Genomic DNA, 288358 nt, shown 5'->3' on the forward strand with positions numbered 1-288358 from the left:
GATCTCCTTTGCAGACTCGCCTGGCCCGCAATGGCTTCCTGTGAAGTCTGGGGGTTGCATGGTGGGAGGTCGCCCTCTGCACAGAGGGCCCCTTAGGTTGATCCAAGCTGTTCTCCAGAGGTCATGGATGGATGAAACCTCCAGCAAAAAGTTCCTGTGCTCTCAGAGTGGACGGCCGCCTTGGCTCCTGGCCGCCTCCACCACAGACTCCTGTGCTCTGCCGGCAGGACACCACCAGAGCCGCTGGCATCAGTATTTTTTCTTTTTTTTAATATCATGTGCCACTTATTTCCCACTGAACACAACATAGTTCATATCAAGGTCTTCAGAAAGTGAAAAATAACATTGTTCATTCGGGTTTTTCTTAAGAAACGGAAATCTATATTAAATAAAGCTGAAGTTATCTCTCTGAAAAGTTGGTACTTGAGCTCCAAATGAGCAAGAGGTGGAGAAGGGAGCCAGGGAAAGAGTGTTTCACACCCACAATCTAAAAACAGTTTCATCTCACGGAGTAACTCTTGCTCAACGGCTGCAGGCACCCTAACCCTGGGACTTCATCTGTACACCACGGGGTAGAGGGTTGCGCAAACATTGCCATAATTGGCACCATCACTGCTGCGCACACAGCGTGGATGCCATTTTAACTCTTTGAAATAGAGTGCATTAAATATACTACTAATGGCTTGCCTACAACAAGTCACGTGTTAAAGTTTCCTCCTGGGTTTTAGCTATCCACTTTTCCTTATAGCTCTGATCATGGACGTGGTGGTTCTTGCTTCTGGAAACTACACTCTTTCCTTGTCATCTTGGACAACGACTTAACTGTACAGAAACAAAATAATAGAGGGCATATTAGGGAAGCAAGGTGTTGAAGTTAACTCCATATCTGGTGCCCCTTGCTGACCTCGAAAACTGGAAGCAAGTCAGATTGTGCATTAATTAAGTGAATGGCAGACAAGCACACCTGCATATTAGTATAACAAACTAGCGGTGCCACCCGGCATTGCCCGGGTCTGTAGCTGAATGCACTCAGGGGTCTGCTATAGCCTTGTGTATGTTTTATTGTTTCATAACTTCCTATTTTTGAAAAATTGCAAAATCACCAATCTCTGGAAATTGCCTAGCACAGGGCTGAATCCCGCTCCACTCCTGTGCAGGGCGAATGGGAGGGGTTGGTCAAATTTAACTATTGCCAGTACATCGCAGACTGGTATGCCGACCTTGTGTCCTAACTTCCTATTTTTGTAAAAGTCGCAAAAACGTCAATCTCCCGAAACCATCCTATATTGATAGCACAGGGCTTGACCCTGCCCTGTGCAGGGGGAATGGGTGGGGTTGGTCAATTTCACTACCGCCAGTATATCCCACACTGGTATGACAACCTTGGGCCAAAATGTCAGCCCACAAACTGTTATGGGGCTGAAGCCAACCCGGACATACGAATACAATTTCACAAATATATATAACACATACTTTGATCTTTATGTTCACATAGCAATACAAAAACATTCCATACAAGATCTAGGCCCCACTAGAAAAGATTATACTAGTAACGGAGTGTAAGCCCCATCAGTACCGACAATTAACTCTTGTCATGGTGTGTAAAATCAATACAACCTGCACTGCTCCCTTTTACACTAGTTTAAAAATGTTTCATGCATAATACTTTTTTTACATTTTTAACTTCAACCTAGAGCTATCCTCCTCAGCTGATCACGCTGGGTCGTGAAAGGCCATTTTCACACATGCAGAAAATGTCCACGTGTTTCTGGCAGGAGAGTGACGATCACCCTGCTAATTCGGAGTACAGCAATTCAAAATGGTTGAATGGTGAGCCTGCAAGCTTATGAGACTAGAAATACAAAAAGTCCCTTCTTAATACTCCTTGGGCCATTCAGACAATTAGGTGGCTGGCAAATTGCAGAGCAGCAGATGGATAGCATGGGCATGGCACATTTCTGTCACAAATCATTAAATCTATCCCATTCTAACGCGGAGAGCACAGAGTGTTTCCTGTGTTCCCTGTGTGAGCCACGGCCTCAGTGGAGGCAGTGTAACAGGTGCCGTCAGTAGATATTGTGTACTATCTCCCTGCCTCCCTGAAACTTGAGGAGAACCATCTCCGGTTCCGGAAGCACCTCAAAACCTTTCTCTTTGCTGCTGCTTGTTCCCCTCCTCTGCCCTGCTGACCTCCTGGCTGAAACTGAAACTGCACTGGTTACCTATCCACCCTCTGACCTCGGGCCCAGGTCCCTCCCCCCAAGTCACACACACCTGCACTGCCTGCTTGCAACCCCCGCACTTGGGGACTGTTTCTGTATCCCTACGGTCCCATTACCTGCACTTGACATCTGATTTGCTGCACTTACCTTTGCACTTGCCACCGTCTGGCCGTTACTTTACTTATTGGCATTATTCTATTCCGATGTACTGCACTGTCCCTTCCCCATCCCATGCACTTGCACAATCTGAATGACACTTTACCTAGTAGGATCGTTGTCTGTCCTCCCTTTGTTCCCCCTCCCTTGCCTCGTCGCGCCTTGAAACACCTGTGTATAGGCGCGTTATAAATGCCATATCATATCATATCTAATTGATATGCTGTTGCATGAGCCCAGCCATGGAAGGAGAGTCAGATATTTGTAAGTGGAATTGTTCTACTTTTGCCCTCTCTCTCGCTGTCAATGTACAGCGTTTGACTTTTCCCCTGATTCGTGGTGACTGCGGGGCGGCTTAGAATTATTTCTTCGCCTAGACACTTTGAGCCCCTTTTCTTCGGGCATTGGCTGCGTTGGTTGTGTTTGGAAAGAAATTATTTAAAGTTCCTCCTCTTTATTGCTTTGGACTTTGATTCTGCTGCAAGACTTTGGAATAAGCGCTGGGTTCGGCATTTATTGATCCTGCACCCATCGATATAGTGAGATTGGTTACTCCTGTGTTTTGGTGACTTACACTAGGCAGATTGAATGTTTGGTCCCCTAGCAGTAAAGTGACTTGTTTCATCGAGAAGTGGGATCACTAGCCTGAGTGATCATTGGCCTGGCAGTCTGCACGAAACCCCATTCAATCAAATGGTTACTACCTGCCTAGTAAGAGGCGGGCCTTGCTCTTTAATCGCGCATTGGATTGCAGCTTTTACGAACTTAACACAATTGATTGGCCAGCACCCTGTGCAGTTTAAGAAGGCGATTTGGGCAAATAGGGCAAGAATTATTACCATTTAATCGGCTCGTCCTCTGCCGACTGGGATTTATGAGGACTTCTGCTTAATTAGGTCTGTTTGTATTACGTAGTGTGAGCGCAGGTTTCAGGTGCATTGAAATTGAAAGCAAATACATAACATTTTACCTATTTATTTATATCTTGTACTTTTGGCCCTGGATAAGAAGTTTCTAAGTGAAGGTTTTGTTTTATAATGTGATTATAAATTATAATATCTGCTTTTTTTTATTAAAATGATTTAGTTTGTTACAAAATGTTCATTTCATTTTTTTAAACTCAGTGATACACACAATTATAAAATAGAACAGTTCAATTGAGAGCTAGAGAGAGTAGATAAAATAAAAAAAATAAAAAATAATAAAAAAAGGAATGTAGAGACAATAACACTTTCGGCATCAATTAGGCCAGTCGTCAGTATCTTCACTTGGCTTTCTGTTGAACTCCAGACTGCAATCCCGAGATATGTTGTAAGTATTGAGCTATCGTGAAAATTAGTTTGTTTTCGCATCCGTTCAATAATAAAGCCCAACGCATATCCGCGTCCATCTGTTGACTCGATATTTTGAAAAAGTTACCAGAGTTCAGTCTCTTGGTCGTTAATTCTGGGCAGATCATTACTAGATGATAAATTGTTTCTGGTACTTCTCTATCTTTACAGAAACGACAATAGTTGACACTTTTCGGGATTTGTCATATCATTGCCAGTTTGTCTCTTGTAGGTAAGTTATTTAAACGAATTGCCATATACACTGTACGGATATTGTTATCAGGAAACTGTTCCATGTACTTTGGAATTTCGTTTAGTGCTCGAATGTCCAATTGACTTTGAAGATTTCTTAAATATATGGTTTTGGCATGACATGTTCGGATCCAGTCATTATTTGCTAATTTGCGTTTTGCATGTTGTGGTCTGTTCATGAGGGTTTCGAGTGATATTTCTTCATCCTTTAATTGTTGGTGCAAATGATCTTTCCATTTCCTTAAAAATGTATTATGAAGAGTAGTTGGATTACTTTTCAAAATTGCTGTTGCTGGTGTTTCATCGTTTGTCAGAAGTTTTCTTAGTAGGTCGAGCTGTTTCCATGTCACTATCGAAGATAGGGATTGGGTTGCCACCTCATAGCGAATTCTAGCCATCGGATAAGAATCTGGGAGCCTTAAGATCTTTCTCCAGAATATAGCTTCTAGTTTAGCCCAATTGTTGGATTGTGAGTGGATCATTGCGTCGCTGCCATATGTAATTACCGGGATTACTTTCTGCCTGTAGAATGTTATGACAGGTTTAAAGGAAAATTTGCCATATTTCCTGTGTAGGACGCAGCCTTGTCTGGCTAGTGTCTGGGTTTTCATTTCTAGGTTATTGGACCACTGTTTTTCTATTTTAGATTGATTTAGTATAATGCCGAGATATTTGAAGGTCGATACTTCTTCTAGACAAATGTTATCAATAGAGAATTTTAGCGCTGGATGTTTCTTGAATGGAAGTTTTACTAATGGCATGATTTTATTCTTTGCCGTATTGATCCTTAGGTTGTTGGAGTTCATGTAGGTCCCCATAAGATGAAAGCTCCATTGTAGACCCGAGATGGTTTTGTCTAAAAGGATTATGTCGTCGGCGTAGAATAATGCTGGAATTGGGACAGAGTTCAGTTTTGGAGGGTTCAGAGCCAGGTCATTAAGATGTTCTTCGCAATCTGCTGTGTATAAATTATATAAGGTGGCTGCGAGAGGACAACCCTGCTTTAGTCCTTTCGTTGTTTTTATCATGGGTGTAGTCGTGCCATTCTTTGAAAGTCTCACAGCTATTGTTGTATCTGAACGTAATAGTTTTATTGGCTCGAGGATCTCTACTGGACAATTCCACGCCGACAGTTCTTCCCATAGTCGTGTTCTTGGTATGGAATCAAATGCCATATGTAGGTCCAAGAAAGCAGCATAGATCTGTGATTTTTTTCTATTGCTTCATATTTGACCAAAGGAGATTTATATGAGTACCAACGCCAACAGTGAATCCCGTCTGTCTCGCTGCCAATCGCTTTGTTTTCTTAGCCCATTCCTTACGTTTTTTGAGGAGCAATGCGGCAAAGATCTTGCCCAATGGGTCTAGTAGTGCGATCGGTCTAAAATTCTGCGGATTGTCCCGCGCCCTAGTTTGTATATATCTGCTTTTTTATTTTGCTTTGCTATTACTGGTTTAGGGAGAGAATATATGGATTTTGTTGACTCTATCCCTTACTTGTATTTTTCTGTATTTAATTGTAAGTTAACATTTTAGATGTGGTTAATCTCTTCAAGGAGTGTTTATTTAACTGTTATTATAATCCGGAAGGAGAGGGTGACTCCCTAAGAACAGAAATTACGGCTGCCCCTTTGATTTTTACCAATAGAAGAAATAGCATGAGTTGAGCACTGACCCTTCCGTTACCTCCTTCCCCCGTTGCAGAAGAAAAGGCCAGTGTGTCTATAGGAGGGGTAATTGTAGAGCATAGTGTAAAAAGGATATTCCTCTCCTTCTCTCTGCTGATGATTTGGGTACTCTTCCCCAAGGGATTCATAACCAAATGTTTGGTACTGCCATTTCAGAGTGTATATTGGAAAATCTTGAGACTATGAATTGCTCCTTCATGAATACCCTGCCTATCTTTTTGACTGGTGAGGTATATTTATTAGCACCATCAGAGCATTTAAGGAGGTTTTGGCAGAAGAGGAGAGCTTAACATTAACACAGAAGTATGTAAGCCCCAAATCGGTGGTTGGGGAGGATTTCCAATCCATCTTTCTAGCCATACAGAACTTAGGTGAATGTATCTGTTTTAGAGATGAAAGTGCAGACAAGTTACTTAAGCGACATTTCTAGTCACATGTATTCATTGGAACAAACAGTCAAGAATTGCGCCCTGAGGAACCACTTCAGGATCAAGGTCACCAAGTGATAGAAAGTCTGCCTTCTAATGTGGAGACTAAAGAAGTGGCAGATGTAATTATTCTGAGTAGGACACATTCCTTGGAGCCACGGGGTAACAGTGATGCAACCATTGAGTGGGTTAATGGCTATAGGGTTAAACAGAACTGTACAAAGAAGAAAAAAATAATTGCAAAATAAAAATAGGATATAAATAAATCTTCTAGGAAGTCTTTACATAAAGTTGTGCAGTTAGACAAATCTTTGAACCACCATTAGGAGAGGTGATGGGCGCTCAAATAAACCTGAAAGATGCACATTCTGAAGTTATAGCTGACCCTCTGAGGAATAGTTCTGTTTTAATGGTGGCTGGTTCTGTAGAGAGGCAAGAGGTCTGAAGTGATAGGGGATTAGGAATGTGCAATGGATTACATAGTTTCAGAGCTAGGTTTTTGATGCTAGGAAACAAAAAGGACTGAATAAAGGGTTGAATTTAGGCAATGTTAATACCGCCCAATCAGATTTCTTGGTCTTTGACATATTTAAGTGCCCACCCGTTCCGCGTCCTAGGAATACACAGAAATATAAATTGACCAGTAAAGTGCAATTAGTGGAACATATTGATCAGCAATTGAAAGCTACAGCAGGGGGGTAAACTCTACCCTACGAATACTGACAATCAAAATAAGTCTCGAATGGAGGCATTGGAACCTGCCAAGGAGCGTGAAAGTCAGGGAGAGACGAATCCCCCATTGAGCCGGGGGGCGATTAGAGATATTCTTGAATCAAGAAAGTTGGTTATCCTGCTACAACATGGGTGGGGGTGAATCCTAGCGAGGGTGAGCAATCTAAAGCCTCCCATCAGCAGGGTAATACAACAGTGGGTGTTATCTAAAGCTATATGCCAACAGGTTAAACCCTCTGAGTGTAATAAAGACCAGAAACCCTCGCAAGTGAACTGAGAGTACTTGTGCGATCTATTTAGGGATATGCCAGAGGACAAAGAAAAGGTTGGGCAATTCAACTCATTCTATGGGTATGAAGGTAACGAATGCAGTTATACATTTATCTGATAATTCTGTGTATAACCGGAACTTCTCACAGGAGAACAACATTGTTCCGGACATTCCCTTATTGGTTTCAGAGTAAAAGAACCTGCCTACCCACAAGAACTTAGCCAGGTGTTAAATTATATGCTTGATAGAGGCAGTCGGGACTCATGGAATAGGACCCGTGTTTTGGCCCCATTTTAATAAGGTACCCGCTCTCCAGATAATAACATCCAAGGATATTAAATTGTTTGACTTTATCCATCACTCTAGATATGATCATGTTAGACTAATAATTCCCTCTCAAATGGCCTATGAGGTTTTATTAAATGAAACATGGAACCTGCTGAAATTGGGGTATAATCTGCCTCCTTTCGAGAGGGGGAGGCAGGAAGGAGCAACTTCGCAGTGGCCTCAGGGGGAAGTGCCTCACAAAAATAACGAGGAAATTAATAGGCTCCGGGAGGCCCAAATAGGGGGAAGTAGAATTGGGACTGATGAGTCGAATGAGTGGCTATATTACAAAATATCTTGGAGGGCAACTTTAGCATAGGCACCTCCATTTCATGTATCTCATGGAATGTGGGAGGCTTCTCTGCCCAGTATTCTGATATAATACTTTGCTCTTACCTCCAAACTTTCACTATTATTTTCCTTCAAGAAACCTGGTTGGTTTGTCCCCAGTGTTTGATGGTTATATGATAGTAACAGAACCTGCAGTCCAGAGTTTAAGGGGTAGACCCACGGGGGGCTTGTTAATTGCAATCCGGAATGGTATTGGTCTTACAGTCATGAGGCATTCTAGTTTGACTAAGGGGGTCTTAGCTGTGCTTATTAAAATAGATTAGGGCAAATATGTTCAGCAAATCCTTAAACATCAACTGGAATCCCCTTGGCGATTTGAGTCAGGCTGTAGAGAGACTAAATGCATTTTTGGAAGAATTGTTGGTTTATAACCTGTCTGGGAGACAGGTGATAGTAGAGGGTGATTTTAATGCAGATTGTGATGATTCTCGAGCCCCTGACCTTGATGATTTTTTGACTGATTTTGTTGCTGATGGTACGTATTCGCAGCTGTATGATTTGGGGCAGGAGCTGGTGCACACTAACTCCGCTGCATGGAGAGAAACGGTTCAAGGACTAGTATGGCGTACAAATCTAGAGGGGTGGGGGCTTCACATGCTAAATGAGACACTTGAAGGTAATGGAAATAACTCCTCATCGACTATTGATTACATATTTGTCTCTAGAGTGCTGTTAGACATATGTACTAAGTTTGAAATTCCCCCTCCCCCAACTGTAATAGTGATCATAGTATGTTGTGAATGGTCTTTGTGTGGAGCCAGGAGGAACATCAAGTAATTATATATACCCCAGCTCAAATGACTAATACGAGCTGTAATTGACTTAGATGACGTGATGACAATGTTACAAAACTTAACATGCTGATGGTGAAAGATTTTGAGAGTTCGCCATACGAAACTAAGCTGGCTACCTATGTTTTAAAATCGTTTTACCATTATCTCGTCAGTGATGGCAATTATAAGTAAAGGTTCAATGAGGAAATCCTCTGTGCAATATCATCATCATAAATTTGATTTACAAGTATAAAGTATGAAAGCCAGATACGGAAGAAGATTCGACGAGTAAAAGATACGGCAGAAGATTTGACGAGTAAAAAGAGTCTCACCTGGTGGGGAAGAGAGAGTGAAGCAGATCAAATTGAAGCAAAAATTAAAAGAAATTTCTCAAGTCACATCGGCATAAGCTTCATCAACATGATGGTGAGGCTATGTTGGCAGCTTTGAAGGGGGGGAGACATCTCGAAATGTTTTGTCTTTCATTAACGGTCTAGAAATTAACCAAATGATCTTTCAGAGTAAGCCCATTAGTGAACACAGGTGGTTTAGCCATTTATCTGAGCTTTACCGACCAGGGAGGGAGTTTGGTGGAACTAATTAAGTTTGTAATTCTCGTTGTTCTAGGGCTCCGGAGGTTACTGTGGAGGATATAAAAAAACAAATTATTGGGGCTACCTCATCCAGAGCTGGCAGCCCCCACCTATTAGCAAATAAGATTTTTTTAAAAGACATAAAACTTTGGTCAAGAATAATATATGTTTTTTAATTTCTGATATTGTCTATATAATAATAAGTCTACTTCCTATGTAATTCCCATCTATATAAAAGGGGGGCAAGATGTCCTCCTTAAATGTCCATCCGATCATCTTTTTGTATGCTGATTCAAAAATGTTTGTCTCCATGTTATTAGGGAAAATTGAGGAATGGTGTGGGTCTAAAAAGGTTCTTCATATGTTCCAAACCGGGTTTAGGAAATGGTTGGGCACGGATTGTGGGGCCCATTATTGACCTGTTTGCAGCATCTCACCTGGAAAGATAATGCTCTTCCTATATAAGTTGCGTCCATGGACTTATCCATGGCATATGATTTGGTAGACCAGGACATTCCGTGAATGAAACTTGACAAACTAGGACTTCCCGGAGGACTGTTGAGTATACTTATTTATCTACATGAAGGTTTTCCTATTCAAGTTCGATTAAATATTAATGGCTTAATGTCTAAGCCGATACCGACTTTTAACGGTCTTAGAGAGGGCTGCATATTGGCTCTTTGCCCGTTTAACATCTATATGTCAGATGTGGGAGAGTTTCTTTCAAAAGTCTCTTTTGTTCCCCAGAAGATCAGAGATCTAAAAATCCAATGGCCAGCCTACGCTGATGACTATTTCATTTGATCACACTATGATTGGACTGCAAAGATTAATTAAAGGCTTTTAATTAGTACATTTTAGGAAATGAGTGCCCTAATCCACAGAAAACTGATTTTAAAAAAGTGTGCAAATTACAAGAGAAAAACACGTTTTCGTGGTTTCTTAACTGAACAATGCTTCAGGTCAAAGATAGGAGGACTTATTTGGGCTATCCCATCACTTCTTATCCCTTTAAATCCTTTCACAGAATTTTTTTTAAAGGAGAAAGCAACTATGTTGCCTGCCCAAATCTGCTGTATTAACATTTTATTTAGGGAAAGCAATTCCAAGGTTGAGTTATGATATGAAAATTCTTCAGGAGTGTTTTTTTTCTGAATAAAATATTATGAAGCGGAATATGGCGTAAAGTATTGTATTTTCTACCTCTGAGTGTTTCCCTCTCAGCAATACGGTATGATTTTAGACTCCAATCACTCCAAAGTAGAGTACAATGGAAGCAGCTTTCACTTTTTAGGAAATTGTATGTTTTTCCAGATCATAATCTATATTTGGTTTTAGGAAAAGAGGGCAAAGAGGGAGTACAAAAAGACAGATTTATAAACTCATTTAATTTATACAATTTACAGATTTTAGATCATTTGGGGACCTCATTGGAAACCTTTACTAGTAACCCTAATAATGTGAAGAATTTAATACAAAGGAATGATTGGGCTAATACTGTTGATGTGTTATTAAGATCCTCTCTTTATGTCCATTTAATTTCACATCATTAAAAGTTGGGTACTCCTGAATTTAATCTGCAACCGTTTCCCGGTAGGAGGTTGAGGAATGAGTATGCATTTTAGAATGAACTATTTATCTACAAATGAAATAATTAGCATGAGGAGTAGTCTCCCTTTAGACTCAGCCTCCTGTCGGTTATGTAAATGTCCTCAGGAAATAGAATCATTGCCTCACTTACTACTTTATTGTCCTGCATTAAGGGCGCAGCAGATTGCCTATTTTATTACATCTGAATCTTGTACCTGATGGGCTATGCTTGAATTTTTTTTGGCAGAATTTAATGCATGGGAAATCGTTCTCTTTCAAATTAACTGTTTTGAGGTTTTAAATTTTTTTTGTAAATTATGATGAAGCTTGGAATTGTATAAATGTGGAAACAAAATGCTTTCGAATAATATCTATGTAATGAATTGAAATTTAAGATTTGAAGTGTGTGGATTTTAAATATTTGTAAATGTAAATGACTTGTTTGGTTCAATTAATAAAAGGAAGGGGGGGCGGGTGGGGAGGAGAGGGGGGAGGGGTGGGGAAAAGTATGAAGACAATACTAGACTCTACAAGAAAGTTCAAGGGAGTTGAATAAAAGGTTCAGGTTGATAATGTTCTTAACATAAGTTGTGACAGAAGCTCAACTATTGTCTTAAGTTAAAAAATGAAAATAAAGTTGGTTAAATAAAATGTAAATGACTTGTCCATTTTAATGAAATTGTATATGTATGAAATTCTTATGAAATGTTGTAAAGGTTTATTTAAAACCAATACAAATAAATTCATGTAAAAAAATGTAAAACCGGAAACTTGGATGGAGAAAAAATTACGACCAGACAAAAAGAGTAAACTATCAAAAACAAATCTGAGCATAAAAAAGGAAATGCTCAAAGCCAAAAAGAAATACTATGACAACAGAATAACAAAAACCACCAACACCTAGAAAGAACTATTCAACATCATAAATGCCATGAGAAATCCACCTGAATGAAACAACACACTCGTACCTTCACAAAAACTAAGCAATGATCTTGCAGACCACTTTAAAAATAAAATCATCAACATACATCGGATCATACAAAGCAGACCAATCAACCAGACCGTGCCCTATGCACCCACCCACCCTGGAACCACAGAACAAGCTGCAAAGCTTAACCCAAATATCAGGAGAGGAATTCCTCGAGCTGGTCAAACAAAGCAACAATGCAAGCTCCCCAATGGACCTCTGCCCATCAGACATCTATAAATCAATCCTTACACAGGGTACACCATTGGAATGCCACAGAAACCTCAACCAATCGCTCTCAACAGGGAGAGTACTGCAGGTTTTCAAATCTGCGTACGTCAAACCACTCCTCAAGGATACAACAGGCAATGTGGAGGACGTCTCCAACTAGAGACCGATATCAAACATTCCCTATCCGGCAAAACTTCAAGAGACCCATGTCTACGAACAAACATTGGAACACATAGAAAACCACCAACTATTGGACCATGTACATGTCAGCTTCACATCCCATGAGAGGACAGAAACAGCACTTCTCTCTATCTGGGATGACTTAAAGACCAATGCAGATTCCAACACAAACTCTGCACTGATACTACTCAACCTTTTCGCAGAGTTCGACAGTCAGCCACAACATACTCATCAAGAGAAAGAATTAGGGATCACCAACACGGCACTGCTATGGATTAAATATTTCCTATCTGAAAGAACAGAATCAGTATGGTTAAAACCATTGTAATTGTAAATTTGTAAAGCGCTTCTACACAAGTGAAGAGCTTCAAAGTGCTTCAAGGCGGGAAGGGAACAAGGGAATACAGTAGTGATTCTTAGGCCTTGAAGTTTCCAAATGATCTAGCATACTAGGCCTGAGGAATTTCAACTAGTACAAGTGCATGACAGTAGGGCGGGAGAGAAGGGGAGGGGAAGGAAAGAGCATACACTCAATAGGCTGCTGTACTAGGCCTAATGACTTGTCTGATAGTACAATTGCATGAGAAAGAGTGTGGAGAGAAGGAGGGGTAAAAGGACATACAGAACAATAAGCTACCGTACTAGGCCTGGTGCCATTCAGATTGATTGATGATAGGTTATCATCAATGGTACGACGTTCTTTCAAATGGTCCACGGTTCTTTCATCGGCAGGCATTTCATTTGAAATGCCTGACGATGAAAGGACATGGAACCTCATTAATAATGCGCCTATGCACGAGTGTTGCATGCACAACCAAGCTAGGGAGGGGAGACAAAGGGAGGACGGGACAAATGATCTTGCTAGGCCTAGTACATTCAAGGTCGTGTAGGTGCGCAGACAGGAAGTGAGAGGGAGGGGGACAAGTGCGCCCAGTCCGTCAGGGGCCTGGGATAAGTGCAGAGAGGTTGCTCCTCACATGGAACACAATCTGTGTGCAGTAGTGCAAGGCAGAGTGCAGAGGCCCGGTGGCAAGTGTGGGACTGGCAGGGGAGCCTGTGAGGTTTTGGAGGTGCACCAGGCGACCAGTCAGCGAAACTGAGCAGAGGTGTGGAGGAAAACGGATGAGTGAAGCAGGAGGTGGAAGAAGCAGGGGAGAGGGAGAGAGAAAGAGGAAGGTCTTGAGGAGAGTCCGGAACTTGAAGTGGTCTGGCTCAAGATGGAGAGAGGAAGTGAGGTTTTTCCAGAGGGAGGCACCTGCAGAGGATAAAGTTCTACCCCCAAATTTCTGTTTAGAGTAACGGCTCACCCGCAGAGAGTTGGAGGAGGCCCAGCGGAGGGCTCTAGACAGAGAGGATTTAGGAAGAGAGCGTTGTATGTAGTGCAGGCCCTGCCCCAGAAAGCCTTGTGGACTATGCAGAGGAACTTCAACTTGATCCTTGCAGCCACTGGGAGAAAGTGGAGGGATTTCAGTGCCGGAGAGATGCAGTCCCTGTGCTTGAGGCCAAGGATAAGTCATTCAAATCTGTGTCGCGTGACACCACCTGTGGAGTACCACAAGGATCATGCCTATCCCCTCTCCTCTTCAACATCTACATGACTCCCCTAATCAACCTTATCAAAAAGGCACAACCTCACCTGCTGCAACTTTGCAGATGACACCCATATCATCTATAAAATCAAAGATGTACAAGAGGAGAAAAGCACTAACAGACTGTCTCTAAGAACTCTGCGAATGGGTGAACATAACCAGCCTCAAAGTCAACTCGGGCAAGATGGAAATCAGGATTATATCCAAAAACCATGGAATCAACCCATACATCCCATGGACCACATAACTAGAAACAGCACCAACACCATCCAAAATGGTCAAAAACCTTGGAATCCTAATGGACAACGACCTAACCTTAGACCCACAAGTAAACACAATAATCAAGAAATGCTTCTTCCACCAGCACACAAACAGATTCTGCCATTCCTCTACTTCATGCACAAAACACTGGCCATCATCTCCCTCACCATGTCCAGGATAGACTACACCAACAGCCTATACCTCGGAATGCTGGATTATCTACTGAAGAAAACTGCAACATATACAGAACGCAGCGGCCAGACTTCTCCTCAAACACTAATGAAGGGACCAAATGACTCTAGCTCTAAAGATGCTACATTGGCTGCCAGTCAAAAGACGAATTACATTCAAAACAATGTGCATAACACACAGAGCAATCCACATCCAAGGGGCATAATTCTTACAAAAGATAATCACCATTTACTAGCAAACTAGAACACTCAGATCCAGCAACGACATCAGCCGGGAACCTAAACCATACACAAGGAAAACATTCTGTGGACCAGCATTCTCTTGCCTAGTCGCAAAAATGTGGAACTCCCTCCTAAGAGAAATACGAAACATGAAGGACCATCTAAAATTCAGAAAACTCCTAAAAACCTGTCTCTTCAATTCAGAACCGGACGAAAACGAATGAGCGATACCCACACCCCACGGAATGAACACACAAATGCCAAGACGGGGACTAGGGCAGGCCACAAAGAAGTGCAGGGAAGTAGAGAGACCTCCAAATGGGAGGGAGACCCGGGTGCACCAGTCCCTTAGAGGGCCCTACCGGAAATGAAGGCGTGTTAAGCTGGACCACAGACAGAGGGCATTAGAACTGAAGGGGAATGAGTGGTGACTGAACAGATAAACCACGGGGCAGAGGGAGCTCAAGGGCACAGGGAAGAGCCCTTCACCCCAGGGGCCCAGGGAGGCGAGGGTGGCTGCACACCGGGATATGCCAGGGGGGTCAAAGCGGAGGAGACATCTGCCAGTCTGAATACGGGCTAGGGGGCGTGGAGAAGGCATCACCACCAAATAACCCTGCTAACAACCCACAACTCTGCACAGAATATAGGGAGGAGACTCCTAGACCCCTAGCACACCACAATACATGAGACTGGAAGGGTTATGTACCACGAGTGGCCAAAACAGAATGTGGTGCAACAAAGTATCACCACTAAGCAGCCCCACTAAAAACGTATCCCTCGGCTCACACCTCTCAAACTCTAAACAAAATACAACCATACCTCTACAGCACAACAAACCACACGCACTTCACTACACTGCAACAATTAAACAAACCACACATAGCCTCGCACAACAGCAGATGACTACTACCAACCTAAAGTTCACATCCACGCTCAGCGCATGCTGTAAACCGAACTGAAGCTGCCAACAGCACATCACAGCTCTGTGCTGCCCCCTTCCCCCGCTCACTCCTACTAATTTACCATACCCTTGGTTTTCAGATCCACCAAGGGACCACTCCGGTGCTTTACATAACGTAAGATTTTTTCTTTGAAGCTAGCTATGCATATCCTGTTTTATATGACTGGTTCATCCCAGATATTTTCTGTTTGGGGGCTTGGGGTCACATATGTAATTTAGTGGGTAAGGCCTACCAAGATTTGTAGTAGGCCTTCATCACTGGTAATATAATCATACAATATTTTCTCGATCAGAATGGTTAGTGGCTTCTGGTGGGGTCCTGCCGGATGTACTCCCAATGAATCTAAACCTGGAGTAGAATGATTGACCGTTGTACTGGTGCCCGTTTATCGATCTGCCAGTCTGTTCTGCGAAAGTGGGTGAAATCTAGTTGTACTGGCGAGTTAAATAATTTAATAACGCATTTGAAGCTATGCACGGGTATCAATCGCTCTCACAAAGCACTTTAAACTACTCGCCCGAGTGCTTTACCGGCTCCTAAAAACGGGCACTGGTTAGACATTCTTGAGAACCCTGCCCCCTGTTCATAAATCACTGCAGAGAGGGAGGGCTGATGTTTACTCCCCTCGCCCTCTCAGGGTCCCATTAGTTGGAAGCAGAGAAGAAGAGAGGGTGAACGCTCTGTAAAGCGACATCTCGTCAGAGCCGCGGTAGTCAGCAAAGCCAGACGGTCTGCCAAGGAGTGTGTGCACCGGACTGCTTTCCAGAGGTGAGTACGACGGATATGTCGTCGAGCACCCTGTCAACATGAGGAAACCCCAGACGCCACTCGATAGGAACTAGGTGTGTGGGAGGCCCTAGCCGTGCGCGCTACTTGCCACGGGCGTGTCATCCAGGTGTTATATATTCAGGTATGTGGTATTCCTGGCAGGTAACGGCTCCCGTCAAGCGTTTGATGTCTTGGCTATCAACATGCCGGCTCTCTGCAGACGGAAGCAAGGTAGAAGAAAGGGCGTATTTGCGGAATCTACAGGTGGTCAGTGTTTTCCGAGTTAGGGGTGGGGAGCGTATTTGGGGCAAGGGGTGGGAATTTCAATTAAACTACTTAAGGGATTATTTTATAAGTAATTCATTTTTACCAGTGTGTCTAGAGGCCACAACCGCAAAGTGTATTTTGTTTAGTAGGGCAACATGGTGGCATGTTAATTGTGTTTGTGCTTTAGACCAAGAGCCCAACAACAACGCCTGCCATAGTAATTAGTTCAAGATGATGTGAGAACCGGGCGCCTTTCCGGCTTCCAGGCAATGTTTTATGCATCCCTTAACAGGCATATTAAAGTACACCCCAGTAGCTCAAGGTCAGAGGTAACATATGCAAACGCTTACACACACGTCCCGATCCGGGAAGAAATCTACGATCTGCTTGTAGTGTTCGCTTTCAAGAACTGGGAGGATGGGGGGACTTCTGTTTGCAACGCTTGCAGCAAATCTTTGAGGTAATGTGTGCACTTTAGGCTAATGACATTTGAAATCAAACCTCGAAAAATATTTAAAACATTGATGTTGTGTTTCTTTACTAGGCGGCTACACGTGTAAAGGCAATTAAGTGCATGTTCTATTATATAATCTGTACATTCCTGTTTGCCTGAGTAAATGAGCTATGCTATTTGTTGTGGCGCAATTTGATGCTATCGCAACGCGGAACGCACAAACCGCATTTGTTTTCCACTCCCAGGCACGCAGTGTCCTGTTAACATTTAAGATGTATATATGTGTGTGTGTGTGTCACTGAACAAACGTTGTTAAAGGGACGTTATGGTTCAAATGCACTAATAAAAAAATAAAGGGAGCTATGGTTAAGTTGCACTAGTAAAAACCTACGAAATGAAATAAAAAAAATGGTTAAAATGGCGTTGTGGTTGCAAGAAAAACCTCAGAAATTCACAGTTATATTTGCCAGTTATGGTAAGCTAAGCAACCATAACTCGAGTCACCCCCGTGCACTGCTAACACTAACACCCAGGACATCAAAGATGACCTCACAAATGTCATTGATGGCATCACATATCTGGGCCACTTGTTTTTGTTTACTGACATGATTAGGCTAGTTTTGAGTTTTTACTGACAATAAGAATTTCCAAAGTTTAAAATGTGCTACATATCTAAACATTAACCTTTTAATATCTTAAAGTACATTCCTTAGGGTTTGGTCTCAGCTCATGGTGCACATACACAGGGCAATAGGCAGGCCTCAAACACACCATTTATTTGTATACATGAAGATGCACTTTAATGTTATTCACATATTTTGGTGATGTTGTTTCTTTCTTCCTTGCTTTCGTTTCCCTGTATGTGCCTCTGATTTGTAGGCATTGTGGGTCTTCAAATCTATTGTTTGTACTAGCACAGGTGTGTTGTAAGTCTTGAATTGTTAGCTAGTTAGTATATGCTTAACATTACTCAAAAATCTGATAAGGTAGCATTCATTAATTTACTATCCAAAATTACAAGATTATAAATATTGTACTTCTGTGGTGCATGCTGCAGCGATTACCTATGTTAATGTTTGATTATGTCAACATTCCGTGTGTTCCCCTCTGTCCCTTCCTCCTCCCGCCCCCGAATCCTCCCACCTCCCCTGATAGGCCAGCTGCCCCATCTGCTTGCCTCGGTGTTGCTGCCCCAGCCCCTGAGCGCCACTTTCGCTTCCGGCGCCTCAGGTGAGCTTGGTGTGCTAGAGACTCTCTTGGGCCTCGGTTTGGTCATCTTTGCCTCCCCTTAAGGCCCCCAGGCCGTGCCTGCAGCCCCGCGTGCTCCCCTCCGTCCCTTCCTTCCTCCAGCCCCTGAGCCCTCCCACCTCCCCTAATAGGCCAGCCGCTCCATCTGCTTGCCTCGGTGTTGCTGCACCAGCCCCTGAGCGCCACTTTTACTTCCACCGCCTCAGGTGAGCTTGGTGTGCTAGAGACCCTCCTGGGCCTCAGTTTTGGTCATCTTTGCCTCCCCTTAAGGCCCCCAGGCTGTGCCTGCAGCTCCGTGTGCTCCCCTCCATCCCAGCCCCTGAGCGCCACTTTCGCTTCCGGCGCCGCAGGTGAGCTTGGTGTGCCAGAGACCCTCCTGGGCCTGGTTTGGTCATCTTTGCCTCCCCTTAAGGCCCCCAGGCCATGCCTGCAGCCCCGTGTGCTTCCCTCCGTCCCTTCCTCCTCCCGCCCCCGAACCCTCCCACCTCCCCTTATAGGCCAGCCGCTCCATCTGCTTGCCTCGGTGTTGCTGCACAAGCCCCTGAGCGCCAGTTTCGCTTCTGGCGCCTCAGGTGAGCTTGGTGTTCTAGAGACCCTCCTGGGCCTCGGCTGTGCCTGCAGCCCTGTGTTCTCCCCTCTGTCCCTTCCTCCTCCTGCCCCCGAGCCCTCCCACCTCCCCTGATAGGCCAGCCGCTCCATCTGCTTGCCTCAGTGTTGCTGCACCAGCCCCTGAGCGCCACTTTCGCTTCCGGCGCCTCAGGTGAGCTTGGTGTGCTAGAGACCCTCCTGGGCCTCAGTTTTGGTCATCTTTGCCTCCCCTTAAGGCCCCCAGGCTGTGCCTGCAGCTCCGTGTGCTCCCCTCCATCCCAGCCCCTGAGCGCCACTTTCGCTTCCGGCGCCTCAGGTGAGCTTGGTGTTCTAGAGACCCTCCTGGGCCTGGTTTGGTCATCTTTGCCTCCCCTTAAGGCCCCCAGGCCGTGCCTGCAGCCCCGTGTGCTCCCCTCCATCCCTTCCTCCTCCCGCCCCCAAGCCCTCCCACCTCCCCTGACAGGCCAGCCGCTCCATCTGCTTGCCTCGGTGTTGCTGCACCAGCCCCTGAGCGCCACTTTCGCTTCCGGCGCCTCAGGTGAGCTTGGTGTGCTAGAGACTCTCCTGGGCCTCGGTTTGGTCATCTTTGCCTCCCCTTAAAGCCCCCAGGCGGTGCCTGCAGCCCCGTGTGCTCCCATCCGACCCGCCCTCCCACCTCCCCTGATAGGCCAGCCGCTCCATCTGCTTGCCTCAGTGTTGCTGCACCAGCCCTTGAGCGTCACTTTCGCTTCTGGCGCCTCAGGTGAGCTTGGTGTGCTAGAGACCCTCCTGGGCTTGGTTTGGATTGGAGGAGCCGCATCTTGCTTCCTGGTCTAGCGACCAGAGGGGACCTCGCCTGCTCCACTTCCATCTGGAGCCAGGTGAGTGTGCCCCCGAAAGCCTAGAGCTCTCTCCGCCATCTTTAGGCCTTGGGGTCTTGAACACCCATGGCCCCAGGCCACCTGAGGCCATAGCCTGCCTGCCTCCCCCTACCCCTTCCCGGCGAGAGCCCCTCCGCCTCCCGAACTGCCCCCCCGCCCTGATTGGTCTACCAGAAGCCATAACTGACCCTCCCAGGGCAGCCCTCTGCCCGGCAGCCCCTGCGGCTAAGGGCCCAAGGACAAGGGCGGCTCCCACATTGGGGGTTCCAAGATGTGTCTGCAGGTGTCAGCAGAGGAAACCAATGAAGCCACCAGACACCGACAAAACTTTAACTGCTGGCATGGATGGGGGGTAGAGCAATTACTCTAATCCAGAAAGCTCCTGCCACTCTAACTTACCTTTCAATGGCCTAGACTGCTACAGACCTACACCATGCATTATTAGAGAGATATGTGACCACCAGCCTAAACCTATTCATGGCTGGACAGCAAACACTGCCTGCAGTATAATGTTAACTCTTTCCATACCCCGAGAGAACCACAAAGATTAGCCTGCGCCAAATCTAGACAGAAATGTGATTGTTAGCATATGCCACACTTAGATGGAATTCTCAAGTTTAGTATGCGTCGCATCTAGACAGAAATGTGATTGTTAGCATATGCCACACCTAGATAAATTCTCAAGTTTAGTCTGTGCCAAATCTAGACAGAAATGTGATTGTTAGCATATGCCACACTTAGATGGATTTTCTCAAGTTTAGTCCGCGCCAGATCTAGACAGAAATATGACTGTTAGCATATGCCACACCTAGATGGAATGCTCAAGCTTAGCCCGCGTTGCATCTAGATAGAAATATGATTGTTCGCATATGCCACACTTAGATGGAATTTCAGAAATGTGATTGTTAGCATATGTGATTCTTAGCATGCACCACACTTAGAATTCTGAACCTAGCTTGCGTCGCATCTAGATAGAAATGTGACTGTTAGCATGTGCCACACTAATATGGAATTCTAAACAACTTTAGCTTGCGTCGCATCTAGACAGAAATGTGATTGTTAGCATATGCCACACCTAGATGAATTCTCAAGTTTAGTCTGTGCCAAATCTAGACAGAAATGTGATTGTTAGCATATGCCACACTTAGATGGATTTTCTCAAGTTTAGTCCGCGCCAGATCTAGACAGAAATATGACTGTTAGCATATGCCACACCTAGATGGAATGCTCAAGCTTAGCCCGCGTTGCATCTAGATAGAAATATGATTGTTCGCATATGCCACACTTAGATGGAATTTCAGAAATGTGATTGTTAGCATATGTGATTCTTAGCATGCACCACACTTAGAATTCTGAACCTAGCTTGCGTCGCATCTAGACAGAAATGTGACCATAGCATGTGCCACACTAGTATGGAATTCTGAACTTTAGCTATGCACGGCATCTAGATAGAAATGTGACTGTTAGCATGTACCGCACCTAGATGGAATCCCACAATTGCATGGACAGCAATGCCAACTAACCAACCAACTAACAATTCCATCCCTCTGCATACACCTCTCAAACTATAACCAAACACAACCACGAGCCTAAAACGCAGCAATCCGCACAAACTTCACAACAATGCAACAACAAAACAAACCACACATAGACTTGCACAACAGCACACAACGACTATGGACCATAAAACACCCCAAGCCCAGACACCGGACCCACCGGGCTGAGGCTGTCAACAGCACATCACTGCTCTCTTGCACTTTCCCAGCTTATTCCCACTAACCCACCCCCTCTCCTCCCATTTATCAGAGCCGCCAGAGCGCCAGGGGACCACTTCGGTGGTGATGGTGTGCAGTACAAATGTCCTTAAACATTAACATTAGGTTGCTGTATTAACAACAACACTCCAATATAATGTTTTGTTGACATGAGTACATTCTTTAATAGATAAAGTAATTCATGATAGGTCTCCCGATCACCCCTGACAACTTGTTACCAACGTTATAAACTCAACCCCATGTAGGGACTTTTCATCAAAATTAATTTCATATGTGATGTCATCAATGACATCTGTGATGTCATCTTTGTCCTGGGTGTTAGTGTTAGTAGTGCACGGTGGTGGCGCGAGATATGGTTGCTTAGTTTACCATAATTGGCCAATTTCGGAGGTTTTTTTTCGGTTCTACTTGTAACCATAACGTCCCTTTAACCACATTTTTTCATTGAATTTCATAGGTTATTATTAGTGCAACTTAACCATATTGTCCCTTTAACAAAGTCTTTTCAGTCAATTTCATGGGCTATTACCGGTACAGGCTAATTTTCTACAACTTACTAATATCATACTTATCCCAATATAGCAATATTCTTGTCCAATTTACAAAGTTTCACCTTAAACCTCTGTCATTTCCCACCTTCTAGCATCATTTTTAACACTTGTATACACTTTTTGCAACTTTTTAAACTGTTTTTGCGTCCGTAGACATTCGCGAACGTCTGACGGCATCACGGACTTTCCGGACACCGTCAAGTGATCACGTGCTCACGTGCGGCATGATGACGTGTTCGTGAACGCGTCCGTGCTTCGCAGACAGTTCGGAACTGCACTTTATACTAATCTAGGAAATTTCAAGCTCAAAATGTACCCTTGCACAGCCCCTACACCTATTCTTACACATTATCCATTAACAATCTAGTACACAGCATATACTTGGAGGAATATTAGCAAAACTGCTATTTATCTTAAAAATGGAATAGGCTATTGCCATTCCTCCTCCCCAAGAGGCACCACCACCAGCTGGAGGACCTACACAACAAAAAGCACAGTACTTCCAAAGGCAATGAAGAGGACAAAGAAGATGAGGTAGCGGGTGTGCCTACCTCTAGCACCAAGAGAGAATCAAGGGTGTGGCAGTTCTTTACCACTGTTGGGAATGTACCAAAGGTTAAAGCTACCAAAATGAAATGAGTGTACTCCGTTGCGGACAACCTGGACAGTTCTCCTACGGGACCAGCTCCATGCACCACCACACCCAATCCATTCACTGCAATGCTCTCAGAAAGGCTGTTCTTTTCTTAGCAAGTAGTAGGCTGTCTTCCTCCACCTCATCTTCCTCAACCAGTATTATAACCAGACAGCCTACTTCTGTGGGAGACAAAATCCCATCAGCTACAGTGCAAGCGATAAAAGAGGCTTTTCATCCATATCTTTCGAAGACAACAGTACTCTGTATATACTGCAACACACCACTCTGCAGAGGGGAGCAATTTCAAAGTGCTTTTGAAGCTGAAATCAAAGAGCATGAGAAACACTGCCCCTACCTTCGATGTTAAACATGCGTAACATCTTCCCCTGTCCACCTGCCGCACCACATTTGTGGTTGGTGCCTCTTCTCTCATTGCCCCCCCACCTTACTGTCTAACCTCACCTGCAAACATTTTTAAAAAAGGTTCCTTTAGGAACCACATTCACCTTCCACAGTTAGAAAATAGCCCTAAAACAATTATCTTATGGACTCCATCTACTGTATATTTCTCAATAAAGTAAGATTCTTTCATCCTAACTTCAAAAGCCCTTGCTGCACTGATTACATTAGGCCGCCCATAACGCTAAAATCACTATACGTTCAAAATAAGCTCCACCTATTTCAATGACGTTAGTGGGCTGAGTAGCCAAACGTACCCTGTCATCACCAATATCATAAGGTTATCTAACGCAAATTGAGGAACTTAAACACACACATCTACAACAAATGCAAAAGTTTTCTGTCTTTTTACAAAAATGCTAGAACATTTTATTTTGAAGAAAACAACAATACTCAGGACGGTAACAAGCATTTTTCATTTTGACACAACGAAAAAACAAGTCCACGAAGACTTGGTCAACTTTGTCAAATACAGTTCCTAGCTACCAAACTTTGTATTGTTCTCATTTCCAGTAAAACTGTCAATGGTTATCAACTAATGCCAAATCCGAACATGTATTCATTTAATGCAAGTCTTTGCGTTCTTCACCAAAAATTATCTTCCATGACCAACGGATAATGTACGCACATGGTGCTCCATTACAGAGGAGAAATTAGTGCTTTAAAATTGAAATAAAAGAAACACTTTGACATCCGCATGTTTCTAGAAGCTATATGCTCACATTGCCCTTCTTGTTACTGCGACCACAAAAGGACAGATTGTTGCCTGGCGATCATCCCAGATTATTGTTATTAAATACCTGTTGTTAATAATTGTTGTCCAAATACTGTTGAAAAAGCCGTCGGCCAGTAGGCTGTACCCATGACATGCGCACATCGGGATTATACAACTATATAAAATGAAGACGGCAAAAACATATTTCAGTAACCACTTTACAGTTAAATATACACAGTACATTCTTATTTTGCCTATACATTTCAGTGACAATTTGCACGTACAATGTCTATTCTTTGCCTCAAATTGAACATTCATCCGTCAGGACATTCATCATATGGCACACAGTACACTTTCAATCCACACTTCAATAAATATTATTTCAAATCTTGCTTACATGTATTTTGTGAATCCATTCTTCTGATGTAGCGGAGTACCAACCGCTTGAAAACACAGTTTTACAAAATAGAAAGTTTACTTTCCAACATCAGCTTTCAATGTAGTGAATCTTATAATTTCTTTGTGGATTTTTGAAACATTTACTCCTTCAAATTCTTAGTGTAGTGTATTCAAGGACACATAACAATGAGATCCTTCATGTACCGTTCACAGCGTGCCCGAGTCAGTTTTCGTTTTTAGAAACACATGCCACAAAATTGAACAATATTACTGGCAGTCAGTGTACTGAAAAACAACAGCATTTTTCAAGTAAACCACATAGCACAATATTTACTTTCATGTCAACACTATTGACACACCTCTTCCGAATACATTTACGTTTTCTTTAAAAAAACAACCTCGGGCGCAGTCCACACAGGCACACATTTCCCTAGACATCAATAATAATCTGCCTCTTGCTTTCTGCTATGGGAAGCATTTCCCCAGCAGAGACTTGCAACGACAACATCTAAGGTATCGTGAATAAAACTAGTTTCTCAAAAAGATCTGCAGATAGTGTGTTCCCACACCGCAGACAGCCTAATGCATAATGTAAGGATCTTGACTTTCATCCTTAAACCAACCACAAAACCATATCACTTTGTCCACCATAATTGCAGGAACCTGCACAAATAATGGTAACGTAAATACAAGTAAACTGATCACGTAAAAGTGTACACACACGAACAGTGGAGTACAGGTTTACTAGCTTCTGTGTATATCTATTCCTGCAATCATATCAGTTTCTGCATTCATGCACGTGCCCCACGTTGCCCTCCACTGTAAAATGTAAATGTGCAAAGGCCACATGCACATGTTCATAATGCACAATGGCAATACAAATTCCTTTGCCCGTTATTTCAATGTTGACTAACACTGTGGCACATAAATGTTTGGAGTATTGCAATCTGCAGCCACTTATCATTGTACCTACTTTCCTGCATGTCAAATGACATCCAGTTCAATTACATCATTCCTCCATATTACAAACACTTTGTGTTCCCACTATATTACCGACAATTAATATATTTGTACTGTGATGGTTGTACCCAGTGAACATATTCATGTCCACCAGAATCTGGCCACAGACCACAACACAATTAACTATATACCAAGTACTTTCCAATACACCATCAACTAATAAAACTCAACCTGAACCCCCTGCAATCGGATTGATGTCAGCGGACACCGAAATAGACTGTACACTCGGCTGCATTTCCAAACCTTTTTTTATCTATAACGGTCACACTCCATGCCCCTGGCCCCCTCAGATATAACAGCCCCCTGGCAGCCCTTCACACCGGCCCGAAGGGCCTTAAAACTCAATCAGAAACATACATGGAGTCAGTCCTGGCACCTTTGGCGCCAGGCTCATTATCAGGAATAAAGCAATACCAGTTTTGGACCTTAATCCTATTACACAGCTCAGTTCTTTAGAACCAAGCCATGCAGTCTAGTGTTTTGGGTGTGGCTGGGCCTGGAACTACTTAGCCTGGAATTACTTTACCTAGGCTATTTAAACCACACCCAAACAGCAGAACACGCTTCGCGTTATTCTGCACTCCTGCAGCGTAACGCTCACCGTGTCCAGCTCCTGCTCATCTGCTTCTCCGGTGGCCCAATCTTGAAGCCCTAGATCCGGATTCCATTAATAACCCAGAAGAACATGAACAGCATTAACGAGCAAGAACACTTACCTGTGAAGTAACCGGCCTTGAATCCATCCTGCTCTTCGCTTACCTCGCCCATCTCCGGAGTTCGCCGCAACCTGCAAAGGTAAAGAAACAAGGACAGCATTAATAACAATTCTTACCTGTGCAAGCAGCGAGTCCTGGCAGCACCCTGCGCTTCTCTTACCCCGCCCATCTCCGGGTTTCACTGCAACCTGCAAGGGAGAAGGAACAAGGTCTGCATTAACAAAGCACTTACCTGGGCAAGCAGCGCTTCAATCGCTCATCACTCCGGAACATCACTGCAACCTGTACAAAGAAGAGAAGAGAAGAGAACACAGGTTAGCAATTAACACCAATAAACAGCGCAGCGCTCCGCGCACCAATAACTCACCGTTGTCTTCGCCATCGGCGCGGCTATTCCGAGATCGCAACCATGCCTGTGAAAACATAAAGAGACATTGTTAGGGAACAGCATAGTGGAGCAAGACGCCAAGAAGTCAGAGAAAACGTAGGGAAAGAAAGAGACAGAATAAAGACGGAAAAGACATTATAACTCACCTGGAAGACAGCAAGCAGAGTCAGCGTCACAGCCGGTCTGGATCCGACATAAGAGCACACGGACCAGTGAAGCAACTAGGTCCACGGAACGCTTGCACCAACCATGCGTCCCTGCACAGAGACGCAGGACGGAGAGTTCAACACACAAAAACCTAAGGTGAGCAATAACCCCAAGGGAGGGGATTTGGACCAGAGGGAGGTGGGAGTCCACCCACCACAGAACCAGTATCTTAATCCTCCATTCTCCTGTTATAGGCGCTACCCAACGTCTGCCACATAACCAAGCAGAGAGGGGTCTGGGATAGCGCTCAGACCTCCATCCAGTATCATGTGGCGCCCCGTGGATATCTGTCATGGTGCAAACTCCCAAACCTCTGGAGCTGATGGGCCTACCCCAGTCACTGGCACCCTTAAGGGCTTATCAAGCCCCAAAACGTGGTCTTAGGACTGCCTGGACTCAGTCCTGGCGCCGTTGGTGCCAGGCTCATAATATGTGCTAAATTGTATGGGACTACATACACAGCCTAGTGGGGCTGAGCCTTTCTGTCTACCCTGGGTGTGGCTGAGGGACTACTTTATCTAAGATTGCAGGGTGTGGCTGAGGGACTACTTTACCTGGAACTACTTGCAAGGCTATTTAAACTACACCCTACAGACAGAACATGCTTTGCGTTATTCTGCACTCCTGCAGCGTAACGCTCACTCTGTCTTCTTAGTACTTGAACTTCAACAGCCACGCCCGTCCCGAGATCACGATCCATCGGCACCTGAGAAGAAGGAAAAGAAGAGAACAGGAATTAGTACAGCAATTGAGGCCTTACCTGAAGCATTCCATCCAAAAGGCTGCGCCTTTAGCTGCTCTCTGGATCGCCGCACCTGCATAGAAGAAGGCATCTGCATGAACATCCAATACTCACCCGGGGTCTGCATTCTTCTGGGATTTCGTTGAAGCGGTTCATTCCATCGCCGCTCCGGACCTGCGCCGCACCTGCATTGCAGAAAAGGAAAAGAACAGCAGGTTAGTCGCGCATTGAAAAGAACCATCTATAAAGACATTCAGCTCCATGCACTCGCGCTAATACTCACCCGTAGGAAATCTGCTCAGCGTTTCAGGAAGAGGCAAATCTTCATCTGAAAACCGCCCAAGGCCGCGCCTGGAAAAAAAAGAGAAACATAGGTTAAAACTTGGGCAATAAAGACATTAAGCACTTATACAAGCATCTATTGGCATAGAGACTTACCTGCCGAGTCCAGCTATTCAAGACTCTGCTACAGCCCCGCAGGATCAGTGAAGTAACTTGATCCAGGGAAAGACTGAGCATACCGCACCCCTGCTAGAGATAGCAGGACGGAGAGCCCACCATTAAAAACCCCAAGGTGAGGCAGAAGAGGAGAAGGGCATCAGAAGGTTAAGGGAGGTGGGAACCAGACCTGCTCCTCATGGTTGGCTAATATCTTGTTTTGACATTTTAGACAAACCCTTCCTGGGAGGTGATAGTAAGGGAGAAGACGCGTGCAAGCATCATCACTTAAGCGGTGCAACGCCAGTACAGACATCATTTATGCTGCTTCGTGCTACGCCCCCATGGAGACCAGGTGAGCGTAACAGAACGCAAAGCCTCAATTAAAACCTCCACCAGGGCGTCATGGAAACATCAGAGACTGACCAACTAGCCTAGTTACTGGGAAAATTACGGGCCGAGGCGGACTCAGCCCGGCAAGAAACCAACACCTTTAGGAGGGAGTTGATTGTCACCAAGGACCGCACCGATGAGTTAGCCAGACAATTGCTCCAAACACAGGCTGGGCAGGCTCCGTTGCCAGGAGGTATTCGGCGGTTCCAGCCACATCCGTCAATCCAGTGCAGGTGGTCCTCCCTGGGGCAGTTCCTTTGGCCCCACTGGAACGTTTTACGGGGGACCCAAGAAAATATGCAGTATTCATGAACCAGTGCCGCCTCCATTTTCTTTGTAGACCCGGAGCCTTTCCTAACCATCAGTCGCGGGTTGCCTTCATTCTGTCCTATCTGAGTGGCAGTGCCGCTGATTTGTCCATACCGTTAATAAGCCAGGATGATCCACTCCTGCAGGATTTCAGGGGGTTTCAACAAGAGATGGAGAAGCTGTTCGCCCGACATACCTAGGGCCAAGCTCTGGATAACAAACTTTTGTCCCTCCACCAAGGCAGCCAAGATTTGTTAACATATATCGCCACTTTTAACAGACTTGTCGTTGAAAATGGGTGGCCTGATGCGAAACGAACAACGTTATTCCATTGAGGATTACGGGGGGAATCGAAAGACGTCCTAGCTCAGGTGGTAAACCCGCCAAAAGACTGTGCAGAGTTCATCCACCTATTGGTGCAGCTAGACCACAGGCTGCAAGATCGAAGGACAGATAGAGCCAGAACGGAGAATCGGACTGTGTATGTACGCTCCAAGGAGAACAGTCCGCGTTCATCAGAAAACATTTCGGAACCCATGCAAATTGGGGGGGGTACAGAGCCCATTAACCAAGGCCGAAAGAGACAAAAGGAGACGACAGCAATTATGCATGTATTGCGGGAAATCAGGTCACTTCCTCAGAGAATGTCCCGTAAAACCCCCTAGGAGAACAGTTGGAGCTACAGAGAAAGAAGGAGGAGAACAAGAGTCGGAAAACTTCCAGGCCCGGCAAGCGTAGAGGACCATTTATCGAGCGAAGGAAAAGAGCCACAGACCTCACACCTTGCCCTGCCTGTGATTTTGATCAGTGACCAACAACCATCTCGGATGCATGCTGTGGAGGCATACATAGACAGCAGAGCCATTGGTAACTACATAGACCAAGGCCTGGCAACAAGGATGGGGCTTCCCCTATGTCAGAAAACGACAAATGAGAAGGTCACCACTGTCGACGGCACAGAGATAGCTTCTGGTCCTGTAACTCAACGCACAGCAGAATTGACTCTTCTGTGCCAAGACGGACTTCGGGAAGCCATTGCCTTCAACCTTATCAAGGCCCCTGAGTTCTGGGTGATTCTAGGGATGGCGCGGTTGGTGGCTCACAATCCTAACATCAACTGGCGAGCCAAGAAATTAGCCTTCTCCAATGAGTGTGCTCATGCGTGTTACCAAGTGGAAATGCCATCGTCTGATCCAGAGACACATGCACAAGATAAAGAGGCCTTGGTGCTAGGTGTAACAAGTACACTACCAAGCGAATACCACGATTTCCAAAAAGAACAGGCTAATACCTTACCCCCTCATCAATTCTACCCGGTGCACAAATCCTGTGTAGTCGAATTTATGCACTCACCGAACCAGAAAATCTCCACTTGAAATCATATCTGGACCAATACAATACCTGGCAAACGGTTTTATCCGCCCATCCAAATCCCCGGCAGTCTCGCTCCTATTCTTCGTATCCAAGAAGGAGGGGGACTTGAGAACGTGCATCGACTACCACGCATTAAACCAGGTAACAGTTAAAAACCGTTATACTCTAACCTTTATCCCAGAACTGCTGGACCAAGTCAAAGATGCCCAAATTTACACCAAATTGGACCTCAGGGGGGCATACCATCTCGTGCGTGTAAAGAAAGGAGACGAATGCAAGACCACCTTTTGTACTAAGTATGAGCTGTACGAATATCAGGTGATGCCCTTTGGGCTTTGCAACGCTCCCGCCGCATTCCAGTACTTCATGAATGGGAATTGATCGACATATGTGCCCTAGTTTACATCAACGACATCTTGGTGTGCTCCTCTTATAAACAGGACCATGTCAGGCACGTTCACTCCATCCTTGCAAAACTCTGACAGCACCAGCTATACGCCAAACTTGAAAAATGCTCCTTCCATGTCACCGAAGTCGAGTTCCTTGGTTTTGTCCTCACTCCTAGAGGCGTCCGGATGGATATGCACAAAGTAGATGCCATCCTTAGCTGGCCATCACCGTCTTCAGTCAAAGGTGTCCAAAGTATGCTCGGCTTTGTGAACTTTTATCGCTGATTCATCCCGGGTTTCTCCCAGATTGTGCACCCGATCACTTCTTTATTACGAAAAAACAACAAACTGGTCCAATGGACAGAAGAGGCGGAGAAGTCCTTCCAGGAACTCAAGAAAAGATTTACCTCAGCCCCGGTGCTATTACACCCCCGCCCAGATCTCACATATGTAGTGGAAACACATGCCTCCAGCATGGCAATGGGGGCTGTTCTTTCCCAAAGGGATCCCGAAACAGGCCAGTTACATCCTGTGGCCTTTTGGTTGCGAAAATTTACTACACCTAAACTTAACTATGCAATAACAGACAAGGAACTCCTAGCGATCAAGGCAACATTTAAGGCTTGGCGGCATTACCTCCTAGGCGCCAGACATACCATCGCAGTAATCACTGACCATAACAACCTAAAATACCTCAAGACGGCAAAGGCTCAATCATCCCGTCAACTCCGATGGGCTTTATTCTTTGCAGAATATGATTACATAATCATGTACCGACCTGGAGTCCAGAACGCATAAGCCAACGTCTTATCCTGCATGGGTATTGATGAGAACGCATATTCAACCCCAGACCCGGTGGCCATTATTCCAGGTGACAAAATACTAGGACTTAGAACAACGTTATCTCTGGACGAACTCCAAAAGGAAATTCGGCTCCTAATGAACATTGAGGCTCTACAAGACTGGACCACTCAAGGTGAACATTGCACAACAAGGAACCAACTCCCGTATTTCAGAGGGCATTTATATCTACCGAATAAGGCACTACAAGAACAAGTCATTTCTGGTTATCACCACCCCTTGATAGAAGGACATCCAGGAATTGCCAAGACCCTAGCCAAGGTGAAAAGAAATTATTGGTGGCCGACCTGACGAAAGGACATTACACAGTTTATTCTGTCATGTGGCATTTGTGCACAGAATAAACCCCAGAAACAAAGACCTGCGGGCCTTCTTCAACCCCTGAAAATTCCACCTGCACCTTGGCACACACTCTCCCTCGATTTCATCACATATCTGCCTCCCTGTCAAGGGTTCAACACTATCCTAGTGGTTATTGACCTATTCTCTAAAATGGCCCATTTCATTCCGCTTAAGGGTCTACCAAACGCATCCAGTCTGGCAAAGGTGTTTTAGAGCAAATCGTACGATTACATGGTTTCCCTTCCGTGCTGATTTCTGACCGAGGGAGTCAGTTTGTGTCTAACTTCAGGAGGAAGAGTTGTGCAATTGCCCAAATCGATATTCGTCTGTCCACTAGTCACCATCCCCAAACTGATGGCCAAACGGAGTGGACAAATCCGACACTAGAGCAATTCCTACGGTGCCTGTTACATCAAGTGGAAGAAAGCTGGAAGGATGTGCTGTGGATAGCCAAATATGCCTACAACAACTCGCTACACACAGTACCGGACAGAGTCCATTCTATACCGTATATGGACGGCACCCACGTACTTCCGAATTAGATACCCCCATGGCCTTGGAAATGCCCACGGTGAAGACTTTACATACGACCATCACTCAAGCCTTCAAAAAGGCAGCAGAACACTTGATCCAAGCCAAAGAAAGACAGAAAAGATTCTCTAATCAACACTGAAGAAAAGTCACAGACTACCAAGTCGGAGATGAACTCTGGTTGGCATCTCGGCACGTGCCCATAAGAGGAACTCTAACATTTCGTCCCAGATATCTAGGGCCCTATACCATCAAGGCTATTATAAATCCTGTGGAAGTAAAATTAGCTTTACCACCAAATATGCAGATCCATCCCGTATTCCATGTGTCACTCTTAAAACCTGTTCAGCCTGGAACTCGGGTCAAGACACCACCAAATCGGGTACTGGTTAATGCGGAACCCGAATATGAAGTCAAGGACATCCTAGATTCTAAACTCACCAGGTCCAAGTTATATTACTTTATGGACTGGAGGGGATACGGCCTTCAGGACAGGACACGGGAGCCTAGCGAGCACGTCCATGCGCCACGCCTGGTAAGACGATTTCATCGGAACCATCCGACCAAACCAGGGCCAGACGGAGGAAATACCTTGATAGGGGCCTTAGGGGGGAGGGCTGTCACGATCCATGCCCCTGATCCCCTCAGGTATAACAGCCCCCTGGCAGCAGTGGGGCTAAAGCCCTTCACACCAGCCCCAAAGGCCTTAAAACTGCATCAGAAACATACATGGAGTCAGTCCTGGCGCCTTTGGCGCCAGGCTCATTCTCAAGAATAAAGCAATACCAGTTTTGGACCTTAATCCAATATGGAGGCCTATTACACAGCTCAGTTCTTTAGAACCAAGCCATTCGGTCTAGTGTTTTGGGTGTGGCTGGGCCTTGAACTACTTTACCTAGGCTATTTAAACCACACCCAAACAGCAGAACACGCTTTGCGTTATTCTGCACTCCTGCAGCGTAACGCTCGCTGTGTCCAGCTCCTGCTCATCTGCTTCTCCGGTGGCCCGATCCTGAAGCCCTAGATCCAGATTCCATTAATAGCCTGGAAGAACAAGAACAGCATTAGCGAGCAAGAACACTTACCTGTGAAGTAACCGTCCTTGAATCCATCCTGCGCTTCGCTTACCTCGCCCATCTCCAGAGTTCGCCGCAACCTGCAAAGGTAAAGAAACAAGGACACCATTAATAACAATTGTTACCAGGGCAAGCAGCGAGTCCTGGCAGCACCCTGCGCTTCTCTTACCCCGCCCATCTCCGGGTTTCACCGCAACCTGCAAGGGAGAAGGAACAAAGTCAGCATTAACAAAGCACTTAACTGGGCAAGCAGCGCTTCAATCGCTCATCACTCCAGAACATAACTGGGATCCTGTACAAAGAAGAGAAGAGAACACAAGTTAGCAATTAACACCAATAAACAGTGCAGCGCCCTGCGCATCAATAACTAATCCCTGTGAAAACAAAAAGAGACATTGTTAGGGAACAGCGTAGTGGAGCAAGACGCCGAGAAGACAGAGAAAATGGAGGGAAAGCAAGAGACAGAATAAAGATGGAAAAGGCTTTATAACTCACCTGGAAGACAGCAAGCAGAGTCAGAATCACAGCCAGTCTGGACCCGACATAAGGGCACATGGACCAGTGAAGCAACTAGGTCCACGGAACGCCCGCACCAACCACGCGCCCCTGCACAGAGACGCAGGACGGAGAGTTCAACGCACAAAAACCTAAGGTGAGCAATAACCCCGAGGGAAGTGGGAGTCCACCCATCACAGAACCAGTATCTTAACCCTCCATTCTCCTGTTATAGGCGCTACCCAACGTCTGCCACATAACCAAGCAGAGAGGGGTCGGGATAGCGCTTACACCTCCATCCAGTATTGTGTGGCGTCCCTGTGGATACCAGGTGAGCGTAACAATAACAACAGCTCCACATTGCCTTCATTCCACTTCCCAACCATTTGCATGCCCACCTCCAGCCGTCAGATGACTCCAAATGTCTTTTCCAAGCCGGCCATCCACGGCCCTGTCCGAACAGCTACGGCACCTGCCCGACCTTTTTCAACCTGCAAAAACAGCCTCATATCATCTTTTTTCCACTCGACTCTCCCTTCCCAGCCCCTCTTTCCTCCACCAAATGACCCAAAATGTGTTTTCCACACTTTTTCCCCACTGTGCTGTCCACGGCCATCTGTGCCTGTCCGGGCTGTTCCAAAAATATGAAGCACCTCATGCTTTTCACCATCCAATCAGTGGGTGCGTCCATGTCAGCGAACCTCACGTCAGCCCCTGGGACAATCGGAGGCCTGTCCGCGGACCGAACAACAAAGTGAGTCCGCGGACCGAACCCAGATATCACACATTTCTTTTGCCCTACTTTTTGGTCATTTAAAATAAAACTACTGGACGGTTTTACACCAAAACTACAAAAGCACTCTTTCGGGACTAAGCCACTGCTCCTGCCAAAAATTTGGTGAATATCCATCCATCGGTTTGGGCTGTAGGCATGAGCAACATATTTTTTTCCATTTCATCTCTGGGACTCCCCCTTTAACTTTGACCCCGTTGACGAAACCTGACCAAATTTCGCAGGATCGATTTGATGGGGCCATATACTTATTTTGCATCTGGTGAGGATTCGTCTGGGGGGGGTGAAGTTATAAGCCGCCAGAAAGTGCTCTTCCTATGGGTTGAGCAACTTAACCATACCTACAGGGCCGCTACCACTGGCCCTGCAATATATAGAATAATATATTTCCAGTTACATTATAAAAGTCGCCTATGTGCCATATAAAGCACAAATCTGTAAACCGAGTACTTCCTATGTTCACATAAATCGCAGACCTTTTATTATGCTTATCAATATTTTTGTATTTACTTTTTAGTAATTGAGGGAACAAGGGGTTTCAAACGCAAAAGCTTAAAGCAGAGAAAATAGAATGCCGGGCAATTCTGTAGCAGGCACCTTACATAAGGGGGAATAACAATGAGGGAATGACTAATTGATGATGGTGGAATGAAATCAAGAAGCCTAAACCACGGCTAGGACAAGGCACACGACAGACAGGCGGTCGCCCATGGGGACTGGCTATTTATAAGGTCGTAAATGAAGTGGAACTAGGAACAAAATAATCATGGAAGGGGATTAATCTGTGGATTTAAAACTGATCCTTCTAAATTGAGGATGTGGGGTTTCAGTGCAGAGTTGAAGGAGTGGATGGAAATGGTGTTTTTGATTTGAGAGGGGGGTACTACATTCCAGTGGTAAGGAGGGAGAAGGAGCAACTCTAGAGGTTGGATAGGGTGGGCTGGGGCATAGAGTGGCATATTTAGACTTTCTGCTGCCCTAATCCCAAATAAGAGCATGCACTTTACTCCACCTCTGCCAGACACTGCCCCTTCACCAGATTCCGCTCCTTCAACAAACTCTGTGCGTGCTGTCCAAACTACGCTCCTTCATCCAGAAGTGTACACAGGGTAGGGCCTGAGCGGTCAAGGCCCACCCAGAATCTTTTAATGCCCACTCAGCAGCGCTGCATGGGTATATAAAGAGATCAATGTCTCTGCAGTGGCCCCAACTACATTAGCTTCAAGCCCCACTTCTTAGACGATCTTGGCTACGCCTCTGCCTCTGCCTCCCTCCCCATTTTGACTCCATAACGTTATAAGGACGTTTTTAAGGTTGCAGGGATTAGAAAGTTATTGCTTCATCTATATAAATTCAAGCCTTTCATATTCCATGTTATGTTAGTTGAAAGAGTGTTTTCAGATCACTGCTGGCCAAGATTTGGAGAAGGCAGTGCGTTCTGCAGTTGAGTGCACTAGAAGTAATTGTTACTGTCGGTTAAATTGGTTAAGTCCAAAAACTTTTAGGGGAAGTGGTAAGAAGATAAGCAGTCTGCCAACTGGACACAAGTGAGAGAAGGTTGCAATGAGGATTTTTTGTTTCAATTCTAACATCTGGTTTTCTCACAAATTGCCTGCTGCCACTTTATGATAAGCACCTAGACTGGTCTGTAATGCAACATAACTATATTTCTACCTCTGGCCTTGTGAAATGCTAAAAAGTTTACGCATGAAAATATGCAAGTGTTACAGGCAAATCTTATACAAATGTTGAATAAAAAGAACTGAAGCCCCTTTTCATAGTTACAGCTCTGGTGTTCACAGGGGGCAACATGGAAATAAGGCAGGCTACCTGTTGCAGCCAATGTACCTTCAACCTTTGGGCTGGAACCCATTAAAATATGGAGGAAAGTAGCAATCCTAACAGGCCATGCGACATTCAGATCGTGTAAGCGTGGTAACGAGAAGTGCAAGGGGGAAGGGAGGTGAGGAAGTGCCAGAGCTGGGTCGAAGGGCCCATGAGAAGGAGAATACCAGGGAGGCCAGGTCGACAGGGCCGGGGGGAAGAAGAGGAGGAAGTGGGGGTTCCACAACTAAGTGCAAATTAAAGAAGCTGGAGGGCTACACGGGTACAAGCCAAACAGCTAAGTGCATGCCGGGTGGGCTGTTAGGGCAAGTGCAGGGTAAGGGTTGAGAGGGGCGGGGACAGGGGAATAAGTGGAGAGGTAGACTGAGCAGGGGAGGGCCTGGCAGGGGATATTAGTTGGGAAGATGCAGGGGGAGGAGGAAGAGAAAAGGAAGGTCTTGAGGAGCTTCCGGAACTTAAGGAGATCCAGCACAAGTCTGAGAGGGGCAGGGAGGCCATTCCAGAGGGAGGCACCGGCTGAAGAGAGAGATCTGCCCCCACTCTCTGCTTGGAAAAACGTGTGATTTGCAGATAGTTAGAGCTAGACGAGCGAAGGGCTCTACTGGGGAGGTAGTTAGGGAGAGAAAGTTGGATATAGTGTGGTCCTAGGCCCCAGAAAGCCTTGTGGGTTTTGCAGAGGGTCTTGAATTTGATCCTTGCGGCGAACCGGGAGCCAGTGGAGAAATGTAAGGGCTGGAGAGATGCAGTGCCTGGGCTTGAGGCCAGGGATAAGTCTAGAAGTCCTATTATGGATTAGTTGAAGGGGGTGAGGGAAGAGTTGGGAAGATTGGGGAAGAAGCTGTTGCAGTAGTCTAGCCTGGAGAGAACCAGAGCTCTGGAGACATTGGGCCTCATTACAAGTACATCGGTCCGGACTTAACGCCGCCGGTATAACCATACCGGCACCGTGTCCGCGTCCCCCCAATCATGACCTGCGGACCCGGAAATAGCACCACCTCCAACTGCCACCGCGGAGTTTAGGCTCCCGTAAACTCCGCCTGCATGGAAACCCCTCCGTTACCGGCTATACTAAACACTGCGAGCACTCACAACTAGCGCGGACATGGAAACGCCGCCTGAAAAAATGGCGTTAAAACCATGATCACGGTGGCGGTGCCACCGTGAACATGACATTAAACAGTGCCTGCTGACCTGAATCAGGGCACAGGTGCACCAAATCAGCCCAGCTGGACCCAGCAGGCCACTTGGAGCCTACAAAAGGGCCACAACCAGCCCAACACAAAACGGAACCATGCAGGCAGCAGCTCTAGTAGAATTGGGACTGGGCCTACTCAACCAACAGGCAGCACTGCACATGATGGCAGTAATGGTGCAGAGGAGGAGGAGGAGGAGGCGGAGGCGGAGGATGCACAGGCCCCAACCAGCTAACCCTGTACCTATGGCAAACCCCATTGTCCAGCCGGCACCACCCCGCAGGCAGCCTGCAATACCACGCATCAGGGCCTCACCCTGGAACCTTACCCCAGGACAGATCCACACACTATACCGGCTGGACCGTCCAACAATCCTGTACATCACCGCCATGATAGAGGACGACATCAGCAGCCACATAGACACCCGCACTGCCACCCCCCCCTTCCTGAAGGTTGTGTCTGTTCTGCATTTCCTTGGCACCGGCACCTATCAACACACAGTTGGTGAGCTGCACGGCCTATCACAACCCTGTTTCTCCAAAATCCTGGTACAGGTACTGGATGCCCTGTTGCGCCATGTGTCGGAACAGATAGCCCTACCCCGTACCCTCCCCAAGGTCATTGCCACCAAGTTGGCCTTCCATGCCATAGCAGGCATGCCAAATTGCATAGGTGCAGTCGACTGCACCCACAATGAGCTGACAGTACCACGTGCAGTTGAGATGGTGTTCCGCAATAGGAAACAGTACCACTCACTGATTGTACAGATGGTATGTGATGCCACGCAACTCATAACACATTGATGCGCACGTTTCCCAGGCTCAACCCATGACTCAGTGATACTGCGGAATTCCACATTGCCACGGTACATGGAACGCTATGCCGGACAAAGCACATGGCTATTGGGTGAGTACAGCTGCCAATGCACCGACCCTGTGGAAGTGGTGTGTGTGTGTGTGTGTGTGTGTCCAGGGCAATGAGCAATGTGAGTGTGCTGCTGTGACTGCACATGCATCACCCCCACGACCATCAACTGAATAGACAACGGAACCTAAACATCACAAAGCAACACATGACAGGTTACCAGTGTACCCGTACACTCCCTGCCACATGACACACACAGCCGATACTATCACTGTCCCGTACACCTGGAGCCACTGCAAACACCCACCCACAATATGCAACACTGCCCTCCCAATGCGCATAATGCCTGTACATGAGACGTCCTGCATCGACTACTTCATCACGGTGGAGTTACTCTGTCATTTGTGCACATCACTGCACAGTGCCATACACACATGCCAATGTCACCCGCAGGGCAGAGTACACATGCACACCAATGCGTTGGTCAATGTCCAGTTGCCAACGTCCTCTACAATGGCCAAAGAACATAACCACCCACCGATCCAACCACTGCATGCCACATATGCATGAATGAACAATGACACAAGATTGCACTGCATCTGCTGAAGACATGATACCACTAACACTGACATATCCCCCCATCTACATCCCATGTAGGTGATGCTGGATATGCACTCACGCCATGGATGATGACGCCTGGACGGAGGCCACAGAACAGGCATGAATAGGGGTCCAACAGGGCACATGTCCGCACACATGGCATGATTGAGAGGACATTCGGACTGCTGAAGGCCCGGTTCCGCTGTTTAAGCAGATCTGGCGGATCACTGCTGTGCAGCCCAGTGAAGATGGGTAAAATCACGCTCGTTTGTGCCATGCTGCACAATCTGTGCCTGCACAGGTACATTCCAATGCCCCCAGACGCAGATGATGAAGATGGGGATGGAGATGGGGATGGGGATGGTATGGCACAACCTCCTCCTGGGGGTCCACTAGATGGACAACGAGCACGGGATGAACTGATTCGCATTTACTTTTGAGAGACAGAACATTCACAGCATTGCGTGGATACGGTGATGCCAATAAATGATTTGTTGTACTCAGGGGTGTTGCTTGTTCTGGAAAGGATTGGGGGCTAGGCTAATGTTGGGATTGTCGGGACTCGGGGCTAGCTAGTCTTTTGGTTGTATCCCCTGAGCTTCTATCCGGGGCTACAACCAAAAGACCCGTGGCTATAGCCCCCTTAGCCAACCCCTAGCAACGCCTCTGGTTGTACTGCAAATGAAATGATGGATGTCCACTCGTGTATGTTTTTTTGAAATGATGATATATTGATGAATTAACAACAGGGAAGGTGGTGCAATGGTTAGGGAAGCTGTACACCCGTGCCCACCCACCACCCAAACGCACCCACCCCCAACCAGGCCCCAAGATTCAAGCCCCCTAATTGACCTCCCCCACCACCCAAACGTACCCACCCTCACACCCTTCAAGTTCACATGTGTCCTGCAGTGCCAGACGCACATGCCATCACTTCCGTGTGCACTTCTGTGCTTGTGCATCCTTGCCCGAGAGCCCTGTTAGCCGACTCGAGCGCCTCCGTGGACTGGCAGTGGTGGAGCTGGATGGGGTGGTGGTATTGGATGGCAGAGAATCAGGAATAGGTGGCATATGTGCAAGATGTGCCTGTTGGCCAATCAACATAGACTCAATGAGCCTGGAGGTGTTGTCATTGCCCTCCCGCACATGGCGTGCCAGGGTGACTATAGTGCTGGCAAAGCGTCCAATGGACCTTGAGAGGCGACGTACTGATGTGCAGTAGCACTCCCTCTGCAGCCTAGATTCCTCAAGCTGTCTCTCCACCAGCTGGGTGAGGGTAGCCTGCTGCTCCTCCACCCGCTGCATGCGGGAATTTAGCTCTGCCATTGAGGGGGTAGGTGACCTCATGGGACATCGGAGTGATGTGAGGCTGAACTCCAGCTGATGGAAGGATTCCAAGTCATCCAATGTGGGCATCTCCCCCTGTGGCCCTGTATCAGACTGCACTGCCGGGGCACTGTTGCCACTACATGCTGCCTCCACTGCAGTGCAACTGCTTTCTGTGGTGGGTTGGGTGGGCATGATGGGTAACCATGGCACCTGTGTTGCATCAGGCAGCGTGGAGACGGTGGGGATGTTGGTGATGGTGGCCGGCCCATGTGTTGCAGTTGCTACTGGGGCAGAGATGCCGAACTGCTGGCAGCATCCTCGTGTGCAGGGGCGCTGGCTTGGACCCGTGCCGGAGCTGATTGCCTGGGCTGTTGTGCAGTACCACTGGGCCTCATTACAACTTTTCTGGTCCGGACCGCAGTGATTCCGCGGAGGCGGTAACAAAGTTGTAACCGCCGTCATGGAAACACCCACGGAAATGGACATAGCGGCGCCACAAGTTGCGCAAAACCCGTGTCTGCCACCGTCGCCACGGACACAGTGTTGCTAGTTTTTCTAGTTTTTTCCTGTAGGAGCTAGTTATTGCTAGTTTTTCCTGCAGCAGATAGTGTGAACAAATGGTCTTTGTTTCCAAATCTGGAGCAAGCCACATAAAGCTGACCATGAGAAAAGCATGAATCCCGTAAATCCGTTCCAGCTTCTTTGAGTTGGATTTTAAGGGTGTGCAGCAATACTATTGGTGTCTGATCTACAGCTGAGGCCACCGCGACCTCAACATAATTGCCGTACATGTACGGCTGAAGCATGTAACCTTTGTACTGTTGAGATGGCATACATTCATCAACTTCTGTGGGAAATTAAGTTTCTGTAATTATCATGAGAGATTTACTACGATGTGACGGACAGCGTAATTGCCGACACTATTGAAGAGACATGCACCGTTTCCTGTCACCTGCATCACTACAAAAGTACCCTATTGTGTCACCTGCATGATTTCAAAAGTCAGTGTCGCAGATGTCAGCTAGAATGCTGATAGTGTGGAAAGTTTAGGAACAATGATCTGCTGAACTTTAGGAACACTTAACATAGAACTACGGCACAATGATCTATATGGCGGAGGTAAGCATTGCAGACTCCTTAAAAAAAAATCTGAAAAAGATATATTTTATACTTGCTACATTGTCTACATACACCATGGAACCTACCCACATGACACATTTCAGGCTTTTAGCATGTTGGGAAGTATGCTGAACATTTCAAACAGACACACATTCCAAGCATTGCAGACCGGTTAAAAAAAAGAAAACATTAGAAAAACCTTTTTACATTGTATACACACTATGGAACCCTACCCACATGCTAAATTTCAGGTTTGTAGCATTTTGGGAAGTATGCTGAACATATCAAACATACACACACACACATCCAAGCATTGCAGACTGCAAGAATTAGCAAAAAGCATATTTTATACTTTGTACATTGTCTACACCATGGAACCTACCCACATGCCACATTTCAGGTTTATAGCATGTTGGGAAGTATGCTCAACATTTTGAAAAGCCACACACACACACACACACACACACACACACACACACACACACACACACACACACATATCCACAAACGTGGCTGTGTAGTTATGGTTAAGTTGCTAATCCCATAGGAAGAGCACTTTTTGGGCGGCTTATAACTTCAGTCCCCCTGGACGAATCCTCACCAAACTTTGCAAAAAAGGTATATGGCCTACTCTGAATTTTTTGTGAGGTTTGATCCAGCGGGGGAGGGGGGGTAAGGGGGGGGGGTGGTTTCTTGAAGTTATGGGGGGGTCCCAAGATTTCTTTTTTTCCCCATAGACTGAATGGGGAAAAATCTTTGCTTACTCCTAGAGCCCAAACCGCTGGACGGATTTTCACCAAATTTGCGGCAGGAGCAGCGGCTTGGTCCCGAAAGCGTGCTTTTGTAAATTTGGTGAAAATCCATCCAGTAGTTTCTTTTAAAACAATCAAAAAGTAGGTCACAAAAAATTAGTGATTATCTATGTCTGCTCCGCGAACGCACTTCCCTGTTCCCTCCGCGGTTGGGATACCGATTGGCTAATCAGCTCGCCTCATGTCCGCAGACATGTGATGTGTCTGCTGATTGGATGGTGAAGAGCGTGAAGTACGGCAGATTGTTCCGATGCGCCCGCCATCTTGCATCCGTATTTGGTGTCCGCGGATATCGCAGTAAGAACATATTCAAAAACACAACATTGCACTTGTCAAACTTAGCAAATAATCTCTGGGGAGGTGAGGGGTGATGTAGATGGGGTGGGATATGGCTGCAAGATGCAAAAAACTGGTGTTTTTTGTCACGAAAGTCACAGGGTACATTTGGAGGTGTTCCACAATATGTGCGTAAAGTACAGGCGAAAGACATTGCATTTTGGCATTCAAGGGATGGAGATGTATAATCATGGAATTGTGGACTTGTAAATATAGTTTGTTGCTTCTGCAGTCTGCAATCCCAACCTTACCTTGTGGTATTACAGAGTAATACTACATTCCGAATGCCCGTTCCTTTATGTTGTTGATATTGGTTGCCCAATATTTATTAATATTAAATGGAAGCAATTTCGAGTTATTTTACACTCTTAAGTAAAATGCTTGATGTTTATAAATTGATGTGATGGTGGTACTCACAGAGCGTGGCAAATAAAGGGCTAATGTGTCTGTGTTAAAATGTAATTAAAATAATAATGGAGTCAGACTGGCGCCCCCTAGAGCCTGGCACCTGCAGTGCCTGATGGACGCGGATGAGAATAACATTTCTCATGGATGCGGTGAGGTAAGTTGTTGCGAAATAGGAATGTATTTTGATTCTGAGTGAAGGTCACCAGCTTTGAATTTTTGGTTGCGAGCTAAGGAAACCCATGCATCTGACACATAGTACAAGGTTCAATTGTTTTCGACCTTGAGAGAAAGGGACTATTCCCCCAGGAATTCAATGAAAAGAGGTTTGTAATTATGAAGATATGAGAAGGTTATGCATTCTAAAAGTGTGTAAGGAATATGTAAATTCAGTTTATGAAGAATTGTTGGTGCGCACGCAGTCAGCGTTGTGGTCCGAGTTACGCCAAGAGAATGGAAATGGTGAATATAATGTAAGTTTGATTTTTGACGATTGTATACCGGAACGAGCATTAACTTATATCTGAAGATTATTTTTGGGTTACATTCTATTCGTCTGTTCTGTGTGGTTTATTGCAATGAAACGCAAGTACAATGTTTGCATGCAGTTGTCTTTTTAACGTGGTTATGGGGAGTTCAGCATCGATGTGCATGTAGACCACCACTCGGTTCCCCCAGCAGCAACGCTAATATTTCATAATGTCATGTATGACCATGTCGAATTGTGTATCACTTTCCACGTTGTTATCATTTTGTTGAGATTGATGTCTGTGATAATCGTTAGTTTAAACTCTATGCTGAATTAATAAGTCAATAGATAAATTGTAATGAAGTTTGGGTAGTGAGACAAATGTGTTTTCGAAACAGGTACATCTTGCCATTCTGTGATTGTCATCGATTCCAGATGCCAACTGACGGCTTTTTTAATCGGCAGCTGCAGATTGTTGTAAATAACTGGATCACGGTGACTATATTTTGGGACGATCGCCATGGGCCCATATATCCTTACGCTGTACTAGCGATTAGGAGCAACATAACATCCTTTATGGTGGTCTAGGCCCAAGTTGATGCAGAAGCACTGGAATTCACTGTGCGACCCAAGCGCTTCTTTTACCGAAAACGAACACCTTGTGTACGCAAAAAGAACAACGCGTGCCTCACGATAAACATTTTGGATCGCGAGCGAAGAAACAAATTTGTAATTTGATTGAATATGGCAATAGTAGGATGTTCTCGGAGCGTTTATTGGGAAATAAAAGTACTTTACAAATTGTACAGTATTGCTGTTTTCTTTTAAAGTACAGTTTAATATTCCGAATTGTGACGTGCTGTGTAGTGAGTCGATGTGTGTTGATTTTCGGGTTCTCCGTCACGTCACGTAGGTGATTATGGGCACATTTGGCTACGATGACGAGGAACGTCACAGAGAAAGGTGGAGAGTATTACTAGGTTTGGTGATGTGAGGCTCAGGGGCGGGGCATATGATTTAGTGACATCAGAGCAGTTTACCTTAGGCTGATGTAGCAATGGATAAGAAGAGCACAAGATGGACGCACCCTGCTGCCAGAATTTGCATGTTTATAAAAGAGGAAAAGTCAGGTAAGGTTCATTGGAAATGTTTGCGATAGATCAACGTATGTATAAAAATACATGGCCGAACCCTCAGGACAATAATATTTTCTGAGCATTGCACTGGTCAAATTTATGAAATAATCTCTGGGGAGGTGAGGGGTGATGAGGATGGGATATTTCTGACCTGTTTTCAAATGAGTTTACAAAGTTTGGTGGGGTTTTGTGCAGAGCTTATATGACGATTGTATGTGCATTCATTTGACAGTTTTGAAAAAATAAAACGTGGGTGGATTTCCAGGAAACCTGCGTAAGGCGCATTGGCAAGGATCTACAAGCATGGTTTTGCAAATGTGGCAGTGTTTTCTTATTTGACAAGTATCATAATATAGTTAAAAAAACAGCGGTATAGCTTTAGTGACTGAGGGGTAGCCTGTGGCCATGGGCAGTCGCCAGAATGTCCGGGTCATGATCCGGACAATCTGGCTACTGGCCATGACCAGAAGGGACAAAACATAGGATTAAAGTGGCCATGTCCACCTGGGACTGGCTTTGTGGTAAAGTTATTCGAAATTAGGATAGATTTGAAAGGGAAGGAAAATGTGCTCGTGGTAATATGGTCATAGGGTGTTCTTTTTGCCTTCTGCAGGCTGCCATGGAAAGCGAAGAGGGGCCCTGTATGGAACCCCCGCCTTCCCTTTCCATGGTGGCCATCTTGGAAAAGGATTTTCCTTCCTAAACCGGGACGCCACAGGCATCACGGTGTAGGACGAAAAATCCTCTTATTTAGTACCACAGGTTCCCGCTTTGGGAACCTAGGCTGCTAACGGCCTTCATCCCCCATTTCAGGGGCTGGAATGGGGGATAATGGTCCAGAGATCTCGTTATCCACCCTCGCTTCGCTTGGGCTGATAACTTGGGTTGCTGGGCCGGTATCCACTGTTCCATTCCTTGGAATGGAGGATGAACGCCCCAATATTGCAATTAGTATAACACAAAATGCAAATGGAAATGTTGGAAAATGTTAGAGTCTGTGTAGTTTACTGAGAAATATAAAGTAGATGGAGTCTATACTTTTTTTTTTTTTAGTTCTATCTTTCAACTGTGAAAGGTGGTTCCTAAAGGAACATTTCTTTTGTTTGTTTTTGGATGTATTTTTTTTTTTTTGGCAGGAGAGCTAAGAACGAAAAGGTGGGGAGGGAAATGAGGGAAGAGGCACCAGACACTAATATGGAGGGGCAGGTGGACAGGGGAAAATGTTGCCGTGTGTTATTTCTAAGGTAGGGGCCAGTGTTTCTCATGCTCCTTGATTACAGCAGTGGTGGTGTCTTTTGGGGAGGAGGGATAGCCTTAGCTGATGCCATTTTAAGATAAATAGCAGTTTTGCTAAAAGTTAATGGATGAGTAGGGATAGGTGTTGGAGCTGTGCAAGGGAAATTTTGAAGTTGAAAGCACAGATCTTATCGTCAAGTGCGTATGGGTTCTCGGACACGTGATCATGCCGCGCGCCAGCATGTGGTCATGTGGCACTGTCCGGAAGGTCTGCAATGAAGTCAGATGTTCGTAGACTTTATGGTTAAATTGCACTACTAAAAACCTATGAAATTCAGTAAAAAAACGTTGTTAAAGAGACGTTATGGTTCCAAGTGAGACCGAAAAACCCCTGAAATTCGTCAGTTATGGTAAGCTAATCAACCATAACTCGCACCACCACCGTGCACTTCTAAGACTAACATCCAGGACATCAAAGATGACATCACAAATGGTAACCATAACCATAACGTCCCTTTAGCAAAGTTTTTTTTTACTGAATATATATATATATATATATATATATATATATATATATATATATATATATACACACAAATTACTTATAAGCATCACAGTTATGCATTGTGTGACATGCTTTGCAGTTCGTTCTCATGGTAGTACTGAGCGTGCAGCAGAATATCATCAAAGACACATGATGAATCCAGCAGGGATGTAATTTGCCCGCTTAGCACTGAACAGCTTCTGAAAAGATGACTGAATGTGCGGGACACATTTACAGCTGTGTTTGTTTTCACCCTTATATGGCTTTGGGTATCATTTCACAGGGTTTGTTTTGATGCACTAGTGTATTCGGATTTACTCTTTGCCATTTTAACTTCTCTATTTCATGCTTGCACATTTTGGGCGGCCACAGACCTCTAAAATGTGGGGTCGGGGAGGGAAATGAGTGCTTGCTTCTGAACATCATTTTAGTGCCACCTGTGAGAACTCTGTGCTTGACTTAAGCATAGGCATACTTGTAATAATGTAAAATGATGCATTATTTTTAACCTTTACTTTTCTGATGGGAAACCCTAATTTCTGCAGCTGTTTAAAACATGCATGTTGTGTATTTGAATATAAAAGTGATTGCTTAACACAGTGTATATATGTATTAATTAGAAAGAACTCCAAAGATGATGTGAAGTGGCACCATTAAAACCAATGAGGTTTTGGCTGTTTTGCATATTAAAGAGCATTTTGGGAAGATAAGAATGACCAAAGAGCTTTATATCTGTCATCTGTTATATATGTCTGTTAGAGTTGTGACTGAATCACTAAATACCTAAGCACCCTTGGTTTGGTGCTTGTTTCCTTATTTTAAATTTTCTTTTGATAAACAAAAGTAACTTTAACAATAAAGCCTTTGCAAATAGCAATCATATATACAAGTTTGGCCAGCAAAGATTTTAGCTGTCAGAGTGGAAAGACTGCAAATTACTTGCAGTGTTGTGGATTGGCCAGCCTTGGAGAAACAAAATTGGCTTTATATTTAAAAAATCATACTAGTAAATTGAAAATAAACTGCATAAAATGCTGCTCCCCCTGGCAATCTGCCGCCCTAGGCCTAGTCCTACTCTGCCTTGTTGTAAATACATTTACGAGGGCATAGAGAGATGAAGAAGGGTGTTAGAGTGGTGGATAGTAGCAAGAGATAGCGTCAGCCAGGTAAGGGAGGGCAAGCCCATGGATCTGTTTGAAGAAAAGTAGTAGGACTTTATAAAGGGACCCGTTTTTCTAGAGAGCCAACCACATGGAGGTGGTGTTGGGAAGTGGGAGAAGAGCAGTGGGACATCATAGCAGATATGTGTGTCAAAGATTAGTATTTTTCAAAGCATAGTTTAGCGGGATTACAAGCGGAGGTAAAAGGGATGTTTAACACATAAGTCAAACCAACTGAGTATCAGTATGTGGGATTCAGCAGAGTGTTAAGGGATCGCAGGGCAGGGGTTCCTGATATTAAGCAGGCTAATTGTTGCAGCATTAGAAGTAATACTAATACCATTTTTGAGGTGCTGATTTCTGTCAAAAAAAGACCCAAAGGTTGCAAGGCTTACATTATAAGATAGAGAGCGCAGGCCAGGGGGAAACCATATAGTTGAGTTCATGAGAGAAGACATTAGTGGCCTGGAAGGAAATTACTTCAGTCTTCGTGGTGTCAAGCATGAGACTTCATAGTGCCATTCAGTGGCAGTTTGCTGAGGGGCAATCAAAACTATGAGTGTATTGATAAGGAGAGAGGAGAGAGAAGGAGATGAAGATGTCATTTTCATCCACAAAGAAGTGATAGTTGGACCCCAAAGAGGTAATGAGGAGACGAAAGTGGAAAGTGTGAAGGGTAAAGGGCGGGAACTGAGCCTTGGGGGACAACAACAGAGATGGAAGTGGTATCAGAGGTGACACTCTTCTATGAGATGAAGAAGGCACGATGGAAAGTGTACTATGAGATGAAAAAGGCATAAGGGAGAGATAAAAGGCAACCCAGTGGAGAGCAGTATCCTGGAGTCCAGGGTCAGCATCTTCCATTACCCCCACCCTCCCCAACTCCACATACCTGATTGTTGCTGCATCTTCCCAGCATCTCCGACTTCCATGGAAAGGCAAGAGGGGCTCTGCATGAAGCCCCGCCTTACCTTTTCATGGTGGCCATTTTAGCACAGTATTTTCAGTCATTGAACGGGACACGCAAGGCGACCCTTTCAATGACATAAAATACTTCTTATTTTCTTTAGCACTCTGGGTTAACGCTTTGGTAACCCGGGGTGCTATTGGCGTTAACTTCGCTCGGGACGTTAACTTGGCCTGCCGAGCTGTTACCCCCATTGCAGCCCTTGGAACAGGGGCTTTGCGCCACATTAGTTTTTACTTGTTCTGAAGGAATGTGGCATGTTGGTGTTTGGCCATATTCTAAAGAAGGTTAGTTGAAAATGTTATGTTATGAGATGAGAGGGTGTTGGAAGAGCCAGTGAAGGGGCTGCAGCTGTAATTGTACAGAATGAAATAAAGAAGAGTAATACCAACCTGTGTGTCGAATATTGACTGAACTCAGTGGCATATGGAGAGGGTCCGTGGGGCAGGGGAGGCAGGTTGCTCCCTCAGTGGCTCTTTTAAGAGCCATACCGGGACAATGAGGGTGCCAAGCAGGCAGCACAGTGTTCCTGCTCAGCACCCTCATTGTCCTGGCAGCAGGACACATTTTATGTTAGAACTCCGGATAGCAGAGCGGCTCTCCCAGGGAACTGATACATTGCTCTTTGTCAACAGAGCATTACAATGGGAGCCATTATGCACTGATGGGAGGAACTGTTAGCAGGGACTTTGTCCCTAAAGAAATGTGAATTGGGTGATCAGAAGTGAGAAGGGTGCATAATGCTGCATTAATGACTACGGCTTTAAAACCCAAGGGGGGTTTGTTAGGCTCATATTAATCTGCATGATGCTATTGTGACTTTGCATGCAGGATGGGAGAATAAAACTAAAGCCTTACTCTTATTGCTCAACACATTTCTATGACAATGGGCCTCATTACGAGTCTGGCGGTAGCTGTGCCGGAAAAACCAGCAGGCTGCCGCCGGACCCGGAATTAATTTCCACCTCCAGACTTGCCAGATTTACCGGGGCATTACAGCCCCGGTGCCCTGGTAATTCCAGAGGCAGAATATATTACTCCCCTTTCCCATCGAGTCCCACAGGGACCATTGAAAAACACTGGCACCTAATTAACGTTGCCGGTGTTTCCATTTCTGTCTCCAGGCGGGTGGCGTTACTCCCGCCAGGTCAGACCTGGCGGGAGTAAGGCCACCTGCCTGCATAACTTGTAATGTGCCGGTCCGGAAACAACGGTGGCGGCGTGTTTACCGCCACCATTGTTTCCGGACCGGCAGGATCATAATGAGGCCCAATGTATCTAATGTAAAATAGGTTTATTATTAAAGGCTAGTTTATTATGTTTATGTGGTCTGATTCCAAAGAATTGCAATAAATAAAGTATTATTTAAGCACATAAAGTACAAAGCAAAACCTTAATAAATATCTATATCAACTTAAATTGTCCACCTCACAGTTTCATCATTTAACCAAAGTGCGTGATCCTGGGCAAATCATTTAATCGCACAGTGTCTTATCTGCTGCCCTGTAAGTGATTCACTTCATAGCTTATGTTAATATATCATGCCATTATAAAACAAAGAAAAGCTGAATGACTATAGAGTTGCTCCACATATAATAATAGTGCAATTTAGGTATTTTGTACCACAAAGTTATTTGCCACTTTTTTACTTACGGCAACTTATTCTAAAGTTACTTTCATGGTGCCTCCAAGTATCAAAGACTGCTGTTACCCCTTGCAATATCCTTTTCTGTGAAGTCACTTTTGTTGGTTCAGTCCATATGCAAAGTAGGAGGTTTGCATGTATTACTTGGCTAGAATGGTATTTGGATACAGCCAGTTTAGACCTTTCTTACTATGGCATGCCTTTTTTTCCCTGTGCATCCTGCCTGGGACAGCAGGGTTGCCGTATGCTCCAACTTAGCCCGACAGCCTGTAGAACAGCAGTCTGTAGCAGGACACTGTGAAGAATCTAGTGACATCCCTGAGACCCTGGAATGGGCCCCCTCTCATATGGCCAGGAGAAGGTAGCCGCTACCTGATACTGATCCTGACCTTGGGGAAGTATTATGTGGGAGGATCACATGGTGGGGAGACTCATGCCAGGGGAAATTGGTGAACTCTTCTATTCATGATTCCCCTATGCTCCCTGAAGCATTGATGGCCTATTGTAAAATTGATTAAACTGTATGCAATCCATTATGGACTTCAAGGTTCATAATGCATGTGCCACTGGGATGAGGAAGAGGGATTCAGAGTTAATGAGGATCAGAAATGTCATTGAACCAAATGTGCGGTCTAGTCGTTATCAAGCAAGGACATTTGAATCCCACATTGAGTTACACCTAAAGGAAGGTGTGGAATTAGTAGCAGAGGCAGAAGTAATCCGAATTCCTGAGATTGCGAGAGAAGCGGAATGAAGAACACCAGCTAAAGCTGACATAGGCAGACAGCATTGCAGAAGACGTGCAGCAGGGAGCAGTGTTGTGGACGGCGGTGGAAGAAGAAGCCCAGCCAGTTGGGAGAAGTGATCCTAACCCGATGTGAACTGCTTTAGGGTTCAGGAAGACGCGGAGGCCCTGCCCATTTGGCGGGACTCCAGAGTAGAACTGAAGTGCAGCCCGCTGACATTGCGCAGAAGCTGTCACCAAAGGAGGCAGAATGCACAAGACCCACCGAAGCAACAGAAAGGGAATCAGAGATGCCAGAGAAGACCAGTGGGTCGGCCTGCAGTCAGAGGTGACCATGGGGTGCTCCGAGCAGGACATTTAACAATAGAAAATCATTCCTGCCATGGCTGGGGGACGGGGGGGTCATTGGTGGATGCATTGAGTCACTCCTGCCCTGGCAGTGGGGGGGGTTAATTGGTGGATGCATTGGGTCACCAACAGGTGGGCATACTCCATTTTATGCATCGCCGACGCCCTGTATCCCCTCGAGGTGCAGGATACTGCAGCACTGCTCCTCCCACGACTGGAGTTTTAATGGCGATGCTGGGTCTCCACCGGTGCCAGTGCTGTGCTGGCGGTGTGCAGCAATGAGATTCCGCACTCGCAGCCGTAGATCATCCCATCTTTTGTGGCAGTCCTTAACGGTGCATGTGGTCACCTCTACGGCAGTGCATCTGCGTGCTGCTTCTGCCCAGACCTCCTTATGGCGTTGCTCTGTGCTGCGCCGCTGGTCTGCGCTGAATAGCATGTCAGCATTGTCTACAATGTGCTCCACATGCACTGTGAGCTCCGCCTCACTGAACCTCTGCTTGCGCTGTCTTGTAGCAGGGATACGGGATGCCATTGTGGTGGTTGGTTTTTCCTAATGAAGGAGGTGATGTGGCCTGTGGTCTGTGAGGATGGCAGTGGATTGTGGTTTGAGTAATGGCTGCCTCTCTCTTTCTGGTTTTCGCGATCACGGTTTTACCGCATCCAGTGAATCGTGTCCGTGTCGGCGGGGACGGTCGCAGATTTTCCACTGTAGTTTTTGGCGGTATGTCCGTGGGTGTTTCCATGTCCGTGGTGAAACAGCTTCCACGTAGTTCTGGTGCGCGCAACCGACAAGCCGTAATCGGCCGTTGATTCTGCAAGCTTGCGGTCGCGGAAACCGTGTCACCGGCGTCACGGAAACAACGGATTCTGGACCGGCAAACTTGTAATGAGGCCCAATATATCAGCTCTGCCTAAGAAGGGGTTAGGAGGATTTGGGGTTAACAGCAATGGAGCTGGTGGATAGTGCATTCTCTGGTGATGGTCGTCCCCAATCCAATAGAGGAATTCCTTCCCCCATATGATTCTCCCTCGGTGCACCACCCCAGGGGGACTATTGTACTCTGGACACACTGCCGTGGCCCCATGAGAAAGGCCTCCCCCTTAGGAATAAGGGACGACATCCTCAGATTCGTCACAATGAATAAACCATTCCACCCTCATGTTATATGACATGCATCATAGCATTGCAATATCTTACGAGTCCTGTTAATCCCCTGGGCCTTACCCAATAGAGAGCCGGTCTGATTCTGGCATCATCTCTTATCAGGCTTAAATTGATCTGCATCCGGAGCGTGGCATTGGGTGAACTGTATGGTAGCTTAAACAGTTCTTTCATAAATGTGCTCTGTCATTTTAAGTGGCTGCAGACCGGTAGAGCTCCAGATGTCTGACCCTGTAGGGAGTGGCTACCTTTCCTTGTTTCCTACACCCTTGCCATGTTTCCCAAAATAACTTCTACCCCGGCGAGGATTTCCCTCCAGAAAATAACTAAAGGAAACACTAACAAAACATGTTGACATCTAACTGCAATACCCTTATGATTTAACTGTGGGATTTATATACAAACAAAGCATTTTATGTTGTTTGCACCCATTTTTTCCATGAGTACATTTGTACCTTGTTTTGTCATAGTGAAACAAGTTTTTTAATTAATTCTGTTTTGTTTAACTGTGTAATGTTGTCTGTAGGGCATCTGTCGCTCCCTGTTTTATCCATATAAATATTAAAATTGAATATATATTTTTTTCTAAATTGGTGCCTGCATTGGGTTCATGATGTCCCTTAATAGGAAAATGGGACCTGTCTAGTCTGTAATTGAGCGTCACTGTGACACATTAGAGCAATGGAAAGAGGGGTAATTAGACTCACTTTCTGTTTTTCTCTTTGAATGAATTCCCTTTGAGTTCTGATCCCCTGAGAAAAAAAGTTTGGGAATTTACCTGGTTTAGGTAACACTGTCCGCAATTCAGTCATGGTGTACAGCAAAGGACCTCTGCCTCAACGGCAGTAAGAATGAGATTGTGCGCATTGGGACTCATGCTCCCGTTTTTCCACTTTCACTCTGGCTGGCCTCCATTGGCCCTCTGCCCGCACCCACTTGTGAGACAAAAAACCTTGGGGTCATCTTCGACTCCACTCTCTCCTGCTCCACTCACATTTCGGAAATCTCTAAAAAGTCCAACTACCAGCTGCACCTCCTCAGATGTACTTTTCCTTTTCTCACCTTCCCCCAGCCAGAGGTCAAAGTGGGCGGGAGCGGTCGGGAGCACTGCTCCCATACTTTTTATTTTTAAGTTTTATCGTTCCTATACTTTTATTTTAAAAGGAGACCATTCTAGAATGGTTTCGTTTTAAAATAAAAGTGTAGGAGGGAGTTGAAGTTTGGACTTCAGTGCACTGCACTGCAAATTCCCATAAATAGCAGGTGTGTATGTTTGGGGGTTTGGATTGTGTGTGGGAGGGGAGCATGGATGGGGTTTGTGGGGGGCGGAGCCGACCAGCAGGGAACATAGTTCCACTACTTCTTTTCATACACTTCGACCACTGCCCCCAGAGGCTCACTGTTTCCAGAGCCGTGGTTCTCTCTAGGCTGGACTACTGCAACAGCCTCTTTCCCAACCTCCCTGCCTCTACTTTGTGCCCTCTGTAACTTATCCAGAACAGAACCGCAAGACTTATCCTTGGCCTTAAGCCCAGGGACTGCATCTCTCCAGCACTGGAATTCCTCCACTGTCTCCCTGTGGCTTCAAGGATCAAGTTCAAGACCCTCTGCATTGTCCACAAGGCTTTCTGGGACCTGGGACCTACCTATATTCTGTCCCTCCCGAGCCCTCCGCTCATCTACTGCCAACCATCAGCGAGTGAGCCAATTCTCCAAGCAGAGATTTGGAGGGAGATCTTTATCCTCGGCTGGGGCCTCACTCTGGAACAGCCTCCATGCCACCCTCCATCTTGAGCCTGATCTCCTTAAATTCCAGAAACTCCTTAAGACATTCCTCTTCTCCTCTTCCTTCCCTCTACCTCCACCCTGCTAACCTTTCTCTCAGCTCTATCCCTCTCTCCCTCTCTCCCTCCTTTTCCACACAGCTTGTCCGACTGGCTGCCAGGTGTACCTCAGAGTCTCACAGGTTGCTGGCACCCTCGCCAGTCCTCTCGCACTTGCCTCCGGGCCTGCACTTGCCGCATGGCTACTGCATCTTTCGCCCCTCATCCCCTCTTCTGTACCATCTGTGCACTTGCACGATCTGAACGTACCATGCCTTTAAGATCATCTATCTATATTCCCTGTCTCCCCTCGTTGCATGGTGGCACCTCAATGCACTTGGAGAAACTGCAGAATTGTCGTCATACCTATTTGCTGTTATCTACACTGTTAATTGTATTATATGCACTTACTCTGCCTGCGCAGACTTGTATCGTTCAGAAAATCAAGGGCTCTGAATGACTTGTTTTTTCCCTTTGTTCCCTCCCTCCTTCAGCGCTTTGAAACACTTGCCTTGTGTATAGGCACTTTACAAATAAACATTACCATCCCATACCTTTTTGGATGGTCCCGGCATGTTCTGTTGGGTGCTCTGCCTACCACGGTCGGCACGTGGTCTCGCCACCATCTACTGCAGGACTCTTTTTTTTTTTCCTGCCTTACAAGGGTTCTCCCATTTAGGCTACTTTGGCCCTCCGCCACTCTTCGAAATTTGCAGTCTCTGCGATTACTCTCCAGTCCGCATCTTCCAGGCGTGCTCACGTCAGGGGGCTTCCCCAGCATAGTGTACTCTCTGCCACTCATCCCAGTTAAGTATATGTTTTCTCTCAAAGAGAGATAGTCTCAGTTTCCTCTTCAGGTTGGTTTATTCCAGTATTACCTTCAGCCAAACAGGTATATGGTACCTTAGTGCTGGTAGCAATTAGTCCCATGCATGCTACTAGGTGGGGTGGTTTAGGGAGTTCCTCACAGGAACGGGAATCCTTGTCCCCCTAAGAATGAAAATGGTAAAGTCCTGGATACCTTGCGCTTTTTTATTGAAAGGATAGATATCTACACAGTAGTTTGATTATAAACCCAAGTGGTTTTTATTATAGTAGTGAAGATATGTAGGCCCTCATTATAACCCTGGCGCTCCCGTAATGAAGGGTGCCGGTACGGGACCGGCACCCTTCATTATGGGAACGCCGATTACGAGGCTCCCTTTGCGGGACCCGCTAAGGATGCCTGGTAAAACCAGGCGTCCTTAGCGGGTCCCGTGAGGGGAAGAGGGAGCTAATAACGGGCTGTTATTGACAGCGCCGTTATTAGCTCCCTCCCCATTCCCATTGAGCCCTATGGGGGCTCAAATGGGAATGGGGATGGGTTCCTGCAAGGAGGAATTACTGGGTCCTCCAATGTCAGAATCACCCCGTAATTCCTCATTGCATTAACCCGGTATTGGAGCCCGGTATGGAGGCAGCCATGGCCCTAATAGCACCATGGCTACCTCCATACTCGTATTGAGGCCCATAGTCTTAGTGAGTCAGTCGACACGTGTGTTGACCTCTATGGTCCTTTTCAAGGCTAAAAGTTACTTAGTCATACCCAATATGAATCCTGGGCTGGTGGTACTACTGTATAGGCTAGATCAATGTTATATCTGCCCTCTGTGATTCTGGGTGGGTGGCCATCCTGGATAGGCTTTGTGATCGCTGCTGCGTTGCTGTGTGTTCCTGCTCCTGATAAGGCACTCATCAGGAGCAGGAACACACAGCGACGGGGATATTGGGATGGGCTAAGTGAGGAGATGCTCCTTTGGGGAGAGTTGAGTCTCAGGCCAAGGAGGGTGCTGGGGCAGTCATCAATGGTATAAGGATCAGTTAAGTCACTCTGCTATTGAGGGGGTGTTCATCTGACATGTTAATCCAACAGTTTCATAGGTGCTATACATCAATAAGCTTCATTTTACAGAGCGTGTTCTGGGTTGGTTAAATCATGGATTACTTGGGTACCTTGGATTACTTCAAGTTGATGGGCTTCATGCCACCCACAGTTCTACCTTGGTATAAATTGAGTAGAGCAGTTACATATGGATTCTACTAAATATAGTTACTGGCTTATACCAATAGACGTCAACTGGATTGAGTATAAACTGCTGGTGAAACAACATTTTCACACAAGCATTAAGTTTCAACAAGATTAGTTATTCACTCCCTCAAGCCCCGGTTGGTGAAGAGAAAGGTTTTATGAAAATGTAGTTACAGCAGTTCTCCACACACAAAGCACACTGTGCACACAGAAACACACACAACTGAGAGATTGGCAATGGATTGTGTGACCAGGGCCATCGGAGGATCTAGAATTATGTGATGCACAAGGGAAGTGTGTGGATGTTTTTACTAACAGAATGCAGCCAAATCCATATTGCCACAGATCCGAGTGCTGAAGGCTTCAGCCCCTCATAAGCCTGCATATTTGTACATTTATCTGAAAAGGCACACATTGATGGAAGTTTTAAAAATACAGTTAAACTCCAACTCCGTTGAGTTTGGTTACAACTTCAACAATATTTCACATTTCCCTGTTGGAATGTTTTGAATATAAGACAGCAAAAATACCGCCCTGGGGAAATGCTCAAGGACCCCAAGGCGGATTACACATTTTATTTTTTATTCACACCCCATCCTTAATCTCATCCTCACTTTAATTTGGCCCGCCACATTAGTTAAGGTCCCTTGACTCATGCATGTGGTCGGAACCCATGTTGTTTGCACACATGTCTCTGATGACCCACAGATTCCGTCTCTCAGGCCCGCTGTGACCCTCGCGTATGTTTCCCCCATGTTCCTCCAATGTGTTAGGCTAACTGGGGGAACTCCGGCAGGGAATTCTTCTTCTTCTGACTCCCTTTCCCTCGGTATTAGTTTCAACAAAGTTCCAATTGAGGTTAGGGGGAAAGGCACCCTCTCCCTGACTTCTTAGGTAACTTTCACAAGAGTCCCAGGCTTATTTTAGACGATCAGTGGTCTTTTCTTTACCACTGTTTGGAGGGTTCCGGCCTCCAAAATTAACCTTGTATTTATCAGTTTGTTCCCTCTTTCCTGTCAGTCCCACTTGGTTCATGCACCTACCAAGTACTGACACAAGGGGGATGACTTGTATGCTGACATACATGAATCTGGTTTGGGTCCCAGACCCTGCTTTCTGTTCTTCTTTTATTAAGCCCACTTGGTTCACTCCCCTGCCAAGTACTGACACGAGGACGATGACTCGTATTAATCTAGATTTCACTGTGGTTTGGATCCCAGACCCGTGGTTCTCTTCCCTTCTCACCAGGCCCACTTGGTGAGAAGGGAAGGGGTACTGCCAAGTACTGGCATGAGGAAGATGCTTTGCATTGTTATAGATTTCATCTTGGTTTGGTCCCAGAACCTTGGTTCTCTTCCCTTCTCACTAGGCCCACTTGGTTGACTCCTTTCCCAAATACCAACATGAGGAAGATAATCTGTATCGTTATTCCCATGCTATCTCTCTCTCCTGCACCTCCAAGCCCCTACCGGCCCCTGTGATGCACCTATTACCTTTGTTGGCTCAGAGACTTCTCCCTGGGTGCTTGCGTCTTCTCGTCGGGCAGCGTGGCATCTCAGGCTTCTGCAGCTTTTGCTCCATGTACCCTCTTCCTGGTCTCTTCACCGATGGTGTAGGCGCTGTTACTGGATTGATTGGTACACCTCCCAGAGGTTGCGCCACCATCTTCCAAGCTCTAGTCACGTCTTTGACCAGCTCCACGACACTGGGCAAAGGACTCTCGTCGTCGGCCTGTTGCCTTTGGGAGCGGACTGTTCTTGACTTTCCCATCACGTCCTCTGTGTCTCCTTCGAACTTCCCAGGCTGGACTGTCATTCTTGCTAGTATACAACTCTCCTTCTCAAAGTCCTTTGTCCGTTTTATATATTTCTCAGGATGCTTCCCCCGTGGAAGTCTATACCGTTCTGTATCTTCTCCTTTCCATTCTTCAAGGCTCCTGGTGGCCACCTCGTCTCAGTACTGGCCTTTCTGGTAATCTTCATGCTTTGGATAAACTTTTTTGTGCCAGTACTGGAGTTAGTCATACTATCTCTATTGTTAGCAGTCTTCTTTGCCTCAGTAGAAGTAACTGGTATAATGTCAGAATAACAAATAGAAGTGCTATCCAGGGGGGTTGGTGGACAGGTTGTGACAGGCTTGAGAGGGTTAAGTTTGGGGTGTTGACCCAGGCGGTCATCCTTAAGACAGAGAGGAGTCCCTCCCCATGATGTCCTTTTGCATTAAACCTCTCCAGGGGAAATATTGGGTAGCGGCCTCACCGCCCTAGACTCATGGGAAAGGTCCCCCACACCGCCAGTGAGAAGTGACAACGCCTAGTGAATCATCACAGGACACACTGTTTCAATTGTCGTATAGCCCCCACAGGCATTAGGGATGGATTTATACTTTGCTTTTTACAAGGGAACCTTGGTGTGCGCTGACCATCGATCACATCTCTGTACTTGGTGTTCTTAAAGTGGTTGACTCTTGGGGATGCCATCCATTTAGCGGCACTGCAAAGGCTTCAAGCGCCTGTAAGTTGTGTTCAAAACATACTTTCCTGGTAGGTTCATCCCCCCAACTGTACCTTGCGTCTAAGGCACATGCCTTGTTGCAGTGTTGCCTTGCATGTAAAACATCCATGCTCACAACAAAGGTGAGGGTGCATCGTCTTTGTTCGGTGCTGGTGTGGATTCCTGGGTGAGGGGTGAATGTTGCTTTCAAAAAGACAGAGCTGGAAATGAGCAGATGCTTGTGGAATTTGACAACTTTCAAAGGCAGCATCTTATTGAGATTGGTAAGCATCCATTGGAGTTTTCAATCACACACACACATTTCACCCAAGTGTGGCCGTGTCAATGTGTGTCAGTGGTCTCAAAGGTAGCAACTGTAGACACCAAGCACTGCAATGTGGATTAGGAAATTCTCCATGCTCATCTGTAACGATACATCCCCAAGATTGATATCTCTTGATTAAGCCAGAATCAGAAGTATAAATGTATATTAAACTACACTGTAAAGCGTCCAGTTTATGCTTTAGCGAAAAGGACCAAAGTAATGTAATTTTTTACAGTATGCTGTTTTGTAGGAATGTGTTAGCAAATTACTTCTCAGCCTATCGCTCACCTGACAACACTGACATTAGCCCCACCCAACCACATCACTCAGGCTCCTCCCCTGTCTTCACATGAGCTCTAATCATAGAGTGAGCTTTTTTCCATCATACTTTTTTGTAGCTCCAAATCCACCCTCTACTGTGCCTTGCCCACAGTTTAGTGGATGTATGCTATTGACAGGGCAGCAGGTGTGGTCAAATTAACATGATTTCACGAAAAACTGAGATAATCCGAATTGAAGTTCTGATTGTGGTACAAGTAGCGTTAGTAGTAATCAAGGTGTGACTGGTGAGACACTGACATGTTTTTTTAATAACACTTTGTTTCCAAACAATCGGATACTCTTGGAATGGTAGTGTGCTCATTCGCATAAAAATGTCAAGAGTAACACTGGCAATTACAGGCTGATAATTACATCATGAGGTGTGACGGGATCATGACGTAAAACACAGACAACAGATTCAAAATTGGATCTCAAAACTTTATTTAACTTAAAAGTCAGGATGGAGTAATGCCTAATTTACCATATGCTAAGGTGGGATTGCCCAACCTAAATAAAACTAAGGATAGTCTGTGCCAGGAAGTCCAACTCAAAAGTCTGTCAGTGTCCAAAAAACTATACTCCCCTCACAACTAACTGAATACAATGTCTGCTTCAAAATTAATATTGTTCAATACAAAATTCAGAGCTCTTTCCAGCTCCTGGCTTGTAATCAGCTTTCCCTTTCCCAAGATCAAAATAGTTCACGGTATTGGGGTTCCCTTCCCCAAGAGTTCAAAACAACACAATTCCTTGGGACACTTCCCAACTCTTTGTCATACCTCTTTCTTGACTTCAAAGTCACATAAGCAACTGTTGTAAACACAAGCTTCTTTATGGATACTTTCATTGGCTTTTTTCATAAAGGGGTTGGTCTAGGCGCAATTGTCAGACCACATATTCCACCCATTACAGTTCACGCAACCGATTCCCCTATGCACTTTGTCACACTCTCTTTATTCTTCTGGCTCTTGCCAACACAGGTTTTCTCTTAACCCAGAGCTCCTTGAAACTCTTTTAGCTTTGTTCAATACTTGGTTTCTCATCTCATACCCTTCTTGGTATTTCCTTGGCTTTGCCAACACTTTTATCTCAACAATTCATTCTGTGATATCTGCTGCTTGCACCACCTTGTTTCATTCCATTCACAAGTACCGTTACCTTGCTTTTGCTCTGTGCAGCATTCAAAAGTGTTTGTAATGTCTTTCAATTCGTTCGGTATTCAAAAACACCTGGTAAGGCATATTTCCACTCACCGGCTTCACACAGCAGCTCCCATTGGCTTCTTTCCATTCCTCGTTCTGCTTTCAGCCTCCAATACCTCTGCTCTTCCCTCGTTGAGGTCACAGAGGGCACTGCTCGCTCTTCTGGAGACCCGTGACAACCGGAGTGCTTCGGCGCCCCAAAGCTCCTGCTGCTTGCGCCTGATACCTAGGGCCTGCAGGACACCCAGGCCCTCTCTCGGCCGACGTCGGCCCTGGCATCACTTTCCCCTGCCTGACAGAGCTTCCAGAACCATGTTGCCCGCTCCTTTCACTCCATTCCGCCTCTCTCCAGCCTGCTTAACTCCAGGCAGTTCCAAGCTCCAACCTGCTGTCCCTCCCCTCTCGTGCTGTGCAGTCCATCTTATTATATCCATTGGGATTTTTCAATAACTGCAGGTGTGAGTCATTCAGTCCAATTGCCTGACCATAGTAAAACTAATTTACGGATATGCCTGGCGGCTCTGATATCCTCCTCTTCTTGGTCCCAGTAGCAGAATGGTGTTTGGGGAGAGATGAATTAAAGAAAATGTGCATAACTCTGTGTTGTCTCCTCCTCGTCTTGATACTTGACTGATATGGGTCTGCATTAACATTATAAGGCTGATATGTGTTTATCCCACCCAAATGAGGCTGTGTCCTCCTAGTTGGTCTCTTCCTTGTCCCAGTATTGAGGTGGTGTTTCTGGGGGACATTTTGGTGGGAAGAAAAGGGAAAGGGCTGACAGTAGCCTAAAAGGCTTGAGGGATAGATGGTTCATTCTGATGATCAGGGAATGTGGGATAGCATGTCTTACCTAAGGACTGTTCTCTCCCCACTCTGCAAGTTCCCTCCACCCATGTGATCCTCCCTCGCATATCCACCCCTGGGGTTGGGATCCAAAAGCAATGGCCTTTCCCTGGCCACCTGAAAGGAGGATTCATGGGGAGAAGAAGGGAGGACACCATCAGGTTCCTCACAGAGGCCACTACTATCTATTACATTCCTGATTACCAAAGGGGGTTCCTTAAAGGGTCCTCAATGGTTCAGTGCACATCGATTCTTCAGACTTTAATAGCTGTATATCTGAAAATGAAATAAATGCAAAAAGCATTAAAGTAATATTGATAATTGGTAGATTTAATCACAGCATTCAACAGAAATAAACAAAATTTAGTGGAGCAAGTTACAGAGCTCAGGGATTGCAGCCCAGATATAATGGGCTCTTAGGACCTGTGTTAATAATGAATTGTTTCAAACAGTGAATGCACAAGACCCGTGGTGACTAACAGAGACTTATAGCAGAGATTCATTCTCGCACCCCTGTTATTAAACCTTGATTGCCGATCTTATTCTATCTCCGGTGGCCAACTTCCCACTGAGATTTGGTCCATGGCCCTTCTTATTAATTACCATTGCAGAGGAAATTCTAATAATTGATCATATGTGTGTAGGTCTGCCTACCTCCACAAGGCCTGTAAATTAGAAAGCTACACACATCCAGACCAATGGTCTCGAAATAATCAGGGGAAATACAATAATCCTATTCATGGCCTTGAGACAGTCTTATAATGATTGTTGGTGGAGCAGTGAAGTCAAACTGAGACAAATAAGAGCATTGTGTTATGTGTGTTGTTTGTTGCCAAGCAATGTAGAGTCATTGATCTAAGAATTTCAGTTAAGGGCAATTCATGAATGTATATGTAATGCTGCAGCCATTTCCACTTTTCCCCCATATTGAGGGCTTGTTTTGGAAAAGGTTGTTGCAGATGAGACTTTCAGACTTAATGGCTGCAATGTGCATGTGACATTGCCTTCTGTAAGTGCCCAGGTTATTGCCAACCCACTTAGGATCTGTTATTCTTTCACCAGAGGTGGCTAATTCTCGGGTCTGGTGGGTCGTTCATTATTTAGCTGTTTTGCCTTCGGCTCATCCATATAAATATTTTCTGTCCCAAGCCCTAATTGTTGTCAATCATTTTAGTGTAAATGGATAAATGTATACTTCCTAATTGAAGTTAATGGAAATAAAAATGTAAAATTAAATGAGAGCTATCTTAGAGTCAGCAAATTGATTTTGAGCATGTGTGCTCCATGAATCTATTCTCGCTTTGAATAGTTCTAGTAGGATAAATAACAAACTGCAAAGATATTCGGAGGATACTCCATATTCAATAGACTGGCAGGCTTTCATGGAATTCTGGTTTGGGCTCAAGAATCTGTATATGTTGTGAGAAGCTTAGGGAAATGTCCATTAAGAGAAAAGATGCTGTTGATTGTGTTCCATGAACACAGAACCGATGAGATCGGAAGAAATTGATATGACCATTATGTACAGAGTGAAATATTTTTTTTCATGGAAGATAACAGATTTGGATAAACGAACACAGACTTTTCTTCATCAATTTGAATTAGAAATGCTCTAAAGAATCATTTTAGGAAATCACCTGAGCTTTTAAGATTTTTAAGGCAGTTTTCAATATAAAAAGATTCTATTGGGGTATTGTTTTGATTATGCAACTGGAAAACTAAATGTTTGGGTTTAATAACTGGTTACAAATTAAGAAGTAAAACAATAAAAATAAAACATTGAGCCACACATAGAAACCAGACCACATGCACATAAACAATGAAAACATCTGAGTTTTCATAATGAATTTAATAACATTACCCAAACTAATATTTAAATTGGATGCCTTTTTGCATTTAACGGTCACTCCATAACTATGAATTGCATGCTAAAACTACCTTATCTTCTAACCAAATAGATACACAAGCAATGAATTTAAGGAGATGGGCTTGGAGCTTAATGAGGCCCTTCCAATATTCTTGTCCTAAAAAAATCAAGAAAGAATGAGTCTAAGACATTTTAGTGGTGGATAAATGACCAAAAACTAGACCAAGTTCAATCTTTTATATACCTGGGAGTTTCTATTTGTAGCACCAAGAAACTACGCAATCACAGCTAAAACAACTGGACAGGAAATGTGGGCGGTTCTCCCTCCTCCCACTGTTAACATTTTATATGCAAAAGATCATTCCTCGGGTCATCCACTGTGCCCAAGCAGGTTTAAATGAGGAACAGTGGCCTCTTTGCAAGGGTAAGATTTGGCGCAAGCTACTTTCCTTGCCCCATGGTACCCCAGTACCAGCTTTAAGGCACATATTCGGTCTCACCGCGATGCAGACAATGGTAGACTGGAGAACACCTCAATTGTAAAGATGTTTTCTGTTGCCTCCGGCCAGATCTCAGTTTGTGGCGCTACAGTGTGTTTTATCTTCAGTAGTTGCAAACCCTTGCAATTATTGGCAGAAAATTGTACTGAAATTATGGTGCATGATTGTATAACCGAGGAAATGCTTTTGTGTAGACCAAACACAGCTGAGAACGGTCTTTTTGAAGAAGATTGGTCAGATAATAGGCTTCGGCTAACTATTTATAGAGCCTTTGACCATTACATCTATGATATAAGATCTGTGGGCTCAATTAATGTAATATTGCAAACATATCCTTCTATGAAATTAAGACAAGCCTGGCTGTACCTAAAGCTGAATCTGTTTGTAACACTAGAAGTGAAAGGGGCACGTAAAAACATGCCCCGAGTGAGCGATTGTGCCGTCTCTGCGCCACTGAAGTTGAATCCCCAAACCACCTTGTATTAGTTTGCCCTCAACTTTCTAGTTTACAGGCTAAAACATTTGCCAAATATCCACCATGTGAATTGCTTATATTGCCCAAAAGAATTTGGCACACCTTACTTAGAGACCTGCCAATATCCATGATGATTGCTGGTATGAGATTTCTAAATGGTATATTCCCTGTTCAATTGTGTTTTTATAGTAAAAATAGGTTAAAATAAAATGATGATTTTTACACATCCTCTTCAATGTCCAGGAAACATATGTTTGACTTTTAATAGAAATTATATGCAGGCTGATTTTTAAATAGGGCTTATGAAATTTGTGAGGAAATATTATTGGTGGCTTTAATGATGCATAATTTTGCTAATATATGCAACATTTCTGATTTTTTTATCCCTCCTGTGCAATGTGTTTTGTGTGTATTGCTTGATTTCGTGTTTTTGTGTGAAAAGTTTGAATTTTAAACTATGACACACAATAAATAAATAAACTCATAATACTTGCACATACACTCGCTTACCCAAAAAGGTGGCTGGCACCAATGGAGGTGCAGTCAGTGGGGTCTCCTTCTCAATAAATGAGGGCCAAGGGCTTCATAAGAAGACCCATTCAAATATATGGATATCTGGAAGGCCAAAATGTAGAAGAAGTGGTTGTCAGAAAACACTGGGGCAATGCGCTGCTTAGGCCTGCAGATAGAATGGAAAAAGCAGTGGAGAAAACAAATGCACACTTACTTGACAAATTAATCTGATGGGTAACGTGTCCATCGTGAAGCAAGACGCTAATCTGAGAGACCGAAAAGTGCTTTGCCTAGACGCGCTGGAGCAAAGTGAGCCCTTACAGCGGCTCTGGTTGCGAAGTAACCTATCCGAAGAGAGATGCGCCTGCGTCCTAAGCTGAGAAATGGAAGTAGGACTCGGGAAGTGCCTAAGCGCAAAAAGCTATTGCCAGGCAATGCTAATCAACGTTGCCTCAAAACTCAGCGAGGCGGCGGTGGGAGTGGTATACGGTGTGAGGTTTGACAATTCCGTAGTCTGTGTGTCAAAGCAGTCAGTGCCCTCCACAAGTGTGGTGATGCCAAAGGGGCCCCCCAGCCCATAAGAAGACACACCCCGGCCTGACCTGAGCAATCAGGGAAGGACTGGCGCAGTCACTCTGCATTAGGTGTCCTTTCCAGGCTTGCAGTTGTTTTCTCTAAAATCCACACTGGGGAGTGGACTATCCCTCATCCTCAGCTATCTACCTTAGGCACACAGAATGGGGATTTCCTGCATGCACTGAGAGTGCTTCTTTATCCAAAACCTACTGTAAGTGTACCCATAACCGTGCTTTGTAATGAACTCATTTTTATTAGTTATTTGACTGCACCCATTGACTACAGGCTATTGGAGTCTGCTCTTTGGGTCAGTGAATATCTATTATGAATTCTTTATGAAACTATTTCAGGTTTCTATTGTTTATGTTTTTGTGATGTATTGTACAAACTTGTCTTCCAGACAAGTGCAGGATTTAGGGGGTTGATATACTTAGGACAAAAGACTAACAGTTTGTGATTGTTGATACATGTATGAGATTTGTTGTTTGGAGAATTGCTAAATTTTGGGATAAAGTGAAATGTTTGTTTAATTATATTCTGTTGTGTATTCTTCTCCAACCTTAGAACACTTTTGATGCTTTTAATGATTATCAGCCCCAGTGTTTAAGGTTGTTAATCGAGCATACCTACCTTGAGTTTTTACATTACAGCCTATGTATGTTGAGACATATTTTTCCCTTTCTTCCACCCGCCACGCAATCCGCGGTTATGGGTGCTCTGGAGAGTCAGGAGAAGGATGCAGATACTCTGAGAAAAAGTTCCAAAGGTTTTATTAAAGAAACAAAAATAAGGCCTAACGTTCCCTATCAGTATGGGATGTTCAATACCTATGCATCTAACCAGGGTGCTCATCAGTCGTACATGAATGTCCAAAGGATTATGTTTGCTGCCCAAAACTAATCTAACTGGCCCTGCCACTATTCTAAATAAGTCAGGAAAATGGCTCCTTTCTCCTGAGGATACTTCTTGTGTCAGCCTCTGGGTTTCTTGTTAGTAGGTCATCTTTAGATAGTCTCTAGTTACTTGCTGTATCAGTTCATGCAGCTCTCTCATGAGATTAGCTTTCTCTCTTCCTGAATAATGTCTTTCCTTAGCATTTTGTGTTTTCTTTGATACTTTTTAAAGGACTAACTCAGAGATATATAATTTCTTCTCTACTTCTGCCCTTGTAGACAATTGTGATTCACCCTATTCTGCCATTCTTTGTCTTGTATATCGTTTACTTTGGTTGTTTCTCTGTACTTCCATTCATAACGTTATCTTTCTCTTATGTTCCCTTCTTTCTGTGTTGAAGACTTGAGTACTGTCACCTTTTCCAAGGGTAGTGATATCCAAGGCTGTTTTACTCCCCTCTAAGGGACTTCAATGATTCTCTTTCTTACAAAAGGTTCTCTTTCCCTTATGTTTACTTTGTTCTGTGTTGAAGGTTTGGGTAAGTTCCCCTTTCCCCAGTGTAGTGATATGCAAGATTGCTCTCTACCTTTCAGTGACTTCAATGCTTCTGTTTCTTATATAAAGGCAATTTAAGTTCATCAGTTTCGTATTCAACTTTTCTTTACTTGTACAGGGTTGAGTTGCTTGACCTGTATAACAATTCTCTTTTGGCCTCCCATTCTCCCTGTTACCTTCAACAATGTAGGGCAAAGTGTCTGGGCTCTGTGCCTGTCTGCCAGCTTCTCGCTCGTTCCTCGTTTCTGTCTGCTCCTTCTCAGCTGTGTCCTCTTCTTGGGCGTCTCTCTCATTCCTGTGGCATCCCAGTGGTTCTTCAAGTCACTGGGTCAATTGCTGCTTCGTTCTTAGGATGGCATTGTGGTTGGTTTGACGGCCGCATGCGAACAAGGATTGGTTTGTGGTCACCACCTTGTTTTGGGCTCCTCTGCTCTCTGCTTCTTGTATCTGGGATATGCAGTGTTTCTGGCGTCTCCCCTTTCTGTCGAGCGCACGATTGAATGTCACAGGCTTCGCGACTCGCTTTTGCTACGCCTTCCTCAGGTGTTACGCAGGAAGGTGGCCTTCCTTGTCTGTGTATGCATGCCTCAGCTTATTCAACACACTTGTCTCAGTTGATTGGAGATTTGTATTTAAATAGATACATTCTCTTTCTTCTTGATAATGGTAAAGATTGGCTTTTTCTTCACCCAAGTCTTGGTACCTGTAAGTCCTTGTCATGTTAGAGAGTACCATTTATGCCATTATGTGTAATGGATTTGGGAGCTCCTCACAGGAATAGGAGCTGTTGTCCCCTAAGGGGTAGTCTCACCCAGTGAGGTCCCACTGACCCCGACCCCTAGGGAGGGTGTTGCGGAGCAGGTTCACCTCACTCGCCTCTCAGGGGGCTCCCCAATGGAGAAGGGGACACATTCCGTTGATTCGTTACAGTGCCCTGGTGAACTCCCAATTCGACAACGCCAATACTCTTTACATTGGATTGGCAGGCAACTTGCTGAATTGTTTTCAAATTATTCAAAACGCTGCAGTCAGGCTCATTTGTAAACTCTGTAAGTTTGCCCCTTTCTCTCCCGCCAGATGTTCTTTACACTGGTTGCCCATCTGTCAGCGGATAACTGTAAAAATCTTACGCTTGGTTTATTAAGGCATTCATGGACTAGCACCCAAGTTTCTGTGCTCCAAATTCAAGCTATGCTCCACACCCTACTGATCAACAACTGCTTCATATTCCTCAAGCTCAGTGTTCCACTAAAGCCGATGGACGCCCCTACATCCTAGACCCTCACGTATGGAACAAACTAGTGCTTAGCTCAGTAACTTCTTTTATCTAAATTTCCCCAAAAAAACGAAAGGTCACCTTTTTCTTTAAAATGAGTCTTGTTTCTTGTGGCCCAGCTTGGCCTAGTGATTGCATGTCTACCTGTTCTCTTTTTTTTCTCTTCTCTTTTTACTCCCCCTTCCCCAAATGCATCCAGATGTAGATTCCTCTGTCTGGTACTCTCTTCGTTGTGTGCTATACAAGTAATAAACTAAATGAGAATTTCCACCACTTTTCAACATTACTGCAGCTTGCCGGGATGCGGGGGTGCGGGGTGACATTGGCCCCTTACCACTGGGGCTTTGTGGTGTCAGGAAGGCATGGCATCAAAGTAAGATAGACACAAGTGATCACAGTTCAAGGGTGTTTATTCAACTGCACAATGGGTGAGATAAATGCCTAATCTAAACCTAAATCTAAGATGGGAGCAAGCTACGACCATCAAATAATAATAATGCAGTCCTTGTGGAGTCTAGTCAAATAAAAGGTCCTATACTAAAAAGAAAATGATTGCCAATCCTTACCGCTATGCTACAAAATAGTGTGGGATAATGTTCACAAAAAGAAAGAAGTGTTCACAAAATGATTGTAAAAAAGGCAGCCACCCTTCCCCATATTTGTGGCACGGGACATGGTGGGTCACTCAAGCACAGCACACTCCTGTGCCTCTTTGGCACAAGGTCACAGTCATTTTCACCAACATCAGCGCCTTCTCTTCCTAAGTCTCTTTTGTGCAAAGTCTCTTGCTTCAGAGGACCTGATGAACCAAAAACAATAAAGAAAAGTTCCTTTTTCAACATTCACGTTGGATGATTTGCTCTTCACCTTGGATCCCCCTCAGCCGGGAATCAATTCTTAATTCACCGTTAGCCTCCCTCAGTTGGGTTCAGACCAGCTTCACTTTGTAGGCATCCCTCAGTTGGGTTCACATTTGCCCCAACAATCTTCTTAAGTGTGTTACTGTTCACCCTAATTCCCAGGCATCCCTCAATCGGGTTCACACTTGCCACAACAATCTTCTCGCGTGAGTTACTCTTCACCCAGGATCCCGCTCTTCTGGGCTCAGACCCTTTCTTTACAATTAGTCCTCCTCTTCCAGGCTCAGACAAACTTCATGTTTGACAGATAATTGAAGACTTTGGAATGTGCACAGAATTCAACGTAACCCGCTGCAGGACCACTTTGATTTTTCCTTAATTGCAATCAGGTTCATCACGAGTTGGGCGGTAACCCTTAAATGTGGCAGTAACGCTATTACTGCTGCATTTAAGGGTCCGTCAAATCACAGGTTTGGCAGTATTTACCCCAGCTCTGAGCTGGGGGGAATCTGGCAAGAATTTGCCAATTTTCGGCGGTATTACCATGTGGTAATACTGCTGACGGTAATCTCACTGAAAATTCCCCATTGGGTGCAATGGGGAATTCCCGAATGGGCCAAATGGGGAAGTACCATTCTGCCAAACCCATGATCCGACGTTAATAGCGCTGGACCAGTTGCCGGTAGCGATATTAGCGCGGGCAGTATCCCGGCAGGAATACCGCTAGCATACCGCCCAACTCAGCTTGAGGCCCAATGTCTCTCGTTTTCATTCGCTGTTTCACGAAACCAACATAGCCCTGGAACTCTCTCAGCAACTTTCATTAGTTACAATGTTTTTAGTTTCGCTCGTGGTTTCACGGTACACGCTGAGCCTTTCAAACTCTACAGTATCTCCCTTCTCATTATGCAAACCAGGCTTTTGTGTTGGTTTCACTCACCGGTCACGTAGGATACTTCTTGCAGTGGTTGCCTTTGTAGTCAAGGTTGAAGGTACAGCTGTGCCTGGCTCTTCCCAACTCCTTCGTTGACCCGAAAGAGGCGTCTATCAACTGTGTACACGGTAGAGGGGTTTCCCTTCTCTTTGAAGCTTCGACCTTCACGGGTTAGCTGATATGGCCATGATTTCCCTTGCGCCATCAGGCCTGCCTCGTTCTGCTTCCTCAGTCGATTCTGTTCCCAAGGAACTGCTCTCATACCGCCATGCTCGCCATTCTCTTAGGGTCTTCCTCCTCCGGGTTCGGACCCCTCTGCTCATGATTTATACTTCACATAGAATACTTCCCTATGGCGGGCTAGAGCCTCCTCTCAAATACAGTATTTTTTAAAATATGTTTTTGGACTCCCAGTCCTAGAATGCACTGTAATAATTTTGCTCCCACTTCACAGCTCCCCAAACCAGCATTCCATGATTTTGGGAGCTGTGGGAGCAAAAAGGTGATGCTCAAAAAGGTCAGAGTCCCATCTCCTGCCTCTGGGTTTGCCGAGGGGATGAGTTCTGCTGTGGGTACCGACAGGCAACCCCAGCTGCCTCTAGTCTTGCCTTCTGGAGGTAGATTTCCCTCTCCACACTGCAGTCTCCTTTCAGGTAACAGGGCCAGCGTTTGGGTGGTTTTCTCCCTCTCTACATCTCCCAGGTTCTCTGCAGCTTGCTTGGTATTTCTCCTGCTTCCCGGCACCTTCCAGCATCCCCGACTCGCCCAAAAAGTGCCTTTGGTTTCCACTTTTTAAACTTCCTGGGAGAGGCAATTAAGTTCAGGTGTGCATATTTGTAAAAGAAGGCCGACTTTGCCTGGCCTCATTACTGGGACAGTCTTTTGTCAATAAGGAGTATTTCTTCTGTTTCTGAGCATGTTTTTCATCAGTAATCAGTCATTGAGGAAAGGGGATACCGTGTCTCGCCATTGGGTGCCCCTATTCTATTTCCCGACAATCCCTCACCCAGGTGAAACTTCCTCACTGGTCCACTCCAGGAATTGGGTCCAACAGCGATGGCCGTGTCTTGGCCACCTGGGAGACAAATCTCCAGGAATCAGCACGTGAGACACCTGGTTTCTCACAGTGGACTGATGCCACACCCATCTACCTGAGACTAATTTCTTGAGAGGTTTGCACTCCCCTTGACAACACTACTGTTGCCCGGAGGGCTAGTCCCTTTCCAGTTTCTTCCTGTTTGCCAGTTGTCTACTGGCTACTATGTTTATTCTTCAGGTAAAATTAGTTATAATGATATACTATAAACATTTCAGATTCAATTCTCTTGTTCCATTCCCTAGTACTATTTAGGGCAATCCCAGTATGCCATCCTAAGCCCTCTTATTGTCTTACTAGCTCTACTGGTTGTAGTGTATCGAATTTGCTTTACCCCTCAAACTCATGTATTTTAACATTCTACTTTAATTTTGGCTTCTGGAATGCCAAATTAAGTACTTCTAAACCTGTACTTGTCTTGCACTTATTGCTATTCTTTAACTTGACATTTCTCTCTATGACTGAAACATGGCTCTGCCAGCAAGATTCTCCTACTATTACTGAACTTTCTTCTTCAAAGTGTGCTTTTTCACATTCTCCCAGACTATCGTGATGCTGGCAAAGGTATTTTATGTGCCCTTACTTGGACTGTCACGAATCTTTGGATTGCACACCCTATTTTGACTTCTTTGGAAAAGTATCTTGCTTCTGTGAGCCTAAAGGTGTCTTCCGGACTAGTCCCCAGGGATCTGTCATCCAGGTGCCCAGGAAACGGCTATCGCTATTGGATCCAGTTCTTCAGGGTGGACCAGTGAGGGAGGATCACCTGGATGGGGGATCCTTGGGGAGTGGAAGCGGGACACCGATGGGTGAGACGTGGTATCCCACTTATTATAATACCTTTTCCCCAGCCTACAGCGTAGGATACTCAAACACACTACCCCCCTTTTCCGACACAAACACTTTTTTACACCACGAAAGACAACAGACTAACATTAGAGCCGTTCATCTGACATATCCCAACACAAGGGTCAGGCAGAGTCAGGCAATTGACCAGAACCACACACACCCCTGATGGCCCCTTCCCTTCCCCTCAGGGATGAAAGGTGGAGCACAAGAGCACAGTACGAGCATGGTAGACCGCACAACGAGACAGCTATCAAAGGACGGCAGTTCAAGAGGAGGAGAAAGGCAGTGAGAATCGAGAGGGTGACAAGGAGAGAAGCAACCTTGCCCTTTCCAACCCAGACCCACGAAGCATCCCTAAAAGGAAACGCAAGACCAGGAACAATAGCCAACATGTGTTTCAGCAGATGTCAACGGTACACGGAGCATGCCTACGCTGATAAGCAGGACCGAAAGAGACACCTGCTACCGTGGTACCGTCCTTGAATCCAGAGACAAGAAAGGCCAAGCGGTTCATCACAGCCGGTGAGTCGAGGAGAACACCGATAAGAAACCGAACTGTGTTGAACGAAAGTCACAAAGTGGCATATTGAGGGAAGTTCAAACAACTGTAAACTGTTAAGGGAGAACCAGCTGCGCAGGGGTCTGGCACAACGTGGGTGCTCACTCGAGAGACTCTGGTTGATCCTGCATTGAATGAAACTACTGATACCAGAAGGCCCTAGGAGAGCTGAAAGGAAGTGGTCAAAGTGGTCATACAGGGGTCTAGCACAAACCCCTGTACACTCGAAGGTATTTGACCTGCACGTAATCGGGAAACTGAGGGAACTGAATCCTGCATAGTGAGTCCAAGAGAAAGACTGTGTAATTGGTAAGAGTGAAACCGACGGAGGGATGCCAATGGTAAGGAGCGAAGTATAAAATCCGCTGAACAGTGTGTTGACAGGGGTGAACCCGACAGAGGGATATTCACAGTGAACTGTTTAAAAAGACATTAAGGCTTGTGAATGGCACAGGTGAAACTGTCTTGAGAAAAGGCCATAGTAAACCTGACATAGGGAGGCTGATATTCGAGCGGGGTCTGAGCCCAGAAGAGGGCGACCTAGAGGTGAAAAGTCATCACTCAATGTACATTTGGAAAGGAACTTTTTGTTTGTTATTTCAACCACATCAGGTCCGCGGAGGCAAGCGACTTTTTGTAGAAAAGAGACTTAACGACTGAAAGAAACTTAACCACTGAAGGTCCTGATAGCTGAAAACAGAACTGTCATCTCGTTCTGGGAAAGCTCGAGTGTATGCTGTGCCCAGGAGTCCCAACTTGTCCTGTGATCAAAACGTGGGGAAGGGAGACCCCCGACTACCACATCCTGGCTTTCATTTGTGAACAGTTCTTTTTTTATTGTGAATCCTATCCCACACTTCCTAGTTGTAAGGATTGGCAATAGTTTTTTTTAGTATAGGCCCTTTTATTTTGACAAGATGCCACTAGGACTGCCTTATTATTATTTGATGGTCGTAGCTTGCTCCCATCTTAGATTTAGGTTTAGATTCAGCTTTTTTCCAACTCGCACCTACAGTTTAATAAACACCCTTGAACTGTGATTACTCGTGTCTGTCTTTACTGTTGCCACCATGAGTTCCTTACACTTCCTTTTCTCATTCTTGCCCTTTATCTATCTTGACTACACAAGCGCCTTGAAACACTAGTGTACAGGTGCGTTACAAATGCCATATCATATCATATCATATCATATTTGTCGTCCTCTAGGACTCCTGTCTTCTTTTTGTGAAGACTTTAATCTTTTACTATCTTTTTCGTCTTTCCATATTCCTTTTGTAGAAGTTGTGGATTTCAATAGTCATCATACTTCTTTTTCTACTGAACTTCACTTTTTACTGCTTTGTCATATAATCTCTCTCCCTTTCCTTCTTGGACTCAATTCAAGGGTGGTACCCTTGACTTGATTTCTATTTCAGCTGATTTAACAGGCTTGTCTGCTATAACTACCTTTGTTTGTTCTGTGGATCATTTTCTAGGTCTTTTTAATTTGTTTATTCAAGAGAACTCTGGGGCATTCTCCCCTCAATCTAATATTGTCTTTTATCATATTGAACTTCGCTGACTTTCTCCCTCTGTGCTCATAGGGGGACATTACGACCCTGGCGCTAAGGGGTTAACGGCACCATAAAAGGCTGCGGCGCCGTTAACCCCTTAGCACCTTACTACGAGGTCCCTTTGCGGGTCCCGACCTGAACGGCTGTTCTGGACCAGTCATTAAAGTAGGGACCCGCAAAGGGACCTTGATGGCAATTACGGTACCGCAATTTGCGGTACCGTAATTGCCGCCTTCCCCATTCCCATTGAGCCCTATGGGGCAAAAATGGGAATGGGGAAGGGCCATGGAGAAAGGGGGAATTACTGCCCCGCCAACCTTGGAATGGGGTGGTAATTCCCCCTTTCTCCATGGCGGACTCCTGCATGGACCATGGTGCTAATAGCACCATGGTTTAGCGCCAGAGTCCTAATGAGGGCCATAGTCTCTATGTCTTGTGACAAATCTGAGGATATCATCCCTTCTTCCCTATGCGCAGACCTTTCCCAGAGTACAACAATCCCCCCTGTGGGTGGTGCAATGAAGGAGGATCCCATGGGGACGGAAGCCCCCTCTGTAATTGGGGCCAATTGTTCTCAGAGAAAGCAGTATTCTTCTGCCTTAATACACTCAGTCCCATCTCAGATATCAAATCCTTCCCCCTCCTGTGTAGGCAGAACCAATATACCCTGTTGCAAGGTTACTGACTCTAATATACATGAAAACCTGCACCTATTAGAGAATCCTGAGTGTTCTGCCTCAGAGGGGAAAACCAGCACTGGGATGAGAAAGATCACTCAGAGGAAGTCAAGTGAGCTGTCTAGTCTTTTTCCCAATGTCAAGTGCCTGAATGAACACAGATGGCTGGTGCAGGAGTCCAAAAAAGGAGCTCAGCTGTGAAGCTCACGGAGAACGATCTTGCGAGGAGGAACAGCAGGGCGCCTGCCCCGGGCTGGCAAAGAGAAGCCGAACGGGAAGGCACAAAGCAAGGGGAATGAAAACCTGATGAAGGACGGAGCAGGAAGGACCAACAGGGTCGTTGCTGATAGTTACCTCCAGGCGACCCCGGCACCCGCAAGATGCTTGCAAGGCAGGACAAGCAACCGGAGAAAGAGGCGCATGCAGGACCGCTGCAGACCCCACCATTCACAAGGGACCTGCCAGAGCCTCGTCGAGCAACACATGAGCTGGGGAAAAGCGGGTACCGGTCAAATGAGAAAGAACTGGTACACTGGTTTACCAGAATGTGCTGGAGGTCTGGGGAAGCATGAGGGTGAACATAAGAGTTGGAAGAGAGGTTCTGGGAGCCAATAGACACTGAAATAGAGTTGCATATTTGGCAGGAGACTGAACCAAGAGGCAACAAACCTGGGTGAGTCTGGGACCTGCCCCCAAATAAGCAAACGAGAAGCAGAGGGTCTGGGACACTGAAGTTGCATACTTGGCAGGAGAAGGGGCAATGAACCTGCACCCATGTTATAAACTAAGGTCTGGAGCCAGGAGCGTCTAGGACCCAGTGTAAGGGACATTTTATGACACTCACCTTTGCAAGTCTGGACTTGCTCCTACATAGAAGATTGGAAACCATGGGAACAAAGTCTCTGAAATGGATAAAGTGAAACCTACACTTGGTAGAGGAGTATGCCAAGTTAGGGGATTGAAGGACTGGGAATACAAGAGACAATTCTTTGAGTGTTATCTTGTGTCTTCAAAGTATAAAAGTCGAGAGCACAGAATGGTCCCACCAGGAAACCATTTATATACCGAAAGGAATTCATTTTAAATCATTGGTGCTTATAGTTGCAGTGTACAGGGTAAATGTAACGAATTCCTGCCAGTCTAAATGACAGGCAGGAAAGATGGCACATTGAAATATTTAATTAGGCAGCTCATTATTTTGTACCTTGCATTTTGCACATTTTTTATTTAGCAAAAATTCAATTTAAGGTTATCTTTAAACAAGCAAAGAAACCATAAGAGCTAAAATATGAAGTGCTTAGAATGTAAAAAAAAAAACACACAAGTGACTTATTCACCAAACAAATATGTATTGATTAGGCAGTGAAAGAAAAAGAGAACAAACAAATTGTCTGATGGATTTAGTCTGTGTTACTTCACAATCTGCCTAACTGTCTAACTAAATATTAAACACATGTCTTGACAATGGAAAGAAGCCACAACAACCTAATCGCAGGCTCATGGGTCTACGTAAGGCACCGTTTCAATAATTATGGACTGTGCAGCCTTGCAACTATGTCAACTGCTGCTTCACAAGGCGCTATACGTTTTGGCAGAAATGTAGTAAAGCTCCGCTTTCCTCACGACCAATAGGAACCCGTGAGAACCAAAACACAATCAAATGTGAGATCACTAAGCTAAAATCACTGGATAAAAGCACAGTGATGATTACCTATCTACAAAACCTGAATGCAACACCAAGGGAGACACCATGTAATACCTCCACCAGTCAGTGTAAAGGAAACCATAGCCAAAATAAAAGCAAAGTATAGAGAACGATTTTTTGATCGAGAGGGTAAGATGCCACCCTGGCCCAGCAGACTCGCCCTTTATGTGTATCAGGTGTGAGAAACCAAAGGGTGTCACACCTGCTGGTCCTCTGGGACTCGTCATCCAGTTGGCCAGGACACGCCCATCGCTTTTGGATCCAGTTCCTGGGGGTGGACCACTGCGGGAGGATCGCCTGTGTGAGTGGTCTTTGGGGAGTGAGGGTAAGGCAGCCGATGGTGAGACGTGGTATTTCCCCCTTTTTTGTTCATCTACCCCATCCTATTTTTAACGATGCTCTGAGATGCCAACTCCCCCACCCCCTTTTTGTACAAACACTCAAGGAAGAGGGTGACTGAGAGTAACAAGACTAACTCTCCTACATCGTACTCGACATGTCCCGTTAATCGGGTCAGGTGAAGTCAGGCACTTGGCCTCAAGTGCATACACCGGATACCAACTAGCTCTCCTCACACGGATAAAAGGCAACACCTAAAGACACACTGTGAGCAAGGCGGAACACAAGTATGAGCAGAACTTCCTGGACAAAGGCAAACCTACTGGAGCGATGGACCTAGGGACGAGAGCTGCGGGTAGAAAACCCCAAAGGTTCCCTACTGGAGGTTGTTGCCTCTGATAGCCCGTGAAAGACATGTGGGAAGGCCAGATCCCACAAGTCAAGACTGCATTGCGTTTCAAGGACACTAGCGACCCTCCGGGGTGAACGTCAGAATTGGGGAGGCGAGGCCAAGCCTGTGGTGCTAACCTTGACTCGTGAATTAGAAATCGCAAAACCCAGAAAAGACGTGCACAACCAATGAGTTGGCAAGCGACCTAAGAGACCAGTGTGTGATAAAGTTTGAAATAGAAAAATCATATCGCAAGTGAAGGCTGCACGCCTGTGGATGAGACGCGAAGCAAAGCAGACCCATGTGTGAACTTTGATGTAAAGGACAGCTGTGAAATCAGCGATACTAAGTAACGGGTTAGTCTGGTGAAAGCAAGTAGCCCACTTGAAAGTCTCAGTGAAAGGTACTTTGTTTAAAGCGAGAAAGCGAATGAACAGCAAAAGCGAAATAAAGAAGATTAATTCCTGGAGAAGGGAACAGTGAAAGTAAAACAGTGAACTTTGAGTCGAAGTGGTCCTGCAGTGGTCTGTAAATAAAGCCACGCACATTCAAAAGACTTCGACATCCGAAAGTGGTCCAAGCCCGACTGAGGGAGACCAAGTTAATGGGTACTTGTACTGCAAGGAAACATTGTGCCTGGTAATACGGGCTGCCATGTTGGAAGATAGTACTTCCAGAGGTACGCAATTGCGGCTCTGTGGATGGAGGGACTGGTTTTTCACAGGACAAAACTAAGTACAACTTTTTTGAATGGTAACCATTGGGAGCATCAGGAACAAATTCTTGAATACACTTCTAGGTGAATGGGACAGGCCTAAAATGATAAATTGGGCAGGTTATTGGTCTCCCTATTAAGATGTCTAGACTGCAAAAGGCTGCTGGCAATAGAGCAGACAGGTGGTTATGCCTATGAGTTGCAGAGGTCAAGATCTACCACCAACTTGGCATCTCCTCATTGAGGCCTGTGTCTAAGGTGCTGAGCCGGTGTATCCACTGGGCTTCCTTGTTCAGGAGAATTCTTTGTGGGTCTGTTCCATATTTGACAGTGTCTAACACCCGCTAAAGCAGATCATCTGCAGAGTGTTGATACTCATTGAAATGCAAGACTATGGGTCAGAAATTGTCTAGCATCGAATTCTCAAGCGATGCTCATTGATCCGAGTGTGGACTGCTTTTGTGGTCTGGCCCACGTTCTGGAGTCTGCACAGACACTTTTTGCCTCATTCCAGTCTGGCTGTAATCCTGCCGGTGATACTGGCAGGTTGCCACCACACTTGGAATGGATTACAGGCACCTCACTTCCTGGTGCCACTGTGCTATTCCAAGTCCGGCGGCTGGGAAGTCGGGTGCCGGGAATTTCTTTAATCCCCATTCCCATAGAGTCCTATGGGTCTCTATGGAAATGGGCACACGGGAACACCGGCACCGTTGCGCTCCCTTGACAAGTCTGCCTACCGTAGCTGCTGCACCCGGCAGGGTCAGACCTGTCGGGCACATCGGCTACGGCAACCATACTTGAAGTTTGCCGCTCTGGAAACAACAATGACGGTAGGCTTACCGGCACCATTGTTTGTTGACTGGCAAACTTATAATGAGGCCCAATATGCAGTATACCACATTTGTGATTTTACAATTAAGAGGAATTTTAATTCCCACATTCTGTCCTCAATTTTAAATGTTTGTGTCTTTTTGGTGAACATCTTACAGGTTCCACAGGCGATATGCACCCTCATGGGGCATAGGTCCAAACTGGAGCTGTTAGTCCTATCCTGTCTAGCCCATGAGTGGACCAATTTGTCCTTCAGATCATGTGATCTATTGAAAGCATAGAGGTGTATGGCATGTTAAACAGACACGAGTCCAGTAATGGCCAGTACTTCCTAATCATTTTTTTTCATCTGAAAGGAATTTGTGTTATATGTTGTGACACAGGTCCGTCTGTTATCCTGCGTCCCTACAGTCCCTGGGTTCGAGCAGAGTTTCCCTGGGTATGAAACGTGCTCTTTTCATAGAATAGGAGATACGTTTTTTGGGATATCTCCTTAGTTTTAGACAGGTACAGAGGCTGTTAGCATGTTGATAGAAAACCTGTAATAAGGAACAGTTTCATCTTAGGTGTAGGCACTGGCCAAGAGCAAGGTTCTTCTTGTTTTATCTCAGGTGCGGGATCACGTCTTATGGTCTGGTAACTTTCATCGTCCTCCAATAATTCTAGGACAATGTCATTATACTAGGCATTGTTAAATATAACTACTCTTCCATGGGTTTCGTCCTAGCTTTGGAACTTGTCATTTTTTAACATTATTTTGCATCACTTTATTACCAATGAACCTGGAGACTTTTTGGTTTACTGAGCACACCAAGAACACTGTTTATTTGATGTAAAGACATGCTTTGCACAGTTGCAGCAGTTTATTAGTGTTAGGGGCAGAAGTCGGCTGTCTTTGGATATGACAGGGACTGACTATTTTTAGTTTTGGACTTCCTGACATTTTCACTAGTTTCTTTAGAGGCAGGGAATCCCCTCTTAGTTTTTCGGGACAGAGAAATATTTTTCCAACCCTTTTCTCTTTAATAAAAGTCATGCCACCCTTGTGTCCGAGTCTGGCTTCTGCACCCTACATTCTTCTTCCCTTGCATCTTCAGAGTCCATTAATTCTTGTAACACAAATCATATTGCTGATTGGTTTATTTCTAACTTGATAGTCTTTGTATTTTTTATATATTTTACTCCTAAACTTAAACCACCCCAACCATGGCTTTCGAGATCTATTTCACATTTGAGAATCCAACTTCAGCGTGCTGAGCTGAAATGGTGGAAAAAACAGATCTTGTATTCATTTTCGTTTTTTTTTTATCATCTACATTCTGTTTATTCCTCTGCTCTTAACAATGCTAAATAAGAGTTTTACCATGCTCTTTTCTCAAACTAAATTTCTTTACTGCGCACCTATTTTCTACCCGTAGCAAGTGATCCTTCGGCTGATTCTTCTATTTCAGTGAATAGTTCAGTCTCATTCCTGCTCAGAATTATGACTATTCAATTCTCCGTGGATTATATTTCTTTTTTTTTTTTTTTTTTTTTTTTTTATTTGTTTTGGCTTAAGCCTTTACAAAAGAGGAAGGTAATATAAAACATTTGCGTTAGGTAAAAAAAGAGATAAAAGTTTGTGTTAAGGTTTCTTACTATCCACCAACCCTGCCAAGTTTTTTCTAGTCCTATAAATTACCTACTTAGGTACCTCTATCCTTTGGATCGTTGTGTTAGATTGTCAACCCACTTTTTATTAGCACCTGGATTGCTGCAAACGTAAGTGCAGCATTTTTCCCTGAGATTATTCTGTCCCAGAGGAAGTCTGTGACTATGTCTTCCTCCCTCCGTACCAGATCTCTGAAGAATCTTAATCGCTGAAGCCAGGTGCCTTCGCAATCCATTAGGATATGTTTTAGCGTTTGTTTGGCAGGGTTTACGCAAATTGAGCATAATTTTATTGCCTTGTGCCCTTGGTTACGTCTTGCCAGAACCGCCCCACAGTGGACGAGATTCAGTCTCATTCTGAGGAAGTCTGAGCGCAGTTTTCTGTTTGGAGATTTCAGTAGGTAACATGAGAGTGATCCAAGTTTCTTTTCTCCCTTCAAAAATATATTTTGGGTTGGGTCCTCTCGTATTTTCTCCACTGTTTCGATCCAGTCCCGTTCTTCTAGTCTACATTTAACCTTCTGAGGGTTTAGAGCCAAGGTCTCTTCGTTCAGATCCAGTTTTTTTAGTATTTCCAAAGTTTTCCGTTCCAACGAGATGAGGATAGCTGATTTTTTCAATGATGCTTCATGCTTGAGGTCGCCATACAACGTCGAATCCTTGCTAAGTGTTATTTCCCTAAACAATGAAATGAGCTTCCAATCAGCCATACAATTTAAAGATTTTAGGCCTAGTTCAAATCTTAGGCTTTTTAGGGTGGCGCAATTTGGAAGACCCAAAACTCTTTTCCAGAGGCGGCCTTCATGGTTGTCCCAGTTTATGGACCAGAGATCCGGTTTTGCTTCTAGACCGTATAGCACGACTGGAACCACATTGGCGAAGTAAAACTTTACCAGAGGCAAAATAGAGAACTTGCAGAATTTATAATTTAGCTTGATCATCTGTGATGTAAATTGTGTTATTTTGACTGCCACTTCATTTTCTACTTTGTACGTCGCTGGATGTGCATAGATGTTATAACCAAGATATTTTATGGTTTCTACTGTTTTGATCCGTTCTCCTCCCATGGACCAATTTATGCTTTTTACTTTTGACAATGGATGTTTAAAGATCAAGATGTTTGATTTAGATGGGTTTACTGTTAACTTGTTTAATCCTACATATTCGTTCAGTTTGTCCAAAAGGTGTTGTAGCCCAATTGGTGTTCTGTCGAGGAGAACTATGTCATCCGCATATGCCAACCAGCAGATTTTCCTCCCGTTTAGTATTGGGCTTATCAGAGCAGCTGTTTCTAGAAAATGGCCCATGTCTGCCAGGAACAAGTTGAAAAACAGAGGTGCCCCCAGACACCCTTGTCGTACACCTCTGTTAACTTCCACTAGTCTGGACAGGTGCCCCATTGCATCGAGCCGTATTCTTAGGTTGGTGTTTTTATGAAGTTCCACCAAAATTGACAGAAGAGATTCTGGAATTCCCCAGTTCCGAAGTTTATCCCACAGTAGGGTTCGTTCCACCTGATCAAAAGCTTTGGACAGATCTATCCAGGCTCCGTACAGCATTTGTTTTTTCCCCCCTCTCTCTTGCTCATTCAAGATGTTGAGAATCAGGCCGTTAATAGATGTTGAATGGCCTTTGCGAAAACCTGTTTGGAAACGTGATAGAATGTTGAAATCTTCGACCCATTTCGAGACATGAGTTAGTAGTAGTCTCATGAAGACTTTGCTTTCGATGTCCAATAATGCTATCGGTCTATAGTTCGTTGGTTTGCGACGATCCCCGGATTTGAAAAAAGGAATTATGAGGGCCGTTTTCCAAGATGCAGGAAAGGTTCGTTGCTTTAATATTTCTTTGAAGAGAGCGGATAATAGCTTTGACCACAATAATGGTTCGCTTTTCAGTGCCTGATAGGTCAGGCCGTTTAAACCCGAGGCTTTTGATGATGAGGAATTGGCTATAATTTCCTGTATATCTTCTTCGCAGAAGTTAAGATGCCAAGTGATATCTGATTTGGATCTAAATTCGCGGGTTTCGTCGCTCTTAAATGTCTCTGTCAGGTAGCTCACCCAGCCATCTTCTGACACTAGGTTACATAATGAATGTGCATGATCCCCTTCAAACTGGTTCATTACTTCCCAGAAGTTCTTGCTGTTTTTTGCTCTAAGTGTTTGGAGTATATGCTCACCATCATTTTGCATGCGAATTGCGTTATGCGAAATCAACCATGATTTGTAATTGGCTTTTTGAGTTCTTCTCTCAGTTATCGTCTCCTCCACTGAAAGTCCTGCCTTTTTTATATCTCGTAACGCTTTCCTGTGCTCTCTTTTTCTTCTCTGTGTAGATTCATCAAAGGAGTGCAGATGTTTCTGTTTGACTTCTCCCGCTAGGTATTTAGGTGCTAAAGTTGCCCATAGGAAGTTGGTAAAACGGTGTGGATCGCATTGTGATTTCCATATGTGATCGGGAATCGTTTTAAGTTTTCCATTTAGGTTAGTCCCCCCATCTTTGTATTTTACAACTCTAAGTTTACCTTTCTTCCCCTCTAGTATCTGTAGTTCTCGTTCAGCTTCCGTGGTCATAAAGTTTTCGAGTGACAGCTCCAGTCTGCTGTGATCACTTCCAGACTCCTGTATCGTTTTGAATGTATAGGGCAAAGCGAGCAGAGTTTTTGAAACAAAGATATAGTCTAAGGCTGAGGAAGATTTACCTCTTCTCCAGGTTATGTATGGCTCCTTTACACCCTCCTGTGAGCCCACTATCATGTGAAGGTCCCATTGCTCCATAAAATCCTGCCATTGTTTTCCCAGATTGCTTTTCCTCTGGGTTGCTCGATCGCCATTTCCTTTTGGGGGATAAAGGCAGTTCGTGTTGAAATCTCCAGCTACCACAATGTTACTAGTGACAAGAGTTGTTTTTAGTAGTTCGAATAGAAATGCTAAATTCTCTAAAAAGCAGTCTAGTTTCGATGTTGCTGGATTCCAGTAAATATTTACAAAAACCCAAGTTGTAGTGGCTCCTTGTGTAGATACTTCAGCTCTGCATGCCTGAATACCCTGGGGATTTTTCCATATCTCCTTTGCATTTTTAAAGACTTGGTTTTTTGATGCTATTAATAAGCCTCCTGAGGGCCGGCCCAGTGGTTTTTTTGTAGCTGACAGACAATGGACCATGTACCCTTCGATGTATAACGGATTGACCAACCAAGTTTCTTGTAAGAGAATTGCGTCCCCTTGATTGAATAGGTATGACTTTGCTTCTTTGCCTCTAATGACACTAGAGCCTCTTGTGTTCCAGCTGAAGATATTAACATGGTTCTTTCTAAAGTTGTTGTGAGCCCAGACCCAGCTTCTTCAGAACTTCTGACAGTATGTCTGGTAAGAGCAAAAGGGTGTTTTCTTTTGTTTTGAGGTCTTTTTCTAAGCTTCCTTGCTCTGTGCGGGTTGTCTCATTTTGATATATTGTTTCTTTGTATGGGCGTGGGGGAATGCAGTGTTTGGCCATGATGTTATTTCTCTTCTTACAGTATGAAACTTCCAGTCCATAGGATTCTAACTCTATTGAGTTTCGCAAGATGTCATTTTTTGCGGTCTCTGAGGTCATGATGAGTTCAACCAAAAATGGATCGCATGACAATGGGAATTTCACGCTTTCAATGTCATTAGATGTTATAGAGTGGAGATCTCCTATTTTTTGTAATAATTTCAAAATCACTCCCCGGTTCAAGGATTTGTAGTGGCCATAGTTTGAACGCAGTCGCAGCCAAATCCTTCCATCTCCATTTCCCATTGCTGTGTGTTCGGATGGTTTGTTGCATGTATCGGAGGGTGGGTGGGTGCCTTCAGCGTTCCTCTCGTAGTGCCTCTCAGTATCAAGTTTGACGAATTTCCCTTCACCATTTTTGGCTTGGTTAGCATTTATTTCAGGTATATTTCCCCCTAGCCTGTTTGCTGAAGCGGTTGCATCTGAAGGGTTTATACTTAAGTCCTTGAAAGCCAACGGCTTCTTTGTTAGAAAGATGGGGGCAATTTTCCTGTTTTCCTGTTGATTTATGGCAGAGCCACTCCCACACGAACTTTTTGCTACCTGCTGCCCTATTTTTTGTGTGAAAATTGGAGCCCATTTGACTGCTTGAGCTATATTTCTTTTTTGTGGTTGAGCAGCAAGTTTTTTTTTACTTGGTGTCTCCTCCGGAGTTACCTCTTTTTCCCGGTCCTTTTCAATCTCTATGCTTTTCTTTTTCGGATGGTTTTTTTTTTGTCCTGTCAGCTCCTCTGTTTGTAAGCCAATACTTGCTTTTGTTATTGGAACTGTATCGTCCAATTGTTTGTCTTTGATAAGTTTGGTTTTTTTAGGGATGTCGATTTTGGCTTTCTGGTTTCCCTTTCCTGTATTGAATTTGTTTTTTTTTGTGCCAATAGGAGGAGTTTTAGAGTCGCCCACAGTGGTGTCTTGCTCCTCACTAGACATATCGGAATATATTTTTCCCTGGATCTTATCTTTTTCTTTTGCAGTTTTGCTTTGTTTCAGCCCTTTGTAACGTTTACTTTTATTTTTTGACTGTGAGGATTTGGAGCCCTTTCTCTTTGGTGGGCGGTTTCTCCTTTTTCTTCTACCTCTCGAAGTTTGTTCCCCTTGTTCTTGCCATTCCTGAGTTTTTTCTGCCCGTCTGGTTTTTTGATTACCAGGATTGATTTCTTCTGTGTTTTTTCCAATATCTGCCTCTTCTTCTAAAACTGTGGCTAGCCTTAAGAACTCTTCCAATATTGAGTCTGATAGTGGGGTATCCTCCAATGAGTAGTCCTGAATTTCTTCCACAATTTCTTCTCTTTGAGCTGGGGGCAGTTGTCTTTTCAATATTGAGGAAATTTCTTTCAAAAGTGTGTTATTTTGGATTTCAGTTTGGTTTTTTTCTTTCAGCGATTGCTGGATGGAGGAGATGTCGAGTCCTTGTTTTGCAATCTCAGTGTTCAATGCCTGAATTGGGGTGCTCAATTTTGTATTCATGGCATTTGCTAGGCCCACTAGGGTAGAGTCGCATAGAGAAATTTCTTTAGTCATCTCTAGAAGTGTTCCATTTTGCGATTGGACCTCTCCTTTAAGCATCTCAAAGACTGATACCAATGAGTTAAGAACAAAGTTTAGTGCTTTTAATGTTTCTGAATTTGGATTTGTTGTTGCTTCTTCTTCATCTTTTCTTTCTAGGTCCCTTTGTTCCCGCATTTGCTGTGCAACAGTCGATGAGGATTGTATGGTTTGTAATATTGGGGTGAATGCGCTATCTTCCATAGGTGAGGTGCAGCATTCTTCTTCCGGATGCACTGCCACAGTATGTATTTCTGTGCTAGAAGCTGGGGCTTGAGAGTGTCTTGGTTCTTCCCAAAGAATAAGGGATTCTCCTTCAATGTCACTGTGGCTTTTATGTCGCTTATTGCCGAAATGATTTTCTATTTTACTTTGTATTTTCCTTGTTGAGATAGTGTATTCCAACCCTTTTTTCCAGTTGTTTATTATGGCAATATTTGGATTTTTCTCTATCCGACTTGGTGTTGGGGTACTATGTAGTCCGTCAGCATGTACCAAAACTTGGATTACTTGTTCCTTCGACTGATTGACATTCTCCTGGACCAGTTGGACAGTTGGTATGACCGCTTCGCAGCTTTGGTTTAAATATGAACCGTTCCCTGCCCCTTCCATATCTTTGGTGCTGCGAAGTTTCATCAAGTTTTGGTATAGTTGACACTCTATGAGGTGTTTACTGGTTATTGATAACAAGTGGTAGACGGTATGTCTTACAGCATTTAATATGTCAGGGGTAGATGGTCAGCTTGCGTCACAAATGCTTACTACCAAGGATGGAGAAATAAAAAATAAAATAAAAAAAAAAAAAAAAAAGCGAAGATTACAAGACGACTTTTGTCGTATCTTAGTTGGACAGAACAGCGCGATCAAAGGATGTAGATTCCCGCAGTCTCACGCTGTCTGAGCAGTTGATGTTTACGATGTAGGCCTTACCTCAGGTTCGCCTCGACTATCATTGGCGGCTGTTGTTCTTGTACTGAACCCGTAGAGTTGTTTGCGCCTACTGCGCTCAACAGCCGCACAACAGTCTCTGGGCTTTACTCCAGCCGGGCTTAACGCCACAAGGGTGGTTGCCTTGGTCCTTTGTAGGCGGCCGCGCTCACGTGATCCAGTCACGTGTTGCTCCTGCCTCCTGCCCCGCCTCCTCCAGGAAGCACGCTGGTGCGAGGGACGAGCGGCAACAAAGCGGCAACAAACAGTGCTGGTTTAAATTCACCACAAAATGCAGCTCTCTTCACGGGTGGGTTTCGCTGTATAGTCACAAGGTAATCAGTGAGCGGGCGGCTGCCTTGGTCCTTTGTAGGCGGCCGCGCTCACGTGATCCAGTCACGTGTTGCTCCTGCCTCCTGCCCCGCCTCCTCCAGGAAGCACGCTGGTGCGAGGGACGAGCGGCAACAAAGCGGCAACAAACAGTGCTGGTTTAAATTCACCACAAAATGCAGCTCTCTTCACGGGTGGGTTTCGCTGTATAGTCACAAGGTGGATTATATTTCTAATGCTAGTTCCCCTGACCATGTGCAGTCTGCTACACCACCTCAGCTTCCTTCTCATTTTCTTCTTCTGTTTCTGATTATAACATCAGTCATATTATCTCTTGCTCTCATCCGGCTGATGCTCCTTTGGATACACTTCCTCCCCGTCTGAGAATATCTATTTTTCCTTCCTTGTGGCTGTTCTCTCTAACACATCACTATCTTCTGGTACTTTTACTAAATAGCTTAAAAAAGGCTACCGTCATACCCCTTCTTAAGAAACCCTCTCTTGACTTTTTGAGTCTTTCAAACACCCATTTGATTCTTCTTCTTCCTTGTTTTTTTAAGGTACACTAAAGCATTGTTTATCAACACATCTCTTCGTAACTAAATACCCTTTCTCTTCTGTCTCCTTTTCAATTCTACTTCCATCCAGGTTTTGCGTAAGAGACTTTCCTTCGGTCTCAAACCTCCTTCACCATGCCCATTGTCATAAGCTGTCATCTATTTTGGATCTACTCGCCCTCTGTGTCGCTTTCGACACTGTTGATCATCTAATATTGATTCAAACAGTGTCTTCTTTTGGGATTTCTGGTTCAGCCCTATATTAGTCACTCGTCTCTGGCCTATCACTCCCGCTCTAGATGCTGGCCCAATGGTCATTGCTCCTTCTATGAACCACTGCTCCATCTGTGGCCTCTTGCCCATCATTCCCTTTCTGGCCCCTGACCTACCGCTCCCACTCTGGTCCACTGCTCCCACCACTTCCATTCTGGTCCAAACCTCTCACCACTCCCAATCTGGCCTACCACCTCCTATCTGGCCTCTTGCCCACCATCGTCTCTCTGGCCTCTTGACTGCTGCCTACGCACTGGTCTCTCTGGCCTCTTGCCCTCTGCTCCCTCTCTGGCCCACTGCTCCCTCCCTTCCCTTGTTCTCCCCTCATAGCCTGTTTTTTTTTTTAAAACTGCAGTTTTTGTGTTTTTAAAAAAATGTCAGTTTTTGCAAAACGTGTTTTTTACAAATTGACGATTTCATGTTTTTTTGTGCATTTTATGATTGGGGGTTCTGAAATATTTCTTCTTATCTAGAACAACTTTGTTGGCTTTCCATTGTTGCTCGATTTCAGTTTAATTTCCTATGTCTTGTTTTCAAATGCCTTCATGCTCTAGCTTCTAGTCAACCATGGCATTTCTTCGTTCAGATTATATAATTCTTCTCACTACTCCTCGTCCCCGTTTTGTTCCTTTACATATTCGTTCTTTTTGACTGTTGACCTCTAAACTTTGGAGTACAATTCTCTTGGATATACATCTTTTCTCCACATTGAGTATTGTTAAAGAAATGCTTAAAACAGCATGTGTTATATGTTGCTTTTCATCACATTTCACTGAATTTTCTAATGTTCTTGTCATTACTATATTGTATTTTTCTTTGACTTTGTACCGCCTTTGTCTCGATTGCAAAGTGCTTTGTGTCAAAGCAGTATATAAAAATTAAATAAATAGATAAAAAATAAAACCCCTGCAGATAGTATCTCTCTCCTCCTGTCTTCAACAACTCCCTCAAGGGTTCAGTGTTTTTAATCAAAATAAATTACTTTGTGCTAATGGACTTTGTCTTCTTTATCCTCGTGGCTTTTCCCACCTTCTTTAAATGGGGGCCTGCTCTCATGCCCAGCTCATATTTCACCCATTCCCAATGCTTCATACCCATACTTTCCAACATTCTGTGGCCAAAAAGATGTAGGGTTTTTCAAGTTTCAAAAATAATACTTTGCATAACAATTACATCACAGAAAAATACAAAACGTACATTGCGGCACCACTGGAGCATTCTAAAATACACAACCCATCAAACAGCACAACATGGAAAGATGTTCAAATGTTTAAAATGTATCATTCTGAATGGTAAGTTAACACCAAATTCAATTACCTAACTTCACAGAAGGTAATCACACAGAGCTGGTAGGCAACGTTTGCCACTGCTCTGTTGCAGCAGCATACCCTCCTCAGTCCGATATGCAGATGATGTGTGATGGTCTGCCACTTGCCATCACTGCTGGTTCACCTAAGGCCTGTCCCGGCCAGAGTGCAGGGCAGAGTCATGTAGCTGTCAGGTCACTGGATTGGTCTGAGCCCATCCCTCAGAGTACTCGCCCACTGCACAGACTAACTAATGTGTTGCATGCTTTGTCCTGGGCCGGTCTCAAGCAGCCTGCCTTAGAGTCACATACATTACCTGCCCCTGTAAAAAGCAGTAGGATCTGTCACCCAAATCTGTAGGTGGTAGGACTGCCTAAAAAGCAGTAGCTCACTGCCTAAATCAGTTGGGTTGGCAAGTATGATACCCCTCAACATATGCATTGAGTGCTTAGAGTCGTTTGCGCTGAGAAGGCCATGCCCTGAGTTTATATCTGGGCTGGCCATGATTTTGGACCTCAGATTTGCTTAAGTCTGTATTTGGTCCCATCTCTTCTGTTGTGGAAAACAGCAGTGCTCTGTCTGTTTAAACCAGGTTCCTGCCGTATGAGCTGCTTGTCTTTGAAGAATTGAGAACCCTGCAGTAAGTCTGCAGTGGTTTATACTGTAGGCGTCGAGTTTTGCCCTCTTGGGTGGTGTAATTTTGTTTTGTTGCATTCTGCAACGTGATTTGACGAGCTCAGCTAGTGACCCATGCAGTATCCAAAACCCAGGGCTACACTAACTTGAATTATTTAAACAAAAAGGTTTTAAGGGTTTTACGAAATTGAAGAAAAGATTTTGATGCGCTTATCTCAAAAGGAAGACTATGATATGATATGGCATTTGTAACGCGCCTATACACAAGTGTTTTGAGGCCCGACGAGGCAAGGGAGGGGGAAACAGAGGGTGGACAGACAACGATCCTACTAGGCCAGGTGTCATTTAGATCGCACAAGTGCATGGGAAGGGGGAAAGGGATAGGTGCGGGGGAAAGGGTGAGGGGAAAGTGCAGTACATGGGAAAGTAGAATAAATAAGATAATAGAACGGCCAGATGGTGGCAAGTGCAGGTAAGAGCAGACATAAGTGCTGGTAGGGGGACTGGTGGGATACAGAACAACAGTCCCCAGGTGCGGGGGTTGCCAGGAGGCAGTGCAGGTGTGCAATTGGCGGGGCAAGGGCCCGAAGATCAGTAGGGTGGCCAAGTAGCCAGTGCAATAACAGACAGGAATTCAGCAGGGGAGAGGGGGAGAGAAAGCAGAAGCAAAGAGGAAGACTTTGAGGTGCTCCCGGAACCGGAGATGGTTTGCCTCAAGTTTCAGGGAGGCAGGAAGGCTGTTCCAGGGAGGCCCCTTCCGAAGAGAGTGATCTACCACCAACTCGTTTCTTGGAGAAACGACTAACCGTGAGGGAGTTGGAGGTTGATGAGCGAAGAGCTTGAATAGGAAGATATTTGGGAAGAGAGTGTTCAAGGTATTGCGGCCCCAGACAGCCTTGTGGACAATGAAGAGCGTTTTGAACTTAATCCTCACAGCCACTGGGAGCCAGTGCAGAGATTTCAGTCCTGGAGAGATACGATCCCTGGGCTCGAGGTCAAGGACAAGTCTCGCAGTCCTGTTCTGTATAAGTTGCAGAGGGCGGAGAGTGGAGGCAGGCAGATTTAGATAGAGGCTGTTACAATAGTCCACTCTAGAGAGAATCAGAGCTCTGGAGACAGTGAGCTTCTGGGGGAAGGAGAGGAAGGGGAGAATACCTCTGAGGAGGTGTAGCTCGTAGTGTGACTTCTTAGAGACGTCGGAGATGTGAGGAGAGAAGGAGAGTGTGGAGTCGAAGGTGACACCGAGGTTTTTTGCCTTGCAGGTGGGAGCAGGAAGAGGGCCAAGTGAGGCCGGCCAGAGAGCTGCAGGGAAGGAGGGAGTGGGTGTGCCAATGAGTAAAATCTCAGTCTTACTGGCATTAAGGCAGAGGTAATTGGTGGCACACCACTCCTGGATAGCAGACAGACAGACAGACAGACAGTCAGAGATGAGGGAAGGAGAGGAGGAGGCAAAGGGTAGCCTGAAAATGAGCTGGGTGTCATACGCATAGCACTGAAAATTGGGTCAGAGAGCGGCGATGCGGTGGGCTAGGAGTGCCAGGTATTGGTTGAACAGCCAGGGAGAGAGGTTAGATCCCTGGGGGACACCACAGGTAGAGAAAAAAATATCAGATGATCTGGGACCAATGTAATTGTTTATTTGTAAAGCATTTATACAAAATTGAAGTCCTTCAAAGCACTTCAAGGCAGGATGGGAACAAGGGGATATCGTCATTCTTAGGCCTTGAAGATTCAGAATAATCTAACATCAATATCTAGCATACTAGGCCAGGGCATTTCTACTAGTTTAAGTGTGTGACAAAGAGTGGGGGGAAAAAAAGGGGCAAGAGAGGAACATACAAGACAAAAAAGGTTGGTCTTCAGTGTGCCTAAGCATGCCGGCAGAACCAGCTACGGAGGGGAGATAGAGGAGGACGGGACAGACAAACATGCTAAGCCTAGTACATTCATGGTCGTGCAAGTGTGCAGACAGAAGTGTGAGGGAGGGGGAGTGCACCCAGTCCAGCAGGATCCAGGGTTAACTACAGAGTGGGTGCCACTCTCATGGAACGTATTCCGATTGCAGTAATGCAAGGCAGAGTGCGGTGGCATGGAAGCTAGTGCAGGACTGGCGGGGGAGACTGGGACCTGTGAGGCTCTGGAGGTGTACCAGGTGACCAGTGAGCTGACTGAATAGATTGGGGAAGAGAAAGAGGGATGGAAGCAGGAGAGAAGAGAAGGTTAGCAAGGGAGAGGGAGGGAAAAAGAAGAATTGAAGAGGAATGTCTTGAGGAGTTTCCGGAACTTAAGTAGGTCTGGCTCAAGACGGAGAGAGGTAGGCAGGCTGTTCCAGAGGGAGGCACCTGAGGAGGATAAGGATCTACCTCCAAATCTCTGTTTGAATAAACGGTGCACTCGCAGAGAGTTGGAGAAGGCTGAGCGAAGGTCTCTGGGGAGAGAGTATTTAGGAAGAGAGCGTTGTAGATAGCAGGGGCCCGGGCCCCAGAAAGTCTTGTGGACTATGCAAAAACTACAAATCTGCAATCTTCCGTAAAGACGCAGGAGGAGGATGGCACTGTCCGTAGCAATTCATCACCTGATCAGAGCATCCTTGTCAGTTGACATCTGTTGACTTTGTCCACCAGATAATATGGAGAAAGGTTGTTTAAACATGTATATATTCAGTAGAGGACCTTGAAATCAATTCTATCCCCCACGGCCAGCCAGTGAAGTGGACGGTGCAGTACTGAGATGGGAGAGGACTTGCCCACTGTGAATACCAGCCCAACAGCAGCATTGTGAGCTTTCTGTAACTGCTGATGTTGTTTATTCAGTATACCTGCCAGAAGACTCTTGCAGTAATCTAGTTGCTAGTTCACTAGAGCTCCAACTATCTCTGCGTGGTCGTCAGGTGGGACAAATGAAAGTACCTGCCATAGCAGGCATAATTAATAGAAAGTTACCTGCACCATGCCCCCTACCTGGCATTCACTGCCCAGGTTCTCTTAACAAATACAGCCAAGGATTTTGATCTTGTACGTAAAGGTCAGTTTCGAGCCCAGAAAACAAGATGACTGAGGGCTCCTATTGAAATCAAGAAGATGTTTGGATCCAAATAGTGCCACTTCAGGCTTACTTGGATTGAGTCGAGCCAATTACAGGACATCAAATTATTGGCATCATTCAGGCACAGTCTGACCCTATCAATGGGCGAAGGTATAGGTTGAATAACAGCGGAGATGGGGAAGACCCTTGTGGGACTATGTAAATCAGAAAATGGGGGTCCGAAATAAAACCCCTGCATCTCAATTGTTGCTGGCAATTTGTTAAAAAGGATTCAAACCATTTCATAGTTTGTTATGATACATTGTCAGTCATTTTGAGGTGAGTAGGATACAGTGGTCCACCGTATCAAAAGCTGCAGATAGATCCAACATAACCAGCAATGATAGTTTTCCCTGATCTGTAACCTGCAAGAGGTCATACCAGACAGCCAATAAATCATCTCAGTAGCAAATTTCAGCCGGAAACCTCATTGGAAAGGGTCCAATAAGGACTCTTTCTCCATATATTCTTGAGGTTGAGTTACGACTACCTTCTCTAGTATCTTACCAGTCCATGGGAGGCCGGCCACTGGGCGACAGTTCAGCAGGTTGTCTGGGTCTAAATAAGACCTTTTCAAAAGGGGTGCAACAATGGCCTTGTTCAACTCCAAGGGTACTAGACCAGAAGATAAGGATTTATTTACAAACTATGTCATGAACATTTAAATCTCAGATGCTAAGTGTTTTGCGACGCATGCTGGCAATGGAAAGAGTAGGTTGTTAGTGGGCTTAAGTCTTTTTTAGCAAGAGCTGAATAGTGACTTCTGATACTGGTTTAAGTTCAAAATGAGGCACACGAAAGGGGTTTTCCAAACCCACCGTTGTGTGGTGTTCCATGGTGGAGTTCTCAATGTCTGCTATCAACATACGTGTGAGCATCAGTCTTTTTTGTGCCTGTGTCAGTGTGAGGAATGTGCATAGTTGATGGTTGGGGAACAATGTGTGGGTTGCTATTGCATTACTTCCGCAGTTAAGGGGGGGGATTCTTTGTCTGGTTTAGTGAAGCAGCCTGAAAATCACTTCTCTCGGCTAGCTTACTACTCTGTAACACTGGCTGTTCTGACTGTGTCTTAAATGGGCACTCCTCCTTGTATATGGGGAAGCTGTCACAATTTGCAGTGTAAACTGTGGGACTAAGTGGAGTTACTTTGGCACAGAGGGGACTTATAAAGAGACCTTCTGTTAGTCTGGCCTCCTTGCCTCCTACAAGGAGGTTGACTGGGTATACATGGGTTTGGCCCCAGGAACCCCAGTGTATCTTCTCCAAGCCCAGCATCCTCCAGGGGTGGCCCCCTCCCTCTTGGATCATTCCCATGTCCAAAAGGGCCTCATATGAAATGTCAGGAGCCATGTTTTTTCTTGCTGTCATTTGTAGAAGAAGAGAAAGTGACTTGCATACATATTGACATTTGCATTGTTCTTAGGATACTGCCTTGCACTTGTCAGTAAGTAGGTGAAGTTGATATACCCTGAGCTTCGAAATTATCCCCAGTCATCTCTAATGGTATTCGTTCTGAATAGACTTCCCTCCCCCGCCTGTCAATGAAGAAGATGACACAATGATATTTATGTTTGCTACCAAACACCACCTTTCAGTTCTTCCCTTCCCCTAAACAGTTGCCTAAGTGTTTCTTTAGTCAACTTTGAGATTGGCCCAGACTAACCTTAGATGTCTTCCTTGTTTATCTAATTCAAATTCTTCTTTATAAATCCTAACCAACGGAAGATTTTCATTGCACCATTAAGGATTGCTTCCACCTTTTATCTGATGTGGTGGGGATTGAGTGGGTGAAACTGATGTATCATGGGTTCTTCCAGTGATGAGTGCCAATAGAGTCTAGAATATGGTAAATGCTTTAATTCCAGTCTACAATATAACGCCAAGTATAGGACAATATATCACTGGCATCCAGCACCCCCAGCCAACTCCTTCCAACTGCCAGTAAGCGGAACACTCAGAGCCAGGCACACAGAACATTCTACTCATGCAATGCATTCCACTATTTGCATCATGCAATCTAACAGCATGCACTCTGACCAGCACACTACTACACCTCTCCCTCCATATATCTCCATAAAATGCCAAATGCATTTTACCAACGTACACATAACTGACAAAAACCACCCATGGCCACTGAATGGAACAGGAGACCGCAACCCTAATACAAAACACATCCTTGTAACAGGCAAGGTTCCATAGGCAAAAGCACACACACACATTCAGACCACCATGAACAGAAACTGCAAGCTACTCCCTCCTGCACAATTTAGCCAACACACAGCAAGAATGGCAGCATGGCGCCTGCCAAATTGACCAAAGGACAATGATCCGACCAGATAAAAAAGCAACCACAGGACCTCAGAGCTGCCACCCCAGAGCACAACCTTATCTCCTCCCTTAGCAAAAACAACATCACACACCTGACCACCAAGGAACATAACAGCCTTCCGGTTGAGATTGCCACACTCGAAGCCCCAGACTACAAAAAAGTGTCCCCAAATTTAGCCGGAAACCACTGATAGCATAAAACACTCCAGAAGACCCTACTCCGCAAACCAAACTTCCACACAACCATAAACAACACATTAACCAGGAAGGTGAAACCAACAAGGACCAACCAAACTGGCAATGAACATTCTCCATGCAGGCAGAACCGCCAACTGGGAAAAATGATGGACAATATGTGATTGTCCACCCACAGATGTTGTACTACCACAAAAATTAAAATCTTCCACAAAAGATAGAACCTACCTAAACTGCTGAAAGCACCGCACCCTGACCAGGGGTAAAAAAAAAACATATTTGCGTGCTAAAACAGCCATGGAAATAAACTGCAGCTCAACGACCTGAAGACAAACTCCACCACATACCAGATAAATACTCCATCAAAGAGGTTGCTGAATAACACCACACACTGAAACTGTGCAACAAAAAAAAAGACACCCTAAAGAACACATACAAATGGATACAATCACACTGCACACATCTCTAAAAGTTCCATGCGTGATTGCATAAAATGTATTGTACTAAGGATCAGCCTGGGCTGATCCTTAGTACAATACATTTTATGCAATCACACATGGACCTTTTAGAGATATGTGCAGTTTGATTGTATCCATTTGTATTAGGTATTTAAACTGTGGAGTAATTGCCAGTATACCCACACTATACATTCACCTGCTGCAGTTTCCTAACAACTTGTGAACAAGCGCTTGGGTTTCTAGTCTTCTCTGCTATAGGTTTCAATCCCACAGAACACAACTGCACCTTAACTCCTGATACCATATAATGAAAAACACCACACCATGGCTCCCTGCAGAACCAAACTGCACCCCAAATCCTGCAGCACCTCACTGCACAACATACCATCCCACAGCACCTCACTGCACAACATACCATCCTGCAGCTCATCACTGCACAACATAACAGGGGTGAGAGCAGAGCACCTCACTGCACCGTAACCTTGGAGAATCTCACAGCATCTGATGCATAAGCAACGGATCTCTCGTGGAACATACAACAGGTGGCATACATCACACGCTCTACCTCATAGGAGCATGATGTGAGCACATCTTCACAATGTCCTTCGACAGCTTCCAGGAAGTTAAATGCAGGCTGCACAATCGTGCCAGTGCTTCTCATTGAAATAAGTGCGCTCCGTTTTTCTGTATGTGTTATTTTGATTGCTGCATCTCTGTGTTAGGAACCTTGGCGTTAGTTTTCTGATTATTCTCATTATCCTACTTGTTGTTATCTGCTTGTGGATTGATTTGCTGGCTTCCGATCCTTTTGTTTACTCATTCACTGACTTACCTTTGGGTTATCCTTTTGCTTAGAGTTTGGATAATTCATCAGTGACTCTGCTGTTCTCTGGATTTTGGAACTGTATTCATTGTGAGCACACTTTCAGTTTGTGCCCTGTGACATTCATGGTCAGGTCCCACTAACTTTATTAACCCTTCCCTTCTGGATTTTTACGCACCTTGATCTTTACCCGGATTCTGGATGTTGGTGGCTTCTCTTTATTCTTTCCATTTAAATCGCTGGTGGTCTCTAGCTCTGCTAGTGTCACTCCCCAGTCTCAACATTTAGCCTGACGGTACCTTGGCCACTCCTAACTGCCCTTCTGTATGAACCAGGTGCTCCTGTGTAAGGGTTCCAGGAACACTTATTTCAAGAAGGTCACCCTCTAGTAGAAGCTACTCCAATTGGAGTTACATTCTTGGTATCAAGAAGCAGACCAGTTGACAGTTACATTTCAGACAGTAGACCGCTTGACAGTTAAAATGAAATAATAACAAAATAATAAATGAAAATGCCTAACTTTCCTTAGCCTAAGGGCTTCCCTACCTAACACAACTAATCTAGGGCGCTCGTCATGATTAGTGGAGTCTGTAACTAAAAGTCTGTCCCAAAACGAACCTAGTCTGACCCTGCCACTTACATTAACTAACAGGAAAGACCAGGAGAATGACTCCTTTCTCTTGGCTAACTTTTTCAGCATGGCTCTCGCGGTTCTCCTAGTTAATAGGAAAGCTGCAGGTAGTCCCTTGCCACTTCTTGTATCATGTCTTCTAGTTAATGAAAGGGGCTCCTCCATGCCCTTATATTTGTGTTCCTTTTCTTCCTCTGAGTTTTCTCTGAATAATTATCTCTCCTTTCTATGTTCTTCTTCTCACTAAACCATACAGGTTGAGTCCTTGTTAAACCTTCCCTCCTCTTATCAGTCTTTGTAGGATTCTCACTCTTCTCACAAGTTTGCCCTTCACTGGGACAAGTATGATTAGTCCCGCTGTAGTTCTCACTCTTCTTGCAAGTTTGCCACTCATTGGCATGAGTATGATTAGTCTTGCTGCGATTCGCACTCTTCTTAAAAAATTCCCACTCACTTGGACCAGTATGATTACCCCAGCCCTTATGTTCGGTTCCATAACATTTGTAGGTATAACTCGTGCCCGTTTTCCCTTGTCTTCCGCTCTCCTCTTTACCTAGAATGCAATGGGGATCTGTCACTGTTTCAGCGGTTTACGCTTTCTTACGATTTCTCTGGAGACTGTAAGGAAGGCATAGTATCAACAATAAGACAGACACAAGTGACCACAGTTCATGGGTGTTTATTGAACATCACAAAGGGTTGGAAAAACGCCTATTTAATCCTAAAAGGATGGGAGCAAGCTACAACCATCAAATTATAATAACTTGTCCTAGTGGTATCTTGTCAAAATAAAAGGGCCTATCCTTACCTCTAAATACAAATCGTGTGGGAAACAATGTTATGTAAAGGAAAAAAGTTTGCCACTCATTGGCATGAGTATGATTAGTCTTGCTGCGATTCGCACTCTTCTTAAAAAATTCCCACTCACTGGGACCAGTATGATTACCCCACACCTTATGTTCGGTCCCATAACATTTTTAGGTATAACTCGTGCCCGTTTTCCCGGGTCTTCCGCTCTCCTCTTTACCTAGAATGCAATGGGGATCCGTCACTGTTTCAGCGGTTTCCGCTATCTTACGATTTCTCTGGAGACTGTAAGGAAGGCATAGTATCAACAATAAGACAGACACAAGTGACCACAGTTCATGGGTGTTTATTGAACATCACAAAGGGTTGGAAAAACGCCTATTTAATCCTAAAAGGATGGGAGCAAGCTACAACCATCAAATTATAATAACTTGTCCTAGTGGTATCTTGTCAAAATAAAAGGGCCTATCCTTACCTCTAAATACAAATCGTGTGGGAAACAATGTTATGTAAAGGAAAAAAGTGTCCAAGAAATTATATGTCAGGATAGTCAGGCCGTTGGACTCCCTTCCCCACGTTTTCAGCACGGGACAAGGCGACACTCAAGCTTGGCATAGTCCCTGGCTCCTTTAGCGCAAGTGTGCAGTTCAAAGATAAGCGCCAGGGCCTTCTGTGCCAAGTCTCATTGTCTTTCAAAGTCTCTTCTTTCAGAGGGCCTGATGTGACAAACTAACAATAAGTTCCTTTCCTCTCAGCATTTCTCACGTACTCCATTTCTCAGGTGATTCCCTATTCGCCTCAAATCCCTCCCAGCCGGGCTCAGATCCTCTTCAACACAATGCTTGTAGGATTTTCATGTATCCGATTTGCCACGTGATTCACGGTTCACCCCGGACCCCCCTCAGCCAGGCTGAGATCCATTGCAACACAATATTCAATCAGTCTCCCTCTGCTGACCAATTAAATTCACTTTAACACAAATTTGCTTTAACCCAAAGCTTTCGATTGATCTCCCTCGTTCGGGCTCGGACCAACTGTATTTACTTTATTTTAAAATTTCGTGTCAACATTGAAGACTTTCGATTGTGCATGGGATTTTGCTTGACCCGCTGCAGGACCACTTCGTTTCACAATCCTTTGCCACTCTTTCACTTTTTCCACCTCTCAGTTGGATACCTTACAGAGACCTTCGAATGAGCATGCACGCAGTGCCGGACCACTCTGTCAAAGGTATTGTATCTTGGTTTCAAAGTTCAATCACTCATCTGTTGTTTAGTTTTACTCGCGTAGGTTATGACATGCGTTTCATACACTATTCACTTCATCGCTCACCATACAATGTTTCTGCTTGCAACCTTGGCTTCAACACAAACTGGTCTGGTATCGGCCTCCCCAATTCATTGGCTGTGTTGATTTCACTGGTGCTGCTTTGTTGTGGGAGCCAAGGACAGTACCACGGCAGCAAGTAATTCTCCCCACATTGATTATCGACGCAGGAGAGCCTCAGGTACCTCCAACTCACAATGCAGGATTAATAACCTAGGTGAGAAAAATAAATGTACATGCTGTTAAGCAGCCCATGCCTAGCGGCTATGTTTTGTGTGCTATAAAAAAAATCTTCAGCCTGGTTTCCTGGTTTTAGACTTTCTATTCTCAGGGTTTTGTGAAAGTAACAGTTCCTTGTCGAAAAGGTCAAGGGCACTTCCATCCTCACGATGCCCTTCTGTATTGCTGTTCTTTCTTCTTGTATTAAACTGCCATCTTGGAACTGCTGTTTCCTTGTGTGCTTTGCCTCACTCAGAGTGTGCTCTCATGCCCCGTCTTTTATCCGAGTGGGGAAGCGTAATGGAAGTCAGGTGTGCGTGATGGTCAGTAATTTCCTGAACCTGCCCGACCATTCTATTAGGACATGTTAGGTATACGGCTCGGGTGATAGTCTGTTTTCTCTCATAGCGAGCTTTCCGTGGGAAAGTGTTTGTGTTGTGAAAGGGAGGGGTTGAGTTTCTAAGTATCCTACCTGGTAGGATGGGGTCAAGGTGTTACAGGAAAGGTGATAACATGTCTCACCATCCGGTGCCCCACTCCCACTCCCCGAAGACCCCTCACCTAGGTGATCTGCCCGCACTGGTCCACACCCAGGAACGGGATCCAAAAGCGATGGCTGTGTCCTGGACACCTGGATGACAGATCCCCAGGGACTAGTGGGTGAGGCACCTTCAGGCTTTTCACAAGACACACTTTGGTATCTGAACATGGTATCATCTTCGTCAGGGTTCTTCTCTCTCTCCCTGTTGGCCACAACCTCACATACTTGTTTCCCTCTTGGGATAGCCTTCAGTCTGGCTGACATGTCATGGTCTGCAGTTGGCATGCTTTTTCCCACGGCATGTCAAAGTTGGGGCTCTGTGTCAACCCTGGCTGAAAGGTCATCATGGGACTAGCATCCCCTGGACACACCTTCTGTTGGTTGCTCGCTCCATGGTGCTTTTTTGTCACTGCTTGTCTCATTCGGTTTGCCGCCGTGAAAACCAGCGTTCTCCCTGAGTCACGGGCTTCCCTCAGCTAGCTGGTTTGAATCTCCTGGGTTTCTCTTCCTGGTTTTCTGGTTCCTACACTTTTATCACGCAACGCTGGAGCTTCGCCAACCTTTAACCATAGTCCTTCCTTTGTGTTGGACTTGTGGTGGTCTTTATAACTGTGTGTGGTTTCTTCATCTTTGTGGTTGACAGTCATTCTTCATTACTCCAGAACTCTTACTCTTCACAGTACAATATTGATGAGTCTTGGAGTGTGTCACTTGATATAACTGTATTGGGTGTTTGAGTATGAAAAAAAGAGTTTCTTTTTGGAAAGGGAGTCCTTATTCCCCAAGAGGGGAGTCTCTCTCTATGAGGTCCCGCTTTCTGCCACCCCTAGGGTTGATGTTGCGTAGCGGGCCCACCTCCTAGCCTCACAGAAAGGGGCTTCCCTCTTGAGGGAAAGTGACTGAATCCCTCGATTCATCACAGACACTATGGCAATATTTGTGTCATGAAGACCCTGGACCCAGGAGTTCATTTGGTGTTGAACCACATGCACTGTTAAGTGATAACAAAGAAATGGCCCCACTAATCCTGAGCAGACTCTTATGGAGAGTGCAGCTGTACAATAGACACCAGGAGACCCTGCACAGCAGAGAGAATCGGGAAATGGGCACCCAATGTGGTGAGCAGAAAGCTGAGGGGAATGAGCTGCAGAGTATTGAGCTAATGGCCCTTGGAAATGTGCACCTGTTACTAGATGGGATTACACCAGAATAATTCTGAGTCCAAATAACCGGACAAACTCAAGAAGATGGCAAGTTGCTGTTTTATTAGCAATTATCTAAAACATGGAGTTTCTCCCCTTGGGGTACAGAAGACCCAACATCCCACATAATTCTTATGATCTCTTGGATACAGGAATTTAATTCCTTCAGGTGCTACAATACCTGTTTTTTTGTGGTCTCTAATGGTACTCTAAGTCTGTGCGTTGTCTTCTGTTTCATACTTCACATCGTTCATGATCTTCATTTCCACTGTTTGCTTGCTGTTTTCTGGCATTGTCCAATTATTATCCTTACAGCACAGAATGTGAACATTATCATCACCAAAATTTCTCCAAGGAACTTGAACACATTTGCCATCCATCCGTGAATCCATGCAAACAGAAAGGAGAACCACTCGTCATCTTCAATAGCCTCTATCTCCTCTCCATTTTTGTGGGCAGTTCTGTCAACATAGTTATGGCATCTGTGAGAGTCCCGTTCTCACCGTCATGGGATGGTGTGAAAATACAGCAAGAAGGCCCGACCTTGGTGTAAACACCTCCTTCCATTGCTGTAATCATTTCCAGGACAAACCTGTTGTGGAGGGTCATTACCCTTATGGCCCTCAACTCTTCCTTTATGGCCTTAAATCCTTTTTATAGTGGTATTGATTGTCTGTAACAGCTCCCATCTGGTGATCTGCAACCATTTGTTTTGTATTGTTTATTTATATAGCGCATATACACAGGAAAGTGTTTCAAAGCGCTCAGGGAGGGAGGGAACAGGGGGAAAAACAAAAACAACAGTCGCTCAGAGCTCTTGAAATTCTGAGACGATACTAATCTGCACAGGCAGAGTAAGTGCGTAAAATGCATTTAACAGTTGAGACACAGCAGATAGGCCTGACGGCAATTCTACAGTTTTACCAGTGCAATTAAGGGGGCGATGATAGGGGAGAACAGACAGATGATCTTCAGGCATGTTGCATTTGGATCGTGCAAGTGCATAGACAGTAACAGGGAGGGGGAGGTCCAAGTGCACCCAGTCGGTGGAGACTGGGGTAAGTACAAACATAGCCACTCTCTTGGGTTATGTATAAGTGCCGTGAAGGAGGGTCAGTGTAGGGCCCTGAAGCAAGTGCGAGAGAGGACTGGCGGGGTGCCCGGGACCGGTGAGACTCAGAGGTACACCAGACGGCCAGTCAGCAAGCTGTAAGGAGGAGGAGGGAGAGATGGAGAGAGCTAGGTAGGCAGGGTAGAGGGAGAGCAAAGGAGGAGGAGAAGAGGAAGGTCTTGAGGAGTTTCTGGAAATTAAGAAGGTCAGGCTCAAGGCGGAGGGCAGCAGGGAGGCTACTCCAGAGAGAGGCAGCTGCAGAGGATAAGGATCCCCCTCCAAATCTCTGCTTGGAGAACCGACTCTATTGCAGAAGGTTGGAGGTAGATGAGCGGAGGGCTTGTGAGGGAAAGTATTTAGGAAGGCAGCGTTGCAGGTATGTAGGTCCCAGGCCCCAGAAAGCCCTGTGGACAATGCAGGGGGTCTTGCACTTGATCCTTGCAGCCACGGGAAGACAGTGAAGGGATTTCAGTGCTGGAGAGATGCAGTCCCTGGGCTTGAGTCCAAGAGTAAGTCTTGCGGTTCTGTTCTGGATGAGTTGCAGAGGCCACAGGGCTGAGGAAGGGAGGTTGAGGAAGAAGTTGTAGCAATAATCCAGCCTAGAGAGAGCCAGGACTCTGGAGACAGTGAACCACTGGGGGAAAGTGAGAAAAGGTAGAGTACCTCTGAGCAGGTGTAGCTGATACTTAGACTTTTTAGAAATGTCAGATATGTGATAAGAGAAGGCGAGTGGAGTTAAAGATGACCCAGAGGTGGTTTTTCACCTCGAAGGTGGGTGCAGGCAGAAGGCCAAGCAAGGCCTGCCAGAGTGAAAGTGGAAAAGCAGGATCAGGGGTCCCAATGTGAACGATCTCAGTCTTACTGCTGTTGAGGCAGAGGTCGTTTGCGGCACACCAAGACTGAATAGCGAACAGGCAATCAGATATGCGTGAGGAGGCGGCTGAGGGCAGCCTGAAAGATAGTTGCGTGTCATCTGGTAACACTGGAAGTTAGCGGTGAAAGTGGCAATCACATATGCCCAGGTAGCCATTTAGATGTTGAAGAACCAGGGGGAGAGGTTAGATCTAGGAGAGCACCATAGGTTGAGAGAGCAATAGTTGAGAGAAAGGCTCTGAGTTCCACATGGGATGGCTGGTCCGAGAGAAAGGAGATTAACCACGCCAGAGCCTGACCTGGGATTCCCAGGGTGTCCCAGAGACGTGCAATCAGGATGTTGTGGTCAACCGTGTCAAAGGCAGAGGAGTGGTCAAGGAGAATGAGGACAGAGGGAGTGTCAGTGTCAGGATTTGAGAGCAGATCTTCATAGGTGTTCAGAAGAGCAGTTTCCGTGCCTCTGGGGGCTCTAAAGCCAGATTGATGCTCATGGAAGTAGGCAATAGAGTCAGTGTGGAGGGTCAGCTGAGTGATAGCCAACTTCTCCAGAAGTTTGCCCAAGAAAGGAGTGATGGAGATAGGGCTGTACTTTGCCGGAATGGAGGGGTCGACTAAGGGTTTCTTGAGCAGAGGGTGGACAAAGGAGTGCTTAAGGGCAGTTGGGAAAACTCCAGTGGAAAAGGAGAGATTGCAGAGATCAGCCAAGGCTGGGGGAAGGGAGTCCATATTGTCCTTAATGGTTTTTATGGGGCAAGGGTCCACCTGTTTGGATGAAGTCTTCATATAATGGACTTGTCTGGTGACCTCATCAAGTGTGACGGGTGAGAGAAAAGAGAGGGTAAGAGGAGCAGGGGGCCAAGGGAGGCTCTGGTGTTGGTGTATGCTGTGGAGAGGAAGAGAGGGAGAAAAGGATGTCTTGTGTTTTTGTGAAGAAGTGTGCAGCCAGGGCCGAGCAAAGGTTCTGGGTGGGTGTGACAGATGAAAAGGCTGCTGCAGGATTGGCCAGTTCCTTGCAGACTTTGAAAAGTTTGACCGTGTTGTTAGATGCCACGGAGATGCAGGCTTGAATGAAGACTCTTTTCTTTGAGTGGATGCAGAGCCGATATTGCCTTTGGAGGAGGCTGCAGGCCAGTTTGTCAGATGGCCCGCCAATGAGTTCCATTTCCGCTCAGCTGCCCTACATTTGCGTTTCAGGGCAACCAGATCGGAGTCATACCAAGAGGGGCACTTTTTTGGAAGGCTTCAAGCAGAACTTCATGGCAGGGGTAAGAGTGTCAAGAGTGTTGGAGATAGAGAGGTTGAGGTTAGCGAGGGCTGTGTCAGAGTGGGAGTCAGCCACAAGAATGGGAGGAGGAGAGTAGGTGGAGGCAAAGGCAGCCATGGTCACTTTTTGTATGGGTCTGGTGACTTTGAAGCCGAGTTGCAGTGCCAGGTGTGTTGCTGCAAGTGGAGAGCGTTAGGTGTGTTGCGAGAAGAGAGTGGTAGGTCCAGGTGTCATGATGCCTACCCCCGGGGACCCAGACCAAGTCCAGCAACCCGGGAAGCGGGCATCAAGTTATACTAAGCAAACCCAACAACCCCTGCTAGGGGCTATTTGGGTGCGGTCCTGGCACCTATGGCGCCAGGCTCATATGGAGAGTCAGTCCTGGCGGCATAGGCGCCAGGCACATAGATTAAAACTTACCTGATGAAGACCATGCTGCAAACTCACCTGATGCAGACCATGCTGCAAGAGCTCCAAGCCAAAGGAGGCTTGGAAGGGACTACTTTACCTAAGGGACTATTTTTTTACTCGGGTGGGGCTGGGGAGGAATACTTACCTGGGACTACTTTGGGGCCTATTAAGACCACAACCGAAGAGCAGCACACGCTTCGCGTTATTCTGCATCCAGCAGCGTGACGCTCACCGTGCCTGCAAGTCTGCATCCAGTCTTCTGCCACAAGAGCAATACCTTTGATCCTTACCTGAATTCCCAATCCATCGCCCCTTCGAGCTGGAAGAAAGAAGTTATTTTATGCGCGTCGCCTCGCCTGCAGCAGCGCTGCGCTGAACTCACCGGCCTTCGCAGCATCTTCACATTTCACCTCATCCTTCTGCATGCTCCCGCCGCACTCCGGCACCTAAGGGGAAGACAAGAACAGCAAGGTGAGCCAAGGGAATACACAGAGGCAATATTAATGACCCCCCATAGACTTACATGATTTTACCACCGGGGGTACTATTCCTCTTCACGGGTTGGCGCAGCTTCCACTGCATCCTCGCCGAACCCTGGCCCCTAAGTGGAAACAAAAGGACAGCAAGGTGAAACAAAGGGACGAACAAGGGGAAACCTCCTCACCACAATAGACTTACCTGATTTTACCGCCAGAGGCAATATTCCCTGAGACTTCATATTTTCTCTCAGCACCTGAATAAGGTAGAAAGCAACAGGTTACATATTGACATTATTTTGTCGAACTGTGTTGGATAATACAAATCCTTACCTGAATATTACCGGTTGCCACGAGGAACTCTTCGCTAGGATCAAGCTGCAACCTGCAAGGAATCGGACAAGAGTGAAAGTCAGACATTTGAACTCTTACGAACTACATACTTACGGCGTCTTGCCGGGAATCTCAGAGTCAATATTGTTCTGGAACTCACCAATTCCTTCGAGCCAGTGAAGCAACTGGTTATCAACGCGCCCCTGCGGTCAATGCAGGATGTAGAGCTCATCTTTCCAAACCATCAGGTGAGACTATAAGAGGGGACATCAAAGGTGATCAGTGGGGAGAACAGCGGGAGTGGGGGAGGGTTAACGCTCAACTCCACGGGTGGTTAATTCCCTTTCTCCATTTGCAGAAGAATATTCCTACGGGCCAAGCAAACGAAGCTAGGTGGGCCAGTCCAGTCCGTCATCTCGGCACTACGCGTCACATTGGTGGAGGCCGCAGCTGTCCAGTTCAGATCGACGCCCCTGTGGGAGCCAGGTGAGCGTAACAGAACGCGAAGCCTACCCACAAATTTCCACCCGGGCGTTATGGATACCTCAGAAACTGACCAATTGGCCCAATTACTAGGGGAACTGAGGGCTGAAGTGCATTCCGCCCATCAAGAAACCAATGCTCTTAGAAGAGAACTGATTTTGTCAAAGGAGCGAACTGATGACCTTGCTAGACAACTACTGCAAAGCCAGGCTGGACAAGCACCCCTACCAGGTCCCGGGGGAATCCAGTTCCTGTGTCATCGAGTAACCCTGTGCAAATAAACCTACCAGGAAGTATTCCATTAGCTCTGCCCGAACGCTTTGCCGGAGATCCCAAAAGGTTCGCTGTGTTTATGAACCAATGCCGCTTGCACTTTTTATGCAGACCCGGAGCCTTCCCAAATGATCAAGCCAAGGTAGCCTTCGTATTGTCATATCTCAGCGGCAGTGCAGCTGATTGGTCAGTTCCACTAGTTACTCAGGATGACCCAATTCTTCGGGATTTTCATGGCTTTCAAATGAGCATGGAAAGATTATTTGCCTGGCACTCCCAAGGACAGGCCCTGGATAAAGAACTTTTGTCCCTACGACAAGGTAACCAGGGCCTTCTGTCCTACATTGCAACCTTTAATAGGTTGATAGTGGAAACTGGATGGCCTGAGGTAAAATGAATCACGTTATTTCATCGAGGGCTTTGAGGAGAACTCGAGGATGTCTTGGCTCAAGTCGTGAACCCACCTCAAGACTGCGCTGAATATATAGACTTAGTGCTCCAGTTAGATCACAGACTTCAGAACAGAAAGGCTGATCGAGCCAAGTTTGAGAATCGGGTGTTGGTCAAGACCCACGCTAACCCCAAAGGAGCAGATGCTTCAGAACCCATGCAAATCGGAGGGGTTAAAGGACCCTTAACCCAGAAGGAAAGAGAAAGGAGACGGCAAATGCAATTGTGTCTATATTGTGGAACTTCTGGGCATTTTCTACAGGATTGCCCTGTAAAACCACCCAAGAAGGTGGTAGGAGCTGCTGATAAAAGCCATATGGAGTCAGACTCGGGAAACGACCACGCCCGACAAGCGTAGAGGTCTGCTTGCCGAGCTTGAAGAAGGATACTCAGACCTCGCATTTCATCATACCAATGGTCCTCGTAGATCCAAGGCAGCCATTGCTTATGCACGCAGTAAGGGCATACATTGATAGCGGGGCCATAAGAAAGAAACTATGTGGACTACGAATTGGCTTCCAGGATGAATCTACCTCTCTGCCAAAAAACCACCTCAGATGTCATCACCACAGTCGATGGAATTGAAATTGCCTCTGGACCTGTAACTCATTCCACCGCAGAGATGACACTGTTAGGTCAGGATGGGCATCGAGAGACTATTGTGTTTGATCTAATCAAAGCCCCACAGTTACAAATAATACTGGGGATACCTTGGTTGGAAACACATAATCCTTGTATTGATTGGCGAGAGAAGAGAATAACATTCCCGGATTGTGCACAGACCTGTTACCCAAAGAAAAATCTGAACGCAGGCCTGGCCCCAGTAACCACAGCAGTCATGCAACTACCTCCAGAATACCAAGAATTCCAGGATGTCTTCCAAAAAGAACAGGCAAACACCTTACCACCTCACAGATCGTACGATTGTCAAATCGATCTCATACCCGGTGCACAACCCCCTTGTAGCAGGATCTACACCCTTACGGAACCTGAGAACCTTCACCTACGACAATACTTAGACCAGTACCTTGCTAATGGCTTCATTCGCCCATCCAAGTCCCCTGCATCTTCAGCTTTGTTCTTCGTGCCCAAAAAGGAAGGTGACCTCAGAACGTGCATAGACTACCGCGCATTGAACCAGATAACTGTTAAGAACCGATACCCATTGCCTCTGATCCCTGAACTACTAGACCAAGTGAAGGACACTTGCATATACACTAAGCTAGATCTCCGGGGGGCATACCATGTGGTACGTGTAAAAGAGGGCGATGAATGGTCCTGAGCCGGTCCGGTAGCACAGCGGGTAGAGTGCTCGCTTTGACATCTGAGCAGAGCCTGCTGCGGCAGGTTCGAATTGAATCCCGGCAAGGCCAAACTCAGCCTTTCATCCTGCCGAGGTCGATAAATGAGCACCACACACCGTGGGTAATAAGAAGCAGCGCTCAGATACCCGAGGGTTCATAGCGCTATATAAATGCTAAATTATTATTATTATTATTATTATTATTAATGGAAGACTGCTTTTCGCACTAAGTATGGGTTATTCGAATACCAGGTGATGCCTTTCGGGTTGTGCAATGCACCAGCAGCCTTCCAATACTTCATGAATGATGTCCTTCGTGAACTCATTGACGTTTGTGTTGTCGTTATATATCGATGATATTCTAGTATACTCCTCTTCAGAATCTGACCATGTGAAGCATGTCCGAGCAGTCCTTGAGAAATTGTGCCAGCACAAACTATATGCAAAACTGGAAAAATGCGTTTTTCATGCCACAGAAGTTGAATTCCTTGGGTTTATCCTGACCCCAAGAGGAGTCCGAATGGACTCACGAAAGATGGGCGCAATTCTTAAGTGGCCATCACCAAGTTCAGTTAAAGGAGTACAAAGCATGCTTGGCTTTGCCAATTTCTAGCGCAGATTTATCCTGGATTTTGCACATGTTGTACATCCCATCACAGCACTCTTGCGAAAAAATAAATGCTTTATGTGGACTGAAGAAGCTGAAAATGCCTTCCAAGAGCTGAAAGTGAAATTCACGTCTGCACCTGTATTAAAGTACCCGCGCCCTGAACTTCCATACATAGTGAAAACTGATGTATTCAGTCTAGCCATGGGAGCTGTCCTGTCTCAAAAGGACCCTGAAACTGGCCAGCTTCACCCAGTAGAATTTTGGTCCAGGAAGTTCTCTGCCCCCGAGTTAAACTATGCAGTTACCGACAAGGAGTTATTAGCCATTAAATCCGCCTTCAAGGCTTGGCGGCACTATCTTCTCGGTGCCAGGCATACCATTACTGTGATCACCGATCACCGGAACTTACAGTATTTAAAGACAGCCAAGGCCCAATCGTCACGCCAACTCCGATGGGCATTGTTCTTTGCCGGGTTCGATTTCGTGATAACCTATCGACCAGGTTGTAAGAATGGTAAAGCAGACGCCTTATCCCGAATAGGGATGGGAGAGGCAGAAGCGAAGCCAGAACCAATACCTATAATTTCTGAACAAAGGATTATTGGCATGACAACTCTACAGACACTAGAGGACATTCAGGTAAAGATCCAACAACTCTTTGATCCTACAGCCCTGCAGGACTGGGTAAAGAAAGGCCCGGAATACTCTGTCACCAATGACCTGCCTTATTACCAAGGGAGGCCATTTCTGCCACATAAGGACCTACAAAAGCTAGTCATTTCCCGTTATCATGATACCCTAATGGAGGGGCACCCAGGTATTGCAAAAACTGAAGCTAAGATTAAGAGACAATTCTGGTGGCCCACCTGGCGAAAGGATATTAAATCATTTGTGATGTCTTGTGGCATTTGCGCCCAAAACAAAAGTCAAAAGAAAAAAACAGCTGGACTCTTACAACCTTTAGACATTCCGCCTACACCATGGCACACCTTATCGTTAGACTTTATTACTGATCTACCTCCTTGTAATGGATTTAACACCATTCTAGTTATTGTGGATCTTTTTTCCAAGATGGCCCACTTTATTCCTTTAAAGAGATTACCTTCAGCTTCAATCCTGGCCAAAGAATTCCTTGAAAACATTGTTCGCATACACGGATTTTCGTCTGTATTGGTCTCTGACCGGGGCAGTCAATTCATTTCACATTTTTGGAAAAGATGTTGTCAATTGGCGCAAATCGATGTGAGGTTATCGACCAGTCACCACCCCCAAACCGATGGTCAAACGGAGAGGACCAACCAGACTCTCGAACAATACCTGCGTTGTATGTTACATCAGACTGAGAGTAATTGGAAAGACATTCTTTGGATCGCCGAATATGCATACAATAATTCAGTACATTCTGGAACTGGACAAAGCCCCTTTTATACCTTTTATATGGACACCATCCTCGACCTCAGACCTTGACTCACCCCAACACTTAGAAATGCCCGCAGTACCATCTGCATGCTACGATTACACAAGCCTTTAAGGAAGCAACTGAACATTTTAAAAAGGCGAAAGACAAATACAAGAAAGATGCTGATCGGCATAGAAGTGATATCCACAATACCAGATAGGGGACCAAGTATGGTTAGCCACAAAACATATACCTCTAAAGGGAACACGGACCTTTAACCGCAGATATTTGGGACCTTACTCTATTAAGGCCATTATCAACCCAGTGGCTGTCAAGTTGGACTTACCTGCTAATATGCAAATTTACCCCGTCTTTCATGTGTCACTTTTGAAGCCAGTGCAACCAGGCACAAGACTAACCAAGCCACCAGACCCCATCCTTGTAGACGGGGAACCCGAATTTGAAGTTAAGAACATCCTGGACTCCAAGCTGAAAAAGTCAAAACTTTTTTATTTAATCGACTGGAAAGGTTACGGACCACAGGAAAGGTCATGGGAACCTAGTGACCACCTTCATGCACCCCGATTGGTGAAAAGATTCCACAGAAATTTCCCAGACAAACCGAAACCACAGGGAAGAACGACTATAGGAGGGGACTTTGGGAGGAGGGGGGTGCTGTCATGATGCCTACCCCCGGGGACCCAGACCAAGTCCAGCAACCCCGGAAGCAGGCATCAAGTTATACTAAGCAAACCCCACAACCCCTGCTAGGGGCTATTCGGGTGCAGTCCTGGCGCCTATGGCACCAGGCTCATATGGAGAGTCAGTTCTGGTGCCATAGGCGCCAGGCTCATAGATTAAAACTTACCTGATGCAGACCATGCTGCAAACTCACCTGATGCAGACCATGCTGCATGTCATGATGCCTACCCCCGGGCATCCGGATCAAGCCCATCAGCCCCGGGAGCAGGCATCCAGACATTTACAAAAACCCCAGCAGCCCCAGCTAGGGGCTGTCTGGGTTCGGTCCTGGCGCCGTAGGCACCAAGCGCATAATAAAAATCAGTCCTGGCGCCATAGGCGCCAGGCTCGTAGACATTACTTACCTCATGCAGACCATGCTGCAAATAAATCCAAGTCAACGTGAGGCCTGGATGGGACTATTTTACTACAGGGACTATTTTTTACTCTGGTGTGGTCCTGTGGACTTCTTTCCTGGGACTACTTTGGAGGCTATTTAAACCACGCCCGAACAGCAGCACATGCTTTGTGTTATTCTGCATCGAGCAGCGTGACTCTCACTGTGCCTGCAGCCAGCATCCAGTCTTCTGCCACGCCCGCGTGCCTACAGCCAGCATCCAGTCTTCTGCCACGCCTGCCTCGAATCCGGAGCTCCTAGAATAAAGAGGAAGAAAAGGACAAGGTTAGAAAACAAACTTATTTCAAATTCCTCACCTGATTCCGGATCCATTTCATCTCCCAACCTGGAAAGTACATCAGTCCTGCACGCGTCGCTTCGCCAGCTCCAGCACGGCGCCATACTCGCCAGTTCTCACAGCATCTTTCGATCCGGCACTGTCTCCATCAGTTCTTCGCCGTACTCCGGCACCTAGGGGCACAAGAATAACAAGGTGAGCCAAGGGAATCGACAAATACCTCTTACCACCATAGACTTACCTGATTTACCACCAGCTGTATTATTCTCCATATCTTCATATGCCACATCTGTAAAGAGGAAGAAAAACAACACGTTAACGCATGCAATAGTTACCGGACAGCGTTGGGTAACACAGACTCTTACCTGAACGCCAGCAGCAGCTACGAGACCTTCTTCTCACAAACTCAGTTGCAACTTAAGGAAGGAAGGGGACAAGAGTGAACATTGGGCACATTGAACTCTTTGAACTTGATACTTACCAATCCCGCCTGGGACTTCAGAGTCAATGCTTACCGGAACTCTCCCAACGCCTTCAAACCAGTGAAGTAACTGGTATCTACGTGCCCCTGCAAGACACGCAGGATGGAGAGCTCATCTTTTACAAACATAAGGTGAGGTTACTAAGGGGATATCGGAGGTGATTAGTGGGGGAGAGCGAGAACAGTTGGGAGGCCATCACTAAAACCCACAGGTGGCTAATCCCTGTCTCCACTTGCAGGAAAATAATACTTCGGGTCCAGCAGACAAGACTAGACGGGCCAGTCCAGACAGTCATCTCTGCACTATGCATCACGTTGACGGAGACTGCAGCTGTCCGGGTCCGATCGACACCCCTGTGGGGTCCAGGTGAGCGTACAACTGCAAGAGCTCCAAGCCAAAGGAGGCTTGAAAGGGACTACTTTACCTAAGGGACTATTTTTTTACTCGGGTGGGGCTGGGGAGGAATACTTACCTGGGACTACTTTGGAGGCTATTTAAACCACGTCCGAAGAGCAGCACACGCTTCGCGATATTCTGCATCCAGCAGCGTAACGCTCACCGTGCCTGCAAGTCTGCATCCAGTCTTCTGCCACGCCTGCCTCGAGTCCGGAGCTCCTAGAAAAAGGGGAGAGAAGGTGAAAAGGTTAGAACAAGAGCAATACCTTTGATCCTTACCTGAATTCCTGATCCATCGCGCCTTCGAGCTGGAAGAAAGAAGTTATTTTATGCACGTTGCCTCGCCTGCAGCAGCGCCGCGCTGAACTCACTGGCCTTCGCAGCATCTTCACATTCCACCTCATCCTTCTGCATGCTCCCGCCGCACTCCGGCACCTAAGGGGAAGACAAGAACAGCAAGGTGAGCCAATGGAATACACAGAGGCAGTATTAGTTACCCCCCATAGACTTACCTGATTTTACCACCGGGGGTACTATTACTCTTCACGGGTCGGCGCAGCTTCCACTGCATCCTCGCCGAACCCCGGCCCCTAAGGGGAAACAAAAGGATAGCAAGGTGAAATAAAGGGACAAACAAGGGGAAACCTCCTCACCACAATAGACTTACCTGATTTTACCGCCTGAGGCATTATTCCCCGAGACTTCATATTTTCTCTCAGCGCCTGAATAAGGGAGAAAGCAACAGGTTACATATTGACATTATTTTTTCGAAGGACATTAATGAGGAGGCTAGGTCAGCCCATTCAGAGAGGAAGAGAGTGGATTGTCCTAGTGGCCAATAGAAGGTGTCCATAATGAGAGAAGATTTTAGGGAGAGTGAGAGTCTGCAAACTAGGCACTCAAAGGAGGAGTTGGCCTGAGTAGGGATGATGGACACAAGTATCCTTTCTGGGAATATAAGCGCCACTCCCCCAAACTTTCTTCTTAGGCCTAGGCACAGAGAGGATTGTGTAGCCTTCAGGGAGGAGTGTGTCAAAACTTGTGACGGAGCTCTCCTTGAAGCAAGTCTCCATGATGGCGAGCACATTAAGATCCATGAGTTCAAGGAGGTTGCAGATGTCAGACGAGTGTTTGATGTCAGAGCGAGTGTTGACAGTGGCAATGTCGAGCAGCTTGCCATCTTTGAGGGTCTTCCTCAGGGAGGCACAGGGGACAGTGGTCCCACCCGAGGGTGGTGAGAGGGCCAGATGGAAAGAGGAGGATGGCAAAGGAGCTAAGGCTGACAAGGCGGCCGGGACCGTGAGACAGGGTGAGGGTGCCTGTACAGAGGGGGAGGATGACACAGTGAGCAAGGTTGCCTGTAGAGAGGGGGAGGAAGGCACAGAGGGCAAGGGGGGGGCCTGGCCAGAGGGAGAGGTAAGATTATTGAGGTGAGGGAGGTCATGTCAAAGAGAAGGAGGCTGGGTTGAGGACCCTGAACCATGATGGCTCCATTGAAATAGACATTAATGATGACTCTGGAAATGGCGAAGAGGTCAAGGAGAACCTCCCAGGGAGTGCCACCATTAATGGTAGAAGAGGCGATTGAGAGAGAAAGCTGACCATATAACGAGTCCATAGTTCAGGTGCATTAACGGAGAAGAGGATGTCCGTGAGAGTCTCACTGACGGAAGCCGTGACATAGGTGTCTACAATAGGAAAGCCTGGGTTGGAGCCCAGAATGTCCTTCTTAGGTTTCTTCCGGCCAGATTTAGTAATAGAAAAAGGATAGGAGATAGTGAAGCACTTAGAGAGGATAGGAGGGATAGACAGTGGCATAGTTGGCTGTGATGGAAAGGGGGAACACTTACCAGTCTGAGGCACTGATACACACAAAGAAGGGGGAGTGGTTGGGGACACAGGAGGAGGGGGTGGAGACAGAGGGTAGCACACACAGGTAAAGAAGACACAACACAGCCACTAGGCACAGCTATGAACTATTTTGTCAGAACAAGCTGGAAAACGCATGCAGCAGCAGTGGTGGAAAACACATGCAGCAGCAGGACACTGCCAAGTTTGATTTTGGCAGAACAAGGGGGAAAACACATGCAGCAGCGGACACTGCAGAATTCGATTTTGGCAGAACTAGGTGGAAAACATATGCAGAGGCAGAACACTTCTAAATGTTCGATTTCTTGGCAGAACAAGGTGGAAAACATATGCAGCAGCAGGACACTGCCAAATTCGATTTTGGCAGAGCAAGGTGGAAAACGCATGCAGCAGCAGGACTCTGCTAAATTCGATTTTGGCAGTACAAGATTAAAAACTCATGCAGCAGCAGGGGGAATAGAGGTGGGACAGTCACTGGTGTGGAGGGCAATGGTCATTGAAGTTAGAATGAGGGAACTGACCTTCGAGAAATGTTAGAAGAATCCCATATAAAACTTATAGAGTATACCAGGTCTGCAACAGGGTAGGCTGCTGCTGGATTAAAGGCTGCCAGCCGCAAAAGTTCTTGCTTTTTATGCAACTGTATTCAGCACGTTGGGTGCAGGCAGTGGTACACCCCCGCTGAGACATCCACAAAAACATCTGAGCTGAGACACCGGAGCAACCCTTTCCCAACTTCTGAAGACAGTGTGTCAAGATGCCAGACTTGTGCGAGACAGGAGCTTAAGTATCGGGGGCAGTGCACAACGAGCCAGGCATACACACACATGGGTCTCGTGATGTAGAGTCGCAGCGCTGTTTACAGGCCCCCAAGGCTATGAATTGTGCCTGTGATGATGTCAACATTAGTCCAGGGGGCTGCTCCGCTACCATGCCCACACACCTTCACGGCACAGTGGCCCGGCTCCTTCAGCAGGTGGGGCGTACACAACGCACGAGGCACTGCAGCAATTCAGCACCTATGGTGATGTTGCAGCCACATAGAGAATGGTGCAGGGGTCATTTTTCTATGCGGCTTAATGGCCCGCTCACTCCCGAACTCCCCAGTACATCAGCGCCTGCCACCGCAGCCACTGATCCACCTCCCCTGCAGGATGACACACGCATGGGCAACACTTTGCAGAGCCTTCACAGGCTTATCGGACCATCAATGTAGGCCAGAGCCACGTTACAAGCTCATCCCGCACCTGTAAAGCTGGGCCCAGACCGGGCCGCCATTTTACTATGTCGAGGGCCGAGCACCATCAGGCCTGATCTTTGGGCTGCCGGCACCCTCGAGGCTCGGGAAAGCACACAGCTGCAACCGCTGCCCTCAGGATAATCACAGCCCCATTATGGTGCAGATTTGGGGTGTCAGTTCGCCTTCACGTCGTCAGAGGCACTTAAACAGCCATCTTGACACCCATCTTGGTGTGACATAAAGTAGACATATAGATGTCTTTATTATAGAAGTTTTGCTGAACAACTTGTGCTCATCCGGAATCTCACTGTAAATTTCTATTGACTTAGCTGAGAAATAATTCTCTCTCTTCATCCGCTGGAGTGCAAGTGACCTTCTTTTTCTCAGGTGCTCATGCACTTTTGGAAATCCCTCGATATTCAGGTCGCTCTTGGAAATCACCAAGGCTGGAACATGAATGAGTACAATGGAACACACTCGTCCCCAGTTCCTGGGCAACTTCATATATGCTCGGGATCCACAGGCCCAATATCGATCCATTAGGACAACAGTCCGTCTTCTCGTTCCTGGGATATCAATTATGTATTTGCACCCTTCATTCTCTACAACTCAGAATGTACTTTTGCTTCAAAAGCACATGGTTGCATTAGTCAATGGGACTATAGCCACTGGTCCTGATTCATCATCTATCCATGTCAGCAGTTTAGAGTTCTTGGCCCATGACTTAAGGCACTTGTTCTCTTTCTGCACCTCGTGCACAGGTCCCTTACTCAGTAGATGAGATGCACAGACCATCATCCCGTCTTCCCATCCTTTGAACGTAATCACTCGTCCATAGATTAACAATGGTGAGCACTCCCAGCATCCAGGCATTCCAGCCTTTTCAGTTTTGTCAGAGCAATTCATCCTCTTAATTTCTTCAATTATTACTTTGTCTTGTCCCATAGAAGAATACACATGCATCTTATCTGTCCATCCAGGCTCTTTTTCCATTTGCTTTGTCTTTATATAAAGATCCTGGTCCTGGAATGTCTGTCTTGACCACCATCGCAGGGTTGCCCAACTCCCTTGGAACTGTCCTCTGGTAGTACATGCTGCTAGATGGCTGAGGCACGTTGCATCATGTGCCGGCATCTCTTTTCAAATTAATGTTCTTACTGTACTCACCACATATGGGAAGAGAGAACAGACATAACAGCTCTCATCAGATGCTCTCTTCTTCAACTTTTTCATATGTTGGTACCACATATCATTCCCCAAGTGAGCCTAATTATCAAGATATGTATTTATCCCCTGATTATCTTGTTCTGTATCCCTCTCATGTCGTTTTACATGTCTAAACAGGTCAAAGAAATCATCAACATTTGTACTTATCCTGGAAAAAAAATCACACGTGTCGTGCTTTCAATTGAACCATCAGAATGAAAAAGACTTCGGAATGTAAAATATAAACCGAACGAAAGTATGCACATGCATATGTATATCACACATAAGAGTCTAGAAAAACATTTTGTGTGCCACGCCATTTCTTGTTGAATTGCTTGCCTTCTTGCAACTGCATTGTTTATTCCTTGAATCATTTTTAATACATGATATGATATGGCATTTATAACGCGCCTATACACAAGTGTTTCAAGGTGCGACGAGGCAAGGGAGGGGGAACAGAGGGCGTACAGACAACATCCTACTAGGCCAGGTGTCATTCAGATTGCGCAAGTGCGTGGGAAGGGGAAGGAGGAGAAGTGCGAGGGAGAAAGGGGAGAGGACAGTGCAATACATGGGGTAAAGAAAACAAAATTAAACATTAAGTACAAGTACGGCCAGCAGGTTGCAAGTGCAAGGATAAGTGCCGGCACCAGGTGTCAAGTGCTGGTAGTGGGACTGTAGGATACAGAAACAGTCCCCAAGTGCGGGGGTTGCCAGGAGGGCAGTGCAGGAGTGCGACTGGCAGGGGAGGGGACCTGGACCCGAGATCAGGTGGTGACCAGGTAACCAGTGCAAATTCAGTGCCAGCCAGGAAGTTAGCAAGGGAGAGGAGAAAAAACAGAAGCAAAGAGAAAGGTTTTGAGGTGCTTCTGGAACCGAAGATGATTCTCCTCAAGTTTCAGGGAGGCAGGGAGGCTGTTCCAGAAGGAGGCCCCTACCAAAGAAAGAGATCTACCACCAACTCGTTGCTTAGAGAAGGGACTGACCCTGAGGGAGTTTGAGGTAGATGAGCGAAGAGCTTGAGAAGGAAGGTATTTGGGGAGAGAGAATGGAAGGTATTGAGGCCCCCGACCCCAGAAGGCCTTGTGGACGATGCAGAGGGTTTTTAACTTAATGCTCACAGCCACTGGGAGCCTGTGCAGAGATTTCAGTCTTGGAGATATATGATCCGTGGGCTTGAAGCCAAGGACAAGTCTTGCGGTCCTGTTCTGGATAAATTGCAGGGGGGGACAGTAGAAGCAGGCAGATTTAGAAAGAGGCTATTGCAATAGTCCAGCCTAGAGAGCTCTGGAGACCGTGAACTTCTGGGGAAGGAGAGGAAAGGAAGAATACCTCTGTGGAGTACTCAAATCACATTCGTAGTTGCACAATCTGCTTGATTATTGCAATTAAAAGCTTTGTTATAACTGGGCTGTTCTTTGGATCTTGAAGAAATGTGAGAATATTAACATTTCTTCTAACGAGGGTAGTGTATGACATAAGTATAAGCACAAAAACTGCAACCACAAACCTATGTATGTCACTATCGGCTGGTGGCATATGTTACTGTTGCAATATATTTTTTTTAAATGTATGTGGGTATTGATCTCTCTTCCAGTTTGTAATAAGGAATTGGTGGCCGTGGCCTGGAGCTCATGGTGGAAAGGGGCTGAGGTGCCGAGCTCCGGCCGAGACGCCGCATCTTGATCCTTTTTTGGCTGTATGTTGACGCTCCTCTGGCGAGGAAAACAACCAAGACGGTGGGGAAAACGAACCCCAGCACGGGACAGTAGTTTCGCAGAAGAATCTGAGCTAGGAACGTGCAGAAAATTGTCCGTACCGACCCTCCCCCCCGTCTCCGCCTGCACCCAAATTGGTGGACATCGCATGACACCAGCATTAGCCGAGGGGCCGGAGCCAGCCGCCCCCACCGCAGTGTGTGCGCGCGAGGAAGAAGATAGGCTGGAGCCACGGCTATAGGGGATCGCACCCTCAGTAGCGGCTACAACGAGCACTGGGTCCCCGCAGCCCCAACAGCCTACACGGCAACACGAGCTGCCGCCGGGAGCTGCCTCCGGGAGGTTGGGGAACCCTGCCCCCATCCCGCTCGGCTCCAGCAAAGACACAGCTCGGAAAGGCTGGGTGTGGCCGGCCTCATAGCCGATCAAGCCTAACGGAGTAGAGCGAGAGCGCACATTGAAACGGCGAACAGCGAGTACCTGCGACCGAGGTCGATGAAACTGTAAGGAGAAGCTGAGCCGGGAAATGAGGGCGCCCTGCCCCCCATCCGACCACTGAACTGGCAAGCCCCGGAGGGAGAAGAAAACCGGCAAACCAGAGGTGAGGAGGCCTGGGGGGAGAGCAAATCAAAATTGGGGCACAGGTAGCCACCTCTCGGCTCCGTGCCCAGAAGTACTCAACTACATACCCAGGGTGCTCTCCCCAGATCCGACCACGAAAAGGTGGATATTGGTCCCGCATGGTTGTGGGAAACACCAGTCCCCCCACTGCGGGAACCCCTACACCACGTTGCGGTGCCAGAGAGACATTTGGGACATTTGCCACACTCAGATTAAGTGCTGCAGACGTCGCAAGCCACGAGCGGCTCACATTTTGCCAAAAGCCAGCAATAATCTGAGCCTTATACACTCACCAGACCCTAATACCCTCCAACCAGGCTAACGCCAGGAGCCGAATTACACTCCTCCCAAAACAAGCTGAGCACTGTTGTACCACGATTCCACCATGGCCGCCAGAAGTAAAACAAAATCTGCCACAATGGACACTTATGTCTCTGCTAAACCTAAGAACTCAACTAATTCACACCCTCCCAATCCCGAATCCACACAGACAAGAGGAATGGACCCCACTGAGAGCCAGTCCCAAGTGCTAGAAGCCATAGCATCACTGCGCACGTTTATAGACTCCAAGATAGATGAATTCAGATCTGATATCCAACTTGTGCGCCAGGATGCCAGGAATCTGACGGAAAGAGTTTTGAACTCTGAAGCAACCATAAGGGAGACTACGGATAACACTGTTGAAATGAAGGCCAAGGTAGTGGACCTTGAGAGGAAAGTTGCCATACTTGAGGCGAGAGCCGAGGAAGCCGAAGGGCGGGCCAGACGGGGCAACATAAGAATACTAGGAGTGCCAGAAGGCGACGAAGGCCAAAACCCAACCGCATACATTGAGTCCCTACTGCAACAGGAAATAGGCGCCGAAAAACTCACACAAGGATTCGCAGTAGAAAGGGCACACAGGTCCCTCCAAAAGAAACCCCTCTGGGCTCACAGCCTCGCCCCATGATTGCCAAAATACTCAATTTCCAGGACAGAGAAACCATCCTGAGGTACTCCAGGGAGGGGGGCCCCATAGAACGCGGCAACTCTAAAATAACCATTTATCCAGAGAGAGAGGTACAGAGAGAGAGGAACTCATTTGTGCCGATTAAGGCCAGGCTCTGGCACTTAAACATGAAATACATGCTGCTTTACCCATCAAGATTAAAGGTCATCTTCAAGGGCCGTGCGATCTTCCTAGAGTCTCCAGCAGCTGCCAATATGTGGATGGAAGATACTAACCTCGCAGAAGGCGGAGACCCCCACCCCAGAGACAAATGAGAAAAGCCATGGAACGAGACACATGAAACGCGAACACTCGCTGAACTGCAACCCCACCATAAGCATGTACAACCTGCAACCACAGAAGTAACTCACACTACAGTTAGCCGGATAGATGCGGCCCTCGCTTGGCCTCACACCAGACACAGGACTTAACCCCCACGAACAGATCAGGACAGGCCAGTTGCCTGACCGACCCCTCTCGAGCCCGATACCCAGATGGGTCCTGACAGCGCAAGTGCGCCTGAGCACAGCAAGAAGAATGCAGTCGCTGGACGCACCAGATCCAGTTATGTTAACTGTTCTGTTGGTTACACAGTCTTCATACCACCACATTCTAAAAGGCAGAGGTTAGGACCACCACAGCCCCTGAACACAGGCAGAACTGAGAGTTGGAAGTTAAGTCCCACTGACGGGAAACGGAGACCATTGAGCAACGCCAGTATGGGTAGAACTGGAAGACGCACCTCTACACCCCAATGGCATTACAACTGAAAGTGATGACGTGGAACGTGCGGGGGATGAACTCATACCTGAGAAGGAATCGGATTCAATCCTATCTCCGCAGAAAGAAGATCTCAATTGCAATGCTTCAAGAGACCCACCTATCGGCGGAGTCCTCATCCAAGCTAGCAGAACGATGGGGAGGCATCGGAAGGGGAGCACCCTACTCTAGCTACGCTCGAGGAGTGGGTGAACCCGAACGTACCATTCCAGCTACTAGGTATGGAGGCTGACAGGGAAGACAGGTACCTAATACTGTGGGGGACCATCGAGCACATCGCAATCTGCCTAGTGAACTCCTACTTTCCTCATCACGGAATACCTTCACACCTTAAAACAATAACCGCTAAAATAGCTCACCACAGAGAAGGCGCCTTCATATGGGGAGGTGATTTCAACTGCGTTAGGAATGGAGCTATGGATAGATCAACGCCTCCCCCACATCCACATAACGCTGCCACCCTAGCACTCAGCAACACTTTGGAACACCTCGACTTGGTGGACATTTGGAGAGTACAACATCCCGACGAGAGAAGTTATTCATTCTATTCGGCCCCACACAAAATCCACACGAGGATTCATTATCTGTTCATCGACAGGGAACACATCTCATTGGCAGACACCACCGCATACTTAGGCAGATCGATCTCCGATCACTCACCATTAATCATGCAATGGAAACTAAGAGGACCCAGACCACCGATTCCGACATGGAGGCTGCCCACCGCAGCACTCACGGGTCATGAATTTAGAGAAGATCTTGGTGCCAAACTAGAGGACCATATAGACAACAACAAAGGCTCTGTAACAAGCTGGAGTATGCTATGGGAGGCGATGAAAGTAGTGACACGAGGCGAAGCGATATCTGGAGCGGGAGGTATCAGGCGACACCTAATGGCCGCACTGGAGGAACGAGAAGTGGAAATAACGCACCTTGAGTCCTGCTCGGACACCACACCGGAGACAGAGGTGACTCTGCAAGAGCTTCGTGAGGAATGCCGAACAGCCTGGGACAGATTAGCCAAATTTGAAACGCAACGTGCACCGCCAGGGCCGACAAGGAAGCTGATAAACCGGGCAGAGTACTAGCCTGGTTGTGCAAGCGCGAACAGCCAAGACACTTCCCAACAGAGATCAAGGATGAAAGCGGGACAACATATAAGTCTCAACAGGATATAAATACTGCATTCGTGGAATTCTACTCCAAACTCTACTCCCACGACAATCATATACCCAGAGACGAAAGCAAGGACACCCTGGAAGAGATCGGGCTCCCTAGACTGACCGAGGAACAAAAAGAGGCATTAGAGACTGAGATCACTACAGAAGATATTACGGAAGCAATTAGATCCCTAGCCACTTGCAAGACTCACGGCAGTGATGGCCTCCCACCTCAATTTTACAGAGTGTACGAAGCGACTATCACCCCAATACTACATGAGGTCTTTATGGAGGCGTACGAGAACGGAATTCTCCCCAACACCATGAAGGAAACGATCATAATCCCCATGCTTAAACCAAACAAGCCACCCAATGACTGTGATTCCTATCACCCACTAGCGATGCTAAATTATGATAGCAAGATCCTGACCACTATACAAGCCAAGAGACTTGCGAAGGTGGTGGGGACCCTAATACATGACGACCAGAACGGATTTGTCCCGGGACGCAACACCACGGCTAACCTGAGGAGGCTCCAGCATGTCATGGCGGAAACCCATGCAAGAAATGAAGACCCAGCGGTGTTATCACTCGACGCCATCAAGGCCTTCGACTCCGTATTCTGGGAATGGCTAATTGAAGTGTTGAGGGAATTCGGATTCGGAGAGGGCTTCGTGAGATGGGTCAAAGTACTGTACAACTCGCCTATGGCTAGAGGGAAAACTGGAGGGACCATTTCGAAACCCTGGGCGATACAGCGAGGCACCAGACAGGGATGCCCTTGTCGCCGATGTTATACATCTTAGGCCTGGAACCGATTGCCATCTATTTCAGGAAGCAGTTTTTCGATACGGGCATAAAACTGGGCAACCAACACTTCATAATATCCCTATTTGCGGATGACGTACTCTTATACTTGAAGGACCCACACGTAAATGCACAAGTCATGCTCGATGTCCTCGACAACTACGCACTCTACTCAGGGATCAAGTTCAGCAGATCGAAATCCTGTGCATTCCCGCTGGCTAGACTCAGGGGTCTGGAAGAGACCGACTTACCGGAGGTGGGAATAAAATGGCAACCTGAAGTATTCCGATACCTGGGAATCAACATAAAACACACTCAGGAGCTTACACATGACCATAACACTGAAATAGCAATGAAAGGACTCCGCAATTCCATGAAATTCTGGTCGAAACTACCACTTGCCATGATGGGCAGAGCAGCCATTGTGAAAATGATAATCCTCCCACGATTTTTGTACTACTTCATAAACATCTGCTACTACATCCGCCCGCCCTTCTTCAAGAAGCTGGAAACACTAATTAGAGACTACCTATGGGCCCATCCAGGCACAAACGGCCCCTGTCAATTCTCACGTTGCGTCACAAAGAAGGTGGGGTGCAACTCCCCGATTTACAAATGTACTACCTTGCAGCGCAGCTCAGCCATGTGACGAGGTGGCTCCATGATGAGTCGAACACCGAGTCGGAATTACTAAGACAGACATCCTCCAACCTGTTCCTGAAAGAACCGCTCTGGAACCCACTGAAACAGACACGTGATGTCCCCATGATTGCAAAATTAGGCAGACAGATTTGGACCAGAACCTGCTCCATCCTACAATTGAGTCATCCATACTCTCCCAATACCCCCATTCTGGTAGATACATGCAAAACCACAACACACCTCAAGGTGGCCAGAAGCTGGGAGAGAGCTGGGATCTACGCATGGGGGGACATGTTAGAGGATGGCAAATTCAGGGACTTTGAATCAATGCTGGCGACCGAGGGTCCCACGAGCGGCCAATTCTTGTGGCACCATCGTCTGAGGCAGGTTGCAAAAAAGAAATGGCACGATTGGCCAGAGGAACCCAACCCAGATCCTTTACTCCAAGAGATGCAAGAACTGGCAGGTGGCTGGAAACCGGTGACCCGGCTCTATGATATGATATGATATGATATGATATGGCATTTGTAACGCGCCTATACACAAGTGTTTCAAGGCGCGACGAGGCAGGGAGGGGGGAACAGGGGGAGGACAGACAACGATCCTACTAGGCCAGGTGTCATTCAGACTGCGCAAGTGCAGGGGTAGGGTGAAGGGAAAAGTGCAGTACAAGGTAAGTAGAATAGAAATAAATAGATGAATAAATAAATAGGGCCAGCTGGTGGCAAGTGCAAGGTAAGTGCAGACAAGTGCTGGGAAAGGGGGGCTGTAGGGATACAGAGACAGTCCCGCAGTGCAGGGGTTGCCAGGGAGGCAGTGCAAGTGGAGAGTGGCTGGGCCCAGGACCGAGGTCGGTGAGAGTGGCCAAGTTTCAGATTCAGTGCAGAATTTAGTGAAGAATTTAGCAGGGGAGAGGGAGAGAGAAAGCAGAAGCAAAGAGGAAGGTTTTGAGGTGCTTCCGGAACCGGAGATGGTTCTCCTCAAGTTTCAGGGAGGCAGGAAGGCTGTTCCAGAGGGAGGCTCCTGCCGCGGAGAGAGATCTACCCCCAGCTCGTTGCTTCGAGAAGCGGCTGACCCTGAGGGAGTTGGGGACGGATGAGCGAAGGGCTCGGGAAGGAAGATATTTAGGAAGAGAGAGTTGCAGGTATTTAGGCCCCAGGCCTCGGAAGGCCTTGTGGACAATGCAGAGGGTTTTGAACTTAATCCTCGCAGCCACTGGGAGCCAGTGTAGAGATGTCGGTCCTGGAGAGATACGGTCCCTGGGCTTGAGGCCAAGGACAAGTCTCGCAGTTCTGTTCTGGATGAGTTGCAGAGGGCGGAGAGTGGAAGCAGGCAGATTAAGATAGAGACTGTTACAGTAGAGAACCAGGGCTCGGGAGACAGTGAGCTTCTGGGGGAAGGAGAGGAAGGGAAGAATACCTCTAAGGAGGTGCAGCTGGTAGTGTGACTTCTTAGAGACGTCAGATATATGAGGAGAGAAGGAGAGTGTGGAGTCAAAGATGACCCCGAGGTTTTTTGCCTTGCAGGTAGGAGCAGGAAGAGGCCCAAGAGAGGCTGGCCAGAGAGCTGCAGGGAAGGAGGGAGTGGGTGTGCTGATGAGTAGAATCTCAGTCTTACTAGCATTAAGGCGGAGGTCGTTGGCAGCACACCATTCCTGGATAGCAGACAGACAGTCAGAGATGAGGGCAGGAGAAGAGGAGGCCGAGGGTAGCCTGAAAATGAGCTGGGTATCGTCCGCATAGCACTGAAAGTTGGGGCAGAGGGCGGCGATGCGGTGGGCAAGAAGTGCCAGATACTGGTTGAAAAGCCAGGGAGAGAGATTAGATCCCTGGGGAACACCACAGGTAGAGAAAAAGATGTCAGAGAGGAAGGACCCAAGTTGGACCTGGGAGGGTCGATTGGAAAGGAAAGAGGTCAGCCACGCCAGAGCCTGACCAGTGATACCCAGGTTATCGCGGAGACGGTTGAGCAGGATGGCATGGTTGACCGTGTCAAAGGCAGAAGAGAGATCGAGCAGAATGAGAACACACGGAGTGTTGGAGTCTATGGCCGATTGATGGACAGACCCAACCCCAAAAGTGCAGCACTGAAGGAGGGGTGGGAAGCTGATCTAGGGGCCACACTGACGGACAAAGAATGGGAAAGAATACTGCTTTACCCCAAGGAGGTGTCTAGAAACACCAGATTCAGACAAATACAACTGAATGTCCTTTATAGGACATACATGACCCCGCAGCGGTTGGCCGGCTTCAACAAAAAGGCATTGCCAAATTGCCCCTGGTGTGGCAGCGGTGCAGCTGACCTGCTCCATATGTTCTGGACTTGCAGCAAGGCGAGGAAACTCTGGTCCAAAGTAAAGCAGACTTGCACTAGCGCGGGCGTTACTAGATACAATTGGGACCCGAAAGAATGCTTACTGGGAGCCCACCCCAGAATGAGCAAGTACAAACATGTAGTCAAGCTGATGGACATAGCTTGCATCCTCGCAAAAAGAACCATAGCAATGGCTTGGAAGTCGCCTGGGGGCCTGAGGTATGAATGCTGGATCAAGGAGTTGGAGAGGTGGACCGAAGCAGAGACTAGAGCTTGGCAAGACGGGGCCATTACTAGAAGGGATGACACAAACAACACCCTCGAATCATGGAAGGCCCTTCTCCGAGACATACCCTTCACCGCAGACCACAAACCCCCCTGAAGGGATTGGCCGAAACTGCATAAGCATGGAAAAGACTTACCCAACATTCTGAAGTCGCCTGACTTAGACCTCTCTCAGCACCTGAAACTTGGCTCCCTTATTTCCCTGCCCCGGAACAGTAGCTGAAGACATCACTGCAACAAATGAAGACTGTGTTGTTTATTGTTTACTATGTTGTTATTTGTTAAATGTTTCTATATACGGCAATTAACCAAATGCCAATAAAATACATTTGGAAAAAAAATAAGGAATTGGTGCTTGGGCATAGTGCCGATATGACTTTACATTTTCAAAGAATCTCTAAAAAAAAGTTGTTTAAGCTCTGGAATTCTCTGCAAGTCCATGCACCTCCTCCTAGTATTTTAAGCAGTGTCCAAATAATTCCAGTCTACAATAAAGGTTTTTTAATCACAGACTGTTTTATCGTCCTTCTTCTTGGACATCGATTGAGTCTGCAAAAGCAGCAATTCTTCTTCTTGTCTTGCTTCCCAGTCAGAGGGTACTATAGGGAGGGTCTCACCTTTGTAGATCTTCGTCACCCAAATGTAACCAAGCTCTTCTTCCAAATACCCTAAATGCAGTAGGGGACGCTTCCTCTATTTGATATGGCCGATTGAATCTTGCCTCATGCCATCTATGTGTAAAGTTTCTGATGAGCACTGGTTTCCAACATACAACTTTGGTGGTGGCAATAATTGACTTGGATCGGTTACTGGGCCGTCCTCTTTCATGTTCCTCGACCCCTGCCTCCGATGCTTGACTTGCTCTGAAATTAAAGAAACGCTGGTAGTCATACATGTCAAATATTCGTGCATCTTGTCACCTAGAGTCTGTGCTATACTCTCGGCATCACTTCTAACTCTAGATGGGGGCATGAGGGGCATCCTTATGCAGCGCCCTGTTACCAGTTCATGGGACGTAAGATGATGGTCTGACCCTGGCTGATTTCAAAGGGTATACAAGGCTAGGGCTAGACAATACAGCCATTCCTTTTACAAAGCTTATCTGATCTTTGCTATTCTTTTGTTGAAGAGGCTGTTGAGCCTCTCACATCTTCCATTTTCTTGTGGGTGATAAGCAGAAGAAAACGTATGCTTTATGTTCAATAAAAGCCATATGTGTTCAAATAGCTCATTGACAAAGTGTGGCCCATTATCGGACCTCAATACTTCACACACACCCCATCTCGGAAATACTTTGCACACTAAGAACTTCGCTGCACAGGTGCCATCAGTATGTGTACAAGGACCTGCTTTGATCCATCGAGAAAAGTGACACACCACCACCAACAGATACCTATATCCATTATATGTCTGCGGGCAAATTGACATAGGCAATATGCAAATGCTGATACCGGCCCTTTGGATGGGGTATTACTCCTCTGAATGTATTTAGTGCATGTAATCAAAAAAGGAAGGAAACCAATCAGCACTCCTCAATTCGCAACTATTCCTTATGAAAATTGTACAATAGTTGAACAAATATTTGAGGTGCAGAGGAGAAAAGAGACAACCCTGGCATATGAGTTGTGAAAATGTGCAACAAAAAATAAGTTCCCAAATGTAGGCACTCCCGTCCTCTGCACTTTATGTATATATTGTGTGGCTTCAATGCAAAGGCATCCACTTGACTTGTTCTTATGAGTCATAGATTTTGAACACTTATAAAACAGAACTGACAGGCGGGTCACCCGTGCACTCTATTGTAAATAGTTACCATATGTTTCGATGGAATTGTTTATATCTTATGACACTAGTACTTGTAGATACTATTACCAAGAACATGTGTACACATAACCCATTCTTCTAGGCATTGATCGTATGGTGACATCGTTTAACCACTGATACCTCCTTTTTTCTTCTATAATTCTCTTTTCCCTTTCCAGAACTCGGACCCATTTATTTTTCTGTGGTTTCATGTCTTACTTTCCTCATATAAACATTCATTTTTAGTCAGCTGTTGTTCCCCCTATTCTGGGTCCAGTATTCAATCTACTTCAGATCATAATTTTTTAAAAATATTGTGCCAGATGCACCTACTATTGTATTGCGCATCATTGACAGACAATATCCAATCTCTTTTACCGTCAACACGCCTAACTACTCTTTTGCGCATGTGCGTGTGACGTCACAGTGTTTACACTGTGAAGTCACTCGTAGACGACGTGCGTCCTGAGACGCTATGCCGTCAAGTAACTCAGCATTTAAGGGAGCCATCACATTCTGTTGATCACTACTCAGGAAGCAATTCCTGGATGAGATGGCGTCCTTCAACACAGATCTTCTATCCGCTTTAATGGATTAAGTAAGTTGTCACTATGAGTTTCTTTTATTCTTTCCCTTAATCCCGCTCGGTGTCTTCATACTAAAGGGCTTACTTTCCTCTTAGGATCCCTTATGAATCTTTCAACATCTTGTCATTATTTTACCATGATCATCCCAGTGGGAGCACTTGTCATCTCTTAAACATTCAAATTGCATGATTAGTTTGTTTGGAAACGCTGTTAGTAAGTAATACAACCTCTTTAACACTTCTTTTATGTTAAAAGATTTGTCCTTTTATAAATACTAATAGGATGTTCGTTCCATTTTTTATCTTGGGACACTCTTCAATTACTACATAGTTCTAACCCAGTGAAGAGGATATCTCTGCATCTCCTACCCTCTTTGAACAATAACACAATGGATTTGTTATCAGTAAAAGCGAGTTCAATAGGTAATTATTTTCAACTCACTCATCAGTGGTCCTTTCACCTATGACACTTTGATTTATATCCCGTACCTGCTAAGGTATATACCAGGGTTAAAATCGTTGCAATTAATGTTTGATCGTCAGGATAACTGTAATGTTGGATACCCACTTAATTATTGCATTGCTCTTTGAGAAATGCATCTCCAAACAATACATTGTTGCTATTTTTGATGATATTTTCTAAGCATCAAACTTAATTGTACTAATTTGTATTATTTAAATATTTTTCCTAGATGCTATTGTGAAATACTGTTCTATTGCCCCTGAAGAAGTGATTTCATCACGAAACGCGTTGGGCCATAAATAAATCAACCCTGCTTGATTAAGAAAATTTTACTGTGTCAGAGTATCTGATGTATGTTAATAAGTGTTTACCTACAAATGATTCAAGTTTGACTGTTTTATACATTCAAAATATATGAATTCAATATAGAGCCAACTATAGAGTGCAGAGGATGGGAGTTCCTACATGTGTGAACTTATTTTGTGTTGTATTTAGTGTATGGCCAACTGTAAACTTCTGACACACGATGCAATTCACAATGAACTGTACAATGTGTTCCAATAAATTGGGAACAAACCAGTCCTCTGCAATAGTGGCAGGAAGGCTTTCTCGGGTTAAATGTTTGGGGTAATGCAGCTGCTGAAGTGCAACTTTCAGTAATGCCGCTGGGATCACTGGCTTTCCAGGGCTTTCCTGTCTCCATAGTGAATCTGTGGGGGGAAAAAGAACATCCCCAACGTCTCCGTAGCTCCTGCTCTTCTTGTGGGACTCTACCCTGTATCTCTATTAATTGTGTTATTGACAGCATATTGAACCCCTCACGTACTAACATGCTTCTATTGACTACTTCTTAACATTTTCAGTTTTGAAACTCGACATTTCGGAAGAATACGCAACCCTTTTGGCTTCTAAATCTGCAGCTTTGTTTCCGTGAGAAATAAAGTATGTTTGTTTAGTGTGTGCTGCACATTTTAGGACCACTATGCCCACTAGGAGTTGTAGTGCCTTAATGAGCCTGTCCAATAAAGACTCGTGTTGCACTGGAGTGCCATCTACTATCTTTGTGTTTCTCGAGCACACCAATAAGCGCTTCCAATTCTGATGCCTGTGCTGAAAAATGGGATGGTAGTCTTGCAGTCGCTGCTACCTCAAATTCACCATTCAATCTGTATCTTACAACTGCAGATCCTGAATGCCTCTCCCCACTAGTTTGATCAATTTTCGATGAACCATCAATAAAGAGAATCTACCCTCCTGCTAAAGCATTTTTTTTCACATGGGGTACATCATCATAAAATTCAACATAGTGCAATCGTATACGTGATTAGTTTCAGGTACAAATGTGGCTGGGTTCATTATTTTACATCTCACAATTTGAATCACTAGATTAGAAATCATTACTTCATATGCAGAAGCTCTTTGTGTCATCAATGTACTTTTGGGTTTCACTAAAATGGCAAATAGGGCATGCTCCACAAATAGCGTCATTGCACAACACATAGTAATACTTGTGGATTTCTCAATCACAAATGCAGCAGCAGCCAAAGATTGTTTGCATGGAAAATGTCCTCTCATAACTGGATCTAAAATCCCACTGTAATATGACAAAGGTTTATACCCTAGTGTTGTTCTTTGTGTGAGTACTGCTGTCATTACTGATCCATTAGTTGTGAAAACAAATACAATTCTTCACTATAAATGGGAATTCACAAAACTGGAGCTGTACAAATTGCTCATTTAATTCCTCAAATCCATCCTCCATTTCTTCAGTCCATTCAATCTTTTCCTTACCGACTTGTGCTTTCTTAAGTGCTTTCAAAAGTGGTTTTGTATATGTGCTGTAGTCAAACATCCAGGCTTTACCATAAATTGCACAAGCCCAGAAAGTGCTGCATTTGCCTCACTGTATTTGGGTTTGGAGTTTTCATGATCTACTCAGCTCTCTCAGGTGTCACTTTCTTTCCTTCATGTGAATTTAACTGGCCTATGTACAACACCTCTTCCTGGCAATACTGTAATTTCTCCTTATCTTCTTTGTATCACTTGTTTGCCAATACAGTCATTAACTGAACAGAGTCCTGCCTACATTCATCCTCTGTTTCACTACAGATTAATATGTCATCTACGTACTGAATTACTGCACTTTTGATTTCAATATTACCTAAATCCATCTGTTGGACCCTATTAAAAATCAATGGGGACCCACAGTACCCGTTAGGTAAACGAGTATGTTTTAGTCTTTTTTGTCTGAACATAAAGGAAGTAAGGTCTTGTGAGTCTTTGTGCAACGGGATCGAGAAAAACGCATTTTTCAAATCGATCACCATGAAATATGCAACTCTAACTGGGATGCTACACAATATTGTCGCAGGATTCATAAAAAAATGGAAATTCTGCTTCTGCAATCTGATTAAGAGGGCACAAGTCCTGGATAAATCTCCACGATCCCCCTTTTGATTTTTTTATCAGATACACTGCAGTACTGCGTGAGAGGTCCGATGGCACTAGGATTCCCTGTGTAGAGGAGCAGCTGCATGCCACTCCAGGAAACCCCCACTCCCTACCTCCCATATTTTTGAGGCCTGAGATTGTGCCGTGTTTGACACCAACAGTTGTGCCAATACCACAACCTGTGTTTGAGAGAAGATACCCATTGAGACAACCCTACTGAATGTAGTCCCAAATGGATGAAAATTTGAGGGAGGAACTCCCTGGAGGAATATGAGAAGGAGCAGAGAAAAGAAGCCAGTGACGTCACAAAAGAGTATGAACAAGGTTCCAAGATAATGGCTGAAGAAGATGTATATATCATGAAGAGACTATGGGCCTCATTACACGGTAGGCGGTAAGGGTTTACCGGTACCAGTATTTTACCGGTACCGGTAAATCCTTACCGCCTTACTACGAGGTCCCTTTGCGGGTTGGGGAATTTAACGCCTGCTTTTTGCAGGCGTTAAAAATCCAACCCGCAAAGGGACCAGGGAGCTAATTACGGTACCACAATTTGTGGTACCGTAATTAGCGCCTTCCCCATTCCCATTATGCCCTATGGGGCAAAAATGGGAATGGGGAAGGGCAATGGAGGAAGGAGGAATTACCCACTCTTATCAAACGGCCTAAACCGTGTAAAAGGGGATCATACGCTTCTTACCACACGGTTAAGCTATATTTACATCACAAAAGAAGGTATACTGATGGGTCTAAAACCCTACGGGTTCCTATGGCAAAGGATATGTCAATTATCCCAAAATTCTCTTGTAAACCTTAAAAACCTCTTTTTATTAAACACATAGATACTGATACTCATAAAATGATCACATTACATAAAACTCCATGAAAAAAACATATAAAAACAGATTTTATACAAAAACAAGACACAAGAATCTACACATGCTGTGGGTTAAGTCTTTTGAGTACTCGATCAACCCCATGTGAACCTACACATTGGAGTTGTGATTGTTTTCTATCACATTGATAATATGATTATTGCCTAGACCCAACTTGCACAAGTTTCTGTCCCTAAACACACATATAGATGTAGGACATTCATCAGGGGTATTTTGTTGCTTGTTTTCTATGCTGGTGATAGATTCTATTTTCCTATCACTTTTTTTCTTTGCCAGGTATGTTCGATGACTTTCGGACCCTGTGGGTTAAAGACAACCTATTAGGGTTTTCTTTGTATTCATTAGCACATATTTACTATCATTCAAGTCATATAAATAGACTCAGATATTGGCACCCCCGATCCACCTAGGGGGATAAGTATGCTTATTTTTTACATACCTTCCAAAACTGTGGTGACAAAGTTCCACAGGCGGCAGGATTACCACTAAATGGTAATTGAAGGAGGACAAGATTTCCCTTTTCTTTGGGAATATCGCTCCCAATGTCTTCTATTCCACCTTCCCAACCTTGGAATAGGGAGGTAATTCCCCTTTCCTCCAAGGCAGTACCGGTAAATTACTGGCATGAACCATGGCTCTAATAGCACCATGGTTTACCGCCTACCGTGTAATGAGGCCCTATGACAAAGTAAAGAATCAAGTGAACTTTTAAATATGAAAAAGGAGATTACATGTGCACAAAGTGCTGCAGAAAATCAACCGTTCAATAATTGTACAGATGCTGAAACGCAAGTAGATTAAATCATCATAGAAGCTGGCTATAGGTAGTGAATAGAATGCAGGCGAAGTCGTCAATTTTTAGAAGCTGGACATCGGTATCATGAATAAGCCATGACCCATGAAGAGGCAAGGGAAAACTATGTTGCAGCAAGAATAGAACACCAAGAGTGCGAAGTTTAATTAATTAAGAGCATTTAAAACCATCAAAATGGACCAAATCGTGGTCTCCTGTCAGTGTGCCAAGGATGAAACTAGAGCTCAGACTTGAAGTCCCAGAACATGATAGTGAGAGCCTGCACTCCCATGTATTTTAAAGACAAGGATACTTTTGCAAGGCCAAGTTCAAAGACCATCGTCATGGCAGAAGGCATGGTTGATGAGAGATGCTGGGCTAATTGTGTCGGGAGGTAGTGTCATGTCCCATCTCCTTGCACCTGTGCCTGGGCTTATGTGAATGTTCCAGACCTGGCACAAGAGTGCCAACCAATTGTGGTCCATATAATGAAGGACGTTGTAGTTTGAGAACCAATGAGAAACCATGTACCTAATGTTTCTGAAGATTACATGTTTTAGAGGTAGGCATATGTTGTCCGCCTGACAGCCAATCACAATCCTAGTTCCCATAGTATATATACTTAGATGTTCCCCATAAGCCAATCCCGATCCTTAGTAGGTTTTTCATTATTGCCACGTAGTATGACATCACCTCTGATGTATATTTAGTATAAAGTTCATTTTTTGTGAAAAGATCGCTCAGAGAAATTGTGCATCCTCTGTTGATGTTCATTGTAACTCTCTGTTTTTCATAATTGTTAATATAACAGTACTTTGCCATCTTCCTGAGTTGGTTCGGTTATTTGGACTTGGACTGTATCTGTGTGATCTCATCCATTACATATTCATGTTCCTAAAGGGCCCTAAACTCACCTGTTTCATCAACACTTTCTCAAATATGCCTTCCTCAGCTTCTCAAGACATGGGGTACTGTTTTGCTCAGGGTAGAATTGCTCCTGGCTTGAGTTTTATTTTAACCTCACCTATTCCCTTCAATAGGCCAGCGTCATATGGGCCCATAGTCCAAAGGACAATTGGCACCTTTTCTATGTCTTCCTGAAAGAACGCTGGTTTTTGCCACATCAGTGCCATTCGCTGTGGGACTTCCCTTTTCTCAATCTTTATCCAATATGTAACATGTGTAGAAAACAAAACCTCATCATTTATACATAATCTCTGAACATATCTTCATCTGTTATGTCAGTCAATCTGTATCCATCCTCAAAAGCTATCACTGTTCTCCATGCTCTGCCTTCGCCATCTATTCCTTCAAGCATTGCTACCTCGCACTATAGCTGCTTCTAATTCTACAGGAATAATCTGCCCTTCTTCCTCATCCATAGGTACTTGTGGTCTAAATAAAAATTAATTGTTAAGTGAAGTGACTATTGTGTCCTGCGAAATGTACTGTATTCCTATTATCGATAGCCTGAAAAGGCAAATATCTGTGCAGTTACTTACTTATATGTAAGTGTGAAGTATGACAGAAACAAATAAGGTCCTAGGAGCAGAATGATATTTTAAATAATGGTTTTAGTGTTGTGAAGAACTGAGTGGATGTTTATTAATCTGCATAAAATGTTGAACTGAACCAATGTTTATTAATTAATTGTATAAAAAAATGTTTGGTAAAAAGTCCATTATGTGAACTAAATACAATATATTATTATTATTATTATTATTTATTATTAATAAAATAAATTCATCAGGTATACTCACAATATACCCTACTAATCTAGGTAGCCATGTTAATAAAATGCTCACCCCATACATGAAGACTTCCAGATCTACTGGAACTCCTCGTAGAGCAACTTGTCCTGTAAATGTAGAACATTAAGTACCCTACTTGGCAGGAGATTAGGCAAATGGGAGGGGTACTGAGAAAGGGTTGGGACCCTCAACACAGCTTGGGAGAGAGAACCGGGCTATCTTTCATTGTTGCAATATCTGGGAGCCGGGCCTACCCAGAAAAGGTTGGGGACCCTGAGCACAGCTTGGGAGATAGAACCAGGTTATTCTTCCTCTTCACAATGCCTGAGAGGAACACTGGGAGTAGGGTCTGGGACATGTAGCAATTGAGAGGAAAATAGGAGCACAGCTTGGGAGAGAGAACCAGGCTATTCTTTCTCATTGTAATACCTCAGAGACGGGTTTGCCCACCAAGGGGCTGGGATTCTCAAGACGACTTGGAAAAGGTATCCAGACCTTTCTTCCTTGTTACAGGATCAGAAAGCCAGACCTGATTAGTAAAGAAAGACTTCACCTGACCATTGAAGATACAGAGACAATCTTGGATAAAGTGGAAAGACTCGGGAAAGGGAATCAACCCCTTGAGTCTTGTGGAACTTTTCTTTTGCTTTAGTACACATTTTCGGACTGTTTGGGTGTGAGCTACCAAGTCAGGCTGCAGGTTGGTAGTCATAAAGACATTTCTCAGATTTCACATTGTTCGTAGTTGAGACCATTTTAACTAGTTCTGTTTTTGTTTCTTTGCATTCTATCACATAGGGTTATGATTTTGCTTAGTAAATACCAGACTACAAGTTCCAGGATGCAAAGCTATTCACAGGTGGCAGTAGTAGCGTGAGATTGCTGTCTACATTGACTATCTGAATACCTGGGATGATATCCCTTGAGTGCAGCGGAGGAGGGGCTGTCTGGTGTATAGATTCTCACTTCACTGGCCATTAATTTGGTTATAATGCACATAAAAGTGTACATTCTCTCCTTGTTATTTTGCCATCTTGTGGAGGTTGCATTGTGTTAGCCATAGCTTGAATGTAATTGCTCTAAATTATGCATATTTATCTATTGGCAATGTCTTTGGCAGGCAAAGGTAGTTTGTTAGACAGATATTAGATTTATTTCATTATAACTCCATCTCAGTTTTAAATACTGTGTTAAACCTTCACACAGTTTGGTAGGATTTCTGGAATAAGTATCAAAATTGTGTTTGCACACTGTTGACGTTAGTGCTAAAAGCTAGTGAATTATTTATGTTTTGGGAGTTTGGTAATTTTTGGAAATGTTTCATGCAATTCTAAAATTGCATAAAATCATAACTCCGTCCAGGAACATCCCAGAGCTTTGAACCATGTCTGATTGCCATTGAGCTTGTTTTTCAAATGCAATATATGTATCACCCGTTTCTACTGGTCCTTATATTGGTATTTTGGATACACCCATGCCATAATTTACCTCCCCACCAGACATGATAGGACATAGTTTGAGGTTTCATATTCAACACTAAATTCCTTTAACAATATATTTTTTGATCCCATTTGGAGAATATTGATATTTTTTATAACACTGATCTCTCATTAATTATTCAAATTAATAAATAACATTCAGCCTTACTCCTCTGAGTGCCTGGTCTGCAAGCTGGTCATCTCTCCCACTTCCTCCCTGACCATTGCCACTATCTACAGGCCACCTGGCTCTATCATCTTGTTCCTCTCTGAATGGGCTGACTTTGCCTCCTCTCACTTCACATCTACCTCTAAACTCCTTCTCCTGGGTGACTTCAACATCCACCTTGACTGCTCAAACACGGCATCCACTCTCTTGCGTGACCTCTGCACCTCACTCTCCCTCTCTATTCTCCCCTCTGGTCCTATCCACTCGGCTGAACACAATCTAGATGCCTTGATCCACACTGATCTTTTGCTCTCCGCCCCACTCACCATCCCACTCACCTGGTCAGACCACTCCCTCCTCTCCTCTCACCTGGGTCCTCTGTGTCATCTTACCGCAATTCCCAGCTCTGCCAACCTCGTTCATGGACATCCGTCTGATGAAACGAGTGTCAGCTGCTGCCTTTTCTTCTACCTTCATCCACCCTCTCCCTAGACTGCAGACTCTACCTCTGACTCCGCTCTCAGCAACCTCCAACTTGCCATCACTAACACTCTTGACATTCTTGCCCCAGTCATGAGGATCCGTCTGAAATATGCCTCCAAGCATAAGATCTTGTACGATTCTGAACTTGTAGCCCTGAAAAGTAAGTGCAGAGCTGCGGAATAGAAGTGACAGTCCTCAGGCTCACCCTGTGACAAACTGGCCTGTTGCCTTCTCCAAAGACAATATCGACTCTCCATCCGCTCCAAGAAAAGGGCCCACATCCAGGCTCGCCTCTCTGGGGTATCCAAAAACATGGCTGAACTCTTTAAAATCTGCAGGGAACTAGCCAATCCTTCTGCAGTCTCCTTCTCACCTCTCCCCTCTCATGCCCTCTGCAATGCACTTGCCACACACTTCACTGCAAAAACTCATCCTGAGCACTCTATCATCCCTATCCTGTCCGCTCCCCCATCCCACTGTCACCTATGGCCCCCCATCCTCCCTCTGCCTTTCTCTCCTCCTTATCACCGTTCACATTGAAGGAGGTCACTAGAGTTGTCTGATCTGTGAAGGTCTCCTGCAACCAGGTCTCCCCCTGTTCTTCCAGAACTATCAAGGACAATATCGGCCCTCTTGCCCCTGCACTTGCTAATTTCTGAAATCATTCATTTGCTACTGGGTCTTTCCCCTCTTCCCTCAAGCACTCTCTTGTGCGCCCTCTAATGAAAAAACCCTCTGCCGACCTCCTGTGTCTGGTCAACTACCACCCGATCTCAATCACTCCCTTCCTTGGGAAACTCTTGGAGAAGTTGGTCTTCCCCCAACTGACCCAGCACACTGAGTGGGTCGGCTGCCTACACGACCATCGGTATGGATTCCGAGCATCCAGCGGCATGGAGACTGTTCTCCTGAACAGCTGTGAAAAATTGCTTGCATCTCTTGACTCCAACTCTCCAGCTGTTCTCATTCTACTTGATCTCTCCTCTGCATTTTATACAGTCAACCACTCCATCCCCATAAAACGGCTCCATGGTTTTCAGTGCTCGGTAAACAGCACCGTTGTGGATCTCGGATACCGGTTGGGCTTCCTTCACTCCTTGGGTCCTGCACTCTGGTGAGGGGACTCGAGCTTGGGTCATCCTGCTTCTGGAGGGTCCTTGGGAGACTCCTGAAGCTTCTGGCCAGATTTCAGACATTGCACTGTACTACCGATTTCTCGACCCCTGGCACTCGATTCTAGCAGCGAAGAAGTACAACCAATCAGGGAAGAGGGTCTAGTGGAATTCGTCTCAGGGTTAGTTGGTCCTACTAACCCAAGGGAGAAGTCGTCCCTTGCGGAGCTTCTCTGTCGAATTGAAAAAAGGAGTTTCAGCACAGCAACAGGGCTTCACTGGGCAATTCAATGATCCAGGAAGATGCAGCAAGCTGTGTTCATGTTTTCTTCATCGGGTGTTTCTCCCAGTCGTCGACTCTGCCTCTAGTCCCAAAACCCTTGCCTTTTAAGCAGGTTTCTCCCATTCATGCACAGCCTAGGCTGTCAATCACACAGCAGGGTGGCTGTGAAGGACATCCAGCCAATCAGGACTGGTTGCATTCATGCACTCCTAGAGACAAAGGACAGTGGGGTTTCGGGAACCTCCCTCACATCCTGCCTTTCCAGACACAATGGAGCCAGAGGTGAGCTTCAGGACTGAAGCCTGCCAAAGGCAAAATGAACAAAGGGCTCAAACCTTGCTCAACGCACATAGTTAAACCCTAAAAAGACCTCACAAACAGAAAATGGAGAAAAAAGAAGACCGGGTAATTTTGAATGAAATGGTCACCCGTGGATGCGCTACTGCAGCTGAGGATTCAGCCTGCGGTAGAAAAGTACAATGGTAGGAAAATTAAACCACTGCCAACAGCCATTTAAAGTAGTGAGGGTAACATAAAAAATGTTACATGAGAATGTAGGATAATGGGCTACTAGGTAACCCCCCAGCACTCCACATAAGATGGTGTGTTCTGGACCTACAAAGAGAAAAGGTAAGTAAAGTCAATTTCACTTTACTATTCTTGGGAAGAGTAGTTCACACAAGAAAAATGTATTTAAACCTTCTAAGAAATCTAAAAGACTTCTCTGTGACACTGCAGTGAGGGTGCTGTGTGTCACCATACAAAAAGTAGATACCTATGGAGTTTGTCAGACTCCAAAAACAGAGGAAACCCATAATCCAAATCAGGACAAAACGCGTGAGAGAGTGAGAAAAAGGTCTCACTCACTCCAAGGTTAAAATTCAAAAGTCCTAAAGTCCAGCAAAGAGCTGGGGGTCTATAAGGTTGAAGGGAATTCGCACAGAAATGGGAATTCCCCCTAATATTTTGCACTCTCTGCTACCTTGTCCACATGACCACATTCTTCATGTACATCGGCCACCTCCCTGTTGACTTTTCCATGCCGGCCCCTTCGTCCACTCACTCAACTCACACCCACTGTTCCTCTGGACCCAAAGCGGCACTGCAACTTTGCCTGAGGGCTACTGGGGAACTTGTCCAGTCTTTCTCATTCACCTTCCACGGTTCCCACACTGTACAACCCGTCTTTCTGGGCACTGACCCAGCGCCTCCCAAAAGCCGTCTGCTTCGCTCATGATATTCCTCTTCCAGCAACAGACAAGGACGACCATTTACTTGTGGTAAGCAGAGAGCTGGACACACATTTAAATGTGGATGAGTCAAAATGGCCTACCATTCAACCACCCGCGAATAGAAATACTAGCTGTAAGGCCCACACATCTCCTAGACAAGATCAACACCCTGTATCCACTCCACACCTTTTCCGTCTGCTAGAAACTACTCATCGAATGGAATGTGAGAAACCTGGTAGTCTTTTGGCCTAACTCTCAATGCCCAGGTCAGCACCGTTGTCCAAGTGACAATTCTACAGATCAAACTACTGCAAATAACCCTACCATTCACTCCTAAAGAAACGTATTCAACAGTGCTTGAAGCCCTGCTCAATTACAGCCTGATTATGCCAACAGCAGACTACCAAATTCAGACTTCATATGTGAGATTACATACATGTAACGTTTCATACTTTTGGACTAAAAAAAGCCAACTTGCGCCCCAATGCTGGAACGTGGAGCCTGAACCTGGATCTGTTGCAACAAAAATGCACTCATGCACTCCTAGAGACAAAGGACAGTGGGGTTTCGGGAACCTCCCTCACATCCTGCCTTTCCAGACACAATGGAGCCAGAGGTGAGCTTCAGGACTGAAGCCTGCCAAAGGCAAAATGAACAAAGGGCTCAAACCTTGCTCAACGCACATAGTTAAACCCTAAAAAGACCTCACAAACAGAAAATGGAGAAAAAAGAAGACCGGGTAATTTTGAATGAAATGGTCACCCGTGGATGCGCTACTGCAGCTGAGGATTCAGCCTGCGGTAGAAAAGTACAATGGTAGGAAAATTAAACCACTGCCAACAGCCATTTAAAGTAGTGAGGGTAACATAAAAAATGTTACATGAGAATGTAGGATAATGGGCTACTAGGTAACCCCCCAGCACTCCACATAAGATGGTGTGTTCTGGACCTACAAAGAGAAAAGGTAAGTAAAGTCAATTTCACTTTACTATTCTTGGGAAGAGTAGTTCACACAAGAAAAATGTATTTAAACCTTCTAAGAAATCTAAAAGACCTCTCTGTGACACTGCAGTGAGGGTGCTGTGTGTCACCATACAAAGAGTAGATACCTATGGAGTTTGTCAGACTCCAAAAACAGAGGAAATCCATAATCCAAATCAGGACAAAACTAGTGAGAGAGTGAGAAAAAGGTCTCACTCACTCCAAGGTTAAAATTCAAAGGTCCTAAAGTCCAGCAAAGAGCTGGGGGTCTATAAGGTTGAAGGGAATTCGCACAGAAATGGGAATTCCCCCTAATATTTTGCACTCTCTGCTACCTTGTCCACATGACCACATTCTTCATGTACATCGGCCACCTCCCTGTTGACTTTTCCATGCCAGCCCCTTCGTCCACTCACTCAACTCACACCCACTGTTCCTCTGGACCCAAAGCGGCACTGCAACTTTGCCTGAGGGCTACTGGGGAACTTGTCCAGTCTTTCTCGTTCACCTTCCACTGTTCCCACACTGTACAACCCGTCTTTCTGGGCACTGACCCAGCGCCTCCCAAAAGCCGTCTGCTTCGCTCATGATATTCCTCTTCCAGCAACAGACAAGGACGACCATTTACTTGTGGTAAGCAGAGAGCTGGACACACATTTAAATGTGGATGAGTCAAAATGGCCTACCATTCAACCACCCGCGAACAGAAATACTAGCTGTAAGGCCCACACATCTCCTAGACAAGATCAACACCCTGTATCCACTCCACACCTTTTCCGTCTGCTAGAAACTACTTATCGAATGGAATGTGAGAAACCTGGTAGTCTTTTGGCCTAACTCTCAATGCCCAGGTCAGCACCGTTGTCCAAGTGACAATTCTACAGATCAAACTACTGCAAATAACCCTACCATTCACTCCTAAAGAAACGTATTCAACAGTGCTTGAAGCCCTGCTCAATTACAGCCTGATTATGCCAACAGCAGACTACCAAATTCAGACTTCATATGTGAGATTACATACATGTAACGTTTCATACTTTTGGACTAAAAAAAGCCAACTTGCGCCCCAATGCTGGAACGTGGAGCCTGAACCTGGATCTGTTGCAACAAAAAAGAACTATTTAAATAATTTGCTTGTCCACAAAGGCTTCAGCAATACGCTAGTTGGAGCAGTAATCACTAACCCCACGTTCTGCTTTGTAACACTTTGTTGTGTAAATCACTATGACCACAGACCAGCCAAAAGTAAGAATGCCTTCACTTCATGCTATCTTGGTGGTGTTCTGTGCCTGCTGTTCATCTATGTTTTCAACACACTTCTGCCTGGTTTTTATAATCAAGATAGTTTAAAAATGCAATGGCACTTGATCAGCGTTTCGCGCCTAGAAACACTTGTGTACAGGTGCGTTATAAATGACTTCTATCATATCAGGGTCACATATGTGATGCCATACAGTAAAAGGGTGTGTGATGTCTCTGCTGCTACCTCATACATTTGGTAGAATGATGTACTAGGCTCGCCACTTTAGTGCCAAGGCTATATAGAATGTCTTGCCAGTGCTGATAAGAACCTCAATGATCCTCACTCAGTTCAGAGAAACATTGAAAGCTCGCCTGTTCTAAACTACTTCTGAAACAACATGCAAAAGACTGCAGGGATGTAAAACCATACAGCTGTGCGAGACAAGCCCATCCCCCTACACTAGTTCCCCCATGGCATCAGTCATTCTGCATTTAGTGGCACAAGGGTATTTTGTTTGTGGTGCCTGCTATCCAAATAAAGATACACACATGCAAACCTCAAAATCCTCCAAAGTAATCCCCCAGCTCCAAAGGCATTCATTGCGGCGTCACATCTGGCCTCCAAGCTGAGCTGCTGCATTGTCAACCTTTTATCTGGATACCTCTGCCAAGCCATGCCCACACTCCTGTTCTGTGTGGTGTGACTTGACCATCCCCATTTGCTTGTTACCATTACATGATGTGGCGCTGCCCTGTGCCCTGGCATGACTACTTCATGTACCAGTCCCCCCACCCCTTTTTCTGGTCACTACACTTTTGGGCCTGCTGCCTCCAGTTGCGTTTTCCTTTCTTCTTGATGCCACATCTGTCTTTCCTGCTGCCAAGCCCCGCCCCCACTTCCTTATCTGTTGCTCGGCCATGGGCCCAGGGGCACCCCTCGCCCTGAGTAGGCACTCAACGGCCACATCTTCTGCTGACATCCAAGCAAAGTTGCCCTCCTGTAGAGCCTCCACCATCTGTTCTTGCCTTGTGTCTGGCTCCTCTGCTTGTGCCAGCTCCATGCAGGGGTTTGCAACATCTGGGCCACCACGACTCCCTTCTCTTGCCCTTCCCTTAGTTTCCATTGCCGCATCCCCTTGAACATGCACCTTCCTCCTCGCCGGTCACCACCACACATCCATCTTCGTTGCTCGATCATTTCTGGCCACGGACAACAGGTTTCATCTGCCTGGTACCATCGCTATGGCCAATGTCACTTCTAAGGCTCGTTTTGAAGTTGGCCATGAAAGTGCTACTAAACGCGACTCCTTCGCTGCGGCACCCAGATGGAAGGAGTGATGGGCAGGCCCGGCTCCAGGAAATTTTATCTGGGTGGGCCAGGGTTTTGATCAAGGGGGCCCATATTCCATTGGGTGTGGGTCTAGGAGTACCCTCAACAAAGTGCTGCTGTTGATCCTGATTTCACAGATCCGTGATCCAGCAAAAATTGTCTTCAAAAGAGAAGCAAGGAAAATAGTGTTGCAACATCAATCTACCCATCTTCCCTTCCCATCTGCTCTCCCCTTTCTGTTATATCTGATCCTCCTTCACCTTTCACCGTCCAGTCACCTTCCCTCAGCTGCGCTAACCACTGTTTTCCTTTACCTCCCCTCCCACCTATTCACACCAGCACCCAGCATGCCTTTCCTGGATTGGCTTGGGAGAATTGAGGGTGATGCCTCCTCCTCTTCTGAGAGGACTGAGCAGTGAGGTCCCCAGTCTTTCTACCATTTCAGATGGTGTCCGCCCAACAATACCTTCCTGAGCACTGTAGCTACTCCCAGCAGGCACCGGAGGAGATGCTTGTGGTCCCTCCATCTTGTTGTGAAAGATAGACCCCCACCCAGAATACTGAAGCGAGGACTAGGAGATTTTGATTCCTACAACATTTTTTAAAAATTCAACATTCTTTACATTTCAAGAACAGAATATACCATGTCCATTCAATAAAGGTAGTCTTGTTGATCTTAACAATATTTTGAGCACAATAACATATCCTCCACTAACATACACATGTATACAAACCTCTTTTCATGCACCCATCCCACAAACTCCTTCCCCCCCTTCTTTCCAACTGAACCCATACAGTAGTCCCATTCTGAATGTCTCCCAGCAATGGTTCATGTCAAAAATTACATTTGAAACAAAAAATGTTATTTTTTTGTTGCATTTGTGCAGCACATTTTAATTGCGTTGAGAGTGCAAGGGAGTACTAGGGCTGTAAGGGCTGCATCAGGAGACAGACAGTGCTGGTTGAGGGGTTTGTGGCCTCCTGGTATTGCTCCTGGTGGGGCGTGCCCATGTACATCATTGTCTGGTACATACTGTTTACATACTGGTTACAATATGGAATGCTCCATGATGATTCTTTGTTTGAAGTGTTTACTTTGATTTGCTATTGACTGACACAATTGAGTTCAACAAATGTGGCCCGGATATTTTCAAAGTTAGATGTGTGTGTCCTAATGCCTGTGCTGCCCATCTATTAAACCACGAGGTAGGCTTTTTGGAATAGCTTATAATGCGAACTGAATCAGTTCTAGGGGCACCTAATTTTAACAGGTAAGGCATAGTGAAATTAAAAAATATGCCCAGGATCACACATTTTGGTGAAGTGGCAAAGCCATAATTTGAGCCTAGCCTGAAATTTAGATACGTGACCACACGTTTTCCAAGCTCACGTTGGTACAAATATGTGTTGAAGTTTGGCTTTGAATAACTAAAATAATACTAAATTGTATACAGATTACTTTAAAAAAAAATGCACAAGTCACATGATAAACCAACCTGACAATCTATTCATCATTGTAGAAACATGTTGATGAAAAGATTAAGGGGGGCATTTTGTTTTGAATCCTAAATTGCACAGATCAGAATTCTCCTGCTTGCCCATTTTTGCAAAAGGGGCCATTCATTAATTTTCATCGTTTCCAGCAAGTACTGGAAAAGTAAAGAGTAAAACACAGGCGAAAATCGCGTTTGCTATTTACTTTACCACTACTGGAAAAGTGTAAATTACTTGCACAATTAACGATTGGGGGAGCCATTCAAAATGGATTCCTTTGGACTCTCATGCTTTTTTCAGGTGTAAAGGTCGGGCAAGTCCCATAAGAACCTATTGGTTTTCCGCCAACGTAAAAATACATGCTGGTGGACTACCAATTGGATTTGGCAGGGGGAACTTGTTAAATCCAATCTGCTCTCCAACTTCACCTGTCAAATCATACAAAATCCTGCAGCTCATAAAAATTGAAGCTACATGCATTTAGCACTTCTTCCACTCCGCTTGACCTGGAACATGATCCTCTATGACTGTAGCTTTATTTTCCCCATCCTGAATGGATGCCTACAAGCTCCAGCATAGAAATTAATCAGAACTTAAAAAAATCTTAAACAGACACAAAGTGAAATGAAATGCATGACAAGGTTATTGTTTCAAAGAGCTTGTTCTGTATCCCCTTACTTACTAATCACCCAACAATCACACTTAAACAGCTTCTTAAAATCCTATACATTTTTTTTTAAAGTGGCACAGGAATGGTCACTGCCTTTTTACCTTTTCTTATCTCTAATCACTACATTTTGTAAATAATCTTCCTCAGAGACACGTTAAAAAGATAGGATCTCACAGGTAGAGCCTGATCAGCCCGGGCTGTTTCTATTTGATGGCAGGGGGTACAGCAGGGGGTGGGGGGGGGGCATTGGCATTTGTCCCTTGTCCAAATGTTAAATCCACCTCTGATTGCAAACTTTAGAAAATATTTAAATACTGCTTTTTAGTTATAAAAGATGTACACATTTTATACTTTGACCGCACCATTATAGAAAACGCTCTCCTTTTTTGTTATTTTACGGGTGTTCATGTTTCATTTCCGGCACTGCCTAAACACCCAGCACCCAGGATTTACATCATATTTTCCAAACAAATCCCACAACACACATGACATATTCTGTTTGCATGCAAACTCTGAAAAGTTATTCAAACAGAATGAGGTTATCAAGTCAGTACTTATCAGTTTGAATCATGAAACGTTCTGTCAGAGTAGACTAGCCTTCCAAACAAAGATACATTCAATTTAGGTCGTAGCCCAACTGGTAAGTATACATGAGAAGATCTGAAACTGGTCAATATTTGCCTACCTAGCCTCATGATATTCAGGTAGGGCCTTGTTGGATCAGCTCAGTGAGGTGCAGCTTGACTCCCTAGTCGTAGCAAGCAAGACACCCACATCTGGGCATATACACATTCACTGAGGGAGATAAATGCATTGGCAAAGCCAACGTCTTTTGCTTTTGATTAGGGATGGATAGGCATTTGCCAGGCACTGCCATAAGGGTACCACCTGGCCATAAGATGGGAACAGCTGGAAAATGGTGCCAGTAACTGGGCATATGATGACATTGCCTGGCAAATGTCTGCTAACACCTATACGCAAGCCAAAACTGCTGACTTCATGATTGCTTGTTTAAGACAGGATTTCAGTGCAAGTCACAGAGCCATTGCCAAATATATTGCTTATAAAATAAACTGGCTGAAGACACACATTAAGAGAATGTTATTACACCAGGAGCTCATTTATATAGGTAATTAAACACTCAAAAGAATGCTTAGATATAACAGTGGCAGGCCCTATACAGCAAGACGTTTGGTGTTACTTTGTGATGGAGCTTGCTCAAAGAGTTCTAGAAAGGTTAGGTTTTTGGTGGTGAGGCATTGACATAGCCACGGCTAGTCGTTAGGTGGGTAAATGACCAGACACACCAATAGGATGTGTGTTTCTCCTCACATTTTATTGCCATCCTATCTGTGTTCCACAACATGCATTCATGCATTCTGGTTGTACCTAATAGGTAAAAAGTCTCTGAATCAATTAGAAACACCGTCCTTGCTCTGGCCAGCCTTCCATACCATTTGCATATCAGCCATGGCTCTGTGACTCTGTCACTAATGCCCTTCCCAAACTGCTAGACCACAGGGCCTGAACATTCATATGGTTGCTTGTGTTCCAGTCCAGATGGAACACGGCCTAGCAATTGAGATTGAACTGCTCCTTTTGGTGGCAGCACCAAAAGTAATTTGCTAATGGCTTGTCCCCTTCTCTAATTGCACTGACATACTACAGAATTATGGCATGGAATGTTGCGCAGAGCAATGGTAGTGATAATGTTTAATTCAAAGCCTTGCAAGTACCACTTTTTGATTTTACTACATTCTCCCCTCCAGAATTGCATTTTTGTTACTACCAACCTTATCTTTTCACTTATACTCAAGTAGTTAATGGAGCAGAATATATACTTTGAATGTCATTTGTAAGGGCCCCCAGTCAGTTGACACACCTTCTGCAGAAATCTGTGTTCAAGCAACTTTACCTGTCATTTATTGTTTGATATAGTTAACCATTTTATTAAGCATGATGTGAAAAACCACTATATTACCACAAAAAATAAGCATAATTGAAATTACAGAAACCAAAATTGTGATTTTAGGTTTGAGAAAATAGTTATAGGCAGCCTTCTTGAATAAGTGTGCGACCTCACTTAGAGTTGTGAATGGCCCTCCATCTCCCGGGTCATTTGTACTTTCATGGCGTGGGGCATAAATCATTGTCTAGGGCAAGAAAAAAAACCCTGGCCAGGCCTCCTGCAATTCAGCCACTCAGAATGATGTCTCTGAGGTTGCTGCTGAATGTTAAGAGTGACATCCACCCCCCACTCCCTCGGTTACCAGTGGTGTATAACACCACTGACATGGCCTCCTTTCTAGGGGGGGGGGCAGAGGCTGGCTCTGGGGGGGGCCTGGCCCCCTTGGCCCCCCTGCTGGAGCCGGGCCTGGTGATGGGGGAATGGCACCCCAGACCTCAGCCATTGAGACATGAAGCCCTCTGAGGCCCCATGTCTCACTTTTCTGACGTTTGTCCAGCTTCAGGGCTGCTCTTTTTCGTTTGCACGTGACAATGCGCCCCTGCATCCTGTGTGGAGTTTCTTTTATAATGTTACAGTTGATGGTATTGGAGAATGCATCCATTTCTTCGAAACTAGCTTCGTGTGCAGACTTTTCTAATTCCTTATACCAAAATTTCGCAAGCCATTGGATCCGATTAACAAGGTTTCTGTTCTCTATGCACGACAAATGCGAGAACCGGGACCGCTTTTAAATCAAGTCCACATGGGCACTGCAGGAGGTCATTTGGACGCGAGGCATTCTTAGGTTCGTGAGGATTTCGGGAGCACTTGAGCAGGCGTCTCTGCAGAGCGCCACGGGCGGTTGCTTGCTTCTCTGGGCTGGGGGGCAGTGATACAGTAGACGCACCCAGTGGAGGGGGAGGGGGCCGACGAGTAACACGCACTGCCCTGGCATTTATCAGTCGCCTCTCCTGCAGATGCGCTGTAAAGATGACGCGGCGGATTCCTTAGGAACGGAGAAACAGTAAGAGGAGAGGAAGTGGAAATAATTACAAACATGCATTTCTAGGAAATTATTTACAATTTTTAGATATTGGTATGTTATTTAAGTGTCAACGTTGAAGCTTTAGGACACTGCTGGGTTGAGTGCCAAAAATAAATCGTAGAACGATAATCCCATAATGTATTCATACAGCGTTCAATGAGATTCCTGGAAGCGTACACACAAGAAGCATCCGCCCCGCTTGGTGCAATTATTTTAAAAGTGAAAATACATTTCATTTCTTTCTTCTGTGGTCAGCAAGTGTAGTTTACGCGCTTGAATCATTTAGGCAAGGAGGAAAAGCAGTGCCTGAATCCTGTATTGGGCTGCCAACGGTGGCACTAAAGTTGCTTTAAACTAAAGTATGGTTGACATTTTAACAAAACAAAAATAATGTAAACTAAAATAATATTGCTGTTCACAAGAGAAGGGCTACGCCCTGAGTTCTTACCTTATACACTTGTAGGACAAAGGCACTAACGTGGATTATTTTAGGGATCCCAACGGGGACTGCTCTTTATTCATAAAAATCACTTAAACCTTTAATAATAAACATTTTAAATTGTTACCCTCTTAATATTTCCCTTCTAAATTTCCCTGGGTGTGAATTCTTTCTACAGGTATCTGTCCTCACAGCCCAACCTTTATTTGGTGTGGTCACAGGAAGACCCATAGGGTGAGACTGACAAAAAGACCCACCTTTTGTCCCTGGCACCACCGACAATAACCGGGCCTGATGATGGCCCTGGAGGGTGGTTCCACCCCCTAGGAGGCCTTTGGCAGACGGACCTCTTTAGTTCTTTATCTTTCTCACGCCAGGGTCCTAACCCCTCTATCCCTTTCCTAACATCAATACCTTTCTCACGCCAGGGTCCTAAACCCTCTGTGCCTTTCCTAACATCAATACCTTTCTCACGCCAGGGTCCTAAACCCTCTGTCCCTTTCCTAACATCAATACGTTTCTCACGCCAGGGTCCTGACCCCTCTATCCCTTTCCTAACATCAATACCTTTCTCACGCCAGGTCCTAACCCCTCTATCCCCTTCCTAACATCAATACCTTTCTCACGCCAGGTCCTAACCCCTCTATCCCCTTCCTAACATCAATACCTTTCTCACGCCAGGGTCTTAAACCCTCTATCCCTTTCCTAACATCATTACCTTTCTCACGCCAGAGTCCTAACCCCTCTGTCCCTTTCCTAACATCAATACCTTTCTCACGCCAGAGTCCTAACCCCTCTATCCCTTTCCTAACAACAATACCTTTCTCACGCCAGAGTCCTAACCCCTCTGTCCCTTTCCTAACATCAATACCTTTCTCACCCAGGGTCCTAAACCCTCTGTGCCTTTCCTAACATCAATACCTTTCTCACGCCAGAGTCCTAACCCCTCTGTCCCTTTCCTAACATCAATACCTTTCTCACCCAGGGTCCTAAACCCTCTGTGCCTTTCCTAACATCAATACCTTTCTCACGCCAGAGTCCTAACCCCTCTGTCCCTTTCCTAACATCAATACATTTCTCACGCCAGGGTCCTGACCCCTCTATCCCTTTCCTAACATCAATACCTTTCTCACGCCAGAGTCCTAACCCCTCTGTCCCTTTCCTAACATCAATACGTTTCTCACGCCAGGGTCCTGACCCCTCCATCCCTTTCCTAACATCAATACCTTTCTCACCCAGGGTCCTAAACCCTCTGTGCCTTTCCTAACATCAATACGTTTCTCACGCCAGGGTCCTAACCCCTCTGTCCCTTTCCTAACATCAATACGTTTCTCACGCCAGGGTCCTGACCCCTCTATCCCTTTCCTAACATCAATACCTTTCTCACCCAGGGTCCTAAACCCTCTGTGCCTTTCCTAACATCAATACGTTTCTCACGCCAGGGTCCTGACCGCTCTATCCCTTTCCTAACATCAATACCTTTCTCACGCCAGGGTCCTAACCCCTCTATCCCTTTCCTAACATCAATACCTTTCTCACGCCAGGGTCCTAACCCCTCTGTCCCTTTCCTAACATCAATACGTTTCTCACGCCAGGGTCCTGACCCCTCTATCCCTTTCCTAACATCAATACCTTTCTCACCCAGGGTCCTAAACCCTCTGTGCCTTTCCTAACATCAATACGTTTCTCACGCCAGGGTCCTGACCGCTCTATCCCTTTCCTAACATCAATACCTTTCTCACGCCAGGGTCCTAACCCCTCTATCCCTTTCCTAACATCAATACCTTTCTCACGCCAGGGTCCTAACCCCTCTGTCCCTTTCCTAACATCAATACCTTTCTCACGCCAGGGTCCTGACCCCTCTATCCCTTTCCTAACATCAATACCTTTCTCACGCCAGGGTCCTAACCCCTCTATCCCCTTCCTAACATCAATACCTTTCTCACGCCAGGGTCTTAAACCCTCTATCCCTTTCCTAACATCATTACCTTTCTCACGCCAGAGTCCTAACCCCTCTGTCCCTTTCCTAACATCAATACCTTTCTCAAGCCAGAGTCCTAACCCCTCTATCCCTTTCCTAACATCAATACCTTTCTCACACCAGGGTCCTAAATCCTCTGTCCCTTTCCTAACATCAATACGTTTCTCACGCCAGGGTCCTGACCCCTCTATCCCTTTCCTAACATCAATACCTTTCTCACGCCAGGGTCCTAGCCCCTCTGTCCCTTTCCTAACATCAATACATTTCTCACGCCAGGGTCCTGACCCCTCTATCCCTTTCCTAACATCAATACCTTTCTCACGCCACGGTCCTAACCCCTCTATCCCCTTCCTAACATCAATACCTTTCTCACGCCAGGGTCTTAAACCCTCTATCCCTTTCCTAACGTCATTACCTTTCTCACGCCAGAGTCCTAACCCCTCTGTCCCTTTCCTAACATCAATACCTTTCTCACGCCAGAGTCCTAACCCCTCTATCCCTTTCCTAACATCAATACCTTTCTCACGCCAGAGTCCTAACCCCTCTGTCCCTTTCCTAACATCAATAAATGTACTTGTACTTAAAATTCCTACTTCACCACAATGCCTAATACTTTAAACTATTGTGACGAATCGTGAGAATTCATCCCTTCTGCCGAAGGGTGTGCCCCCCCCCGCCCCATGAGGCTAAGGAGCACAGCCCGCTTCGCAACACCTTTCCTAGGGGTCGAGGAAAGTGGGACCTCACAGGGAGAGACGCACCCTGTGGGGACAAGGACTACCATTCCTGTGATGATCTCCCTAAAGGATATCCAGAAATCACCTCCTTAGGAAAACCATAGAGAGACTTGCATGAAGAGAGAGCAACCATATGTTTCTATCAACAGGAAATAGAGCATGTCACTTTAAATGAAAAGCTCAATTTAACTGGGACGGGGAAGGTGGATCAGAGGGAGATGCAACAACAGGCAGAGAGAGACACACACACACACACACGTCTGCTAGAAGGCCCCACTGCAACATGGTACCTGAGAGGGGAGGAGAATGCGAGACCGAGAATGCCCGCGAGTTACAAAAGTGCTTGCATACTGAAAGCAGGGAGCTGGATGCACAGTGTCCTGTAAGACAAAGAGAGTGAGAAACAGACCATGGTGGCGTGACCATGGAGTGCTTGTGGTGGACTGGCGGTTCCCAAAATTACACCGAAACCACTACGCGGTTGAAACCGCATAAAGTCCCGATACCTGAAGAGCCGGACGAACGTCCAAAAGGAGGATATGAAGTACGGGACATAGAAGGAGTAAAATAATCCAAGCAGGTGAAGAAGAGAACCAACCCTGAGCAAAGAGAGGCCCTGTTGATGTTATGGCTGGGAATAAGAGGTAACTGGGAAAGCAGGAGACCCGGGAGGCAGCCGAGGGATCGTTACAGGACTATTCATACTTTTCCAGTCAAGTCAATGAAAGTATAACGTTGAAAGTAAGAGAACTGAACGAGAATCCCTATGGGACTACTCCTACTCGTCCCAGTCAACCTAAGAAAGCATAATATTGAAAGGAAGAGACTTGAATGATAGGAATGAGAGGAATCTGAATACCATAAAAATCAAGAGAGAAATAAAGATACTCCGGATAAACACCTGAAGAGGAAAACCCAGTGACAAATATGTAAAGAGAAAGAATATTATGGATTAAGCAGGAGGGAAGAGTATCACAGGAAAGATAATTGTAAAGGTAGGATATCACTACCATGGGAAAGGGGAAAAATACTTCTTTATTGTAAAAGGCAAGAAGGAGATAACAAACAAATGGAAACCGTTAACAAGGAACACAATACAAGTATAAGGTCAAAGAGACCTGGAGTTGAGAAGAAACAAAAGTATAATAAAATGCTGAAAGAGCTACACACACTGATTAAAGGGGTAGTGAGAGACTATTTAAAAGTCACCTATTAAGGGGAAAGAAGAAGTTGTTTGCGAGAAGCAAAGCTCAGGAGAAGGGAGTCCTTCTCTTGTGTTTAGTTGTTAGAACAGTGTTAGGGTCAGATAGGGTGAATTTCGACTGCAGACTGATTTTCTGGGCCATTCACAGATGACTGAAGAGCACCTTAGTTAGTTTGTTAGGTACAGAACATCCCATAGTAATAGGGAAAGTTAGGCATTATTTTTATTCTTCAATAAAAATGACTGTGAAATGTCCTCTTAAGAGTCTGCGTCCTTCTTCTTACCCGCCACACTATCTACACTACCCTACTTAAGTACTTAACATTATTATAACTATTAATATGCACTTAAATGTACACAGCACAAATAACATATAATATAATATGTCACATGGGGTGACTGCTGTAGTCAGCCACGCCTTCCCAGTACCTTCTTGGGGCTGTCCTTGGTGGCTTGCTGGAGACTGTTCTTGTGGACATGGGAGGTTGCTGCCCTGTCCACCACTTGGTGCCACTCTTCCTTACTGCGCATGGCCCGCATCCCGAAGGAGTCTGTGGATGGCCCACTGGCCGGGTTGGGGACTGCCATACCCATCGCTGTGACCCCACGACAATGTTCATGAGTGCCGCCCAACATCACCACAGCTTGCGGCCCTTCTTCCCTATTTTGGGCAGCCCTGTAGATGGGGGGGCACACATGCCACCACCGCAGCACCATCTTCATGCAGCATCCTTGTTTCAATGGGAACGCTGCTGTTGTCAATCGCCATGTTCGCAGTGCACATGTGGGCCATACTCTCTCTTCGGTGCTGGGGGTTCCCAGGGTGCGGTTCACTGATCTTCATCCGCACTGCTCTGCTGTGGCAGCCCAGGACTTTTCATCACTCGGGCTGCCATGATGGGCTAACCCAGAACTTTACTGGCCTCTCGTTATTCACCCGGGCTGCTCATTGGGGCAACACGGGACTTGAGGAGCAGGCTTCACTGCTCTTCACCTCCAGCCACCTAGCATACACGGGCCAGGATGACTTTGGTGCAGGGTCCGCCTAGCCGGCCATGAGGTAGGCAAACATAGGGTACAGCCCTGGCTGCCTGGTTCAGTCCATCCCCGCAGGTGACATGGGCTGGGCAGATCATAGGATCTTCGGCCCGGGCAGCACCGCATACGCTGCCTGGGGGCCTCTTCTATAGATGGGACCATCTGGTCTTGCGAAAAGAGTGGGCCAGCCGCAGCCATGCCACTGTTAGTGGCCGGGCTGCTTCAGGCACGCAGCGCAGGCCCACGGTTCATATGCCGCATTGCTAAGCACACGCGGTGCAGCTCACGAGTTTATTCAAGCACTGCAGGGGTGCCCGAGGCTGCACCCCGCTCACAGGGAGTTTTTAGCTTTCTCTCCTTCTCCCTCTTTTCTTCCTTCTTTGTCTCTCTCGTTTCTTTTTTCTGATCGTTCTATAGCGTATTTTGTTTTTTTAAATCTCTAGAATCTTTTCTCCCCTGCCAATTGGGAGTTCTGTCCTCGTTTTCTTTCAACATTGCCTCCAGTCCCATGGTGGGTTAGATGGATCAATCCACACTCACTCAACAGTAAGAAACACATAAACACTAAATACAATATTTTTTATCTACAAACCCCGGTGTTGGTGTCTTTATTTCTAGGTTTCCCTTAGGGCACAAGCATGTAACCCTATATTGCCAGGCCCTGGTTGACCCGAGGGCTCCATAATGATCAGTGTAGCTAGACTGCCAGAGAACCTTGAAGGTGTTAAGACTGCATGCAAGGGAATCTGGGACTACAACTGAAGGCCACTGTACTCCTTGAGTGAGAATGGCACAATATCCCTTTTGGAGTGAAATAGGTACTACACCCCTTTTGTGCGAATTTGGGCAGTATGTGCCCAGAACAGGAAGAAATGGGCCAGACTCTATCCTTGTGGGCAGATTACAAATAGTAGGCAGGGTTGTTATATCTGTGTGATGTTTAATAGTGGCAAAGAAGTGGCTGGGTGCAATATTTGTTACTGTGAATTGCGCAAAGACGTGGCTGTGTGCTATAGCCCCATGCCTATGAATTGAGTGAAGAAGCAGCTGGTTACCATTTTCCGGTCACTGTGGTGAGATTAGAGACCCTGCGCGTGATTAGTATTGCCACTAGAGAGAAGATATTAAACTTGTTTCCCTATTGGAGCGAGTTCTGAGAAAGATATAGTTTGAGACTCGGCTAAGCAAAAAGAGATCGGGATTGCTCAATGGGGAACATCCTGTTTAGGGTGGAGAGGGGCAACCTACAGGGGTTTCACCATACCCCTTACATTTTTTCCCAGCAGATCAAACGGAAGGACCTTTCTCTGAGAGGGACCTTGACACCTATTTGTGTCACCCATCCTAATCCTATTTGCTTAGAACGTTCCTTCTGGGACTCATTGGGGGTCCTTACAAGTATGGAGGTAGCCATGGTGCTATTAGCGCCATGGCTACCCCCATACCGCATACCGGGACCGGGTTCCTTGAATGAGCAATTACCAGGCCATTCCAACCTTGGAGGACCCGCTAATTCCTCATTCATAACACCCATCCCCATTCCCATTCGAGCCCTCTTAGTGGGACCTGCTAAACCTCGGAATTATGCCCATTGTGTTTTGTTGTATAATAACCCCTTAGGTCTCTATAGGCATTTATCAAAATCACTTACTATTTGGAAAAAAATAAGGTTAACACCATAATTATTTTGTCATGTGCTTGTCAGACCACCACACCAAACCCCCTTACTACAATTCCTTTCCCTAAGGTATAAGCCTACCGTGTCCCTGTGTCCCCCACCCCTGTCTCCCAGGCTATCTATGATTACATCTGTAATCCTCCAGTTTCATAGGTCATGTGCACCCAGTTAGGGTTAGGAGTGCTATAAAAATAAATAAATAAATAAATAGATAAATAAACACTGGCAAATATTGATGGGCCTACTCTGTCATTCTTCTCTGCAATGATCTCTCTAATGATGTGATCTTCAGGAATAAGCTATACTGCCCTAAGTGAGGTGTTTCTAATGTTGTCTTTATATTTCCACCACAACCCTTTTATTCTTGCTGGTAACACATAATCCTGAAAACACAACTGGCGTAACAGGAGCACCCGCAGCCCCCGCGGTGCAGGGGGCCCCGCCAGCACATGTCCTGGGAGGGGTCCCCACTTGTAGAAAAAAAAATATATTGTTTTTCTTTTTGAATTCCCTCTGCATTTATAAAGAAATTATTTCTGTAACAGAAATGATTTCTTTATGAAGTCAGAGTGACTTCAAAAAGAAACGATGGGCCTCATTACGGGTTTGGCGGCAACCGTGCCATTGCTACCAGCAGGTTGCCGCCAGACCGTAACGATTTACCGGCGCCCGACTTCCCGGTAACACCGGGGGATTACAACCCCGGCGGTCTGGGAAGTCAGGCGCCGGCAAATGGTAAGTCCCTATTTCCATAAAGTCCTATCGGACTGTATGGGAATCGGCACCGTTAATAACCGTGCCAGTGCTTCAGTGAAAACTATACAGGTGGGTGCCGTTCTGCCCGGCAGGACGGCAACCGCCCGCAGAGCTGTAATATGCCGGCCCGGAAACAACGGTGCCGGTAAGCTTACCAGCACCGTTGTTTACAGTCCGGCATAGTTGTAATGAGGCCCAATTTCTTTTTTAAGTGTTAGGGCTCCCCTCAACCCCATGATGTGTGCGTGTGTGAGTGTATGTTGAAAGGGTGCACACATTAATATACGGGTGGCTGCCTGGGTGTGCCTGTATGGTGAAAGGGTGCACACTTAAATGTATAGGTGGGTGACTGTGTGAGTGTATGGTGAAAGGGTGCACACTTAAATGTATGGGTGGGTGCCTGGGTGTGTGTGCCTGTATGGTGAAAGGATGCACACTTAAATGTATGGATGGCTGCCTGGGTGTGCCGGTATGGTGAAAGAATGCACACTTAAATGTATGGATGGCTGGGTGTGCGTGTGTGTATATGGTGAATGGTGTGTGTGCTTGCATTCAGGGGCGTAACAAAACCTACATTTCGGGGGATAACCCTTCAAATGTTGGGAGGGGTGCCAACTTCATGGGCGGTGGGGGAGGGGCAAACTTATTTGTTTGGGTCATCTAATTTCTTTATGCATTTTTATGAGACTATTCTAGTGCAGCTTCAATGTTACAAGCAGTTAACTCTCTCCTTTAAGGTTTAAAGCACCCACTGAGGGACTGCTGTGAGAATGAGTGGTCTCCTGTTCCCACTCTAACCTTCCAGTCACTCCCCTGGCATGCAAGTATTAAACCCACATCACGATTTCAATTGCCTAAAAAAATTGACATTTGAATGCAGGTACTAACAGTGAATAGCTTTATGTTATTAATTGGTGGGTTCTTGTTAACAGAGAAACCCAGGTGTCGTTTAACATCTGTGTCCTTTTCTGTCTGGCAACTGCTCTGAAGGTCAGCCAGGTCTGGTCAACAGAGCCCAACATTTCAGGGGGAGGGGGGGGGGGGGTGGTGCTGAATCCCAGTCAACTGAATGGTGTTGCACCAATACTTGTGTTTAATGCCTGGATTACTTATTGGTAATCTTCATTACTCCTAGCCCTATTCTTCCTCGTCCCAGTGTGTATGAGACAGTACTTGTGTATAAGGTACTCTGCCTCATAAACAAGTACTGGGATGAGGTAGAGGTACATGGAAGTAATGCTTGATTTAGCTACATGTAATCTTCATTACTCCTAGTCCCACTCTTCCTCATCCCAGTACTTACCTATGAGGCAAGGAGCCTCAACCGTAAGCTCTGGGGCAAGGAAGAGGGATGTGGAGGTAATTCTGGGCCAAGGAGCTGATTTTGGAGGTTGGGGTGGCAGGGAGAGGGGATGTGTGGGGGGGACAGGATTATATGACAAATTATAATGGCTGCTCATGTCCAGGCTAAGCAGGCATGATGTGGTATTATTGGCTAGAGGCATTTTGGTGCAGCCAGTCTAGTCATTCCTCAGTTTGGTATGACTTTTTTTAATGGGGCAGTTATGATAAAGCAGTCCTGCTAAGTGAATTACCTGGCTAGACTGACATTTGGGTGCTGCCAGTCAGCCGTTTCTTACTGCAGCATTGTATATTTTTCTGGGCCTCTGTGATCAAATGATATGATATAAGTCATTTATAACGCACCTGCACACAAGTGTTTCTAGGTGTGACAAGGGATGGAAGATGGAGGGAGGACAAGACAAACGATCTTACTAGGCCTTGTGTCATTCAGATCGTGCAAGTGCGATAACGAGAAGCGCAAGGGGAAAGGGACGGGGGAAGTGCAAGGGAGAGGGGACGGGAAAAACAGGGCAGCAATGCTCTGAGTAAGTGCTGTCAGGGCAGCACAGCTCTGGGTAGTGCAAGGAGAACAAGGGACTGTAGGGTTACAGTTACAGCCCCTAAGTGCATGGTAGGACCAGAGGCAGTGCAAGGGTGACTGATCAAGAAAGAGTCTCGACTCAGTGAGACTCTGAGGGTAGCCAAGCAACCAGTCGGTAGAGCAGACAGGTAGGTCAGGTAGGCCAGCAGGGGAGAGAGAGAGAAAGCAGAGGAGAAGAGGAAAGTTTTGAGCTGCTTCAGAACTTCAGGTGGTCTGCTAAAGCTTGAGAGGGGCAGGGAGGCTATTACAGAATGAGGCACCTGTAGAGGAGAGAGATCTACCCCCACTCTCTTCCTGGAGAAGCGTCTAACCCTTAGAGAGTTGTAGGTAGCTGAGCAAAGGGCTTTAGAAGGAAGATATTTTGGAAGAGAGCGTTGGATGTAGTGCGGGCCCCGGGCCCAGAAAGCCTTGTGGACAATGCAAAGGGTCTTGAACTTGATACTTGCAGCAACTGGGAGCCAGTGGAAAGATTTCAGGGCTGGAGAGATACGATCCCTGTGCTTGAGGCCAAGGATAAGTCTTGCAGTCCTTTTATGGATTAGTTGCAGGGGCTGGATAGTAGAGAAAGGCAGATTGAGAAAGAGGCTGTTGCAGTAGTCCAGCCTAGAGAGAACCAGGGCTCTGCAGACAGTGAGCTTCTGGGGGAAAGTGAGAAAGGGAAGAGTCCCTTTGAGGAGGAGCAGCTGGTAGTGGGACTTCTTGGCAACGTCTGAGATGTGAGGAGAGCAAGAGAGTGGAGTCAAAGATGACACCAGTGTTGTTTGCCTCACAGGAAGGCGAAGGAAGAGGGCCCAAGGCGGGCGGCCAGAGTGAGAGAGGGAAAGCAGGGGCATGAGTCCAAATGAGAAGGATCTCCATCTTACTGACATTAAGGCAGAGATAGTTGGAGGCACACCAATCCTGAATCGCGGATAGACAGTCGGGAATGAGCGAGAGATGAGAGGAGTCTGAGGGGAGCCTGAAGGAAAGCGGAGTGTCATCTGCATAACACTGAAAGTTAGAGGAGAATGTAGAGATCAGGTGGGCCAAATGGGCCACTTAGAGGTTGAAAAACCAGAGTGAGAGGATGGAGCGGGGAGGAGGGGACCAAGTTGGTGCTGGGAGGGGCAGTCCAAGAGGAAGGAGGTCAGCCACTCAAGGGCCTGATCCGTGATGCCCAGGTTCTCATGGAGTCGATTGATCAGGATTGATCAGGATGGCATGGTTGACCATGTCGAAAGCACAGGAAAGATCAAGGAGGATGAGGACAGAAGGAATGCTGGAATCAAGGTTAGAGAGCAGAACTTCACAGGTGTTCAGGACAGCAGGTTCTGTGTCTCAGGCACTGAAGCCAGACTGATGGTCATGGAGACAACCAACAGATTCCGTATGGAGAATAAGCTGGGAGATGGCCAGCTTTTTCAACAGTTTGCCCAGGAAAGGGGTGATGGAGATTGGGCGATAGTTTGCCGGGCAGGCAGGATCGGCAGAAAGCTTCTTGAGGAGTGGGTGCATAAGGGAGTGCTTAACAGGAGAGGGAAAAGAGTGATTACAGAAATCGGTCAAGGCTGGAGCGCGGGTGTCAATATGGTTCTTGATGGTTCTGGTGGAGAAGGAGAGCACCTGTTTGGATTACACTTTCATAGATCGGACTTGTCTAGAAACCTTGTCCTGTATTGTCAGAGAGAAAAAGGAGAAAGGAGGAAGAGGGGTAGAGATGGCCAAAGGGGGGCCGAGAGAGGAAGAGGGAGAGGAAGAGGAGATGGAGGACAGGATGTCCTGAGTTTTAGCGTAGAAGTGAGATGACAGAGCCATGCTGAGGGCCTGGGAGGGAACAAGAGATGTAAAGACCTCAACAGGATTGACCAGTTCTTTTCAGATTTTAAAGAGTGTGTCCGTGCTGTTAGAGGCCACAGAGACACAGGCTTGAATGTGTGTTCTATTCTTGATGAGTGTTATTGCATCGACTGCCATTTTGGTGCAACCAATCTAGATATGTCTAAATGTGGCCTGGCAAGCTTTACTATATTGTTATCACATGTCGACAATGGTCTACCTTGTGCAGCCACTTGGACATGTTTTCATTGTGGCATGGCATTTTTAATAGCAAAGCTTTAATGTCCCTGTGCTCTGATGGTGACTTGCATCTATTGGATTGGTGTTACCCTACAAAACAATTGCAAACACTATGGCTTTTTAGCCAATTTTTCTCAGACAGTGTGCTGTATGTTATATTAAAACACATATGTATATCTTTCTCCTAGTGCAGTGTGCGGCATATCCGTTCAGCAGCACGTTTGTGCGTATTGTGCAAGTGTGATAATCTAGGCTGGCCCAGAGTGTGGCGCGACCCTTGATTTGTTGCTGAGTTGGGGTGCCCCCTCAGCATGGCTCGCAGGGGGGCCCCCACATCTTGTGTTACGCCACTGGAAAACACCCTGTGTAAACTTTGTAGTGGGGCTTTTCTGAGTCTGCGTCCCGTGTCTGGTAAAAGGAGTTGATCGTTGCAATCTCTACCTACAGTTCTTTCGTTCTTCTCTCACCTCTGTTATAACCACACCTATATGCACAGAGAACTATTAGGTAGGGATGTCTTAGTGTTTGTAGTGCCTCCATTCATTCCGTATGGGTGCAGAAAAAGCATAGGAAATCCAGGCGCAGCAATACTTTCCAAGCAAATACTTTGTGTACTCAACACAGTCACTGAAAGCAAGTTGCCTCTCTGCAAAGAGTAATACACACACTCATCGCCTCTGTACTCCGATGCAGGAGAATCGGGGCCAACATCTGTTATAACAAAGTCCTGAGTCTTGGAAAATCTCGGAGGCTGCATGTAGAGACAGGTATGTGTATTTCAGGTAGACATGACATTTGCTTGTATGTTGATGCAAGACAGTTGTTGGTGACATAAGGGGAGCATAACATCAGGCCTCCGTCCAGGAGATGTAACCAAAATATAACTACCTGGAAGGACGCATTTGGAACACACATATGAACATTCCACTACCTCCCCACATAACAAATCCCTGTCATGCACTCTAGCATTTCATCATGCAGGACGAAGCAGGATATAACACATCTTCCTCCTTTATACCGAACAGCTGAACTCATTTCCTTTGCATAGGCCACAAGCCCAGGTGCTGCAAGAATGCACCAAGTGACACCAATAATAAAACAGAGCAAAAGGTGACATAGTTGGCCAAAACTATCAACATGTGTGGACTACCCCGAAAACCCTGCAGACTCCCATACATTCTGAAAGAAATCACTATTTAAGCAATATGACCCGAGCAGCGGGGGCATTACCGACTCAGGTAATGCCCCGGGGCCCATAAGTATAGGCCCCGAGTGAAGCGAGGGCCTTACCGAAGGCCCAAGGGCATTACCTGAGTCGGTAATGCCCCCGCCGCGAGGGTCATATAGCTATTCGTACCCCGGCCCGCAAAAACTGCATGACCAGGGCACTAAAAGCTTTATTTTTTTACCGAAACGCTGCAGCGTTAAGGGAAAAAAAAAAAAGTCAAAGAAAATGGCCGCCATGGAAAGGGAACGTTTTCCCTTTCCATGGCGGCCATTGGGAGCGGACGCACTGGAAACAGAAGCGTTTCCAGCACGTCCGCTCCCGAACAAAAAGAAGGTAAGTGGGGTTGGGAGGGCGAAAGGGAGGGGAAAGGGAAAAAATAAAAAAAATAAAAAAATAACTTACCTGGGTCCCCGGCGGGGGACGATGGAAGTCTCCAGCCGTGTGGAGGCTCGGAGCGGGGATGGCCCCGCTCCGAGTCTTCATACAGCTGGAGGCTTTCATTGCCACCGGGGACCAAGGCATAGAATGTAAGTGGGGTGGGGAGGGCAGGGAGGCGGGTGGCGAAGGTAGCCTCTCAGCCTTGGGAAGGCTGGGAGCGGGGATGGCCCTGCTTCGAGCCTCCTCATTGGCTGAGGGGCTGCCACGCCCCCCGCCGGGGACAAAGGCCGTGGAATCCCGACAGAGGGATTCCCGGCCTGGTAACGACTCAGCGAGGGCCAATTAGAATGGCTCTTTCATTCTGATTGTGTCCTCGCTGGGTACTAATTACTAATATTTACCTCTCTAGCCAACAATCGGGTGAAAGCCAAACAACCGAGGCCAACAGCAAATATCTCACCATGTCATGTGTCCTCACACCACCCGATAAACATGGTAACACACTTCAGTGGCTGGTCATACTTCACATTAAAAGAAAAAGCTGAAATGGCGGGCAACGCATGTTTCACCTCAATTTTGCATTGAGAGCCTGCTGTGGGCAACGTAAAGTAAAACCTTACCACACCATACATTCTTTTAAAAAGACATCTCATGGAATTTAACGGTTTCTAACTTGTACTGATCACAAAAGGTATGCTTTTCCAGAATGACCTGCAAACCCAAAAAATGTGACAAAACTCATGTTCTCTTGTGCACCTTTGGGGAAACCACCAAAACCTGTAGACAAATGACACACCATCCAACATTCTAGTACTCCACCCAATTAAATCGTTACTCCACCCAATTAAAACTTTACTCCATATGTGTAGGTGCATAATGCAAAAGTATGAGTTTCAACACTTTACTTGTGGTCAGGATGAGGTTGGGATCAACATCAATGAGAACTAGTGGGTTATCTATAAACAAGCGCTGGCAATGCCAACAGTTTGGGCTTTTGTGTAGGCATGGGAAAAACACTCGCCAGACACTGCCATAGTGGTTTTAATTGGCTATTGATGGGAGCAGGTGAAACATTGTGCAACTACCTGGGCATCTTATAGCAGTGCTTGGCAAATGCCTAATCCTTATACATTAGCCAAAACTGTTGGCTTTGCCAATGCTTGATTTTAACAGGACTTTAGTGAAGAACATGCATAGTGCTTAGAAATTAGGTGACTGAAGACAGACGTGGATAAGACACTTTTATTACATCAGTAGAGCGTTTTCAACCCCAATTAATTCATTAACTCTCAGAAGACTGCTTTGAGAAAACACTGACATGCACTTCGAGTGCAAAGTTTGATGATAAGGCTTGATTAAAGCAAGCTCAATGAGTTTCCATGCAGGGGCGTTTGGGGCGGGCAGGGGCAGGAACTGGATGGTAATGGCAATAGGGATTAGCATGGTCATGGGCAATCAGTGGGTGGGCAAATAACCAAACACCACCTACACGCTCTATGTACCTCCTCATATGCCATTTCTCACCATCTGTACTCTAATGGAATAGTCTCAGCTTATAGGGGGCACAAAAGCACCACCTAATAGCTCAACCTAAAAAGGGTATGCCTGTCTTGGAATGAACTATGCCAAAGGCATCAGGAGTGTCAGGATGTTAAACCATAAAGTGTATGGGTTCTTTTTCTACTAGAGATACCGGTCTCCATATGGATCTCTACTTGATATGATATGATAGGTGATTTCTAACATGCTTAATATCCTGAGGTTTCTAAGCGTGGACCCGGGAATCGAACCTGTGGTGCTCCGTGTTGTCTTGCTTCCAAGGCGAGAACGTTGCCCCTGAGCTATCGTCCCAAGACGGTCTCATGGATATAGCGGTCAGCAAGCTACTTTGCCCTAATCATATTCATAGAGAAATAGTGACCAGATCAATTCTTTGGCCCAATCACAGAAACGTAGAGATAGTGCCCAGCTTACTATTTATAATTCACCCAGGGTAATAGTGGTTGGTTCCCTTCTTGTTTGAATAGTTCCAAGATCATCCTTCTGGGATATTGCGCTCAGTTCACTTGTCAACAGTACCAAATCTTTGAGGTGTTTCTGGCCTCCCATATTCCCAGAACTTTAATGAAAAAGCATTATCAGGCTACCAAGCTTTCCTTGGGTACGCCGTTTCTTCCGTTCTCACGTGTCCCTTTGCTTGGTGAGGTACTTCTCCTTTCTCTGGCCTCTCTGCTTTCCTGCATTCTGGTCCCGGTGTTAGTCTTTCTGGGCACCTCCTCTTCCCCAACCTGCTCCTGCCTCATAGATATAGGCCTTCACTACAGTGGCGCCATCTCTTCTGACTCTTGATTGGCTTAGTTTTCTGTTTCATTGTGTGAAGTCTACAGATGGGTTCTGAGTTTCACTGGAGCAATTGCCCCAGCTGATGCATGCCCACAACGTCCAACTGCTTCATTTGCTACAGCGGCCACTGTTGATTCAGGCAAAGTCCCACCTTTTTCTCTCAGCTCTGCTTCAATGGTTTGCAGATGTTCGGCATCTGCTTTGACCTTGCTGCTATTCTCTGCAGTGTAGAGCTTTTGTTTTCTCTGGCATGTGCCTGCAAGGATCCCTGCTGCTGTATGGGATCCCTGCAGAGCCGTTCTGCATGCTGCATATTTCTCTGCTTCTGCCCCCACTTTGACCCTTTTTCTTACTGTGAGGGTCCTACCAAGTGCACAGAACGTCATTGTGCCATGTAGGTCTATGCATGGTTTCTGGGTCATACATATTGTGATGAATTGAGGGAATTTGCCCCTTCCCCCCAAGGGGAAGCCCTTCCATGCAAGGCTATGGAGGTGAGCCTGCTTCGCATCACCCTCCCTAGGGGTCAAGGCAAGTGGGACCTCAACGGGAGGCACTCCCTGTTTGGGGACAAGGACTCCCGTTCCAGTGAGGAACTCCCTGATGGCCTACAAGCGGTGGCTTAGATGGACTTTTGCAATATACTGAACTGTTATCAAACCCATGAAGATAATGTGAAGTTATATTATGAACTACAAGAAATGGAAGAACATTCTTTAAATTCAAGTCTCCAATGGACTCTAACAAGGAGGCTGAGAGCTGAGAAAGAGCAAAGGCCCAAGAGATGCAGGGAAAGCTCCCTGTGCGTACTGGATTGGAAGAAGGTGGGGCTCTGGGAGAACACAGAGCCGACGTGAGACAGAGCCACTCCACCGCTGAACCAGAAATGCCAAACAACCAGCATGCGAGAGCAGAAGAAAGCCAAGCAAGGCAGAGGAGAAAGAGCGGTGGTGGCGTCACCATGGAATCTGGGCAGTCTGCTCGTACAACAGTGCTGAGACCATCCAGGGGAGTAAGCAGCACCCAGTCTGAGTCACGATCCCTGTGACATCCCAAAGGCAAGAACATCCAGGAAGGAAATGCTGTAGAGAGCAAGCCATGAAGCAGCAGCGAGAAGGGAAGATAATCCAAGGGCCTGCAGGTATCGCCGACGTTACCCCAGAACTCAGAAGGTAAAATGGGGAATGAGAATACCGGCAAACCGAGCGAGACTCATTATAAGTTAAGTGAAACTCGTCCCAGTACTAATGGGAAAACTATTGGAAATCAGCAAAACAGGATTGTTTGATTGAGATAAGAAGACATACGAAACCCATAGTGTGAAAGAAATTAAAGTATAGGCTTATTACTTTGGGAAAAAGGCTAGAGCCACCCGTTTTTCGAAAATGAGAAAGAGAGCACAAGAAAGAGGCATTTGGGGAGAACAAACCTGTGAAGACAGGAAGCCGAATCTCATACATGAAATTGCAGTCTGGGAATGGGGAAATAGTCATTGGAACTTGAGCTACTATAAAAGAGAGAAGAAGAGTGTAACAGAGATTCAGGAACCCTGCAATGGGAGAAAAAGAAACTAAATAGACTAAAGCTAACAAGGAAAAATAAGGACAAGGAGAATACCAGTGCCCTAAAAGCACAGAAGAACTTGGTACATTGGTGGACAAGGGGCTATGTGCATATGGTCTATTGAATAGAGCAAGGGAGGTGAGACCAGGAAGAATTAGGAGAAGGGAATTACTAAACCCTTTAAAAGAACTGCAGAACTTGATATAGTGGATGACAAGAGACTATCTGCAAGTGCTTTACAAAACATAAAAACTAGGAGAAGGGAGTCATTCTCCTGACCTTACTTAACTGTAATAGTGGTAGGGTCAGATAGCCTTGATTGGGACAGAGCACCTCACCATCATCCTGCACCAAGGCGCGAGGGCACCCATACTGCCAAGCTTATCTTTACACCACAGCCTCTCGGAGACCACAGGGTGCCGAAGCTCTGCAAGATGGTGGCCCAATCGTCACCGGACTGTCTTGGAGTGTTTCCAAGGAGATGATGTTGTGCTAAGCCTGATTGTCTGGGCGCACCCTCCCGTAGGCCAATGGGAAGCTGGCAGGCGAGGAAGCCGGAGCCAAATCCAAGGCCTTCATCAAAAGCCCCTGTCTGAGCATGAACAAGCTCCTGCTGTTCAATGGCCTTTACCCCAAAATGTTGCACAGTACTTCATTGTCTACAGTGTCTGCTGCTGTCCTCTCTCCACGTGAACTTCTCTGCAACTCCAGATCAAGCATCAACAGCACTATCGGCATTCACACACTGTAAATCGAATTCCACACTGCTCACCTATCTCACGTTCCAATCTCAATGAGTCTAATCCTCCTGACCAGCCCTTCTCACCTCTACGTTTTTCCATGCTCTGTGTAAAATCGAATCTAGGCATTCCTTCACCTGTGCAGCCATCTTTGTTTCTTACGCTTTATGCGCTCTGCGCATAATGCTCCTCATTCATTCTGCATTTTTTTTGTCTTTTCGAACATGCATCGCTGTGCTAGAAAAGTGCCTGCTCCCCAACTTCCATTGACTATCCCTCCCACCTAACTGGCCTCCCCTCTTGGGTTCCAGACTGCAACGTGTGCAGCTGATGTAGCACCCGCACCATGAGGCGTGGCTCTGCCAGACTACATACCTAACTGATTTGACTGTTGCTCTTATGTATACCTGATGTAGCCCCCGTACCATGAGGCATGGCTCTGCCAGACTACATACCTAACTGATTTGACTGTTGCTCTTATGTATACCTGATGTAGCCCCCGTACCATGAGGCATGGCTCTGCCAGACTACATACCTACCTGATTTGACTGTTGCTCTTATGTGTACCTGATGTAGCCCCCGTACCATGAGCCGTGCCTCTGCCAGACTACATACCTACCTGATTTGACTGTTGCTCTTATGTGTATCTAATGTAGCCCCCGTACCATGAGGCATGCCTCTGCCAGACTACATACCTACCTGATTTGACTGTTGCTCCTATGTGTACCTGATGTAGCCCCCGTACCATGAGGCGTGGCTCTGCCAGACTACATACCTACCTAATTTGACTGTTGCTCTTATGTATACCTTATGTAGCCCCGTACAATGAGGCATGGCTCTGCGAGACTACATACCTACCTGATTTGACCATTGCTCTTATGTGTACCTGATGTAGCCCACATACTACCAGGCATGGCTGTGTATGCAAACCCACTTGCATGTGGCTTGCTATTATGAGCTTGCTTTATGAATAATGACTTGCACTTTCTGTAACTAGCGCCCTGATGCCTGAGTGATTGGTGCGCTGCTATAAATTCAAAATAAATAAAATAAAATAAATAAATAAAGGGCAGATTTGTTTTTGGACAATCATCCTGACTGACAAGCACCTTAGCTAGAAAGATAGCCAGGGCGCACCCTATAGTTATTATTATTCGTATTAATTGTTTTATGGTTAATCAATAAGCTTTAAAAAATCCAAGCTTAAAACAAAAGCTATTACAAATTGACATATCATAAAAATATACAGAGCAAAATTAATTACAAACATTATTTTATTAGATAAAAGAAGAACAAAAAGAAAAACAATGACAACCAATTGAATCCTAAACACTTATAATTTTCAAAAGATTATTAAAAGTGCCATGTAAAATCTTAAAACTTAAAATTGATTATTTAAAAAAGGATTACACTGTTGAGGTCAGTGATTCACTCCAAATTCTACAAAAAAACCAAAAAACATAACTGCCGCGACCAATGAGGTGGATTGTCCGGCTAGGTAAAATTGCCAGAAGGAGTCATGTGACATTGTGGATAATAATGATAAAAATCACCTAAAATGCAAAACTCGTGAATTTTGGAGATTAGGGCAGTACAGTAATAGGTGCTCCAAGGACTCGACGTAGGTAGCTGAATTATAAAAACAACTGAAGCCACGCTCGTCAAGTGATTTCTTATAACGAAGGAGCACCTCCCTGGTGAAAACTACATTCAGTCTGAACCTAAGGAATAGACGTCTAACAGACCAATGGGGGTAGATGGCAAGATAGGGAGCAAAAATTCGGACTGATTAAAAGTCAGTCCTCAAATGTTTTAAGGACTCATAGGATTGAAATGTATTTATCGTAGTGGTCTCGATCTTTACTGTAAAGGATTTTCTTTCACTCTCATTGGGCCTCATTACGAGTTTGGCGGTAGCCGTGCACTTATTAAGGGCATGGCTACTGCCAAACTCGCAACCTGCCCGGCACCTGTGAATGGGCCATTACCGGCCCATTACGAGATGAATGTGCCGGTAATTGCCCATTTGCGGGTGTCGGTATGGCCGGCTCCCAATCGGGAGCATGGTTGCACCGGCACCATTAATAATGGTGCCGGTGCAATCACGAGTTCTGCTCGTGGGTGCCGAACTGCACGTGTGGTCAGACCATGCTTGCAGTCCGGCACTGGAAAGCAGAACTCGTAATGTGGCGGAGAGGTAACAACGGCGCCGGTAGCACTACCGGCGCCGTTGTTACCTTTCCGCCACATTCGTAATGAGGCCCATTGGGTTGTTAGCGAGATCACCAGGACAAAGGCCCAAATCACCAAGTAATTGATTGTAAAAATCAGTGAATTCATGAACAAAAGTGTCACCTCTCTCATTAGGAATCAGATGAAGTTCACAATATAAAGCTGGTGCACTCGTTAGGTGTAACAATTAGTACTAGAATGATAAACACGTCCAATGGGTTTGACTTTTGCGTGAATAAATGCCCAACTCATACCGAAGTGCAGCTAGGGGAGTGCCAGTCGGGTCCCTCAGGACCTCCCTCCACATCCTCCCCTCAATAATGGGCAATAATTCGAGAGCCCATGCTGGTAAATGTTCTATGCCATACAATGGTTTTGAGACAATTTTCCCTTCATAAAATGTCACACAGGGTAAAATAGAAAATCTACCTATACATTAAGTCAACCCGTAATAGTTGGTTTCTAAATGCACCCCCATTAACAGTATCCAATTCTTAATTGGAAGTTTGTGTTGTTAGTAAAGATGGGGAATCCCAGGTAGAAAAAATTACTAACTTTTTCAAGAGGAATCTGATCAGTACACCAAACAAATTAGTTAACTTTTTCCCTATTGCTGCACCGGATGATTTTGGTTTTGTTGGGATTTATCTTCAATTTATGAGCCACAGTAAAAAAAAATTAAAAAACAGCCAAAAGGCACTATAAACCAATCGGGGTGATGTCAAAAATCAAAAGGTTGTCGCCATAGGCAAGCCAAATTGGTTTCAAATTGTGAATTCGCACAATACCCGATGCCAACGCATTTAAGTAATCCCCAATATCACTCAAATAGAGATTAAACAGACAGGGTACGAGAACACAGCCCTGCCTTACGCCTCTGGATGTTGGTATTGGACAAGATAATATTCCATCATGATCCAATAATACCTGTATGTTGGAATCATTATGAAGACCTGTTATCAACCTCAGTAAACCATAAGGGATTCCTCATCTGGGCAGTTTTGCCCACAAAAGGCCACGATCAACTGCATCAAAAGAAAATGAAAGGTCAATCATGGCCAAATAAACTGATTCATATTTATTCTGCCAACCCTGGCTGAGAATATACTACATTATGAACCCATTCAGTGAGGTGCAATAATGCTTACGGAAACCTGTCTGCTATTATGGAATCATACTAATTATCTTGTGCCAAGATTCCAAAAGCAGGGACAAGAAAATGTTGCCATCAACATCCAGTTTCGCCATAGGGCGATAGTTCAGTGGATCGACACGCAAACCTCTTTTTGAAAATTGGAAGAATATAGGCAGTCAACCAAGTTTTGGGAAAAGCACAATGTTCTTAAATAGGGCTGCCAAAATGGATGCCCAGGTCGCTGGGTCCCCTTTGAATAATATATTCTAAAGATTGTTGGGGCCTGACACCAGTGAGGAGCTAGTTTTTAAAATAATTAAAAAAATTAAGTCCCTCTCCACAGCCAAACTCCAAATATCGGCTTCAGGTGGTAATAAGGAGTGCAGGATGTCAGCCTTGCCTTTCTGATTAGAAATGACATTCCCAAAATGAGAGACCCACTGGGTCTTGGAAACCTGATAAGATTCTTAATTCAGGCTGGGAACGGTCCATGTCATTCATTAAATACCACAATGAAAATGTGTCTTTATTTCTCAAGACAGATAACATGCTCTCAGAATCGTGTTGATATCGTAATACCCGATTGCCCCTCATCCAATTTTTGTTCTTTTGTTTTGCGTTTTGAATTTGCCAGATGTTATGTTCCAAACTTAGCATCGCATTCAATTTCAAAGATCGGATTTCAGCACCCATTGCCCTTTTTCGATTATCCATATCAGAGTCAAAAGAATGTAGATGTTTCTTAGAGGAATTCCCCTTGTAATGGCCTGCTGGTAAACTATAGGTTAATAGGTCCCTCAAAAATTCACCATAATTTCCCACCCTAAATGTAAAGTACTGCCAATCAAGTGTTGAAGTTATTAAACAGGCAGCGGCTCACTCCTTCACCGTTTGAACATAAAAAATTGTTCAAACACACTCGGTTTCCTGCTAGATTAACCCCAAGGTGAAGAGTGACGAAAGTCGACAATCCTTGCTCAGCAGAGTTAAATGAGAAATCAGTTGACTGGTAACTATGGTCACTTTATTTGTTGGGTACAATGAAAAGGTGGGTGCACCTATTAAAAAGCCCATCACTTGTAAAGATATAGGGCCTCATTACAAGTTAGGCGGTAATTCAGTGGTAAATCCACTGTGGCAGAATTAGCATTACAGCCATGCGTCACCGCGGATTCACTGCCGAATTACAACCTTGCGAGGGCGCGTGCGTGCACACACCAATGGTGGCAATGGTAATCCCGCCTAGTGTAGTTTCGGCTTAAAACTCTGTGGTACAATGAAATTCCGCCAAGAAATGGCAGAATTACCATTACTGCCATGGTTGTCCATGGAAATTCCGATAGCGGAAATTCTGTGGGTGGAAATTCGTCATCACTATAGAAGGAAGCTCCACGGTGGCCATTTTGAAGAACACAATCCATCCAATATCTCGAGATGTGCCATGCAGACACTCAGCCAAGGTCAAACATGTCCACCAGAAAGGGCAATAGCAGGGTGCTCAATATGAGGCAGTGCAAGCTCAAATTCAGTTAGCAGGAGCTCACAGTGTTGGCAGTGCAAGTGGTTGCCAAAATTTGCTGTATGGGGCATCGCATAGGAAGACCAGCCAACAGCGTAAAAACAACATATGGGCTGAAATCGGGGACAAGGTAGTGGCTGTAGGGCACGTCCAACGTGATGTAGAGGACATGAAGAAGTGGTGGAATGACCTCAAGACCAGGTTCAGGACCCTCATCTCCAATCTCCGTCAGGAGACTGCTGCCACTGGAGGAGGGACAGTAGAACCCCTGCTACTGACACGGTGGGAGGATATGATCAGTGGGATACTGCACATTGTCGGGATCGAGGGTGTGGACACGGCAGAGCTAGGAGCCAGCAGCCGAGCTGAATATGGTCAGTACAACAATGACAAATGCAATGATGACTGTACAACCCTGCAGGCATGCTGGAACACCCACAATGCCATGCAAGCAAGCAATGTGACCCCCAGAAAGCAATCATCATCCATGTGAGGCACCAGGGCCCATTGACAGCAACCAGTGACCACCGGACCCCCCCTGACATGACACCCATGCACAGTCAACATAGCCATGCAACCATGCAACTGTCCCTGCCCATGGATGCACAACAGTTGATAGTTGTGTCGCAGCCACAAGCCCCTCTGTTACCATGGCCCATGTGCAGACGCATTGAGGAGTACACATCTGACAACATGCCCATCTGACCCACACACAACCAAATGTACTCCACCGACCTGACTGCACCACCAGATACCTGCCACCAACAGTCCAGAAACACCACTGTACAGGACAGCCCATAGCCCAACTAATCCCTTTGATGCACCTCCAAATCTAGCAGGCCAACCCACAGCTGGCTGTCCATACGCAATGTATGTCATGTACACAGTGGCCGACACATGATGCCAGCCCCCCCAGGAGGTCTAACAGACAGTGACGACATAGCACAAGTGACAGTGAATGTTGTTTTCCAGAGCACATCAGCAACAATGTGGTAACGCACAAGACACCCAGGAAATGTCCCAGGAGGCTGGACCATCCATGACACCAGCAACAACCACTGGCAGCAAGCAGCCAGGCCAAGGCAGTTCAGGGGGTGGGAGTGTGCCACCCAAGAAGACGCACCAGTCAACCAGGCCCCTGACAGACACTCCGCCGTCCAGACGGACAAGCCCACAGGGCCAACACAGACCCCAAGTGTGCAATCTGCGCCACCAAGAAGTTGCCAGGACAGTGCCACATCGGGCCTGACTACGGAGGCACAGGTGGGTCAGGGTAAGGATGTCAGCTAGAAATCACAGCAGGCCACTGGAGGCACGGATGTAGACCAGTATGAGTGTGCCTCCCCTGCATCCAGCCACCTACATTGCCCCGTCTACCATTTTACACCTGAGTTCTCTCCTCTGCACAGCCTCTCACCACTATACACACACCACCATCTCAGCATGATGTCTGCTGTGCCCTGCGCTATGCAGAGGACTCATCTGACGATCAGGCCAGCGATGCTCAGCGGGTTTGGGTATGTCTGACCGAATTCAAACTGATCGTGGCAAACTGACCGTAAATCAATTAGGTTGTGCCCAATTTAAACGCATATGTGTTTGGCTTTTTTTGTCCCCCGCCTCCAATTTTAAGGCAGTGGGAGACACCCCTGCATCCCTAATATTGCTTCTAAATACCAAGCCTGGATAGCGGGGGACACCCAAGCAACCCTTGCTCTGCAGGGCTAGTTTGTAGCATTATATGCAACTAAATTGGCCAGAAGGCCAAATAACACATATCATATTCGACCATATGGGTCATTCAGTCAGTTTGCCATAGGCTAATAACGCTCAGCGTCATGCCCAGCATGAGGAACATGTCCAAATTCAAACACCACCGCCAGTGCCTGCCCTCAAACTCCAGGCCATCTGGCACTGTCTGGACCGGATGGAACAGAGGCAGGCAGAAAGGCACACAATTGCACAGGAACACTTGGGGCATGCTGAGGCCATGTGTGACTGCATCCAGGGGTCCTCGAGACGGTTGTCATGGTCATTCGACCACCTATGCAGGAGCACAGTCACATGCAATGCAAGCCTGTGTCTCACCAGCCAGAGGGTCCGGGAACTGACTGAACAAATGTCCTCGTCACAAGAGACCATGGTCAGAGCCATACATCCGAGCCTGGAACATCTACGGGGGAGCATGCAGGGGAGCTCACAGTCCGCTACCCCTACTGAGGAGGTCAAGGCAGAGCACCCTGCCCAGGCGCTCACAACGGTGTGCCGCAAATGATGCCAGGCGATCAGACAAGTGGGATAAGTGCAGGCGCTAATGGGAGTGGTAGTTGTTGGGGATGGGGTGGGGCTGGTAGTTGTTGGCCATGGGGTGGGGGTGGTAGTTGTGGTAAGGGGTGTTGCTGCCTTTTTGCCAGTATTAAACACCCTTGAATTTTCTTCATATTGGTAGTATTAATTTAATGCAATTTAGACAGACGCATTGATTGCAATGGGTGTCATGGCTCTGGAGTAAAACATGATTTTCAATGAGCTCCTCACGTACCATCCGACCTTCCATTGCTTCCCCACGTAGTGCCTGAGGTGCCCAGTCCACTCCTCCAGCCTCTTCCTCACCAGAACTAGGGGGGGGTCATTGTTCTCATCTACGGGCATTGCTACATTCCTGCGTATGCACGTGTTGTGTAGCATGGCGCAGACCACTGTGATGTTTCCTACCTTTTCAGGGCTGTACATCATTGCACCACCTGTGTGTATCGGGTAATAAAATTGCGGCAAAAATGTTGCGGGTAAAAAAAATGGTGGCAAAAATGCCCTGGTTTGACCCGGTAAAGGTGCACCCCATTATACCATTTAAGGGGAGCGGGGGTTGCGGGGGTGCCCCCCGCTCTCCTTAAATGGTATAATGGGTTCAGGGGTTGCGGGGGTGTCACCCGCACCGTTTACATGATTGTGGCGCAAAAAACCACAGCATTTTTGCCGCAATATTTTGTATTCACTGCCATTTTTGCCGCGATTTTAAGACATGGAACCCACCTGTGTGATGTAGGCACCTGAATCAGGATTTCAGAAGGCCAAATGTTTTCTCAGTGGATGATCTTGTCTCCTCTGTGCCTCATTATAGACCATCTCCTGTGGTGTAGCAGGATTTCGCACTGGGGTCATTATCCATGACAACTGCAGGTATCCAGCATCACCTGTGAGACATGGCAGTGTGTTGTCTGGGGTACAAATGCATGGTCCTGACATGCATACTCCTAGATTGCATGTCTCAGTGGATGGACACAGGGCACCTTGTGTGTATCAGGGTTGTTGCGACAAGGTAAACATGGCTATCTTGCTGTTGTATGCATTGAGGGAGTTGGCAGTCATGTGTAGTCTGTCAATGATGTGACATTGGCAATGCACTGGTCAGCTATGGTGTGGCACTACGCCATGGAGGGTACGCTTACATGTGTTGTACGTTGACCTGATTGCGTGGTGCTGCTTTGCATGGCTGGATGCCCTGATTCATCACGTGTCAAGTCTGTGTCTTGGCTATTCTGGGTATCATTGTTGTTGCATCATGGTACTTGTGGTTCATTCACTTCACTACTGCTTACGTGCCGCAAGTGCATGTCAGTGCTTTTGGCAGTCAGGTCTGAGTGCTACTTACCCATGAGCAAGGTGTGCTGTTCTCTGTGCCTCTCCATGTACGCAGGCATGGTGCTGTTGCGCAGAATCAGTGCATTATGTGTGGCCCCAGGATATCGGGCACAGCAGTGATTGAAGGTGAGATCAGTATCACAGGTCATCTGCACGTTCATAGAGTGATATTGTTACCTGTTGCAGGAGGCCTGTTCAGTTGCCTGGGGTGGTACTAACACCACGTGGGTGCAGCCCAATGGCGCAATTGAATTGGGCAAATGTGCTATGCTCTAGAACTTTGCCTTTGCTGCATGCACCTGTGCATGGGTGATGGGCATGGAGATGTGCAGTTGTTCGAGCATCATTAGGGCATCCAGGACTTGGTCCAGCACCTTTGTAAATGTGGACAGAGACATGGCTTGCAGTGCCCCTACTGTGTGTTGGAAGGCACCATTGCCACAGAAATGTAGGACGGACACAAGCTTCAGCAGGTGGAGATGGCTGTTCGGATGGAAATGGCACTATGCAGTTGTGCCTGTATCAGGGTGAGCAGGTCGGCAATGGTTGGACAGTACAGTCTGTATAAGGTGACTAATTGCCTGTCCGTGAGTATCTCTGGGGATGGTCGGACACGTGGTACTGGTGCCCTCTGCTGCACGCATTTCCTACGCCTTGGTTGGTCTCATTCCCTGCTGTGATCCAGCATGCTGCTGTAGCTCAATGTAGAGTAGCAGGATGTGGACCCCGTAATGTACGTCTACTAGTGGCTACTTGTTGCTTGGATGTGTGTTGGGGGTGGGTGTGGGCCTTTTATACTCCACTTGAGTAAATCTGGTGCACCTGGCCTTGATCTGTGACACTTGTATGCATTTACCTGCACCTTTTTGGTGGAGTTCATTGTGATGTGTTTTTGGTGGAATTACCTTCGATTTTTGGAGGTAATTCTGCAGTTTTCTACTTGTAATATGGCGGAAATGGGTTTTTGTTTTTTGGAGGTAATTCCACCCACGGAGTTACCTCTAGCTCTGATTCCACCAATTCTTGGTGGAGTTACTGCCAGAGGTAATTCTGCCAAAGATAACTCCACCAAAGGTATTACTGGCAAATTTCCTGTAAGGTGTAATTTGGCATAGTGCTAGAGTTGGCGGTAACAGAGTTACCACCAATATTACCACTTACCACCCAACTCGTAATGAGGCCCATAGTCCAGCATTGAATGGGACGATCCTTTCGTCCAAGTATAATTACTTGGAATGTCACCTGCAATAGAACCATTAAACATTATTAGACCAAGACCCTCCACATTTTTAGACCAAGTATACCCAAACGTTTTTCCCCTTGTACCAGGCAAGGAAGAGCTATCTCTGAATGAATGGACATGCAGCAAGCATTAAGATCTCCAAAAACAATAACCTGGCACTTGCATTAGCTGCCAACCAATCGTTAACATATACCATAATTGAATCAATGAACATCTCAAGGAGACCCAAACCTGCATGCCAATAGATATTTAGCTCCAATCTGTCAATAGGCAAATCAAGTAACAGCCTCACATGTGTACCTAAAATACCAAACCAGTTCACTTGAGTTAATAATACATAGTTGCCTACATACACGAACCAAAGCAAGTAGACCCCCATAAGGGCAACCTAAAGCCCCCTTTCTAGCTGACTGAGAACTAATCATGTAGCCATCAAATGCTGGGCATTGCACCAACCATGTCTCTTGAAGGTAAACAAGGTGATGATTTTTCAACAATTGGCCTATTGCAGGATTAGACAACATAGAATGGCCTCTGGAGTTCCATGGTGATAGGGTCAAAGAGAAGCTTGCAGGCTGAATATTAGGGGAAATGTGAAAACCGCAGATTCTTTTAAGCACTTGAAGACCCTGATAACCATGGTCAGTCCTTATGCTGGTCATTAACAGTGTATTCCCGGATAACTGAAGTTGTCGCAGCTGATCATTTTCTCTACGGAGAGAGACAATAATATCCCTAGTTGATGAGTAATTCTTGCCCCCTTCATGTGAAGCTCCAATAATACACTTTGCTTCATAATATGGTCCATTAGAATCTTAGATTTTATATATAAAATGGCTTGATCTGTTCTGTAATGGTCTATAAAATCAACTTGTTCGATATCACCTGACACCATTGCCTGATGGGAAGCTAGTGAACGAAACCAGCCTAAAATGTTCGTTCGATTAAAATTGATGTTTCTGTTTTCCGGCAATACACTTTCCAGGACCAATTTAGTGCACTGAAAACTGCCATCTTGTGTTGCTAAAGAGGCAGTATGGGCCTTCTCTATAGAGGTGTCTAGGAATTAGGTTATACAAGCAAGGATCCCCAAAACACTCATTTTCCTTGCCAAACCCCAAGGACTGTGTGCACCACACTGTCTGAGTTGACCTGCAAGCCAAAAGCCGGCCGTGAAGTACCCGGACAGTGTGATAGAAATTTCCCTGGGTCTGGCAGTTGGGACATAAGGCAATTTTAGAGTAGATGTTATCTGGTTGTTTTGAGCCACACCAGTTGGCAGTAACCAACGGGATGTCCAATCTTGGTGTGCCGGAAGATTGGAAGATACTGTATATGTAGTATTATGAGTGGAACCAGTGTGGACCACATTCGCCAGTTCATTAGACGTAGAGTTGATTATTGCATCTTTTTGAGCCATCAAAGGAATTGCCAATGATGTGTTTATAGTTGAAGCAACAATGGCACCAACACACGGTAGAGCAGAACAGCTAGGGACTGAGGGTAATGGGTGAGCAGGCCACTGTCCTATCTGAGGCGGGCAATTCGGACTGTCTTTCCCGAGGGGGAAGATGTAAAACACTAGGGGACCGAAACCTGAGTACCCACCACCTCAAGCACATCAATTGTATCATAATCAGCTGCAGTTGGGGATGTTTTAACAATTCATGCAAAAAGTTTTTGTAAGCCTGTCTATTCTTTTTACTCAAAGGTATGTTGTTTGTTTTCCTAATTTGTTTGCGGGGGGGGGGAGACTTTTGTTTGCAAGTGGAATGGTGCAATGCTTCATGCCTCGTGCACAGGCTGATTAACAGCAGCTATTATAGAGGTCAAATTTGATGAAGAATCTACTTTGATAGTGCCAGAACCTTCTCCAACCTCAGTGGTTCGATCTACAACAGTTGGGTCGGGAGTCTGAAATCAGGTATTACCCAGCATACCTAGTTAAGAGGGGCGAGAAATGGCACTATCCACCATGTTAGAACTCTTGGGAACAGGTGGCGGCACTAAAAATAAAAGACTTGTATGCTTAGATGAAGAGGCCGCCCCCACTCCCCACATAAAATCACGTTCGGGACAACTATATCAGAGACTCCTTGATATAGGGTATCAGCTGGTTTGACCTGTCCTACCGATCCGTGATCATGTCTATAGCGGGAGAGAAAATGCTTGGCAATATTATGAAATGTAACATCAAATTTAGAAAGAAGGGGTTCTAACAAAACCAAGTGTGATTTCGATACTGTTTTTAACCCTTCATACAGAGACACTAGCGCACATAACACTTGGTTGATTTCAGACAAAGTGTCACGTAATAAAGGGTCCGTAGCCCCATTAAGATTTTCGGAGAGTCTCCAAGGTGGAACAAACGCTGGAGTGGAATTAAAAGATGAAATTAATGAGTCCGTCAAATGAGGCGATCCAGGTGAAAAGGCCGAGGGAGTGTGAATCACCTGCTTGAATCGGAATAAAAGTGCTAGAGTCAAGGACTCTTGGCGCCAAACTTGATTGCTCAAGTTGAAGATAAGACTTCCCAGCAACAGAAAAAACAGCGGTTATATTTACCAATTTGAGAGTGAGAGATGGGTAAGCGTTGTTGTGAAGATAAAACAGGACACAGAATCATAGGTGTAGCACGAGGGGACGTCGACGTATTGTGAACTTCTATTGCGTCTAGAGCCGCCACCGCACCTTCCAGTGGTGAAAACGGACGTGGGAGGGCGACCATCATCAGCATGTCTTGGTCTGATATGGGAGCCAAAAAAGGTGGCAGCAAGTCTGGTAGGTTCCACTCCGCAAAAGCATCTTCAAAATAAATGTAAAATATGCCAATTGCTTATACGTTTTCCAATAAAACTAGTAAATGCACATGCAGAAATTGCCACTGGGAAAAGCTAATGCCATGCAAGGAAGGGGGCTATGGAATTACAATTAAAAACCACACTCCCACAACTTCTTCGAGGCTACTGAGCAGCACACTGCTCTCTGTCCACTTTAACGACATTGAATGCACAGTTGCTCTGATCTCTATGGTCTTATCAGTTCAGAGAAATCGTTGCAATCAGTCTTGTCATGAAAGTGATGGTCTTAAAAACGTTCTGTAAATAACCCAGACCGGCACTTGAATAAGGTTCTACCTTGTTTCTGACCAGCGTTTGGTATCTAAGCAGCCCAGAGCCACATTATTTTCGCAACTCACAGTGAAAGTTATAACATCAAAGTCTCATACACAAAGGGCCTCATTACACGGTATGCGGTAACCATGGTGCTATTAGCGCCATGGTTGCCGCCGGTATTTTACCGTGTCCGCCTTGGTGGATGGCGGAATTACCGCCCTACTCCAAGGTGAGCAGGGACGGTAATTCCCCATTCACCAAGGCACTTCCCTTTCCCATTTTTGCCCCCATAGGGCTCAATGGGAATGGGGAAGGAGCTAATTACGGTACCGCAAATTGCGGTACCGTAATTAGAACCAAGGTCCCTTTATGGGCCCGTTCCTTAACGGCTGCTAAAACCAGCCGTTGAGGTTGGGTCCGGCGAAGGGACCTCGTAGTAAGGCGGTAAGGGTTACCGGTACCGGTGCCCTTTCCGGTACCGGTAAACCCTTACTGCATTCCGTGTAATGAGGCCCAAAGTTATGTTACCTTGTGAGAGTCAGTGGAGCTCCTGTAGAATGAACGCGGGGATGGTATACAGGACGGAAAGAAGCAATCACGGTGCCGGGTGTCCCCGGAACACCAGACCGCTTTTTCACACTTTGCTAGGAAACTTGTATTTAAATGCTTTAGTTCTTAAAGAGCAAGGCTGTTCACAGCTCACTTCCTCCAGCAATCATTAGAGCAATACAAATCCAACAGTATTGCAGGAACACCGGAACACTTGTCACACATTGGGCCTCATTACGAGATTGGTGCTAAAAATCCGTCCTTACCGGCATGCCGGTAACAACATGTCCGTGTAGCCTCGATCCCGCAAACAGCGGCTGATCACGAGCACGTGCATACCTGCATGCCGGTAACGGCCATACCGGCAGGCAGGTAACGACCCTCAAACCCCCAGATAGCAGCATCATGAAATGCACAGATGACACCTCCGGCATCGGCAACCCCCAAATAGCGGTACCTGTATTAACAGAGTGGTAAAAAATGGGTCCATTATTACCGGACCCGGAAGCAACATCATCGCACCGGAACGGGAAATGCACAGGCGGCCATCTTTAAAAACACAATCCATTGCCATCCTCCACAGACTGGACCTGTTCAGGCTAAACCCCAAACACATCTTGGAGATAATGTCAAAGGCTACCCAGAAAGGCACTGCCACTTGCGGAAACCAAGATTCAAGGACGAGGAGCTGAACATGCTAGCAGATACCCTAGTAGAGCATGCAGACGTGGTCTTCTGTGCTGACCTCAAGCGTCCAGCACAGCTCAGGAAGAAGGAGATCTGGGAGAAAGTGGCAAGGAAAGTTAGTGCCGTTGGCACAACCACTGAGGGACTGCAAAAAGCGGTGGGATGACCTGCGGCTAGAGCCAGAATATCCTGTCAGCCAATCAGAGCCAGGGGCTGGCAACAGGCAGAGGTGCCCACTTACCCATTAAATTGGCAAGGTGGGAAGAAACATGCAGCACATTAGTCAATGTCGAGTCGATCGAAGGAGTTGGTGGAGCAGAGTTTGGAGTTCCATCATCGGCAGATGAAGGTGAATGTCTGTCACAACCTCAGTCTCAGGCCAAGGAACTCGGCTCTCTGGCCCTCGCCTCAGTATTTTAACAAGGCCAGAAGGGCCCAATTCAGTCCCTCTCAGGCCCCTTGGAGTCAGTCCTGGTGCCGTTGGCATCAAGCTCATTTGGCAGGTGTGGGTTTCAATGGGCAATGGACTAACATGGCAGCCCCAACAAGGACCAATGGGGAACTGCAACATGCAGTCTAGCATCCAGGGTGGGGCCCGCCCCGAAGGCATCTGGGATACCTGCTGGGTATTTAAACCACGCCTGACCCGAGGCACGCGCTTCGTGTTATTCTGCTCTAGCAGCGTGACGTTCACCGGGTCCCGCTCAGCATCTTGGCCTGCACGGGCAACAGCAGAAGAAGAACCACAGTCATCCTTACCTGCACAGCTTCAGCTCCACCATCCACCCAGAGTCTTCTTGGACATCACTATTTTCCTCCAGCAACATCCCGGGGAAGAAGGACGAGAATAAGACATTAAGTAAGCTTACTTACCAAGCTCTCCTGGAAGTCCATCGCCATTCGAACATCGTCCATTCGGTGACTGGTCCCTTCGATCACCTTCTTCCAGGATTCCTTCCGCGACCTGCAAGGAACAACAGCACAGGTTAGCCAACTTTCGAGGACCTCCAGTATCGTTTTCCCATCATCATTCCATCAGCATCTGCAAGAAAGAAGGAGAAGGTTATTCAGAACATCTACAATTACAGACATTCATTCTTAATATGAAAGACTTATCTGAAAAGTGGAGTCACAGCCGGTCTGGACTCCAGGCCCACGCCAGTGAAGTAACTCGGCGGAAGGGTTCCCAGCGACGACGCGCCTCTGCCCAGAACGGCAGGACGGAGAGCGCACCTTAACGAAAATCAAGGTGAAAGAAGTCCCAAGGAGAAACGCAAGGTAAGCACGGGGAGGTGGGCCTCGAGGGAAAGAGTAGTAGCTAAAATCCACCTCCTGTCTTCTAGAACTGACCCCTGGCAGCACGAATCCCGGAGAAGGTGCAGTGTTCCCAGAAGCATCGCAGACCAGTCGAGTGGCATCCCTGTGGATACAAGGTGAGCGTTACAGTGTCCCTACAAACACCTGACAACCAATCATCACAGTTGACCAACAAACGTGACAGCGATGCAAGCCATTACATGGCCCATCATATACACATACATATATCCCTGTCCAGATGCTGGCCCCACCACTGTCACAGCAAAATGCATGCTGCATGCTGCTCCCATACCCAAATACACACCCGACACACGACGAACGGCATGTGTCACACAGTACGCAAGACACAACACACCCGTAGGCCCCACAGCAGACACAATGGTGAACATGTGAACACCTGAGGGATGGCAATACCCCCCCAAAACCTTGCACGTACCCAGTCTGCCGCAAAAACAGGCATGCAGCTAATCACATGGCACCAACTGCACAAAGACCAATGCATGCATGATGCAAGCACCACCATCACTGATGCCCTGCCTCTCTCTGTCCCCCACAGGAACGGATGCAGACACAGATGAACGCGATGGAACTGCACATGCCACGACACCTACCAAAAGGCCCAGGGGCCGGCATGATGGCACCAGGCCATCCATTTCGAGGGGATCAAGGATGGTCCAAGTGCCACTCAAGTCAGCCACCAGTGCCCAACCAGCCCCGCAGCCACCTACACAGGACCAGCAGATACCTGCCACTGCAGCCCTGGAGACCCAATCCACACAGGGTGAGGCCACATATGTGGAAAATGAGCATGAGGGCTCACAGTCTGCCGCCACAAGCTCAATAGGGGTGACAGCTGCATCGCCACCGCATAGTGGCGATGAGGAAGGGGTCCATGATGACGACACTAATGCTGGAGTCTTGTACTCAGAGGATGTTGCTCAAACCCCAAGCCCCCAGGTCACCAGACAGGGCACCCCTCACCAGAATTCTGTAGAACAGGGCAGCCATGGAGAGTGGTCTCCAATAGAGCACAGCCCTGTATTGGCTACACCTCCACCACCGCAATACGGGATCTCGAAGGATGTCTGTCCAGGATGGAGGGCCCGCAGGAGGAGATGCACGGATATGTGAAACAATACCTCGCAGATGGTGAGGCAACACGCCGTGCAATGCGTGACCCCCCTGCGCCGTTATCTAGGCCATCAACCGCAACACTAAGTGCGTCCATGATGGATTCGCTGCTGTGGGCCAGATCCTCACCAGGATAGCCAACAGTATGGAGCAGCGGCAAACAGCAGCATCAGGGACACAACCATCATCATTATCCGCATCTACCAAGCCAGCAAGTTCCACTCAGACCAGCCCTGTGTGCAGGTCCCTGTGCAGCACGCGGCGCTCTGAGATGCAGCCCCCTCTTCCGAAAGGGGGGTCCACAGTAGCAGGGGCACCCTGCACATGTTGAGTTGCACTGCATCCGGACACCTGTTGTGCCACTGATGTCTTGGGGAGGCGGGGTGGGGGTGATGGGGGAGGGGAGAGTATGAAAGGTGGGGTGGGGGATGTGTGGGGGGTTGTTGGGGGGAGGGGGAGGGTGGAGAGGGATGTGGGGGGTGGAGGGTTCATTCACATTGTAAAAACCATCAGTTCAAGACACCCGTTGTGTAAGAAAACCTCACGAGTGGACATTGCTTCTTCGATGTGTGTCAATGTATTGCTTTACAGTGCACTGTGCCCATATACCCCCACACCCAGTGCTCAGAGTCCCACATACATGGCACCCTCTGCATCCCAGTACATCAGAATGATTGGTCTATGACCGATTGGCGCACTGCACGTCCCTCAAGTGTATTGCGTCCTTGCCGATGTCCAACATCTACTCCTTCCTCTTCTTCGACTTCACCTGGTGGTGGCTGGTCCATGTCAGGTGGCAGAGGTACGTTCCGCCGGATGCACATGTTGTGCAGCATGGCACATACCATGATGTTCTTGCCCGCCTTCTCAGGCCCGTAAATGAGGGCGCAACCCGACCTGCTGAGGCAGCAAAACCATGCCTTCAACAGGCCAAAGGTCTGCTCAATGACCACACAAATGTGTGTATGGGCACGACTGAAGTCCTCTTCGTGCCTGTTCTGCGGATTCCTGACAGGGGTGAGGAGCCAAGCCTTCAGGGGATAACCAGCATCACCTGCATGGGAGCAGAAGAAGGTATGTGTATGGATACAGCTCTATTTCCATTTGTACTCGGCCTGTACATCGTTCATGTTCACATGCAGTATTCCGTCGATGGCAGCTATTGACTTCACGTCTGCACAACTACCTGCCCTGTACACTACTTGCCAATCCATGGTGCTGGTCTTGGGTGATGTACACGATTTAGGGGTCTTGACATTGGAACCACCAGCCACCCTAGATGAATTGAGTCCATGATGTATACACATGTGAGGGCTGTGTGGCAGGGGATGACTCCGAATGCATGTTGGGCAATGTTTGATGCATTAGGCTGCTGTACTACATGATATTGCTTGTTCAGACTATGATGCATATGGGTCATTGTAGACGCCATGCACGTGACCCTCGACGTCTACACACGCGTCACAATGGCACATGAATGTTGGTAGTGTCCGCCAGTGTTGTGTAGAGTACCTTAGATGACGCATGGTGTCAACTTGCATGCTGCTACTCATGTTCTGTGGGCAATTCCCACGCCACTGCACCCATGTAGGTGTTGCTCACTACTTGATGCGTTCAATTTGATGCAACCTTGTTACATGTGTTCTACCATTTTTGTTCTTCTGCACATGTTGCCATGGTGTCATGCAGTGGTGCTGTCGGGGAGGGGCAGTGACAGAGGAATTACCTGAGGTGGAATTGATACTGCGCACTCATGGATGCTTGTACTGCGAGGTGCTTCAATGCGGTCATGTGTTTTCAGCTTCGTGGACAGTGATGGTGCGTTGTGGTGCTGAGGGCATGGTCGGGTAATGTCTAGTGGCCATGTTCAAGGGTGTGTGCTAATTGTGTGTGTGACATTCACACATTGGTGTGCGGCCAGAGTGCGTCAGACTCCATTGTCTGTGTCATGCATCATATTTGGTTGACTATGGGCACGGTCTTTGCCAGCATGTACAGTGTCCAGGCACCCCATTGAGGGCACTCCCATGGCCCAGAGGGCAGTCTCTTTACGTATGCATGTACACCCCCTCCCCCACACTCTCCCATGGCCCAGAGGGCAGACTCACCCAGCCACGTCGTACGACATCTTCCATGTAGCGGGGTAGTGAGGAGTTCCGCAGCACCATAGCATCAATCGTGGATCCTGGGTACCTGGCACAGCAATGTGTTATCATCTTGCTGACATCACACACCATCTGCACATTGATGGAGTGGTATAGCTTCTGATTGTGGTACACCACCTCCACGGCATGTGGGACTACCAACTGCACGTGGGTGCAGTCGAGGGCACCAATTACATTGGGCATGCCTGCCAGTGCATGGAATGCTATTTTGGTGTCATTCGTCTCTTGTGGTGTCCGTGGTAGGGATATGTAGGCCCTTGCGTGCTTTAGGAGTGCATCCAGCACTTGGGTTAGCACACCAGAGAAACAGGGTTGTGAGATGCCATGCAGCTGGCCCACTGTGTGCTGGTAGGTGCCAGTGGCCAGGAAGTGGAGCACAGATGCCACCTTCATCAGAAGGGGAATGGCAGTGTGGATGTTGATCAGGCTGACCAAGTCTTCATGTATTCCACTATGGTGGTGATGGTGTCCCTGTCCAGGCGGTACAGGATGTGGATCTGTGCTGCAGTTAAGTTGAATGGATTGACCCTTATACGTGGAATTGGTGGCTGCCTGCAGGGAACAACTGCCTGCACTGGTGGGATTTACTGGTCCAGTCTCACCCTCCTTCTCCTCCTGCGTCTTCTCTGTGTTGCCTGTTGTACTGCCTGCTCAAGGAGTAGCAGTGCAGGCATGTCCTCCAGCTCCAGTATGGCGAGTGCAAGTGGTATCATTTTGGTCTTGGAAGGGGTGTGGTGTGTGGGTGTGCTCCTTTTGTGCAGGGCCAGGCTCCATTGCCTCCACCTGTACTGATTGTGTGCACCTGTGACAGTTGGGAACACAGCAGTTTACTATTAACGGGAGATCCGCGATGCCGGTATTTACGGCATCATGGTGGCCCTTCTTACCGTCATATGGATGCTGGTATGTGCATGTCCGTGCGACTCGTGATGTCCTCTTCCTTGCGGCATGCCGGTATATGATGGGCTGGTCCCGTAAATGATGCCGGTAATGCCTTACCGGTATCGTTATTACCGGACTGCCAACCTTGTAATGAGGCCCATTGCATGCTTCTCCATAGTTATAGGGAGAGATAGGGCTTATTTTACTTTAAATGAACTTCACAGTAAGTGCAAGCCTTTATCACGTATGTGTCCTTCTTCTGATCCACAGCAATATATGCGTACCACCCACCACTCTGTAATCCCCTATCCCCAAACACACAACATATATATATTTTTAAAAAATCAACGAACACGACCGTGGTGAATAATGCACGAGCAATGTGCAAACGAGGAAACTGACCTAATTAAAAACACAGTGTATGAAATGGATATCTGTTGTCATCTAACCCTCTTTCTCTGTCCTCATCTCTGACGGATACCTCATTCTTTAGGAGCAGGGCAAATGTACTTCATTGTTTAGATCTACATAACATAGACCTCTGAGCTGAAAGTGGGAGCATGGATTAGGAGGAGGTCTCTGCAACTTCCACCCTGTACCGCCTCTAGATAGTATCAGCTCTTGTGACGCGATCCTGGAAGGCAACCTTTTCTGGGTTACAGAGACCTTTCCATGGTATTATGATGGGTCAGGTATCTGTCACAGGGTGGACATTTCTCATGGGAAACACCATGAGCAAAACATTAGGGCTAGTACATTTCAGTCACAGCTTTGGTCTCCAGTGGGAATTCAGCACCCTTCAGGAGGCTGGATTGGGATGAGGGGGCCCCCCCGCCCCCTCATTTAGCCACTCGGAGGTGCTGAAGGTTGGGTGAATGGGTTTTCTGATGCTATATCTGGTGGGAGGCTTATTAGCACACCAGGCGTATTTGCGGTTACATCTTAGCCAATCAGCTTGCTTGGAATGTAGGCGATACCCACCAGTATTGCATCATAGTCTTCAAGCATGCCGTGGGCTAGCCACACCTTACTTGTCCTTTCCTGTGGTGCTCTACTGCATTCCACCACTCCTCCCTGCACAGTCCCCACCGCACTCACAACTGGACTTCTCTGGAGCTCAAGTCCCTTCCTCTGCCCCCTTAGTCCTCCTTACTTTGAGTCCTTTCTCGATCACGCAGTTCAGCTATCCATTGTCCACGGCACATCACCCAGCTGCTCCTTTTGGCCATCCTATCTTGTTTCTCCATTGCACCGGGAGTTTGTGGATCTTCCTGGCTCCTCACATGACCGCAGAAGAAATGACTGACTGAGACTGAATTGCTTACAAGCACGCTCACTATTGACAGACCAGATAACTGAGATCCAAGGAGATAACGCGATGTTCCCAAGACCACACAAATTGATAAATTGGGAAAGCTGTTGCTGGAACTTTTATCTTCCAAGCTCATGAGCGACAAAAAAAACAAGGTACTATTCTGTTCATCAAGGAGCCACCCTTCTCGCTAGTCTTATAGGTGAGCTCAGTTAGCTTTCTTTGGGCGAAAGGTGGGCTTGTTTCCGAAATTAACTGCCCACCCAGATTGAAATTCCATGCCCCAGTTGGTATCACCATCTTCAGGAGCCAAATGAAAACCTGGCCTTTTATTCAGTCATCTGTAACCTCAACAGCTAGTTACCGCAATTAGATAAGAGGACTCCACTCGCCACATACAATACACAGCGCCTTACTAGCATAACCACCCTTTCCACGTGATGCTGATGCGCTGTGCTGTATAGGTAGTGCTGTTCAATAGCTGCCAGGTTTGCCAACTACAGACAGGAACATTAGACTTGGGGCCCGATTCAGAGGTCTGTGCAAAAATAGAAATGTGGTGCTCCAAGTAGGAACAACGCGTTTCTTAAAAGCACCGTAGTCTGCATGAAAGCCTCTGCTTTTGCATGTGCGTGATTTACGGCCTCACAACAGACTTGACAAACGTCACAAATGCAGGGCAGACATCCTAGTAAAGCCCGAGATTTGCGTGTACAAAAAGGTGTTACAATCCAGCACCTTTGATGTGTCCTTCACATCTGCTGTACACGTTTTACTTTTGTAATGAAGGCATTTCTCCGTCTGCTGCGTCACATTTCTTATTTACTGAGAGCTCAAGAGCACTTCAGTAAATGGGAAAAGTGGCACACTTTTATGAAATGTACGCAAAGTAACTGGTGCACACGGTGGCCCCACAAAGCCAGATTTTATCAGCTTTTACAGCTGGAAAGAAAGCCATCTCCCTGCAATCTACCTCAAAATGGTGGTGCTGAAAAGGGAAGGGGGGAATACTGTCTTGCTGTACGAACTGTTTCCCGAGCTCAGATTCAGGCCATCGGTTAACAATTGCCAAAACTACGCAACCATGTTGCAGTGACCCAGATGGTTCATGTGTTAACGATGTCGCGCGCATTTGTGCCTGGAGTGAATAGACGCCTTAATGAGCTGCGTTTCTGCTGCTCTGCACAAGAGGACCTCTTTTAGAATTAAATAGGACGTGGCACGCGGCCAAACCATGAAGAAAACAGCGTGAAAAGATCCAGCCACAACTGATAAATAAAACGCAAGGCAGGCTAAGACTAATTTAGTAAACTGTTTTCCCATTTCGTGTGTTCGCGAGAAAAACCCACAGCGCGTTGTGACCCTACTAATGGTTAAAGGTGCTACAGGAATGACGCATTACGTTGTTGCATGGCACCCCTGTGAGGGGCCATGGTACATTCCACGGCGTTGTGTGGTCACATGGTTACCCATGTGACCAACCTAATAAAAGGTCCGAGCCGCTTCCGGCTCGGCAGTCACGAGTGAAACTGACTCCGCGTGTGTGTGTTGTGTTGGTGCCAGGATGGTGCCTCGCCACGTGGGCTGGGCCCAATGACGGGGCCCAGCTTGAGGACGGTGCCCCTGCCGGGCAACGCCGTCTGGACGGTGCCCCTGCCGGGCAACGCCGTCCCTGTGGGTCCCCCAACCATGTGAGGTGGGTTGGCAAGGCGACCCCGGCCTGGGTGCCCCCAGAGCCGGGGCTGTGGTAAGCCGGTTGCCACCCGGATATGTGCGGAGATCCGGTGATCCGGATCGGGTGGGTGACTCCCACCCTTTGTGTCCGCGGCGTGAACGCCGCCCCTGTTGGATCCCGTCGGGTGCCCCCGACATGAGTATGGGGCTGCCCGGTGATCCGGAGCAGCCCCCAACAATGGCGACGAGGGCTGGAGCCCACGTGCGCAGAGCGGCGTCGGCCGCTGGAGGTGTAGTGGTGCTGGGGTGGCCCAGGGCCCCGTGTGTCTAGCCGCTGGCCGCCTGGTACCCCAGGATGGAGTGCGGTGCTGGCTGCACGAATAGGGTGGTGGCGTGTGAGCGGCCCCTCTGCCACTCCCGAGGGCAGGAGAAGAGCTGCCTGCCCCGCCCCTGCTGAGCAGAGGAAGATGCGGCCTTGGCCGCAACAGAGGAATGTCGGGTCGTCGCTGCGAAGGGGAAGAAGCCCCAAGCCTAAAACACTGAGCTGCATCAGCTGCGCGAGCTGCTGCCCCCCTTTCACCCCCTGGAGGGAGAGAAAAGTCAGCGGCATCAGCCTCGGGAGGGTGGATCAGGAACATGCTGGCGGCTGCGCCGCAGGGAGTAGGCGCTGCCCCTCCCCCACCCGCAAGCCGCAGCAAACCTCGACGCCGAAAAAAAAAAAGAAAAAAAAAAGGAGGCGGCCCCGAATCCATCCGGGCCCACGAAGGAAACCAGAGGGGAGCTGCTGCTCACCCCGTGTGTGGGAGGATCCGCGGCGTTGGCTGCACCATGAAGGTGGCGTTTAGCCGCATGAGCTGCTGCTCTTCTCCCATCTCTGGGGGAGGAATGCTCTGTCGCAACAGAGGAAAAAGCGGCGTCGGCCGCGATAAGATTCCCGGCCGGCCGGCCGTGGCAAGGTGAGGCTGCCCCTTCCCCACCAGGACAGCCATGCATGCGGGATCTGCCGCAGGGGGAGGTGTAGCCTCCAGAACGGGATGAGGTGAGCGGCACTCGCAGCGTGAAGGGGGACCGGCTGCCCCCCTCCCCCACCCGCAAGCCATGGCAGTGAGGAGGTGCGATGGTCGCCGCAAGGAAAAAAATATACTTGGGCGTGTGCCAGATGCCGGCGCCATCCACCCGCCGAGGAGGCCTGCAGCGCTCCATGGGGAGCCAAGAGAAAGGGGGAGAGCAAGACACGGCTCCCCGGCCCTCCATAGAACTGGGCCGCCGACTGCCGCACCGCTGGGGCGCCCGGGCCCAACTGTACCTGGGCCCGTAAGGAAAGGAAAATGAACACGGGGCAATGGAGGCACAATGTCACCCTGCCTCACGCTGCAGCCCCCAAGCGACAGCAACAAAGAAAGGGGCGCAACAGCATCCTGCCACCGGTGTTGTCGTGACACCTCCCCACCAGGGAAAGGAGGTAGGAGGAGGGGCCCGCCGCCAGCAGCTCACCATCGGCACCCCCTGACTATGGACGTGGCCGATGTGGCCCCTGGACCTACCCAGGTGCGGCTTTTCCAGTTTGTTTGCTGTGAATGTCCTGACCGAACTCTGGTGAGGGTGCGAGCTGGTTTCCGGCGACTCCATGCGCACGGTGGACATTATAATTGCCATTCCCCCGGAAGACTGTGAGCCTGCAGACACGGACTTGCTTAAAATGGTCCAGTTAGTGGGCAATGTTGTGTGGTGCGCACGTGTAGACTCCGAGTGCTTTATGTGGTGCCAGTAGCCCTCACTGGTGCCGTTCAGGGACATGAGAGCCACTCACCCAGGTTAATAAAGGGTGTGTAAAGTAGTAGAGTGGCTCTAGTAGTGGTAGTTATGGTGGGATTTTGGGGTTTTGTATTTTGTTATGAAAAAGGAGGAGTGTTGCATGGCACCCCTGTGAGGGGCCATGGTACATTCCACGGCGTTGTGTGGTCACATGGTTACCCATGTGACCAACCTAATAAAAGGTCTGAGCCGCTTCCGGCTCGGCAGTCACGAGTGAAACTGACTCCGCGTGTGTGTGTTGTGTTGGTGCTAGGATGGTGCCTCGCCACGTGTGCTGGGCCCAATGACGGGGCCCAGCTTGAGGACGGTGCCCCTGCCGGGCAACGCCGTCTGGACGGTGCACCTGCCGGGCAACGCCGTCCCTGTGGGTTCCCCAACCATGTGAGGTGGGTTGGCGAGGCGACCCCGGCCTGGGTGCCCCCAGAGCCGGGGCTGTGGTAAGCCGGTTGCCACCCGGATATGTGCGGAGATCCGGTGATCCGGATCGGGTGGGGTGACCCCCACCCTTTGTGTCCGCGGCGTGAACGCCGCCCCTGTTGGATCCCGTCGGGTGCCCCCGACATGAGTATGGGGCTGCCCGGTGATCCGGAGCAGCCCCCAACATACGTTACATTCTAACGCTAGCTTGTTGCTTACTCTGCTCAATATGAAGAGGGAGCTGTAATTGGTGCATACAGTAATTATTGCAAAAGGGAAGTGCATCGCAGCCCAGAGAAATAACAGCAAGAACGTGTTTTGGAAGGAATGGTTTTCCTGAAATGATGTGCTTGAACTTTTATTTGTACAAGTACCAGAGTTATGCATGTCTTGGGAGTTAGTGGCCAACGGTAGCAGCAATGTAGCAAACTCCTGTTTCCAGAGGGAAGCTGTTTCTTCTTTTCGGCAAGGCAATTAACCATGTGACCACTGCAGATATTCTGAAAACAGACTGCAGGTCAGATACAGAAGATTGACCTGGCTTCGGAGAAAGACCTCAGAGCGCTTTTCTAGAAGATGGAACGCTGCTTCTGCATCTGGGTTTCATCCAGACTAAGCCTGAGGACGAGCATATCATTTCCCAGTTATTTCTGCTGTGACCTGCACATTTACATTTAAAAAGACTCAACGTGAACCATAGAGCTACCATATTGTTAAAGACCTTGCCAAACTGTACCCTCATACTTCCCACTTCTTCTCTTACAGCATTTAAACAAGCCTGTAGTGTCCCGGAAAGGAAGCGGTTAAGGAGCCAGGAAGCTCTGCCAACCAATGAAAGCCGGGGTAGTGCGCGCAAAGGGAGCCCGCGCAGAGGCCAGTTCGCCGCAGAGAGAAATATAGAAGGTTGTCCCACACAACGGCTCCTGTGTTTCTTGCCACTGCCTGGCATGTATGCATATATGCTGCTTTCCCTGGCAATCAGTGTTTCCCTCATGTGTAGACCCTCAGGAGCAGACAAAGCCCACCGTGGTGGGGGAAGGGAGCCATCAGGGAAGTTAGTACTAGCTCTGATTATCTCACATACAGGCTCATATAAGCATACATTTTGTCTGTGAAATTTTAAGTAAATAAATGACAGTTTACAGAGCTGGTTGAAGTCTGATGTGTGGTGGCATACAAAATGCAGCTTGAAGGAGCATACATACTTTAAATGTTTGTGCACCCAAGGTAGCCACATGATCTCTGAGGATAAAAATCCTTACTACACCTCTATCATTGAGGCAGCCTCTAACCGGGACAAAGCCTTATTCAAAGTAGTCAAGGACTGCAACAAGCTCACACCCTGTACCAAGGGGATGGCTTCAAAGGGAAAATGTGACAGAATCAGTACCTTGTACATAAACAAAATTAACAAAATCTTTGAAACCTCCAAGTTGGACAAAGGTTCACTTCCCCTCCCTTCCCAAAGGGCTCCCCCCTCTTGTACTAATTTCACACACCCCTCCCCCAAGGATCTCTCTGATAGACGTGCCTCCATTAAACCAATCACTTACACCGACAATGTCATCTCTGCCTCCGTTATCAACATGTCACTGGCCCGCCAATTGAATGCACTCCTCTGCATTTTGAAAGCACCACCTCAATGAGGGCTCACTCCCAGACTTGCTCAAGACAGGTCTCAAACAGACCCTCTAAATGAAGGATGCACTCGACCCAGAGGACCTTGCTAATTACAGACTCGTCACAACCTCCTGTTCTTTGGGAAACTCATAGAAAATTTATTTGCGTCCTAGCTATTGGCTAAAGCCGAGCAAACCTCTGCCTCCTCTGTGATTATCTGTCTGGTTTCCATCCCAACTGAGGCTGCCACCTTTCAAGTGGTGGGCACCACATAGCAATTCATGGACAAGGGACTTTTGCCTCCTAATTCTTTTAGACATTTCGGCTGCTTCTGACACCATTGAACATTAGACACTCCTCAATGACAGGATGGACTTCTCCGGTAGCATCCTAAAATGGGTCACCTCCTTCCTATCCGGCAGACACCAAGCTGTATAGTCACCCAACAATCTTTAACCTGTATTCCTCTGGGAATTTTCCTTAAAGACCCCAACATCATCAATGGATATGCTCTTTGAAGCTGATCTCATCACATGGGCTTTGCTGAGGTAGAAGCAGGTAACCAATGTGTTAGACCTTGTTAAGTGCTGCTTTTTAGCCCCTGTGCGGGTGTGGTGGGGACTTCCGGGAGAGCTTGCTGTGCTTGAAGAGGCACTCTTGAGAAGTGCCGAGTACAAGTGGGGAAACGCATATTAAAAAGATTGTGCATCGATGTAATGCTCCTTAAAAGCCCAGGCTGAGTCTTGGTGAGAAACACACACGTTGTATTCTTCAGATCTTTGAGTTTTTGTTTCTTTCCATTTTTGCTGGCTCATAGGTGTGCACATATATTGTTGCCGCTGGTGCATGACGAATGAACACTACATTACATAAACACAACTAGTGCTGGATAACTTTAGGGCCATTATCATCATCTCCCTGGACCTGTACGGAGCAAGAGGAGCATAGATGACAAACTCATTATTTTCCCTTTTAAATTCAATTGCTTTTTTGGGGAAAACTTGGAGGCCACTGTGCCAGTGGTTAGTTCGTTTACACACACAATATTATAAAAGGAGTGAATGTGAAATTGTTGTAGAGCAATGTCAATACCATAGAAGGCTCGACAGTGGAAGAAAACATAATAAATCCACATACCCCGTTCTGTTCCTAGAGTGTGCGAAGGGTAACCTCCCAAAGACCTCAAAGCAGTTGCATCTAAACTGAAATCCGTTTTGACAGAAGGGAACAAAATATCGGACCCACTTGACCATCTTCCAACCACAAGCCTGAACCCCTAAACACATGTGTTGCGCCAAGCTTCTGCGTCCTCTCATCCCTCGCCACTACCGCTGAGGTCACCGTTCCAGCTATTTTCATGTTACAATTCTGCCTGTGGTGACAATCCAACTAAGTTGCAGACGTACATTAATGTGATGTGCAGTTTTTAAAGACAATCTTTAGCAGCTCAGATCGGGGTTATAGAGGTAGTATATTTGCACAGCAGGCGCACATTTTGAAACATTTGAAAGTGCCTAACAATGAGATATAGAGGAAACATAGGGAGAGCTTGTAGTCGTACCCGGGGAGGGGCACTCAGCCAATCAGGTGGCTGGAAAAACGGTCGAGAATACACTGTGAACTGATTTCTCTTTCCAGCCAACCGAGGCCCTTCCCAAGGTGGTGCCGTCCCGTGGAGGCCCCAGGGAGGCTCTCCGTATTGCCTCCCCATCTCCCCCCTAGCCTCAAAACAAAACATGCCCTTATCCCAACACCTCCCTCACTCCCTCCCCATGTACCTGCTGCACCAGAGCTTTGTGCTCTGTTCTTGGCGCTCCTCCCGCCCACGGCCATAGAAATGGGAAAGGGACTTAGTACCTTTGCCTGTGGGGGAGGCCATCTCTTTTGTTTCCCTTTGGGAGATTGGCATCGTGCCATATGTGCCCAGCCCATCTCCCAAAAAAAAAGAAATTAAATTATTTGTACACCGGGCAAACCCTGGGTGAGAATAGCTTTCACCCCCTGCGGGGTCGGGGGTGCATACATGGCCAGCAACATCCCACAGCCTTGCCTAGGCTTGGGATAGCAGGCAGTTACCGGCCATGCCCACCACCTGGCTCAGGGAGGAGGGGTTGCTGTAATCTCCCCCCCCCCGAATATATTAGTGTAAATATGCTTCTCTGGCATGAAGTTCCAACTAAAATACCCAGGACTAGACGTTTTTGAGGTTCATAACAAAAATGTGGTCAACCTTTAATTTACAAAAATAAATACAAGGATAAAATGAGGTTCAGATATTCTAAAGGAGATTCCAGTGTTCGCAACAATGTATTCTTTGAATAAAGAGGAATGTAATTTGTGCAATGCCATGAGATACTGGGAAAATAATCATGAACCTATAAATAATGTGATAGCAATAGGTACACCTGCTAAGATTGACTTGAAGTGCTATATTGATCCTAAGTTCGAAGCAGCATTAGGCACTGGTGTACAGCCCTCTGCACTCTGTGGTAGGTAACTTTGCTCTGATGGGGATATCTTCCCCCCATATAGAACCCAAGAACTCTGTTCACCTTCCCAAATCCAAGCCTCATTTTCTTCTCTTTGTCCCGCAACACTCCTTGTTAAGATGGATTTCTAAACTCTGACCTGGTGGGCAAAATTTTAGAAGGCCATCCTCGGTTCAGTGAAACTGGGGAATGTTCTGGAGAAGCAGATACATCTAGGTAGCTTCGCAGGCAGTCAAGACTAAGCCTCAGGAGGCGTGAGAGTGATCAGAAGCCCACAATGAGCTTGCACGGTAACAAACCACAAATTAATCTGATACAACTGTATATGAAAAATATATACATTTTTGTAGTCCAGACCAATAGACACAACTAACTTTAGTAATACGAAAACAGTTATCACACAAAATCCTTAAACTATACAATATATATATATACACTACGTTTCCTAATGCAACATAGTAGTACAAACAGCCACAACCTGTAAAGAGAGGGTGGAGTTAACACATTAATAGCATTAGGCAATTCTTCAGAGTCGTTCCCTAATTTTCGAGTTCAGCCCTAAGAAGAGTGGAGCCTTGTGCTCAGTTGTGCGTAAAAACGCACGATCGCACAGGTGAAGCAAAAAGCAGCTCTTCTTGGGAGGGCTGTAGCAAGTCAGGAAGGGGGTTGAGGCAATGAAGAATTGGTTCTCCTATTCGAGTAGGCCCTGCCCTTGGCGGCAAAGCAGTGTTCAAATGGCGAGAATAGCTAGGGAGCACAGGATAACCCAGCCATGTTTGAATACCTTTTAAGGGATGCTCGTGCGTAAAAGTGATCGGTTGTGCCAGGAGGCCACTGGTAAATCATGCAAGTACTCACCAACCTTCTGCACAGTCTGGACCAAACTTTGCCAGTTCAGTCGAGGTCACCAGTAGGTTTGAGTCCTGCAGTTTCGTGGTGGTCCGGCTCTCAGCGGCTGCGGGGGAGAATGTTAGTCCGTGATGGGACAGTTGCTTCTGAAGGTGGTATGAAAAAAATTCCAGTGCACCAGGCTTCAAGGCACAGGAGAGCAGGAGAGCAAGGGGTTTACAGAGCCCGTTACCAACAGGTAGTGACGCAGGAATCACTGATGTGGGCAGTGCTACGCACTCTCCTAATTTGGGACCCAGAGGAGCCAGGCCTGCAAAATGTGGTGGGATAATTCATGGGACCACACGCAAGCAATGTCCCAAGTCTCAGGTTTGCACTCGAGATGGCGGCGTTACTCCGGGATTCCCGCAGGTAGAGCTGGACAGTTGACTGGATGGCCCAAGAACACTTCGGAAAGGGGCTAGTTCGGTGGGTAAGCAGGGCGCGCCGAGAGTAGTTGTTCCCACTTTTCCAAAGGGGAAAAGCGCCTTGGTAGGCCTTCTTGATCGAAGAAGAAAGCAGGGGTCTGACGGGACATCAGAGGGAAAAGGGTGCCAAATCTTCCAAAGTGTCTCCGGCGGTTTCACAAGTCTGTTCTTCATGCAGTAGCCTTGGCTCCTTCTGTAGTTCAGTGAAAACTCAAGTGATCGACCTGGAATGGATACAGAACTCCTTCTCTTATCCAAGATTAGTTTTGTGCCAGAATCGAGGACTTCCAGTCGATGGTCTGCTCTCTTGCAGGCATCCCAGTCGTGGACCAATCACAGTCCACGGTGGTCTCAGTAATTCAGGCCCTCCAGACATCATGGTACCAGGAGTCTGGATTGGGACCAGACAGTCCCAACCCGCTTCATGGGCACAAACACGTGACAGGCGGAAGCCCGCGAAAGAGATGGGTTTTCACGGCAGGATGCATGCCCAAGTAAGGAAAGCCTGGGTTACTCGACTTGGGTGAAGGCAGGGACAAAATGGCCATGGGACAGAACAAAAAACGTCGTGGCTCGCGATTTTCAGACCTGGCCACAGTCTTGAACCAAACCCGGTAAACGCGATGTGATTCGGTAAAAAGAAGTAAAACATAAAAAGTAACTGCTGCCACCAGTTTGTCCCAGGCACGCTCTTACAATCACCAAAGAATCCTTTGGGGTTGTCTATGGCCATAAAACAAAAAGGGACCCCAGCGCACGGTACTGGAAGGTACATTGTGCACTGGTAAAAGTTACCAAGAAATGGCAACGTAGTCAAAGACTAAGGGAAACATAGTTTCCCAGTACTGCCAGTCTGAAGGGTGTGTCAGTTTCCCCATAACAAGTGAGCTGAAGGCTGGGCTCCAATGGAAAAAGTCAGGATAGGAAAGCCAAACAAAAGCAAAAAGTTGGGGGGGGGTCCTTAAATGGAGGGAAAATTGCACATAAATGAAATCTTTCCTAACACTCCTCAGTCTTCAACCCCACCTCCTTGACTCTCTGATCAAGTTCTGTGGACTCCCTTCCTACTCCTCTGCGACCAACACAAAAATTATTGTTTGATTAGACAACCGTTCTTCCTTGATCGTTTCCACCTGCATGGCAGCCATGCACACTTGGATCATTCCAACTGGTTTACGTTGAAAGGCAAGAAACAAAAACTTTGGCACCCTGAACCCACAGATTTTCCCTAGGAACTAGGGATAATATACACGTGGTAAAGAACACTTTCTTTTAAATGTAAAGAAAATAATTCAAAATTGTAAGTACATTCATGCACCTGTGGAATTGTGGAATCTTTGAAACAGTCAGCCCATTGCTAATTTCACATAAAGTGTATTACTTATTTGCAGTTATCAACAAAAAACAGGTTTTCAATCAAGTACAAAACGACAAATGAATAACAGAAGACATTTGTATTTACACGTAACACTTAATAAAACCTAATAAAATCATATATGACATTTAAAGAGACAAAATATTCAATTAGAGTAGCATGGAGTAGTTAACAAAAAGACGGCTGAAAAACGTCACTTTTTTGGTTGGTTTGTCTCCCTTTGTTAGAGAGGGAATGCACAGACATGGGTCCCTTGCTCGCTGTGTCATAGGGAACCAAGCTGCACCTCACTGATGAGGCCCAACACGGCCGAAACATGTCTGGGGCTGCTTGTGTTTCCGTGCAGAGGGGACCTGGCCTAGCAGTTTGGACAGGGCTGCTCCCATTGGTGGCAGTATCTGACTGATTTGCATATGGCTGGAGCTCTTTTGCAATGACACAAAACGATGTTGTGGAAGGTTGCCCAGAGCAGTGGCAGTGGTTCAGATTAATTTAAAAACCATGACTTTTTTGCTAGTAGTAGTTAATACAAGGGCATAGTGTGTACGTGTCAGGGTTCATGCTCTGGCGTCCATTTTACAGACATGCACTTCCTGATGTTTTTTTTCAGGATCTTGCTGCATCCATGGGGGAGGGGGAGTCCCTCACCAACTAATTTTGCTAACATCTCCCTAGATCCTACCCTACCCTGCCTCTCCTCGCCTACCCTCTTACCACCAAATCCCCTCGAGCTTTCCTGTCACCCACCGTTTGTTTTTTTGCTAAAGCAAAAATACAATTGCTACCAGGTTGTCTCTTGAAGCAACATTAACGTTTCTTTTACTTACGGGCACCAAATACGTTACATTAGTTCAATACATTATTTCCATCGGTAGTTTCACTGCCAGCGATCCCATGGGAAGGAGGAGCCGGGCCAGTATCGGGGGATAATGTGTGCATTCGATGGGACAAAGCAAACGAGGAATTATTGCCTAGGAATGTTGATGGGAAACTACATGCTGGAGTTCTAGTAGACTAACATTACTGTACAGGAGGAAGGAGAAGGAGGAACTTCACACTGGCAGCGTCCAGTAAAACTGGTCGTGCCCCTGTAGAAAACACACACAGACATACTGGCGTAACACATGTCCTGGGAGGGGGCCCCACTTGGAGTTTTAAAAAAAAAAGAAAAAAAAATTGTTTTCAAATTTTTTTTTCTTTTTCTTTTTGAATTCACTCTGCATTTTAAAGAAATACTTTATGTAACAGAAATCATTTCTTTATGAAGGCAGAGTGAATACAAAAAGAAACTTTCTTTTTGAAGTCCGAGTCTAACCCCACCCCATGACATGAAGAACCTAGGCTGGAGGCCTCCATGTCATGGGGAGGGGGGAAGCCCTATGACTTCAAAAATAAATAGTTTATTTTTGAAGTCACTATGCCTTCATAAAGAAATTATTTCCGTTATGGTTCAGTCCTTAACGGAACTAATTTCTTAATAAAGTCAGAGTGACTTCAAAAAGAAACAATTTATTTTTGAAGTATTATGGCTCCCCTCAACCTCATGACATGTGCGTGTGTGAGTGTATGGTGAAACAGTGCACACAAATGTATGGGTGGCTGGGTATGCGTGATGCTTGTATGGTGAAAGGATGCACACTTATATGTATGGATGGCTGCCTGGGTGTGCCTGTATGGTGAAAGTGTGCACACTTAAATGTATAGGTGACTGTCTGTGTGAGTGTATGGTGAAAGGGTGCACACTTAAATGTATAGATGGCTGCCTGTGTGGGTGTAATGGTGAAAGGGTGCACACAAATGTATGGGTGGCTGGGTGTGCGTGTACAGTGAAAGGATGCACAATTAAATGTATGGGTGGCTGCTTGGGTGTGCCTGTATGGTGAACGAGTGCACACTTAAATGTATGGATGGCTGGGTGTGCGTGTGTATATAGGGTTAATGGTGCGTGTGCTTGTTTTCATGGGCGCAACAAAACCTACATTTCAGGGGGGTTAGCCCTTCAAATATTGGGAGAGGCGCTAACTTCACGTGTGGTGGGGAGGAGCAAACGTATTTGTGTGGGTGCATCTAACTTCTTTATGCATTTTAGTGAGACTATTCAATGTTACAAGCAGTTAACTCTCTCCTTTACATCTGAAAGCACCCACTTACGAACTGCTGTGAGAATGACTGGTCTCCTGTTCCCGCTCTACCCTTCCAATCACTCCACTGGCATGTAATTACTAAACCCACATCACAATTTCAATTGCTTAAAAAATGTGGCATTTGAATGCAGGTACTAAAAGTGAAATGCTGTACATTAGTAATTGCTGGGCCGGTCTCTTGTTAGCAGAGAAACACAGGTACCGTTTAACATCTGTGTCCTTTTCTGTCTGGCAACTGCTCTGTAGTTCAGCCAGGTCAAGTCAACATAGCCCACAATTTCAGGGGGGGGGGAGTGCTGAAGCCCAGTCAGCTCAATGGTGTTGCACCACTACTTGTGTTTAATGCCTTGATTACTTATAGGTAATCTTCATTACTCCTAGCCCTATTTTTCCTCATCCCAGTACCTGTGTATGAGGCAGTACTTGTGTATGAGGCATTGTGCCTCATACACAAGTACTGGGATGAGGTAGAGGTAAATGAAGGTAATGCCTGATGAGGAAAGGAGGCTCATACGTAAGCACTGGGACAGGAAGAGGGATGTGGAGGTAATTCTCGGCCAATGAGCTGATTTTGGAGGTTGTGGTAGGGGTTGGGAGAGAGAGGGGATGTGTGTGGGGGGGGGGTTGGGATTGTGCAATAAATCCTAATGATCGTCCATGTCCGTGCTAGGCATTCATGATATGTGTTATTGGTGGCCAGAGAGGCATTTTGGTGCAGCCAGTCTAGTCCTTCCTCAGTTTGGTATGACTTTTTTTAACTGGGCATTTCTGATAAAGCAGTCCTGCTAAGTGTAATTACCTGACTAGACTGGCATTTGGGTTCTGCCAGTCTAGCCGTTTCATACTGTGGCACTGTATATTTTTCTGGGCATCTATGATAAAATTATATGATATGTCAAGAGATAAGGGAAGGAAAACAGAGGGAGGACAAGACAAATGATCTTACTAAGCCTTGTGTCATTCAGATCATGCAAGTGCGAGAACGAGAAGTGCAAGGGGAAAGGGAGGGGGGGAAGTGCAAGGGAGAGGGGAGGGGAAAATAGGGCAGCAATGCTCTGAGTAAGTGCAGCCAGGGCAGCGCGGGTCTGGGTAGTGCAAGGAGAACCAGTGACTGGAGGTTTACAGTTACAGCCCCTAACTGCGTGGTAGGCCCGGAGGCAGTGCAAGGTTGACTGATCAAGAAAGAGCCTGGACTCAGTGAGACTGAGAGTAGCCAAGCACCCAGTTGGTACAGCAGACAGGTAGATCAGCACGGGAGGGACAGAGAGAAAGCAGAAGAGAAGAGGAATGTTTTGAGCTGCTTCTGGAACTTCAGGTGGTCCGGCTCAAGTTTGGGAGGGGCAGAGAGGCCATTCCAGAGGGAGGAACCTGCAGGGGAGAGGGATCTACCCCCCCCCACTCTCTTTTTGGAAAAGCATCTAACCTTTAGGGCTCGAGAAAGAAGGTATTTTAAAAGAGAGCGTTGGATGTAGTGCGGATCTCAGCCCCAGAAAGCCTTGTAGACAATGCAAAGGGCCTTGAACTTGATCCTTACAGCGACCGGGAGCCAGTGGAGAGATTTCATGGCTGGAGAGATACCCTCCTTGGGCTTGATAGGTCTTGCTGTCCTGTTCTGGATTAGTTGCAGAGGGCGGAGAGTAGAGGAAGAGAGATTCAGAAAGTGACTGGTGCAGTAGTCCAGGCTAGAGAGAGCCAGGGCTCTGGAGACAGTGAGCTTCTGGGGGAAAGTGAGAAAGGGAAGAGTCCCTTTGAGGAGGTGCAGCTGGTAGTGGGACTTCTTGGTGACGTCCAAGATGTGAGGAGAGAAAGAGAGTGGAGTTGAAGATGAGAGAGAGAGAGAGAGAGAGAGAGAGAGAGAGAGAGAGAGAGAGAGAGAGAGAGAGAGAGATATATATATATATATATATATATATATATATATATATATAGCTGAGGGGAGCCTGAAGGAAAGCTGAGTGTCATCCGCATGACACTGAAAGTTAGCAGAGAAAGTAGAGATCAGGTGGGCCAAAGGGGCCAAGTAGAGGTTGAAAAACCAGGGTGAGAGGATAGAGCCCTGGGGAACGCCACAGGTAATGAGAGGTGGTGGAGTTAAAGGGGCCAAGTTGGACCTGGGAGGGGCGGTCCAAGAGGAAGGAGGTCAGCCACTCCACGGCCTGATCCATGATGCCCAGGTTCTCACGGAGTCGATTGATCAGGATGGCGGGTTTAACAGTGTCGACAGCAGAGGAAAGTCCAAAGAGGATAAGGACAGAAGGAATGCTGGAATCAAGGTTACAGATCAGATCTTCACAGGTGTTCAGGAGAGCAGTTTCTATGCCTCTGGCAGCTCTTAAGCCAGACTGATTGTCCTGGAGACAACCAACAGATTCAGTGTGGAGAGTAAGCTGGGAGATGGCCAGCTTTTCCAAGAGTTTGGGAGAGGAGAAAGTTCCAGTGGCAAAAGAATGATTACAGAAATCGGCCAAGGCTGGAGCAAGGGTGTCAATGTGGTCCTTGATGGTTCTGGAGGAGCAGGCGAGCACCTGTTTTGACGACACTTTCATAGATGCGACTTGTCTAGAAACCTTGTCAGGTGTTAGAGAGAAAGAGGAGAAAGGAGGAGGAGAGGGAGAGATGGCCAAAGGGGGCCGAGAAAGGAAGAGGGAGAGGAAGAAGTGATAGTGGGCAGGATGTCCTGAGTTTTAGCAGAGAAGCGAGAGGCCAAAGCCGTACAGAGGGCCTGTTGAGGGAACAGGAGAGGTAGAGACCGCAACAGGATTGGCCAGTTCCTTGCCGATTTTAAAGAGTTGGGCTGTGTTGTTAGATGCCGCAGAGACGCAGGCTTCAATGTGTGCTCTCTTCTTGATGAATCTTATTGATTCGACTGGCATTTTGGTGCAACCAGTCTCGGTATGTCTAAATGTGGCCTGGCATGCTTTACTGTAATGTTATTATGTGTCTACACTGGTCTGGATTGTGCAGCCAGTTGGACATGTTTTCATTGTGGCATGGCATTTTTAATAGCAAAGCATTAATGTCCATGTGCACTGTTGCTGTTGCATGTATTGGATTGGTGTTGCCCTACAAAACAATAGCAAACCCTGTGGTTTGTTAGCCAATTTATCTCAGAAAGTGTGCATTATATTGCATTAAAATACATATTTATATCTTTTTCCTAGTGCAGTGTGCGGCATACCCCTTCTGCAGCATGTGTGTGCGTATTGCGCAAGCGTGGTAATCTAGGCTGGCCCAGAAAGTGGCGCGACCCGTGATTTGTTGCCGAGTTGGGGGGGCCCTCAGTATGGCTCGCAGGGTGGCCCCCAGATCTAGTGTTACGCCACTGCAGACACACACACAGTGCTACGGGCCTGAGGCATGAACATAGCAGTTCTAGAGGAGGTGTACACCAAACAGCACTGGAGCAAAGAAAAACACTTGGTGTCCTATAACACTGACATTGCAGCAGTAGGAGAAAGCTCATCCTGGAGGGGCCCCAGATCTGTGTTGCAATAAAGATGGATGAGCATACGCTGCTGTAATCCAGCAGCACTATCACAATCCTGCACATTCTATTGGAGTCCACCAAAAGGGTGCTCACGGCTGCAACTAAGCTAGACCACTTGATGCTGCACATGCAAAGATATGACATGCCCGAGCTCCTTATATTCAAAACAGATGCGGTAGGCAGGTGAGGGAAGGGGGATAGGTGGGCACAGAAAACAACATGGCAGAGGAAATGAGCCAGGTGTAGATATGGAACTATTCCAAATCAGGTGTCTACATTGTTTTTTGAATGTCAATCCTTAATGTAGTCCTAGAAGCCCCACCTCCCACAAACTCCCTTCCCACTTCCAGCAACCTGGGATGTCATTTCACCAAAATGCCATGGGTAGTGCAAGTGACATCACACGACCCTTGACCGCTGATGACATCACAGGAGGTGATGTCGTTTGACCATGACCCCAAAGTGACATCACGGGAAGCGATGGAACACAACCTTTCACCCCTTGAGAAAACAGGATGTGGCCTCACATAGCATTGTCCTAAGTACACTACGAAAAATAAGGTTACAATATCATTGTAATGTGATATACATTATATACATGAATGGATAACCATATGTATCATTAATATCAGTGTATATAGGCTCATATTACCAAATTACTGTGCATGCAAGCAGACGTCCAAGGCCAAATGATAATGATGTGTTATTATATAGCACTCACGCTTAAGTGCTTTATATAGAACAAATATACACACAATATTCCCCAACCTGTGTTGGTACTCATTTATCAACCTCAGAAGGATGAAAGGCTGAGTTTGGCTTTGCTGGGATTTGAACCTGCCGATCTCACACACACACACACACACACACACACACACATCGCAGCAGCGAGCACTCAACCCACCAAGCTTACCGACTATAGTAAAATGAGCAATAACATGTCTGAATGTTCTAAAAGTCAGAAAGCAAATCACACTCTGTAGTGGATACCATTAAGCTGGTAACTGAGATTTACCAGTAGGCCAGTGCATCTGCAGGTCTGGTGCAAAGTTGGTCAAACCTGCATGAATCTACTTTTCAGGCTTCAGAAGTTGGCAAAATACAAACCATTGGGGGGCTCATAACTGTGTATTAAAGAAGTCAGAATAGAGCAGAGAAAGCAGCGCACTCACATAGCATCCCGTACTCTGGGCACTCATTACCTCATACATGCAAACAAACATCCTGAACAGCATGCCATGGAGATAGGATAGATAGACACATTGCAACAAAGAATTAATTGTGGCACAGTCAAATCAAGGGAAACTTTATGTGTTATGGTCAGACATTTCTACACTGTATACAAGTGTTTAGGTACAAGCATTTCGTCAAGTGACAGGACACCGAGATGGAATGTCTTGTGATGATCGTAACAGAGACAACGGGAGATAAAGAAGCTGGGACCCATGTATGATTGTTTTTCTATCGCCGAGTGTAAAATTGTTACTAAAAGGATAGTGAAAACTCTAGGCATCGTACTCGATCAGCACTTAAATATGAAGGTGCATGTTAGTAGTTTGGTTTCATCATCAGCCTACTACGTAAAACTGTTATCCCACCTCTGGCCATATATCACCAAGATTAATACGGAAACCATTGCCAGGGCCATCGTAGGGCCTAAGATTGATTATTGCTGTAGTCTCCTGATCGGCATTTTGAAATCTGAATGCAACCGCCTACAGGTGATCCAAAACAGTGCTGTTTGAGTGGTTAAATGCCTGGAGAGATCACGTTTTGGAGGCCAGAAGGAGTTTGCATTGGCTCCCAGTGGATTCCAGACTAATGTATCGCCTGCTGCGGGTCACTCATAAATGCTGTGCAGGACGGATGCCAGTCTATTTGCAGAAATTGATTATTGAGAAATCCAGTGTTAGACTTCTTAGATCTAACAATTTGCGGCAATTGAAATTTCCCACATGTAACGCCAGCAAAGTTATGAAAGGAGCCTTTGTAAAATCTGCGCCAAGTGCATGGAATGCCCTTCCGTTTGATTTAAGAGATACAAAATCAACAGAAGTTTTTAGGAAAGAATTTAAAACATTCTTATTCTCCTAGTCTCCTCTGCCAGTTTCTACAACTTTCTCCCGAGCAGTTTTCTTTCTAGGCTGATGCTATAAGATCTGTCCCACATGTTTGTCTTTTTCTTGTTTTGATTGTGTGCCCTTAAGCCTACGGGTCCCTGGTTGCGCGTTACAAATGACAAAGTAAAGTAAAGTAAAAAAACATGCTATAATTGCAACTTGCGAAAAGCAAAATACATAGTCCGAAATGAATGCTTATTCTACTCTAAATGCTTTTTGGAAGTTTTTGTCTGCATTGTGAATTTGAGGTGTTTAAGAACAGACTAAATCAGTGACTCCTCCCCTGAAGTGTGCCTGAAATGAACCTTCAATGAATCTAGCAATTATTGTATGGAATTCCAGAAAGTCAAAGTATTTGTTATTCCTATTCATTCTTATTTGAGGTCACTGCTCCAAGTGTTACACTTTTGGAACCGCATATTTTTTTTTTAAGACGCTTAAACAAGAATGGCAGCCACTCCAGAAACAAAGAGCCACATGGTGCTGGCCACAGCCTGGGTGCTTCAATTTAAAAAAAAAAATGTGTGTGTCCTTGTGTGTGTGTATATGTATATGTATATGTATATGTATATATATTTCTGAGGCTTGTGGAATCTGCTTAGATCACATGCTGTGCATAGGCCGACAACTAGTGGAAGCTGCGGAGTATTACAGTTTGTTTTTCGAAACTCGAAAATGGGCGTCGACACAGGCGTGCCAGTAATACTATCCCTAGTGTGACGTCCACTGTACCCAAGATCCCTCACGCGTCTAGGATCCTCAGATTGTTTTTTTCCGCCATACTGGTCTGAAGCATCTTGCGGAGTCCCCTGGCCTTAGCCATACTTTTGCTTATTATTGAAGTTTAAAATTATTTATTAACATCCTTCCCCACCCCAACGTCGACCCTCGACACTCGACGACGGCTGGAGAAGACATCGACCGTCGGCTGCTGCACGACGGATCTGGGCCTCGGAAGGCCGCTGGCCTCGGCCCGGGCCTAGTAGGCCGCTGGCCTCGGCCCTGCAAGTAGGGAGAGTGGGGGGTGGTACATACTCTTCACTCTTGGTATATAGGTACACCGTTAGGTACACCTTATATATTTCCTACACTTACCAGCCCGCTGCCTCAAGGTGCGTATGGAGGGTACCCCTTTCCAATTCTGCCCCAAGTGCAACCGCAAATACCCTTGGGTTGATAGGCACGCCACGTGCAATCTCTGCTTGCCGAGGGACCACCCCGAAGCGAACTGCAGAGCGTGTAGTAGGTTTAAGCCTAAGACACTTAAGGACCGTTCGACAAAGCGTTGGGCCCACCACGCCAGGCAGGCGGCCATGGCAGCGGAGGGCGCCTTCAGCGATGGCAGCGACGCCGTACTTTCGGACGGCGAGGGCATTACGGCGTCGAAAGACTGCCGAGCGCAGGTCCCCGACCTCGGAAGGTTGTCCGGCAGGGCGGCTATGGGGAAGATCCCCGGCGACGCAAGCGCTACACACCCTACACACACTAAGCACACTAAGTCCAACCGAATCTCGATGACGTCGACTTCTCGGAAAGAGGCACAGATAGAACGGTCCGACTCGGTGTCCTCTGGGCGCTCTCGATCGAGATCGCCTCATGACGCAAGGCAATCATCCACTCTTGCTAAGAGTGCCTCGCTCCCTAGATTAACGGAAGTTCGATCGTCGGAAGACGAAGACGACTTCCACCCCCAGGCCGCGCTCCAGGAGACCGAGGCCGCAGTTATCACCAGCGAGGCCCCACGCTCGAAACACACAAATACCTCCCCAGACCCTCGACGACAGCCGTCGACAGTCTCTGGGGCCTCCAAGGGGCAGGGAAAACATTTTTCCACGCATGGGGAGGGGGGGAAACAGCGGAAAGCACAGCCTTCCACTCCTCTAAGACCATCCTTCCACCCTAAGCAGACAGACAAACACAAATCTACTGGGACATCAACATCCAGCAAGGGTACCCTTGAGTCCCCTAAGTTGCCTACTAAAGTCACTACTAAAGTCATACCCTGTTCCAAAGAATGGTCCAGTGAAGACATAGACAGGGTCATGTCAAGGATGTCTTCCTTAGCTGATTTTTATGAAAAAAACCCAGAACATTTCCTTTTGTATGACCCTCAAGGGGCCACACCCTCAGGCTCCTCTGATCCTATCCCCCTAAGTAAAAAGGCCCGGTTCGAAAGACCTGAACCCTTCGAGGTGCAGCCTTACTCTACTCCATACTCTACTCCACACCAGGAGTTTGAAATTATGGAGGAACAAACCGGGACTGAATACTATGCGGATGATGAGGACCTAGAGGAGATAGAAGATGAGCAGGAAATTTACAGAGTAGATTCCCCGGTAGAGAGCGAAGCCCCAGTTACCGACTCGCCAGTCGATAACCAGCCCCTCCTTAATGAAGTTCTCGTTCGCGCAGCAGAACATTTTCACATCGACACCCACGGTGTACAGGAGGAAAGGGACTTCGCAGAAGAGTTGGTGGGAGAGGAGGCCGGTCGCTCAGACCATCCCTATCCTTAAATCCATCCAACGTAGTATAGATCCATCCCTGGTGAATCCTAACCTCACCAGAGCCGTCAACCCCAGAGTCGAAAAACTTTTTCGGGCAGCCCAGTCTGACCCTCTTTATATAAGAGGACATCTCAAACCAGACTCCCTAGTGGTTACCAACACTCGGAAGAGGGCTGGGACACCCTTATCGTCATCAGAAGCTCCTCCCGACAAGGAGAGCAAAAAACTGTACGGGTTTGGCAGGAAGGTAGCCTCAACGTCCGCCTACCAAGCAAGGATTGAAAACTCCACCACCCTGTTGGCAAGTTACAACTGCCATCAATGGGAAGAGGTTGCAGCGCTCATAGCCTCTGCTCCTGAACCGTTAAAGGGCCAGTTGGCTCGGATCTCGGCAGAAGGGAGAGCCGTGTCTGGTTGCATATTAAAAGCAACTTTCGCCGCCGCGGACAACGCAGGAAGATTGATAGCATAAGGTACTGTTATCAAGAGACATGCGTGGTTACGGCAGTCGGGGTTCAAAACAGAAACCCAGGCTTCATTAATAGACAAGCCGGTGGAACCCGATCTATTGTTTGGGAAAGCGGTCGAAGACGCACTTAAGAATGCCAAGGACGAATACGAGACTCTCAAATCCCTTGGCCAGTTTACCAACAAACCCCCTAACCAGAGGGGGAACAGTAATTTTCGTCGCCCACGCGGCCAAAATTCACAAAGAGGCAACTATGCCCAAGGACAGGGTACACAATGGAACAACAACCAGCAGTCTACCCAAAGTTACGGCAGGGGTAACAAGAGAGGTCGTGGAAGAGGCAGAGGCAGCCCCAACAAGGGAGGTGGCACGCCTCCACCAAAGCAGTGACGCTCAGTTCAGGGTCCCTTCTCACGCAACCCCAGTAGAGGGACGCATTTCCAACTTCACCCAGGCTTGGGAAGGGATCACCTCAGACAGATGGGTGCTGTCAACAGTGTCCACAGGATATTGTATAGAATTACTGCAGCGTCCCCGGAACCACCCTCCACGACAAAGAATACACTCCTTAGAACATCAGAAGATCCTTCTCGAGGAGATCGCCATTCTGCTAGAAAAGGACGCGATAGAACTCGTCCCAGGACACCAGGTAAACAAGGGTATCTATTCAACTTACTTCCTTGTGCCAAAGAAAGATTTGACAATGCGCCCAGTATTGGACTTACGGCCTGCCAACAAGTATGTCAAGCCCCAAAAATTCCGTATGACCACGCTACAAGAGGTAATCCCCCTCCTAAAAAAGGGGGATTACATGGCAACCTTGGATATGAAAGATGCTTATTTTCATATTTCCATGCTCCCAGCGCACAGAAAATACTTGCGCTTCAAGGTGGACAGTCGCCACTACCAATTCAAGGTACTGCCCTTCGGGATAGCTTCAGCACCAAGGGTGTTCACCAAGGTACTGGCGGTGGCAGCTGCACACCTACGCAGGGAGGCAATCCCAGTGTACCCTCATCTGGACGACTGGCTCATAACGGGGGAAACCCCAGGAATTTGCAGGTCAAACATTCAGAGGACTATCGACCTCCTCCACGAATTAGGCTTCTCTATCAACGAGAAGAAGTCAAGTCTGGTGCCAAGCACTTCAAAACAGTTCCTAGGAGCAATCCTAGATACTCAAAAAGGGTTGACCTTCCCTTCGGAAGAGAGAATTCGGAATATACTACTGCAAATTCCACATTATCAGTCAGGTCAACAAATAACGGTACGCAAAGCAATGCGGTTACTGGGCATGATGGCGTCTTGCATTTACCTGGACCCCCACGCGCGTCTGCGCATGCGTCCCATGCAGGAATGGTTGGCGAAACAGTGGTCTCAGGCAAGTGGTCAGTGGGACGATCTAGTGGTCGTTTCGCCAACACTCGTACAGAGCTTACACTGGTGGACAAGAGAGAATCTCGCAAGGGGAAAACCCTTTTACGATCCAGAAGTACAGGCAGTGGTGACTACAGATGCATGCCTGACTGGGTGGGGAGCTCACCATCTCCACCACACAGCTCAGGGTCTCTGGTCTCACTCAGTAGCCAAGAACCACATCAATCTGCTAGAGCTTCTGGCAGTATTCCGAGCGCTTCGGGCGTTCGAGCCCCATCTGCTAAACTTGTCGGTGCAGATCCAGACGGACAGCACGACAGCCATGTTCTATCTGAACAAACAAGGAGGGACTCGTTCGCCAAATCTGTCCAAGCTTGCCCAGAAAATCTGGATATGGGCACTCAGACGGAACATCTTCCTGTCATCACAACATGTTCCAGGGGAGCTCAATTCCCTAGCGGATGCCCTAAGCAGAGACTCCCTCCCAGAAGAACACGAATGGGTCCTTCACAGAGATATCGTAGAAGATCTCTTCTCTCGGTGGGGTTTCCCCACTATAGACCTATTCGCCACAAGCGAAAACAAACAATGCCCAGGATTTGCATCCAGGTTCCCCCAGCCAGACTCCCAAGGGAACGCCCTGTGGATGAACTGGTCAGGGATGTTTGCGTACGCTTTTCCACCAACCCCTCTCATCAGGAAGGTGGTGTACAAGATGAACAAGGAATCGTTGACGCTCATCCTAGTTGCTCCCATGTGGGCGAGACAACCATGGTTTCCACACCTACGCAGGATGGCGGTGTGCGAGCCCATCAAACTCCCAGCCTGGTACAACCTACTGTCCCAGCAGCAAGGTCAAACAGTGCACCAGGAACCCAACTCAATGAACCTGGCAGCATGGCTCCTGAGGTCATAGAGTTTGGCCATCTCAATTTACCACAGAGGTGTATGGACATCCTAAAAGAATCCAGGAAACCAAACACAAGGCACTGTTACTTTGACAAGTGGAAGAGATTCGTTATTTGGTGCCAGAATAAACAAATCAACCCAGTTGATTGCACTCCTTCCAACGTTGTAACATACATGCTCCACCTGCTGGACGCAGGTTTGGTTTTTAACTCTCTGAAAGTACACCTGGCAGCCCTCTCGGCTTACACCACATCCCATAACAAAGTATCGTGGTGGAAAGTACCAGTAGTTAAAGCCTTCATGGAAGGAGTAAAGAGACTTCACCCTCCAATTTCGAACCCACCGCCAGGATGGGACCTCAATGTGGTGCTAGCTAAGCTCATGGGCCCCCATGCATAAAAGTAGTCTCAAACACCTGACTTATAAAACGGCCTTCTTAGTAGCCATTACCTCTATAAGAAGGGTCAGTGAAATTCAGGCTCTGTCAGTGCAGGATCCTTTCTTTACTATCCACAAAGACAAACTGGTTTTACGCACACACCCTAGGTTCTCACCTAAATTTATATCTAAGTTCCATGTAAACCAGTCCATCGAGCTTCCGGCTTTCTTCCAGAACCCGCAAAGCTCAGCTGAGGTGAAACTACACACCCTTGATGTGCGTAGGGCGGTCGTCTACTATGTAAATAAAACCAGACCGCTAAGGAAAACAGATCAACTGTTTGTCTCCGTAGCTACAGGCAGAGAAGGGGATTGCGTCTCTAAAGGCGCGATCTCGAAGTGGATTATCAACTGTATACAGCTGTGTTACTCTCTTTCTGAAAAAACTCTGCCTTTTACGCCAAGGGCCCATTCTACTAGAGGCATTGGGGCCACTCTGGCTTTCATTGCAAATGTTCCCCTGGACACCATTTGCAAAGCAGCTACTTGGAGCTCTAGTCACACTTTTACTCAGCATTACTGCATTGACACTCATTCCAAGACAGATACACAAGTGGGACAAGCGGTTCTAAGACACCTGTTTGCTCATGACCCTTCTCACATCCCACCTCCTTCTTCTGGTACTGCTCGCTAATCTATGCACAGCATGTGATCTAAGCAGATTCCACAAGCCTCAGAAGGGATACATTACTCACCGTAATCGTATTTCTGATGCTTGTATCTGCTTAGATTCACATGCGACCCACCCTTCCTCCCCTCCAAGAGAAGGCGCATGATTGCTTGTAGTCTTACCTCTGTCTATCTGCTTGGATTATCTGTTCTCACGCTACTCCTCATGCTTCCTCATGTCAGAAAAAATACAATCTGAGGATCCTAGACGCGTGAGGGATCTTGGGTACAATGGACGTCACACTAGGGATAGTATTACTGGCACGCCTGTGTCGACGCCCATTTTCGAGTTTCGAAAAACAAACTGTAATACTCCGCAGCTTCCACTAGATGTCGGCCTATGCACAGCATGTGAATCTAAGCAGATACAAGCATCAGAAATACGATTACGGTGAGTAATGTATCCCATATATATATATTTCTTTTTTTAGGGGTAGCCAGGGACACAGGGGTAGCGAGGAAGACCTCAGGGGTCGCACTGGTGACCCATGTGAACCCAAATGACATCCCTGCCACCAACCCATGCTAACTAACCCTTCTCCCTGATCCCAATTTATGGGTACTTACGAAATTGGAGGTTTGATCCATTTTATAAGGAGGGGAGATTTTGTTCATTTTTGTTGAAACATTTTGCCATAAATGCATTGGGGCAGGATGCATAATGGGCAGTTTGTATATGTTTAGTGGTAAAAAACCAGTGGCAATGACACATATTAGCCTATTAAATCTTCACTCATTCGGTTTTAGGGAGGCTTTTATCATTGCACCCTTTTAATCACCTACATCGTATAGCACTACACGGCAGTACATCAGAGTTAAAATATAAACATACTAAGACAAGTGAAATAAAAGTCAGAATCAAGGTTCACTTAACATCATAAAAGCAATAGCATATTTGCAGAGCACACCTTATTACCCCATAGGTACAGGACCCGCTTCGATGAGCTCTTCCAAATGGATGTGATGCACTGAAAGAATTAAGCAACCTGTTCATTATCATGCAGGAGTGTTTGACATTGGGTCTCCCGGGCAGTAGGCTACACAAGAACCATTGGCAATGGGGACAGCAAGATTGCAACCGATAACTATAAGCATCTCGCCCCTTAAATGTAGCTAGAAGCGCATAACATCCGACCACTGTAAAAGGAGGCGATGGCACTAACCAATATTGCAAGATTAACAAAGCATGCTATCTTTAAGGCACCAGTAGTATTGTGTATATCAGGTGACTTGACTTCTGCCTAAAATCAAATTTAAGCATCTCTCCTTAGCCACAGACTGAGTTGTCTTGTGGATTTCCCATTGGCGCCTTCATTGTGTAACTAATTTGCACTGTTAATCAGCCTCCCAAATGCATGAGTATGTGAAGCATCCAGAATCATGGCATTTCCACTAGCACATTTAAATATATTATTATCTAAAGTTGTGTGATCCTGCAAATATTACAGACATTCACCAACGGGGAATTACTACTTATCCCTCAGTTGTGCAAAGTATACAGTACACTGAGGAGCCACTAAGGCTCACCTACTAATTCCACAAAAAGCTGTGATTTTCTGTACCGTTCATGCCCCTCCTGAGTGTTCAAATCTCCTGAGAATTACTGGGGATTGGGGTATGTAGACATGCGACCAGGCCAATATGCTGTGACAAGAAACATTGTTTATTGCATATATACATATATAATATATGCTTTTTTAAAAATGTGTGGACATTGTAATTGCATTCTTTTTCTATTCTTTTGAGCAATTTACAACTATTTTTCTAAATATGTTGTGCCCTAGAGACTTATTCGAGTAAATCGTTTAAAATACTTTACTTACTGATTGGCAAAATATGTCAATCAGGTGATAAAGGCCTGAACAGAATCTGTGTTTCAGCTCTTTCATCATAATATTTCCCAATCGGAAACAACCCTCCTTTGTGAGCATTGCTTTTGACTACTCTGCATGAACGGCTCTGCAGCACTATCGAGCTCTGCCACTTTACTTACTGGCATGTGGCAAATGGACTTCCATCCAGTTTCTAAGACTCTACCCAAGCTGCCAAGAATGCCTCAGCTTGTCCTGACCCCGAGCACCGTCCACTTAGGCTAGAGAACATTCCAGTCACCTTCTTGAAGAGGCACTCCACGTACCTCAGAGCAAGTCAGCCCCTTCCTTGTGAAATCATGCTCTTTATTATTTATTTTAGTTTCCGGTGACCTAATGTGTGAGGCAAGCTTACAGTTTGGGAGTACATGAAGAATTTCTGATTATATTTTCTTGTTTCTCTCACAGAAAATCATCCAACGGTGCCTGAGGAGAAATTGTGCATGATGCATGCTGCGTCTGGCAAAATAGGCTTCAAAATCTGGTTCCTTTTAATGCTCTTTACTCTGGCAGTTGGGCATCAGTTCAAACAGGCCCAGTCGCCCATCTTGCCCCACAGACCATTCATTGTGGTCTGGAATGCACCCACCGAGCAATGCCGACTGCGCTACAAAATTGACCTGGACCTCAGTGTGTTCGACATTGTGGCAAATACCAATGAGACCTTGAGTGGTTCCAACGTCACCATATTTTACCATACGCATTTGGGGCACTACCCCTATTTCACTGATGATGGGCACTCTGTCAATGGTGGCGTGCCACAAAATGAAAGCCTGGTGAAGCACCTGAACAAAGCCAAGTCTGATATTGACACCTACGTACCTTTCAAAAACTTTCAAGGATTAGGGGTCATTGATTGGGAGAACTGGAGACCCCAGTGGGATAGGAACTGGGGTACTAAGGCCATTTACAGGAACAAGTCCATAGAGTTGGTCCAGAAACACCACCCTCATTGGTCAGAGGCCAAAATAAGGCAAGCAGCCAAAGAAGAGTTTGAAAATGCCGGCAAGGCCTTCATGAATAATACTGTCTTACTGGCCCAGCACATGAGGCCGAATGGACTGTGGGGCTACTATCTCTTTCCAGACTGCTACAACTACGACTACAAGGAAAAGCCTCACACTTACACGGGGAAATGTCCTGACATTGAATCGTCACGCAATGACCTCCTCCTCTGGCTCTGGAAGGCCAGCAATGCACTATTCCCTTCCATATACCTCGATTACATTCTGAAGTCTAGCCCGAATGCGCTGAAGTTCGTCCACCATCGAGTGAACGAAGCGATGCGAGTGGCATCCATGGCTCGAAGGGACTACACAATACCTGTGTTTGTCTATTCAAGACCATTTTACTCCTATACATTTCACATACTATCAGAGGTAAGCAAAGCATTACACTCACCAAGGGGAATGCGCTCTGGGGCAATATGCTTCTAGAAACTGTTAATTGTTTTAGTACTCATTTGATTTTTTTAAGCATACTCTTAATATTATTCACTGTTTAAATATATGTTCACAAAATGTAGTCTCAGGTTGATAGTTTCTAGATTTTTCAGTGGGGGCCCAATCCTGCAGCACAATCTTTGACGCAGCCTCGGTCGCTGCTTGTAACGTCACTGGAAATTACATTATAGAAAAGATGCCCTCTTCCCCAAACCGGTGTTGACAGGGTATGCATGAACCTGAGTTTACGCTTAAAATTGCAAGCTTTTTACTCTGGTCAAACAATGTGCTTGGGGTCATCCCGCTTCACAGTCTAGTTCTTAGTTTCCCTTCCTTACATTATTGGAATGTTTCAAACACCAGAAAGTGATGTATTGAAATCCTTGGAGTAGCTTCCATGCCATAGTTTTGTATCTTCTCTGTGCATTTACAAAAGGGAGGCCAACCATATGAAAACCAACCAAAGAGAGCAGGCAAACCAGACTTCTAAGGCTCTATCTCTATGCACAAGAACACAGTTAATCTGAACCATGGATTGGCCTTTGCTGGCCTCATCAGTGAGGTGCAGCTTGAAAGGAAACTGAAGAGGTAGAGAAAAGAAAAAAATACCTGCATACGGTAGAGGAGGGGAGGAGGCAGACAATGGAGAGCTATGTTAAAGGAGGTGTAAAAGGAAAATAAGGGGTTGAGAACAACAGAGGAGCGGGGAGAGGAAGAGGACAGAAGGGCGAAAGAGCAGAGCTACCCAGGCAGAACCAAATTGGGAAGTGGGGAAGGTCATGTTACCTGATGCCTCAAGAAAGAAGGAGGTGGTAACAGGAGTGAGGAAAGAAAGAGAGTTACGTGGCAGAAGAAGACAAGAGAGCAAACTCAGGAGAAAGTACAATGGACCAGGAGGGTGAGGAAGCACATACAGGTATCTTTTGAACCAGGTACTTGATCACCTAGTGCTGGCTTTGATTGTGGCGGAGTCCATCACCCGCAACCCGGAGCTCAAACCTGAAGCTCCATGGGCCTACTGAGACCTTATCAAATCCTGTTCCAGGTGTGGTATATCTAATTTAAACAACCAAGAGACTCCAGGTCACGCCTTCAACTGTTGGAGGTGTGTGCCGTCCTACCTATACCCGGATGGGTTAAATAATAACAAACACTCAGGTCGGACTAGCACTCGTTTTTCTAGTTTATAGAGACCTAAAAGGCCATACACAGTTGACAATATATTGTTACAAAGACTACTAAGGCAATGACCAAGTCACCATCCATGAGAAAATAGTTAAAAATACACAATTTATTACAAATTCATTAAACACATATAACACATTGCAATTCAAATCAAGTTTCTCTTACATCACATCAATAGCCGACTTAAATATCAATTCTAAAACCCAACATTTTAAAAGACCTAGACAAAGTGACATTTCATATTCTAACCACCCTTAGTCCACTAATTCCAATGGGTGATAGCGGGGGAACTTAAAATTATCCTCACTTATTTCATGCTCGACATGTTTCAGTTATCCAGCCCAATAGTGACTAACTTTCTTCAGGGACTTATTCTTTCCATCACTGTTAAACAAGTCGATAATTACTTGATAGCGTAGCCATAGGGCTTTCTTTTGTGGCTGTGAACTAGAGTCAAACTTCCAGTGATGGCTCCTAGGTGGTGCAGTAACATGTGTGGGTTTTAAACTAAAATGGATTAAAAAACTAGGGCTCCTGGTTGGGAGCCTATTCTACCCAGGAGGGTTACTAGGAAACACAAATTACAATTGAATAGGTCCAAGAAAAAGTGCTCACAGAATACTCCTGTTTTTTGTCAACCTCTGCATAAAGAAAGTATCACTTATTCATACTCTGTGTAGAATCAGTCTTATTCTTTATCTAAAGTTGTACAGTTCAACATAAAATGGACACTCAAGAGATAACATCAAAAACGGCATTTGACCGGAAATACAGAAAATATTTACAGCACACGAAACCAAAAGTTTTTTGGCACAACAACCACTTTGTGTGTGTGTAGGACAAACTCAACCTCAGGTATCGTTTGCCATGAAGTTCACATAAAACTAGCAAACACATAAACAGTTCGACATTTGTAACATCACATATAAATTTCAAGGACACAAATAGTTTTCTCTGTGTTTAAGCAGCGTGAATACACTGCAGTTGGGGTTAATGCGTCTACACCACAGTGTTTCAACCGTTTCTAGGTGGGCTTGATGTGCCACATCTGGTTTACGGCCTTCATCAGGACGGGGGTCTGTACAGTATGATGTCTGTGCTGCAGGGGAAAGGGAGACTGTTGTCAGGGGAGTATTCGAGCACCAGTTACTTAAAAAGAATGAATCATGCACTGTGTAGTTTCGAAAACACACACAGCTTACCTATGGGTATATTAATTCCACAGGTTCTGTTGTTAGGAGATACACTAGCCACAAGTGCTGATCTCTATATGATCCTGTTGTCAAAAAACAGAAAAAAAATGGTTTTCTCATTAATGTTAGTGTCCCTTTAGAAGTGGTTCAATGAAACCCGACCAAAGCGGGCATTATATACATGAAAGGAATCTTACCTCTCAAGGGAGGTGAAAAATCACTTTAATGTCAGCCTGTTCGCTTTTATTCTCTTGATTTGTTTTCTCAAGTGGCCCCGCGGGATAAACCTAGAGAGAGCGAGGGCATCCGATTACTATTAATGGCGAGAGAAAACTCACAGTTCTGAACGTGTACGCAGAGCGCGATGTGCAGCATTACCTGTCTGCAGGGCCTGCACGCCGTCTACCGCTGGAGCGTGCGAGTGGCCTCAGAACGCTGAGTCATTGAAGGGTTCGCAGAGGCCTGGCTGAGAAGGCGTTAGCAACGCTGTTGCTAGGTCTCTGTGGCCTTTTATATGGCGGCCATCTTAGTTGGGGATCTTGAACCACCGATCATCGCGAAACGAGCGAAAATATCTGCTCGATCGCGACTCAAAACAAAAAATAAAAAATAAAATAAAAATATTTATGTTATCACCCATAACTAAGGGGATATAGATGGGTGATTTAGAACCAAATGTTTATGTCTGGTTGCTATGGCAACCGATCATATATGGTGATGCGTGTAGGATTAGGCAAAAATGCTGATTTAGGATCTACAGAAGTAGTCAAGGATCCAGAAAAAGGCATGCGGCCCCAACTTTCAGTGCTGGGGGCGGGAGGGACCTCGACCACCAGAATAATTGTGAGTGTGACTAAATAAACGTGCCTGACTCGGGCACATGGTCATCTTTTGTAAAGTGTTGCACGTCACTGTGGATATATGGTTCCATCTCGAGGCAAAACAGAAATGTATGTAAGATATACACATGACTTGATACAAGTATACAAGTATACATATTGTGTCAACATTGTGTCCTGTGCGCATCAGGAATGCATATGAGCTATATACATGGCTTGATACATATGCCCCTGCGGCCTCATCTATGTGGGGAAAACAATACGTGCCATCAAAATGCGTATTTCAGAACATCGCTCCTGCATCAGGAATAAGGTAGTGAAACATTTCATCCACAAGAACCACAAGGACACTGATTTAAGATGGTTCGTTCTTCAGAAGGTTAAACCAGCTAAACGTGGTGGTGACCTGAACACAACACTAACGCAACTAGAACAAGGCTGGGTCCATAAACTCAACACTGTACAGGCTGGGCTCAACGTTTCAGTGGAGTGTAAATCTTTCCTATGAGACCTACCACTAATAACTATGTAGGTTCCCCTATGCACCTCACCAACCTCGGTGTGTTTTTTCAACTGTTTTTTTCAACTGTTGCCATCAGCTATGGGGGTATAATAGAAGTGTGGTCTTATAATATGAGTGTATTGAACTCTGTCTATCTTACCATAGAGATCCAAACCACCTCAAACAATTGTACAATGTGGGAGCTACAAGAAAGAGTTACACGATGTACTATCAATTTTTTAAAAATCTTGTGTGATCTGTTTTACAACACAATTGTATAGAGTGCTGTCTTAAATACTACCAAATGTACAATGTTGACTAAACATACATAGTTGTATCAAGCCATGTATATAGCTCATATGCATTCCTGATGCGCACAGGACACAATGTTGACACACTATGTATACTTGTATCAAGTCATGTGTATATCTTACATACATTTCTGTTTTGCCTCGAGATGGAACCATATATCCATAGTGACGTGTAACACTTTACAAAAGATGACCATGTGCCCTAGTCAGGCACGTTTATTTAGTCACACTCACAATTATTCTGGTGGTCGAAGTCCCTCCCGCCCCCAGCACTGAAAGTTGGGGCTGCATGCCTTTTTCTGGATCCTTGACTACTTCTGTAGATCCTAAATCAGCATTTTTGCCTGATCCTACATGCATCACCATATACGATCAGTTGCCATAGCAACCAGACATAAACATTTGGTTCTAAATCACCCATCTATATCCCCTTAGTTATGGGTGATAACGTAAATATTTTTATTTTATTTTTTATTTTTTGTTTCGAATCACGATCGAGCAGATATTTTCGCTCGTTTCGCGATCGGCGGTTCAAGATCCCCACCTAAGATGGCCGCCATATAAAAGGCCACGGAGACCTAGCAACAGCGTTACTAACGCCTTCTCAGCCAGGCCTCCGCAAACCCTTCAATGACTCAGCGTTCTGAGGCCACTCGCACGCTCCAGCGGTAGACGGCGTGCAGGCCCTGCAGACAGACAGGTAATGCTGCACATCGCGCTCTGCGTACACGTTTAGAACTGTGAGTTTTCTCTCGCCATTAATAGTAATCGGATGCCCTCGCTCTCTCTAGGTTTATCCCGCGAGGCCACTTGAGAAAACAATCAAGAGAATAAAAGCGAATAGGCTGACATTAGAGTGATTTTTCACCTCCCTTGAGAGGTAAGATTCCTTTCATGAATATAATGCCCGCTTTGGTCGGGTTTCATTGAACCACTTCTAAGGGGACACTAACACTAATCAGAAACCCCATTTTTTCTGTTTTTTGACTACAGGATCATATAGAGATCAGCACATGTGGCTAGTGTATCTCCTAACAACAGAACCTGTGGAATTAATGTACCCATAGGTAAGCTGTGTGTGTTTTCGAAACTACACAGTGCATGATTCATTCTTTTGAAATAACTGGTGCTCGAATACTCCCCTGACAACAGTATCCCTTTCCCCTGCAGCACAGACATCATACTGTACAGACCCCCGTCCTGATGAAGGCCGTATACCAGATGTGGCACATCAAGCCCACCTAGAAACGGCTGAAACACCGTGGTGTAGACGCATTAATCCCAACTGCAGTGTATTCACGCTGCTTAAACATAGAGAAAACTATTTGTGTCCTTGAAATTTATATGTGATGTTACAAATGTCGAACTGTTTATGTGTTTGCTAGTTTTATGTGAACTTCATGGCAAACGATACCTGCGATTGAGTTTGTCCTACACACACAAAGTGGTTCTTGTGCCAAAAAACATTTGGTTTCGTGTGCTGTAAATATTTTCTGTATTTCCAGTCAAATACCGTTTTTGATGTTATCTCTTGAGTGTCCATTTTATGTTGAACTGTACAACTTTAGATAAAGTATAAGATTGATTCTACACAGAATATGAATAAGTGATACTTTCTTTACGCAGAGGTTGACAAAAAACAGGAGTATTCTGTGAGCACTTTTTCTTGGACCTATTCAATTTTAATTTTTGTTTCCTTTTCAACTAAAATATTCTACTTGACCCCAGGAGACTCAAAGTTATGGCCGAAAAGTGTCCGTAAAAGTCAATAACAGCAATGCATTTTTCATTCAATTAGCAGACAGTTTGTGTAATTTCTGGATGGGTGATCAGCCTAATTTAGGACAATAGTATGTTCTCATTGCCAGACCTTTCCCTGCCCACTTGAGACACTTTTAATGTGTAGGTCAAAATATACATGATATAAGGGGAAAGTAAAGGTAGATTTAAAAAAGAAATGCCTTTCTTTCATCACTGCTGTTTGTTTTCTTGCAGGCTGATCTGATACATACAATTGGTGAGAGTGCTGCATTGGGGGCTGCCGGAATAGTGCTGTGGGGAAGCATTCAGTACGCAAGTTCACCGGTAAGCCAACAACCTTGAGCACTCCTTTTTTTTTTAAGCTATACTTTCTTGGATTGACACAATCTACATTTTGTATCTCTGACATATGTAGTACATATCCAGCACAATATTAAAATTGAAAACTGCCAATTAGTGTAATGACTGCAGCTGAACCCACCTTATTTCCCTTTCAAAAATATATGATATTCCTTTCCATCATGAGAGAAGAAATCAATGATAGCAGAGGATAAAATAAAATGAAATACAGGAAGATAAACCCAGACACCACAGGCCTCCCACAGCAGAACCTTGGATTGGCCAGTAGTGTGCCCAACCGGAAAGTGCTTGTAGGAGGCACAAGGAGTGGAGCACCATTAGAGAGATGCAACCCTGCATAGGTAGGGAAAGACAATCCTAGATGGTGGTCGGTCTCGTTACAAGCTTGTATTGCAGAGCAATTTAGGGAAGAGTGGTAGGGGAAACCCCACAATTTGAATGACACCAATAAAATCACATCTTCAATAAACTGCTGCACTTGAGTAGAATTGAGCGTGGAAGTTCCCAAAGGGGCTGGGTCTGTCCCCAATATAAGTGGCTACAACTTGGCCAGTGAGTGGCATTCGAAGGCAGGACAGAAGCTTGATTAAATGCTGGCAAGGAATGGCTAGATGGCAGGAGTAGTGTAAGGAGGAGGTGGAACAAAGACAGGAGTGTTAAAGAGGAGAGTAAGAATATCAGCAAGAGCAAGGGGACTCGAGGGAATATCAGAGGAGGAGAGGAAGGCGGTGGTGACAGAGTGGGAGAAGAGGAGGAGCATATAATGGAGAAGTATGGGGGAAATCAAAATGAGCATGGGAGAGAAATCAAAGGAGGTGAAGAGGATGCGAATTATGAGCAAGAGGTTGGGAGGAACATGAAGGAGCCAAGGAGGTGAGCTTTAAGGAGAAATTGGAAGATATTACAGGAGACGGCTGGAATTGAATATTAAACATCAGCTTCAGGCTCAATTCCAGCCTGACAAGTTGAAATTGGGGAAGAGTGGCTATATGAGTAGGTGGCTGAGCATTGAGGGGTTACAGGAGGAGGGATGAAAGAGGGAAAAAAGAAGTGGAGACGAAGATAAGGAAAGAAGAGGTTTCTATAGGCACAAAACTGTTGTTCGCTAGGAAGGAGATAAACAAGGATGGGATGTTGCGGACTAGAAACAGGACTCTGAAAAAAAAAGGAAGATCAATAGCCCAGCATAGTTGGCCAGCCTACTGGTGGAAGCTCTGCAGCTCAGCTTGGTGTTACTAAGCCCTCCATCCACACCTATCCCTACCTAATATGTAAGGACAATTAAAACACCAGAATGTGAGTGATTACGAATTGAAAAACATCATAAGGAGGACCTCATGCCTCCCCCCGAATTTAGGATTACAAAAACAAAAGACTTTCTTTTGGAACTGTAAATAAAAGAGATCCTGCTTTTCGTTCCATGATTGTAGTTTGATCCAGCCCAAACACTGCAACAGTCTGGAGCTCATTTTGTATGGTGGTGTAACAGGAATGGAAGGCCTTCTATTCACGGCAAGCCAGACTTTCTATCATTTAAATTGCGACAAGGAGGGGCGGAGCGCACCTTGCTTTTCTGCCACCTCCATCCTCTCCGCCATACAAATGCTCCAGCATTTGCACCGGCATGGATTTCATGCCAGCACAAATGCTGGCGATCACAATGGGGTCCGCCTGCTTTATGCACAAGCAGGCAGACCACATAGGGATCGATTGTGAATGCTGCCTGCCATGCTTGTACTACCGGTCTGCAATATGGAAACAACAATGAGTTCATTGACTACAGAGCTAAAGAGAAACTTAATCATGAACAACTAAATGCTCATTGAATACCGAACAAAAGGGACACTTAAACATTGAAACAAAAAGGTGCACATTAAATCTTGAACTAAACAGAACTTTAAATCTGAACAATAAAAGTACACATTTGAACACTGAACCAAATTGAGAACATGTTGCACACCGATCAAGTTCAAACATCAAAGACAAGCGTATTAAAAGGGGGAAGGAGTCAAACAGTGAACTATTTGAGAGTGAATGCAATGTGACAAGGCCACAGCTTGGCAGGAGGTGGGGTACACATGGTGGCAGGGCCAGAGGGCTAATAAGGAGAAGCCAAGGAAATGCAAGAACACCAACAAAGCCAATAGGCCAATAAAATGAGCTAAGTGAAGGTTACTTGGTGCACAGGAGCCAAGTGCCAAGGAAACCTGTGTGTGTGTTCTGAGGAGTCCACATTTGTTGTCTTGAGAGCAGAGTCTCAAGACCCCTTTTTGCTTTTGGATTGTGATACTTAAAACTCGGTGAAGGAAACCCCAGGGACTGGTTTGGAACTAAACTGCCTTGAACTGGGAAAAGGTAAACTTTGAGACTTTTTCATGGAACTTTCTTGTACTTGGGGAAGGGGAGCTGAAAGTAAGCTGTGAGATGGAAGAAGCTCGGAACTTTGAGTTGAATACTATTTCCTTTGACTGTGATATCCCTAAACATTGGTAAAATGTAGTTGTGCGGGCAAGTTTAGGTTTAGGACACGGACAGACTTTTACGTTGAACTCTGTGACTCAGACCTTAGTTTCGTTCAGGTCCGGATATTCCACCTTAGCATAGGGCAAGTTAGGCCTTCAACCATCCTGACATTTAAGTTAATACATTTCTTTTGTTTGAACTTTAAGTCTGTTGTACTTCATGATGCCTTCACAGTGGGCACTAGATTAAATGTCAACTTTCCTCATGTTGCCTCTTTTCTTGGTGACACCCCTGTATTACTGCATGCCTAACCAGGCCTACATTTTCCACCTAGTTGAAACTGGTTGATATTTGTCATGTAAAATCATCTTTAATAAATAATCCCCTTTAACTGATACCATTAAATTACACATTGTTCCTGTCCATGAGTTATGCTCTCACTTTGAGCATCAATGGGATAGTCTATGTACCGGGGTAGACTGCAGACTGTGCACCAAGCCTCAAAGAATCAATGTCTTCAGGTCTTAATGTTATCCCCAGTAATTGCAGCCATCCTTCTAAGAGAGGAGGTGCGTTATCAGTAATTTACAGTGACTTAATCTCTTTAAGACCTCTTCCAAATTCTTTCACAATTGCTTATTAATTATAGCCGGCTTAACTTTATTTATATCGCCATAGAGCATATTAAAAACGGTGTTTGAGAAGCAGCCCATGGTGAACAAATACTTCTCCCAAATTGTCTGGGAATTGTCAACTATATGTTTTAGGTGTTTTGTATAGCACCAGTATGCAGCCTCAAAGCACTTCGAGACACTGGTTGGCACACGCAACTGCTTGGACTGTAGCAGAGTTAAGTGAAAACATCCAGCCGCAGAAACCGAGTAAACCTCACTCATGAGCTGTGTAAGCAAGACCATAGACTGGCATCAGTCTTCTGTGTTGCATGCTGTCCCTCACTGCTATGTGGCAGACTGTGCTATTTGTCATGCCACTTAGGGCCCTTTTAACTGGAACTTTGCCATTGGTGTGATAGAGCTCTACCTTATACTGTGTTAGAGCACTGTGTTTTTAGCAGTACTCTATGTCCTTGTAGAATATTCGGACAATATTGACCTGAAGTGTTCTTTTAACGCTGTAGTGGTTGAACTGCGTGTGTTCTCACTTATGAAGAATATTGCCAACCATGTTAAGGTGCAGTTTTCGAGTAGACTTTTTTACCTTTTTCTGTCTGCTTGTAGTACAGGGGACCTCTGAAGTCTACCCTTACTTTCACCCATATGTTACCTGTCTAGTATGCAGAGGACATTTGTGGTATCTTCCTCCCTAGGGGTTGGTCGCCTGGCAGGCCAGGATGGACATACGTAACATTCTTAGAGTCATCTTCAAAGAAAACTCTCTGTTGCTGCTTTCTTCTGGAAGCTTCTTTGTCTCAAATGTCTTCGGTTCTTTCACACGTGCATCTTCCAATGGCACATACTTATTCTTCTGACTCTTTTTTCCCAGCCTATTTTGCACACTTACTTCAATGCTCCCCACGCTCAGCTTGCTCTATTGCCACAACCAGAGACTCGTCTCTACTTAGCCATAATGCATTCTGTGGTTTGGTGTGCTATCCATGAAGGAGCATGTTTCCTATTAACCTATCACCAGCTCTTTTCGAAGATGGCATTGACTTTTTGTGCCAAAGCATTGTCCAACTCTGCCCTGCGCTTATGCTTATAGATGTATGTCTATGCAGTTCTTTCAAGTTGGCAAATTTGCCAGTTGGGAAATAATGAAAAGTCTCAGATCCTCTCCCCCTTTTGAGATTGATGAGCAGCATCCTCCCATAGCTGCAGTGTAATTGTCTCCACCATGTGCCCAGCGTAGTTCTAGAAGTCAGTTTCTACTGCTCCCTTGCTATTGGGCGTTCTCCTCCTCTGAGGTGGCGATGCTGTGCATGGTGGAAGCCAGTAGTGGAGAGCTACATGAGCAAAGAATGAGATGTCTCTGACATCAGGGAAACACGCACTTAGCAAGTTTGAATCCTGTGGCAAAGTCAACTAAACCATTCATCCTACTGAGGTAAAAAAAAAAAAGCGAGGCACATGGACATCCCCAAGACTAGGCATTTGACAGCGTAGAAAGCAGCCTTGCAGAAGAGAATGCAGGCCTATGTGGATTTTGCCTCCGAGGCAGAAGTGTGTTTATTGGGGCATACTCGGCCTCTTTGATATAGACCTAGCTTTGTAGAGCTTGCCAGGTAGCATTGGGGCTGGAGGGAGGCTGGAGAACCATTCAAACTGCCCCAGGAGTCAAGAGTTCAGTTAGTCCTCCTCTCCACTGCAGTGATGTAAGTTATGACAGTAAGGAAGAAACTTCAGACACTGTGGCTTAGCTTCTGTATTTTCTCTGTTACCTCAGGCACTAAACTACTGTGCCTGCTGCATGAATTCTCCTGACTCTACCACTGCCAAGGCGTGCATCTTGCTGTCCAGGACCCCGCTCAAAGTCCAGAAGCTAGATGTGTGGTGCGGGTTATGGAGAAAGGGGCGGGCAGCCGCGGTCATCAATGCATAGGGAAGTGGATAGAGGATGCAGGAGGGAGCCAGATAATATAACTGGCTTTAAGGGAATCCAATCCAAAACATGGACCTATGTACACAATGCATCTTTCTTCTGCCTCTCTCTATACTTTCCAACTGCGTGCGTTGTTTTCTAGGAGTCTACTTCGAGCCCATAGAGAGGTAAATGCCTTTTGGTAATTTGGGCCCAACTCTTTCCCATTTTGCATCCATCCAAAGTAGACCGCGTGGCTGAGCTGTGCAAACGCCTGACGTTTCCACACCCTCTAGTCTACTGTAGAATGATGTTTTGGTGCTTAACACGCATTACAAGCAATCTCAGTCATGAGCTCAGCAATTGGGATATCTCGTTACTCATGTTGAGCCCATAGTGTCCACAGGCAGGTTTCACGACAGGTTTCGCTGCAATTGGTTAATTCTCCTAATCAAGAAGTCAATCTACTTCAATTTTAAATTAGTCAACTGTGGTGTAGAGTTTCTACCTAATCCTTCCTAGTTGTGCTGAAAAGATATTATGGAGGAGTCTGTAATGACCTATTTCAGTGAGGTCTAACAGTATTGTGTAGTATCTAGCAGATGTTTGTTGCATGGGGAGAAAGAAATGGGTTTGTGTCTCGGGAGGATATCTCAGGGGCAACATGCTCGCCTTGGAAGCAAGACGAGACAGAGCACCACAGGTTCGATCCCTGGGTCCGCGCTTAGAAACCCCTGGGTATTAAGCGTGTTATAAATAACCAATCCTATCATATTGGTATGCTCATCAGGCAGAAGACTGAACACCTTCCTACAGGTGCTGTTTCTATGGACCTCTTTAGGGATGGGTGAAGGACCTGGCAATGATACTGCAGAATGTAATAGCGGAATGTGGGTCCAAAAAGGCCCTACCACAATTCTTCTAGATTTTGTGAAATTCAAGCTTAAAAGTTGTTTATAATGAGAAGTGAAGGCGGCCGGGAGATGGTCAAAGGTGACCTGAGTGCCTTGAGGTCAATCAGAGCACAGCCTTAGTGTCCTCCCCACACCATGTCACATCAAAAGAGATGAAGGTGCAATGTGCCAAGACCTGCACACAGATCATGAAGACCATGGAGAGCCCTGCCCAGTAGACTTATATATGTGAAGCCTGTACTAAGGGGTGATGATAGCCAGGAGATATTGCCCCAAAAAACAAAACAAAAATGCATAATGCGCATTTACAGCGCATTCGGCATGGACAAAAAAAGTCGAATCCCATCATGCCGAACAAGGGGAGCGCGGGTTGCGGGGGTGTCCCCTTGTTCGGCATTATGGGTTCGGGTAACATAGAAAGCAGGGAGGGAAAATACAGTTTAAAAAAAAAAGAAAAAAGGACTATGTGGCAGAAGTTCCGCCCCACAATTGGGGACCGGTCGCAGGGAAACGGCTGCAAAAAATGAAAGAATGTAAGTACGCTGTGCCTTATTAAGGGGTAAAGGTGTATCGGGTAGGAGGAATGCGGGCAAGATGGATCACTGTAATTACTGGGTGCCACCGTTTTCGAATTTCAGAATTTTTCAATTCGACATTTTCGGCGGCGCAGTAATCGCGTAAATCCAGCAAGAAGCCACATGTGCAGTCTCTTGGGGTCAATTGGAGAGCACGCCCATTGACAACCCCCTTCCTCATGCCTATATTTTCCACGGAGATCAAGACAGCCTTTACATATAAAACTACCGGAAAATAGCCTAATTCTGAGATCTTTAAAATGCTAATTTCATTGAGAGCATGAACAAAAGATATGTTCTTCTCATTGTTGCAGGGAATGCTAAAATAAAACTTTAAAATAATCCCTAATCGTTTCCATTTTAAAAGATTGGCAAATCACTCATGAGAGTGCTGCATTAGAACCTAGAATGTAAATCTTGTTGGTTGGCTGCCTCTTCTTAGAAGTGAACAAGAAGCTGTTGTACTGAAAACATAGTGTATGCATCAGTGATTTGGGTAAATGGAGGGCGGCAAGAGTGATGCTGGACTGACAAGTTATTAACCTCAGAGCAACCCAAGATTGGGTTTAGGCTGTGATGACTGTCATTCATACTGTTGTCAAGGATGTGATGATGACTGTCTGTCTCTTCCTCCAGGAAAGCTGCACCACGGTGAAGAAATACATCGATGGCCCACTAGGACACTATGTCATTAACGTGACTTCAGCGGCCAAGCTGTGCAGTAAGGTTCTGTGCAAGAAGAATGGCCGGTGCATCCGGAGAAATGAGGACTCCTCGGCCTATTTACATTTGGATCCTGAGAATTATAAGATCCATACCCGCCCCCCTGGGGAAGGCCCACGATTCTTTGTGACTGGGAAACCAGGAGAGGAAAACATCAGAGCGATGAAGAAGCGATTTGTATGCCAGTGTTACCAAGGGTGGACTGGCATATTCTGTGAGTTGCCCAACCAGATGGAGGTCAAACCCGAGAGTCGAATTTTACAGAACCGATCAACGCAACGCATTCTGCATCTGAACGTCTTCCTCTGCGCAGTTCTGCAGATGTTCCTCCAGGTTTACACCAGCATTGAGTAGAGATGCCAACGTATGTTTCCTCGAGGTGCATGCCACTAGCAGTAGGGAATCTCATCAAACGCCCTTATCAACCATACAACCGGGCTTGGCACAAGGGGGACCAGCTTTCCAGAGCAATCATGAACTGTGGATCTATATGGGAAACCAACTTCCGCCCTAGCTCTCCAGGAGTGGCTATATATCTGAGAAGGCGGAAGTGACATGTTAATCATTGCAGTTGAATTTGTGACCATTCATTCAGGTTTTTTGTTATCAAGTGTTATTAATATTTGTATTTGGCTATATATCTGATTAGTTTCCTAGAGCATGCCTGTCAATGTTATGACTAAATTTGTACAATCTGTTTGATGCATATTTAGGTGCAAATCCGTCACACATGATGCATCCCTCACTGAGGGAAAAACGGGTCCTGCTCAAGATCACATGCCAGTGGGGGGACCTGGTATTCATCTGTTTTGTACAGCACTGGGTGGCAGCAAGTGGTGAACACTGGCCTGTGCTCTTCCGGATTTAGGAACAAGCCGAATGCCTTGCATTGTAAACTGGCATGAGTGCAGACCTGCTGAAGGCCCATAAGATCTCCCGCCGAAGAATAACGAGTGGCGCAGCAAAGAATAACGAGTGGCGCAGCAGCTGTCGCACAAGCAATCCCTATAATAAGAAGTGTCCATCGGCCGTAAGTAGACTGCAGGACATAGCAGGTGCATTGCCCCAAAATAGCTGGCCCGTTGCCCCGCAGCAACAAGGGCACAACCACTCGCGCTTTCTCTGAGATGGCAGTACACCTGGAAAAGGTGTGTACCTGAACTGAGCATTGCAAGCGCTTCATGCTCAGAGAATATGACACGCAAAGACATGCCAGTACAGTCCGTGTCCTGAACAGCCCCGCATGGGACATGACACCACTGCCTTATGGCTCTCCTGGGCTCTCCTTTCCCAGGGCACAGTCCATGCTCCCAGGGACACGTTGATGAAATGGATCAAGAAATATTTGATCCACGCCATGCTTTCAAATATTTTCGATTATGCAAATGCTTTAGAAAGTACAGCTTTGCTTTATTCTTGCTCACCGCAACTTTTTGTTGAATAACACCTCGTTTATCGTTGAAAAAATATGCCATTTGTAATTCCAAGCCTGCTGCCACTTAAAGTGATGGATTTACCATCTAGTGCAAAACCCCTTGCGCATTTTTACATTAAATGCATAGAAAATGTCAATCTAAGGTTGAAGCATTTCACACTTCCAGGAGGAATTCGTATTTTCCGTCAGGGAATGTATGGCTGAAACTTCTGTTGTTCACACTTGCGTTGGCATCACAATAAAGCGGATTTCTTGCAGAGCTGCATCCCTACCAGATGCCTTTCCCATTTTCATGGCTCAAAATGCCTCTGTTTCTCCCTGTCGATTGCAGTTCCCCCCTATATGATGGTCTCCTTTACTAATCATTGGGCCTCAATACGACCCCGGCGATAGCCATACTGGTAAAGACGGCACAACTGCTGCCAGAGTCATTTGTTTTCCGGCGCCCAGCATTCGGGACTTACCGGGGCACTACGGTCCGGCGGTCCCGGTAATTTCCCATTTCCTTGAGCCGGAAAAAATGTCTCCCCATTCCCATTCGAGTCCCATTGGACCATTATGAATGGTGCCGGTGCTACCGTCAAGGTCGGCGAGCGGGTGCCGTTCTGCCCACCACGTCAGACCTGCCCGGCTGAAAGGCACCTGCTCCCAGAACTCGTAGTATGCCGCTCCGTTAACAACTGTGCCAGTAGCTTACTGGCACCGTTGATAACGGACTGGCATACTCCTAATGAGGCCCATTGACTCTGTTAACAATGTGTTAGGTCCCCCACCTGCTGCTCCTTCAGATATGTAATCAGTCTCTAAGTTCTGTTTGTTTCATCCCAAGGGAGGGCTAGTAACTTATGGCCTAAGGGAAGGTGCAGAAGGTTGCGGGGGCAAGCAGTGACATTACTTCTTTTTAATGCAACACATCTATCTTCCTGTTATGTTTGTGGTTTCTAAGAGACCTGGACCCCAGAGAACCTCCCCTTTATACCAAAAGTAGAACAATGATTTCACCTGGATATTATAATTGGGTGAAATGGGAAAGCTGGGATTTTAGCTAAAGTTTTGTGTCCCAGCTTGCAATTTGACAGCGGGCTACATCTCCTCCCATTTTGTTCCATTCCATCTTTAATTTAATTTTAGACTAGAATTAAGAGGCGGAGGAGCTAGAGAATGAACAGAATCCAGTCAGGGGGTCTGGCTTCACTCTAAGAACCGAATATCTGCTGGCACAGCCAACTCCCATACATGGATTCCTGCATACCCTCCTACAACACATAACCCATACCCGACACCCTGTCTACACACCCCAGAACCTTACTTGGCATCCCGCTCCCCCCCTCACCCCACCTGTATGCATTACATAAATGGTCAATATTTATTTATTGAGTAACATTATAGAGTATAATCCGATATGATTGAGACTTTGCCTACAGACCGTTAAGGAAAACAAGGCACTGTGATAGAAAGCCATTTGCTCAGGTCAGGTACACATCATGTATGCATTGTGGAAGATGGTGATTTGAGCCCCAGCTTCCTGGTTCCACAGTTTTGAATGTCAACAGCTGAGGATATTTAATCTTCTCCTATCATAACTTCTTTATTAGAACCAACAAAACACTTCCTGCAAAGTTGTTTTTCAAGAGCTAAATTAGTACACTGTTCAGTAAAACTGGCCTTCAAAGCACCATGTCACATGATAAAAACAAACTGACAATATGTAAGATAAGTCTTAATTTAAACATGAAGCAAATATGCATCACTTGATCAGAAAAAGGAAGGGGTTGAGCTAGTCCCACAGTCTGGTCCAGTGGCATGCAAAGCAGATTTGAGCCTCATGTCCCATTCAGGGGTCAAGTCCTAAAAATAAAAGTTCGGGACTCACCAACAAATACAATCGAATGTGACGTCGCCAGAAATGAGCATATCATGGGGTAATATGCACATTTCATTAAATTGGCTTTTCATAACCATCCAAATTGCACAGGACGAATGGCATTTGCCTTTCATAAAATCAACACACACCAAAAACCAAGAGCGGATATTTTCTTCCAATAGTGTTTTTGAAAATGTTAAAAGGTGTGCATGTTTCAAACTCTAAGAACATGCAGTACCGAAATGGGACATTTCACATTTAGTTGGTCACCAGGTTATATAGTGAAGAGTCCGGCCTGCAGAACCTGATGATTGCAGTTCGATCCCCAATGTCGGCTTTAAGTTATAAATTCAAAGAGGACATGCAATGTTTCTCATTTTAGCTGGGGGGACTGAAATCATCCTCTGAAAAAAGTGGATGGACTCTGTCCACCCGCGTGTACCCTTGACTTGAGCCCTGCATTTACCCTATTTTCCTTACCCATCACCATCCATTGTCCTTTCTTTGCCCCACCTCCTTGATGCCCCTTCCCCCCACCTTCTCTTGTCCTACTCCTTACAATTTACTTTCAGGCTTCAGTTCCACTTTTGCTCCATCCCTTAACTCTTAACTCATTCCCTCCCCTTACCTCGTATGCATCAGACTTCCCTTACCCACATTAATCAGTCCCCAATTCCTTGCCACTCGGCCCTCCATTGCCCTGGCTCACATGTAGACAGTAGACCACCATGATTTGCTAGCAAGCCACTACCAGACATGACATGAAGCTGTGGTCAGTGTCTTGCTGGTAATTGTGTGTATGGGGTCTGCGCTTGGATAATGCATAGTGAAAGATGAAGAGGCCACTTGACTTTTATTGTGCTCGAAAGATGCACTTTCTTGGGAAGTCAGATGCATGGAAGAAGAGGGAACTGTGAGAGGCATCTGCCTGGGATCTGGTGATAAAGAGGATGTAAGATCGACCTGTGTGTGTGTGTGTGTGTGTGTGTGTGCGGTGATGTGTTTGAGTGTCTTTGTGACAAGGTAAAGTAGATGTATATGTGTTAATGTTTTGTATCTATATATGTGAATATTTTCATTTGTGTGTGTTTGTTGGTCACATAAGAGTGTTCTCGGCAAGACAAAAAATGAAAAATGTAAGGATTCATTCAGACTTGGGTGATAACAGCAACATTGATGGTATTTGGCAAATACTGCTGTTTATACCATCCACACAGTTCAGGATGTGATAAAATACAGCTGGCAGAATTCCATGGAAATACTAGCTGCAGGATTTTAGACAGCCTTTCTGAAGAAATCTGCCTGTTTTAGATGGAGATAAACAATCCAAACTGTCTCCATTTTTTAAAAAAAAGTTTTTACTGTACAGAATGGAAGAGCAAGTATGACAGTAATATTATGAGTCACTACTGTACATAATCCATTTCCACCTTCACATTGAAGAAGGAAACGGCAGAAGAAAATGCTTAAAAAAAATACCTTTTCATATCACCACCAGCGATGTTGGTATTTCTAAAATACCTCTGGAGGTATTCCAGAAATACCACCTCCGACAGCGGTAAACTCTGAATTGGATGGACATTCAAAAATACCCCTGTTGGAGGAGGCCTCACCAGTGGTATTTCATAAAACGAAATCTGCTCAACTCTGAATGCCCCCTTAGTTTTTCTACTAATAATTAACACCTGAATGTTACATATTTCTGTGCATGTTTTTCAACTGCGCCCAAAAGGCAGTACCACAAACAAACCAACCAGCATTTCTATGAGCACCATATAGTAACAGCCATCAGTGCTATTCAGAGTGCTGTTAAACTCTTTTTGTAATGAACTCACCAGTGGTCAATAAATTCACCAGAGCATAATGGAAGCATTCTTACAGCAGGAAATTGAGGATGAACTCCAATAAGATAGGGGCCCTTAGTTCTTTGGCATGTAGGAGTGATGGTAAGATGCTGAGGACTGTAACATACCAATGTTCTATGGGTCACAGTGGTGCCAACCTTACCAGCCAGAGTCATTAAAATGTGTATGCCGCCGGGCAGTATCAACATGTGACTGCAGCCTAGACTGTGCAGACCTTGAAGCACGCTGTTCCTTTGAGGCAGGTTGGATTCTAAAGGATTTTAACTTTTTACATTTCTTTACATATTGCAGCCCTGGTACAGGGAGCAACAGCCCAGCCAGCCTCTAGTAAATGTCCCCCTTGACCCACTTAACAGCCCGCCCCTAACAAGGAACTGTGATTTCCTCTACTACTAGACCTTTCTAGCGATTCCCTGTTCCTGGGACCTTCCCCATTGAAATAGCCTGCTCTTCCAGCCATGATTCTGGCCAGTTGTGCTTGACTGCTTGGCTTCTTAATAGGGTGGGCTGTTCTCAGCCCTTGCACTGGTAGTTCAACGCTGCAGACAACCAGCCACACTCGTGGTATATGGTAGGTACTGGCGTTCCTTTGTCACCTGGTGTGTCAAAGCTGGGAATTACCTGCAGTTGTGTGACCCGGTAGGTGCATTAGACTTCCTGCATGATGGTTCAGGTTTGGGATTGTCGCATTCCACTTTTAGGTCCCTGCTTGCTGTGATCAGGGCTTTCAGGGGCTGGTGGTTCCCCATTGCTCCCACAGAGAAATTTGCCTCCCACATCCTTCGGCGGGGGGGGGGGGTTAAAATTTCCACCAGAGGGTGCGCTCTCCTTTCCCGACCTGGGATCATCCCCTTGTACTGTGGACTTTTTCTTTGACCCCTTTGAGCAATTGGAGGAAGTTCCAATCTGTTTCCTGTTTTACAAATGCTTTCTTATGGTTGCTATGGCATCTGCACGTAGGTTCTGTCAGCTGGGGTCACTTATCCATATAGCAGGTGTGCGCCAGACTAGTCTTATGTCCCCTCCCCTCTTTCAGTCCAAGGTCATCTCAGATATACACCTGCACAAGGAGCCTGTCCACGCTACCCTTGGTGATGTTGGTGTTGACCGTGCCCCTTCTTAACCTCCCCCTTTGAATGTGGGCAGGTTGGTGAGGTTCTACTTGGATAAAACAGCAGCCACCAGGCAATGTGACTAGTTTGACATGTTATGTCCAGGGTATGGTGGAAGGCAGCCGTGAACAGGTGGGTGGGAATGGTCATTTTGATGGTTGATGAGTCTACTGGCCTGCCCCCTCCTGAATCTGTACTGGATAGGTCCACCGCTGCCATGTCAGCACCCTGGGCTGTGTTCAATGGATGCCTGTGTGAGGTATCTGCAGAGATGCCACTTGGGCTTCCCCTGGAGGCCCCTTTATGGCCAAAATAAAGAGTCTTTAGTCCAAACCCTACTTACTATATGGCCCCACCACTTAGAAAATGTAGCAAAAAATAGACTACAGCAATTGTCTCTATCTTGGGATTTGCTCAGCCCAACTACTGGGATCTCTTTTCAAAGAAGGTTTTTAAATGTTTGTCAATATCTGACAAAGTGGTCTTCCAGCCTCTCTGCAGGTTCTGAAGGCCAGTCTTAAGTCTTGCTATACATCTGCCACTTTTCATTCTTTACATGGAAAAAGGGACTTCTTAATGCAATACCACAATTTCTGACCTGTCTGATAATGTTTGTGTTTTGGATTTGAGCATGGGATCTCTCCAGGTTCTCTCTGTTCCCAGTCCTGCTCAATATGTTTGGTATTTCCAGGGCTCCCAAAAGCCCACTTGTCCTTTCATATATTTTAATCTGGCAGGGCCTTGATTCGCACATGCCCATGTCCAATGTTTTGGTTTCTCAGGCTCCTGTAACCCTTTTGGCTTCTCCAACCTCATATTTTAATCTCTCGTACTATTCTAGGGCTTGTAAGGGTGCAGAAGTAAGACTCTGACACAGAAGGGTCATTGTGATTTTTAGAAACCGTCATTGTAAGTGCAAATAGGAAAATAAAACCCTATCTCGTCCTAACTCTAAGAGGGGGTTCCCTGTCTCAAGTGAAATAATAAATGGATCAACACAAAAACACAGACATTTTTGACCAAAGAATACCCAATCACACCGGTATTCTATGGTCTACCTAAGATCCATAAGGACATTAATAATCCCCCATTAAGACCTATCGGTGCTGGCACGGAGAGTATTTCTGACCATCTTGCTATTTATGTAGAGAGAGTATCCAACCGATGGTGCAGAAAACGGAAACATACTTAAGGGATACATCACACCATCTCAATATTTTAAAAGAGGTAGAGGGTTTACAACTAGATGACATACTAGTGTCTTTCGATGTACAAAGCTTGTACACATCAATCTCTCATCAAGATGGACTTGAGGCGTTAGAATGGTCAATGCTACAGGAAGAACATTTCCAGACAAGCAAGGTTTACACATTAGAGCTTACCAAAATGTTACTCTACAATAACTTTTTTCGTTACAATGCACACATTTATCTACAGGCGGCAGGCACCTTACCTGGGGTCATCTGTGGCACCTGTTTCTGCAAATCTCTTTATGTACAGTCTAGAAACTCAACATTTTTAGAAACAACAACATTGGTCAACCAAATTGAGAGCGTGGAAGATGAACATTGATGACGTGTTCGTGATCTGGAAAGGTAAACAAACAAAACTGGATGATTTTCTAGGTTATCTGAACTCCATACACAAACGTATCAAATGTACAGTGCAAGTAGGCACTCCCAAATTAAATGTCTTGGATGTTGAGCCTGAGTTAAAGGATGGCACTGTGATCACCAACATATTCAATAAACCGACAGATATGAATAACTCCCTACAATATCTCAGTCATCCCACTAGACACCTTAAAAATAACCTGCCGTTTAGTCAGTTCCAAAGACTAAAACAGATTGGATCAGATGTTGAAACATTGAGAGTAGAAATTGTAAAAATGACCATAAAATATATGGAAAGTTCCAAAGCACAATAATAGGGTCAGCACAGATCAATGCTAGCTGACAAAGACGAGAAGACCTACTCATTCCCAATTCAAAGACAAGGGTAATACCATTCCTATATACCCTCAAGTACTCCAGTCAAAGTCACCATGTGACAAGACTCATGAAAAAATTTGACACTAATGCAGCTGGAATCTCAACTACAGAAGCTCTTCCCAAAACCACTGCTTATTGCGTACAAGAGAGGTTGACATTTTAGAGACCAGCTAGTGAAAGCTGAGAAACCTAAACTAAACAAAGAATCTGTACTTCATAAGAGGAAGAGTGGCACATTTCCCTACCTACACTACAGCAACTTTAATAACATTATGACAGGCAACCATGTGAGACACCACCATTTGAGGGCAAAAATCTAACTTGGTTATTTCGCCACATGTGATTCCCTATCGGTCATCTATGGACTCAGTAGTCCATGTGGGGTCTTTTATGTAGGCCAAACAAGTAAAGTGAAGGAACGATGGAGCAAACACAAAAGTAATATACGAACCAAGAATATATGCTCCCCAGTAGCAAGACACTTCACAGAACAGAGACATACCATTGCACAACTCAACGTGGTTATATTGGAAGTGGTATGCAAATCACAAAGGTGAGGGAACTTAGGCAAGAAACTAGATCGGAGGGAACTTCACTGGATTGAAAAGCTGAACAGTTTGTCCCCAAATGGGATGAGTGACGATTTTTACTTGGATGCCTTTCTTTGAAATAACTGATTGATTGGTTTCACTGTAAAATATAGTGATCATATTGAGGTATCCTAGTTAAACATAAAGATACAATGTAAATGTATAAGAAAAATTGGTTTTAACGTAAGCATGGCATCTTTCCTTAATGTTTCACCTGGAGACGTCTATTGATCACAACATGTCTTAGCATAGGCACGCAAAGCCTGCAATTCACACTAACCCACGAGATATCATCAGAATGTTACAATTGTGAGGCCATGTTGTAGATGGCAGACTAACATGGACTCCAGACTCACTGTATCTGGTGGGGTTAAAAATAAGGATATGAGCCTTGTACAACTCAGTAACAGGAGGTTGCCACGACCATTTTTAATTTTCAATTGTAATCAGACCAAATGCCATTTACTAGCTAACATTACCAGGATTAGGTTGGGAGGTTGGGAGATTTTGACACCATCTTCTCCTTTATTTTTTACATAAGTTAGATGTAAATATTTGTAGTTGAAAGAATCAAGCTAACACATGGCAGAAAGGCACTTTTCTTCCTCTGCTACGGTACATATGTGACATCATTACATCGTTATGTGAGCGCATCACATCATAGGAGGCAGCCATTTTGAAATCGTCTGTAAACAGTCTGGGCATTGATAGAATCATCTGCGGTTCCTTGACCAGGTAAAACTTGTGGGCACACTCTGAAGTAAATTAATGGAACAATGCCCTGAACATTATCCGAATACATAACAAGTCTATGGCCCTCATTACGACCCGGGCGCTAAGTACCGGTCATTACCGGCATGGCGCAATTACCGTGTCCGTGCTGGCAATAGACCGCTAAAAGCGGCCCATTACGAGTTCGCGGGCACAAGCTTTGCGCCATGCCGGTAAAGACCTCACCGCCATGCCGCAAAACCCCGAAAAATCCCCCTTTCCGGCACTGTCTGTAGTGGAAATAGCTCCTCCGGCATCGAAGCCTTCGGCATTAGCGGTCACCGCTAATAGCGGTTAACACTATTAGTGGTGACCGTTAATAAGCGGAACCGGAAGTAGCGTCATCGCACAGGAACGGAAAAGAGCACGGCGGCCATGTTTAAAAACACAATCCATTGCCATCCACCACAAGCAGAAGTCATCTGATCCCCGGAACTCTTACACACCTCCACCACTACCTTTTGCATTTAACCATGCCAAAAGCTGTGAAGAAAATGGGAGATCACCTGCGCAAGGAGCGCTTCTCCAGAGAGGAGCTGACAATGCTAGCGGATACACTGCAGGAGCATGCAGATGAGGTCTTCTCAAACGAGATGTCCCGTCCAGCACTGCAGCGCAAAAAGCAGATTTGGGCGGAGGTCGGCCAGAAAGTCAGCGCCTTTGGCACCACACCCCGCACACCAAAAGAATGCCGTAAACGCTGGGATGACCTGCGTTTACGCGTGCGCAGCATACTCTCCGCAAACCGCAACATGGGGATGGCGACTGGTGGAGGTGTAGAGTCCCCCATCAAATTACAACCGTGGGAGGAGATATGCACCCCCACCATAGGGGCAGAGTCAATTCACGGAGTCGGGGACATGGAGCGAGGAGCACAGTCATCGGCCGATGCAGGTAGGTGTCCCAAATGATACAATGCTAATACCACCACGATGATGTCCACCTGAACTGACAGTGCAATGATGTAGAGCAGGGTCCACCAGACACATGAGTACAAGACTGCCTACAGGCAGTGCAGAGCATCACCTTGTCCACATGCAGAATGCACCCCATATGTGTAAGGCCAGACGCCTCCATGCATCACCCACCCAAAAGCCAAGCAACCCGTATGTCACTCCCCCAATGTCAATAATCTGCCATTCCATATGGATGCAGCCACCCCAATGCATGCCTGATGCCTGTAGACCCATCATTAACCCTCTCCCTCTATTGGGCCCCCACAGGCACGCATTCAGACAGTGGTGACGAGGACAGCAGGGAGGAAGATGGCACACCATGTAAGAAGGCCAGGGCCGAGGAGGGACAATACCGCCCCTCCACTTCAAGGGGCATAGGCCAACCGGCACCACATCGGAAGACCAAGACAACACCACAGGCCACAGCACCAATGTGCTCTACGGCCCCCACTACAGCGCCCACAACAGCCACCAGCACCCAAGTGGAAGCGGCAGAAGGGACTGCATCGGCTGCAAGCAGCACAGTGGGCGAGACAGCTGCCACAGCAGCAGTCTCTGATGATGGGGAAGAGGATCAGCTGCATGTTGCAACTCCAGCCACAGGCCCCCTGCATTCCCCACAACTGTCCCCATGCAGCATGCGCGACACCAGCATGCACGGGCTGTCTCCGGATCATTCATGGCCTGCAACTCCCAGCACCACCCCAACTGTGCCCGAGGAACATAGTATTTTGGACACCCCTCAAAGATCCACCGCAGCCCCAACCACCCAAGAGGGGATGCAGGACATTCAGAGGCGCCAGCAGGAGCTCACTGGCCTGTTGACGCAGCACATAACTGAATGTGGGAGTTTAAGGGATGACATCCGGGAATGTGCTGCATCCTTGAAATCAGCCATAGAGTCATCCTCGAAGGACATTTGTGCCGAATTGGCAGCAGTGCGGCACGTCCTCTCTGAGATGCTGGCAGCGATGCAGGCCATGCGTCCACCACACTAACAACCGGGTACATCTTCAACTGCTAGTTCAACCAGGACCAGCCCCGTGTGTAGGTCTGGCAGGAACCTGCACAGATCGGACAGGGGGGCACCTGGTGCTGGAAGAGGGGGAGGCGAGTAGGCACAGCCATGCATACTGGTGCCATGCGGACCACTGGTACATGCTACTGCACACCATGTGTGGGAGAGTTGAGGGGGGAGGGGGAGAGGGTGTGTGGGGGCGTTGAGGGGGGAGAGGGTGTGTGGGGGAGTTGAGGGGGGAGAGGGTGTGTGGGGGAGTTGAGGGGGGGAGAGGGTGTGTGGGGAGGAGGGATTGTTCAATTTGTTATAATTCTTCAATACACATTTTGGTAACTCATAATTCACATGTTTGGACATTGCTTATTGCGTACATGTGCTTTATTGGTGAACAGTCTACAGTGTCCATGTCCCTGACACACCCAGTGCCCCGAGTGCCATCTCCATGTCACACTCCCCGTCCATGTGTGCTAGAAACATTGGTTGATCAGAGTCTGACGCATGTCACGTCCCTCCTGTGCATCGCTGCCTCCCTGAGGTGCTGCCCCATCCCCACCCTCCTCATCCTCATCGTCAGGTGGTTGCAGTTCTGCGTCAGGGGGCAGGGGCACATTCCGTCTGATGCACATATTGTGAAGCATAACACATGCCATGGCGATCTTTGCCACCTTCTCATGGAGGTACAGGAGTGCCCCACCAGACCTGCTGAGGCAGCGAAACCGTGCCTTCAAGAGGCCAAATGTCTGCTCAATTCCCACACGGGTACGTGTATGTGCACAATTATAGTCCTCCTTGTGCCTGTTCTGTGGGTTCCGGACTGGGGTAAGGAGCCACCTCTTCAAGGGATAGCCTGCATCACCTGCATGTGGGCAACAATGTATGTGTAAGTCATCACATCATATGGGACCTCATTCAATGACACCATAGCATACATTAATTTCTTGATTTCAACCACATTCCCATGCATGAATGGAGACACACGATGTGACTGCTATGTGTGTATTCCTCTTATGGACTGGTGTGCGTGCCATCAACTAGTGGGCGCAGGGGGGCCCAGTTCCTTGTGAGTGCTCATGCACTGTGTTAGTCCACGGCGGTTGTTTCTATGATCTGGCTGATGTCCAGTAATTTGTATGCTTTCATCCTGGCACCGTTGATGTCAGCCTCATGATGATCGCACTATGCACAACAAATGGTGACATGCAATTCAGTTGGACCTCTGTGTCAGTGTAGTGGTTTATTGTGCATTTGTCCCTCATGTGACTCCTTTGTACGCAGTGATGGGGGACTGTCCTTTCAGTTGATGGTATTTGGTGCTGTGTATTGGCCATAATAATTGCTTGTAGCTGCATTGTGTTGAGGGGGATACGGTCTGATTTGGTACAGTGCACATGCATATGGCTATGGAATGGTTGTGACACTGCATCATTTACATGGTAGGGCTGCTTACATCTTGCATTATGTGGTCAGGTGTCAGGTCCAGTCTGGGCTGCTTTGGGGTATGAGCATGGTCCATTCCCTCAGGCACTCACAGCTAGGTGAAGTATGCATCTCTCCCCCCCCCCCATCTCAGCCAGGTGAAGTATGCATCTCCCCCCCATCTCAGCCAGGTGAAGTATGCATCTCCCCCCCCCATCTCAGCCAGGTGAAGTATGCATCTCTCCCCCCATCTCAGCCAGGTGAAGTATGCATCTCTCCCCCCCATCTCAGCCAGGTGAAGTATGCATCCCCCCCCCCATCTCAGCCAGGTGAAGTATGCATCTCTCCCCCCCCATCTCAGCCAGGTGAAGTATGCATCTCTAACCCAGTCACCTACCCACATCACATTTCCATGAGCCTAACATGTGACTCACCGAGAACCCAGGATCTCTGCCCTGCACGTTGCTCCATGTCGCGTGGTATCGCGGAGTTGTGCAGGACCATTGAATCATGGGTTGATCCGGGGAATCGGGCACAACAATGTGTGATGATCTTGTTTGAGTCACATACCATTTGCACGTTGATTGAGTGGTATAGCTTACGGTTGCAGTACGCTACCTCCATGGCATGTGCGACCACCAATTCCACATGGGTGCAGTCGATGGCGCCAATGCAACCAGGGATGCTGGCCACTGAATGGAAACCATCTTTGGTGTTTGAGATCTCCTGGGCAGACCGTGGTAAGGAAATGTGGTCGTCTGTGTGCTTGAGGAGGGCATCAAGCACTTGGTTCAGCGTACGTGAGAATAATGGTTGTGAAATGCCATGCATGTGCCCCACTGTGTGCTGGTAGGTGCCTGTGGCCAGGAAGTGGAGCACAGACACTACCTTCAGTAGGGGGGGGGGTGGCGGTGGCGGTGCGTGTTTCAATCAGGCTGACAATGTCCTCATGTATCATGTCCACAATGGTGGTGATGGTGTCCCGGTCCAGACGTTACAGGGTGTGGATCTGCTCAGGGATTAGGTTGAATGGACTGGCTCTGATGCGAGGGATTGGGGGCTGCCTGCGTGGTGCCACTGGCTGCAGTGGTGGGGCATGCTGGCCCTGCCTTGCCCTCCTTCCCCTCCTGCGTCTCCTCTGTGCTGCCTGTTGTTGTTGTTGTTGTTGTAGCACTTCCACTGCAATCATGTCCTCCAGCCCCAGCATTGCTAGTAGTATTGGAATCATTGTGGAGTGTGACTGGGTGTGGGAAAGGGTGGGGTGTGCTCCTTTTGTGCTGGCCCAGTCTGTATTGCCTCCACCTGTGCTGATTGTGTGCACCTGTGGCAGTTGGGAACACTGCACATGGCCGTTTACGGGTGGTCCGCGATGGCGGAATTAGCTCCATGCCGGTAAGGTATTTTTCGGGCTTCAGAAGGGCGTTATTTGCATGTCCGCCTGACTTGTGATGATCCCCTGTTTGCGCCATGCCGCTATTTGCGGCATGGGTGGTCGCGTGCCCGCGCACAGGGCGCTTTTAACGGCACCGTTAATTACGGTGCCGCTAATAGCGGTTTATCAGGTCCTAATCGGCTGGAGCGGTAAGCGATACCGGTAAAGGATTACCGGCATCACTTACCGCCGGGGTCGTAATGAGGCCCTATATCTATAACCTAACAGGTTCCTATAAGAAAACTGGACTTGAAGAGACTACCCTTAGGGGTGAATACTTTTTTGACAATTTTTGGAACAATTTATCATCATCGTTTCCTGACGAGCGTAAGGTGATTGAATCCACTTCACCCTCCGAACTCTGACATGATGTTTTTGAGTATTTATGATTTACCAGATTCTTGATTTACCCGATAGAGAGAACACCCGGTTTCTTGACTGGTTATCCTCTTTAGGTTTACTTCTAGAAAGCCACCATTGAACCAATCCAGGGTGAATCAGTAACATCCTTGGCGGGTACAGACAAAGCTTGAATTCCTTAAGATTTGACATCGTTCATTGAAGGTAAAATCAAATCTGCCTGATTTGATAATTCAACTACTAATATGAACTAGCATCTTACTAAAAACATGCTACCTATTGTTTTAACTTACCAGGCTTTGCAATTTTGCTTGGAAACTCGGCATGTCGCAGTAATTCGGAACAAGATGTCAACAGCTTGGACTGTATAACTTTGACCTACACCAGATGCATATTAACGGAATAGACCATAATAGATTTCTGTTTGATTTTATTACTGGAAACACGTTTGTAAATATCTCCGTACTTAAATAGTTTATTCTCTATTTGAGTTCTAGATTACTGTGTGGTTTCATGCACGAAAGAAAGTACGATCCATAGCTCCTTACGAAGGGAATTATTTTCCCGAAACACGTAGAGCACACAACCACAGGTTGCTGATATTGAAAACCTTTTTCTTTGAAATTTGAAAATATTTTTGTTCATTGTACACTGCTTATATAAACAATTGATTTGTAAAAAATAACTTCAAATGAATGATTTATATTATGATTGACTCTAAAGATAGATGGGGCCTGCCTGTATCAAGCATTCAGGTTTTCCTGGCTCCCCTAACCTTTTTGGCTTCCCCAGCCTCGGATATCACTCTTTCTCTTTTTTCCAGGGCTTTCCAAAGCCCTCTGCCCCACCGATTGGGTTACTTTAGTGGGGCCTCGGTGGGACACCTGCCCGTCCGGGTTTTCCTGGTTCCCGTAACCCTTTTGACCTCCCCAGCCTTGGATATTGCTGGCTCTGTTTTCCACAGCTCTCCAAAGCCTTTTGGCCCTCTGATAGGTTTCCTTTAGCCAGGCCTTGGTTGGGCATAGGCCTGTCCCCAGCATTCGAGTTTTCATGGCTCCCACAACCCTTTTGGCTTCCCCAGCCTCGGATACAACTGTTTTCCCCTCTCAGCAGCATTACTTCTTCGGGAGTGTTTGCTTCCCTTCGTCTAACCTGCTTGACAGCTGGTGCACTTCTGATGGCGAGATTGGGGATCCTGTCCTTCTGCTGCAGTCTGGTCTTGGTGTGAATTAGCAGGTCCCAGACCTACCACAGCTTCCATGTTGGTCGTGCCACCAGGCGAGACAGTCTCCTTACCGTCTCCATCTCTCTCTCGGCGCTCTCTCTCTCGTAGATGCTCAGAATGCCAGCCTTCCGGTGTCTTGCTAGCGATCAGCTTGCTCTCCATGCTACGACTGGCTCTGTGGTCTAGCGTGGCTCTGCCCCTCCGGGACATCCTCTCGTTAGAGGCTCACTTCTCCGTAGGTTTCTCTATCTCTCTGGCCAGGTTCCTCATCGTTTTATGTACGTCATCACAAACAAAAAGGGGTGTGTTGTTCCTCTTTGCCTGCGGCGTTCAGGTGAGATTCAGCATTACCTGGAGCCAAAAAGATTGAAAAAATGTCACTATTGGTGAATCCAAAACAGAAGTAACAGTCTTTCCGATTCCCATGTAGGCAGACAATGTATTCTGGACACGAAGTTCCTTACAGGAATGGGAGTCCTTGTCTCCATGAGGGGAGTCCCTCCCAGCGAGGTCCCACTTTCCCAAACCCCTAGGGAGGGTCTTGATTAGCGGGCTCACATCCCTAGCCTCAAAGGGGATGGCTCCCTTCTGAGGAGAAGGGACAAACAGTCCAGATTCATCACACTCTATTCTAGATAACCTGCAGTTGCTGAACTTCTTTTTAATAGACCAATGCACATGCTGTTGTGATGGGTGGTTGGATAAGAAGGTAGGGTACCAGCCGTTTCCTCTAATGCTGATTTATTAACCTGTACCTTACCTCAGAATCTTGTCCATCTCGGTTATCTTAGGAAACAACAACTAGTGATGTTTGTGAGTTCTCTGCTGGTCACATGCCCACATCAAGAATCAAGAAGGAATTCAATCTCTAAATAAGTAACCAGCCCGACTACTACAGTAGGCTTTAGGTCAACCTCATTAAGAAGAAGATGAAAAAGGGAATACAAACCCCAATCTCCCACCCAGGGTCTAACATTTTCTTTGAATCAGTTTTGAATAAAGTCACACAAAAAATAAATTATGCACAATAATCTATGGTTCATAAGAGCTCCTGAAAGGAAGTATCACAAGGCCTCTGTTTTATTTATTTCTTCCTCTTCCTCCATTTCTTCCTCTTCCTTTTTTATTTATTTCTTCCTCTTCCTCTCTTATGGGATTGGGGATCAGAACCGTGGCACCGGAAACCTTCATCTGGAGGAGATTGTATTCAAACCCATCAGTGAGAGACAGGATGTAGCTGGGCACGGTAAGTCCATGGAGCGGGCTATCAGGCACAACATCATCCCCATTAGTGTTAAATAGCATTGGGGACCAGGACACACTCAGAGCTTGAGTGGGGATTCAGTCTCCCCATTATGGTGTTCACAGTGCTTTAACTATTCAACAACCATTACATCTTGAATCATTCAGTTTTCTATAATTATCCAAGATGATATTGTTGTTCCATTAAATAGAGGGCGTATAGTACAACATCTTCAAAAGATCTGTTTTAGGGATATCACCTCTAGGCACAGTGACAAGGTGATCTTTCCAGCTGGTTCTTTTTGGAGTGCCAGGGAGATCTATAAGGATAGATTTTATTAGTTTTAATCTGTGTGCTAATCCTGGGTTTTGCTGATGCACTTAGAGCCATGGGTCTGCGTGTAGAATTGTCAGTTGGACATTATTTGTTTTAAAAGTCTCAATAAGACAAGGATTATTGATCCAATATTAACTGCAAACGCACAAGGAGTGGTGCAGAAAGTTTTCAGGGTAATTCATTGAAATTTGCACAAAAATGGTGCACGCGGCTGGCGCACAGTGTCCCCGTGCGATACACTGCGCCAGCCGCGTGCGAAAAAATCCTTTTCATCGCACAGCGTATTCATGGATTTTAGCCTCCGAAACCAGACGTGGCGCACAGTGGCGCAGCGACCCTGCAGCAGCGCCAGTTACGCCCCCAAGAACGCCCTCACGCAAGGAAAAGCCTTCAAAATCCCCAAATCATCGCAAAGCGCTGCGCTAACCCTGGACTAGTTCACAGGGCTGGCAAACAGCAAACGCCAAGCGGGGAACGTGTATTTCAGTGGTTCGCGGGAAGTTCCACATGCGATTGTCCTGGGTACGTGTACATCAGGGGTGCGTGGGAAGTAACACACGCGATTCCATCAGGGCACGTGTATTCCAGGGGTGCGCTGGAAGTAGCACACGCAAAAACAGCAGGGTACGTGTATTCCAGGGGTGCGCGGGAAGTATCACACGCAAAAGCAGCAGGGTACGTGTATTTCAGGGGTGCGCGGGAAGTATCACACGCAAAAGCAGCAGGGTACGTGTATTTCAGGGGTGCGCTGGAAGTATCACACGCAATTCCATCAGGGTACGTGTATTCCAGGGGTGCGCGGGAAGTATCACACGCAAAAGCAGCAGGGTACGTGTATTTCAGGGTTGCGCAGGAAGTATCACAAGCGATTCCATCAGGGTACGTGTATTCCAGGGGTGCGCGGGGAGCACCACACGTGAATTGCACGTGTGGGTCCTCCCAGGTGTTCCCTCTACACCCTCCACGGCCCCTGCAGGTGGCCCACACCACAGGGGCCTACCCTGCACATGTCCCGCAGGCACCCCATCCACCATGGCCATGCCCCCCAGCCAACCCACATGTCACCTTGCACTACTGCCCACCAACGCATGTCCCCCTGCACCCCCAGCCACCAGGGGCACCCTACACCAGGACCCCACTCATGTCTCCCACCACCCCCACCCCCCAGCATCCAGGGGCACCCTCCACCAGGCCCCCACTCATGTCCAACTCATGTCTCCCTGCACCCCCACCCCCCAGCCACCAGGGGCAGCCTCCACCAGGCCCCCACTCATGTCCAACTCATGTCTCCCTGCACCCCCAGCCACCAGGGGCACCCTCCACCAGGCCACCACTCATGTCTACCATCACCCCCACACCCCAGCAGTGCAGGGGCAGCCTCCACCAGGCCCCCACTCATGTCTCCCACCACCCCCACCCCCCAGCCACCAGGGGCACCCTCCACCAGGCCCCCACTCATGTCCAACTCATGTCTCCCTGCACCCCCACCCCCCAGCCACCAGGGGCACCCTCGACCAGGCCCCCACTCATGTCTACCATCACCCCCACCCCCCAGCAGTGCAGGGGCAGCCTCCACCAGGCCCCCACTCATGTCTCCCACCACCCCCACCCCCCAGCATCCAGGGGCAGCCTCCACCAGGCCCCCACTCATGTCTCCCACCACCCCCACCCCCCAGCAGTGCAGGGGCAGCCTCCACCAGGCCCCCACTCATGTCTCCCAGCCAACATGTCACCACAATCTAGATCCCTGGCCCTTATGGTCAGCCTCCAAATGCCAAGCACCCACCTGAGTATTGCATCCACCCACTTAGAAATGGCAAAAAACATGATAGAACCCCAATTGCAAGTTTGGAAATGAACACATGTCCCTCACATACACCCAATGGGTGTCAGTGCATGTCAAAACCCATATCATGATATGCATGAAACCAATGAGATGATACTACACATTGAAGTTTGAAGAAAAAATATGTATTAAACCTAAATTGAATCAAAAATAAACAAACAATAATGGAATTTTTTTTTAAAAAAAACAGCAGGTACGTGAAATAATGCAAAACCACTAATCATAATGCAAACGAAAGGTGTCCAAAGTCACAGTCCACAAAAGTAAATCCAATGGAAAATTAAAATCGAAAACCATTGCTCCATGGGGAAATCATAAAAAAAAAATTAAAATCCAAAAGTCAACTATATACTGATAAACAATCCAGTGTCCATGATCCCAACCGAAGAAATGAAACCTATCTAATAACACTACCTAAAAAAAAAAAACTATATACAAAAATGTGGCCCATTGTCCAAAAGGTCCAAAAAAAATGCTAAACCAAAGGAAACCGAACACTAACTACAGAACTATTTACAAGGGCAGTGGGCTAGTCCGACGGCTCACTTCGGGATGTTCCGGGCCAGGGCATCATCGAACTCCTGCTCAATGTCCCGGAGGCGCTCCTCCTCCATGGCCCCGAGGGTCCGCAGGGCCGTCCACATGTTCCCCCCCCAAACTCCCTGCGGATTGCCTCGAGGCACTCGGCCCGCCTCAGGGCCCTCCGCATGGAGTTCTCCGCCCTGACCATCGTGAGCCGTGCCTCTTCCGCCCGCTGCCGCTCCGCATCTATGGCGTGGCCCAACCGCTGCCACACAGAAGACACTTCCCGTCCTGGGTCCTCCTGCCCTCCGGCCGATGCCTGCCCCTCCGATGTCGAAGGCCCCGAGACATCATGGCTCCCACCACGTTGCTGCTGCTGCTGCGCCTCTGCCCGTGCACTGCCTCCTGCTGCCTGCACATCCTCCGCCGGCTGGGGTGCAGTCGTTGATGTGGCCACCCCTGCTGGACGTCCGACTCCCGACTGTGGCAGGGATGCCTCCTCCACCAGCCTGGCCGCACCGTCAGAGGCAGCTCCCCAGGGCACCCAGGTGACTGATGGTTGGGAAGATGGCACGCAGGACGGCTGGCGCATAGGGGGTTCAGTTGAGGAGGGGGTCTGAGCAAGCCCCATCAAACGGAGGAATCCGGCCTGGGTGACCTGTCCCAGTAGGCCGACGCGGTCAACGAGGCATTCGAGATGACGTGCAGTCTCCTCATGAAAAGACTGCAGGTCACCTCGCATGGCCCGTTGACGCAACGCCACACCAGTCAGGATAGGCTCAACCCGGACCAGGATAGCCAGGTCCGCAGGCAGAGGAAGGCCAGTTGTCGTGAGCATCCCCTGCCTGAAAACGGGTTTGGACGTAGGCATCCCTGCTGGTGCAAGATGATGCAGTGACAGGATCAGGGACAGGATTGCACACAGGCACCTCCGCGGCGACCTGTGCTGCCTCCTGTCCCTGGTCCTGCACTGCACCACTAGCACCAGTGGAATCCCCACCTCCAGACCCCGTCTCTGTTGCTTGCACGGCCTCCTCCTCCACCAAACCCCCCACCAACCTGGATGACTCCGTGCCATCTTCCCCTGTTGGGCCCTGTGGGGTCCCAGCTGCCCCTTCTGCTGCCGAGGAGTCCAACTTCGACCTCCGCCTCTTGGACTTCCCCCCGGCAGCTGCGGCCTGGGACACGGCACCGGACTCCTCACTCCCCGACGAGATCACAACCTGGGAGGGGAGCCGGGCCTTGCGTCTCCGGCTGGCGGTGCGATCCCCGCCGCTGTGCTCCACAGCACCTTCTCCGCCCTCTTCATCAGTTGACGCTGCAGTCAGGGAGAAATAAAACACAGGCATCAGGGCACTGTACAATGGACACATACACACATGACAGTTGAACATGAGTGGCATTGGCAAACATCAGACATGGCATCACAATTGGCAACACACATGTCATTTCTACATGCACACATGAGCCATACCACAGCCACATCGCAACTGCCAGCACCATCCATACACATACAACAGCATGAGCAGGCAAAGGTGAGCCAGACATCACATGCAACACAGGGAATGCACTACACATGCACGCACACCACCACACTTGCATGCATGTGTACACCTCAGCCAACTGTCGCAGTGTTCCGATGGGCATCCATGTCACATCTGCCAATCAGGCTTCCACATCCCGCTGTCACATGCATCCATGTTGCATCACGGTTGCACCCTTGTCAAATACACACACATGCACATGTACACAGTGCTGATACATGGAGCTGAAAACAACATACATGCGTGACATCACGAACATGCCTACTTACCTACACATTCATCCAAACGTGTGCCCACACAACTGCATTTGGCATGCAAGCCTACACACACAAGCACCATCCATGTCTCACACATGACAGCGCTCGCATGTGTTAGCCTCACGGTCCTGTACACCCCCACTCATACTCGGCCCCATACAAACAGATGTGCAACCGGCACACTACTGGCACGTCACCACACGCACAGCTTACAATCATGATGCATGTACACTTACCGCTCGACTCCAGACGGGTCTGCCTCTCAAGGACCTGGACGTGGAGCACTGGGGATATGCGTTCCAGGACCCTCATCTGATCTTCCGACAAGTGGCCCCGGCGCCCCTTAGCATCCGCTACCTTCAAGAGGCGCCGGGCCTTGTTCAGGGTCCTAGACCTGAAGTCCTCCCAGCGCTTCTTGACATGTTGGAAGTCGCGGACTGCCACCCCCTCCGCGTTGATGGCAGTCACGATGTCCGTCCAGATCTGAGTCCGTCCTTCCTTGTCGGCGCGCACCCTTCCGTAGAGGGCATCATACTGCCCCAGGACTTGCTCCACCAGGACACCAACTTCCCTGGCACTGAAGCTGGTGCCCCTCTGCCTCTCTGGCCGGGGGTTGTCAGTGGTGCCAGATGTTGCTGTGCCCGACATGACAACCCCAGAGGCAGGAGTGGGTGGGCAACTGGGTCCTGAGGCTGGGCTGTGGAGCGATGGAATCCCAGTCGGGAGTCTTCGGTTCCAGCAGGGGTGGTCACAGCAACAGCACCCCTGGCTGATGTGCAGGCAGCAAATGGCAGGGCACGTGGGCAGCAGGCAGTCAGGCAGCAGCAGATGGCAGGTGGGAGCGTGCTCGGGGCTCTGGGGGGCAGTAAATCGGCTTTCTGGGCAGGAGTGTGGTCTTCCGTGTGCTTACGCGTGGCCAGCTTGATACGGAGTGATTTGGCACGTGAAAAGTCCTGCACGTCTGCGTGTAATTCGAGGAAAGGCCCTTAGCGCGTAAGCGCGTCTGCACGCATACGCGATTTCGTTGGCCCAAAGGCCCCCATGCGCAGCTATGACGTCACGCGCATGGCCGTAGAGAATGGCGCATGTAAAAAAAAAAGATACACGTCCGAGTGTCAAAGCGTGTAATTGGTGGAAATGGCCTCATCGCGTATGCGCGTCTGTGACGTGTGTATAAAAGGTACGTGTAGAACGCCATTCCCTTGTACGTGCTTTTCGTGGAGAGCGAGTGGGTGAAATATGTACTTCTTGTCGGTTCACACGCGATTTACTTCACGGTGTTTCAAGTTCGTACTCCCTGTTACCTCTGACAGCTTTTTCTCTTTTCCTCTTTTTCCTGGGCCTTTTTCCTCAAACAGCGTTCCCTTCTACTGTTGTCCTGTCTCCTCAGACAGCGTACAATTCTTCTTTTGGCGGGGGTGTTGCCAACGCGCACACGCGCATATTTTTCACGCTTTTGTTCCTGGCAGACGGTGAGTCGCGCACGTATTTAACATCTGTGCTTGCCCCGTGTGTCGCGTACCCCTTCAGAGGTCATTCTAGGCTGCGTGTGACACGCATACGTTCATTCTTGTGTTTCTGGGTGCCACAGCGTAGTGCAGGTTTATTTTTCCACGCACGTGGTCTAGGATGGGTTGCGTGCACCTTACTTCCCTTTTTTGGGGTGCCTGTGCGTTGCGTGACCCGTCATCTTTCCCCAGGGGTGACATACAGCCTTGCTAGAGCACTAGGGTACAATTACCATCTGGTACCCAACCCCTTTGACCCCCAATTGCCCAGGACAATAGTTCACATCGACTCCCATACGCACAATAACATCAGTGCCATGGCTGGGAGGCGAACAAGCCGTAAGGGTGGCAAAGGTGGCCGAGCCCCAAGTGGTGGCCGTGGTGGATCCGGTAGGGGACGTGGCCGTGACTTGCAGGGTGCCCCTAGCCCCCCATGTGTGGAGGAGCAGTCAGGGACACCCATGCCTCCCCCCCCCCTGGTTGAGGTTAACGTGGCTGACACCATCCATGCTCAGCCCTTGTTGGACCAGCCCACTGTGGAACCAGACCTGGCATAGGGTGACTCCATGGCTGACTTCCAGGTCAGCAGGTCTAGGCCACGTGCGCCGGTGAACGTTGGTGTCATCAGGCCACGTGGATCAGGGGCAGCTAGGTCATCTGCTGCCCCGCGTAGGCAGGCTGGGGAGGCTGCAGGGGCAGCTGCGGCTCCATCCACCCCACCTCTCACACCCAGCCAGCACAGTGTCGGTCCAAGTCCATCATGCTGACATTCCCCCTGACATCATCACACTTGAGCTAATGCCTGCACCAACTCCCATGCTGAGTGTGCAATCCCACACTCCTAGTACAGAGTCCACCGGGGCTCCTGCCCCTAGTGTCCAGAGCGGCGTAGGACACTCAGGATCCCCACCACCTTCCAAGCGGAAGAGGAAGAGTGCTCGTCCAGTAGAGGCTGATGCCCCAGACACGGCTACACAGTCCGGCCCGTCAAGGAAGCCCAGCTTCAATGAGGCCGAACTGAATGCACTTGTAGAGTATGTGTCCGCACATGACCGCGAAATGGTGATTGTTGCAGGATCCAAGACCACACCTGCACAACGTCAGGCACACTGGCAGACCATTGCGGACATCATAAGTGCCCTTGGAATCGTGAGGCGCACAACTACTGAATGCTACAAGCGCTGGAATGACCTGAAGCACAGGGCAAAGAATAAGCTGGCCTCAAGTCATGCCGCAACTCTAGTGACTGGAGGTGGGTCTCCAGCAGAGGACATAGAACTCACTCCACATGAGCAGGTTGCTGGGACCTACGTCACGGAGGAACAGATCCAAGGCGTGGGAGAACTGGCAGATTACGAGGCATTGTCCGGTGAGTGCACATGCATGTGTGTGTCATCCATGTACATGGTGTGTGTGGGAGGGCTTCTGTTTGGGTGCCAGGTGAGGGTGTGTATGCCTGAGTGGTTTGGGTCACCCATGTGCCTCATCCTATACATTCTGCGCACCACCATTTGGGTATAGCAGCATCCCTTCTGACAACATTAGACATCCAGCCCAACACCACGCCAGTTGCCCTTGAAGTGTCATCTTGCCACAACATTGTTGCTTATTTACCTCTGTTTATTCAGGCAGATTGTTTGCATACCACCACTTTTTCTCGGGATTTCTCAGTCCTATTGTCACATGTCTGACATGGTTATGGTACAGTGGACTGTCTTTGTTTCCTGGACATGATTTGTTTAGACATGTCCCTGTGCTATAGGACCATTTTGGACTGGCAGCTCCAGGTTAAACATTTGAACCATTTCAATGAAAAAATCAATTTCATGAGCAAACTGGACTGAATGAACAATTGGTGCCCTCCTCTCCCTCTTCACTTTATGGCTAGGGTACATGCCATCTGTGTGATGGCATGTGCATTTGACCTGCCAATCACTGGCCAATGTGTGATGCCACTGCTAGGCAGCATGCAGCAAATGTGTTCATCTTCCATCTTGGTGTCATCTATGTGTGCCATCTGCCTACCCTTCACACGCAGTGACGGTGCATGCATGGGATGGTTTTAGTCATGTGGGACATGTGTCAATCAAGTACTGTTTCTGTAGCCTCTCAGCCCTAATTGTGTGCCATAGTGCTAATGCCTGTTTCCATTTGTTTTCTTTTATGTCTTTGCAGGGGATGATGCACTTGATACTGCTGGGGTTGTGGAGATGGTGCAGACCCAGGAGGGGTCTCGGGCCCGACCGACCACCAGTGAGGGACGTGGTGTGGTGGTGGGTGAGAACCCACAACTGCTGCAGGTCGTGCTCTCAAGGGGTGTCTCTGGCTGCACCTCCCCCGAGCTGTATTCAGGTGTCGATTCGGATGATGAGACCTATGTGCCGTCGCAGGTGAGTGTTCCTGGGAGGGATTCTGTTCTGTCCGACCCACCTGCACCAGGGTTAGAACCCTCAATGGGGATGTCAGTGTTGGCAGGTACGCCTTTGGTGGTTACGGATGCAGGGTCACACTCCGTGACATCTGATCCTGTTCCTGGGCCAGCAGATCAGAGGGGGAATGCAGTCTTGCAGCCTCAGGCAGTGCCGGCACAGCAAGGCGCAGTTCGTCTTGCCCCAGACAGGTGTGGTGCCCACCGACGTGGTGGCCGTCCGTCACCTGGCAATACCGCATGGGAGCAATCCATATACGGTATGGCAACCCAACAGGCAGCATCATCAGAGATGATGGCTCAGGCCATGGATAGGGTGGCCACTTCCATTGTCCCCCCGAAAGGCTGATGGAGCGACTACAGCAGGCAACAGACTCCATCTGCCAGTCACACAGGGAGGACATGTTGGCGTCCGATAGGGACAGGCGGGCGGCACTGGCGACTCTGCGGGAAGCTATTTCCATAGAGTCCCAGGACCACAGGGAAGCCCTGAGGGTGGAACTCCTTCACCTCAGGACAACTCTTGTTGAGCTTGAGGCTTCAACAAACAGAAGGACAGAACAGCAGCTGGAGCGTCTCACACGTATGCTCTCAGCTGAGATGCAGGCAACTAGGGCGGAGGTCCGGGCATCCCGTGAGTTGTTGCATGGGGACCTCCGCACAATTATCCTCCAGAACGAGACCTACCACACCCGCATGCTTGCTGCCATGGAGGAACAGACTAGGGCTTTGCGTGAGCTGCCTCCCATAGTGCCACCACCTCCTGATGCAGCTGCAGAGGGTGAGGAGAGCGACAGCAGTGATTCCCCCACAATAGGGTAGCCGTGTAGGCTATGAGCCCATGGAGGTGTTTTTTTTCGCAAGATCCACACAGGTGGGTTTTGGTGTGCACCCTGTCCTCGGACCTGCTGGGTGGCCTCTCCCCCCCCCCGGGCCCATTAATGGCCATTTTTGATTATTATTTTTTTTTCTTTTTTTTTTTTCTTTTTTTTTTGGGACAGTGTGTTGCCTTGTGTGGCTCCCGTGGGCATACGCTGCATTGTGGCTGGGCACATGCAGGCTTGTCATGAATTTGGTTCAGATGCTTGGGTTTTTGTGACACTCACCCCTCCTGCTTCCCGTTTCCATGGGCTTGCAAAGGGTGTGCCCAAGTGACATTGACGTACATGGTGACATTGGACTCCCATTCGATGTGTGGGCAGTTTGTAGTCAATACTGTGTATACATTCATAGTGCATATTGTTGTTGTATTGTACACTGCGTGGTGTATTGATATGTGCCTCTACATCCATCTCATCCTCCTAATTTGCAGGTCCATTTCTCATGTCTTCACAAGGCGGTCCACCTTGGAACTGGAGTCCATGTTGTAAGCAGTGCACCTACACTCTTGCGTGGCGCTAACACTGTATACTTGGAAGGGTTCGAAGTGCTGGCATCATCAGGTAGTGAGGCTAGCACATTTTTAAGTCTGTAATGTCATGTTTAAGGTAGGTTGGAGGTTGTGTAGGTGATTGGTATTCTTGGTAAGTATTTGGTAATGTGGGTTGTAGGTCCTGCATTACTGTGAGCATTTCATGTGTCGGCATGTTTCCATTAGGGACACTGTGGCTGGTGACACTTGGGGCATGTTGTGGGGATTAATTTGTTTGCTCTCACATTGCATAACATGCCATGGTGTGTTGTGTGGCCGTGCCGGGGAGGGGTTGGGTGACATGGCACTGTTTTCATGTAGTATTTTGCAAGTGGGTATTCATTTCTGCAGCATGAAAGTGTGTCTTTTGATGACACTGCATTGGTGGTGTTTGTGTAGGTAGGGATGCACACATTGTGACACTTCCACATGAACAATCTCAGGCTGCTATGGTTCTGACAGTTGACTGTCCCTTTGTTGGTCATAATTGTCAGGTCGAGTCATCATTGCTTATCAGATGGTATGTGCCAGGGCTGTGTGCACTCCACAGGGGTGTGATTTCTATGTGAAGTAATTAGCCACCAGCTGCGTACGGGCTGCCTCACCCCGTGCCCTCTCCCCTCCCATGCGCAGCGGGCGTGCATGTGGTTGGGGATGTGGGGGCACCACTATGTCCACAGCCAGGCCCCGGCGTGTTGCAACATTGTGCAGGACACATGCTGCCACTATGATCCTGCACACTACTAGGGGCGCATATAACAGCTGCCCGCCAGAACGGTCAAGGGAGCGAAAGTGTGACTTGAGCACTCCGAATGTGCGCTCCACTATGCCCCGGGTTGCAATATGGGCTGTGTTGTATCTTACCTCGGGAGGCGTGATGGGGTTCCGAATTGGCGTCATCATGTGGGTGCTCAGAGGGTAGGCACTGTCCCCTGGTGAGGAGGTGATGGGTATCATTAGTGGGGTAGTGACATAACTCTGCATCTGACATGCATGCATGTGCAGTGGCATTCATACTCACCAAGCAGCCATGTATCGCCATGCCGGCCAGCTTCTAGGTCCCGGCTTAGGGTAGACATTCGGTAAATGAAGCTGTCGTGGGTGGACCCTGGATAGTTGGCATATACTGAGGTGATGATTCCCTTGGCATTACATACTACCTGCACATTGATGGAATGCCAGTGCTTGCGGTTCCTATAGATGTGCTCAGATGCCCTGGGGGGACGTAGTGCCACATGGGTGCAGTCAATGGCACCTAGCACTTTGGGGAATTGTGCCACACCATAGAAATCGAGGGTGGCAGCCTGCCTTTCTGCAGGTGTCCTGGGCAGGTATATGTGCCTACGGACTGATGGGCGTGCAGTGATGATGTTCAAGACCTGGTGTAGGCAGCGTGACTGCGTGGCCTGTGACACCCCACCCACTATGGCACTTGTCCGCTGAAATGATCCAGTGGCCAAGAAGTGCAGTACATTGAGGACCTTCTCCAGAGGGCTGAGTGCTTGGGAGCACAGGGTGGGTGATGTGAGGTCATCCTCCCACTCACTGACCAGGTCCAGTATTATGTGTGGTGGAAACCTGTACCTCCCATACACCTGGTCATCAGGCATCCCAAAAAGGCTGGTTCTGGGAGTGAAAATTCGGGCCCTCACTATCCTCCTCCTCCTCCTTTGGTAACCCATGGCCACTGCTGCTAGGAATGGTATATTCATCCTGGCGTCTGAGCTTGTTTGTTGTTTGCGCGCACTTTTATGCTGCGCGGGTCGACGTACGCCTGCTTCATGCTGGCGTACGTGTTTCAGGATTGGACCATTTATTTTTCGGCGCGTCGTAGGCAAACGTGTGAATCTTCCCGCCCACCCCAGGAATACACGTAACACGCTCTCCCAGGCCCAGTCGCGTGTGGAAGTTCACGCGCACCCCGAAATACACGTTCCCAGGGCAAATGCGTGTGGAACTTCCCGCGAACCCCGTAAAACACGTAGCCTGCTGGTATCGTGTGTGGAAGTTCACGCGGACCCATAATACATGTACCCTGATGGTATCGCATGGGAGACTACCCGCGCACCCCAGGAATACACGTACCCAGGCAAATCGCACGGCTGGGGGGTGGGGGTGCAGGGGGACATGAGTGGGGGCCTGGTGGAGGGTGCCCCTGGATGCTGGGGGGTGGGGGTGATGGTAGACATGAGTGGGGGCCTGGTGGAGGGTGACCCTGGATGCTGGGGGGTGGGGGTGGTGGGAGACATGAGTGGGGGCCTGGTGGAGGGTGCCCCTGCACTGCTGGGGGGTGGGGGTGGTGGGAGACATGAGTGGGGGCCTGGTGGAGGGTGCCCCTGCACTGCTGGGGGTTGGGGGTGCAGGGGGACATGAGTGGGGGCCTGGTGGAGGCTGCCCCTGCACTGCTGGGGGGTGGGGGTGATGGTAGACATGAGTTGGACATGAGTGGGGGCCTGGTGGAGGGTGCCCCTGGTGGCTGGGGGGTGGGGGTGGTGGGAGACATGAGTGGGGGCCTGGTGGAGGGTGCCCCTGGATGCTGGGGGGTGGGGGTGCAGGGGACATGAGTGGGGGCCTGGTGGAGGGTGCCCCTGGATGCTGGGGGGTGGGGGTGATGGTAGACATGAGTGGGGGTCTGGTGGAGGGTGCCCCTGCACTGCTGGGGGTGGGGTGGTGGTAGACATGAGTGGGGGCCTGGTGGAGGGTGCCCCTGGATGCTGGGGGGTGGGGGTGGTGGTAGACATGAGTTGGACATGAGTGGGGGCCTGGTGGAGGGTGCCCCTGCACTGCTGGGGGTGGGTGTGGTGGTAGACATGAGTGGGGGCCTGGTGGAGGGTGCCCCTGGTGGCTGGGGGGTGGGGGTGCAGGGGGAAATGAGTGGGGGCCTGGTGGAGGGTGCCCCTGGATGCTGGGGGGTGGGGGTGGTGGGAGACATGAGTGGGGGCCTGGTGGAGGCTGCCCCTGCACTGCTGGGGGGTGGGGGTGGTGGGAGACATGAGTGGGGGCCTGGTGGAGGGTGCCCCTGCACTGCTGGGGGGTGGGAGTGCAGGGGGACATGAGTGCGGGCCTGGTGGAGGCTGCCCCTGCACTGCTGGGGGGTGGGGGTGATGGTAGACATGAGTTGGACATGAGTGGGGGCCTGGTGGAGGCTGCTCCTGCACTGCTGGGGGGTGGGGGTGGTGGGAGACATGAGTGGGGGCCTGGTTGAGGGTGCCCCTTCACTGCTGGGGGGTGGGGGTGGTGGTAGACATGAGTGGGGGCCTGGTGGAGGGTGCCCCTGGATGCTGGGGTGTGGGGGTGGTGGTAGACATGAGTTGGACATGAGTGGGGGCCTGGTGGAGGGTGCCCCTGCACTGCTGGGGGGTGGGGGTGGTGGTAGACATGAGTGGGGGCCTGGTGGAGGGTGCCCCTCGTGGCTGGGGGTGGGGGTGCAGGGGGACATGAGTGGGGGCCTGGTGGAGGGTGCCCCTGGATGCTGGGGGGTGGGGGTGCAGGGGGACATAAGTGTGGGCCTGGTGGAGGGTGCCCCTGGATGCTGGGGGGTGGGAGTGCAGGGGGACATGAGTGGGGGCCTGGTGGAGGGTACCCCTGGATGCTGGGGGGTGGGGGTGATGGTAGACATGAGTGGGGGCCTGGTGGAGGGTGCCCCTGGATGCTGGGGGGTGGGGGTGCAGGGGGACATGAGTGGGGGCCTGGTGGAGGGTGCCCCTGGATGCTGGGGGGTGGGGGTGATGGTAGACATTAGTGGGGGCCTGGTGGAGGGTGACCCTGGATGCTGGGGGGTGGGGGTGGTGGTAGAGATGAGTGGGGGCCTGGTGGAGGATACCCCTGGATGCTGGGGGGTGGGGGTGATGGGAGACATGAGTGGGAGCCTGGTGGAGGCTGCCCCTGCACTGCTGGGGGGTGGGGGTGATGGTAGACATGAGTTGGACATGAGTGGGGGCCTGGTGGAGGGTGCCCCTGGTGGCTGGGGGGTGGGGGTGCAGGGGGACATGAGTGGGGGCCTGGTGGAGGGTGCCCCTGGATGCTGGGGGGTGGGGGTGCAGGGGGACATGAGTGGGGGCCTGGTGGAGGGTGCCCCTGGATGCTGGGGCGGTGGGAGACATGAGTGGGGGCCTGGTGGAGGGTGCCCCTGGATGCTGGGGTGGTGGGAGACATGAGTGGGGGCCTGGTCGAGGGTGCCCCTGGTGGCTGGGGGGTGGGGGTGCAGGAGGACATGAGTGGGGGCCTGGTGGAGGGTGCCCCTGGATGCTGGGGGGTGGGGGTGCAGGGGGACATGAGTGGGGGCCTGGTGGAGGGTGCCCCTGGATGCTGGGGGGTGGGGGTGATGGTAGACATGAGTGGGGGCCTGGTGGAGGGTGCCCCTGGTGGCTGGGGGGTGGGGGTGCAGGGGGACATGAGTGGGGGCCTGGTGGAGGGTGCCCCTGCACTGCTGGGGGGGTGGGGGTGGTGGGAGACATGAGTGGGGGCCTGGTGGAGGGTGCCCCTGCACTGCTGGGGGGTGGGGGTGTAGGGGGACATGAGTTGGGGGCCTGGTGGAGGCTGCCCCTGCACTGCTGGGGGGTGGGGGTGGTGGTAGACATGAGTGGGGGCCTGGTGGAGGGTGCCCCTGCACTGCTGGGGGGTGGGGGTGGTGGTAGACATGTTTGGGGGCCTGGTGGAGGGTGCCCCTGGATGCTGGGGGGTGGGGGTGCTGGGAGACATGTGTTGGTGATCAGTAGTGCAAGGTGACATGTGGGTTGGCTGGTGGGCATGGCCATGGTGGATGGGTTGCCTGTGGGACATGAGCAGGGGTGCAGGGTAGTCCCCTGTGGTGTGGGCTGCCTGCAGGGGCCGTGGAGGGTGTAGAGGGAACACCTGGGAGGACCCACACGGCCAAATCACGTGTAGCATTCCCCGGCACCACCGAAATACACGTACCCTGCTGAAATCGCGTGTGAATCTTCCCGCGCACCTCGGAATACACGTACCCAGGGCAATCGCGTGTGGAACTTCCCGCGCACCCCGAAGTACACGTACCCAGGCCAATCGCGTGTGGAACTTCCCGCGCACCCCGAAACACACGTACCCAGGCTAATCGCGTGTGGAACTTCTCACGCACCCAGGAACACACGCTATTTTTCACACTTCGGGTGTCCATGTTTGTCGGTACCCCTTTGCACCTCATTTGTCCTAGAGGGCCACTGTATGGACCATTCATCATGGCTGTATATGGGTGCTTTTTGTTAGCGCACATTTTGGCGCACATTTTTTTCAGGCGCAGGGGCGCTACCGCCTGCTTTCTTGTGGCGTACTTGTTTGGCCCTGTGCGCGTCTTTGACCGTGTGCTGGTTTGCCCTATTCGATTCCATGAATACGGGTTGTAGGCGAGCGTGTAGGCGTTCCGCGCACTTGCCTCCTGTACTTCCCCCGTGACACCCATATTTTCACGCGTTGTTCCCCATTCCGAGTGTTACGCTCCGTGTTCCGCCTACTTTTGTGATGTGCGCCGCGCTATGTGCGATTTCGCAGTGGCCGTGGCGCACGCTGTTGGATGACCTGTGCGCCGGCGTGCGCGGCGCACATTTTTAGCGCACATCCAATGTTTTTCTCGCGCACGGACTTCCATGAATCGATGTGCGCTGGTTTCCCTGCGATTTTCGCACTTGCACTGCGATTTTCGCACTTTTACTGCGAATCGCACGTTTTGGCACCTCTGCACGGGAATTTTCGGCGCACATTAATTCCATGAATCGACCTCTGAGTCTTTTGGGTATTATATATAGGGAAGATCTTATAATTGTACAGTCTAAGGATAATACGGAATTATTTGTCTTATAATGGATCAAAACTAGGGTCCACGTTTGTGGATGTGGAGTGCTGGTCGTGGTTGCCGAGAATGCAAGAGGAAAACTTACTTGCCTGTCCCTAACAATAAATAAAAGGGGCATTTGTTTCTTGTAGCTTGGAACCGTAAATGAAGTTCCAACCTCTGGTGACATAACAATGTATGAAGGGCACTTATGTATGAAGGGAGCAGAAACACAGCCAATCAACTTGAGAAAACAGGGAACACTGACCTATGGCATAACCTCTCCAGAGTCTCCAGGGAGATGTGAAAATGAAATCCAAGGTGGCAGCTTGAGCTCGTTGGACCATGTGATCAGTGGTCAGAGCTGAACAATCCTGGAGACAGAGACTTGTAAACCAATGAGAGCAGTAAGAACTGGTCATCGGACTGCCGACTATTAAAACTAGATTGATTTAAGAAAATGATGTGACAGCAGAGGAGGATGTGACTGCAGAGGAGGAGATGCTAAGGAGACCTAGAGAGATGAGATGGAGGCAGTGTTTATATTGTATTTGGGGCTTTTTTATTGTGCACGAAGCAATGGAGTGCTCTGCATATCATTGAGAGTAACCTATGAGGTAAGGGGAAGGGGGCTCCAGCCATCTCGTTGAATGTGATGCATGAACTAAAGGAGCCTAGGTGGTACTCAAATATTGACTGAACATTTAGGTCTTCCTTCCTGAACTACAAGAGCATTTGCACGATTTGGATTGCCACTGGGATGGTGTTCCAGTAGGCAGGGGGGAAGCAAGAGGACCTATTCCTGTGTTGTTTCTTGCATTACAGTTTCATCTTGAGCCTAGCGATGACCTGGATCCTAGACCACCTTTAGCTACAGAGCTTTGCAGGTAGGTAGGCAGGTGCACAAGTGGCGGTAGCTGCAGAAACCTGGAGGAGATATGGCCCAGAGAGTTCTGTGAGGAGGAGGCATTCTGACTTTGCTAAGGAAGGATCCAAATGGAAAAGTGCACAAGGGAACCCACATTGTTGCATGCTCTGTTTTGCATCTTGGAGGTTTTGTGGAATAAAAGGAGATGGTTCTGCCTGAGAAGTAGGAGATGCTGGATACCCCAGCCCAGGAGCCACGAGAGCCAAGAGAGCTCCAGCAAGAGTTGGGACCTCATTGACTGACATTGACAATGTAGAGCAGTTGGCTGTGAGAAGACAGAGGCATGCTAAGTCAAGAGGTGAACTGAAGGACATTAAATGAAATTGTGTGCGAAATGTCCTATCAAGTGATGCGATCAAATGAATCGTGTTCCAAGTCCAGATATAAACTTGGGCCCCTATCTAATTAGGCTGTGAATGGAAGGGCCAAATAAGTGAGGTTTGGAAAGTCACTGACTATTAGCAGAAAACAGTGTAAGTACCAAAGAGTCTACAACAGTGCAGAGAAAAGAAAGACAGTGAGTTCTGGGAAAAGCAATCCAAGTACCAGAGTGTGTGCATTGGTGATGCATAGAAAAAGACTGTGTGATTGAGATAGCTTTACTGTTGCAATCTAGGAGATGCGCCAAATCATCAAGAAGACATTGGGCCTCATCACGAGTTTGGCCACAGCCCTTAAACGTGGCGGTAACACTACCATTGCTGCATTTAAGAGCTGACCAAATCATGAGTTGGGGAGAAGGTTTGGAGCTTAACCCTCAGCTTTTTGCTGGAGGTAAACTACTCCAGTTTTCGCTCGTTTTTCTGCGCTATTATCGCTGCGCGAACAGCACCCCAAACCCCATTGGGTTCAGAGGACCCAAAAGGGAATGGGAACTTAACGCTGCACCACCACTCGGGATCCGGACTGAGTAGCGGTAACGCTATTTGCAATGGCAGTGTCCCGACGCTATTCCTGCTGGGATACCGCAAAGGCTCTGATAGAGGGCATTGTCAGAGAAAGTGATCTCTAATGCTGCTCTGGGAACCGTAGTGCAAACAAACAGTGTGTCAAAAAGGTGTGTAAGAGAAAGAGAGGCCGACCACTGCATACTGAGAAATGGATTGAATTTCCCCCATAATCACATAATTGCCTGAGACCTGCTTCCTGCTTTAAAGACCAGTGTCCCATCCCACTTATGTTGGTGCACAGGATGTTCGAGAGTGTCAGCAGAGTCACAGAAGAGTGATTTCCGCTGCCCCACTGTCATTGCCAGATGGAGACCCTCTGCTGTTGAGGGGGCCCTGCACACACCCATCTTTAAAACCTTGATTAGAAAATGTATCCGTTCATACTGGCATGAAATCTCCCCTGAATATCTTTGCCAGTGGGGCTGGAACCCCATGGTTGGCCAGTTCTTGGAGAAACTCTCTTTGAAGGCTGGCTTTGCACCAGTTTTACGTCAGAGGGTGATATGTAATCCCACTCACAGTGGTATGACTTTTGTACTTCATTAGATCATTTGCAGAGGTTGCTCTCCTAGAACCACAATTGTGCAACTTAACCTGACTTCACCGATGACAGCAGTAATAGTGTATGGCCATGCTTTCACTGCATATTAATATTGGGTTGCGTCACATCTAGACAGAACTGTGAATATTAGCTTGCATCACATCTAGACAAAATTGTGAATATTAGCTTGCGTCACATCTAGACAGAATTGTGAAGATTAGCTTTCATCACATCTAGAAAGAATAGAGAATATTAGCTTGCGTCATATCAAGGCAGAACTGTGACGATTATCCTGCATCACATCTAGACAGAATTGTGAACATTACCCAGCGTCACAGCTAGAATTGTGAATACTAACAATCAACCCTCTGCCTACACCTATCACATACTGCACTAAAACAACCAGAACCCCTCAGCACAGCAAACCGCACATACTTCACAACACTGCAACAACAAGACATAGCACCCACAACCTTGCACAACACCACTTGACGTCCGCCTCCCGAATTATCGCACCCAAGCTCAGCGAACGTTACATCCAAACTGAAGCTGCCAACAGCACATCACAGGTCCCTTGCTCTTTTCTCCCGCTCCTTTCACTAACCCCCCCTCTTATTTTCACAACCGCCAGAGCACCGCGAGACCACGCAAACGGCACCTGTGCACGTTATAAAAACCTTTCACATTAACTGCACATAATTGAGACGTAACAATGTAAGGGGTGATTGTCTTTTAAGAGACCTCTCAGAGAAAGATTTAGGGGCAGATGCATTAGCGACAAGGAACTCAGACGTTGGCAAAAGATGAAATCCTCAAATAGAGGTAACACCATGAGGGAAAATCTCAGTAAGAAAAACTACTAAGATATGTCACAAGAACCTGTGCTTCATCTGCATGTAATATATGAAAACGGTTGGTTCAAAGTTTTAATTTGGTGTTTTGTGGCCCTACCAGGCATACACATTGACAGACTATGCACTAGAAATGTCCTCTCTCAAAATGCCATGAAACACAGTGGCTCAGTATCAACACTACCCTCCTTCAGCCTTAGAAGATGAATCTCTGAAATAGGTCATATTTTTTACCTATATGGAGTACCATTTAAACAAACACTAGCAAAGCCAACAGTATTTACATTTTCAATTATTTATTGAATTTTATATTAGTGGGCAAGAATGTGGGTGAGGGCATATGTGTTGGGCTAGAGTGGATGGGTGGCGGGAGGTAAGGATGAACCAGTATTGGTAGGTGGGTTTAGCTGCGGTGGGTGGGTGCCAGTGAGCTGCAGTGAACTTGTGTAGTGTGGCTGGTTGGAAGAAGAAGTCAGTTAATTTAAGGATGGATATTTTAAGGGTTATTATATTGAAGCTATAAGGAAAGGCCCTAACGTTAACCTGAACTCCCCCAAACACAAAGACAATGAGACGTTAATGTTAAGGGGGGGAAGAAAATTCTAAATAGTCTGGACTCTAAAATGTAAAATAGTGCTTAAAGTTGGAGGGGAGAGGGATTCATAGAGGGTGAGAGGTTAAAAAAAGGAGTGGGTGAGTAGGGGATGGGAGAGGAGGGAGGGAGGGAATTGAAAAATCTTTGGAGGTAATGCAAACTCTAACGAACTGTAAAACATGAACATAAGTAAAATGTAGAACATAAGAGATTAATGTTGTCAAATGCTATGTTGTAATCACTTATATGCCTTCAAACCAAAAATAAACATGGTTTAAAAAAAAAGAAAAGGGCCTAACGTTCCATATAGTTAAGGGATTATCCTGCCTATCTAAATAACTAAAAGTGCTCATCTGTTGTCAGAAAGTTCATAACAAATGTCCTCACTCCAAACCTAACTCTATCTGACCAAACCACTAGTATGAAGAACTTAAAGTAGGCCAAATGAATGTCTCTCTTCTAGTCTTTTCTTGTCTCTTCGTATTCTCTTTATAGAAAGGTCTCTCTTTCAAACATTTGTTTTTTTGAGACAATCTACGTGGCTATTCTCTTGATATCACCTTCATGAGCTCTTTTACTGATAAGCTTGTGACTGGTTTCCTTGAGACACCCTCACATTCTTGTCTTTGGGCGTATATCCCTCAAAGTCTTTAAATTCAACCTCTCCTCAGTGTGAGGGGTCAGAAACGAGAGGCGGCCACAAAGCTGTAATGTTTTCAACATTAGACTTCGTATTAAATTAAAGGGATTGGATAAAGTCTTTTCTGTCCCTATCCTAAAGAGAGTTTCCTTACCTAGGATACTAATACTAAAGATCAGTCTGTGTCTTGTTGTTGAAATTATACAAATAGTCCTTGGGCCTCATTACACGTTAGGTGGTAGGGGGTTAAATTGCACCGGTAGAGCTGCCGGTGCCGTTAACCCCCTACCGCCTCATTACGAGGTCTGCTCGCGGGACCCGCTAAGGATGCCTGGTAAAACCAAGCATCCTTAGCGGGTCCCGCCAGCAGACCAGGATTCTAACAATGGGCCCGTCATTAACGGGCCCGTTGTTAGCATCCTCCCCATTCCCATTGAGCCCTATGGGGGCTTGAATGGGAATGGGGATGTACCGTGTCCGGGTTCCTTGAATGGGGAACTACCGGGCCCTCCAAGGTCGGAATGGCCTTGTATTTCCCCATTCAAGGAACCCGGACCCGGTACCCGGTATGGAGGTAGCAATGCCGCTAAAAGCGCCATGGCTACCTCCATACTTGTAATGAGGCCCCTTGTGTCCAAAACACATCTGACTCTCACACTTAAACAATCAAAAGTGCAAGATAAATGTTTCTGATTTATATTTAATAAAAAGTGTATGTAAATAAAGTATGAAAATTAAACAAATCATTCTTGGTTCCAGGAAGGGTTCCCTTCTCCTGGATTATTTCAGGTAGGAAAAAAATGGTCCTTCTTAAAGTCTGATTGTTTAACTGTAGTTGAAATGACTCTTTTCCAAAACACTTTTGAATTGGGTTGCCCAGCGCTTTAAGATGGGTAGCAATACCCTGGAGATGGATGGGGATGCAGATTTTATTCATACATCAATAATCAAAAGGACTCAGGTAGTTTAGCAAAAGGGAGTCCGTTTTATTAACAAGTATATAAAAGAGGGAGTACAACGGAAATCAGCATTCGGTCGGTCTTCTTACTCTTCTCATTTTAGTAGAAACTGAGGTTATATTGCATAAAATCGTCATCAGTGACGTATTGACCTGCGTCACTATTGACCTGAGTCACTACCTACGTAGCAAACTACAAAACCTATTGCAGGAAAGATAGGCTCTAAGTGAATATCTAAGTATAAGTTCCATATCATTATAGAACCGTGAAGGAGAGTGATAGGGTACTTAACATCAGGTGGGGCAACTAAGCCCTCCCCTCAAAATGGCCACTATGAACATCACTAAATACACAACGTTTCATTGGCTACACAAACTATAGGGCCCTAAATTACGTGGTCCTCTATAATTGGTTGGTGTCACAATTCCGATTTCCAGGTTCAGGAGTGGCACGAACCAACCATCCCCTCTGCGGTCTGGGCGCCTGCAAGCAAAAGCCCACACAAGTCTCCGAGACCCCAGTGGGGAAAAAGGTTTAGGGAGTCGATGGTTGGAAGGGTTCAAGGGTAACCAGTAAGAGGGTTAGGAGAGGGGAGGTGGATATGTGGGGGGAATATAGGAGAACACAATGAAATGCAGTTACACTTTACACACTGACATGCACTATACCCACTACACAGCATAGAACCAGAAAGATTTCAAAAAAGGTAGCAGGCGCTCCTCTCCAGAAAGAACATGGCATGATAACCTGTTCTGAGATGAGAGTTTGCAGCACACGCGTTTTGCTCACTGTACCTTTCACAGATGGGAAATATTCATTTGCATATCAGTCTTTGTCCCACCCACATGGGCAGACCGGCACTGAAATGCTATGGCAATTCCTCTCTGAACAAGAGTACCAACAGCAACCCCATACATGTGTTTCAGCCTTGTTGGGCCTCATCAGCGAGGTGAAGCTGTGCCTCTGAGCACAGTGAGCAGGGAATCCACGTCTGGTTGCCCCCAGGTAACTCAGGGTGACCAACCCTGAATTCCTTGCAAATATTTAAAAAATGGTAGCAGGCGCTCCTCTCCAGAAAGAACATGGCACGATATCCTGTTCTGAGATGAGAGTTTGCAACACAATGAAATGCAGTTACACTTTACACACTGACATGCACTATACACACTACACAGCATAGAACCAGAAAGACACTTATCTTCGGGGTGAGTGCTGGCCTCCTGCCTGCGCACTCTGGTCTGGTATTTTGTAGCAGTTACAATGCTGCAAAGAGAGCAGGAATTACTACTCTGTGTGTTTCCTCACACACACATATGCCAACACTTTTGTACATGCACAATTGTTAGTGCCCCCTTCAGAGCGCCCTTAGCGAGTCTGCTTTCTGCCTCAGTGTTAGTGTGCATGCAATTGTGAGGGTTCAGCCATGTGCGTGCGGATTTAGAGCCGCACGTGGCTCTGCGTTGCACCTGTGCTTTTTGCTGCTAGTTTAGGGACTAAGGAGTTCGCCACAAAGGCTGATTGGTCGTGCTGTCTGTCGCAGGTGACGGGTTGAGGCTTTCCAATGCCGCACAAAGCTAGCAGCGACTGCAGTTTAAGCCGCTACACACTTGCTAATTAAGTATTCAAATGGGATGCAGAGTACATGCACTGCTCGGGCTGTTGCTCCTCAACTGCGCGCAAATCAAGTTCGCCCCCATTGGCCACTATGGCGCAAATATGGCACTAGAGTATGCACTGAGTTTTAGTGAGGCAGGGGGACCTGAGACCCTGGGTGATGCCCCCTGCGCGTGCCCCTTGCTTCTCTCTGTGGATAAATTTCCTCCTCGCTGCACCGCAGCGTTGCGCTTTTCCCCCCATGCTGCTTGCCTCCCCAGCGCAGCAGTACTTATCTCTTGCTGGCAAGGGGCCTGTGATGAGGTTCAGTGGGGCGTGGCCCCACGTGCTGATCCCCGTGGTGGGAGCTTCGGAAGACATGTCCTCTCAGGTCGCGTATCAGAGCATAAGCCCTGCGCTTTGGTTCTTGTGCACGCATGCGCGCATGTGCCTCGCCCAACGTGGGCTTGGTTAAGTAGTTCCTGGCCCAGGGATGCCTGGGAAATGTAGTCCACTGGTCCATTTTCCTGCAATGAGGACACAGAAGCCTTCTATAAGGCTGCAATCATTTGCTTTTTGTTTTTCTTTCCTCTACATGCAATTGAGCGTGTGTAAGCCCCAGTAGGGTCTTGTGTACAGAGTCCCAGGCTTTCCCCATCACAGTTGGCTTCTAACCCCCCATCAGTACTTTTCCACCTACGTCTAGCAGCACACAGACTGAACATCCAGGTGCTAGTGGGCACATCCAAACACTAGCTTCCCCCCAATTAATATATCAATCCATCATCACCTCAATGGTCCAGTGTCAATGAGTGCTTTGAAGTTTGGCCTTGAGTTTGTACTGTGCTCTGAGAATTTTTAAGGAGTGAAGGCACAGCCTGCCATCGTGCATAGGTGTGACCACCTTGATCGTCCAATTTCTTCCTTCCATGTGACTGGACACCATAAAATCGAGCCTTTTTGTGTATTTAGTATTTTTTTTAATAGCCCTCTGACGTCTTTTGTTTTGCTCAAGCCTTCTGAAAAGGGGTCTTCTGTTCTTTCACACAATGTGTATCCAATGTCAGCCAATTCCTGTTTGATAAGACTTTGGCTTCTTGGCTCATCCAACTCCTTATGCTGAGATTCATTTGTAATTAAAATTGCTTTTAACTGTGACACACTGAAGTGAGGCCTTCTTGTTCATAATCAGCACTGCTTTATAATGCATAGTGGAAACATCCATCTTTTATTTGTCCATATGCATCTCTCTATATATATATATATATACATATATATATGTATATTGGCGCTTGCCACGATCTATTTACTATAAAGCTTGAAGCTAGCTTTCAAGATTACTTTGCTGCTTGCATTTCTGTGGCATCTGTACACCCATAAACTAGCTTAATGTCTGCATCGGTGACTGTGGCATAAGCTTCTTCACCTTGATCCCAAGATGTCACGTATGCTTAGTACTTTCTTGATGCCTTATAGAATATCTGCATTCTCTGGTCTCTGCATCTCTTCTGTGTGCGTCATCTCTTTCTGTGTGACGTCACCATTCTTCCTTGCCTTTTATCTGCTCTGCTTCTTCAGGAATCTCATTCAAATGGCCATCATATTGGCTTGCATGCAGGTACAGTTTTCTCAATGGGCACCTTGCCTCCCAGATTCTCTCACATACTGGTACTCTTATGGGTACTGCACAGAGTCCACACTCTGCCCTTTGCTGGTTCAACTGTTCTGCATATGTCACATACTTTGGTTCCCACTCTATATGTAATAAGGGTGGGGCAGTTGGAAGGGGGTACTTGGCTCCTCCTCTACACTCCCCCTCTGGGCGATTCATCGACCACTTTCTCATCCTCCCTCACCACTTTCTCATCCTCCTTCACCTCTAGACATCCTGGTCTGAAGAAACGTTTCTTGGGGATACATATCGTTATGACTCCTTTCAGAGAACCTGCTGATTTCACATGCTCATCCTTGTTCCATGTCATGAGCATGCACTGTCCACTTGGATTGCAATAGATCCATCTTCCCACATATTTCTTATGGTTCTTTGGGTACAGGAACTTTTTTCCCTCAGGTGCATGGAACTGGCCTGCACAAAGTCTCTGATCTCTTCATCTGTCAGATCTCTCGACTTCCATCCTGGTTCAACATCAATCATAATCTTCATCCCTGTAGCTTTCTTTGCTATCTTCTTGCACTGCGAGATTATTATCTTGATCACATAAAATCCAAGCAATATCAACACGATCAGGGCTTCAAGAAACTTGAACATATCTGCCATCCATTGGGAACCCAAGAGAAGAGTGATCCAAACCACCTGTCATCAGCAATATCTTCTACTTTGTCTATCATCTGGCCATGGAGGTTCATCAGCATGTCTATGGCCTCTGTCAAGGTTCCATTCTCGTCATCATGAGAAGGTGTAAATGTGCAGCATGATTCTCCAATTTTTGCACAAACACCTCCATCCATAGCTGTGATCGTGTCCAAGACGATAATGATCCATGATTACTGCTGTTCCATGCACCATCCCTGATGTATCAAAGATACAATCGCACTTCTGATTTTCTCCAACTTTTCTTGTACCATTCCCTCTGAAACACAGCTTGGAGATCTCCAAAGGCACTATTTGCAGGGGTCCTCCTCTGTCATCGACCTATGTCAGTAGTTTAGAAAGTCTTGGCCACAATGGTTTGCACACATCTTGCACATTCAAAATAGTGGACTCAGGACGATTAGTTACCATCCAGGCTCGGCAGATCACCACTCCTTTTTCCCATCCATCTGGTGATAACACTGATTCCCAGATCTGCATTGGACCACTGTTCTTCCAATTTCGAATATCGTCTGCAGATTTTCCTGCGGTCTCCAGTTTTTTATTCACTTCCTTTCAGATTTCAGCTTCTTTTACTCCAGGTTTTCCTTATCTGATCACAAGACTCCTTGTCTTTGCATTGTTTCTTGTCTTTATATCTTGAATATAATCATCTTCATCTGGATCTGTCCATTCAGTTGCCCATTTGAGAGAAACATCATTTCCCATGAACTGGCCTCTGGTCTTGCAAAGTGCTATGTGTGAAAGACAATGTGCTGTGTGAACATCTATTTCAACAGCTATAAAGATCTTCAACTTCCCCATGCTTTATGGCAGGAGTGCACATACGAAGCATTCATCCTTTGAAGTTCTTCTCCCAACTTCCTTTATGTGTTGGTACCATATGTTATTTCCCAAGTGTGCCGTGCTGTCCAGGTAATCATTTAATTCATAATTATCTTCCTGTGTGCTTCTTTTAGGTCTCATTCTTTTCATATGAGCTTCCATAATCACATCATGAAGTGTACCAACATAGCTTCTTCCGAATGAATTAAGCACAGAAACATCCATCTGTCTTCCCTGTGTAGGAGAAAGTTCAGCAAGCCTTATTCTCTCAACAAGTTCTTTAGGTATGAAAATATCTTGCATAATCTCTACTTGGGGTCTTCTTTTTGAAACTGTTTTGGGTCTTTTATCACTGGAATAGGTGTATTTGAATGTATTACTTGTGTAGGCTCACCTTTTATCAACCTTTTACCTTGCCTGCTTCACCGAGCCATATTTCGCATCCAGAAACAGTCTCTAATATACGTTTTACATGTTTGCTATTGCTCATGACATCCATCTCAAGCTCAGGCAATTTACCATCCTGTTTTGGAACAGGAATGACTACATAGGGTCTAGGCTGCCTAGTAGTTGCCACGCATACATTTTCCCTCTGCTCAGAAACATGCACAGGAGTGTTAGCTCCATTTGCACCATAATAGAATGCCGTTCGCACAGTCAATGAAAGCAGTATGATTATGAACACAATGCAAGTGTAGATGATACAGTGATACGTCAGCCTACAACATTTACTTCTTGGACAATGTGAACATCTGTCTTCATGCAGCAATATAATATTACTGCTTACATTTCCCATCTTGATTACTTAAGGAAGGAAAAAACTTAAAACTATAATACATCAGCATTGTGAACTGATTCTTGAAGCTGCTATTGACTCAGCAACTCATCCTTGATCGGCTGTCTGCTTACTGGACAACATAAACAACTTTCTCTGGGTCTCTGGATTCAGTCTTTCACTAGTCGCACTGTAGACGCCTCTTTAGTATGAAGAAAAACGACCTCAGTAAGCCTAAACAAGCTCTATGACATAGATTATCTCCCAATCTATGCCTCAAATCTGCCTCAGCCCAGACGACATGTCGAATTTCTTTCAGCAGGAACCAAACATCTTTCTTTATCAGCAACCTTTCGATTTGTCCCTCGAAGGAAAGTTTGTACACCAACATGTGATTTCGCTCAGACTAGATGCTCACTTGGATGATAATACCTTCCAGCATCACATAAAGGTTTGCAGTGTTTCCCGGATCCCTTAGAAAGGTGCGCACATCAGTGTGCCTCCCAACACAGTGCGGATGCTCTTCAATCAGACAAAAGAACACCACACTGACTAGTCTATGAGATGCTTCATTTGATAGGGGCATTTGTACTCTCCTCACTGTACTCAGGTAGCTGCAAGAATTGTTCAGTGATGACTATGAGTACTCTTCTTATAACTTCTTCATTTTTAGGATTTTGAAAAAAAGCTGGAATGCAAGTGGTTCTCCCCACCAGCGAAGGGTAAGCGTGCAGCACCAACTAGAAATAAGTAAGAATGTGCCTAGAAAGGTCATTGGTGGGTAACACCATAGGGAAATCCAAACAGGACCTCAGTATGGAATGAGTCTGGGTACTGTACCCTTATCCAATTGCTGTATACATGATCAGAGTCTGGCATAATCCTCTTCTTATCAAGGCTCAAGCATGCCTCAGTCCACAGTTTATAACCTCTTATCACTTTCTTCTTATCAAGGCTTAAGCATGCCTCAGTCCAAAGTCAATACGCTACTGTGGCTTTAACAACAAAAAGATCTTTTACTCTGAAATGACAGCACAGAGTGTTCAAACTAGTTTTCCTTGACCCTTTTATAAATGACTTAAAAGGAGTGTCCCGAATCAAGCCACAGTCCAATGAACTCCTTGTCTTTCTACATGTCAGCTTCTGCTTCCTTCTTCCTTGTCATAGATCTCGCCTGCACGTGGTGTAGTTCATCCCCGATGCTTGTACTTACCTCGTTGTGTAGGGGTGCAGGCAGAGGAGTTTCTCCAGCAAAGATTTTAACATCCCCCAAGAAGATCCAAGCACACCTGCCTTGCACTTTGACAGCTGAGGGCGTGATGTCTTCCACAATGAACAGACTACAAAAACAGGGTTCATCCCACTTTTTCCTTACGTGGTTGTGGATTAAAACCGCATCTCCTGGGAATAGTTGGGGACCACAAAGTTTCTGAGATTGGTCTGTCGAAGCATCTCCTTCTGTGTTCTGTACTGCTCTACACCCTTGTCTCTGCAGCTGTCCTGAAATGACAGCGATACTGGAAGTCATACAGTTCAAATAATCACGTAATTCCAATAATAACAGTTCTTCCGTTGGCTGAGCATCACTTCTAACTCTGGATGGAGGCATTAGGGGGTTCTCATTTGTCTCTCTGTCACTATTTGTGGGGTGTGAGATGGTGGTCAGAACTTGATTGGTTCCTTAAAGCATTAATGCCAGTGTTAGGCAATGCAACCATGCTTTCTTCAAAATAAGCTTAAACTTGGCTATTCTTTCTTTAAGCAAGCCGTTGAGCCAGTCACAGATTCCATTTCCTTGCGGATGATAAGCTGAAGAAAACTTTTGCTTTATACCAAGCTACAAGCTGATCTGTTCAAATATCTGATTCACAAAGTGAGGAGCATTATCTGACCTCATAGCTTCACATACTCCCCATCTAAGAAATATTTCCTGCACTAAGAATTTTGCTGTACAGGTAGAGTCTGAGTGTGAACATGGACCTGCTTCTACCCACCTTGAGAAGGAACACACTACTTTGATCAGGTATCTGTATCCATGACATACTTGTATCAGGTCGACATAGTCGATATGCAAGTGCTGAAAAGGGCCATTAGGTCTCGGAATGACTCCCCTAACTGTGCGCTGTGTATGCCCACTTGTGAATTGTTGACACAGAATACAGTTCACTATGAAAAATGCAACATGCTCCATTAAATTTGGCACAAACCATTCCTCAGCAATAGTTAAAGGGAGATTCTCCCTGGTTGTATGCGCAGGGTAGTGTAGCTGTTCCAACGCCACCCTTAATAAGGCTACAGGCATCACTGGTTTAACAGTGCTGTCCTGTCCCCACAGTGCTTCAGAGGGGTTTAAATAACACCCTCTTTGTGTCTACAAATTCTTTTCCTCTTGAGGTGCTTCCGCCTGGACCTCCACTAACTGCGTTTTTGACAAGTGGTTGTACCCTTCAGATACAGTCATCATAATAATCATTTTTTCATTCACATCAAGAGTCTCAACATTCATCATCTCTTTATCTGTAATCGCAACGCGCTTGGCCTCAGCATCTGCTGCTTGATTTCCACGCGAGATAAAATCTGCCCCTTTAGTATCGGATGCGCATTTAATGACTGAAATGCCTACTGGGAGTTGTAGTGCCTTAATGAGCCTATCCAATAAGGCGACATTGTTCCCCATTAGCCGTGTGCTTTACCACAGCGGTACCTGCATATCTCTGTCCGTCACTTTGATCAATCCTTGAGGAACCGTCAATAAAAACAATCTATCCTCCTGCTAATGCATTCTCCTTTATTCTGGGGAGCTCATTGGAGAACTCTTCATAGTTCACACAATCGTGTACAGGCTCTGCCCCTGTCATTGGCTCAGCTATAAACATGGCAGGATTCACTATTTTACATCAAACTATTTTAAACGCTAGATTTGATATGACTACCTCTTAGGCAGAAGCTCTTTGAGAAGTCAATGTGCCTTTTGGTTTTTCTAAAATGGCGAATAGTGTGTGCTCAACAAATAACGTCATGGAACATCCCATTACTATGCTTGCAGCTTTCTCTATAGAGAAACGTGGTGGCAGCTAACCTTTGTTCGCACAGAAAATGACCTCTCATCACTGGGTCTAAGATTCCACCGTAATATGCAAGGGGCTTGTACCCCAACATGGTTCTCTGTGTAAGGACTGCTGTCATAACAGTGCCATCTGTATGTGAAAACAAGAATTCCTCAGCATAATTGGGAATCCCTAAAACTGGAGCCATGCAAATAGCTTTTTTCAATTCATCAAACCCTCCTTCCATCTCCTCAGTCCACACAATTTTTTCTTGAATTGCATGTGCTTTCTTTAGGGCCTGTAACAGGGGCCTAATATATTAGCTGTAGTCAAAGACCCATGCTCTGATGTATTTACGTAATCCCAAAAATCTCTGCATGTGTTTTATCATGTGTGGGTTGCCTGTTTTTAAAATAGCCCCAGATCTTTCAGGAGTAACCGTTTTCCCTTCATTCGACATCAATTGGCCTATGTACAACACTTCTTGTTGATAATACTGTAACTTTTCTTTGTCAACCTTATATCCTTTGTCAGCGAGTATAATCATCAGCTGGACAGAATCGTGTCTGCACTCTTCCTCTGAGGTGCTGCAAACTAAAATGTCATCTATGTATTGCAACATGCTTTCCAAAGCGATATTGCTTAAGTCCTTCTGAAGGACTCTATTGAAAATCGATGGGGACTCACCGTACCCCTGGGGTAAACAAGTGCTTTTCAGGCGAGTCTGTCTGAATGTAAATGACATCAGATCCTGCAAGTCTTTATGCAATGCTATTGAGAAAGATGCATTTTTTAAATCAATCACCGTGAAATATCATGCGTCAACAGGTATGTTACATAGGATCGTAGACAGGTTAGGAACTAGAGGGAACTCGGCCTCTACAATTTGGTTTATTGGGCGAAGGTCCTGCACTAAACGCCACAACCCCCCTTTACTTTTTTCACAGGGTACACTGACGTATTACACGGTGACTCTGATGTCACTAAGATACCCTGATTCATCCTGGTGGAAATCGTCTTAAAAATACCTTCATCTGCCTCTCGGGATATTGTTGTGCTCAAGGTAAAATTGCTCCTGGTTTCAATTTAATCTTCACTTCTCCAACTCCCTTTAGTAAGCCTATGTCATAGCGGCCGGTGGTCAATAACAAAACTGACACTTTCGCCATATCTTCATCAAAATACTCGGGATGTCTTTTTTTGTGCTATCATCATTTTCTGAGGGACTTCTCTTTTAATTACTCTTACCCAATAAGTAATGCACATTTTGAATGTTACTTCGTCATCAGATGGATGATCTTCAAACAGATCTTCATCAGTGACGTCAGTCAATCTGTAACTCTCCCAGATGGTGATTATTGCGCGCCATTGTTTTCCTTCATCAGCATGTCTATCAAGCAAAGCCATTTCCCCTCGTACTATGGCTGCTTGTATCTCTAAGGGAAAAACGTGTCCCTTTTCTTCGAGCATAGGTATTCTTGGTCTAAACAAAAATGTATCTGGAGTTCTCATTGGTCTGTCTGCTAGGCCTGGTAACCCTGACAACAGAATGTGTACCCCATACTGAAAACCTGTCATGATCTCTGCTTCCAAAAGGTCAGGGTTTTCCCAACTCCCTTGGAAGCAGATCCATAACCCAGGTTCCGAGTGCCAACCAGTCCCAATTGGGACCTTTTGGACCCAGTCCTGGCGCCAGTGGCACCAGGCTCATAAATATGCCCAGTCCCAGCGCTGGAAGCGCCGGGCTCATAATGCTTGGGTGGACTTACCTGCAGCAGACCATGCTGCTTACTTGCCTGCCAGTTGAGCCTCTGATCCTCTTCTGTTTGGAACTACTTTTCCTGTTGGGTGGGGCAGGAGCCACTCCCTAGATTCAGAACACTGGAACTCTTCTGGAAAGCAGGAACTCTTTTCTTACCTGGGCGTGGCTGTGGAAGGAGACACCTAAGCACTACAGGAGGCTATTTAAACCACACCCGATGGATGAATCTTGCTTTGCGTTATTCTGCATCCTCTGCAGCAGAACGCTCATCGTGTCTTCTGCATCTGATCCTGGGCCTAAGGAAAAAGGCTTACCATCCTGAATCCAGTCTTCAGCAACACCTATAAAGACAAGAAAGAACAGGTTAGCATTACGGTCTTCAGTGACAGCTCTTCACTTACCTGGTCCATCGGCTGTCACCAACGCCTCGCGCTGCATTCCGGCATCTGAAAGACAAAGGCTTACCTACTCTTCGTGCGCTCCGGAGGTCTTCACACTGCATTCCGGCATCTGAAAGACAAAAGCTTACCAACTCTTCGCACGCTCCGGAGGCCTTCGGCGCTGCATCCCGCATCTGAAAGACAAAACAAGGTGCGTTTAAAGACATTGGGGAACTTTAATACTCACGTGCCATTACTCCTTTCCACATCTAACCCAGTGGGTATTCCGGCACCCTGCAGCCGCTCCGAACTTGTACCTGCAAAATAAAAAGACAGTTAGAGCGCATCGTGAAGCAGGCAACAAGCGCTTACTTACGTGCTTCCAGGCGCTTCTATTCATCACACGGGCTCCATCTTCAACTCACTTCAGCCCGTCATCCGCCATCGCCGGAACCCTGCAAAACAAGAAACATCATTACTAAAGACTTTAAAGACATTAGAATTACTCGAAACTTACCGTTCGTGCAGTAAACGACGGACAGCAGTCCTCTGAAGTCAAGAGGCCTGCTCCCCTTATCCAGTGAAGAAACTGGTTACAGCACCCTGCCCCGAGGCAGATGGAGAGCACGGCGTTCACTTACCTAAGGTGAGAGCGTTAACCTTTGGGGTTCTACAGGAGAAGAGAAAGGGAAGAAGAGAGAGACATTCAATTATCCAGTTCCTTAATCCCATATTTTCTATCTGCAGACATCTTACCCTTCGAGTCAGACATACAGTGCACAGAGGTCCAGCCCAAAGAGCCAGCCGTGTGTTACACATCACCTTTGAAGATACGGTATACGCCCAGTCAAGACCGGCGCCTCTACGGGAATCAGGTGAGCGTTACAGAACGCAAAGCCTACCACAAAACTCCCGTCCAGGCGCTATGGAAACCTCGGATACCGACCAGCTAGCCCAGTTACTTGGGGAACTAAGGGCAGAAGTGCATGCAGCCCGTCAGGAAACGAACGCTCTAAGAAGGGAACTGATTATTTCCAAGGAGCGAACAGATGATCTCGCTAGACAATTGCTACAGTCACAAGCCGGACAGACCCCGTTACCCGCATCTGGGGGAAATCTTCCTTCTACATCCTCTATGAATCCAGTGCAGATCAACCTACCTGGGAATGTACCTCTGGCTCCGCCCGAACGATTTTCTGGTGACCCAAAGAGGTTTGCAGTATTTATCAATCAGTGCCGGTTGCATTTCTTATGCCGGCCAGCAGCCTTTCCAACTGATCAAGCTAAAGTAGCTTTCGTGCTTTCGTACCTTAGTGGCAATGCGGCAGACTGGTCGATCCCTCTAGTAAATCAAGATGATCCGGTCCTCCATGATTTTCAAGCTTTTCAGCTCAGTATGGAAAAACTGTTCGCAAGACATTCACAGGGGCAGGCCTTGGACAATGAGCTTCTTTCGTTGCAACAAGGTAATCAAGACCTTTTGGCTTATATTGCGTCTTTCAACAGACTGCTAGTGGAAACTCAATGGCCTGAGGACAAAAGGATTACGCTGTTTTATAGAGGTCTACGTGGAGAGCTCAAAGATGTGTTAGCCCAAGTAGTGAATCCCCCACAAGATTGTTCGGACTATATAGACTTAGTCGTTCAAATAGATCACAGACTGCAAAACAGGAAGGCCGATCGTTCCAAGTTTGATGCTCGAGTATTTTCCAAACCGCCAACTCCTTCCAAAGGAGTAGACTCCGGGGAACCCATGCAAATAGGGGGTCTGAAAGGTCCTCTAACACAAAAGGAGCGGGAAAGGAGAAAAGAGTTGCAATTATGCCTCTATTGCGGAAACTCAGGGCACTTTCTTCGAGACTGTCCGGTGAAACCTGCCAAGAAGGCAGTAGGAGCTGCAGTTACCAAAGTTACAAACTCTGAGCAGGGAAACGACCTCGCCCGACAAGAATAGAGGTCCTCTTGCCGAGCGTGAAAACCAGTTCCGTGACCTCGCATTTCGTGATACCTATGGTCCTCATTAGCCCTGATAATCCGGATCGATTACATGCAATTGAAGCTTACGTCGACAGCGGTGCCATCGGCAATTATGTGGATCATGAAATGGTTTTGAGGATGAATCTAACTCTTTGTCCCAAGGCTGTAAAGGACGTCATTACTACGGTGGATGGTACGGAGATAGCCTCCGGGCCAGTAACGCATACCACTCAAGAGGTGACGCTAGTAAGTCAAGATGGACACCATGAGAAGATCGTGTTCGATGTGATCAAGGCCCCTCAGTTTCAGATTATTCTAGGAATACCTTGGTTAGAGAAACACAATCCTCTGATCGATTGGCGAGAAAGAACGGTCCAGTTTCCAGAATGTGTCTCTACTTGTCACCCTCCACCTGGTGTTGCACTGGCAGCAATTTCTTCAGAGACTCCCCAGTTACCTCCCGAATACCTAGAATACCAAGATGTTTTCCGGAAGGATCAGGCTAACTCTCTACCTCCTCATAGGTCTTATGACTGCCAGATAGACCTGATACCTGGATCTACTCCTCCTTGTAGTAGAATTTATGCCCTCACCGAGCCTGAGAACCTTCACCTTCGACAATACCTGGATCAATACCTGGCAAATGGGTTTATTCGTCCTTCCAAGTCCCCTGCTTCTTCAGCTTTGTTCTTCATTCCAAAAAAGGAAGGAGACCTTAGAACTTGTATAGATTATCGCTCCCTGAACCAGATCACCGTTAAGAATAGATATCCGTTACCTTTGATCCCTGAACTCCTGGACCAAGTCAGAAAAGCATGCATATATACAAAGCTGGATCTTAGAGGAGCTTACCACTTGGTACGAGTAAAAGAGGGCGATGAATGGAAGACGGCCTTCCGCACCAAGTATGGGCTATTTGAATATCAGGTCATGCCCTTCGGACTTTGCAATGCCCCGGCCGCCTTTCAATATTTTATGAACGATGTCCTCAGAGAGCTCATAGATGTGTGTGTTGTTGTTTACATTGACGACATCCTCGTTTATTCTTCATCGGAATCTGAACATCGGAAACACGTGAAAATGGTCCTTGAAAGATTGCGTCAACACAAACTTTTCGCTAAGTTGGAAAAATGTGTTTTCAACGTGACTGAAGTTGAATTCTTGGGATTCATATTATCACCTGGCGGAGTGCGTATGGATTCAAAGAAGGTCGATGCAGTTCTCAAATGGCCATCACCATCCTCCGTAAAAGGTGTGCAAAGCATGTTAGGCTTCGCTAACTTTTACCGCAGGTTTATCCCCGAATTCTCTCGAATAGTCCAGCCCATCACTGCCTTGTTAAAGAAAAACAAACGTTTTGAATGGTCTACCGAGGCGGAACAAGCTTTCCAGGATTTGAAGACTAAATTTATCTCTGCACCAATCTTAAAACACCCTCGCCCCGAACTCCCCTACATCGTGGAAACTGATGCTTCAAGCCTTGCCATGGGGGCAGTTCTATCACAAAAGGACCCGGTAACCAATCAGTTGCATCCCGTGGCATTTTGGTCCCGCAAATTCTCGCCTCCTGAAATCAATTACACGATTACTGACAAGGAACTTCTGGCTATCAAGTCTGCCTTTAAGGCTTGGCGGCATTATCTGCTGGGGGCCCGACACACCGTTACTGTGATTACGGATCACCGAAACCTGCAATATTTGAAAACCGCAAAAGCCCAATCCTCTAGACAACTCCGTTGGGCATTATTCTTTGCCGAGTTTGACTTCCTAATTACCTATCGACCTGGTACAAAGAACGGTAAAGCTGATGCCCTTTCTCGGATGGGAGTGGAAGAACACTTGATCAACCCTAAACCTGTACCAATCATTCCCGAACAAAGAATTCTGGGTGTAATCACCACAGAATCCATAGAGGAAGTTAAGGATAAAGCCAGGCAACTTGTAACTCCAGCAGACATACAGAATTGGCATCTGCAGGGAAAGGACTTTGCAGTAAAGGACAACTTATTGTATTTCCAAGAACGATTATACCTACCCAGCACAGATTTACAGAAAAAAGTAATCTCTTGTTATCACGATTCTTTAATGGAAGGACATCCCGGTATGGCCAAGACCTCAGAAAAGATCAAGCGCTACTTCTGGTGGCCGTCTTGGAAAAAAGATATCAGAGACTTTATAATGTCCTGTGGAGTATGCGCCCAAAACAAGAGTCAAAAGGAAAGACCAGCAGGCCTCTTACGCCCTATTGACATCCCACCTCGCCCTTGGCATACGCTTTCTATGGACTTCATCACCGATCTACCTCCATGCTCCGGATACAATACGATTCTAGTAATCGTGGACTTATTCTCCAAGATGGCGCATTTCATTCCGCTCAAAGGCTTGCCAACAGCAGCAACTCTGGCCCGAGAATTTCTCGAAAACATCGTCCGACTGCACGGTTTTCCTTCGGTTCTAATTTCGGATCGAGGTAGTCAATTTATTTCTCATTTTTGGCGAAGTTGCTGTCGGTCGGCTCAAATTGATGTGAGACTATCGACCAGTCACCACCCTCAGACCGACGGACAAACCGAGAGGACCAATCAAACTCTGGAACAGTATTTACGCTGCATGCTGCAACAAACTGAAAAAACTTGGAAAGACATCCTTTGGATAGCCGAATATGCCTACAATAACTCTGTCCATTCGGGAACTGGGAAAACCCCGTTTTTTCTTTTGTACGGCAGTCACCCTCGAACCTCGGAGTTGGATCCCCTCCAAGATCTTGAAACACCAGCAGTAGACTACCTGCATTCTACAATCACCCAAGCCTTTAAGGAAGCTGTTTCTCACCTTCAAAGGGCTAAAGAACAATACAAGAAAGGAGCAGATCAACATCGGAAGGAAGCCCCTCAATATCAAGTAGGGGATCAAGTCTGGTTATCCACCAAATATCTACCTCTAAAAGGGCCACGCACATTCAACCCAAGATACCTTGGTCCCTATTCCATCACTACCATAGTAAACCCAGTAGCGGTCAAGTTGGACTTGCCCCCGCACATGAAGATACATCCGGTCTTCCACGTCTCTCTATTAAAACCCGTGCAACCTCAAACCCGACTAACTAAATCTCCAAAACCTATCCTAGTTGATGGAGAACTCGAGTTTGAAGTCAAAAGCATTCTGGACTCCAAGATCTCCAAATCTAAACTATTTTACCTAATTGACTGGAAAGGCTACGGCCCCCAAGAGAGATCCTGGGAACCTGCTGAATATGTCCACGCTCCTCGCCTAATCAAAAGATTTCACCGAACATTTCCTGACAAGCCAAAACCCCCGGAGAAGCCCGGTTTGGGAGGGGCCTTGAGGGGGGGTACTGTCATGATCTCTGCTTCCAAAAGGTCAGGGTTTTCCCAACTCCCTTGGAAGCAGATCCATAACCCAGGTTCCGAGTGCCAACCAGTCCCAATTGGGACCTTTTGGACCCAGTCCTGGCGCCAGTGGCACCAGGCTCATAAATATGCCCAGTCCCAGCGCTGGAAGCGCCGGGCTCATAATGCTTGGGTGGACTTACCTGCAGCAGACCATGCTGCTTACTTGCCTGCCAGTTGAGCCTCTGATCCTCTTCTGTTTGGAACTACTTTTCCTGTTGGGTGGGGCAGGAGCCACTCCCTAGATTCAGAACACTGGAACTCTTCTGGAAAGCAGGAACTCTTTTCTTACCTGGGCGTGGCTGTGGAAGGAGACACCTAAGCACTACAGGAGGCTATTTAAACCACACCCGATGGATGAATCTTGCTTTGCGTTATTCTGCATCCTCTGCAGCAGAACGCTCATCGTGTCTTCTGCATCTGATCCTGGGCCTAAGGAAAAAGGCTTACCATCCTGAATCCAGTCTTCAGCAACACCTATAAAGACAAGAAAGAACAGGTTAGCATTACGGTCTTCAGTGACAGCTCTTCACTTACCTGGTCCATCGGCTGTCACCAACGCCTCGCGCTGCATTCCGGCATCTGAAAGACAAAGGCTTACCTACTCTTCGTGCGCTCCGGAGGTCTTCACACTGCATTCCGGCATCTGAAAGACAAAAGCTTACCAACTCTTCGCACGCTCCGGAGGCCTTCGGTGCTGCATCCCGCATCTGAAAGACAAAACAAGGTGCGTTTAAAGACATTGGGGAACTTTAATACTCACGTGCCATTACTCCTTTCCACATCTAACCCAGTGGGTATTCCGGCACCCTGCAGCCGCTCCGAACTTGTACCTGCAAAATAAAAAGACAGTTAGAGCGCATCGTGAAGCAGGCAACAAGCGCTTACTTACGTGCTTCCAGGCGCTTCTATTCATCACACGGGCTCCATCTTCAACTCACTTCAGCCCGTCATCCGCCATCGCCGGAACCCTGCAAAACAAGAAACATCATTACTAAAGACTTTAAAGACATTCGAATTACTCGAAACTTACCGTTCGTGCAGTAAACGACGGACAGCAGTCCTCTGAAGTCAAGAGGCCTGCTCCCCTTATCCAGTGAAGAAACTGGTTACAGCACCCTGCCCCGAGGCAGATGGAGAGCACGGCGTTCACTTACCTAAGGTGAGAGCGTTAACCTTTGGGGTTCTACAGGAGAAGAGAAAGGGAAGAAGAGAGAGACATTCAATTATCCAGTTCCTTAATCCCATATTTTCTATCTGCAGACATCTTACCCTTCGAGTCAGACATACAGTGCACAGAGGTCCAGCCCAAAGAGCCAGCCGTGTGTTACACATCACCTTTGAAGATACGGTATACGCCCAGTCAAGACCGGCGCCTCTACGGGAATCAGGTGAGCGTTACAAAACCTCTAGATCTAATGGAATTGCTCTCATAGCCAGTTGTCCTGCATATGCCATAATCATTTCGCACATGTTTACATAATGCATTCCTGGTGTTGAACACACTATACCTTCATCAGTGAACGAGATTGTCATATTCAACTTAGTTATTAAATCTCGTCCTAATATACTGACAGGTGTTTGCCTCGAATATAGCAGTGGCACCTTCATGTCACATTCTCCTATAGAAACTGGTAATTCTTCAGTAAAAGGAACCCTGCTTGTAGCTCCTGTGAACCCCAGAGTATTCATGGCATTGCCAGACATTGAACATTTTCCCTCTCATATACATGAGCGTGTTGCACCCATGTCTACTAAAAATGAAAAACCTTTGCCTCCTATACTGACTTCCACCCTTTGTTCCTCATGAGGGTTTGGCATCACGGATAGTATTGGACACATCAGGTCTACCAGTGAGCTGTCCTATTGCCGGTACAGCCTCATCCCATTACTTGTGAAAGGATTCCCTCCATTGGCAGTGAGATCCCCTATTGCATGTTCGTGGTTTGCTGAAGCTGCATAGGCGATTGCTGCGACTGTCCTTGTGGCAGATTAACTGCTACCTGCTGTGGTTGCAAGCCTTGCTGTACTCCTGGTGCTTGCTGCTACACTGTTTGATTCTGCGCAAATCCATCTGTATTCTGCTGCGAATATGCAGGTGGATTTGACATCCCCCTCTTCAAAACTGGCCATTTTGCACCATCCCTTGACTTCTACACATGCGAAAAAAGTGCCCTGTCATTCCAAACGTCCAACATATAGGCGGTGGTCTCCCAACCTGCCCATTTTGCGTACTCTGATTACCATTCTGCATATTTTGAAACCCACCTTGGTTATTCTGAAAGCTTCCATGATTACTCTGCCAATTCCCTTGATAACCTTGCCAACCTCGTCCTCGAAATCCTCTTCCTCGTGGAGTATATCCACTATTGTTTTGATGGAACTGCCTTTGATTATTCACTTGCGGCATGTTCACTGTCTGCTGTGAGTTTGATCCGTCTACGCTGGTCAACATTGCCTCTTCAGTGGCGTATTTGGATAGTTTTTTCTGCACTAACTTTGTCTCCTCGCCTTTGCGAGCATCGTCTTTTTTGCAATTCTTTTCTTGCAAGAGTCTGCAGTAATGCACAATAGTCAGCTGAATTTCCGACCATAGTTTAGCCTCAATCCCCACTAACTTCTTGAGCTGCTTCTGTACTGGCTCTGGCAGCCCTTGGCATAATATATGATAGAACACTGGTACAGATTTTCCCCAAGATTTGAGTGTTTCCAAAGCCCAAGAACCCTAAAAATGTTGAATATAAACCAACGGATCATCTCCTTCCTTCATCTTTTTCGTCATTATAGCTCCCATATCAGACATGTCCGGATACAGTACTCAAAGCATTTTCCAGCCTGCCGCCATACAATTATTAAACAGTGCTTCATCATGAGCAGTGCTGACTGTAGTCACATCAGGGTACCCTGCCCTTGTCCACACGTCATCAGCTCTCTCACAAAGTATGGCGATTAAAAGACCCTTAATGTCCCCTATAGCCAACCTGTTTCCTCCCGTCATTTTCTCTAATTCATGTATCCATTTCCCAGCGCCAGAAGTTAAAATCGGGAGTTTGCACCTTAAATTATCCTTGTCCATCTGGGGCCATGGTATATACTGTTGTCTGGCCCCTCCTTTTCCTAACAAGGGAAACTGAGATGCCCCAAGCTCATTCTCATCTCTCATCATTTGTCTGTCCACTGCAGGGACAATATTGCCACATTGCTGTTTACCTCGCAATGATCTTAACCTGCTCATATAAGGCGGCGACTCCCCTCTCTGACCGTGGAGCTGCCCCCTAGATCAGTTTGACTCTGTCAATGGCTCCGACGCCTTACATACAGGCATGTTTAAATCCGACCATCTTATTTTCTTCTGTATAGAAAAGCATCCATCAGAACCACATGCATTATCTCTCCCTTGCCCATGGAAGGCTTCCCTTTCTTCGTGTGACATTTCTTGTGCCCAACGTGCAACCTATCTCCTCATCATCTCTATTCAGAGTCAGTCTGTCTAAAGACAACTCCTTATGTCTCACACCACATGAGGCTTCCTCTATGTCATACATCAGAGTGCTTTCGAGACGGTAATTTTTTCCCTTCCCGCTTGGCTCTTTCTGAGCTCTCATTTCGTGGTATACTTTATTGATCGCTTCCCCAATGCTCTAGACGGGCCTGGTAATGACTCTTATTCTGGGAAGAATTCCTCTATATCTTCCCATGCTACTTTTGGATCATGATTTCTTACTTCCTTTTCTATGTAATCGAGAACGCGTGCTCTTTGTCTTCTTTTACGTTCCATATCATCATTAAATTCTCTTCGCTTTCTAGCTTACCCTCTCACTCTGTCTCCCTCTTTCTTTTTCATATCCCTTCTTTCATTTGCCGTTCGTATCTCCTCATCCCTTCGTCTTTGCATTCTTTTCTCTTAACTTTTGTTCCTCTTCTTCTATTCTTTTTCTTTCTAGCCTATATTGATGATCAACTGTTCTTTGTTTATTGTCACATTTTATTTGCTCTTCTGCTCTCTCTTGTTTTTTAGCTTGCTTGTCTTGATAGAACTGCTCTCGTCTCTATCTTTCCTTTTTGCTCCTTTCGTCTTTTAATCATTCTTCCTTTTCCTTATTCTTTTTATCTAGCTCATCTTGATCTCCCCTTTGTCTCACATCTTCAATGCCTTTACCATTGAGTTTAAGCAAAATCTGACCTCCCATCCATTTGTTCTGTAAGAGCGCTTTCTCGTCAGTTTTATCTCTTTCTCTCTTCCTATATCTAGAGATGTACTAGGTCGATCGCTTCTTTCCTTATCGCGTCTCTCCTTGTCTCTCAGGACTTTAGAGATAACATCTTTCTCAGTATTTTTATCTGGGCCTTCATCGCTACTTTGCGTAGGTGACTCATAAACCGGGTTGCTATACCCTGCCACTGCTTTAAGTTCCCTTAATGGGTACAACCCATCGTCTTTCCTATTCTCATCTTCTATTTCAGACAGGGCGGGTGGAGCAGAGGGCTCTTCACCCCCCTCCTTGCATACATTAAGTATCCAATCTAAAAGAGGCTCCTCATCTTTCTCTTGTTGGTACATTTTGCAAAGCTCTAAACTCGCTAGGCGCTTGTCTAGCTTCTTCCCAGTATATGCTACATGCAAATATGTTGTCATATGCTGCAAGACTGCCTTCGATAATGAACCGCCTTGTGGCCACGACATAAACATTTTGTCTGCGGTTCCTTTAATCCATTCTGCACTGTACTGTCTAAGTTTAGGTGCATGTTTTGGCAATTGCTTGCAGAGATGCATTAATGGAGTAACCTCCTCCATTCTCAATTTGTCTATTCTTAACGTATTTAAAGCTCGTTTGCTTTTGATCACAGGTTTAAAGCAGGTGTCAAGAGAACGCACTAGCAGACGCGGCAACAGCCATTTTGGCATGGCGCTCCACAATCTCTAAGACTCAAGGGCCTGACTCACCGCCCGGACTACAAATATTTTCAACACTATGGCTACAATCAAAGACAAACTATTGCTATCTAGATTAAGTGTTATGTTTTAAGGATTTCCCCGGAGACTGTGAATCTACGAATTTATGCAGTACTTAAGGATTGCTTACCGACACTAAGAGACGGTGTGATTTGGATCTACTCCCTTGCATAAACAACAAGTTTTTGTGGACATATACCTTCTTGAACTGTCCACTAGAAAATACTAGACAAGTCTTTACACTATCAACGACAGTCTCCACTTGCCAAGCTCTGCCAGCTACGATCTTGTTAGGGGTGTGGGTGTTCTTTGCCGGCCCCCACAAACACTTTCCCCTGAAGAAGTTCCTAATACCAACCCAAAACATTATAGGAATGAAACATGTTGGGTTTTTTGCCAGATACTAATATGAAGTATTTGTTTTAGGATCAATATTCCTTTGATGCACTTAAGGTACTTCCTGACTAGGGCATCAGTACTAGAGACACCTAACAAAGAGGTTCTCGATTTATGTACTCTGTGTGGTTTTTTTCCTTTGCTAAAAATTGAAGTTTGAATTTGTTTAAAGGTTGATAACTGTTCATATGTTTATATGTACATTTGGTGTTCTTTA

The 288358-nt window shown here is 46.7% G+C and overlaps 1 protein-coding gene across 3 annotated transcripts; it reads left to right on the top strand.

The window, feature by feature from the left end:
• The first annotated feature begins 15917 nt into the window (after positions 1–15917).
• Positions 15918–230014, top strand: LOC138513947 (hyaluronidase-like). Of its 3 annotated transcripts, none has more exons than XM_069629115.1 (4): positions 15918–16088; positions 213911–214881; positions 220970–221059; positions 228222–230014. In XM_069629115.1, the coding sequence occupies exons 2-4, from the start codon at positions 213946–213948 to the stop codon at positions 228660–228662; spliced, it is 1467 nt and encodes a 488-aa protein (XP_069485216.1). In that variant the 5' UTR covers positions 15918–16088; positions 213911–213945; the 3' UTR covers positions 228663–230014. The 3 variants fall into 3 exon arrangements, with proteins under 3 accessions (XP_069485216.1, XP_069485215.1, XP_069485217.1); XM_069629114.1 differs by lacking the exon at positions 15918–16088 and adding an exon at positions 16098–16230; XM_069629116.1 differs by lacking the exon at positions 15918–16088 and adding an exon at positions 16667–16815.
• The last annotated feature ends 58344 nt before the right edge of the window (positions 230015–288358 follow it).

This window comes from Ambystoma mexicanum, chromosome 12, assembly GCF_040938575.1.
Source record: "Ambystoma mexicanum isolate Mex_15411 chromosome 12, UKY_AmexF1_1, whole genome shotgun sequence".
NCBI lineage: Eukaryota > Metazoa > Chordata > Amphibia > Caudata > Ambystomatidae > Ambystoma > Ambystoma mexicanum.

Bases quoted from the DNA above. Each gene is read 5' to 3' on its own strand.
- LOC138513947 (XM_069629115.1), top strand. From the start codon at position 213,946: ATGATGCATGCTGCGTCTGGCAAAATAGGCTTCAAAATCTGGTTCCTT. The intron at 214,882-220,969 runs GTAAGCAAAGCA...GTTTTCTTGCAG, and splicing joins CATTTCACATACTATCAGAG to GCTGATCTGATACATACAAT. The intron at 221,060-228,221 runs GTAAGCCAACAA...CTCTTCCTCCAG, and splicing joins TTCAGTACGCAAGTTCACCG to GAAAGCTGCACCACGGTGAA.